Below are 215,082 nucleotides of genomic sequence, written 5' to 3'. Positions count from 1 at the left end.
CATCACGGTCATGCCTGGGCAGAAGACCAAACATTCCACCTCTTTGGTCTGGCAATATTTCTATCCAAATCCGGACAACAACTGTCTTGCCATATGTACCATATGTAAAGGTGAAATAAGTAGGGGTAGGGACGTCAACCACCTAGGAACATCCTCCCTTATACGGCACCTGCAGCGCGTTCATAAAAAGTTACTGTCAAGTTCAGAAACTTTGGCTAAGACCGTAAGCAGTCCAGGGACACCTAAATCCCGTTGTCCTGTTGTATCCAAGCACCTGCAAACCACACCGTCAACTCCCTCCTCGTCAATTTCCTCCTTAGTCAGGATCGGAAGTAGTCCTGCAGGCCATGTCACTGGCATGACTGACTCTCCTATCCGGGATTCCTCTGGAGGATCCTGCATTGCTACGCCTACTGCTGCCGCTGCTGCTGTTGCTGCTGCTGGGAGTCGTTCATCATCCCAGAGAGGAAGTAGGAACACCACTACTTTTACTAAACAATTGACCCTCCAACAGTCCTTAGCGAGGAGGATGAAGTACGACAGCAGTCATCCTGAAGCAAAACGTATAACTGAGGCCTTGACTGCTATGTTGGTGTTAGACGTGCGTCCGGTATCCGCCATTAGTGCAGTGGGATTTAGACAATTGATGGAGGTAGTGTGTCCCCGGTTCCAAATCCCGTCTAGATTCCACTTCACTAGGCAGGCGATACCGAGACTGTACAGAAACGTCAGAAAAAGTGTCCTCAGTGTCCTGAAAAATGCCGTTGTACACAATGTCCACTTAACCACGGACATGTGGACAAGTGGAACAGGGCAGACTAAGGACTATATGACTGTGACAGCCCACTGGGTAGATGTATCACCTTACGCAGCAGCAGCGTCACCAGTAGCAGCATCTCAGAAACGCCAGCTCGTTACAAGGCAGGCTATGCTGTGTATCACCGGTTTCAGTAAGAGGCACACCACCGACAACCTCTTAGAGAAACTGAGGGAAATCATCGCCCAGTGGCTTACCCCACTTAGACTCTCCTGGGGATTTGTGATATCTGACAACGCCACCAATATTGTGCGGGCATTACATCTGGGCAAATTCCAGCACGTCCCATGTTTTGCTCACACAATAAACTTGGTGGTGCAGAATTTTCTGAAAAGCGACAGGGGCGTGCAGGAGACGCTTTGGGTGGCCCGAAAAATTTCTGGCCACTTTCGCCATTCAGCGACTGCGTGCCGAAGACTGGAGCGCCAGCAAACACTCTTGAACCTGCCCCGCCATCACCTGAAGCAAGAGGTTGTGACGCGGTGGAACTCAACCCTCTATATGCTTCAGAGGATGGAGGAGCAGCAAAAGGCCATACAAGCCTATACATCCACCTATGACATAGGCAAAGGAGGGGGTATACACCTGACTCAAGCGCAGTGGAGAATGATTTCCGTGTTGTGCAAGGTTCTCCAGCCCTTCGAACTTGCCACACGTGAAGTCAGTTCAGACACTGCCAGCTTGAGTCAGGTCATTCCCCTCATCAGGCTTTTGCAGAAGCAGCTGGAGAAAGTGAAGGAGGAGCTAAGACGGAGCGATTCCGCTCGGCATGTGGGACTTGTGGATGAAGCCCTTCATTCGCTTTGCCAGGATTCCAGGGTGGTCAATCTGTTGAAATCAGACCACTACGTTTTGGCCACCGTGCTCGATCCTAGGTTTAAAGCCTATTTGGTGTCTCTCTTTCCGGCCAACACAAGCCTGCAGAGGTGCAAAGACCTGCTGGTGAACACACTGTCAGCTAAAGCGGAACGTGACACGTCAACGGCTCCTTCTTCATTTTCTCCCGCAACTGGGGCTGCCAGGAAAAAACTTAGGTATCCTAAGCAACCCGCTGGCGGTGATGCAGGGCAGGTAGGACCAAGTTTGGACATCTGGTCTGGACTGAAGGACCTGGCAACAATTTCTGACATGTCTACTGTCACTGCATATGATACTGTCACCATTGACAGAATGGTGGAGGATTACATCGGTGACAGCATCCAAGTAGGCATGTCAGACAGTCCATACCTGTACTGGCAGGAAAAAGAGGCAATTTGGAGGCCCCTGTATAAACTGGCTCTATTTTACCTGAGTTGCCCCCCCTCCAGTGTGTACTCCGAAAGAGTGTTTAGTGCAGCCGGGAACCTTATCAGCGAAAGGCGTAGGAGGTTGCTTCCACAGAATGTGGAGAAGATGATGTTCATCAAAATGAATTATCAGCTCTTCCAGGGAGACCAGCCTCCAGAAGGTACAGAGGGACCTGTGGTGGTGGATTCAAGTGGGGACGAGTTAATACTTTGTGAGGATGAGGATGTACACACTGAAGAGGGTGAGGAATCGGTGGATGAGGAGGATGAGGATGACATCTTGCCTCCGTAGAGCCAGTTTGTGCAGGGACACATTAATTGCCAGCTTGTTTTGTGGGGGCCCAAACGAACCAATCATTTCAGCCACAGTTGTGTGGCAAACCCTGGCGCTGAAATGATTGGTTTGTTAAAGTGTGCATGTCCTGTTTATACAACATAAGGGTGGGTGGGAGGGCCCAAGGACAATTCCATCTTGCACTTCTTTTTTTTCTTTGCATTATGTACAGTTTGGGGCCTAGTTTTTCAAACTGCCATCCTGTCTGCCACTGCAGTTTCACGCCTAGATGGGTCACGTGTTTGTGCCGCCCACTCGTGTCGCTTAGCATAGTCATCCAGCTACCTCGGTGCAACCTTTTGGACATAAAAACACTATTGTGACGTGTGAGGTGTTCAGAATAGACTGGAAATGAGTGGAAATTAAGGTTATTGAGGTTAATAATAGCATAGGAGCAGAAAAACCCACAAATTCTGTGATTTTAGCTGTTTTTATGCTTTTTTTCAAAAAAATACAGATCCAAAACACAAAACCCAGAACCCAAAACACGGAAGGGTGGTTTTGGCAAAACCAATCCAGATCCAAAACACGAAGAAAGATCCAGATCCAAAACCAAAACACAAAACACGAAAAGTGGCCGGTGCACACCCCTAATTATAAGTAATAGTTACCTAAAATCTTCCAGCTCTGGTCCCACGTTATGAAATGAGAAATGGAAACAAACAAAATCCAAATAGAACCAACAGCACCGGATGTAAACTGATGTAAGGTCGAGCTGTCTGGCTTTTAGCAGTCAGAAACAGTTTGTTATCTTATTAGGGCGACCTCACTAGCAATGCGTCCAATTCCATCGGTTTTCTCCCATAGTATTATGTCAGAGCAAAATGAGGAAGATGTTAGGTTAGTATATAATATTATGCTAGAGACATTACATAATGAGTCAGATAGGGGATATTATTAGTGTGGAATATGTGTGCGCTATATAAATAACTGGTAATAAATAAATAATGATGGGATCATTATTTATTTAATATCTGATGGGGTCAATTTTGCTCTTAATTTATTAAAATGAATAGAGGCGCAACACTGCAATAATCAGATTGGGGCATTAAAGTACAGTGCCAGATTAGCAACAGGGCAAGCGAAATGGTCACCCAGGGGCCCCCACATATACCTATATAACTAGCTTGGAGGACAATGGCATTTGTGAACAGGAGTTTCTGTGTGGTATAATGTGAACTGGGGGTATTACAATGTAATAAAATATATGTAATTGCCCCCACAAGGTAGTTGCCCTGGGGCCTCCACAAACCTTAATCAAGCCCTGTTAAATAATAATTAATAACAGGGAAACGATGTCACTGCTCAGGCATCACATCAGTAACCATATTGGGGTCATGATTTCTTGATCAGTATCTGGACCATTATTTATTTAATCTCTTAGGGGAACAATCTAATAGGAGTTAAATATAGAAAAAATAAAAACAATTTTTTGTATTCACTGCACTGTTGGAGGTATGGTAAATTATAGCTTTCATTAGTTTATTCACATTGTGTGCTGTAACATTCAGTGCATAAATAAAACCAGCAAAATACAATACAGAAAGTTAAAAAGAATGAATAAGGGTGTTTTATAACCTTTGAGTGCATAAATATTGCCTTTTTATTATGTCCAAAATAAGATCTATATGCAGGACTGGTGTAAGGTTACTCAGTACCCTAGGCAGGGCTACAGCCGGCCTCCCTCTGCCCCCCATATATCCACATCCAGACTCTCACACACTTTTCTTTTAAAACATAAATGGTGTCTGTTGCAGAATGCCGTCCAGGGGCATATGCAGAACTTCTCAATAAAGACGGTTATAGACACTTTTTTGTAATGATTTGTTTGAGTCCTTGGGCTGTATTTACTAAGCTGATGATTTTCATGCTGATTTGTGGCCATTTTGCCAACAAGATATAAAATAATAATAATATTGAAAGTAATGGTGAAAACCCGCCAGTAATCTCTCTATCGGCTGAAGTGTGTCGTGTACATGTCAAAGTTAAACATAGCAATAAATAGTATACATGTAGATGAGTACAGGGGCTGTTACAGCACAGAAAATGTGCTATATGTCAGAGGGGGGGGGTTTGAGGAAGGGTATATGCTGGATGCGTCTGTGTGTGAGTATAAACTCTGTGTGTTGTATGCAAGTCGTGTGAGGGTGCTAAAAAGAAATCGTGGCACTGTTATAGTGGGGAACTGTTTATTAATATATTATACAGCAATGAAGTCACAATGCTCATTTATCAGGTGAATCCTGTGCGGATTACCCTTTATTTGTATACTGGTAGAGGACTGGTATACTCGAGGGTCCATACATTTTGGCAGAAAAAGATAGCTATTCTTATTTTTTAAATTGAGTAACTTTTTATTATTGACTTTTCAAAAAGAAAAAAAAAGAAACAAACTAAACAAACATTACAAGTTATACAATACAGTGTCAAAAAGTTATAATAGTACAAATATGTTCCATACATTAGAAGAAAAAAAGAAAAAGTAAAAGGAAAAAAGAAAAAGTAAAAGAAAAAGTCCTATCTATGAGAGAATATCCAACATACTGTACTTAATGAGTATAATATATACATTAGCTCAATATTTGATTATTCAAAAATACCAGGTGCATATCAATTAGGACATCTTATAACACATTTGTACTAGAAAATTCTTAAACAAACAGTCAAGTACTATATTGGTAAAATAGATAAAGAAAGGGGGGAAAAGTACTTCCTCCAAACTGCACCGATCGCAATCAAAAACACTAAACATATCATTTATATTAAGCTTCAGCTGATCCCTCAAGATCTCCACAACATCCACTTCCAACATCAGGGAAAGCATATCTTGAATTCTGCCACCTTTTCCAGATGCGATCAGATTTGGATTCTGTCTTTCAAGTGATATATAAGTTTTTTTTATGCTGAACTGTGGTGCGTCCATGCACAAAAGTCTGGACCGGGCCCCTTAGCCAAAGTGCACAAGTTAATTATATATTGTCTGCTGTATTTACCAAGGACAGTGTCCTCCAGGACCCCCAAACAAATTTATAACCTTACCCCAAAAAGCTTGAACTGTGGGACACTCTCAGATTAAGTGCCAAAATGTAGGATTCCGCTGCGTGACACTTTGGACAAATGCTAGATGTACGGCCGCCAAACTTGACTAGTCGAACAGGGGTTAAATATGTTCTATGTAATATAAATAGTTGAATTTGTTGAAACCTTATGGTTGCAGTGGAGATGCAAGGACCGTCAATGGCTCTATCCCAATCACTATCACTTAACGGACCCAAATCTGCCTGCCATTTCCCTTTAAAATACAGTAATTTGGGGGGCGTGGCTTAGCTGCCGACCAGGCTGAAAGCTCTTCTCAGGAGCTCCAGCTCACTTACCTTTTCTGACCCCATTACCAGCTTACACCTACAGCGTTTTATCTCCTGGATGCATTTGCTGCACCTGAGTCACCTGCCGCCCCTACTCCCGGATCCTGCTGTTGGTTTCCGGTATCGGGGCCTACGCACTGTTCTGAAGCTGCAACCTGGATTCCTCCCTATACCCTGAGCGGCAGAGTGATGCTGGAACTGCCCACCTGCAAACTCCTCCTCTGGGTCCTGCTCCCTGCAGTGTCTTCAGTTAGCAGTGATAGTCAGCGGCTCCTGGCGCTCCCGGCAGAGACCCGCTGGCTCCCGTTGTTGGTGGCTGTCGTGGGATCTGCTCCTGTTCCTGCTACCTGGGGCTGTCTCACCTCTGACCTAGCTCATGCAGCATTGAATCCTTTTGGACACCACTATTCCTCTTTTGTTTCCTGGGACTGCTGCTGCTGCATTGGTCAGATATCCAGCTTGCCACACAGGCTTTTCCATCTTGCCTCCCCCCAGATACGTGGTTTATGCTGACAGCCTGTCACCACTGGAGAGATTCTACTGAAGTGATTACCACCTGTCATATATATTGGCAGGGCCGGATTAAGGGAGGGGCGACAGGGGCGGTCGTCCCTGGGCCCCCACACCCGGAGGGGCCCTCCCCCCCACCGCTAGTGACCCCTCCGCTAGTGTAGTGTAGACCGCGCAGTGAGCGCAGTCTACACTACACAGTGACATACACATAGCCGCCGGCGGCAGCTGTGTGTATGTTACAGCAGCCGATGAGAGTCAGACTCTCATTGGCTGCTGCACAACGGAGGGAGCCAGCCGGAGCTCACTCATGAGCTCCGACTTCCGGCTCCCCCCGCATCTGCTGATAATAGGAGAGACGTCATGACGCTGACGTCTCTCCCATAGTGCAGTGGAAGAGCCGGGACTCGGAGCGGGCAGCGCCGGCTGCGTCAGGAGCGGGAATTCAGGTAAGTGGTGATTTTTTTGTTTGTGTGTGCATAGGGGAGGGGGCAGCTACAGGGGACACTGCATAGGGGAGGGGGCCCCTACAGAGGTCACCGCATGGGGGGCAGCTATAGGGGAGACTGCATAGGGGAGGGGGCCGCTAAAGAGGTCACTGCATAGGGGAGGGGCCGCTACAGTGGTCACTGCATGGGGGGACAGCTACAGAGGACACTGCATAGGGGAGGGGGCCGCTACAGAGGTCACTGCATAGGGGAAGGGGCCGCTATAGGGGTCACTGCATGGTGGGGGGGCAGCTACAGGGGACTGCATAGGGGAGGGGGCCACTACAGAGGGCACTGCATAGGGGGGCCGCTCTAGGAGGCACTGTATAGGGGGCCGCTTCATGGGGGCACTGGGGGGCGTTTTCTAGGGTCAATGCATAGTGGGGACAACTACTGGCCCCACTGTATAGGGGGGGCTACTACTGGGGGCAATAGGGGGGGACTACTACTGTGTCTGGGGGCACTTTATAAGGGGCACTGTATAGGGGGACCACTACTGGGGGCATTATATAAGGGGCACTGCATAGGGGGACCACTTCTGGGGGAACTGCATAAGGGCATTACTACAGTGGGCACTGCATATGGGGGACCATTACTGGGGGCACTGCATAGGGGGTGACCACTACTGGGTCTGGGGGCACTACTGGGGGCATTATATTAGGGGCATTACTACAGTGCGCACTGCATAGGGGGGACCATTACTGGGGACACTGCATAAGGGGCCCCCACAACTTTGTTGCCCAGGGGCCCCCACAGACCTTAATCCGGCCCTGTATATTGGTGACACTACTGGTCAGGTCACTAATTTTTGACTAGACTCCTGTATGATTGCTGTTCTCATATTGAGCCACATGGATTCAAATTTTTCCCTTTTACTTTATTTATGCCTCATTTCTCTGGATTTTGTTTCACCTTTGTAAGATTATGATTTTTGTATAATGTGAAGTACAAGCCATCTAGTGGTGAAAGTTTATACTGCAAGACCACACTACTTTGGAGATTTCTCAATAGTGCTTCTAGCCTTTTGTCACTTTAGCCTGAAGGATGGATAAATTTGTGGCTCCAGTGGCCACTCCTAAAAATCAGCGAGGTAGAAGTGGAGTCAAACGTGCTGATGTTAACTCGCAATCCGCTGAAGACACCTCTGCGGCTACTGATCCCCATCCCACTCTCTCGGCATCAGACTCTCAGGTGCCTCCTGCTCCTCTTTCATACGCAGAAGTGATTAGAGCTATTCAGGAAACTATTGGCCCAGTACTGCAAAACCAAGCTGATAAATTTATGGGCGCAATAGCCAACATTAAATCACAACTGTCTTCTATGTCTCATCAAGTATCTGAAAATGATAATCGTATTGGGGCAAATTTTCATTATATTGCAGAACTTAAACAGCAAGTGTCCTCGCTTATTACCACATAGCAACAACTGCTCTTCAAGGTCGATGACCTTGAAAATAAGTCAAGGCGTAATAATCTACGGCTGGTAGGCCTTAGCGAATCTGTCAAGGGCCCTGATATTACTACATTTCTGCTATCTGACCTTCCTGAAATTCTTGGCATTTCAAAAGAATTACAGTTCATGGAGATTGAACGGGCACACCGCTTAGGCCCTTTTCAAGATTCTCATAATACGAGACCACGTGCACTCATCTTTAAGTGTCTAAACTTCCGCCATAAGGAACTCATTTGGTCTACTGCCAAGAAGAAAGGCCCTCTCTCTTGGGATTTTTCAGGACTACTCCGCGGAGGTCTCCAGAGCCCGCAGAGAGAGGTCTCCGGTCTGCTCTCAACTTATACAAACCGGTAAACGTTTTGCCCTCCTTTACCCTGCTCGGCTGAGGATATTTACATTGCAAGGTCCTAGAGACTTTACCACTGTAGCTGATGCACAAGCTTATCTTCAGGAGGAGGATGATGCCAGACCGCCCTCTGATATGGATCAGAACACTTAAGAATATTATTTTGCAATATCTCTACCTTTCTCTTAGTGTCCACTATTTCCAATGGTCTCTGTTTCTCCAGTTCGACGTTTAATATGAAAATATTTGTATACTGTAGTTTACAGCTAAAGAATTTTAGTTATTTTATAAAGAGTGCCTCCATAACGTTATGTCTATATGTGGCCATATGCCTATATATATGCTTTTGCTTATGTGTATATATATATATATATATATATATATGTGTGTGTGTGTGTATAACTGTACATTTTTTTTTTACTGTTGGCACAATATCCTTAATAGTGCATGAGTTCAACAATGATTTTCAATCGTATTGCTGACTGTATCTCATATATTCCTCTGGAGTTTACTCTCCTCTTTCTCATTTTATTGTTTCCATTCATTAATGGTCTATTCTAAATGTATCTGTAATGTTCTAGAACTATGTCCACTGGATGTTGAGGTTATTGTTCTTTTCTAATTCCATGTTTTTTGTTTCTTTTATTACTTGTATTATTTAGCTTTTTTTGTATATTGCCCCCCTTTTTTTTCTTTATTCTTTTTGCGTTTTACACGTTATGTTCTTTTTGGGTTGTGTTGTAGACTCTAGTGCAGTGGGCAGAATGTATTTGTTTGTTATTGGATGTGTAATTTACATTGTCTCTCATGTATTTACTTTTGCTAATTTGATATATGTCAGAGCTGAAAATATGCTCCATGAACGTGGGGGGGATTAATTCCCTATGAAAAGGAAGAAAATATTATTATATCTTGAAAAGATGCAAATAGATATAGCATTACTGCAAGAGACGCATCTGACAGATGCTGAAGTTGTTAAGTTGCCTTCACTTGGTTTTTCATTGGCGGCGCATGCCTCTTACACCTCCAAGGCCAGATACTGATCAGGAAGGTTTTAAATCCACAGGTTCAATCTAATATAGTTGGTCCTGAAGGGTGGTATGTCATCAGTTCTCTATCTGTTTTGACTTGAGACTTTTATGCTTTGTAATGTCTATACTCCCACAATTTATTCTAAAGGTTTTTTCCAGGGATTATTGGCAAAACTGTACCTATTTACTGACCCTCAGTTGCTAGTGGGTTGGGATTTTAATTTAACGGCACTACCTGCTATGGACAGATCTCATACTCCTAAAGCAGGGGTTCCCAACCACGGTCCTCAAGGCACACTAACAGTCCAGGTTTTAAGGATAGCCATACTTGAGCACAGGTGACTTAATTAGTACCTCACTTATTTTGATTTAACCATCAGTGCTTAAGCATGAATATCACTAAAACCAGGACTGTTGGTGTGCCTTGAGGACCGAGGTTGGGAACCCCCACTCCATCAAAATTGGGTTTACAATTCTTTACTTTTCAATTAGGCCTAATAGATAGTTGGAGAGTGCATCATCCTACTGATAGGCATTTTACATGCCTATCAGCAGCTCATGGTACCCTGTGCCGTATCCAGGGCCGCCATCAGTGGGGACTGCCGAGAATGGAGTCCAGGGTCCGGAGAGAGAGGGGGCCCAGGTGGCAGCCACTCAGAGTGTGGATTTGCTCTGGGTACTCTGAAAAGACATGGGCATGAAAAACCTGAACAGGCAGCATTTCCAATATGGCACAAGCCAATAGGCGCTCGATGAACGGCAGCCAATCAGGAGGGGCCTCACAACCTCTCTTACCACCCGGCTCCAAGTCAGTCACACGCATCCCGCTCCGCTGTCGGCACTGCAGGCATGACCACTCGCTCTGAGAGGGAGGCACAGAAGAAACTGAAGGAGCAGCACAAGGCTATCCTGGCTGTCCCACATGCTGCGGAGGATGACAAGTACTGCGCTGACTGCAAGACTATGGGTAAGAGCTATAGGGGCCACAGGGGACCTAACTTCCACGCTGCTTGTCACTACTACTGTAACCCACCATCTTCCTGCTGTGATGTAATGTATGCTGCGGTGTATAGTGACCGGGCTCTCTGGTGCAGTTGCTATGGCAGTTCTGTGTATGCACCCATCTGGCAGCATCCTGTCATTTTCACACATTGTTGGTTATTCAGCTTCTCCTGATGTCCCTGGCCTGTTATCCCCATATAATGCTGGGCCTCCTCTCTCTCTGTATATCCCTTGCAGTGTCATTCTGCAGTGCTGGAGGTTGGCAGTAGGTGATCTCTTGGTATCAGCACCACCCTCTCAAGAAGGGTTTTCTATTATCTGGTAAACATTCTTAATGCTGCCCCTTGTGCCCCCATCCCCATTAATGTCCAGCCTTCTCAGCCATGTGCCCCTATTAATGTCCATCCTTCTCAACCCTGTACCCCCCAGGTCCAGCTTTCCATGCCGGGTGCCCCCCATTAATGTCCAGCCTTCTCAGCCCTGTGCCCCCCCCATTAAGATCCAGCCTTCCCAGCCCTGTACCTCCCCAGGTCCAGCCATCCCAGCCCTGTACCTCCCCAGGTCCAGCCTTCCCAGCCCTGTACCTCCCCAGGTCCAGCCTTCCCAAATGCGTGCCTCCCCAGATGTGTGCCTCCCCAGGTCCAGCCTTCCATGCCCTGTGCCCTCCCTTATTAAGGTCTAGGTCTAAGGTCTATTAAGGCCTTCCCAGCCCTGTACCTCCCCAGGTCTAGCCTTCCCAGCCCTGTACCTCCCCAGGTCCAGCCTTCCCAGCCCTGTACCTCCCCAGGTCCAGTCTTCCCAAATGCGTGCCTCCCCAGATGTGTGCCTCCCCAGGTCCAGCCTTCCATGCCCTGTGCCCTCCCTTATTAAGGTCTAGGTCTAAGGTCTATTAAGGCCTTCCCAGCCCTGTACCTCCCCAGGTCTAGCCTTCCCAGACATGTGCCTCCCCAGGTCTAGCCTTCCCAGCCCTGTGCCCCCCATTGAGGTCCAGCCTACCCTGCCCTGGGCCCCCCCCCACCACCATGTTTAGTCATCCCTGTGCCCCCATTAGGTCCAGTCATCCCCACTCTGCCCTGTGCCGCCAAGGTCCAGTGCTCCCTGCATCCCCTCTTGGTCATCCCTGCACCCCTCAGGTACAGTCTTCCCTGTCCTGTGACCCTCCAGTTGCAGCCATACTATCCAGACATCACTGGTCTCCCATATATTGCCCCACCTCCAACCTTTCCCCTTGCCCTGTCCCTGATCCCGCCACCCCCTTTCATCTTCCACTTCTCCCATATTTATCTTTTAACATCCTCCTCCTCCTATGCTGAAGGCGATGGAGAACTGCTGTCCGATGTTCAGAAATGACGTGGAGAAATCTGAGCACTAGTTTCCGCACCAAATGATGCCCCACCTCTGCTGTCGCTCCACTCACATTATCCACAGCTCCACACCACCCCCATCCTCCCAAGGGGGGGGCCTGTGTATTTTGTCAGTACCGGGCCCCATAATTTCTGATGGCAGCCCTGCCCGCATTGACTAGATTCTCCCGACCACGTTTTTATTTTCTAAACTTTTGAACACAGGGATTGCTACCATATGTTTATCTGATCATGCCTTGTGTGGTGTACGATAGCCACGTCAGTGGATGTGGGGTCTTGCCACCAGTGGCGCTTCCCATCCTACCTTTCTTCCTCCAATAAATTTCGGAATATGATAGAGGCGAAAAGGCAGGAACATGTTTCTGACCTTTTATTGTTTTGGCAGATGGCAAAGTCTGTTTTGCGAGGAGAAATTATTTCTTTTGTTTCCAAGTTTAAAAGAGAGATTTCAGTTTTATATCTGCCATTCCAGGAAAGATTAACTGCAGCCTATGCTAATTTAAGTCTTCCCCGTTGCCTAGGAATAGGGCTGATTATGTACAGGCAAGGACTCAGTTTGAAGAGGTGTTGGCACATCAGTATACTCGTCATACCTTCTCTACTCTACTAATTTCCAATTTTACAAACATGGGAATAAATCGGGCCGATTTCTATCTAATCTAGTGAGGAACTTGCACTCTTTCCCGGTTGTCACTGCCGTGAAAAAAACAGATGGTGCCCGAGTTTATAAGGGGAAGGATATAATTAATATTTTTAGATTTTTATGCTTCTCTTTATTTACAGGACCCTATAGACGAGCCCCACAAAGCTGCTTTTTGGACAAGTATTTCCATGCCTTGTATTTCTAAAGAACAGGCTAAGGGCCTGATTCAGACTCGGTCGCAAGCGCTGAGCGCTCGCAATCGGGTTGATGGTGGCCCAGAGCGCATGCGCACGACGGAGCAGTCTCAGTCGTGCGCATGCGCGAGACCCGGATAGCGACGGGCAATCCTTCGCTCCGGGTCTCGCACCAAAGGGGGGCGGGCCGGGGGGTTGCTGCCCAAATGGAGGCGTGATAAGTGATGTCAGTGAAGAGATTCCGGCTCATTTAGAGCCGAAATCTCTCTGGGGCTTGCAGCAACGAGACCCCACCACAAGGGTCTCGTCGCAAGCCCGATGGTCGCGATGGTCTTGAACATCGCGACCATCATCATGGCCGCTCGCTATAGCTGTAGGTGGTCACCCACAGCTATGCGAGCGGCCCCGAGGCCGTTCTAAAATAAAAAAGACCGGCCCTGATTCAGAGCGATCTCTCTGTCAGAGCGTCCGGCTCTGAATCAGGGCCTAAATCCCTGCTTGTCCCTATTACTAAGGAAGAATACTTAAGGCTATCGCGTGACTGAAACCTCCTAAAGCCCCTGGGCCGGATGGTCTTTCAGGGGAATTCTATAAAATACTAGCTAATAGAATAAGTGACACACTGTGTGCAGTCTTTAATGTTATTTTCAAAGATCATAGATTACCTTTATATTTTAACTCTGCGATTATTAGAGTTTTACCCAAGCCTAATTGTGACTTGAAAGACCCGGAATAATATCACCCGTTATCACTGTTGGATGTTGACTACAAAATTTTAACTAAAATCTAGTCTGAACGATTGAAACTTATTTTGCCCTCTATTGTTTCTAGTGACCAGACTAGATTTATTATGGGTTGACACTCAGTAGTTAATATTCGCAAAGTACTGGCAGCTGTGCAAGCTCTTGGTCTCCCGGGTGGTCCTCAGTCTCATGCCATAATTTCCATGGATGCTGAAAAGGCTTTTGACTTGGTCACTTGGGACCACCTGTTTGAAAGGTATACAATCGGGAAGCCGGCTGCCTTACTGACAGCCAGCTTCCCGACTGTCATATCCCGGCGAGGGTGAAATGCCGGGTGTCTAGATGTAGACGCCTGACATTTCCCCGACGCCGGGAGACCGGCGCCCGGCATCCCGATCGTAGAGATACCAGGCGGCGCGAGCGGACAGTCGCGGGGGGGAGGGCCAGGTTTAGGGCACCCGGGGGGGACTTAGGGTTAGGCACCCCCCCTGGGAGGGCTAGGCACCCCCCCGGGGGACTTAGGGTTAGGCAGCGGGGAAGGGGGGGTTAGGGTTAGGCACCCCTAAGGAAGGTTAGGGGGTTAGGTTAGTTTATACTTACCTTAGCAACGATCGGGATTTCCAGCGCTGTCGGGCTTCCGCTGCCGGGAACTCTGCTTTTGTTGGCCATGCGGCCGGTGGTATTTCATACCGATTCCGTTTGAGACACTGAAGAGGTTTGGATTTCCTGAGGGTTTTGTATCAGTACTACAAACTCTGTATCGCGACCTACTTACCCAGGTCTCCACTAATGGTTACTTTTCTAACCCTTTTGAGGTTCAAAAAGGCACACGGCAGGGATGTCCTCTCTCGCCGGTACTGTTTGCATTAGCCCTGGAGCCTCTTGCGATAGCTCTTCACCAACATGGGGGATTTAGAGGTATTTCTATTGGGAAGGTAATACTAAAGCTGTGTCTGTTTGCGGACGATATGCTTTTGTTCGTGTCAGACCTCCCAGACTCCATCCCTGTTATTTTGGCATGGTTGTCACAATTCGGCTCCTTTGCAGGGTATAGGATTAACCTGCACAAGTCAGAAGTTCTTTATGTGCATAACTCAAGGTTATCGTCCCCACCTCTCTCTGTTACATGTTTTGATAATTTTAGATTGGCTGAGCAGTCATTTAAATAGCGGAATCCATATTCCAGCTGATATCTCTAAGTTATACACCGTTAATTTCACTCCTGTGATAGCTGACGTAACTAGTCTACTGGAAGGCTTGCAACATCTTCCATTATCTCTTATGGGTAGAGTTGCATTGCTGAAATCAGTTATATTTCCTAAACTGGCCTATCCTATTCAAATGTTACCAATACGATAATCACGTTTCGATATTACTCAATTTACTCTCCTATTCTTTACATTTTTATGGAGGGGAGGGAATCCACGCATTTCTAGAGTGAAGATGTATTTGGGGAAATCTGATGGTGGACTGGCAGTTCCACATGTCTCTGCAATCACCAACGCAGTTTTTTTTCAATATGTATTTGATTGGATGATGTTTGTAAAGTATATACCCATAAATCTCCCGTCCCTAGTGCAAAATAATATTTTATACTTTGATAGCTATTTAGTTTGGTTACAAATAAACAGAAAACTTCACAGGCGTCATACTGTATCTCAATATTATACGTTATGGGGTAATCCTATGTTTATTACTGGTTTGGAATGTGCCAAGTACCTGGTCTGAAGGTGGGAGGTATCGCTGACATTCGGGATGTGTTTGATCCTGGGTGTCAATTATTTTCTTTTCAGGATACAAGATCCAAATTTCTTGTAAATACTAGAGATTTTTTTAATGTTCTTACAACTTCGTCACTTTATATAATCTTTACCACCTCCTATGCTGTGGGAGGAAGATAATGATGTTTTAAACCCTTATTAATGTATCCAATTCTGGGTATTACAAGACATGATTTATGTATCCCTACTTGCTTCCTGTGACAGTGGAGGTTTTATGGAAAAGCTGCACCCAAAATTGTTCCTCAGAGATAACACAGGTGGATTTCCCTGCTGTTTTGTTAAAGCATTCGGAGAAGACTCTAAGAATTCTTCATTCAGCTATTTGGCAAGAAGTACATAATTCATAATGCGTATATGTCTGAGATTCAAAGGCAACACATTGTTAAGGGAGAGTTGGGATGTTGCGAGCCACTTTTTTCACAATATGTGGGAATGTGGGAAAATTAAAAAATGTTGGGATAAGAGTATGGCATTTATAAATAAGATATGTGCCTTATGCCTTGTGAAGGATCATTTAGCTATGTTATGTGCTAATTTTACGAATTGGGATTTACAGGGTCGTAAGACGCAATTGTTACCCTTTCTCATGGTGGTTGTCACTGTAGCGAAGAAAACTATCCTCCGTAATTGGACACTTTACACGGCACCATCTCTACAAGTAGTCAAAAACATACTACTACAAATGCTTTATTTTGACAGACGGGCACTATACCTGATGTTGAGATTTGCTTTTATGCTAAATGGGGTATATATATTGACACCCTTGATCCTGATAGTAAAACACACACATATTGAAGCTATTTGAGACTACAACTTGGTATCTACATCGTAATTTGGAGTGATATATTTGATTTTCCAATGTTATATACTTTTGATTTAATGTTTTGATAATTATATGCTATTGGATATGCTTCCTTCCTCTTTGAGAGGGATACTAGTATTCCCCTTCATTGTAAAAGGTATTTGGGAAATGGGAGGGTTCAGCTGCATGAGGATTCGGTCCTCACCTCCCCCCCTATTTTTTTTTGTTGCTATAGTTTTTAATTGAATTATATATTTTATTAATTCTATGCTGTACATTGTTTGTTTTTGCTTTGGTCTCTTTTTTTTTTTTTTTTTTTTTTTTTTTTAACAGGAGCCTAATAGTTGGTTACTTCTGACTAGTCATTTTACAATGTTGCCCCTGACCTGTGCTCCTTTACTTATGTTTGAACAGTATATTGTTCTGTATATGTAATTTTTTCTGTGTGTTTAAATAAAAAAATTAGAAAAAAAAAAAAAAAGGATAGTCATTTGGATTCATGATAATGTGACGTAAGATAGGAGTAAATGGGAGACATAGATCTGCGGCGGCCTAATGAAAAAAGTGTCACCTTCATAGGGAAAGACTGTATATTAGGAGGTCCATGGATGAACTTAGTTAAGGCTGAGTTATAAAAATCTATAAAAATATGAGCCTGGCAGAGAAAATTCCTCCCTCAACTGAAAAAAGGATTTAAGAACAGAGGTCTCATATAGTTGCCCCAAGGAGTGAATACCCCTGTCTAGCTTGAAGTGAACTTAATTCAGGCAGCACCCTAGAATTATTTAATAAAATAAGACCTGTATGGTGGCAGTGACAGGACAGCCAGCATCAGTACAGCACAAACTAACATCATTGCAGGTGGAAACTACCCAGGGTGCCTTACACAAACTCTAGCATTTCCAACACAACTTTATCACATGACTACCCACCCAGTAGGGTAATGACGCTGCTCCTTTAGGTTGGTACAGCCAACTACCCAGTCAGTGAAGGAGAGTGTAACCAATATTACATTACTGCACCTGGACTTATTACTGTATCTGTGGTTCTGTCCCCCATAAAATAGTCAACAAAAACCTCTAATAAGAACCCATTTACAATAAAAGTAGAGGTATCATGAGAAAAATAGCAATCCAGCAAGAGGCTTGGGCCAGAGCTTCTGTCCAATAGGCAATGCCATCTATAGAAATCACCTATTGGGGGTCAACCATTATGATATGGCCATAGTAGGGGCCTGCCACAATTCCAGGCCATCCAGAGATTTAGAAGTCCCAGCAAGTAGGGTTACGGATAGGGACCAAGAAAAACAAATTGAGTAGCATCAAGTCCAGGACTGTAGGCATATAAAACAGGTGTTTACATCCCACTCTTTCCAGCACAAGGATGCAATAAGGTAGAATGGTTCCAACACCCCCATCAGTGGTGAAGCTAAACTTTCTGTCAGGTGGGGCAAAGACTCAAACTGGTGCCACCCTCCCCATTTATATAGTAGTTACCCTAGGCTTGCTAAAGTACAGACGTCGACAAGATTGAATTGTTTGTAGGGTGAGGACAAAACCCATGATTAGTCCCATTACATTAAGGTGCTAGCCAGTGTTGGATTGGGACATGAAGGGCCCACTAGGGGAATGCAGTGGTAGGGGCCCATGTTTAAAGAGTGTGGTCATCCACCAGAGGGGGTGTGGCCAACCACCACAGAAACTTAGCTAACCAATGGGCAAATCTTTGTGTAGTTTCTATAGAAGGGAACCAAGCCCATGCTGACACAATACAGAGAGTATTTTTGATCACCTTTATCATGATGATGTGTGTGTGCTTTTGGCAGTGGTATGCAGAGTTAAATAGCATCACCAGCAGAATTCCAGAAACCCTAAACAGGCCAGGTCGTTAACCAGGTGTCAGGTTTATTGAAAAGTAGTTACTGGTACAGTTGTACTCACAGTTACACACGTGTTAATCTTGATGGAGCGGAACTTGAGCACCAGTCGGTGACGTATCTAGGTAGTGGTGCAGATATTCGCAGACCATATACAGGATAATGTGGCAGGGTTTCTGGAGCTAAGTGGAACATGTCCGTGGCGCTAATGTACAATAACAAGATGTTGCGCGCATGCGCAGAACACCAAATGGTGGCCATCTCGGTCAAGTAGAATGCTCCAAGTAAGGTGCATTCATGGAGGTAGAACAGTAGCGCACTCCATATTTTAGCACATCCCCTCGCTGCAACATTTCTCATACATTATTGCAGCAACCCATAAACAATTTAAATGTTAAACAAGAACATACAGTATAAACATTTCAGGTAAGTTTTAGTCCACATTTTCCACCAGCTCACGACTATTATCACACTCAAAGTTGATGGTTTTCCTTGAAGAACTTCCTTGGCTATTTTGGATTTCCTTCCTGGCGTCTGTCTCTCTTCCACCGCCCTCTCCTTCTCTCTCCCATTGTCCCCTCCCTCTCTCTCCATTTGCCCCTCTCCATGTTTCTCCATGTAGGATAGGGGGGGATGGATGGTGTAGTGTGCTCCTTAGCTTGAAATAGATATAAATGTAGTGTACTTATGTGGGGTGTTAGGAAGGAACCTTAGTGCAGCCTATAGCCCTGGTGGACTTTCCTATGCCACCAAAAGTGAAGAATGCAAAATACAGAAATGTGTGCTGTACTGGCGCGATCTAAAAGTCACAGCTGATGTTTAAAGTAGAGATGAGCGGGTTCGGATTAGTTCGGATTTCCACGCCAAGTTCGGATTTTTCCCGGCAAAAAACGAGACTCAGAAAGAGGCAAAACATCATTTTTCATGGACAACCATCATCATTCCTGGACTTTTCCAGGAATGATGATGTTTGTCCATGAAAAATGAACTGCAGTTCAACTCTAAAAACATATATAAACATTGTACATTGAATGAAAAAAAGAAATAACATGTTACATTAATAATCTAAACACATACTATTTTCAACATATCAGAGGAAAATAGATAGATGTTTTAAACTCTATGTAGAGCCTTGATGGTAATCAGCATATGTTGCTATTGGCAACCAGAATGATATCAATCTGTAAAGTAGGTATAGTCTCTCTGTTGGAACCTGATATAGGGTATAGTGACTCCCTAAATTACGGAGCCGTGGAGCTAACAAAATCTTGATATGGTGAATAGGTCATTACTGGACTGCGGGTTTTTGGTCTGGAGACCCCCCTGCTACTATAAAGGCGGATTAATGCCAAAACAAATAACTATAGACTATTTCTTGAGGGTCATTACAGAAAAAAAAGAAAAACACACAAATTTGGTTGATTAGTTCCTAATAGACTTTTGAAACATCAAGAGTCCTGGGTTCATATTGGTGTTTTATTTTATTATACAATCAATATTGATTTTATTATAGTTGTAACTTATGCTTTTATGTTTTGTGTAGCAATTAATACAGTTTTTCCACCATATTTAGCCGTATTTACATTTATTTTTTATATATGATATTGATTATTTTCTGATACTATATTGAATTTGCACTGTATTTACACTGACACTATTTACTCCTCTTCTTCTGTTCTTATTGGTATATATGTGAAACTGACCCCCTCCCTTGAACAGCCTCTTAGTTTGATCATTATTTTTATCTTAATACATTAATAATATTTGAACCTTCAATTCTCAGTTATATGGCCCCAATGATGGTTTCTCACCTATCTTGTAGTGTCAGTGAACAAAGCTATTTATGTAAGTGGCTGTGTATCAGAGAGAATGTCCACTAACATAAAGGGGTCTATTTACTAAGCAGTGTTAGGAGAAATTCTAAGGTGCCATCCAATCAGCTACCAACTGTCATTTTTCAAACACAATCTGTGAGATGACAGTTGGGAGCTGATTCGCCGGCACCTTATCACTTTTAACTCTGTCTCCTAACACTGCTTAGTAAATAGACCCCATAGTGTTTATTTTCTTCCTACTGCCACTGAGACTTGTCCCTATAAAGCACCTATCAGAATGATATTTATTTATTCTTCATCTCAGGAGATGCTATAATGCTTAGGCCGGGCAATTAGGCAATATATTGGACGATATATCATTCCGACGCAGATTGAAACAATGAATAGTCCATATTGCCCAGTGTGTACCCTCAATTGCGCGATCACATGCGTCGTCAGCAGTGTCTTCCCATCTGATGTGCTGCATGTCAGATTAGCCGACCAGGCTGAAGACCGAATGAAGGTGAATGTGGGATGGAAGGGTATATCGCGTGGATGTACACCACATCGCGTAGCGTGAATGGCTGCCTGATATATCGTCAGGTTGGCTGGGATACATGTTGCTTTGATGTGTACTCAGGCTTAGTATTTCTCTACCCTAAGGATGTACAGTGTGGTGACATGTAGGCGATACTATTACTATAGATGTGTGCTGTGTAAATGGCGAAAGTTCTGCCTATCATGCACTCTCTTGCCCTGGAAGTACTCGTGTGTTAGTTTGTGCAAACACTCAGTAAAGACACATTTCTACATCAATCCTGTGCCCTATCATGCCTTGCTACAAGAAACAAATCTACAAATATAATAAAAACACTAAACATTTTATAAACTTTTATACCTATAATTGTATTAACATATTATTCCCACTGGACATTTAACAGTTCACTTTTACTAATACTTTGCAAAAAGACCAAATAAGAAAAAATTAGAGTATTAACTTGAAACACTGCTTTTATTTTTCTGAGCATCATAAAATTACACATATTTCTTCAGGTATAGCATGCTTTCAATGTTTAACGTAAGAAATGAAAGATTCTAAATGTACATACTTTTATTCCTTTAAAACATATACAAAAACATGAAAAAGTGCAATGTAAAGAAAGAAAAAAAAAGGAAGAAAAAAAAAATCTTATCCATAGGACAAGATGCTATTTAAGGTCAAATTCAGACATAAAGCCCAAACAATCAATATTATATACAAATCTTGACCAATGTTTCTATACAGCATAGTGCAGGCAATAATTTTATGTTAGAGACCAACCATTCCAAACCAATAAATGTGTCTTTTCAAGAACGCTAAGTTAGTCTACAAATTTAATAGTGAGAAATCTTACAAATATCTTACAAGCGCAGAGTCTGAAATTCTGTATATTAGTCGTCACGGTGAACAATACATTCTAAAAAGCAATTTACCTATACAATTACATATCTCTTATTCTGTGAAGCAGTTACCAATTAATGGAGTTGTCCAATTAATTCTCACCTATATATTTATTTGTTTAGCCGCTCTATCCACTGCAAAAAATAAGTTATGTGTATTTTCCACAATATGACCTAGGCTTTAAGAAATAAAGTACTTTAACATATGGGTAACTAGCTAGTGACAGCAGAACAATTAAAAAAAAATGTATATTTTTTTCTTGAATCCAACACAGTTATCCACTTGGATTTATTGTGAGACATTTTTTAGTAATATGGGGTTAATTTATCAAATTCTAATTATGTTTTATTTATTTAATTTGATCTTATTTACTAATAGCTGGGATAGTTTGTTGAGCTGTATTGTCATTTACATTTCAAATTATGAAAAAGGAGACAATTAGCTTTGAATGCAAAAAAAATATATATTCTTAGTAATTGTAAGGCAGAGTAAACATCTATACATGGTCGAATATACGCTTAAGAATCATGCAATGTTAAACTGAAACAAAGGGTTTTTTTGTTTTGTTTTTCCCCCACACCTTTTTAACAAGTTTTTGCTGGTGAAAGGATGGTAAATCTAGTGTCAGAACACTTAAGAATTCTATTGTAATTGAAAAAAAGAAAAAATACTAAACACCACACAATAACTTACTAAGGCTCACTAACAACCAATATACACATATAAATGGCAACATCTTCTTCAACTCCCACTATACAGGCTGAAAAACCATTGGAAATATCACATTTATCACAGTTCTCTGTTCGTCAAAAAAGTAGAGAATAGTGAACTCAAATGGACACAGATTACAATACGTTAATTACAGTACATATTATATAGCCAGTGTTCAGATATTTATATGTTGATATTGTTTAAAAAGAAAAATTTTAACTACACCAAACAGTACTAACCTTTGTAATCCACCATTGTTTGGGCAAAAATGTATGGAATGTGTATGTCTTATACCACAGTGCACAAACATGCAGAACCAAGTAACATGGCCGCACTATCCAGAAGTCTACGTAATATTATGGCGAGACAGTAATATATTGCTACCATGCAAACCTATTGCCCAAATGTTTTGCAGTATAAAAATTCACGCAATGTATCCCTGCACATTCTACACAGCTATATTGCTAAATGGTTTTGAACGATTCTAAACTTACATTGGAAGTATGACTATTAATATAGTATAGAAATATGATTTTACAGCACAATATATATGGTGCAGAACAGAGATCTATTTTCTATTCAACCTATTAACTATGGTAAAGCTTTGATTAGGTCTTTAGATAGGAGTTGTGTCTGGATTTTAGACAAGCTTTATAAGCCAATTATATGATGTGTTTCTATTGTTCCTTGGTTATAAAGGAAAGCATTCCCATATTAGCTATAAAATGATATTAGAAGTCACGTTAGAATCCTACACTTTGTATACCACCACCAGGACTTATACCACAATATAGCACTGTAACAGTGGAATTAACATATTTACAAAATGATGGGAAACACATGAGTAAAAACTTTTTAGTGTAAGCAAATCAATGCATATTATTCTACTACCTAATTTAAGGCATTTTGGAAAATTAATTGTATTGTTCTTCAAAGTGAATGGAAATGTGCTATTGTTAGGGGACAAATATGTGGTCCTTGGCTCTTCAAAAAGCCTACATACTTTATTTGTCAGAAAGAAGACCTGTGTAATTTCTGTAATGTCATATCTATATCCTGGATATAAGGGGAACAACACTGCTCTAGTTCTTCAAAATATACCGACTTGTATTTGCAGATTAGCAATTCCCTTATGAATGCATTAGTTATCTTACTGGAACTGACCAAGGTAGAATTTCCTAACATGATAAAAATAGTATATGGGGTTTATCTTTTCAAAGCTGTTGCTCCTACTGAATTTGGCCATTGTACAAATGGTTTTCTAATAAAACCGATCATAGTCTTATTTTAGTCAATGTACCTGGCACTTGAAACCAGTAGTAACCAAATATGTGCAGCCTTACATACGTATATTTGACAAATTCTTCCTCCAACAGAATTCCCATAAGAATGTAATTTAATTTGACTTGTTAGAATTTGGTATGATGAATTTTTGAAATTCAATGAGATCTATGCAAAAGTGTGACCAATTTGTTCACAGGTCTCATTGGCTTGCATTTATCCAGTTAGATTGTTTTGCAATGATAAAATCTAATTAAATGGTAATGTGTGGCATATATTTATTAAATCTTTATGGTATACATGGATCAACATAATCATTTGATAATAGGATATTTGTTACCATTCTCATGTTTTTTTATTCTTTGCTTATCAGGAATCAGTTATTCAATGTAATGTATTTGGGATAAATCTCAAAGGCAGTAACCAGTTTTTGTTTACGTTGTGCTTTAAAATGTTTTATCAATATGGTACATTTGCATGTGAATGTAAATTGCGGATGTCACATTGCTTATTTTGACTAAGTTGTGAAATTTCTGTCAGAAGTGAAAATGACATTGAATTTCTAAAGGAACCAGATTAAACATATAATGTATCATCATACTATATGTAAACAATGAAAAGCAACAAACACATAGATTTGACAGTACTACGATAATATAGTGCATTAGGTTATTAAGCTATAATACACAATTCATGGAATATCTATCTTACCACTAAGGTCTAAAGTCATCTTTTAACCAGTGAATTATGATTAAATCAGTACAATAGAAACATTTGAATAATGCACTACTTGTTCTACATTATACGGATATCAGAAGTCACTTCAGTGACCTGTATAAAAGCAAATCGTCCTGCTGTCTTCTGCTGTTATAAGTTCACACAAGTCTTTGGTGACTTCTCATATCCATATAATTTGCAGTAGGGAGCGTATCATCCCATATAGAAGAATAGCTACAGTACTGTACATTTAACTCTTAAGAAATGCGTTCAAGCAAAACTACTTGAGCTAAGACATTGAAATTTTTCTCTTAGAGACTGAACAATATTCTGCTGGTTGGAAGGTGGTGCCCTCCACAGATAGTCCTTTAGTTTATCCACATCTCCATAACCTGCTATGTGGGCATCAGGGGTTTCTTTGTCATTTAAAGACTTTATCGGGGTAGTCGGCATGCTAAGGGAATATGGGGTGCTGGTGCTACATGGAGTCTGGGCAAGTTCAGAATGATCATGCATATTTAATTTCATTGGCTGGCTGGAAGCTGCCTCCAGCCCATCCTCCTCATCTTCTGACTTGATCTCCACATAGTCATCATCATCCCCATCACCTTCAGTGTCTTTAAAGTTTGCAAAATAGTTTAGAGTAGCAATTTGAGCATTTAAAGAAGACAGTTTGTTCAGCACCAAAATCTTCTGGGAGTCCTGCAGTGTTATATCAGAAGTCTCCTCTGAAAGTTGTGGTCCTTTTTCATCAGTGGAGCTGCCACCAAAGTCATAAATATTAGACAATCTCTCTGGCTTTGAGTTTTGGGGTGGCTGTGGTGCAGTAGGCATCTTTGTGTGTTTAATAGGGTCTTTTGTTCTGTCCATGAACATTGAGGAGGACGACGACTGTGATCGTATATATGGCTGGGTTTTTTCACAGACTACTCTTCTACCTAGTGAATTATAGACATGGGCCAGACTTGTATTTTCATCATGCTGTTGGCTAATTGTACTCCATCTTTGGGTATGCAAGCTTGATGGATTTGACTTCACCAAAGATGGAACAGAACATGCAGCGGTTATGTTTCTTTGGCGGCCTTTTGCCCCATTTGCTGATATATCAGATTTTGTCTTCAAGTCTTTAAAGTCTGGCCAGGTGAAGAAATCTCCAACCTCCCCATTGAGGTGTGGAGCATGCATGCTGGTGCTAATGTGCTGCAAGGATTGTCTGTTTTGCTGAGGAATAGGAGGAGCTGCTTGTTGCTGAGATATTGACTTTATTGCAGGTGAATCCTTTGGAGTGTTTTTAGCTTCTTTTTGTGTTCTTACAGGTGACTCACGGAAAATAACCGGGTCATACACATGAGAATATTCTGCAATTCTTGCACCTGTCAACAATACAAATGTTGGCCTTAATATGCATGGATACCAAAAATGAACTGTCAAATATTCAATTTCAGAATGTTATCTAAAAGTTCTATGTGTATAAATTGTAGTCCAGTTTGCAGTTTTATTTGTATTTCTAAATTATTATGAACATCTATAACTAAATAACCAAGATCTATGCTACGCCATATGAAAACACAGTTGAATAGTGTTGTCTAACGACAGCCCTTGTCCACTAATCACAACACAGTAACTAAACACTGCTCCAACAGGCACCATAGTTATAATTTATCGCAGCAAGAAAAAATTGAGGAACTCTATATATATATATATATATATATATATATATATATATAAATGCCATACACACACACACACACGTACATTGCTGCGATGTGTAAAAGTAAACTGATCAGCAATGCGATTATTTTACATCTCAGTTCTAGGGGCGTTACTTACAGGGTAAATGTGACATTTAGCAGTCCTTATAGAAACCTATGAGGGCTGCTTTTGCGGTGGAAAATGGAGAGCTGCAAATATTTGCAGGTAAAATAGGTGTTTTCGGGGGATGTCTAGCATATATATTTCTATAAATATGACCCCCGTATGTCTTAGTTATTATTAAAATTGTAAATTCCTAATTGATTTTGTCAAGCAATGACATTTTTTTTAACAATGCACCCCTTAGACATTGTAGATGACTACCAAAGATCACTCAAATTCACATTGAGAGACATTATAGGAACTTGGATACAAAAATAAAAAAATAGTTTTGAGAAGGAACAACAAAAGAGATCATTCGCATTTATATTCACCAGCAAATTCCCCATAAACGCTCCTTGTATTAGCTGAAGAATACACTATAATCCATCACTCCACTAAAACTGTATAAATTTGGACCACTTTAGCTGAAGCACTTGCACCTGTTTATGGGTCATGCAGAAAGCCAATACACAAAGCCCCATTCCCATATTATCTCCTCTACCCACCCCTTATCACAGTTGTCCCAGGAATAAGAAACTCCTGTCCCACACAGAACCTATTTTAATTATGCTCAAGAAAATAAATAATGTTTTTTTTTGTTCTAAATATCCCATATAATACTTTTTTATGTATATATCGTCTCTTTAAAATTAATCTTACCTATCGCTGTCCCTCCCTGTTTCTTCTCTTCCATTATAGCTGCAAGGTCTTTTGATTTCAGCTTGTTTGACTTGCAAGATGGTTGTTCCTGTTCTGGGCTTTTCATTTTTAAAAGCTGGTTGGCCTTTTTTATTTTCTGACTGTACTGCCGAGCCATCATGACAACCTTATTCGAGGATTTTTCAACGCTGTCCAATCCCTGAGCAACACTCATTGAGTCTGTGTAGGACAGAGTACTCTGAGATGAAAAGTAAGGAGATTCCAAAATGGTCACCTCACTAGTAATAGAAGTCCTTTTCAAGCTTAGCATAGAGCTACTAGTGGAGGTTGGAGGACTCCGGTCAACTTTATGGCTGCATGGACTGTTACAGCTCACTTTTGCCAGAGGCAGAGGTGAATTATCTGGTAAACACAGTGAGGACAGTGAATACTGCACATCTTTGTTATAACGCGACTTGCTTGCTTTGTGTCTCTTTTGATGGACATCATCTTTACTCACAGGAAAAGAGGCCAATGAATGCTCATTTTTCTTTTCTTCGTTCTTTTTTATATAGTTTTCCAAATCATTCCAGATCTCATCTACTTCTTCGGACAACTTGTCAGCAGCCGACTTGTGGGAGACTGAATCAGAATTGGAGGAAATTTCAAGCAAGTTAATATAATCATCTCCCGACGGCACACAATGGTCCAAGGATTCATCCTCACTGTACTGTAGGCTTTCATCAGAAACAAAACGCTGCAAGGGGTCATAACACTGAAAATCTCCATCCATGCTGACAAAATTGTTCCTCTTAGAACGTGAATTGCTCCTTACATGCTCCAGTGATTGTTCTGGAAGGCGTATGGAGTCATATATATTTTCCTCTATTATTCTAAGTTCTTGGGAGCTTGAATTAGACAGCCCTTTCTTAAGAACAGCTTTCTCTCGTTTTGGTATGGAAACGATCTTGACCTTTTCATGTCCTCTTACTATTGGACCATCAAGATTGTCTCTGCTAAAATGCAAAGCGTTTGCATTAATCTGAAGATAATCTGTATTTTCCCTTCTTGCGAGCCCCATCTGTTTAAGATCATCATAGCTGATATTATCATATACATGTTCAATATCATCGATTGTCAATCCCTCAGAGGAACCAAGAGTTGAAAACTTTGGACTTTGATCTATAACTTCACGATGAGGAAACTGATGGTTGCTGTTATTTTGCCTGCACCTCGAATTACAATTGTGTGATTTACTTTCTCCGACACTACTTGCCCGTCTGACCACTCTGCAGTACGAATTATTGACATTGTCATCTTGCTTTAGGCCTAAGTGCCAACTACATGGTCGACTGGATGCACCTCTTTGTTCTTGTGAGACTGGCGACTCCAACTTTGAACTTTCAGTCATCATAAACATCTGATAATCATCATCCTCATCTTCCTCTTCATTGTCTTGGGGTGATCTTCTAGAAGGAAACAGGGCTTGTCTAATCTGGTGATCTGTCCAGATGTTCCGCAAAGCAGCTGTGCCTCCAAGGATGTTCATTATAAGTGAATTTGTCTGAGCACTACCCTGTTGTCTGTTTGAGGGGAGTGCAGCAGAATGGGGGAAGAGTTGATCTGTATTCAGTTGTGACAATTCTTCATCTGATTGTTCTTTGGAATTCTAAGGAACAATAGAAAAATAAATAGAGGTTCATTATAAGCCTGTTGGAAAACTTCTCAAACAGTTCCTGTAAGGCTGATTGATAACCTGATTGGGTGTGGTTGTTCTGATGAAGGCATAAGATATGTTTTCTTATATGGTCTGTTTACACATGTTCATCATAAACGTTTCCACACCAGGAATGAATGCAGCTATAGGGATCATTGATCTAGTGTTGTTGGACAATTAATAGCACTTTAGGACATAAAGTTGACAACAGGGCCATATAGCTATCCACCTAACCTTCATGTCAGTCTCCACATAAATTAAATAAGCAAACATCAGTGCTGGGGCCTGGACTAATAAAGTAGAAATGGATACAGCAATGTATTATCATTATTGCTGCTAAGGTTTTTCTACAATCAATTTATGTTCATCACTGTTCATAGGGCCTGATTCATCATGGATTGCAATTGCAACAGCATACGCAAATTGGGCGATGATGCGTACTGTGCATACACCACAGTGCGCAGGTTAGCATTGCGATCACGTATGCATATACAAAGCCATCGCAAAGTGAGTCACGGGACGTCAGCCTTTTTAGGGGCGGTGACTGGGGAGTGGTTGGAGAAACGCAGGCGTGCCTGTCCGTTTGAACGCCGTTTCCTGGGTGTGCATCAATTAGCTACTGCAATGGCTTACGCAACTTGTGTACTCACTGTGTGAGACGAGACTTATAATTTCTGAGACTGGTCAGAGCTGCTGTAATTCTGCGTGAGGGTCTGATGTTACCGATGCATACGCAGGACTGTGAGGTCATGGATGTGAGAAAGCGGTAGTGGGCGTCTCTATGCTGGCTGTGCGGTTGCAAACGTTAGCATATTTTTGCAGCACAACTGCGTGCGATTACTCAGACTCGAACCGCAATAGCAATCCTTGATGAACCAGGCCCTTAGTACTGGTTTTAACAACAATACTTCTATATATCCCTTTCTCCTTTACTGTATGTGTAGTATCACCTGAGCACAGACCACTACAACATATATGTGCAAACCCATATACCAGAAATGGTAATAATGTCCTTGTATTGTGTGTACCTTACCACACAATCTCAAAGAGCATAGCACTTGGTCGTGAATGCATAACTATAAACAGTTCTAATTTACGAGTTATTTCTTATTATTTACAATTTGTATATTTCAAATGAACTGTACCTGACCCTGCTATTATATACCCATCAGAAGCTATATGAGCATAGGAATTTAAACAAGCATATGTTGTTACAACTTCATGATATAATTTGGTAAGGGAGCTCGACTAGATATCTTTATAAGTGAGCACAACAAATCCCTATTTGTTTTATTGGAAATATATTAAAAGCTAATTTTTAATGAAACTAATAATTCATTTATGTACAAAAAAAAAAAAAAAAAAAAAAGAGTGCCCCATGATGGAATCACTATACTGATGATTGGTTATTCCAATTATTGTTACTTTTTGAGTTCTGTGAATGCCAGTACACAGCATGTACTGCAAACAAGCTCCCATATAGCAGCAGTGCTACTAAGGCAGGGCTCGACAAATCCCGGGGGCCAGGTCGCCATGGCGACCAAGATTTTAGTCCTGGCAACTAAGTTTTACAGGAGCCCGGTATGAGGTTTCTAATAAAGCTAATTGTTGAAGAAAAAAACACTCCCTCTGTCATAGGAGGAGTGTGTTCATTCCCGCCACATTCAATCAGTGTGGCTCTGCCTCCTCTTCTATTCTGCCCGTGACGAAGTGTGAAGAGGAAATGGGTACCGGACACAGATCGGCACCAGGAGCAGCGAGGATCTGGGTGTGAGGCTCCGACTGTCATTGTGTGTACACTTCCATAAACCACTGCCTCCAGCTATGCTGTTGCCGGCATGCACCCAGGGCTCTGCAGTCTCTTGCCGCACCGGGGATGCCATGCCCCACAACCACACTGGAGGCGATGAGGGAGGCTCTGAGCTCTGGATGAGGAGCAGCTCCAGGGGGAGAGGCAGAGACCGCTACAATGGCATGAAGGATGTGGTGCTGCTGAACGCCAACAGAGGGGAAGACATGCTGCAGCTTTGGGACAAGGAAGCAGCCATGTGCGGTGTGGGGACTGGAGGATGCGTGCAAGTGAGCTTAGAGGTAAGTAAGGGGCTCACAAGAGTTTGTTGTGAAAGCAGCTGCCTTATAACAGCAGCCAGTGCTGTCAAAGAAATGTCAAGTACAGGAGGCTGCATAACTATCTATACACATGCTCTAGAGTCCGCTGGGGCTAAGTTTTTGTCTACCATGAGATCCTGTGAGTAAATATAATCACTTTCTAAGCTGTCATGAAAGCTTATATACCCCTCACTGATGTGCTATATAGTTATGTAATTTTATGATCTAGGATGAACCTGACCATATCACCTGGGTGTTATATATAAGCAGCATTGGAAAATCTTCTTTTATTTAATTTATTCTTTATTAACATGGCTCCCCCATATACAACATTTGCGCTGTAATAGTGTTTTTGTGTTTTTAAATTTGTACACTGTATAGGGCAAACTCTTAGAAGGTTTTCCCTTGAAGGCTGCTTAGTTACCTGTGATCATCACACTGTGGACCAGGGATCCTGTATGCAAATACAGTATTTGCCAGTTACAATAGCCTCTACAAGTGTGCCTCTGCCCCAACTATCCCCAAGTGCGACTCTTTCCTTTCTCCCCCCCCCCAAAAAAAAGTTACATGTCGCATCCTATGTACTTATTACTCATTATCTGACTTGTGGCATAACATGAATTTAGTCCCTACTGTGTGGTATAAATGAATTTGGGCTAATACTCTGTGGTCCCTACAAGTTTTCATGTATTTTGGTCTTGGGCGATGGTTTGGCTCCTAAACTTTTAAGCTGGCTCCTAGATTTTACAAAAATTTGTCAAGCCCTGTACTAAGGTGTTATCAACTGCAGTAGGATTTGTGCCAATTGAATTCAATGGTATTGAACTTATGGATGAAAATTTGCTTATTGCCTTTGTCAGAATGAATAGTTTATCCCTTGGTGATCAGTAACAAAGTTTCCCTCAGTAACAAAGCTTCCCTTACCTGACTTTCACATAAGCTCAGGTTGATACTTCGACGTTTCTCAACATTCTCTGCAGCCTGACTGTTTAACCTCTTTCTTCCTCCTTTAACCTTCGCCTGAGAAGCGTGCTGTAAATTCTGGAATACAATAGAAAGCTTATTGAGAAATTCAGCAATTAACATACAGATATACATTTTTTTCTCTAAAGAAAATGAGGGCACTCACAGTCTTATTACGCATAGAAAAAAGAGAGTTTGTTCCTTGCATGTAGATAATTCACAGCAATTTACATGGTCATAATGGTCAGGGTTTTGGTATAAGCTGGACCATGATCATTAAAACCCAAAACATACCTTGGATTGCTGCATTACTGGGAGGTTGTGATCAAGCTAAATTAATTATGTCCATGTAAATTTCCATTGATCATCTATGTATGTTGAATGTACACGCATACATACATACATGCGCACATACACATTATACGCACCTGTACAGATTCCTCTTCATCATCAGCATCAATTTGCTCTGTTGGCCGCACACGCAGATTCTCACTGTTATAGGCTTGCTGGAAGAACTCCTGTGAGCCACTTATATTGGTACTGTGAGCCAGAGCTCCCTTTCTCATTCCGGGGCTCAGGAGCCTCTCCCTTGAACCTAGTTTAGCAGCTTGGGGAAGTAAATTTCCCTGCATGCTAATACGCTGTAAAATAAATACAAGTGGATTACAGAAAGGAAACATTACCATTCTAGCGGTTTTACCTGAAGTGGGTAATGCGTTCACAAATTAACTCCGTGCAACATAAAATGGAGTCATTGCTTTATTATACTCTTGTAATTATTAAATTAAATAAAACTAACAGTATGAAAACAGCATTATTTCAGTTTAACATGTTCCATATAGATATACATATATATGTGTGTACGGAATAAAAAATGTCCTTGCAGTATTGTTTAAAGGGAACCTGTTGCATACACAGCATGTGTGCAGCCATTTTGTAGACCAAATCACCATTATTAACAATTCAGCTGATCAGTTCACTAATAACTTCATGTCAAATACTCTTAAAGCACTGTTCCCCAGGGAATGGACAGGTTGCTTTCGTACGTATACTGGTTTAGCAGAAATAATGGCTTGCTCTGCTGTGTGTAAGAGACTGGCACTCTTTAAGAGCCTAACTCCTTGACTTGGGTGTAATAACATAAACAAGGTTCGGTACGGGATCCTCCGGCGCCGGTATTTTGAGTGCCGGCGTCCAGACCACCGAGATTGTAACTACATCCCCATAGAAAACCAGGTACACATAAAAGCTTTATAATACTGAATTGGTATCAATGGACCATCATGTAGCAGGAAAACAATTCATAGCTTACCTTCTGAACTTCAGGACTTGAATCTAGAAGAGGAAACAAAAACAGGGATCAAAACACTGACAATTCAAATATACTATGACAACTTAAGGGTCTGATTCAGAAATGTTCACAAACCCGATGGCTTGCATACATCTCTGATTTTTCCTGGTCTGTGCAGATGCAGGACCCATTCTGTGTAAGTGCAGGATGTGTGCTGCGTGCTCGCTCGCAGACCCCCCCCTTAGCCGCAGCACGTTTGAGGGGCGGTGACCGGAACGGTTCTGGAGGCGTGCCAAGGCCAGGATCTATGTCGGTGGACACAGACTTCCTGTACAGATCTGTCGGCCAGGCTGAGTAAGTTTCAGCTTACGCAGCCTGGCCTTCCACCAAAGCAGCAACCATCGCGTTCGATGTTTGTGATAGTGATCCACTCGGATCGCAGATGCAGCCAGGAGGAGTCTATTTCCTACAGACACCTCCTGCTGCATTTGTATTTAGTTGGACGGTATTGCACAGCCGTTTCCTTGCGGCTGCGCAGTACCATCCATCTTTGAATCAGTCCCTAAGTCTTTTGAGCAGTTTCTCCACTTACCATTTTGCTTTATGACTTTATGTAGGTTGGATGATGGTTCTGAAAAAGAAAAAGGTTTTATTTATTGACAGCATTGCGATTAGCGTGCAACTAGAAAGTCAGTACTTATGCACAGCAGGCCGATACCATTTGCACATGTTCGTGAGAAATTATTGCCTTTTGAAATATAATTTACCAGGTATTTTACTGGTTTGTGCAATAGAACTTTTATTTTTTATGTTTTAAGAATGATGCTTAAATGTCCGAATGGTGAAACAATAGGGTAAACTAACATATCTAACAATGAATAAGATAAACTATATATGTTTGGACTTGGAGGAATTGTACAGGTTGAGTCTCCCATATCCGAATATTCCTAAATACAGATTTTTTTTTTAGACTGACCAGTGGCGTAACTATAAATTTTGCTCCCCCATGCCAAAAAAGTTTCAGGCTCCCCCCCCAAAGATCACACACACCCAAAGACTAAGTTTAATGGTGCATACACACGGTCAGATTTTTCCTTCAGATATGAACGATAACGATTTAAAAATCGTTCAGTCGTTCATATCTGAAGGAAAATCGTTCATATCTGACATGCCTGAACGATGGACGATCAACGATGCGCGTTCCCGTTTGTCAGATAACGATATCTGACATCTGATGTGTTTGCAGTCAGACTTGGACGATTCCATTCATTTTAATGCAGTCAAAAATCGTTCAATCGTTCAATCGTTCATCTGACAAATCTGACAAGTCTGACAAATCTGACCGTGTGTATGCTCCATAAGGTGTGTGGTTACATGATACAGCAACGTGCCTTACACATTATGACACACTAAGTAATGCCACTTATAACACAGTGTGCCACACCAGAATGCCCCTTACAACACATTGTGCCACACCGGAGTGCCCCTTACACATCCCACACAATAATGCCACACATAACACATAATGGCATACAGTAAAGCGCTTATAACAAATTTATGCCATGCTGTAATGCCCCTATTTCACATTATGCCACACTGTAATGCCACATACAACACATTATGCCACACAGTAATGCCAAATACACATTATGCCAAACAGTAATGCCCATTACATCCCACCCTGACAGATCTACTTCACCAACCCTCCTTTCTGCTCCTGCCAGTCCATCACCTCAGCTCAAGACAGGTTGCACAGTTTTTATGTCCGTGTAGAACCAGATTATTGGGAACATAGTTTATAACCTGTAAACTGTGTATCAAATTAGTGCCCCTTATACAGTGACCCCTGTAGTTGTGCCCCAAAATGCAATGCCCCCTGTAGTAGTGCCCCTTATGCAATGCCCCCTGTAGTAGTGCCCCTTATGCAATTCCCCCTGTTGTAGTGCCCCTTTTGCAATGTCCCCTGTAGTAGTGCCCATTATGCAGGGCCCCCTGTAGTAGTGCCCATTAAAGTAGTGCCCATTATGCAGGGCCCCCTGTAGTGCCCCTTCTAGTAGTTAGCCCCCTGTAGTGCCCCCTTCTAGTAGTTAGCCCCCTGTAGTTAGCCCCACTCAGCGGGTGCCCGGCAGATGCGACCGCACCCCCTGCACCCTCCGTAGTTACTACTACTGCCCCCGTCGCCCCCAAGCTACCCAGCGCCTCCAAGCCACCGCGGGGGCAGTAGTTACGCCACTGAGACTGACCTAGATAGTTAAACCTTTGCTTTTTGATAGTTCAATGTACATAAACTTTGTTTAAGGCACAAAATTATTAAAAATATTGTATAAAATTACCATCAGGCCTTTTATATAAGGTGTATATGAAAGATAAATGAATTTCAAGTATGTACACAAAGTTTGTGTGAGCCACAAAAAAACTATTCTATGTTGAACTGGCCATGCATGCTAATAGGGCATTTTCCTACAAGCATGTAAGCGAAAGAGAAACCATGGCAAAGTAATTATTTTATTGTTAATTATTTGTATTACAACTCGAGTCTCCCATATCCTAAATGCTTGGGACGAGAAGTATTTTGGATATCGGAATTATCCATATTTCGGAATATTTGCATAACATACTGAGATACCTTAGGGATGGGACCAAAGTAAAACACAGAATGTATATAGGTTTTTATATACACCTTATGCACAGGTCATTTTATACATTATTTTCAATAATTTTGTTGTTTGAACAAAGTTTGTGCACATTGAACCATCAGAAAGCAAAGGTTTCATGCTCAAAATATTCTGTATTTTCAGAATATTTTGTATTTCGGAATTTTGGATATGGGAGACTCCCATATCCAAAATGCTTGGGACCAGGGGTATTTTGGATAACGGAATATTCCGTATTTTGGAATATGTGCATACCATAATGAAATATCTTGGGAATGGGACCCAAATATACACACAGAATGCATTTATGTTTTATATACACCTTAAACACACAGCCTGCAGGTCATTTTATACAATATATTCAATAATTTTGTGGCTCACACAAACTTTGTGTACATACATGAAATTCATTTATCTTTCATATACACCTTATATAAAAGGTCTGATGGTAATTTTATACTTTATTTTTAATAATTTTGTGCCTTAAACAAAGTTTATGTACATTGAACTATCAAAAAGCAAAGGTTTAACTATCTAGGTCAGTCTAAAAAAAAAATCTGTATTTAGGAATATTTGGATATGGGAGACTCAACCTGTACAATTCCTCCAAGTCCAAACATATATAGTTTATCTTATTCATTGTTAGATATGTTAGTTTACCCTTATTTATAACTAGACTTGCTGGTTTACTGTGCTCCATCCAGTATAATACTCTGAATATTGCAGCTCCTAAATTCAGGGCCAATTACCAATAGGCCCTGAATTTAGTTAACTGATGCCCAAAGCCTGGATGTGCTGTGGCAACAACAATGGCTGCACAGCTAGACAGTATGATCTGCCTGCGTGCCCTCTTCACATAACAAATTTGGATTTAACACAAGAACCACGGGCTGGAAATGATCCAATATGCCCACAAATGAAATCTATGTCATCCATATATTATGATTAGGACAGATAGTGAAAATAAATCGTAAGGATCTGGAAATTGTGCTGTGTATGCTAAATACAACAGAAAATATGAATGGCCGGAGTACCAAGCTCCTAGCACCAGCCCTGTAGGACAGGCAATGTATTACAGATGTGTGTATTGTATCGCACTTACCTGACTTTCTCCTGACTCTGCTTGAAGCAAGGTCTTCTTTCAGATTGGAAGTAGATTTTCTGTCACCTTCTGCAGTGTAAGGGAAACCTGGGTGATCTACAAATGTACAGCAGATGTCTATTAATGGCATGCTATACATACAGGCGAGATGGAAAATCATATACATTTAAGGTGACACTATGAAACAAATGAGGCCTACAACTTTATTTTATGACTTTCAGAAGCAGCATTTTTTAGTTGTCTCTTTCATAATCCCTTCATTACATGGATGGTTTCTTTTTTATGCCTATTTTTGTTCAACAATTGTAATTTGGGGATGTAATTATGAGACAAGGGAATCCAGACACTGGACTTAAGATAGGCGTCGAAATACAGACGCCGGGACGCCGAGGGATGCCAGCCCAAACGAGGTAAGTCCGGGGCGCCCTCATCGTTAGCCACCCGTGCGGGGTTAGGGTTAGGCTTATGGAGCGCAGCTGGGGTAGGGTTAGGTTTTGGGATGGGGGGGATTAGGGTTAGGCACCCCTAGGGGGGAGGGATAGGGTTAGGCACCACTGGAGGGGGGTTAGATTTAGGCACGAATGGGGGAGACTTAGGTTTAGGCACTAATGGGGAGGGTTAGGGTACAAAGAGGGAGGGTTAGGGGGGAAGGGAGTAGGGTAAGTATACTTACCCGACCCCTGTCGGGATACCAACCATCGGGATGCCGCTGACTGTATTCTGGCAGGAAGCCGACAGCCGGCATTACATACCCATTCCTGTACTTTGTACTTTTATATGGCGAGTGAAAAGGAGGGCTATTGCACCAAGCTGTGTTACTTTTATTTTAAATAGCCATGTTATCCATGTACCATCCTCTATTTGCATGATACTCTTTAATAGCACCACAAACATTCGCTTGTAGTGTCAATAACGCCATTACTTCTCATCCAAAAGCAGAATAATGCAAACAATAGCTGTATAGCCTAAATAACCAAAAGTTGGCACAAAAAAATAATAATAAAAAGAAATAATCACACGTCAGCCCAAACTACAACTATAAAAGGAAAAGGAAGACTTACGTATAGAATCCATTTCCAAAATTGCTTGTTTTGCCTATAATTTAAAATGAACAACATTACTTTTTGCAAACAGTCTTATAATCACTGAACACCCATCGGTGCTAATATATACTGTTAAGACATACATAAACAATATGAATCATACGAATGCACTAGTCGAATAGCTTTGTATTTTAACATATTGTGCAACAGAGTGCTTACATATTTATTTTCTATTGCAGATTTCACTTCACATTTTATTTCAATATTCATGTCATTCTGTTTCATTGCACAGTGCTTAGGACACACTGTGGTGTACTATAAGAAAAAAAGTTAATAATAATAATAATAATAATACTATAGCCACAAACAAAGACATTTGGAGAGTTCGTGTGTTTTTTTAAATGGAACATGGAAAACCTGCAGAAAATAAGAAACTGCAGAAGTCTACCACTAGGTGTCAGTAATGGACTATGTGGGTCACTTTTGGTAAGCAGAACTGGCGCTGCGGGGTGAACCTGAGGATGTCAACTTATTTTAATGTCTATAAAGAGAATAAAAAAATGCACAGACTACGGTATACAGGTTGAGTCTCCCATATCCAAATATTCCGAAATACGGAATATTCCGAAATACGGAATAATTTTTTCATGACTGAGATAATAAAACCTTTGATTTTTGATGGTTCAATGTACACAAACTTTGTCTAAGGCACAAATTATTACAAAATATGGTATAAAAATACCTTCAGGCTGTGTGTATAGGGTGTAAATTAAACAAATTTATTTCATGTATGTACACAAACTTTGCTTGAGACACAAAAGTATTGAAAATATTGTATAAAATGAGCTGCAGGCTGTGTGTATAAGCTGTATATAACACATAAATGTATTCTGTGTGTATATTGGGGTCCTATTCCCAAAATATTTCATTATGATATGCAATTATTCCAAAATATGGAATATTCCGTTATCCAAAATACCTCTGGTCCCAAGCATTTTGGATATGGGAGACTCAACCTGTATTTCACAATGCCGTTAATAAGAAAATAAGACCTTAATTTTATACTATATTGCTAAACTAAAAGATATATTAAAAAAGTGAAGCGGGTTTCATGATCAGTAAGGTTGTGCCGTCATGCTCTAGTTTCAGCAGTTGTTTCTTAAAAAAATTAAGTAAAAGAAAATTTGACTACGGTAGGGCACACACAGATTGCTGGCCCCATGTGTAACCTTCCTGTTTTCACTGGTCTTCAACACACATTAGACTACCAATTCACTTTAAGTATTATTTTGCATTCAGTGTACCAGTCTCTTATTTTCTTAAAATAGTGTTTGCTGTTGGGTTTTTAATGATCTAACAAGCCCATACTTTGATTCACCTATACAAGCAGCATAGGTCACCCCTTCCCTTATCACATCTCCAATAAAATCATGCATAAAATAAAAAGGTGTTTTATCAGGAATCATATGTTGTTTGAGGTTTCTTTTATAATGGCAAGCATATGGAAGAAAGTAAACGTGTTAAATCTGCACTACCACCTGCGTGGTCAAGCTCACTAAGCTTCTCCCTACTATAGCTGAAGCTCTGTGCGCTGCTCCATGCTGTAGTTTTTTCTGATGCTCGCTGATTTTGTAATACTGTAATGGCAAATTTATTCCACTCACAACTTTTATATGGCGGCAGAGAGGGATGGGAGCATAATAGACAATCATAATCTGTAAACTTCTGATTGCAGGTTCTTAATGGTCCTCCTACTTGCCATTCAGTCTCCTTTTATTGTCTGATGGTGCAAAAACAATCAGGGAAGCCCCAGATAAAAACAGCTGAACGGATCAACCCTTGGACTCTGGCCGGGATAAGGAAAAGCTTAGTATAATTTACTTAGTAGATGCTAGTGCAGCTTTAAGATAATGATCCAAGTGTGAGCTGATTACACCTGAAACTCTGCCTTCTTCTTTGTGTCTATTGGCCTTACAAGAAATAAAACATGATCTGGGCTTTTAATTGGTTTTAGAACAGCTTTTATTATATTAAATAAAATAAAGAACAAGTTCAAGAAGCAAAATTGTTTTAGGCTTTCCACAAGTCCAGTATGCCAGGTATACCATACACATATGGAAATGACGTAAATGAAGGCTTCAGCATGCAACTGCACACTTACATTGTTTATGTGACTGCATGGCATAGCCCATGCATTCTATGGGTAGAAGTTACACCTCAAATGATGTAAATAAATATACAGTTAAGTGTAATCTAGAAACCACTGATCCACCTTTTGAAAAGCAATAGGCTGCAGATTTAAGCTATAAGGGGCTGAATATACCGACAAATGTTATGCACATGCGTAATATGATAAATTTAGTGTTCGATGCATAATTATATGGCGCAATGCACGTTTTAACTACAGATGAGCCGGTTTCGGTTTGACTCGGTCATTTTCGACAACTTAGCGCAAGTTTGGATTAATTTGAATTTATCTTATTGGCTATCCAAAACACATGAGAGCCGGATAGCCAATATGATGCCGTTTTTAAGATCCAAACATAACCGAGTAAAACCGAACCGCTCGTCTCTAGTTTTTACATTGTAAAGAGAAATTACATCACTTGGAGAGGAAAATAATGGCTTTTTATGCTATAACTTAAGGATTGTCTATTCAAGCCCAGGGGGGAGACGTGATCAAGTGAAAGCTGGCCAACTGTTGGAAATTCAGCCTATATAGTATATTTACTAAGAATGGATACGTCTACAATAAATCTTGAGGCAGCATCAAAGTAAAAAAAATTGCCAAATTTAAGGTTGTGGTGAATCTAATGCTATTTAAAAAAAATATTTAATTTTTAAGCTGTTCATGTAGTTTGTATAAGAAATAAGAAATGTGCAATATTAATTGCCTCATGTTAGCGTCATATCTGTGTAGTGAACATGTAATACTCATACTTGCCAACTCTCTCTGATTGTCAGGGAGACTCCCTGACATAGTTGCAATCTCCCTGTATCCCTGAAGAGTCCAGCAATCTCCTTACCCCCACTATGAAGCTGTTATAGTAATAAAAAAACTGAGATATATACATTCAAATGGGATCATTAGTATCATTTCCCTGCGTTGGGTATTAGGCACAATGATCCCTATGGCTACATGTATTTTCAATAATATATCAGTGTGTTTTCATCAACAAATAGATCTTACTAACTGCTTTGGGCTCGTTTACATTTGGATGTAAATTAATTTTATGACACGCCTCTCAGATGTAGCAGTACACGCCCACTTTACCGCCGTGCTTATAGGTGTTTTCACATTCTGCCTGAAATGCTTTTTCAAAAGTAGGCAAGTATGGTAATACCGTCCTATCTCCCAGCTCCCATGCCCCTCCAAGCTACTTGAGAGACTTGTCTACACCCGCCTCACACACTTTCTTAACTCACACAACTTATTGGACCCACTTCAATCCGGCTTTCGTTCCCAACACTCCACAGAGACAGCACTAACTAAGGTAGTTAATGATCTTGTCACTGCCAAGGCTAAAGGCCATTACTCACTCCTAATTCTTCTAGATCTCTCTGCTGCTTTTGACACTGTTGACCACTCTCTTCTCATACAAACACTATAATCCATAGGTCTTAAGGGCACAGCTCTTTCTTGGTTTTCTTCCTACCTATCTGATCGCTCTTTTACTGTTCATTTTTCTGATTCTGCCTCCTCTTCGCTACCTCTATCAGTTGGAGTACCGCAAGGCTCTGTCTTAGGTCCTCTGCTATTCTCAATCTATACCACCTCTCTTGGCAAACTAATCAGCTCTTTTGGATTTCAGTACCATCTGTATGCAGATGATACTCAAATCTACCTATCCTTTCCAGATTTATCTCCATCTGTATTGGTCCGTGTCACTGAATGTCTTTCTGCCATTTCATCTTGGATGTCATCTCGCCACCTAAAACTTAATATTTCTAAAACAGAATTAATTATATTTCCACCGGCCAATAACAGTTACCAACCTGATCTCTCTATCACTGTTGATACCTCGACCATCCACCCCGCCCCACAAGCTCGCTGCCTTGGTGTCATCCTTGACTCTGAACTGTCCTTTGTTCCCCACATTCAATCTGTCTCAAAATCATGTTACATACATCTAAAAAACATATCCAAAATTCGACCATATCTCACACAAGACACTGCAAAAACTCTAATCCATGCACTTATTATTTCCCGCATTGACTATTGCAATAGCCTCCTTACTGGTCTTCCCAAAAACAGGCTATCACCATTACAATCCATTATGAATGCAGCTGCAAGGCTTATCTTCCTTGCAAAACGTTCTTCTTCTACTGCCCCGCTCTGTCAGTCCCTCCATTGGTTGCCCGTTTTCTACCGTATTCAATACAAAATACTTTCACTTACACATAAGGCTATTAACCAAACCACACCAACATACATCTCTTCACTCATCTCAAAATATCTCCCAACCCGACCTCTCCGCTCAGCACAAGATCTGCGTCTCTCATCCCCATGCATTACTTGCTCCCATTCACGGTTACAGGACTTTCTTCGCGCTGCACCCACTCTATGGAATGAACTACCTCGCACAATAAGACTTTCATCTAGTCTCCAATCCTTCAAGCGATCCCTGAAAACTCACCTCTTCAGGCAAGCTTATCAAATTCCAGAACCTCCCACATAACCTTCATAGCTTCCATATCTAATTACGTCCCCTTTTTACAGTCCACACACAATCTCACACATTGTATTTCTCTCACATCCTCATGACATTTGGTCGACATTCCTGTGTGACTGGATCATGCAGCCAACCAAGAAACTGTGCATTCTGGCTGGACCAAATGCAATATATAGCTCCTTTCCTTGTGTATCAATGCCTATTTCCCTATAGATTGTAAGCTTGCGAGCAGGGCCTTCCTACCTATATATCTGTCTGTTATTACCCAGTTTTGATCTATTAATGTTTACAATTGTAAAGCGCAACGGAATATGCTGGGCTATATAAGAAACTGTTAATAAATAATAAATAAATATGCGCTTATTATTCTCACTTTGCCTTAGTGACTGATAGACAACATGTAAAATTTTCAGCAGTCTATTTTAGTATAAATCTATGCATGTACCTTTGCTGGTATTTTAGCAGGGTGGTTTTCTAGTATCAATCTCTTCAAGTGTAGGATCCACAGACGTTTATCTGGTTGTGACTTGGCCTGTAAAAATAACATTTATAAAGTTGTGTACATAAAACACTGAGCATAAACTATAGCAAAACGCATATGAAAATTACTGTCAAGTGCCTCAGATGCATGTTCGTGTGGTTGACATGAGTTTTACTGTTACAAGTGTGTTCATTCTGTGTTTCTTAACATGTGTCTGCAACAAACAGGAAGTTTTCATCTTCCTCAGACCAAATGCATGTGAAAACCCAATCGGGCATGTTCCCACTGCGTTTCCACACCATGATGAATAGATTTGAAATTAAAGCTCTTAAATGGAGCAAGAAAATTACTAAAAAAAAAAAAAAAAAAAAAAGTACAATATCTGAATTTAACTGTAAATAAAAGAAAGGTGTTTTTTTTTTCCCACATATTGACAATAGGGTGTGCAATAAGCGGCCCTCCAACTGGTGTGGGACTACACATCCCAGCATGCCCTGACACAGTTTTGCTATCAGGGCTTGCTGGGATATGTTTTTGTCTATTCCTCCATTTAATTTTCTAAATGAAGAAATAAGTTCATACTTCTATACTTCAATAGATTCAGAAAGAAAAATGTATATACATAGATGAAGACTGGTGTCCTATTTCTTTTGTGATACTATATAAACACACACGCATATTAATGGCAGTGGTGTGATGCAGCCATTAGCAATAAGAAAGGCTGTATACATTATTATAACTCTGATATTATAAAGTTAAGCTCTTGCTTATTTCAGCCTATGTTTTCTATCATCCCCCCCATGCTTTGCATATTGTAATCCTGCATATGAGAATTATTTGGGTAGGCAATCATTAGTGGTTTAACGATGGTTTGTCTGTGGTACCTTAAGAATAGTCACGAAACTCGTCAAAATAGTTATCAATGTTAATGGTAACGATCGATCACGGTTTTGAACCCTGTCTGAGCTACTGTCTCCTTTGTGAAATGCAGCACAGCACTGGCCAACATAATATATGTTTGTAATTGCCTTCCCTTCTTTCTAATATTGTTAAGGTGAGCTGCTCCTCTTAGACCCATCATTCCTTGTACAGTTTGGCACAGACAGGCTATCTCCACAGAAGAGAATGGTCACAATGGGGCTGATTCTGATTGGACGCAACTGCACATGAACCAAATCAGACCTAAGTACACTGACAGTTTGCTAGTGTGCACGGATTGATCCATCTGTTTGCGGACCATACTATCTGTAAAATGGGTGTTTGCAGGCGGTAACTGGGTTGCGACCATGCGATTGCATGGAACTGATCTGTCTCATGGGCAGAGTCGGCGCTACCACCAGGCAAGCTTAGGCAGCTACCTATGGGCGCCGGCCACTAGAGGGCGCACCTGAGTCCGCCTAACTACGGAGGGTGCGGTTGCTATGGGGCCCGGCGGCTTAAGGATGCCACTGGCCCAGCGATCGCACCCACCATTTGCCGGGCGCCCGCTGAGATTGTATTACCAGCGGGCTCCCGGCTCCTGCTCTCTTACTACTGGGGGCATAATATGGGGGCACTATTGGGAGCACTACAACTGGGGGCATCATATGGGAGCACTACAACTGGGGGCACTACAGGGGCCCTTACTACTGGGGGCACTTCAAAGGGCATTACTACTGGGGCACTGCAGGGAGCATTACTATTGGGGGCACTACAAGGTCATTACTACTGGGGGCACTGCAGGGAGCATTACTATTGGGGGCACTACAAGGGCATTACTACTTGGGGGCACTACAAGGTCATACTCCTGAGGCACTGCAGGGAGCATTACTACTGGGGCACTGCATGGAGCATTACTATTGGAGGCACTACAAGGGCATAGCTACTGGGGGCACTGCAGGAAGCATTGCTACTGGGGGCACTACAAGCACATTACTACTGAGGGCAATGCAGGGAGCATTACTACTGGGGGCACTACAAGGGCATTACAAATGGGGCACTACAGGGGCCCTTACTACTGGGGGCACTGCAGGGGGAATCATCCCTTTAATTCGGGTCATGTGATTATTATTAGGGTGCTGTGTATGTGTCTGTGAGCTGGGCGAAGGGTTTGGGGGAAAACAGGGGCGGCATTGAGAACCTTTCCCTAGGGCGCCCTGAAACCTTGCACCGGCTCTGCTCATGGGAGTGTAATAGGGGTGCCGGCCGACTTCAGTGCCCATTCGTCAGTGTGCAGACTGAGCTGGGACGTCTGTTTCAGATGGACCTTTTGCACCCAGCATGGTGCTGGTGGAAGTCTTAATACTAGTGATGATGGAAGCGAACATAAGAACAGTGGGTGGGCCAGGCTTCCACAGGCAGTCGCACTCATTATATAGTATACAAAGCCGAGGTCTCGCATTAGCACAATATAGTGAGCATAAAGTCGCAGTCAGACAGAGAAGTGCCCGCAAATGCGTCAGACTCAGAATCAGCTGCAGTGTGTGTAAGTGAAAGCTGGAGGCCGATTTAACGGAATCTGTAAATTTTTGTCAAACACATTTTTGATGCACATAATACAAAAACCAAGAAGCAAAGGCAGCTAAAAGTCTTATTTACACACAGCATGATTACTAGAGGTAAGGGTTTACAGTGTACAGGGCCGAAACTAGGATTTTTGTCACCAGGGCAAGACAGTAATATGGTGCCCCCCTGATAATTCCCCCATAATAATGCCCCCTGCAGCAGTGCCCCTGTAGTAGTGCCCATATGGTAATGCCCCTGTAGTGCCCATATAGTAATGCCCCCATAGTAATGTCCCTGTAGTGCCCATATGGTAATGCCCCTGTAGTAGTGCCCCTGTAGTGACGCTTACACTCCCAATAGTGCCCACGGGGAGAGCCGGAAGCTGGAGTTCAGGAGAGAACTCCAGCCTCCGGCTACAGCGGCACTGCAGGGAAGGAGTCGGACGCCCACTGGTAATAAAATCTCAACAGGCGTCCGGCTTGGAGCCTCCCTGTGGTGCCGGGCTGGAGGACACTGGCGGCAGGTGCAGCAGTGCACATGCACCTCCAGCCCCCACCCCCAAGTTGCGGCCTTGCATTGTATGGCGTTAATGAATGCAACATTTTTAGAAATGTGTAATGCTACGAAATCAGCCAAAGCCACAGATGCGTAATATGGCGATGATAGGAAAAACACTTCATGGGTCTGTCATTCAATTGGTGCTGCCTGAGAAATACATCTCTTTAGTAGAGATGAGCGGGTCGGAATTTTGGGTAACCGGGGCGATCCGAGCGCAGCCTGCCCTAGATCCCTGACCTGAGGCAAAACCTTGCAACCCCTCTGTCGAGTCGCGAGGTTTTGTTTTCAGCGGGCTTAACGCTGATTGGCTAAGAGAGCCGTCTGTCACGGCTCTCAGCCAATCAGCGTTAAGCCCATTGAAAACACTACAAAGGAGGAAAAAAGGATGGCGCCCGCCATCCCACGCCGCCTGACACTGCCGGCACCCCCCGCTGCCGGCACCCCCACTGGCAGCATCCCCCACTGCCGACACTCCTGAGGACACCGTCAGCGACCCCGACACTGCCCATACTCCCACAGTGAGGACACCGCCAGCACCCCTGCACTGCCGACGCAGTCAGCAAACCTGCACTGAGGACACTGCTGGCACCCTGCATTGAGAATAATTGGCCGCAGGAAGGAGACACACATGGTATACCTCTTTCATATAGGAATCTGTATGAAATACCGCCGGCAGCGCCTGGCCGACCAATGCAGAGTTCCCGGCAGCGGAAGCCCGACAGCGCTGGAAATCCCGATCGTCGATAGGTAAGTACTGACTAACCTAACCTAACCCCCTAACCCTCCTTAGGGGTGCCTAACCCTAACCTCCCCCCCAAGTGCCTAACCCTAATCCCCCCCTTCCCCGCTGCCTAATCCTAAATCCCCCCCGGGGGTGCCTAATCCTAAATCCCCCCGGGGGTGCCTAACCCTAACCCTCCCTCCCCCTAACCCTCCTGGGGGGTGCCTAACCCTAAATCCCCCCTGGGTGCCCTAAACCTAACCCTCCCCCCCGCGGCTGTCCGCTCATGGCGCCCAGCATCCCTTCGATCGGGATGCCGGGCGCCAGGGAAATGTCAGCCGTCTACATCTAGATATGACAGTCGGGAAGCCGGTTGCCGGTATTAAGGCAGCCGGCTTCCCGATTGTATACCTTCATACATTGCGTCATGAAAGCAATAGAACACAAATGTAAGAAATAATTCCATGCTATGGAAGGCATTAAACTAATGTGTGCATAATCCCTTTGATTGGAATGGTAATCATTTAATCGAATCCCATTGAAGGCAATAAACATGACCAGATTTAGGAGTACTAGAGTACAATACAAATGCTCCAGAAGTGGCTTTTTTAAGGAAGGGTAAATTATCCTATTGTCTATGGAGATCTTGGTTTTTTTAAACATGCTTTCTGTAGGACTGTGCCGGTGTAATAGCCTACTTCTCCTGATCGCCAGCTGACACATGTCAAGATCAGCATCTTTCCTATAAGAGATTAGTGCCATGACCTCTCCAGTCCTTGACCTTGTCTATCACACAGCAAAGTCTGAACGTAAATGCATTACCTGTACTGTGTGCTGGAGCTTGGGGTTCTTGTAGTGAAACACACTGAAGCTGAGAGGCTCCTTTGGAATAACTTCTACCAGCATAAGATTGCAACACTACAGGAGACAGGACAGACAAGTGTGGGTATAGCAGCTACTCATTAATGCTATTTTTTTTTTCAACCATATAGACAGTCCTAAAGTATTGACATTATTCATGAAAAACCTAAGATAAATCATTTTTTCCGAGATATTATTAAATATAACAAAGCCAAGAAAAGTTTAAAATGTACGGAATGAGATTTTTTTAAAAAGAAAGAATTTTAAGTTCCAAATAAGATAGAAAGAAAACAATATGGATAAATATTTTTGCAGACTTCACAGTTATTAATTTCATAACTGATAACTATGTTGATCACACAAGTGAACTGCCAGAGTATTCTACTAAGCTAAAAATACTGACAAATAAAAAGAAATATATACTACATAAATACATCAAATGTTAATGGTGTTTGGGTTTTCTGCAAAAACCTGTCTGGACGTGAAACACATATATACTAAGATTGTACAGCAGATTGTACACACATGTCCGTCACGATATTATCATCTGTTTGACGGATGGAACTTTCTCACCCAATATATTTATTTCCCTAGCGACCTGTCAGTAGTGTAAAGCAGATCCTTTGTCTGCCACATCAATGGTTGTTTGCAGTAGGGTTTTTATTTTTACGTACATGTCGTGTCCATTTATTGCCATCATATCATTAGAAAACTATGTTTTATCATAAGCTTTTATTCCCTGCAGCATCTTAGTACATATTAATGACCTTATTTTCTACAATAAGTCTGGGTTACTATGTGTAGAGGAGAGGTTCCACGTATCATTTACCAAAATTCTTATTACATAACATCTAGCTTACGACATTATGGTCAGACATTCATAGAACAGCATTACGTAATCCATTGAACATTTGTTGTAACAATTGCAAATATCTATTGTATATTGTATATAGTCATAGATGTGCTATAATTACATCCATTCTATTTATAATGAGCATGATATAGAGTCCTGCTGGCTATAAAAGACATTGTTTTGTAAACACGTCTAAAAAGGGGGGTCATTTATCAATATTAGCATATTTGAGACTCTTGGTCGTGATTGTTTGACACATTCTTTAGTCATGCTCTTTTTTTTGTTTTTATAAAAAATCATTACCAAGTGCCACACTAACAGCTTCATGTGACTGCTGAATCACTTGTGGCCTGTTAGACTAATTTGTAGCAGCCACAAAGACAACCTTGTTACAATGAATGAGATGCAGAGCCGCCAACTCTCCAGAGCTGTGACCTACCAGGATATGGGCTTTGTATGTGTAAGAGTCATCTCTTTTCTTTGTGATGAGCAGCAGACGGTCAAACAGAAACAAAGTGCGCTCATTCTTGGCTCGTTGAAAACGAAATGTGCCCTCTAGAACTAACTCCCCGTAACTTGTCAGGTCTGGTCCTTTCCAATTGGTAAGCAAGCTCTGAATCTCCTGGAGAGGATATCAAGCACACTATAAATGTTAGTAGCGTAAATGTAGTCCATATTATGTAACAGTGTAATATAGAGTGTAAAGAGGACAGGTCAGTACGCAGATGTGAATTTTCACAATGGAATCTTTAAGTTCTGCCATTCTATGGTATGACATTGCGCACAGTATCTGTACATTCACATCTTGCAAAATCCATAGTCTATACATAGAACAAGGGTGGTGAATTCTGCCATGCAGAGAGGCTGGCACAGCATTGGGAGCATTGCAAGACCAGAAACACCATCGAAAGGTGCAACATTTTGCAGCCAAGTGTGTGACTATGTGAATAATTCCATTGTCACTACATAGTTTTGTCAGCACACTTTCTGTAAGCTTTCAAGTAAAATAAAATTAAATCCATCTCTTCATTGAGCGTTTGTATTACTACCATTTTCTAATATTTGCTGTAGCAAATGGTGTCTGGTAATTGATATAAATGAGAAGAAACTATGTATTTGATTTTCTGTTATTATTCACCAATAAATCTTAGACATTCAGCTAATTGCAGGACCTAAATATAAAAGCCTTTCAAGGAAATTAAAAACAACCATGTTAAATACAATATGCTAATATACTCAGATATAATAAAAATCTCAATCTTGCACATGCACACCGAAACTAAATGGCACACTGTGGCTGACCTCCATTATTATGAATGGAAGCTAGAAAATGCTAATCTCCTAGGTCAACCCAGGCCAAGCCTTGCTAAGTATTAGAAAATCTGCATCAAAACACTTTTATGGATGTAGTGACCTTTCTAAAGATCCCTGTATCACAGTAACACTATTTGCTGTAATCAGTAAAATTGGATAGTGCTTCCTCTATTGTAGATATCAGAAATAAAATAGGAGTTACATGGCCATATGATGCACAAAGCTGTATGCAGCAGTATACAGTACTTAGTATAGTATACATGCAGACTTTCTAGCTGCAGCTTCGGGGAGGGGCCAGCTAGGTCGCCACAGCAGGGGTGACACATCGGCGTAGGTGGGCGGTGCAGGGCGACTGCATCATTGTGGCGCTTGGGAATCGGTATGATATCCCGGCTGCCGCATGGCCGGGAGTTCGAATCCCAGCAGCGGTAGCCCGACAAACCAGCAGAGCCCGGCAATGGAAGCCCGACAGCGCTGGAAATCCTGATCGTCCTAAGGTAAGTATCTACTAACCTAACCCCCCTAATCCTAACCCTCCTTAGGGGTGCCTAACCATAACCTCCCCCCCTGTGCCTAACCCTAACCCCTCCCTTCACCGCTGACTAAACCTAAGTCCCCCGGGGGTTGCCTAACCCTAAGTCCACCCCCCGGGTGCCCTAAACCAAACCCTCCCCCCCACTCGGGTGCCTAACCCTCCCCCCCGCGGCTGTCCGCTTCAATCGGGATGCAGGGCGCCTGTCTCCAGTGTCAGGGAAATGACAGGCGTCTAGATATAGACGCCCAGCATTTCACCCTCGCCGGGATATGACAGTAGGGAAGCAGGCTGCCGGTATTAAGGCAGCAGGCTTCCCGATTGTATACCGGCCCTACACCCCCCTGTACAGTGTCGGGATCACAGGCACTATAAAGTGGGAGTGGGGCTATGACAACGGGATTCAGCACAAATTACGTCATTGCCTCCAAGACCGCCCACTTTTGCTCAGTAGGTCAGTTGCTAAAAGTGGGCGCCTCAGTCCTTGCACATTCTGGTGCACCTATTGATTCCAAGGAAGTAGTTTCTATGCCATTTGCATAAACTTGCAGACGGATGACTGCCAATACACGCTTTTCAGTGCAACCCACAATCGTGCCCTACGTGTGCATTTCTATATGATATTTATCTGAGGAATAGTTCCGATATGATAAGATTTTGGGATGGGTGTTTAGATGAATTAGTGTAGTAGCAGGACATATGTGCTCAATGAATTTATAATGACATATAGACAAATGCTTCCAATTCTCTTACAGGCTGAACAGATGGCTGTGCCAGGAAGAATATGATAACTCTGCAGAGTTTAACATGAAAAGCTGACAAGCCAGAAAATGTACATTTGTGCAGTAAGAGAGAGCTGGAACAGTTATCTAGAATCTACTATATCTGCACAGAAACTCAACACTTAAAGAAGCATGTTATATATTGTTATATATTATTATTGTTATATATTATGCCAAGGTTCATTAACAAGCCACAAAATCTGCGCACCCACAATGCGTTTATATGTCTGCATGTCAGTAAAGGACATTTCAAGGTCTGCGTCCACTTACGGTCTTGATAAAAAAAAAAAAAAACCTGTGTAAAAACAACTTGAAGGCACAAAGTGTGTTTCATTATTAGTATAGGGAAGAGACCTGATCTTCGGGGCCTCAGAGGCGGCAAAGAACTGAAGGCTTTTAGAGGGAAACCAGCCTGTGTGTGTCCCCATGTAAAGCACCTTCTCCACCCCTTTCTCTCATATAAATAAGCCATCCTACAAAATGAGATCTTTACATTTTTACACTTCTGTGTCAAAGTAGGTGCATTTGTATGACTAAGCTGCACTTGGTAATGAACACCTGTGATCTGCCCGACTCTCCTATCAGATGGTGGAAACCTTAGCATCCACTCAGGCACTGCCTGCAAATTCATGAATGCACTTCACTTATGCAAATCTGGGCGTTGCACAGTGGCGTCACAAGGCGGGTGCGGGGGGTGCGGCCCGCACCCGGGTGTCACCCGCCGAGGGGTGACACCAAGGTGCAGAATCCCCCTCAGTGACAGGAGCCGGGTGCTGCACTATAGTATTAAGTGCAGCACTCGGCTCCTGTCAGTGAGGGAGCCGGCACTGCCCATGCCCGCACCTCCTGCACCCGCCGCCGGCACCACCGTGACCCCATTGATACCTAATGTATCATTTTGTTAACCACGGGCCGGGTTCGCGCCGCGAGGCCACGCCCCTCCCGAAGGCCCGACATGCGAGGCCACGCCTCCGACACACATCCTCCCGAAGACCACGCCCCCATTTTGGCAGGTGCCGCGCGCATGGTGTCCCTCCCCGCACCGGGTGTCACCGTGGGGAGGGACGCCACTGGCGTTGCAAACAGCATTTGTGCTGCAATTTTACACTTGTGCTTCATAATCAGCCCGTACTGGGTATTTTACATGCATACACAGTACAACTACAAGTGATTCCTTTTCAAGGCTTTGCGCACAAAAAGATCTTAAATCTACCACATTGTCTATACTGTGCTATATACTTCTCCTAGCAGAAATTGCTACACAGTGATGTAACAGTGCATCAGTGGGCAATAACCAAAATTTTTTGGCCCACTCTGCATTCCTCTTGCGCGGCTAAGTTGCGCGCCCTCAAAAAAGGGGGCATGATCTATAAGAAGGGGTGTGACCTCACAGGAAATCTTTCCGGGGGCGTTCCCAGCCCAGCACCCTCGGTGATGCTGGGCTGCCCCCGGAGACTAAACATCCAACTTCCTGCACTATCGGCTCCTTCCCTGTGACAGGAGCACACTGCAGCACCCGGCTCCTGTCACTGAGGAGGAGGCGGCACTTTGGGGGTCACACTCACGGTGAGGCCCCATAATGCCATTGGATGCAGGGGAGGTGATGGGGTGAGAATAACTTTGTCAGCCCCATTACCTTCAGGCTCCATGGACTGAACTTGATGGTTCAAAATAATGAAACAATTTATAATTTCATGGCATTAGGAATTTTTATTTTTTTAAGCCCCCTGAACATTGCCTAAACTAAGATACATATGCATCTCTGTAAAGCTTTACAGGGCATGGTAGCACTACATATACATTTACTTTTAGACATAACAATATTCACAGTACCACAAAAGCCTCAATGACGACAGTTAAACATTGGACACAGGAAGAGTTGACTAAATTATAATATGAAAACTAAATGCACCTGTAGTCTGATGTCATGCTCGTGTTTTCTTTTCATGTCATTAATATGCCAAGCAACCCGCTGCATTGTGTCAATGGCATCAAGTACGACATCATATCCATCTGTATCTTTATCCAGGTGGTTAGATATCTCCTGATTTGTGATAGAAAATTCAAACAATTTTTTATGTATTCACAAGTGTTTGTGTCATTTTGCAAAATTGACATAAAATGCAAAGTTAACATGCTCTCACAAATACTCCAGTGTGCCACTAGAGAAACATTAGTGTTGTACCACGGAGTATTCACAATCATTTCTCAAGTGCATTGACAGCCAAATGCCAATAATCCTGAATTAGAAGATCCTATTACACGACAAAGATTAGAACAATTGCAGATTGTCCTTTGGTAACCTTGTAGCTCAGATTAAGAAAAAAAAAAAGTTCACACTGCTAGATTCAGCTGAACATCTAAAGGGGCCCATACACTAGCGACGGATCGCTCTGTTTCTGCGATCCAGAGATTCCGGTTCACAGAATCGATGAAATCCAACATGCTGGATTTTACTGATTTGCCTATCACGATCAAAATATGATCGGGATTAGCAAATTGCTTAAATTTAACATGTATAATTTTAGCGATCCTACAAGGGATTGCAGAACATCGATGGCCTACGGCCAGTATTTCCGATCGGCGGAACAGTTTCCAATCCCATCGCAGGATCCGGCAGCACTCGGTAGGTATATGGGGTCTTTTAGTCAGCCATGTTGTTTTATTAGTCCTTGAAAAGAGAACATGTCTGAGTAGACACAAGGTCAGAAAGTCTACTAATTGCCATTTTTTAATACATACAACTTAAAAGACTGCAAAAGAGTGTAAATCCAAATAGACAGACATACATTTTAAGCAGGGTACATAGTAGGGTGGAATCTAATTAGCTGCGGCTGGCAATTCAACTAGCCGGGATAACCCCGTACGTCATCTCCTCTAGGTGGACTTTTCCTTGCAACTTCAGGAGTCCGCAAAAAAAAGGCACCATCACTTGCGGGGAAGCACATTGATTCTGCAGTTCACTTGGAATCAGTGGGTTTCCACACATTAACCCCTGATTTACCCAGTGGGGAAATTGATATTACATTGAATAGCATTTCTCCGTGCGGCAAGAGTAATTAGCCACAGGGGCAATTTCATTCCCTGTCAGTAGACGGATCTACCATCCTAGTGTCTGATTGGTAAGCTATGCACACTTACCAATCGGCCGGTCAATGTGTCTGGGATGATTTCACAATTTGGCAGAGAAATTTAAATGCGAGTTGAGATGCCAGTGTCGGGGGCCCCTACAGCCAGTGTATGGGCTGTTGGCAGGTCGCCTGTACACACAGCCCGATGCACTGATATATCGGCATCAGCTGTGCTGCAGGGTCAACATGATATGTCTGAGCGATGTTGTTCACAGACACACTGGCTGATGCACTCGATAGTACGACCGATATATCACCATGTGTGTACTCAGCATTAACAAAGATAGAATCATTTTTTCTGACAATTAAAAATAATTTTGCAACAATTTAGGTCACTAGTCTTGACTATTGAAAAGTATGCAACTATGTTCCATTTTCACCTATCACACAGTGGAGCAGCCATTTTATGAGCAAAGGTAATATTAATGAGAATGCAGACAATTTTACTAGCTCCAGACAGCTCACTGGGTACCTTATAAAAAAAACTATTCATGGGTTAGGATTAATATTAATGATGCATTGGGTTATAGTTATTTGGCTGCATTTACTTTAGTATTAATTTTACCACATAAATAGCTTCCTCCACTCTATTGCAACTGGTGCTCTATAAACCTTTCTAAGACCTGAAGTTACAGTGCATATCCTGCCTTGGTTTTTAGACCTCAATTTATGCCTTTAAGAGGAAGTGCCACATGTCTGATTGTTCAATCATGAATACCAACTGTATGCACAACTAGTGAAGGCAGCCATTTTGTAAGTTTAACCCATAATCGCTAGAATGCAGCCTCTTTACTAGGAACTAATGGCATCACCGAAGAACTAGTGACATTACTGTTTCCCTTGTGTCTCAGTGATGGTACAGCACTTGCTCCTAGTTACTTTAAGAGAAACCGAAAGATTGCATAAGAAAAGAGGTGTTTTAAACCTCTAGGATGGGGGCAGGCATGTATGCAAATTACTTGTGGGAGTTAGCCTATGGCAAGCAGGGGCGGGTTTGTAACAGGAACATTATATAGTGGGCTAAAAGTGTGGGCCAAAGCCTCTTTGTTCCAGATTCCTCCAGGACAGGGAAGTGTATTTTGTCAGTTGTCATTTTCCTTAATAAAACTCTCTTAGTGCTTCTCCTTCTTCTCTTCTTCTCTCCTCCTTTTCCTTATTGTATTTAGTCATTCTTTTCATTTACTTCATATCATTGCTTTTACTTTTCCTTTCTGTCCTCAATCACTGTCTTTTCTGATTTCTTGTTCTGCTGGGGGAGGGGTGGCTATGTCCTGCCTAGTAATGAGCCTCCACAGACCCTGGTCCCTGGCTCCACAGTGCCCCCATGTTATTAGGGGCTGCAGGTGTGGTTCCCCTATTGATAGTTCTATCCCCCCTCAGGCTGCTGCAGCTTTGTGGAAGGTGTGCCAGTGCGGGGGAGGGATACTTCCCTTCAGTCCTTAATGTCCCTGGTCAATATCATGTTTGTGGCTGCAGTGGCCAGCACCATAGGCAAATGCAGGAGGGGTTTATGAGTGCCTTGCCTGAACCCTCCCCCCCCCTCAGCCCACACCATGAGGACTACAATAGAAATAGCATATAATACTAAAGTTGCGTGTTTTTTAGGATCCCCTCAGTGTCACAAATGAAATAACTAGCACTACAGTCCCTGTTGATCTTTTAAATGTGTCAGCCAGTAGAAAAAGTTAAAAAGCCAGTAATGAATATTGTTGTGCACCAACTAGGAGATTTGGAAAACATGCACTGTTCGGGGTGCACTGATATGGACCACCTATTGGATCAATTATTAATACTGGATAATACACCATCCAGTACATAAGGGGACCAATCTGTGCATCTATGTCCAGGACAGTGCATGGTTTCTTTTTCTGCCCTCCCCCAGATTCCCTTGCTCATATGATCTGTAAAGGAGCCTGCACATGAAATAAAAAGATTCAGCTCAGACAGGATGGCCCTACTTCTACATATAATTGCTTACTGTGTTTGCTGGTCCAGTATATGCCAGAATTATTTCATTCAGTACATTCGTATGATGTATTTTATAGCTGGTCTAAGTGCTGATTATGCCCTCTTAATGGTAGAAAAGAGTTGCAGCAAACAGTGTCAGTATTATGCTGGGCATTGAGGTATCATTGGGGGAATAGAATGCTTTAGTGATGCGTTATATGACAGTAAGGGGTAATGGCTTTGACACTGCTTTATTTATCTATAGCACCTAAGATCTAGCTTTTATCTCCTTTGAATCATTATTATCAGTCAATAGAGGAGATTGTATTATATACTGTATTCTGAGCGTTTAACTTACAAAATAGACAGAATACATGTGCTACAGTGAATTTCCACAGGGTGCACAGCTTATTATTGCAATCACTGCCCCAAGCAGCTATCACCGGGAAGCTCCATTCTCAGCTATGCTCCTACTTCGACAAATATACATTGCTGGAGGTCACGCAGCCTTCGCGTCCTGCCTATGAGGGGTACAACGCGAGCAAAGCAGCTAGTTCAGTTCGTCAGGGCTAACAGCAGGCGTCTGGGGGAAAATGCTTCGCCTTTAATAATTCCACCTGTACGCAGGGACGAAAATGTCGTTTTCGTCACCTCTGCTTGCGATGTGGTGGAAACCACCCAGTTGCCAAGTGTTTCAAGGTGGGTGCCCAGCAGCAGCCTGCACAGCCAGCAAAAGGCACAAGTGCTAAGTAAAGCTCCATCCCCTGTCCGTGTCACAGCGATAGCAAAATGGTTGAGTTGGTACCCGGTTCTGCAGGACGCAGAATTTTCGTTAAAAGGCTTCAGTTTTGGTTTTCGTTTACCTATTTGCAGGGATGTCGACACATATTCGCCTAGAAATTTGAAGTCTGCCTTTGAATTGCCTCACATTCTTAGGGAAAAAGTGGCTGGCGAGGTTAGCGTCAGGCGCATTGCAGGGTCTTTTGCAGAACCCCCATTAGGGATCTTGTGAATTCCCCGGTGGGAGTGGTTCCCAAGAAAATTCCAGGAAAATACAGGCTCATGCAACATCTGTCTTATCCGCCAGGCTCGTCAGTAAATTATGCCATACCAGTTGAGGTTTCCTCGGTGGTGTACCAGTCTTTTGACGATGCTTTGGACGTCATTAGGTGTTATGGTCCGGGCGCACTGATGGCTAAGATAGATGTTGAGTCAGCTTTTCGTCTACTTCCTTTGCACCCAGAGTCACTCCAGTTTATGGGTTTTTAGCTTGGACAACGGATATTGCATAGACAAAAGCTTGCCTATGGGGTGTTCTGTGTCCTGTGCGTTTTTCGAGCATTTTAGCACCTTACTACACTGGTGCGCGGAATTTATTTATTTAATTTTTGCGGTAGTCATGGGATAGCCCACTATCTCGATGATTTTCTGTGTGTCGGCCCTTCCGGTTCAGGCAGATGCAGTTATCTTTTGTTTTCTTTACGAGCGCTGTTTTTTCATTTGGAGTTCCCGTTGCTGCGGACAAAACGGAGGGCCCTTCCCCTTGCTTGTCATTCCTGGGTATCGAGATCTGTACCTCGGCGGGTTCTTGTCGCATTCCTCTCGATAAGCCTGTCAAGTTGCGTAATGCCATAGCGGAATGCACGGCTTCCAGTAGAATTACCCTGCGGCAGGCGCAATCCCTCCTGGGCCTGCAAAGTAATTCCAATGGGCAGAGTTTTTTCACGTAAATTGGAAAGGGCCACGGCTGGTGTCACTAACCGAGACATTTGCTACGTTTATCCTCAGAGATTAAGCAGGACCTCTCTGTCTGGGTCTCATTTCTTCGGGATTTTAATGGCGTTCGGTTGTGGATGTCTCCAGCCGCTGACAATTTGCAGCTGCAGCTGTTCACCGACGCAGCAGGCACCACGGGGTTCGGATGTTACCTTGATGGCTCCTTGTGCGTTTGCCGTTGGCTGGAAGAATGGGTGGGAAAGGGTTTGACTAAGGACTTACTCCTTCTCAAACTCTTTCCCATAATGGTTTTATCATTATGAGGTGTGACAACCTGGGCGTAGTCCATGCGATACAATCAGCAACATGCGGCTTCCCTGCTGGTTTTGCGCTTGCTAGCGCAGCTGTGCTCACATGTTTGCACTGTAACATCATGTTTAAGGCAAGACACGTTCCTGGGGTGGAGAATGAGATAGACGATGCGTTATCACGTTTCCAGTGGGCTAGGTCCCGATCTGTGGCCCCTGGTGCTGACGTTGTGCTTTGTCCCTCTTATGTTTGGCAGGTGATCGAGCCGGCATGGAGGGCTTAGCAGAACAGTCTCTAGCCCCCTCCACGTTGCGAGCATATCGGCAGGCATGGAATGAATGGGAAGATTATTCCCGTAGCAGCAAACAGGCAGGTAAGAGTCAGCATCGTTCGATGCTTTCTTTTATTTGGAGTCTCCATTTGGCTGGCAGATCCAGGGCTTCTGTTGCGCGCTCTTTGGGGGGCATTGCATTTTATTGTAAATTGAAGGGCCAACCTGACTTTACTAAAAGTTTTCTGATTGTGAAGGCTTTAAAGGGTTGGGCACGGGTCTCCCGGCCAGTAGCTGACCGTAGGAGACCTGTGGACGCTCATCTGCTTCCGGCAGTATTAGGGGCGGTTCTCGGAGTGGCTCTTACTGCGTATGAGGCGGTCCTGATTCAAGTGGTGTTTTCGGAGGCTTTTCACGGCACCTTGAGGGTATCGGAGCTGGTGGCATCATCCAAATGGGTTGATGCCGCCATGCTCCTCTCGGATATCCTGGTCAGTGAGAGGTCTGTTCTCTGTAGGATTCGGCGGTCGAAGACCGACCAGACTGGTAGGGGTAGGTGGATCTCGTTGGGTCCATCTAGGGACGAACAGATCTGCCCCGTGGCACTAGCTACGCGGTATGAGTTATTGCGGCCGGATATTCCTGGTTCATGACTCATGCATATGGACAGGACTCCGCTTACCAAATACCAGTTTGGTTGGTTTTTGAAGAGGTGTGTATCAGTTTTAGGCCTCCCGCCTCAAGATTTTGGTACACACTCGTTTCTGATCAGAGCCGCAACTTCGGCGGCAGCTGCGGGTTTCTCGGCATCAGAAATTAAGGCCCTGGGACGTTGGAAATCGGATAGTTATAAAGGTTACATTCGACCTAGGCGTGAAGGCCCTTTGTTTAAAGTCATTTCACAGTCTGTTCCGGTTACGTTTATATTTTATGCTTGCCTGGTTTTTGTCTTGTCTCATGTACTGTACTGTCTTGTCTGTTACCCCTGTCCGTCCTACTCGGGATTAGCTACTCGCCATTGCTGGCAATGGGAGTCTTGAGGGATTTTACAATTTTTACCTGAACTGACTGATTCAATTCGGCTATTCTCAATCATTTAATTAGGCCATAGTCCATCCCTCAGCAGGTTTTTATTTTACCTCTTGCCGAGTTCACCTGTTTTTTCCCAATTCCCCCCCACCCATTCTTCCCCTTTGTGTCTTCTGTTTGTCTCAGCCACTTTAAATAGTAAAGTCGGCGACCAATAGAAAATTTTTCTTTTTGGCAGATACTCACCTATGTTCTATCAGATCCCACTAATACACCAGAAAATTTTATTGTTTTATGACAATTACTAATTTTTTATTTACTGCTTTCCTCCACCTTTAGGATTGCTCTTTGACACGCAGGACATTTGGGTTATAGGCCACTCATATATTTTCTGGGCTGCTAGGTTTGAGTTCAGATCAAGCTCCAATTTTTGAATATTCAGCTAGGGTCCGTTGGATAGGTTCCAGAGGTATGAGATGGCATTCCTTTTGTCCTAAACTGTTAGAGTATGCAAGGCTTTTTGGTAGGCCACGTATTTTGGTGGCTTATTTAGGAGGCAACGACTTAGGGCAGAGGTCCACTGTAGAATTACGAGTTGATATTGTCAACGATTTGGCGAGGGTGCTATCGGCCTGGCCCTTGTGTAAATTAATTTGGTCTTGTATTGTACCTCGACAGGTTTGGCGTGGGGTTAGGAGTTTTCCTGCTAATGACGAAGCTAGGAAGAAACTTAATTTCGCAGTTGCCAAATTTGTGATGGCCAATTATGGCCGTGTCATTTACCATAAGAACATTCAATTTCGATTTAGTTATATGTATAGACCTGATGGAGTTCATTTAACAGAGGAGGGTTTGTCATTGTTTATTGGGGATCTTTTTGAGGAGTTGGCGTTATTGGGGTAGTACTTGGTATGGTGGCGGTGCGGCGGTTCTATAAGCAGAACCTTGCTGTGGCGGGAAAGAACGGCAGGAAGCCAGTCCGTTGCAATTATGATTTAAGGGCGCTCCTTTCGTTGACTGGTAGTTGGCTGTACCAACCTAACGGGGGGCAGTATCACCACCTAAACGGGTGGGAAGTCAAGATGGGGGTGAGCGTTACCTTTTGTTGATGATATGAGTTACATGGTTATGTGTATTCACTCTGGGCGATCTACGCCTGCTATGCCTTTTGTTGTTTGTGTGTGGGCATAGCAGATCTGGCTGATTTCTGGCCGTCCTTTCTTTGCCACCATACATCCTTAAATAAATAATAATTATTATTGCTCCAATAAATCGCCATCAAGTTATCTGCCAAATCCACGTCTCAGTGTCTTTATTTTATGTTAGTATTATAAGTGGTTTGCACACATGACAACACCTCATCCGATAGAAGGTTTAAGGCTGCATCATGATAAATATGGGCCCACAAAATGTCTGCATTCAACAGGTGTAGGTAAAAAGCACATTTAATATGATCTGCAACTTCCCTGTAGCTGATATTAATAATAGACTTGTTAAAATAAAATGTTAAAACTCTTTAATGTTATTTCTGGCTACATTATTTGGATTAATGTGCTTTCCTTTGTACTGTACATAAATGACAAGTCTTAAAGCCAAAATATATTGCAAGTTGTTTTAAGAGATTATTGGTTGTAGAATCTTATAAAGTTTTTAGTGGTAATAATAAGCAAACAATGACTTGCCTTAGGTCATCAAACCCATAAGCCGGTTTACTCAAGACCATGACTTTCACTGCCAGCCACACCTAGTAAATTGATCTTAAGCCAACCTGTCTATTCTTATGATTCTCTATTTTCATTTAAGCAAATACATTCATCTCTTCAATTCAGATAATATCTGTCCACCTGAGAACACTTACGTGCAACAACAAGTGGTACTTAAGGATCCTCTGAACGGGCTTTAAAAGGTAAGACCCCAAAGGAAGACAATGTTGTAGGACTTCCTGTCGTTCCCGAAAGAATTTGGCAAGGATTTTGTTTCTCATGCATTCTGTTAATACAGCCACAGATCTGTAAATATATAGCAGTTGGTTAATGTACAACTATTTACTATTCCACCAATAAATATGAGGAACCATCTTTGTGTTGTATTGAGTTATGGCATAAGAAAGCAAATAGTTCAAATAAAGCTCCCACCGTTCAACTACTATTTAAATACAAGATAGTTTTTTTGTTTGTTTGTTTCATATAGTGGTGTTCAGGTACCACCATGTCCCCTCATTCTGTGCTAGCTGCTTATCCCCATTCCTAATATCATGACAATTCCCTCTGTCACAAGCAGACCTGCTGTCACAGTCTCATGGCATTGCCTAGCATAAAGTCAACACATTCGCCTCCTGAAGTGCTGCCTGCTATGAGCATTCATCTCGGATTGCCTGCAGCTTGTTCTATCCATGACCACCCGAAAACTGGTATACATAGACATAGGGCTGTAACTAGGGGTGTGTGAGTGGTGCCATCGCACAGGATGCAAGGCCGTGAGGACAGCACTAACTACCCCACAACACCTGCATGTGGCGTGCAGGGTGCCTGGAATGGCACCCTGCTGCCAGTAGCTCTACTTTAGAGTAGGGATGTGAGCTGGACCATTTTTGCCGGATTTGGTTCTAATTCATTGTCTGTCTTAGGATTTGGATTTGCCAAACTGCGGTGACTGGCTTTGGATTTAGATTTTTTTTTACAAAAATTGGCAAAAAAGCTAAAATCACATAAGTTGGTCCTTTTTTTCTTCTTAGAGTATCATTAACCTCAATAACATTAATTTCCAGTCATTTATAGTCAATTTAGACCACCTCACAGCTTATAATATTGTTTTCAACATTATTGGCCAAAGGTTGCAGTGAGCCGACTGGTTACTAAAGCGACAAAGCAGCGGCGCAACGGCACAGACACCACAATTTAAAGCACATCTATGACACATTGCCACACAGCAGTGGCAGAAATTAAAAGTAGTGCACCCACCCAGTGGGGTACGGCCAGCAGAATCACAGTACTTGTTTACAAAGTGGGCTACGGCCCTAGGAGTCACAGTGCACAATCTTATTCACATTACACCGCACATAGTGCCCCTGATTCACATTACACCATAAAGTAGTGCCTCTTATTTATGTTACGACACACAGTAGTGCCCCTTTTACGCAATGCCCACAGTAGTGACCCTTTTACACAATGCCCACAGTAGTGACCCTTTTCCACAAAGCCCACAGTAGTAATGCCCCTTATACAATGCCCCCAGCAGTGGTGTCCCTTACACAATGCCCCCAGTAGTGGTGCCCCATATGCAGTCCCCTTAGTAGTAGGGCCCCCTTTGCAGTGCCCCCAGTAGTAGTATGCCCCCCATTAGCATGCCCCCAGTAGTATGCCCCCCAGTAGCAGGCCCCCTGTAGTAGTGCCCCCATTAGCAGGCCCCCAGTAGTAATGTGTCCATTAGCATGCCCCAAGAAGTATGCCCCCCAGTAGCAGTGCCCCCATTAACATGCCCCCAGTAGTGGTATGCCCCCCATTATCAGGCCCCCAGTAGTAGTATACCCCCCTTAGCAGACCCCCAGTAGTAGTATGCCCCCCCTTAGTAGGCCCCCAGTAGTAGTATACCCCCCCTTAGCAGGCCCGCAGTAGTAGTATGCCCCCCCTTAGCAGGCCCCCAGTAGTAGTATGCCCCTCCTTAGCAGGCCCACAGTAGTAGTATGCCCCCCCTTAGCAGGCCCCCAGTAGTAGTATGCCCCCCCTTAGCAGGCCCCCAGTAGTAGTATACCCCCCCTTAGCAGGCCCCCAGTAATAGTATGCCCCCCCTTAGCAGGCCCCCAGTAATAGTATGCCCCCCCTTAGCAGGCCCCCAGTAGTTGTAGTGCCCCCATTAGCAGGCCCCCAGTAGCAGTATGCCCCCCACTAGTAGTATGCCCCCACTAATGCCCCCTTACACACATACATATTACAAAAAAAAAAACGTACCTGAATCCCTGCTCCTGCCGTTGTCCGCTCTGCTCTATAACGCGCGGAGGGAGCCGGAAGACGGAACTCATGAGTGAGCTCCAACCGCTCCCTCCGTGCAGCAGCCAATGAGAGTCTGTGTGACTCTCATTGGCTGCTATTACAAACACACAGCTGCCGCTGGCGGCTGTGAGTTTGATCTGTGTAGGGCAGACCACTATCACAGCGGTCTGCCCTACACTAGAGGAGCCCTGACGTCGGATTCATGCGAGAGAATCCGACATCAGGAGGCTGCGGCTCTGCCTCGAACGGGGATCCGAGTCAGGCTGTTCGGGTGGACTCGGATCCCCAATGTTCGGAGCGGTTCGGATTCCACAGAATCCGAACCGCATATCTCTACTTCAGAGCTGTCCGGCGTGTCCAAGGGATGCTCCAGACAGGCACCCTGCAGCCGGTGGAGCTGCCTGGAGCATCCTTAAGATGCGCCGGCAGTGCTCTATTTACCAGATTCTGTGGCCACGCCCCCAGGCATGAAGTCACAGGTTTAGGAGGCAGGGTTGGCACAGGGCAGGGTGCAATGCCGCCCTGTTATGGCGCTGCATAGCCAAGTAGGAGATGAATAGATATAGCAAAAAGGTACTCTGATCCTAGTCAAACACAAAGCATTCATAATATATGGACACATAGAACGTGGTAAATGGACATAAGGGGACATTACAGGGATGACATATTGTGCAGACAGAATAGTACTGATGAGTGATGCCTTTCAGACATAATAATACATTTATATTGCGCTTTTCTTCAATAGGACTCAAGGCAGCTTCAGTCCTGAGGTAATGTGACAATTTTCTGAGAGACGGGGGCATGCCGTGAGGACAGGCCTATGTGACTTGCGGCATGCCCAGGTGAGACTTAAATATGCCCCGTTCGTGAGCGTGCATGCATATGGCGCACCCAGAGTTGGGCTGTCAGGGCTAATCTAGAGCCCCAGTCCGTCCCTGCTCCTAAGCAAACCACCCAATATGTACATAGAACAGATCAGGACAAAATAGACCCCACCTAATCCACAAGAACCTGCCTAGAAATGACTACTTTTGGTCAAACTTCTGCACCTTTCGTGGATCACAAAAAGGGACTGTCCCATAAAAATCGGGACCATGGGGAATTATGCATAACTAATAGGATTTCTTCACATATTCAATTTCATTTGAAAAGTGATACATTGCCTAAATATGAGCCCTCGGGGTTAAATGGGTAAAGTTTGTAATCTGTAATCATTTACTTTATCTACTTGTAAAGTATTGAGATATATTTTCCACATAGTATGTCATGCATCAGCGATGATTATACCATATATTGGTTTAAACCAAATTTTCAATATTATGAAATTTTGATTGAACAAAATAATCAGGGATTGATGCATAAAATACATTTCTGTAGAATGATGGAAATGTAGGTATCACGCAATAATCTGTACAGTCACTAGAACTACAGGTCGTCAAAAATCTGTGTGTATCGTAAAACTTCAGGGAAAATCAATTAGGCCCAAGGTTCCCTCAGAACTTCATGTGCTAATTTATGGTGTAATATTCAGCGAGGGAATTCTCGTTTTATTTCAGCTAGCACCCCAGTAGATACATGCAACAAACAAGTGAGATAATGGTTGAAAATCTAGACATTACCAGATAGAGCGAGATTCCGATGGTACCTCAGGCTTAACTGAATCTACATTTTATTGCTTGAGATAACTGCTCCTCCTTTATACCGCCAACTATGCTGAATACCAATTAATCTCCTTGATAAATATGCATTAAAATATTAATTCAGTTATAAATATGACCTTATGACACATCACTAACTTTAATACCATTTTTAGTGTGTTCCACTAAAATAAAATAAAGCACGTTAATGATAGTAATAATAATAATTATGTTTAATTATTGTTAATATTATTAATTAAAGTAATAGCAAATACAAAAACAGTAACAACATTATACCTTGGGTAGTTTGTGCAGTATTGTGTGTAAATGTGAAATTCTTCACTCTGAAAAAGAAAGTCTAATTAGTGACGAAAAATATAAATACAACAATTTGCAGCGTCAAATGCTATTTTTGAGGGGGACAAGTCAAAAGGGCAGTTGTCTGATGATATATACAGTAGCTAAGGTAATCACCAAAGGGACCTGTCACCTGGTCCAATCAATCAATTCATTCAGTTCTCATCAACTGTAGAATCATTATTTTAAATAAACAATATGGACCACGGAAATTGCAAGAGGCTGCCGATTTTTCGGGTAGATCCCGGAAGAGAGAGTGTCCCGATCTCACATCCCACCCACTTCCTAGTGAAGTGAGCAGGAGGGGAAGAGAATAGACAGAAATCGCGGCTCCGTATGGAAGGGGCCGAGGACCGCCCCCCTCGCTGTCCCGTGATTCGTGGCAGTTTGCAGTGAGGAGGACAGGGCCCGGCCCCCCCTGAAGTGGCAGAAGTCGATAAGTATGATATGGACTAACAAGGACCTTTACAAACGCTGACAAAACAACATGCTTGCTTGTAAACTAATATGGTAAATGCCATTCTTTTTAGTATCTAAATCCAGAATGTAAGAAAGAGATTAGACTCTATGCCAGATGCATGATGGGCATAGAACGTTATCTCCAGCCATCTGTGACACTTGCCATTTGGCCTAGAACACATACAAGCACAAAGGAGACACAAATATAGAACAGCTGAGAAATGCAGATAAGCATCAGCCACTGCTAGAAGAACCTCAAGCTGGCCACACATCTAAAGATTGTCTGTCCAACAAGCCAACTAGTTGATTGGTTGGAATGAAAATCTGGTAAGGAATGAAAGTAAATGACAATCAGCAATTTGCTCCCAAATGCCGGAAAATGGACAAAAACTGTTGTTTGAACAAATTGTTTAGATCAAACATTTAACAAACTTGTCTGAACGACCATTTTCATCTGTTTTCTGGCATTTAAGAGCAAATTGATGACCATCAGTTACTCCCATACGTTACCAGATTTTCATTCCAACCAATCAACTAGTTGCCTGGTTGGATGTAAGTTGGTCTAGTGCAGTGATCTTCGCAAGCGGTTCCCAAGTGTGCCGCCGGGAGATGCCCCCCACAGCTCTATCTATTTATTTCCCTAACTTTGTGCCGGGGCAGCACTGAGCTCTTCCACGTGGCTCAGCCGCTGCCCGGGCCATACCAATGGAGACGAGGCGGCGTGACATCATAGGTCACGCATGCCGCGTCTCTGTCCCACCTGCACAGTACTTCACACTGCTGATGAGCAGTGAATGTGACTGCTGCAAGCTTGCACCGACCAGCGCTGAGCGACTAAAGGATCTGCCCAGTAACGCTACCGAGGGACAGGGAGCTCCAGGTATGGGGTCTATATGTATTATTTTGCTGTCTGTGGGGGCCAGGGTAAATGTGTTTTTTTATTTGGGGGCAATGTGTATTATTTTGCTATCTTTGGGGACCAGTGTAAATGTGTTTTTTTTATTTGGGGGCAATGTGTATTATTTTGCTTTCTGGATAGTGTGATTTTTTTTTTTTTCCATTTGTGGGCCAGTTTGTTTCATTTTGCTTTCTGGAGGTACCAGTGTAATTGTGTTTTTATGTGGGGACCATGTGTATTATTTTCCCTTCTGGGGGGGCAGTGTGATTGTTTTTTTTAAATGGCGGCCAATGTGCTTTATTTTTGTTTTATGTGGAATCCAACATGCTTTGTTGGTTTCCGTGGAGGCCAATAAATGTGCTTTATTTTCCCACGTGGGGACCAATGTGCGTGTTTTTCTTCATGGGGGACAGATGGTGTGCCATGGTAAATTTGTTCAGTGTGCCGTGAGTTCAAAAAGTTTGAAAATCTCTGGTCTAGTGTGTGGCCAGCTTAAGAACAATGCACCACTCAGCTGTGTGCTACATCTCATATGGAGCTCACTCCTTCGATAAAGCTTTAAAATTATTAAATTGAAGGAACAACCACTGAATAATGAAAGCAATTTGATCACATCAAACATGGATTATTGAATGTGTATTGTTATATATATATATATATATATATATATATATACATACATACACACACACACACATATATACATAGTCAGGTGCATAAATATTGGGACATTGACATAATTTTCATATTTTGGCCTCTATTCACCACCACAATGGCTTTGAAATGAAACAAACAAGATGTGCTTTAACTGCAGACTTTCAGATTTAATTTGAGGGTAATTACATCCAAATCAGGTGAACGGTGTAGGAATTACAACAATTTCTATATGTGCCTCCCACTTTTTAAGGGGCCAAAAGTTCTTGTTACACCCTGAGGAAAAAGCCGTTGAGGCTTTGAAACGTTGGTACAATAAACCATTTTTTCACGTTTGATAAGTCCGTTGGAGTGCCACCTGGTCCATTGGTTATGGACATACGTTGGATATACACACACACACACACACACACACACACATACACACACACATACACTCACTTCACATTTGGGAGGTGACAATGAAGCATTGGTATGAAAGTAATATGCAATGTCCCATAATAGACCAATTATTATTGTTATTATTGTGCGGGATGACCGATCTTCAATCTAGGCTATAGGACACAGTAGGCTCTACATTATCATCCCATACCATGTGGAAACAACCTGGTTTCATCTTTTACAGTACCTGTCTCTGCCATACTCATAATCCAAGGAAGAAATGGGACCAAGTTGCAAAAACAGGTTTGTATGTTATTGATTGGGAAATAGTGATACCAAAGTGATACTGATGGTTTATCCCTCTGTACTATTAATGCACATTAGGTTTAATTTATGGTAATAAATGCCAATATGCAGATATATTGGGTATGCTTTGTGTTTGGGCCCAGAACATACTTGCCTACCCTCCCGATTCGTCCAGGAGCCTCCCAAAAATAGGGTGCACCCGTTAATATCGGCATTGTGGAGAGGGGGTGGGGCCACGATAACGCTGCTGCGCCCCCGTACCATGCCCCTTTTGCAGGGATACACACCCCGCAATGGAGGCCCGGCAGCTCTCTCCCTGAAGGAGGGAGCTAAAAGTCGGTAAGTATGGCACAGAATCGTGATCAGGCAGAGACAAAACTATGGCCAACTGATACCGGTAACCTGCAGTGTAGGTGTGCAGATATTGCAATTCGCTTATCTTTAGTTAATGATTTCTGTGATAAGCCTGGCAAGTCTTTTAAAGTTTCATACTACATTACATGGTCAAGACAATTACTGTGCAACAAATGAAATAAAGAGACACAGATAATGTCTCCTAACAACCCACTCCACACACCTTGAAAAGTTTAGCTATGGAGTTTCCTGTGGTTATACTGTTGCATGTTTGCAGCACATTCTTATACCAGTCACACTTAAGGTGCCTACACACTAGGCGATCTGGTCACGATGCGATATTGTGTCCGATTTCTCCCCCAGCAGCTCCCCGGCAGTCATGGGCACGATTTGGTGTTAAAAACTATCCAAACTGATTCACGATCTATCATGCATCCTAACTATTCCAGTGCATCGTGACACAGATTTTCAGATCTTGCCTGCAGCAGGCAAGATCTGAAGATGCGATGTACGACCAGCGGGTACGCGCATCGGCATTGTGATCGTGGACATTCACGATTAGGACATATTTTACACGATCTGTCGTTCCCATGCGTCGGCATCAGGCAGATTGTGTATAAAATATCCTAGTGTGTAGGCACCTTTAGGCCAAACAGCAGTCTTCCTGCTGAGTGGTCTGCTTGGGCAACAAGGTCACAATCCAATGTGCTTACTTACAAGGGGGATAGAACAGTTCAGAATAAACCTAGTTCAGGAACAGAAGGGGTATTTGAATTAGGTCAGCGCACACAGGCCAATTTCAATCTTCTGGATTAATAGGTTATCAACCTCATTTTGGGAAAACACCTTGTGATATCAGGCCTTTGGGTGCAATTAACATTAGCTTGGTGCTTTCCTAATTTATTATTCGATTATTGTGGCAATTGGTCTGAATTTCTCAGCCTCCTGCCTAATAATGTATATATGGTAATGCCTATTAATTACAAATAGAACCTTCATGTGTGCACTAATAATCTGCCGGTTCCATTGACTGCTATTATACATAAAGCAACTAAAGCAGAGACTGAGAGGTATTTATCAATGACGTGTGGTGATGTCAATGGCTGGGGAGGCACACATGCAGATGGGTCTGAGTGCTGGGAGCCTGTTTCACCCCCTACTCACTGTAACTCTCCCCTCAGTACACTAAGCTTCAGTCTCCATTGTTTCTCCTACCTGCATCACTGTGTCTTCTCTTGCTTCTGCTAACTGAGCTCTCATCTCTAAACACTGCAGTGCACTTCCTGTTCACATGACACATCCAAAGTGTCCATCAGTGCTCATGGCAAGCCCCCCATACTCAGAGGCATGCCTCTACTAGCTTTCTTTATGTGCAGCTTACTGCCTGTAGTGTGGCCACACCCCCAGCTCTGCAACCAGTGTCTGACTATACAGAAGCAAGGCTGAGCTGTTGCTGCCTCATCTCTCTGCAGTCCCAGGGAGCTCCACAAAGCTGGTGAGTGTTAACTATAAAAATGATTACAATAAACAAAGGATGTTTATAAGTTATAAATATATTTTTACTATTATAATAATTTTTATATCAAATCTCAGGAGTATGCCTACCCTGACTGAACGTCCCTGGTATTTATAGTAGATTCTGTCCTCAGTACCTCCAGATAACTAGTCCCTATGTGGAAGATGTGAGGGATGTAAAAAGCAGAAAAGACCCTGCTTTCCCACTCTCCCCTCCACCTGGCAACAACATTAGTCAACAAAGTTCTGCTCAGGCTCCTGTATTTGTAAACCTGTTAAAATAAGCATCATCATATGCTTTGTGTAATTTGTTATTGGGGATGTCAGCATCAATGCGCCCTTACATCTACTGAACAATGCTCATCTCTAGCAGCAGTTTCTGCTTTAAAATTTTGAGGAATGATCTTCTATTCCAACAATCTGTCAGAAAAGTATTACATGCTCATTAACATGTCAGTAATGTTTTACGAAGGATTCATCTAAATACATACAGGTATTTATATAGCTGCAAAATCAGGTTAAGGAGTGTAGTTTCCTCTGGTAAACTGGCTGCACTCTGTATTCAGCAATCAATCAGCATCACACCATACCAGGGCCTTGGTACATGTACCCACAGCTAGTTTTATTAGTGTAGCAAAATAAACAAAATGATAAAAATAAATCCTAACCTGTCCAGCGCTTATTAATCGAAAGTCTCCTCACTAAGAGTGGGAGGACCTAATGTCAAACTCACACAAAATAGCATTTAAATACAACACTTACATAAAGCCATAGCAGTCTCTGTCAATAGGTCTGTCAGCCTGCTCCCCAGGTAGTGAGAGACCGACTAAGGAGACTGCCACACCCTTTATCAGCGTCTCACAGATGATCTGGCAATCAAGGCTGCTAATCAGCTTCTGTCTATCTCCCTTTGACAATTCTCCCAGTGTTTTTAGAAACAGCAGTACCAATAAACTTATATAATAATACAATAATGTTATATGCGATTCCAGTTTTGCTTAATTTAAAAGGGAATGGAGTAGTGTGAATATTTAACACATTTGGTACTTAGCTATGCTGATAGCAATGTGTATTATATTGCAGAGGGGCACAGGTATGGGCGTAACTACCATAGGTGCAAGAGGTGCAGCTGCTATGAGGCCCAGAGCTTCGGGGGACCATCTTCCTTGACAAAGTTACATGTGTTATATATATTTATCACCATTGGGGGGTACATAGGGGCCCTTACAAACTTGTGCTATGGGTCCAAAAAATACCTAGTTACTCCTCTGGGCACAAGGGCTGCCATAAAACGAAGAAACAGCTGGATCATCTGAAGAAACTATTGATTGACTGATGAAATTGTCAATTCTGTCATAACATTTTAAAACAGTCTTTAGCCCTATATTTGCAAACAGTGGGTCATCCACTGACTAACCACGTATGTTCACATTGAATAAGAGAGAAACCTCAAATCAACAGAATTATATAAATATACAGAAATATTTGTAATAAATGGAACAATAGCATGTACCGCAATATATCATTTACGTGAGCAATCTGTTAGCTAATCTCATGCTTGCTTGCTACCTGAGTGTTTGTACTGTTCAAATACACTTAATATACATTTTATCTAAGACATACCACTGTATAAAATATGAAAAATAGGTGAACTAAATGATACAAGAGCAAATAAGATTAAGTTGTGGAAAATATATTTTACTTAGAATATTACCTGCTTAGCAGTGCAAGTTTAAAAAGGACAAGAAACTCAAATAAAGACTTTAGGTGTGGTTAGCTAAAGAAACAAAAGAAAAACTCTTATTGCATAGGTTCCATACAAAAGTTAAAAAATTATTTGGTCGACAAGGAAGAAGGCCGACATGACAAAAAAAAGTCAACATGAAGGTCGACAGGTACAAAAGGTAGTCATGGAAATAGTCTACATAGAAATGGTCGACGTGTTTTTTTTTGGGGGGGGGGGGGGGTTCGTAGGTTTAGTGTTAGGGACTATGAAGGACAGTTAGGAATAACCACCAAGGAAAGGGTTAGGGTGAAGATTAGGGTTAGAAAAAACAAACATGTGTCGACCATTTCCATATTGACCATCTGTACAGTTAACCTTTTTCCATGGCGACCTTTTTGTGTTGACCTTTTGTATCACACCCTATTGTCCTCAGCTGACCAGTGAAGGAAACACTATAAGACATAGGAGTTCGCTAAAAAGAACAAACCAATATATACTAATTACTAAGCATAAATGTATGAAGAGACACACGCAGGGACAAGGGCTCTGAAAGGAGTCCATCCCTAGGATATGTTAGAAGTTAAGTGATCACTAATGGGACTACAGTGTGCTACTGCGCATTTGCAGCCTGCTGCCGATGAATATGCGGACGGCCATTGCTGGGGAGGGATCTTACTGATCCATCACCCGGTAATTGGTGTGAAAAGTAGCCAATAGGCAACAATGGCTAAAGTCATCTGAAGATGGTGTTTGCATTCTGGGGTTTGGCCCTAGTAAAGCATTTCGCAGCTTGGTAAATTCAGCAGTAAAGCATGGGGGCTACTTTTGCAATAGAAGACAGGAGACTGCAGCAGATACCTCTGATATCTACTGCGGTCCCCTGTACATACATTTGGGGGATACTTAATATTTGCAGGTAACCCTCGAAAAACAGGTGTTTTTGGTGATCGCTCACGAATATTAATTGATAAATAGGCTTCTATGGCTTGTAGAGTGTTCTTTGGATTTGTGTTCAACATCAGATGTAAAGCTGGACTATTGCATATCACTAAATGACTATTTAGAATTATGGATCATCATCACAATGTACAAGTTTGTCTTACTTCACGATCGGTCATCTCTATGTTTATTTCAGATAGGGCTGAACAGAGAAAGGTCCTCATTTACCAAATATCCAAAATATTATTTTTCTGTAGGTGCTAGAACAGCTGCGCTTCACAAAAACATATAACTTAATAATGAAATAAGGGTTTTGTTTGTTTGGGGCTTACTTTTACTTGGAAAGATTACTTAAACAAAAAGTAGAAAATTACATTATGTTCATATATTATAATTACAGGACGTGTATAAAGATGATTTAAAGCTTTACCTAATAATTTTACAAAAGAAAACACACCGAAAGATGAAGCCTATCAGGAGTCTGAGCCAATCACTGGGTGTATCCATTATACAGCAAAGGAGCTGCCAAGTGTCTAATCTTTTATTTAAACTAATTATATTTCTATCTAGACGAAACTGAGAAGGATATTTCCTAACAAAAAATCTTTAGTGTTTGGCCAGCTGATGAAATGCAAATATTCACACACTAGTGTGCGTTTCGTTTAATCACAGAGAGTGACAATCTTTTGTCTTGGCCATATCGGATTAGCACATAACTGCATGGCTGACCGCAAAGTAAAGGCGGAGTACAAAAATATCATCTCAGCACAATACAATTCTGCAACTGAAGTTTAAACATGATTTTACATAGTCAATTGGTGGATAGTGATCTTAGATTATATAGCTAATATTTGTACATTTTCATCAAATACACCATCTAAACAAAATCCTGGCCAGACTTCAGTTTCACATAAGAAAATGAGAAATTGTAATGTTTTCATTAAAACTCCAAGTGGAAGGTTGTGTGAGTGGTACTATATAGCAAAACTGCTTCTTTTGAATGAATGTCATGTTTTCCCTCGCACTTTTATTGAGTGCGAGGGAAAACTTGCGATCATGGCGGGTACGATGTGCCGCATTGCATTGAATTCAAGTCCCTCCTACATGTTCAATTCATCACTCACCAAATCCTGATTAAATTTAAAAAAATAAAATAAAAAAAAAGACGTATGATGTAATTGTGGCCTAAAGAAATATATAAACCTTACCTTTGAAACAAAACATTCAGCAATTGCAACAGGGTCATTGTCACAGTTCTCCAAATCTTGAAGAAGATCACTGATAAAAGAATAGCAAAACAAATTTATATAGTAATAATCCTATGCAGCATTTTATACTTTGCAGAGTGAAAATCTCAAACACGTGGGAGTAAATTTACTAAGCGGCACTTTTAAGTTGTCATGACGTCTGTGATATTGGCTGCTGAATTTAAAGGGGCAATAATATTAAATACAAAGCACATGCTGAAGTCATGGCGGCTTTGAAAAGCCCTGCTTAGTAAATTCGCTCTAGAAGTAAATAAGTGTTTTATGACCAGTACCTCTTTAAAAAAAAAAAAAGGCAATACAGAAATTCCCATTCTAAAAGAACCTTACGCCTAAATACCATATATTATTACAAGCACAGTGGTTATAAAAAGTATTCAACCACTTTCACTTTTTTCACATTACCTGTACTACAATACATGATGGAGTAAAAATAGTTTCAATCTGGAAGACTTATCTCTGATCAACACAAATACATCTATAACAGTCAAATAACAAAACTTTTCTTAAACAATTACAAATAATAATAAAAAAAAAAAAAAAGAGAGAACAGATTGACAGCGGTCAACAACCATGATAGTAACAACACTATTAGCTACCAGGAAAGGTGTGAATCCATGACAAAACTTAGGAATACATTTTACCAATAGTGACCATCCATTCAGTGAATAAGACAGAGCCACAAAAAGAATGAGATAATGCAGTAAGTGACCATGGAGAAGCATACATACATACATACATATTACATACACAGTATTTAGATATCTGTATAAAAATCTGGTAAGGTCTATCCAGTCTCCCTCATGCATGTGCCCGGCTCCCGAGGGATAAGTATATACAACAGGGAGGAGGTGGGACAAAGCCGAGGGGGAAAACAGAACAATGTACAGTTCTGTACTGCACACCCATGATATAAATTCAAACAGTGTTTTAGAAAAGAGTAAAAATAGTACAGTTCACTCACCTCTAATGTACACTAAAAAGCATTTTTATTAACATTATTTCATATAGTTTTAATCAGCCATCAACCTACCTATTAAAATTGTAGATATCGCGTATATTACCAAACAGGGCCGACCGCTCCTCTGTCCCTAGGGAAAGCCTAGTTTGGTCAGAAATACAATTGAGATAATCCTGCAAAATAACAAAGAAGAGAAAACATTTATAGAAATCTAAAGACAAAAAAAAAATCTCTTGCAAGTCTGTTAATGGCCGACAGTTAATGGCCGACAGCGATATAAAATCTGTATATCAGTTTCAGACTGTTATGTTTGTCTATTCACTGGTCCCATTGTGGATAAACAGAAAATCTATTATGAAAGTTACAATACTTATCTGTTCGCAGAAATGAAGGAGAAAATGTTATACAGAGAAATAGGTTAAGATCATGTTTTGGATACACAGAGGTGTATTCATACTCAAGCATCCCACTAGCAGACAAAGTATGGCAAAGTTATTCTTATTATCAAGGTTTATTTTATTATTTTTATAAAAGGACAAAAATGTAAATTACACTGCTTACGTTACACATATTGATTTGGTTATATCCCACAAAGTTATGTTACCTGTATACATAAAAAAGCTAAAAACAGATTTTTATCAATTACTATTCTTCACGCAGTTATAAGCTACTGTAACTACTGTGACTTTGCAATTGTGTGGTTGGCTGATGACAGCACGCACCATGTTAATTGGCCAATGCAATGTACACAAATGTTATGCTCTTCTCCATTATTAATTAGCAAATGTTCCACTATCATTTTTCTACATTCAGTTAATTGCTGCTGAACCACGTCCTCTTTTATATAACAAGAGCAACAAACTTTATTTCATTCTGAATATATTCTTCAGACAGTACTGTACTGTAAGGGGAATATAATTGAATACAATACAGCACATATTATGCTGTTTTTTGGGAGCTTTTAATACTGCGACTGTTTATTGAGCAACTGTGTTCCTATACCGCAAAAGAAAAAAAAACAACCCAAAACAAATAAATCTAAGACACCATATTAAGGTCACAAATTTTGCTGAGACATCACCTATGCATCATTTCAAGAGCCCTTCTCTGAATCTATTTTATCCTATTAATGTGTTTTGGAGATATGGCCTTCGGAACTGTACACGGTGATCTATAGTTGACAATAGTATCACTTCTTATACATTCAAGACGCTGTTCCGCTAAAATCTATTAGCATAGTTATGGTCTAATTTGTTGGCATTTCAAAGGCATATTTTTTAGTAAATATTATCAGACAATGTCCAAAAAGTAACAGGTAGTGAGGAGTAGCAATTCATTAATTATTTATATAGCACATACATATACTGCTGGGTTTTACAGAAAAAAACAAAAACTTGTCCATGAATATCAGTCCCTGCCCCAGTGGAGCTTACAATCTATGGGCCTGATTCAGACCCGGTTGCAAGCGCTGAACGCTCGCAACCGGGTCGATGGTAGGCCAGTGCGAATGCCACGACGGAGCCGGCTCCGTTGTGCGCATGCGCGAGACTCAGTCGCTCCGGGTCTCGTACCAAAGGGGGCCTGCTGTCGATGTTGAGTGACAGCACGCCCCCTTTGGTGTGTGGGTCGGGGCTGCCCAGAAGGAGGCGTTCCCATGGGAACGCCTACCGTCTGGGGCCGGCCACACTGACATCACGAGTGATGTCAGTGGGAGAGCTTTCGGCTCTGTTAGAGCCAAAAGCTCTCTTGGTCTTGCGGCAACGAGACCCTACCACAAGGGTCTCGTCGCAAGCACGATGGCTGCGATGGTCTTGACCATCTTCCTGGCCGCTCGCTATAGGTGTGGGTGGTCACCCACAGCTATGCAAGCGGCCAGGAGGCCGCTCTAAAAACAAGAAGGCCGGCCCTGATTCAGAGCGAGCGCTCTGTCAGAGCGTCCGGCTCTGAAACAGGCCCTATATTCCGTACCACACGCTCACATACACACTAGGCCTACCTCCAACATGACCCCTTTCATCAGGTACAAAATGCTCTGTTCCTGGACTTCCCACCTAATTTATGATTGCAGTCACCTGTGTTGAACTAGGTAATTAATGATAAAGGTGTTTCACCACAGGTGGCTGCAATCATAAATTAAGAAGGAAGTCCAGGAGCAGAGCATTTTGCACCTAATGGAACAGGTCATGTTGGAGGGTCTGACTAGGGTTCATTTTTGTCAGGAGCTTATTTCCCGACTAGTGTGAGAAAACCCACAGAGTTAGGTCCCTGGTGGGTATCAAACCCAAGTGCTGTAAGGCAGTAATGCTAACCATTACACCATCCGTGCATGAGTAACTTAAGGTACTCACGTATAAGCTGATCTTGGCCAAAGTGTACAGGATGGATCACTGTCCAATTTGGCCACACAGGTCAAATGTAGGTCCAAACATTCTGAGTCCCATGCTACCAAACCATTCAAGGCCACATATGTTACATTCATAAATGAGCAAATTCTAATATAAGCTTTTGCTGCAAGAGCAACCAGGTATTTGCAGAAAAGCATATTACAAGAAGGACTGAGCAGAGACCCGAAATATTGAGTATTGGTATATTGTAAACTTTATTACTACTAGGAAAACAGCCTGTAGGGAGGACTTACCCAATAAGATATATAGATTACCTTTTTCTCCCTCTTCCTATGGGTAGTGTTCTTGCTTTTGCTGCATATTAATATATTTCTCTATGTTCAACTAGAATGGGAATGAAGTCCCAGCCGGTTCATATCCTGATGATGGCAGCAGGGAGAAGATTCCGACAAAGCAGGTAAGTTCCCTCTCCCCCCCTAACCCTCCTTTAGTGGTGCCTAACCCTAACCTCCCCCTCCCTAGTGCATAGCCATAACCTCCCCCCAGTGGCTCCTAACCCTGACACCCTAAACCCCTCCCCCTAGCCTAACCCTAAGTTCCCCCGGGAGTCCCTAAACCTAACCCCCCCACCACAGCTAGGTGCTAAGATGCCCGGACTTACCTCGATCAGTCCGGCGTCCTTCTGTATTCCTGCGTCGGGTTTAAGATAGGCGTCGGTATTTCAATGCCTATCTTAAGTCCCCGTCGGGCTTTCGTTGTCGGAATATAGACTGGTGGCATGTAGTCCACCGGTCTATTAACTACATCCCGTTCAACCAATAGGCTCAAAATCCATATAAAGACAGCAGGCTGTATGCCATGTAAGTGTATGCAAAAGACTGGATCATTTTTGTATGTAATAAAAGAAACCTTAGTAAGGATAAGTAAATTTTCCTTTAAAAATAAATAAAAAATAGGTGACATTTGCATATGTTACTGCATCTGTTTTGTCTGCACATAATTTGTTTTATTACCATGAAAGCACAATGAGAGGTTTCACTGGTGTGTGGGAAACACTACAAGCAGCATTTTCCATCAACAAGTTGCAGTGTGCTCACCTTGCTCAGAGTCATTTGGAAACAGTATTTATTTGCACCTGTGAGACTCTGCCTCAAGCAATCACTTCTTTTAACATCCCAAGTTCGGGTCTGTATTATATATGCAAAGCAAGGCAGAAGAAAGTCCCCCAGGGCAAGAGCCCTGAAGATGACCTTGCTTTTATCTGGCCCTTCTTTCGTTTTCTTTTTTCTCTTCCAAAAGCAGATTCCGGTTTATGGCAGAAGATTAATAGGTGAAAGGAAAGACACATGACATATTCCAATAAACAGTCCAAAATAACAAAAACATAGCACACTGAAATAGATATTTAGGATACAGTTTCAGTCACACAAATAAACAGTCTGTAGATCTCGTAAATTCTACTATTTAGTATTGTCACACTGTAGACTACACATCTCTTTTATTTAATACATTATTTATATAAGCCATAGACATCTGCAAAATGTTTGATGTTGTTTATGTTAGATAACACATTTTAATTCAGTTGTCATGTATACATTTACAATTGTACATCAATCTCTTTCCGTTACAATTGCATACTAACAAAGTGTTTAAGCCTTTGCCATTAAATGTTCTGGTGATGTACAATACAGTGTATAGTCTGAAGCTGGGTACACACTAAATGGATGTGTGTACCCAGCGATGCAAGTGACGACATCACCCAACCCGCCAACAGATTAGACAATGCGATGCCCGACCTTCCAATATGTCGGCTCTGGCCGCATCCTGCTGCATGGGGTTGTCAGCCGCATTTCTGGTTGGGTTGCATGTAGGGCCGACCTGACAATGCGGCTGACGACCCCACGGGAACGCACACCACCCAACATAGTGGGTACTCACTTGAATGATTTGTCATTCCGATCCATCGAAATCGGGCAAATCGTTAAAAAGAAAAAAAAAAAAAAAAAAGCTGATAATGGTGGGTACACACTGGCCAACATACCGGCCGTTGAATTGAATGGCGGATATATCATGTGCTCGTCGGCCAGTGTGTACAGACGATATGTCTGTGATTGACGTATTATGTTGGCTGTGCAGCACAGCCGATGGCAAATATATCTGCTCATCGTGCTGTGTGTACGGACGGTCAGCCGATTGCCCATACACTTACTGCAGAGGCCGCCTGCAATGCAGCGCCCGGCCAGCGGGACCACAAATGATGGTTGTTCAGTGTGTAACCATCATCTGCAGATATATCTGTCAGGTGTGTACCCACCTTTAGTGTGTATCTAGTTTTACTGTACATTGGCGTAGCAGTAATGATTGCCTATTGTCCACTATAGCACAATAACCATGTATTATGTCATTGTGTGAACTAAGCAACCTGGCTATGAATTTGTACGATAGGTGTTAAATTATTAAATTCTGAAGTTTTAGAACATACATGAGGATTTAAAATATGTATTCAGTTGTATCCTTGATAATGTTACTGTGCATGTGAAGTATAATGTGATTTATTTTTAATTGCCCTTCCCTTACATTGATAAACTGATGGAAGGTTCAAATCTGTGACCACACAGGTAGTAATTTAATGGGCAGTTTGGTCAATAGACAGCAAAATTGCCCCAAATCACCACATATGCTAACCTCCCAAAACAGACATCAGTTTTACATATCCTGGAGAGAGATAAAGTAGAGAAGTTGTCCATACCAACCAATCAGCTTCTAACTGTCATTTTATAGGCTGTGCTAGAAAAACCACAAACAGAAGCAAATAGGTTGTTATGAACAACGCCACTATATCTATCTCCAAGATTCGATAAATCTCCCTCTATGGGTCATATTCAATTAGTTTCGCTCCCGCGATAAAGTTTTGGATGCCGGACTTTTCGCCTACATCGCGTATTGTAGAAGCGGAAACTTATCGTGTGCGTACCCCCTATTCACGCTATTCAATTCCAAAAAACGTCAAAACAGCGACACGCGAAGTCAGAACAGGCGGAAAGTGGTGTCAGAATCGGGGAAATCAGCCTGAATCCCCAAAAAGATGCAGATACATTGGGGAGCAATGTGGTAGTGCCCGATTAGCCCAAATACAACTGTTTGTGGTACTTAAGTTGGTATTAGCGTCTTAGCACAAGTGGTGAAGAATGGCATAAAGCAGTATTTTTTGGAGAAAATAAGTAGTCCTGGCAAATTTGGGGTACCTGAAAATGGGTGCAAGCATATTTTATAGTCTCTAAAGTGAAGTATTAATAAAAGTGAAATTCCTCCCTCATAAAAGCACCTGCAATCCCAAAGACACTTGACCCCTTCTTAGAGCACCCCCAGAACCTTATTTTGCTAGTTTGCAAATTTGTCCCCCCACTTTGTGCTTTTTCATTCCAAATTCAAAGTACTTTTCTGGGGTGGGGTTTGTTTTTTTCCTGGAATTTGTTGCCGAAGTTGTCCTTTGGGGGCTGTCCTAAGGGTTCTGAGTGGTTTCCCCACCTTTGCATCCCAAAATAAAAATGTTGTACTTCTTTTCTCCTGCTATTCAGAGGCGAATCTTTTTTGCCTATTACATTGCATTGACTTTCCGAGTACGCGAAAAGCGAGTGGAATTGAATAAGGAGATAAGTTTCCGACAGGCAAAAAGTCGCAATCAGCGATACTTTTTCGCGGATCTCGGCTTTTCGCTTCTAATTGAATGCGGCCTTATGTGTCTCTGGTCATTGGCCAAACATTCTAATGCAGCCTAATGGATGAGGTATTTCAGAGACATTGCCAAATGACTAGACCTGTCCAATTATACACATATAAAAACATTAGACACAGAGCAAAAAAATCAGTAATTTGACTGAACGACTAGATCTTAACATATGTAGTCAGCTTCCCACCAGATCAAGGGGGCAGATTTATCAGAATCTTGGAGAAGGATAAATAGAAGTTGCCTATAGCAACTATCAGCTTGTAACTGTAATTTTTTTTATAGCACAGCCTGTATAATGGCAGAAGTTGATTGGTTATTACTTGGTCTCCAAGGGGTACTTTTACTAAAGTGAGAGTTTTTAGAAGTGGAGATGTTCCCCATTGCAACCAATCAGATTCTAGCTATTATCTTCTAGAAGCAGCTAGTTAAATATCAGGTAGAATCAAAATGGTTGCTATGGGCTACATCTCCACTTCTAAAAACTCTCACTTTACAAAAAATTCCCCCCAAGATTTGATTAATCTCCCCCCAAATCACCCATTTTGAATTTCGCAATGTATCTGATGGTACGAACTGGAATAAATGCTAGTTTTAGGCCCTATACAGAGTAACGTTTGGCTATTTTGAACAAAAAACGTCAAAGTGGTTGACCATAGCATAGGCAACTTTAGCCTTCATTAATTCAATTTACCATTATTACACAATGGATCTTTTGTCTAAATATTGTGTTAGCTGTTAAGATTCGAGATAATGGCAATTGTGACTACTGTACAGCAAATGTGGCAAATACTTGTGATATTCAAATCTAGAGCATCTGTGGCTAATTAACTATACAGATTACTATAAACATGCATTGCTATTTAATCCCTCTTCTAACCTCTTCACCTGCTGCTCTCCCAGCACCACCTGTTTTCTACTTAACCTTATTTGTTGCACCCTAAGGCAAAAGGTGACATGAGCTTTCTTGAAACACTGAAGACCATAAATAACATTTGAGTGCATGGTCTTATATGACCATAGAAAACAATAAAGGAAATGTGAAAAACTAACAAAAAGGTTATCTGTATGAGCAACGAAGATTCAAGGTTTACATCTTAGAAAAAAAGCAATGACCTGATAATATATCATGTGTATTAGGATACTCTGCAGGAAGTATAGCATGCTGCTGTGACATAGGATATTATACATTTTTATATATATATATATATATATATATATATATATATATATATATATATATATATATATGATGAAAACTGACAAGGCTCAGTGGAAGCAGCTGCTGGGCACCTACCAGCACGCCGGTCTAAGAGCCGTATTTAATTTGATTCGCACCCGCAATACTTTTTCGACTCCCGCGTATCCCCGTAGTCAATTTGAAAGTAGGCGAAAATGGGACCCGGCGAAACTGAAACAAGCGGAAAGTCCTGTCAGATTTGGGGAAATCAGACTGACACCCCCCCCCAAAAGATGCTCTGACATGGTGGTTAGCTATGGTTACCCCCGATTTGGCTTGCTGAAGGTATTTGGTGTTTTTAAACGGGCTCAATAGCTGCTAAATAGCGTTTTTGTATAAGTGGTGCAGAATAGTATTCAGGAGGTTTTTTTTCAGAAAATAACTTATCCCAGGAAATTTGGGATACTTCAAAATGGGGGTCAGCATATTTTCAAGTTGCTACAGTTAAGTTTAAAAAAATCGTGAAAAATCCACCTGCCGCAAGCACCTGCAATGAAAAAAACACATGGGGCATACTTGGGTCCCCCTAGAGTCTAGTTCTCTATTTTTTAACTTTGTCCCCCCAAATTTTTTTTGGCCACCAAATTGAAAGTGACTTTTTTTTGGGGTGTTCTTAAGTGTTTTTTTTATTTTTTTGATGCAGTTTACCTTTGGGGGACTGTCTGAAGGCTGCACGGGGGTTCCCGCAACATTGCACCCCAACAATTCTGCACTTTTTTCCGCCTCCCATTCATAGGCAAAACTTTTTTGCCTATTACATTGCATTGACTTTCCGCCTAGGCGGAAAGTCTTTCAAATTGAATATGGCGATACTTTTTACGCCTGGCAAACTGACGTCATCGGCAAATCTTTTTCGCCGCTTCCGGCTTTTCGCTCCAAATTGAATACGGGCCTATATGTTTGCCATGCTTTTGGAAAAAAACTCTTTGGAATTGAATGTGGGTGCTGGTCTCTCACTTTACTCACTAAGAGGTGAGTATGTACAGTATGTATGTATGTATGTATGTATGTATGTACGTATGTATGTATGTATGTATATAATCTAATAAATAGAAGAAACATGGGGGCGCCTCATAGTGCATTAAAAGACATTTTTAATAAGCAGACTGTATAGGTAAACAGCTTGCGTACCACAGGAGGTGGTCAAATACCGCAAGTTCATCAGCATAAATGTCATATATACCAGTATTTAGGTATGTAGTTTTTGTTCATTTGTTACTTGCACCCTGACCAAAATGCCGCAATAGAGCATTGAAACGTTGGAAACACATTATTTGTCGTGTCTTATTCTATGAGTGCCGCCGACATGGTATCTATATGCAGCTACACTGACTGTCTATAGCCTGGAAGGCACCGGACCGTAACTATTTATTTATTCTTTGCTATTTTTGCACATTAGAGGAGTGACGTTTTGAAGGTTGTGTGTGTATGTGTGTATATATATATATATATATATATATATATATATATATATACACACACACACACACACACACACACACACACACACATACAATCAGACACACATAGATTTTATGCTGTGTAGCCATAGTAGTCCTCAACATAAGCAGTCAAATTAAAATGGGTAAAAAAAATGAACATATCTCATCTGCATGGTATAGGCACTATAATCCTTACTTGCCTACCCTCCTGCACCCTCTCGAAGATGCCCGTGGCCTCCCACGTACTGAGCAAAAGTGGGCAGCCCGGGGGAAGCGATGACACGATTCGCGTCTTTGTAGCCTCGTCCCCAGTTTTACAGTGCATTTAATATTGGCACTGTATAGCGGAGGGTGGGGCCATGATGATGCAATTGAGCCACCACGCCCCCGGCAACACCCACCTATGGCCATGCCATGCCCCCCTGTTCTGACAAGGTAGCAGACCTGACAGCCAGAAAGTCTGCAAGTAGGACTAGAATACAAAACCAAGACCATGGTATATAAATTATTACAAAATGTCCCCACATATACATAGAACTACTTATTTTTTTAAATCACAGTAAAATCAATGTAAAATATAGATTTGATTTTATATATGCAGACAGGATCAGAGTCATCGGAGGAAGTATGGAGACTGGGAACAGATACACACTGGTGACAGGGATAGTGCTATCAGTTACTAAATACCATCTGGAGTAGACTTTAAAAGGAATTTTACTTAATAGCTACACTGATTGAACTCTGTGCTACATGTTCACAGATCTGCAGCTCACTAAATGCAATTGGGCAAAACGCCCCATTACCATTACATGGTGGTAACATGTGGTGCTCGCTGCTTTCAATGTACTCTACATCTCTCTCGCCACACCATCCTAGAGAATTAAATAATGACCCCATACGTACAGGTGACAGTAGTGAAGTATTGGCAGAACCATGTTGATGTCAGCAGTGTATGATGGGGTCAGTCCACATAATGAATAGCTTAACCAGGGACTGGTTTATTAATCAAGTAGAATAGCAGGATGTGAGACAACTCAGGGTTAATGCATCAAAACACAAGTTGGAAATCAATGTTTAGAGCATGCACCTGCAGATACCTGCAGCGGTGACACAGTGGCCCTAGATGTACATAGCGGTGTCTATGGGAGACACTCAGGGGTACATCCTTACTATCAGGAGGATGGTAGAGGTAAACGTGTGGTAATTGCGTGCATGCGCTGTAGCACATTTGGGTCAGAGGTCGCACAAGCCCAGTAGCATAACCCTGTTACTATGGGGATCGCACCAGCTATGAGGAGACAGTGCAGCGCTTTCCTCAACAAATGCAACGGTGGATGCAGATAAATCGGTAATATAGGTATATAATCCTTTTTAAACCAGGTGATAAATTCAAGTGAAATTTCTCCCTCTAGATCATTTTCTACATCTACAAAGCACTTAATTTGTGGTTTGGTATGCCAGGCTAGAGATTCTCTCAGACAAGAAGTGTTGTAAATCTGCAGAAAAGGTGCAACCCCATACATTCGGGCCCAAATCTCAAGCGTTTCTTTCTTGTCATTCCATATTAATTTATTGCAGCTTACAGTACCTGAACATTATTCATAGTATAATCCAATTTGGTACCCTAACTTGTAGAGTCTGGAACAATTAGAGGACTTCTGGGAGGACAATCAGCTTTATTGCATTAGTTTTTCACTTACAGGAAATATAAACTTTTCCTGAGGGATCATAGTATTTAGTGATGTTAATATCTAGGTTCTGTACGGATTCCATTTCCCACTGCATTCTGGAAGGTGGAAAAGGATAGCCTCTGAATTGTGATAATTCATCTTGTAACCAGATATGGAGCAGATATTGGGATATAAACACATAGAGGTAAAGGGTTTGCAGATGGCCGAGAGGATATTGTTTGAGAAGAGGGCAATTTAAACAGTCACATTTTTCAGTGCACTATTGTGGAAGTAGGAGCATGCAGACTCCCTAGAGTGCTATGCGGATTTAGGCAGAAGTAATCAGTGTTTATCTGACATTTAAATTGGCAGCAATAACTGGAAGTTGCCGACAGGCCATGGGGAGTCATACTGCATACAGAAAGATGACTTTTAGTGTAAGGAGGAGTTTCAAATACAGTTGGTTAAATGACAGGTGACTGTTGAAGAGTAAACTACATGGATACCTTTCTGCACATGTAAGATGCCATTTAGCCAACAACCAATTTTAGTAAAAAGCTGTAAAATACAGAGGAGAATGGAGACAGTGAAAAAAAAGTTTGTGCAAAAGAAATGGTGTGATCAGTAACGTTACTTTATATAATAAACTCCAGCTTGTGCACTGCCTGAAATATGTGGTATTATCCAGCTTATCGTGTTACTTCATAATGTATATCTTCTTCACAATGGGAAGAGCAATACATCTGGAACTCATCAAGAAACTTGCGTCTATGTTCAACCTAGTCTTTGGCACAGTGATTAGTATAACATTGGGCTCCACATGTTTAACAGATTTCCCGTATCACAGAGATGGCTTTCTACAACAAGTTAAACAATGGAATTACACTGTTATAGAAACAATTTAGTAATATAATACAATCCTAGCTCCTCACACTACTACAGTCTTATCAACACTCCATAGCTAGTTTATCATTTGCAGTCTTGATGAATAAATCTAGCCATGCACAGCCTAAAGATCCTGGTGCTCGAGAGGGCTCTAAACCACAATTGTTTAGGGTGGCCACATTATTTATACCAAAAGGCTAACAGGAATGGAAAAGAACTCTAGATCACGGCAAAACAGACGCTTTGCAAACTTCATGATCTTTGCTTGAACAGCTGCAAAAGGAACAACTAAAATAAACATAATAAAGGTTACAAAAGACAATTACTAGCTCACACTAGTGTTTCCTTTTTTTTTTTTTTATTTATTTTTTACATTTTTCTGTCTGGAATTTTCACTCATTACATGGTACCCAGATCTTTTTATTTTAAACAAATAAAATGCCAGGTGGAATAAACTCTACATTTCCCTATGATTGACCACTGTAATAATAAGACATGTTGCAATAAAGTAAATGCTTAGCAACCTTCCCAGGATGAAAATGGGCTAGCTAGCTAGCTAGCTAACACACACACACACACACACACACACACACACACACACACACACACACACACCTTCTGTGATGTAATCACCCGGTTTTAATCAGCCATCGAACCTGTGTCTAGAATTACAGGGATGATACGGCAAGCCTACTTATACACCTGCTCAGTATATCATGTTTATTTTCACATGTACCAGAATAATTAAAAGGGATGTGAAAATGCTTTAAAAAAAATATTAAATTACATTTCTTTGTGTAAATGATCTGAAATCCCAAGCACAGAGCCCCAAACTCTACATTATCCATTCCTCCAAGTATAATCAGGAGAAAATAAGGCCTGCTTATGATCCATGCAAACCAAGCCCCAATTCTAACAAACCCTACCTCTCAACTTTTCCGATCTCTTAAATTGGGACTGCCTTGTGACTTAGAACCATTGTCCCCATTCCTTGACAGTTGGGAGATATGTCACTTCAGTGATCTGTGTGCCAGCTTCAGATGTTTGCAGCACTAAATAGCTTTTTAGGGGTGGGGTAGGAGAATGGAGGTGGACCAGAGCTTCGGAATCACTGAGCACCTATCTGGGAGAAAAGTGGCACATCCCAAAGTAACACTGTCACGCCCATTTGTTGCTTGGCACCACCCCCTTCTTGTGTCTGTAGAAGTAAGATTTGTTTGGTGGTATGTATTATCTAAGCACCACTACATTGAAATATTTTAGAGAGTCATTAACTAGATTATAATTTGTTTCTATTGATTGGATCCATGCTCTCTTAACATAGATAAGTTGTCTAATGAAATGGTCTTCTCCTCAGTTCTCAACATCATTGTGGGCCTAATGTGGAGTCGGACGGAGATCGGGCACATGTACTACCGCATTGTGTGCAATGAGAAAAAATGTGTATATTTTCTAATATGTAGGGTTATGGACATCTGGCAGTCACACCCTAGCCGTAAACTTAGTTTAAAACTTCTTATCAGTGCGCACATTATTATTATCCTTTTATTTATATGGCACCACAAAGGTTCCGCAGCGCCTTACATAGTACATAAATGACCACACAAGAAAAACAGTTAATAGTAGTACAGAACAATGTAGGCAAGGACATGGTTTACATAGCTTAGCTGCATAATACAAGCAGCAGGGCCTCAGCAACCAAATGTTGGGGGCCAATTGGGGAGTTAGGAGTAAATTATACTATAAGTAGTGATAGGAGAAGCACGTGAGGGACAAGGGCCCTGCTCGTGAGAGCTTACAATCTAAAGGGGAGGGGCAGACAGACAGGGGCGACACAGATGGGGTAGATAGTGAGGAAGGAGCATGGAGCAGTGGGTTAGGATATGTGCTGAGGAATGTGTGTGTTTAAGTTGACCTGATGTTATGACAAAATTAAGTACTTCATTCATATATCTCTATGACAGAAAATAGATTTTGTTTATGTGTTATTTACTTGAGAAATGTAGAAAATAAAGTTGTAGCACTTTAATTTTTGAGTGTTGCATTTTAGCATCTAAATACATCCTTCTAAAAATGCAGCTCCTGCCATCCTAATACAGTAGTGAATACTGTAGTCCCAGCTGCTGGGTGCTATGCCATGCTCCCGTGCATGCAACATGCATACATGCAACAGCCCTATTCTAGGTGCAAAAGCGAAGTCTAAAAACAGTAATATTTACGCTTATGTAAAACTCTGCATAGTCTACAGCAGTGGTTCCCAAACTGTGCCAGGGTGCCACGGGACGCTTGCAGGGGTGCCTCGGGTTGGTGGTCCAGCACCAAATCAAATTCTTTATGGTCAAGGTAATGTAAATATGTGGACAAACAGAAGCACAAACCTGTCCACCACCACATAACTGACCCTAAGTATGACAGGTGAGCACAATTTACTTAACTTTAATACTTCACTACATTTTTTTCAGAATTTCTCAAAAACAAACTTTTGACTTAGGGGTGTCGTGAAAATAATGCTGATACTCTAGGGTGCCGCGATTCAAAAAAGTTTGGGAACCTCTGGCATAGGTACATTAACGGGGCCAACATGAGCATGCCTCCTTACACCTCTTCAGTCGTAAGTGTAAAGTTATCGAAATGTATACAATGTTGTATTGCTGTATCAGGCCCTGTAAGTTCTGTGGGTACAAAACACATTTTAGAAGCACAAGTCTGCATAACTTGCTCTGCATTTATAACTATGGGGACAGGCAGATGCTGGGAATTTCATTAACAAGAGAAGACAGGTTCAACAAGCATTCTAGTAGAAAAAGAAGGCACCCCAACTGTAGCATTTGAAATAGAATATGTATTATGTGGGTAAGATTAGTTCACTTAAATCTCCAGTTCATATAAACTCCAGACGAAAAGCTGCATTTAAAAAAATAAAACAACATGTTATGTACTTTGTAACTGTAGCTCCTGACGAGGCCCCACACAGCGTTAGTGTAACATGACGCTAGTAGGAGGTTATTTTCAGTACATGCGATGGAAATCCTATAAAAACATAACTGATCGACTGGGTTTGTGATTGTTATTATTCCCTTGGATTCGGAAGTTCATGTGCTGGGTATCCAAGAGTTTAGCATTCTTCCACATTTACTTCCTTTGGTCAAGATTCAGTAAAGGGACAATGAAAGACTATTCTCAAATAACAAGGTGAGGATGTATTTTCTTTACTCATTCCAGTCCTAATCAAATCTTATGGTTAAAAAGAAAATGCATGTTGATGTAAAACAAACCAAAGTCTATAAAAAATACTGGACTAGCTGCTTAGCAAATGTTTCCCGTTATGTAACTGGAACAGTATGGCTAAGCCACTGAACTAACTGGCATATGAACTGTGTGTGTTTTACTGCCAGGAGGCATGCATATAATGAGGCAGCCATTTCAAATAGCAGTACTGCCAAGACTACAGATAACTTGATGCTATTTGCACTGGCTTGTAAGTGAGTAATCCGAATAGTTTTATGGTTAAACTTTGTTCAGGCTATGAGCAAACCTATCATTAAGATATTATTATACGAGACACATCAAATAAGTGAGCCGTAATGAGGGTATTTTTTTTAGAATTTTTTTTTTCTCAATTAAAGGAAGAGGATATCTATTCACTACTCCGGCCACCATCACCTAATCTCCAATAATTCCCTTCTCCACGTCCTCCCCTTCTCCCAAGGCTGCACTTATTGTGTGAAACCTTCATGCCCTTGACCCTGCCAGTTTCTCCTGCTTTTTGGACTCTATTCTCCCCCCATTACCACCCTTCTCCTGCCATGACCAGGCTATCTACCTCTATGAACATGCACTTCGCATCTTGGCACTCCACTCTAAAAACGTCTCTCTCTAAAAATGCCAAAGCTCTGCTGAGCATCTCTGGAAGAAATCACACTCTCCTCCACTTCAAATTAATTACCTCCTGCTAGAGCTATGTGCAGCGGCGCAGAGAGGGGGGGGGGGGCGGGTACTGATTACCCGGGCCCGGGCATGACAGGGGGCCTGGGACGCAGCACACCAGTAGCCTTTTTTCCATATTTATTAATTACACCAATGTTTACTACACCTCCGCGGGCGGCTGCTGGCTGGAGGCAGTCGAAAGGGGGGGTCTCGGTCAAAGCAATGAGGTGACCACACAGTTAGTGTCCAGCGTTTTGCACTGCAGACACTGGACTAGGGATGGGAATCATTTGATGTTTCATCGGAAACATCGGTCAGATGTTTTCGATGTTCGATGTTCAACCCTGCAATGTTTACCATCCCAAGTTTCATTACCATCGCTAGATTTCTCCCCTGATATTTTTGTGACAATGTGTGGTGCAGGCTGCTTTGGCTCCCAGCTGACTCTCTCCTGTTTTTTTAGTCAATTGCAAAGTAAGATAAGAGTGTTCAAAACACACTGACTGGGTTACTACTGGTGGGGGTGGTGGCTGACAGAGTGAAAGACACTCTGATTAACCAATTAGCAGCAGCACATAGGACAGTCCCACCCCTGGCTCACTGTCACTGGTGCTGCTCTCAGTGAATACTGATTGTGTGCTGGGGTGTCTGGCTGCTGCAGCTATTGGCAATATGGTAAGCAGCAGTGAGATGATTAAAGTTTCATTAGTTAATGCATCACATTTTATTTCTTTAAAAATATTGATTCACCACAAAACATGTTTTACTTCTACAAATGCATATATCCTACTTTTTGCACCATTTGTGTGTGTATGTGTGCACCATTTATGTTCTCTGTTTGCCTCCATGAAGATATACATAGTAAACCAATTATTTTTAATGTTTATTATCCTATTTTATGTTTAAGTACAGACTTTGCATAAAAAAAACAGAAACATCGGTAAACATCGGTTCCAGAGAACCAATGTTTATATCAAAATAATGTTTTGGATTCAATGTAAAAAAACATCAGTACTTCCAATGTTTTGTTTCGATGTCCCATCCCTACACTGGACTGCAGCCGCCGAGTACCACACCGCAGCGGAGCCAATAGTCTTGCGAGATGATGACATCATCATCTCGCGAGACTCTCTCCCTCTCTCTTCAGCAGGCCACGTGTGGCGGGTGGGAACTGGGAGGGACATCAGAAAGTCAGCCTGGGTGACCATTGGCGGGTACAGTGAGGCAGTAAGAACTCTGTATGACTGATAGAAGAGCCAAGCGCACGGCACCACTGACCTCTGTGTTCCTCTGTGTTCCTGTAACTGTGAGTCTGTGTGAAACACTAGGATGTCTCTGACACTGTGGTGCTGCTGACGGCTGTACATTTGCAATTTCTGTATAATTAAAGTAAAAATATAATGCACTTACAATCATTAGTAAATATATTATGTTTTGTTTTTATTTTTTTCATATATATATGTGTGTATATATATATATATATATATATGCATATATATATATACCTATGTATATTTATATCATGTATATATATAGCTCATATATATATATATATATATATATATATATATAATATATATAATATATAGATAGGTATACCTATCTAAATATGTGTGTGTGTGTGTATAAATATTTATGTGTCTATATATGTATATATGTGTGTTAATATATATTATATTTCGGCAACATGGCATCGTCGTACATGATATCATCTGATTGATTGTGCAGTACGGCCAAGCAAAAGATTTTGCATGCAACCACAGGAGTGCCTAAATCTGGAATACACACTGCACAATATGCCCAGTTTGTGCAGATGTGTACCCACAGTAAAGCCGGGTACAAATTAAGCAGATCGGAACGGCATATCAGGCACATCGGCCACTGTGTACCCACTATGTTGCTGACGATGCGCGCTCCAAATGCAGCATGGCCCCCATCGTCGCTGCTGGCATCGGCAAATATGTATTCACTTGTTAGTCCCGTCGCTAACAAGGTCGGTACACACTAGACATAGTCTAGTGTGTACCAGCCTTAATAGTGAAAACTTTCGGCCCAGCTACTGAGAGCTATGTCATGCTATATCATGCTCCTATGAGTGGGTGCTTCTCACATGCTAGACACGCCCCCAGAGGTGCAACCATGCCCCCAACATGCTGTGGCCACGCCCCCTCCAGAGGGGCCCCAGGAGGTTACTGTACCGGGGCCCAGCAATTCTCTTGGCAGCCCTGGCTATGTGCTTTAACTGTCCAAACAGTCCTACTTCAAGTCTATCTTATTCTCCCCAACCTCTAGTCCTTGCCATCTCTTCAACAACTTCAACTCCCTCGACTCTGCCACCAACTGTGACGACAAAATAGAGTCCATCTGCCTTAATCCCCTCACTTCAGACTCCACTGATGACCCATTCCCCGACCGATTCCTTGCTTTAATTTTGTCGTTTTGGAGATTTAGTCAAGAGATTTGGGGTGAGGTTTTTTTCAGTCCAAAATTATGTAACTTTATATACATGTAAAATTGTGAACTTGTCAGTAAAAGTTTTTACATTGTAATCTGGGCTAAGTTCTTGTCCCTATGTAAGATGATGTGGAACCTTTGTGGCACCATTTAAATAAAATATAATAAAGTATTAAATGCGTCATTCTGATACATGGTTAGCTCTAGATGCAAAGTAGGTACAATCCTTCAGCAGGAATGATATAACTTCACATCATAATACAAGTACAATGGGCAGGGATGGAACACCACGCCAGGCCCATACCAAAATTTGAATGGGAAGCCCCATGTTGCAGTCTGTCCTCTCCTGCTCTGCCGAGAATACTCCGAAATGTTAATAGTTCACAGAAAGTGTTGGAACTGCTACCATAACAGGGTATATGGCCTCACCTACAGACCCTCAAAATTGCTGCACTCCTTGCAACAGTGGCAGTTCTACCACTGACAAAAGGCAAATCGTAGCTCATCTACACTTTTTTAAAAGCAGGAGAAACCTAGATGTTATTTATAAGACAGGTAAAATTGGAGTATAAAATAGCCTATAAAATCTATATAAGTCTTGTATTAGGACAAATGTTCACTAACAGTCCTCAAGGCACCCCAATAGATCAGGTTTTAGAGGTGTCCCTGAATAGTCTAGTAATCTTCCTGATTGCACCTTCACCCCCATTATGAAGCTGTTATATAAAAATAAACTCAGATATATACATTGAATGGGATCATTAGTGTAATTTCCCTGCATTGGTTATAAGGCACAATGATCCCTATGGCTACATGCATTTCCTGAAATATAGCAGTGTGTTTTCACCAACAAATAGATCTAACTAACTGCTTTGAGGCTCATTTACAATTGGATGCAAGTCAGGTTTATGACACGCCTCTCAGATGTAGAAGTACACGCCCACTTTACAGCAGCGCTCTTAGGTGTTGCTTTCACAATCTCTCTGAAATCCTTTTTGAAAAGTAGGCAAGTATGTGCTGCTGATGAGTGCACCACAGAGGCCTCAGGTGTGCAGTGGTAAGCTGGCAATATGGCAATTTCCACTCTTCATCATTCAGGGTCAACCTAGCAGTTTTACTGACCATTTATTAGAAAGCTGGAAGCTGTCCATAGCAGCCTCCTGGCATGGCTGCATTGTGATGCCACCAAAGATCTAGTGTATGTCCGCAATATAAAGTCACTACAGATGTAGGCTTCTGCCTTGTTTAGTTGTCCAAGAACAGGTCTGAAATTGTGTTTGTTAGTATGCCGTGTATGTGTGCACCAGTGACCAGACACTAGAATGCTGTATAAATTGTTAAGAGGTCACTAGAAGAGTGTCTGCAGTAAACCATGGTCAAATGTAACAGTGTTGTATCCGATTTTACCTCAGCTCTATTATGCCCCTTTCACATCTCATACACGAGTCCGACCAGGGATATTGAACCCGGGTCCAACCAGGATCAAACCCTTTTCACACTGCACTTTTGATCCGGGTTATTCCCAGGTTGGTCTATTTCTTCTATACTCCTGCAAGATTCAGCCAGTGAGAAGTTATGTAAGAATCCTTTACAGTTCCTGTCAGCTGTCTGGCAATCTCTGCCTCACCTCTCAGAAGCTCCTTCACCTCATCAGGAATCCAATTTGCCATGGTGCTGAAAATCTGAGAGCTCACTCTTTCTCTGTGTAGTGTCAGGGCCGGATTAAGGGGGGGCGATGGGTGGTCGTCCCGGGGACCCCACACACAGAGGGCTCCCACCACTAGCTCATGCTGACGGAGCAACTTCCCCTGCTGCAGCAGTGTTGCTATCGTGGGCTGTGGCCGAAGTGGGGGCGGAGCCAATACGATAATCCCCACCCCCATATGACCCACGAATCGCGGGATTGCAGTGCGAGGGGACGGAGCCTAACTAAGGGAACAGCAACTGCATAAAATGTAAGTGTATGTGTGCTGTTTTATTGGTTATATATGTGTATGTATGTGTTTATGTGTATATATGTTGTGTATATGTGTTTTTGTGTATATACTGTATGTATGTGTTTATGTGTATATACAGTATGTGTATGTCGACCCTGTTCCCGGCTGGGGGCTGAGCTGCCGCTGATATGTGTTCTGAATGCAACAGCACAATCAACACTGCTGAAAAAAGTGCAGAGTGGCTCCCGAGGCCTCTTATCAGCATCACGTGACACATCATGTCCGTGACGCTGATCACTGATATCGGGCTTCACGAGCCGCTCAGCGCTCTATACTTACCTTCTGGCTCTGTATTCACAACACAGAGCCAGAAGGTAAGTAATCAGGAGGGTTAGGGGTAGGCTTCGTGTGGAGAGGGAGGGTTAGGGATAGGCTTCGTGTGGAGGGGGAGGGTTAGGGGTAGGCTTCGTGTGGAGGGGGAGGGTTAGGGGTAGGCTTTGTGTGGAGGGGGAGGGTTAGGGGTAGGCTTCGTGTGGAGGGGGAGAGTTAGGGGTAGGCTCCGTGTGGCTTGGTGGGGGCCCCCACAACTTAATGTCCCAGGGCCCCCACAAGCCTTAATCCAGCCCTGTGTAGTGTGCTGGCAAGGCTCAGGCTGCTGACATCATCAAGGCATACAAAAAGCAGCCAATCAGCACTTTTCCCTGAGTCCCAGGTTGAATAACCTGGGTCAGACACTTTTAAGTGCACATAGACCCGAGTCAGACCCGTGTTTAACACTACTCATCAGTGGCGTAACTAGGGTATTTGGAGCCCAGGGCAAATGTAAAAATGGAGTGCCCCCCCATGTGCCAGTCCTTCTTATGCAGGCCCATAGCAGTACCCCTTATACAGTACCCCCAGTAGTGGTCCCCCTTATGCAGCTACAAATTAGTTCCCCTTATACAGTACCCCCAGTATCCAATGCCCCCAGTAGTGGTCCCCCTTATGCAGCCCCTCATTAGTTCCCCTTATTCAGTGCCCCCCTGTAGTGGTCCTCCCTATTTAATGCCCCCAGTAGTGGTCCCCCCAGTGCAGTGCCCCCAGCAGTAGTCCCCCCTCCCATTCAGTGCCCCCAGTAGTGGTCCCCCTTATGCAGGCCCTCAGTAGTGATCCCCCCTATCAGTGCCCTTATACAGTGCCCCCTGTAGTGATCCCCTAGTAGTAAGCCCCTTATATAGGGCCCCCAGTAGTAGTTCCCCCCCCCAGTAGGAGGTTCCCCCTCCCAATGCAGTGCCCCCAGTAGTAGCCCTCCCCCGGTTGTAGTCCCCAGTAGTGCCCCACCCCCAGTAGAGGTCCCCTAGTAATGGTGCCCCCCCCCCCCCCCGATGTGGAGACACACAAGTAAAAAAAAAATACACTTACCTGCTGCCGCACGTCAGTCCTCCCGGGCAGGCGTGCTCTGCATTATGGGAGAGACGTCTCTCCCATTACCCACTGTAGGAGCCGACTCTTGCAGTGGGCGTTGCAGCAGTCACTGAGAGTCTGTCTGACTCTCATTGGCTGCTGGTTAACACACACATCGCTGCCGCGGCATGTGTGTGTGTAAACTGCACAGCCTGAGCCCGTCTCCCTCCGTCTTCCTGGTGCTATTGGGTAAGCGCTCAGGGGGAGGGAAGGGGCTCGGCTGTGCAGCACAGGACCGGCACTGGGCGCAGGGAAGCCTAGCACCGGTCCTGTGTAAATGTGTAGCGCTGACCGCACACACTGCGGTGGGCGCTACACTGCCTAACTAGGGCAGGCTAGTACCATGGCCGGTGGCGCCCCCCCCACGCCGCCGATCCTACAGCACCCAGGGCACACACCCTGCTCGACCCCCCTTAGTTAAGCCACTGCTGCTTTTAGCCCGGTTTGAAATGCCGGGTTGCTCAACCCGGGTTATTCGAAAGTGGTGCTTTTAGACTGCACCTTGACCCGGGTTGAGCCGCCTCAACACGGCAATAACCCAGTTTATTTTGGTGATGTGAAAGGGGCATTAATTAGCTTCTGCTTTAGACAGACCAGACACACACATTTTTATCAACATCCAGTTTTCCAATGCACACACTGCTAGCACGGCCTGAACTATTTGTGTTTTCCTCCACAAGCAAAACATTGCCAGGCCCTCCTATATGTGTGGCTTTTGTTTGCTTAAGTACAACATAGGTTACTCTATAAGAGCTGGGTTAAAGTAACAAGGGCTGAATAATTAGCCGAGAAAAGTGCCGTTTGGAGAAAATTTTTATGTGGATTTGGACTTTGCCTGTTTTCAAGAAGCACCAAAAGCAGAGAGTGACACAGGGAAGAGGAACTGCACTGGTTGTGACAGGTGCAGGCAGGGGCGGTTCCAGTGGAGTGCAAGCTCCAGGCGCCGAAGGTGTCTGGAGGCGCTGCACCTGCTGGCTGGCCAGAGAGTCTAACCGGCAGCTGTCTATGCTGACAGCCTGCTGGGTGCCAGCATCAAATGCACTTCCGTCTTTGTGCCTTGTGCGCAGGGGGCCCCAGGGAATCAGCTGGGCACAAAAAAGGGCATCGACACCCCCGCCGGTTACCCCATTGGCTCCTCCCTGACTAAGTCACTATGTTTATGTGCGCAGCATCATTACGTGAGACCGTGAGAGGCATAGCAATCCCTCCCCGAGCCGTGAGAGGCATAGCAATCCCTCCCCGGCGCCAGCTCTTCTGTCCCGCCTTCCTATCTGCTACCCTGCTGCTGCGGCAAGAGTAGAGAAGGAGGAGGCTAGATGACAGACAACTTTCGGCCTGACCCGACTGCAAGAAGCAAGCTGCAAGTTCAGGAGCAGCACAACCACTGTCTGGTACTCACTTGCTTGCGACACCCACACCATCCCTGAGGCAACCGCAGCAGCACTGGCAATCAAAATGAAGAGAAGTGTGTGTGGTAGGTGTGTTTATTTAATTTTCATTCTAATTACATTAATATATATATGAACACACACACACACACACACACACACATAATGGGCAAATAACCCGAGGGAGTTGGCAACACTGATATATAATGGGAGCCGATATATAAGGGGGCTGGAGTGACAGGGGGCTGTAGGCTGGAGTGACTGGGAAAGAGGCTGGAAGGATGGAGCAGGAGGCTGGAGAGACAGGGGGCAGAAGGGTGTAGGGGACATGGGACAGAAATCATGGGTCTGGTTCAACCTTTGTTGTATGATTATGACATTGGTTTTATTCCTACACAAACAGGCATCTTCCAGACCATGTGATATCCTACATGCATGAATAGTGGATACTGACTGAAAATTCAATCAATCAATCAAGATCAATTTCTTTAAAGGTTTCCAATTGCAGAGACACTGCCATATAGATAAGGTGTACACACAAAACTGGATTTTATCAGTGAAATTATTTAAGTGGGTTGGAATATGTTTAGCTCTCCATGCCCCAGTTTGATGCTGCCCCTAATGTTTATTTTCACCTCTTTACTTTAACCCCATATGGACCCACCTCCTCCCTGGAACACTTGGGGGAGGCGCCATAGCACGCACGTGCTCTGGGCGCCCTGGCTATATGCTACACCTCTGGGTGCAGGGTAATAGAATGAACACTAAACTAAGTGTCTTTGTTGTGACTATGATTTTCCAACCTAGTATACAGTGTATGTATTTGTACTACATTAAGCATCAACAGACATAGCTAGGGTGAGAGCAACAATGCAGCATTTTTGGAATACAATTAAAGTACTCCGGGGAGAACTTCGTTACTCCTGAATGGCTGCCGTTCCGCGAGCTGTGATTGGCTCGCAGCCGATACTATATTTGAAATAACTGACGGCGCTGTTTCTCCTCGGCTGCCGGTGCAGATCTGTACCGCTGCCACCGGGGCCCCCCGCTTTCTCCTGGCCCTGGACTTTGGGCCAAGCAGTCCCCCGATGATGGCGGCCCAGCCCAATACTGCAATATCAATTACATAAATACTGAACCCAAGTAGGATATACCATTTGGACTAAATAAAAAAAAAAAGAGAGAGGTTATGCCGTATAAAAGATGAAGACCTATATAAAAACATGCAGGTGTCATTTCAAATCGCTAACATCTTCTTTTAAAACATACCTTGTTATGCTTCCGTATGGAAACTCTGAGGTTTGCGACTTCTCAATCTATCATTAGGTTTACAACATTAGAAAAGTACAAACAACGATCACTGAGATTTTGCCAGATCCCTTAAAAATGTAAAAGAAAAAGCAATATAAAAAAAAAATATGCATGTAAAAATAATATACTGTTTGGAAATATTTCCTATTATATATCTTAAAATATAGAAGACTTACACATGGACCCAAATGAATGTGCCATTCTTCTGTGACAGCTCTTATTAAGTTACTAGAACAGAGATAAATTTTGAGCAATATGTCCCGAGTCTTCAAGTCCTTGACTAAAGATACCGATGTTCTGCCTCTCTCACACAGCTTAAGGGCGCAGACGTGTAAAATTTCCATGACCTCCCACCTTTGTAAACTATTTCATCACACACATACCTCCCACATCATTGGAAACGTCTAGTTCAAATTCACAGTGCAATGAAGCACAATTCATCTTGTCCATATCTGACCTACAGTCTGACCCCTCACCTAAGCATCTGTTTCTGTTTAATGGCTCGCTTTCTCCTTTTTACTATAAATGGTCAACTTCCAAGTTTCCAGGGAACTGTACACTTTTTGTTTATTTACATTTTATACACAGATTATTATTAGACAATCGGCACCTGATTACAGTTGGATGTAAGCCAATTTGTGCCAAGAAAATGAAAAAGAAAAAATTTGCATTCATAATTTGAGTTGCACATTGTGGTCCCTTGAGCATGAAGAGAGGGGTCAACGGTGATTACTTTTAAGTTTAGTACAGTAAGGGCAAGGACTCACCACATCCCATAAAGAGGAGTCCACTGCTGGCTTATGCATATATACAGGATGTATCTTTGCACATCCCATGGGCATTTTGCATACATGCATCAACACATACAGCAGCAAAAACAGAAGTGTACAGACACATTTGGGTCTACGCAAAAGTTGGAATGTTATGTTCACCTTTAATATAGGCCTGTAGCCTCAAGCCAAATGACCAAATTCACGAACAGGAATCATTATTTCTCTTGTACTCAGGTCATAATTGCTGACTTTGGCAAAGTTCGGTCTAGGAAGATCGAGGAGAGGAGTCAGTTTCACAAAGCGCTCCGAATCACGTCATCACAGCCCCGCCCCCTGTGAAGTATCACTAGGATTGAAGCTCTGCAAATCACAATCTCGGCCCCGCCCCCTGGGAGGTGTTGCAGGGATTGCAGACTTTGCAGTGCTGGAGGCAGGTGGTGATGATGCAATTAATAGCAAATTACATCATTAAGACCCTCATCCCTCATCCCAGCTACTTCATGATCAGCTGGTAGGAGACAGTGGATTTGCCCCCATTACTGGGAACCTTTCACCCATATTTGGGAGTTTTCTGGAACTTCCAGGAGAGAGTGCAAGTATGTCTCAGGTCATTTGGTACACCCAACACATAATGTCAAATACAATTATTATTTTTGTTTGTTTACACTATTTTATGCAGCACTGTAAAAAGAACATTTTGTTATTCACATATTTGTTAGTCCCACTCAAGCCTAGTGTAAATTGCCTAACATAAAGGTGGTGCAAACCTGAAGGCCCCCATACATCAGCAATTGATTGCAGCAATCGTGCAATTTGCAATCGATTGTGTATACAAATCTTTCCCTTTTCAGTCGATTGCAGAATTGCCACAATCGATTGAAAAAGGGAATTTATTTATACACAATCGATTGCAAATTGCACGATTGCTGCAATCAATTGCTGATGTATGGGGGCCTTGAGAAAACCAGAGCACCTGGAAAAATCTCACTCAAACACAAGGGGGTGTCGAAGAGGCATACAAACTCCACATAGTTGGATGTATGACAAATTAACTAAAGGCCCCATACTGTACATCAGCAATTGATTGTGTATAAAAATCTTTCCCTTTTTCAATCGATTGTGGCAATTCTGCAATCGATTGAAAAAGGGAAAGATTTGTATACACAATCGATTGCAAATTGCACGATTGCTGATGCCTTTAGTGAGTGAGAGAGGCCTAATCAGCCATACAACCTGATGTTCACGGTCATGTGAAACCTGCTTGCTTAATAGAGTTCATGTGCAAATCATAATATGTGACTACTAATCCCAAATAGTAGACAAACTGCTAGCAACATTTACAAATACACATGCAAAAAGTTGAGAAAAAATGTCAGTATGCACCTGTAAATAAAGATATTACCTAATGATTTTAGCTGTGTGTTTAATACTTAGGGCTGTATTCAATTAGAGACGAAAAGCCAAAATCGGCGAAAAAGTTTTGCCTATTGCCGCTTTTCGCCTTGTGGGAACTTATCTCCAAATTCAATTCCAGCCAGAATTCGCCTAAGCGGGAACTCAATGCAATGTAATAGGTGAAAAAGTTTCTCTTAAGAATAGCAGATGAAAAGAAGTGCAAAATCTTTATTTTGGGGTGCAAACGTGGGGAAACGATCCATAACCCTTGGCACAGTCCCCCAAAGGCCAAATATTGCATACAAAAAACAAAAACAAACCTACCACCACCCCAAAAAAGTACTTTAATTTTTGGGGCAAAAAAGTAAAAAGTGGGGGGACAAGCATAAAAACTAGCAAAATAGACTTCTTGGGGGTCTGCAATGATGGGTCAGGTGTTTTTAGGACTGCAGGTGCATTTTTGACTTTTTTTTTTTAAGTTCACTTTAGAGACTTAAAAATATGCTAGCACCCATTTTCAAGTACCCCAAATTTGACTAGACTACTTATTTTCACCTAAACATACGCTTTATGCCATTCTTTTCCACTTATGCAAAGACACTAATAAGAAGCAATTTAAACTACTTAAGTACCCCAGACACTTTTATTAGGGCTTTTAGTACACATCTACAGTGATTCCCTATGTTAGTGCATCTTTTTTGGGGTACAGACTGATTTCCCCACTTCTGACAGTACTTTCCGCCTGTTCCGCATTCGCCGCTTTCCGTTATCACATGTTTAGGAACTGAATGGGGTGAAAAGCGGGGCCGCGCACGAAAAGTTTTTGCATCTGAAACAGGCGAACGAGGTGGAAAGTCGGACAGGCGAAACCTTTCCAACTTTTTGCCTCTAATTGAATACGGGCCTTAATATATATAATATTCAAAACACATTGCAGAAATTTGCAATGGTCCCTACATTATCTATAACCCCCTCCTCATACTCTCCCAACTTTTCTGATCGTTTCTCCTTCTTGTATTAATGTATAATTTGTTCCTCAATCGTCTATCAGCTCACCATCCCTTGCCAGCCTAATCCTTGTATGCACACAGTTTTGGCCCTAGAATTATCATAGTTTAAGATTCTGCTGCTCCCCGCCAGCCGTCTTCTTTTTCCTGGCATACATCCTCCATTTACTTGATTCTTTTTGTAGTGAATATGTATACTTCATATTTGTAAGATCTAATTCAACTAATCTTTGTATAAATTTGTTAATATCAGTTTTAGACATTTTATATCAACTTGCTACTATTGTTATTATAACTTTGCTTCTGGGCGTCTGGGATGAAGTAACGGCACTGCCTATACCGTAGTACTTTTGTATTTACTGTACTTTTCTGTATAGAAATGTATTTTTACTTGCCATGTTTAATGCAGATAAAACTCGGCAAATGTACTTGCTAAGTGGTAGTCACCTGGATCATTTATTGATTGATAGCTGTAGGAGATTGAATCTGTTCCCAAATAAAAATACAAATCTAACAACTATATATCTTCTTGTTACTTAAACAGGACATCATATTAAGACATATTATATTGCAATACATTCATTTAACAGAACATGCACAACTACAAATGTTGTAACTAAATTAGCCATTGAATAGGACTATAACTTCCAGGTTTTATATAAAAAAAAAATAAACTTAAAAAACAAAAAATAAAAAAGTTATGGTATACCGTTCTCACCAAATAGCTTTTTATGAGGTCAGTCCACACTTGTAGCATAATTACCTTATGGGATTGATGTGAAAAGTACCCTAGGAAAAGCTAATATACATGAAAGCATATTCTGTGTGTGAAGTTTGGACTAGCAGGCAGTCAGAATTGTAAATGAATCAGTGAATGTGTATTCCATTTCAGATACACTGGCTTTTCTCATTTATCTACACGTCAGGTCAGTTGAGGATTAACAGATCTCAATTTCCTTTAGCTTTGCATGTAGGCCACGTTGGTTGCCACACTCCAGCTGCTGTGGTCAATCTTCTAAGGTAACAAAGGGTGTGGGGGACCTTCAATCTTTACTTCCAAAATCAATATGAAAACACTCTCTCCCTTGGCTGGTCTCCATAATTAATTGGCAGTTCAAAGTGGGAAGAGTCCTCAGAAACACTAAGCAAAGGAACCCGCACAGGCTCACATCCACACCCTATGCCACTGAACATAAGTGTCATTAAACGTTTTACTTGTTCTCTGGAAAGCATCTTTCTTCCCTTCCCTATCTAACACACTCCATTTACCTACTGAACTTTTTACAGCTTTAGCGGCGTAGCAATGGGATTGGTGCAGATTCCTATATTGCTGCAGGAGGACTCTACTTTCCACAATGCAGCGTTTTCATTATTGTGAGCTCTTTGCAGTAAGTTGGTGCGCTTACCAAATCCCCCTGGAGATGTGACTGTTAATTATCTCCCTAATGTTAGTACCATTCTATGGAAAAAAAGATAACTTTACATGAAAAAAAATATAATGGCTATGTGGAGAGTTTTGTGTTCTGTTAGATTTCCTCACTTTCACGTAAACATAACCCTAGGATTACAGCTTTAAGACACAAATGTACTTTTTAAAAGGGGATAATAGATCAGCTTTAATATTAAAGTAAAAAAAAAAGCCAATGTGAAAAAAACAAAAACAATCAGATTGATTACTGGGGATTTTGGAATGAATTTGCAGAGCGTTGTGGGCTAGGAACGGAACACTGATATAGAATCAAATAATCAGCTAAGATTCTTTTTTTTTTTTTTTTTTTTAATAGCCAATAAAAGTCACATAACGTTAAAACAAATAGTTAGAATTATATAGGAGTAGTTGTACTTCACATAAAGGTAATAAATGGCAAATCCTAATACAAGTATACTAAAACACCAGCTGGAAAACCACAGGTTATCTTCATTTGTTGTAGGACAGAATAGTGCTACAGGGCCATCACTAGGAAGAAAAAAAACATTCTTCATCTGGTCATTTTGCTTAATCCATTCAGCTTCAGACCACCCTCCTATTCCATGCAGGATGAGACTGTGCAGTGACATAAAATGTTAAACAACCACCAGTTTCAACTTCATCTAAAGATCCGCTATGCTGGTTATTTGGCAAAGTACCAGAAACTTATTTGACACTGGAAAAAGGCAGACTGGAAGATAACACCAATGTGTATTGCCTGCACATACAGTATATAGCTATTTGGAAGAACATAAAAAGCGGGAGGTCTTAAATAACTTCCTAAGGGGCCTATTCATGATGAAAAAAAAGTGTGTGGTGATTATTATGGATTGAATGCACTGTGAGTTCAATCCTTAATTATTTCAGTTTAGCCATAGAATAATACATGTATGTATGTAAGCAACTTAAATAATGGGGCCCATACATCTAGCTGCTATGGCGTGCAATTCACCGTTCTGCCAATGCCTGGCTCGGAGTACTGGAGAAATCCAACATGTTGGACAATCTTCATTCCCCGATTCTGACCTGAAAATGGTCAGGATCAGCGAGTTTGGGGATTTTTAACTTGTTGAATTTCCCAGATTCCCCGACGGATCCCCGATAATCGATGTCTGCCTATCAGCGTTTTGAATTGCCGTTCGGTGAGTCGGTTCGGCATCGGCAGAACAGGGAATCCGGCCATAGATGTATAGCCTGCATAACAGAGAGCTATCAAAACGCTGAAGACTGCAAGACATCCAGCTGTAACTTACTAAACAGATGTTGCATAGTAGCCTATAATTATACTAATGAACCACAGAACATTCTTATACTTCTAATTACCCATAAAATGGTGTCTGACCCACATTGTTGTGCTAGATCCTGCTGTTGCTACAAGTTTCTAGGTTTACATATACATACTAATGTGCATGTTCATTCACCATTTTAAAATGGTGTGATACTCCCATTACTCCCACTCTATGACTGAAAAATATCATGCATAGACATGGTTAGTAGCTACAGCAGCACAAATATTGGGGGCACCTAGAGAGCTGGCTTCTATGAGAGTGTACTCACATATGTGCACACAGAACAGAGGTGAATAGGAGAGATGCCAGTGAGGAAAGCTTTTGATTAGGGATGTGCGCCGGACCATTTTTGCCGGATTTGGATTTGGTTCTAATTCGTCGTCCGGCTTTGGATTTGGATTTGGATTTGCCAAACTGCGGTGACTGGCTTTGGATTTGGATTTGGATTTTTTTACAAAAATTGACAAAAAAAGCTAAAATCACATAAATTGGTCTTTTTTTTCTTCCTAGAGTATTATTAACCTCAATAACATTAATTTCCAGTGAATTTAGACCATATCACAGCTTATAATATTGTTTTCAACATTATTGGCCAAAGGTTGCAGTGAGCTGACTGGTTACTAATCGACAAAGCAGCGGCACAACGACACAGACACCACAGTATAAAGCACATCTATGACACATTGCCACACAGCAGTGGCAGAAATGAAAAGTAGTGCACCCACCCAGTGGGGTACGGCCAGCAGAGTCACAGTACTTGTTTACAAAGTGGGCTACGGCCCTAGGAGTCACAGTGCACAATCTTATTAGCATTACACCGCACATAGGGCCTGATTCACATTACACCATAAAGTAGTGTCTCTTATTTATGTTACGACACACAGTAGTGCCCCTTTTACACAATGCCCACAGTAGTGAACCTTTTACACAATGCCCACAGTAGCGGTGTCCCTTACACAATGTCCCTCAGCAGTGGTGCCCCCTATGCAGTCCCCTTAGTAGTAGGGTCCACTATGCAGTGCCCCCAGTAGAATGCCCCCCAGTAGTATGCCCCCCATTAGCAGGCCCCCCCCAGTAGTATGCCCCCCATTAGCAGGCCCCCCCCAGTAGTATGCCCCCCATTAGCATGCCACCCAGTAGTATGCCCCCCCAGTAGTATGGCTCCCCCAGTAGTAGGCTGCCCCAGTAGCAGGCCCCCCCAGTAGTAGGCTGCCCCAGTAGTAGCCCCCCCTGTAGTATGGGCCCCCCCTGTAGTATGGCCCCCCCTGCAGTAGGCTGCCCCAGTAGCAGCCCCCCCCAGTAGTAGTAAGCCCCCCCAGTAGTATGGCCCCCCCAGTAGCAGGCCCCTCAGTAGTATGGCCCCCCCAGTAGCAGACCCCCCCCAGTAGTATAGCCCCCCCCAGTAGCAGGCCCCTCTGTAGTATGGCCCCCCCAGTAGTATAGCCCCGCCCAGTAGCAGACCCCCCCAGTAGTGCAGACCCCCCCAGTAGTATAGCCCCCCCCCCCAGTAGCAGGCCCCTCTGTAGTATGGCCCCCAATAGTGCAGATCCCCCCCAGTAGTATGGCCCCCCCAGTAGCAGACCCCCCCCCAGTAGTATAGCCCCCCCCAGTAGCAGGCCCCTCTGTAGTATGGCCCCCCCAGTAGTATTGCCCCCCCCAGTAGCAGACCCCCCCCCAGTAGTGCAGACCCACCCCCAGTAGTATAGCCCCCCCCAGTAGCAGGCCCCTCTGTAGTATGGCCCCCCCAGTAGTATTGCCCCCCCCAGTAGCAGACCCCCCCCCAGTAGTGCAGACCCACCCCCAGTAGTATAGCCCCCCCCAGTAGCAGGCCCCTCTGTAGTATGGCCCCCCCAGTAGTATAGCCCCCCCCAGTAGCAGACCCCCCCAGTAGTGCAGACCCCCTCCCCCCAGTAGCGCCCCCAGACCTTTGACAAGTAAAAAAATAAAAAAAATAAAACTTACCTGATTCCCCGCTCCCGCGCCGTCCGCTCTGTCACACGCTGAGGAGGGATCCGGAAGACGGAGCTCATGCGTGAGCTCCAGCCGGCTCCCTCCGTGCAGCAGCCAATGAGAGTCTGTGTGACTCTCATTGGCTGCTGTAATAAACACACAGCTGCCGCTGGCGGCTGTGTGTCTGTGTCTGTGTAGGGCAGAGCGCTATCACTGCGCTCTGCCCTACACGCGAGGAGACCTGATGTCGGATTCTCTAGTGAGAATCCGACATCAGGCGACCGCCGTTCGGCCCCGAACGGGGATCCGAGTCAGGCGGTGAACACCCGAACAGGGTTCGGGTGGACTCGGATCCCCAATGTTCGGAGCGGTTCGGATTCCACAGAATCTGAACCGCTCATCTCTACTTTTGATTAGCTGTCTCCATTCACAGGGGTGTATGGAGACAGCTCAGGAGAAACTAGCAGCTATGGGATTAACATTGGGACAGTTGAGGGCAGAGAGCGTAATTCAGCTAACAAGAAAAAGAAAATAAACGGAAGGAAGGTTGGAAGGAAGGAAGGAAAGAGATGGAAACCTGCAGTAGCAAGTCTAAAAGTGAAGAAAAGTGTAAAGCAAATGTCTTGATCCTATGTCCCAACATTCACTTAAGCCACACATGTTTCAGGGTGCATAAAATGGGACCATTACAAAGTAGTCCCAGCTGACTATGTATTTCTTTGCTTTTGTAGCTACATTAGACTATTAAAAAATTTTCTGCATCATATACTACACGGGAGTGGTAAAAAGAGCCGATGTATGCACCTGTGCATGTTATGGTCACACATGGAGGTACACGAGTACAGGAAGACTATCACCAAGCACCTCAGCTGCTACAGCTTCATTCTTGTCAACAAGTTTTTGAATAATAGAAAAATGGCATAAAAAACAATTCTAAGGAATTTTAAGTAAAAGGAAGAAAAATTACACTGAAGTAAATTCTAACACGAGTTTTCCCTTTTCAGTCAAAGAAAATAAGATGGCTTACTTTATGTTCAATGGAAAGGTCTAAAATACATAAACAATACCCACCTTGTAAAGGGAAACTTGTTTGTTCATACCCTGCAACTGACCCATAGCCAGCCTGATAAAGGTGGCCATAGTCAGCACAAACAGTCTGCATGTAGCAGGCCAAATCAGGATACCCTCTTGTAGGGAATCAACAGAGTGAGTGGACTGGGAATCAGGATTTTACCAGGAAAATAAGCAGAGAAAATATTAGAGACATGCAAATGTCGTTATAAACTTAATAATGCTTATTGGGCAAATATCCCCAAATCAAAGATCTTGGATTTTTCTATACTCTCCTACTGCTCCTCTCAGATAATGGAAGAAGTGCAATAGTAAAGATGCGCATCCACTAGGCGATTAAAATGAGTGATTGAACAATAACGACATCTTTATCATTCAATCGCTCATTAATCATTCACAAATCGTTCATTAAAATGTTGAAAACGACCAGCGACGCACGCTCCCGCTGGTCGTTTGCAACATCAATCTTCGCCTGAACATGCGGGTCAATCTGCCGATAACAACAGATTGTGCATGTTCAGGGAAGAGGGAGGGTGCCTGCACTGAGCAACATATCGTTCAGTGTAGGCACTATACAGGATGAGGAACGACTGTACGATTGCAATGTTGTAATCGTACTGTCGTTCCTCTATCGGCAAGTGGATAAACACCTTAAGAGTCATAATAACTCTATCCCAGACATCCCTGTATTCTTTTCCACACAGATAGACACATCCTTAAACTCGATTATAAATGGCATCTATATAAACACACATTAGCTGACACACTGTTACAGATGCTGAACAAGGCCAACAAGGGAAGTATTGAATGCTATAAGCAGGGCTACAAAAATACAGTGCAAACTTCTACATGTCATTATAAATGGCTGGAGAGTTGAATCCTACAAAGCAGGAGACCTCTTACTCATATCAATCACCCTCAGGTACAAAAAAGCCCAGTTCTGGCTTAACATCAGACTTGTGAATGTTAAAAGTTGTTTGTTCAGGTTTAAACTTACCAATATTACATTTTCTCCACATGACATCATTCTGCCTAAAGAGTTGCAGTCCCATTATAGACAGAACTCCTTCCCTAGCACTAGAAAAGAGAGCTATAGAGTAAGACCGTTTGTTTCCCAGATTGCTCTAAGAGATTAGTTCAAAAGTAAAAATGCTGAACCACTTAATACAGTGCAAATATTTACATATGGAGGATCTCTCACCAAGGGGCATTTGGTCAGAGCAGGTGCCCACATGCAATCTGGAAGGAGTTATGCTGGTGCATGCACTGAAGATTCTGATACTATGCCAGGAACTACTGTGCATGCGCAAAATCTCTGAGAAAAACCGGCACCATTTCTGCAGAAATAGGACACCATCGCCATATTTTTGAGGAAAGAACACTCATAGTATTCAAGCTCTACAATGTCCCTTACACATATTCAAAGGTGATTATCACAGTACCGGGATGTTTTATGGACTCTGACCCTGCATTCTCTGTCTGGCACTGCTGATCTAGGGGCGCAGAGTCTAAATAGACCTCTAGTGTTCAACAAGAACTGCAGCATAGCAGGATGTGGCCCCCTAGGATAGCAGAGAGAGAGGTGTAAAGGTAAACCTGAGATGACTTATTGAAGATGGTGTACTAGTGGAAGTCTTTCACAGATGGGTTGGCACTATAGGAACAGTGATCCGATGAACTGTGCAGGAGAGAACAAGGGAGACAGACACCATGCGGACCCAGAGGCGGATTTAGACCTCATGGGGCCTTAAGCAAGATATCAGTTTGGGGCCCTACTCCCTCAACAGCATGCAATTTTACACACACACACACACACACACACACACACACACACACACACTGCCCTCATAGCCGCACACACACACACACACACACACTGCCCCCATAGTCGCGCACACATGGCCCCCATAGCCTCACACAGGGTCTCACTCGGCTCTGAGCGCTCGCAACCGGGACGATGTTAAGGCCCTGTGCACGCGCAGCGGCACAGGGCCTTAACATCGACCCGGTTGCGAGCGGAAAATTCTCTCGCAAGCGGAAATTCTCTCGCTTCGGAGCTCACTACAAAAGGGGCGGCTGTCGATGTTGATCGACAGCTCGCCCCGTTTTGTAGGCGGGGCGGGTGGCTGACAGAACGCCTGCCGTTTTGTGGGCGGCCGCACTGACATCAGTAGTGATGTCAGTGGGAAGCTTCCTGCTCGATCAGAGCAGGAAGCTCCCTGGAGCTTGCGGTTGCCGGGACCCAACCTTAGGATCTCGTCGCAAGCCCCGATGGTCAAGACCATCATGACCATCACCCTGGTCGGTCGCTAAAGAATGGGTGGTAACCCACAGCTTATCTAGCAACCAGAAGGCCGCACTAAAAAAATCAAGCGGCCGCCCTCATTCAGAAGGAGCGCTCGCTTCTTGCGAGTGCCTCTGAATGAGGGTCACACTGCTCTTATATCCGCACACACACACACTGCCCCCATAGCCGCACACATACACTGCCCTCATAGCCACACACACACACACACACTGCCCTCATAGCCCCACATACACACACTGCCCTCATAGCCCCACACAAATGCACACTGACCTCATAGCCCCACACACACACACACTGCCCTCATAGCCCCACACACACACACTGCTCTCATAGCCCCCACACACACACACTGCTCTCATAGCCCCCACACACACACACACTGCCCCCATAGCCGCACACACACACAGCCCCCATAGCCGCACACACACACACTTCCCCCATACATACACACACTGCCCCCATAGCCGCATATATACACATACATGTACTGACACACACACTTACTGACACCACCAAGTGGCTGACACACACTCCTGCCATAATCACCCTGCAGAGATTATGGCAGGAGCAGGAGGGTGATAGAAACATCAAACACCTCCTCTCACCTGCGGACTATAGCAGGTGCAGGTGGACAATTCCCTCCCCCCCCCCTCCCAATCCACAGCACCATAGTATGTGGCCCAACAGGCAGTGGCACTCACCTTCTATTATACTCTCTCCACATGTCAGCATGGAGGGCACCTCAGACTCTTCTAGGATACGCTCCTCTCTCTGCGTGTGACATTACTGGTCACATGCAGCACAGCAGAGCAGGGGAGAATAGAGGAGTGCAGAGACACAGAGCAGCACCCGGCAGCTGTCCAATCAATGTGCTGACAGTCTGCCGGGTAAAACAATAACATAACAAGCCTCCGTTCTACAGAGCTGTCTGCGGGCCCCCAGGGACCCGCCGGGCTCTAAGCGGCCGCTTGTGTTGCCTAGCGGTAAATCCGCTACTGTGCGGACCCGATAAGAAAGGACTACGGTCCGGCGTTTGTGACAGTGATGCAAGCAGTAATCATCAGTCACCTGTGCTTGTAGATTTCTCTTCTCTTAGACCTAGAGTTTAGAATATAAAGAAATCTACTCTCACCGACTTTAGGACTCTTACATTTCTTGAGTTCATCCTAGAAATCGCTTCTTTAATCACTGAGAATTCACCCAGGTGCCTATACTTCTAATGAAACCAGTATATACACTGGAGAAACGTGGCAGAATTCTTACTATTATCCACACATGGCGAACCTGAATGAACTATCGTTAATAGTGTCGAACTCAAGCTGCATATTGTTTGGACAATACTTTAATAAACAAATTACTACTACTACTACTAACACTTGCTGTCCTACCTATGCTACCTATGATCAGTGCTGATTTGATCAAGCCACTATTTTTGCATGCGGTTATGGAGCATACACACGGTCAGATTTGTCAGATCTGTCAGATGAACGATTTTACCAAAGATTTGAACGACTGAACGATTTTTGACTGCATTAAAATGAATGGAATCGTCCAAGTCTGACTGCAAACACATCAGATGTCAGATATCGTTATCTGACCATCGGGAACGCGCATCGTTCAAATCGTTCATCTGACAGATCTGACAGATATGTCAGCTATGTCAGATTTTCCTTCAGATATGAACGATTTTTTAAATAGTTATCGTTCAGATCTGAAGAAAAATCTGACTGTGTGTATGCACCATAACTGTCTCTTATGAATAACATTCCTGTGAATGCATACTGCTTTGGAACACTGAGCCCCTCCACTTACAGCATCTGTGCGAATAAACATCTATATCTTTTGATCTGTTAGACTGACGCTGATCACTAGAACATCCAGTATTGGAACATGAGGATTTTAAACCACCTATACAGATAAAGTTATTCCTTTGTGCTTTATCTACAGGTATTCATCTGAGGAATACTTATCAAGGAAATCATACCTGCATATGTGATTATTTCTATTTTTTCCTATAACAATAACAGCATCATCTTATGGTTGGAAAAGTGACATTGTTTAAAGCTAGAGCAGACTGCTTAATACTATGTTCATGGGAATATCTGTACTAACAAGCCGAATTATTTAATTGGACTCTATATTATCATTTCTTTACTATATCATGAATGCTGCCTTCTGTAGTTTCTGGTCTAGCAGATATCTTATGGTTTTGTTGATGTTATTTATATTCTGTATGGTGGTTTGAATTTTACATACACATTAGGCCTAGTGTATGAGTGCTCTTTACTTCTATTTGTTAGTTTACATCCCACTCTTTCAGAGGGGCTTCATAAACTAAAGTTAATGTTTCAAAGAGGGTTTTATTGGCAATAATTACATTTCCAAAGGGGATCTATTTTTCTTAATGTATGCAGTGCTTTGATCCTCAATGCAAACATTTGTAAAACACTGTTGGTGACCATCAAAATTACATAGAGCACTGGGCCTGATTCAGAGCCGCTCGTAAGCGGCCGCTCATTCGCTCCGAGCGATGTTCGCACAACTGCGCATGCGCATGGGTCGTAATGCGCATGCGCCAACCAGTCATTGCGGTCGGAAATCGAGCGCTCGCAAAATAGCGAGTGCCTGCTAATTTGAGTGACAGGATGAGGCGTTTGTGGGTGGTAACAGGGGAAGGTGCTTGAAAACGGGGAGTGGAGATCCGAACGCAGGCATGCCAAACGGTCAAAACGGACGCTTTAAGGGTGTGCATAATTACCAAGCAGCGTCATCGACCACGTCACTTGGTTGTTTCTTAGCCTGAACTGTTCGCATGATTGCGGTAGGAAAATCCAACCACAAGCACTGCGAGCAGTTCAGAAGCCTTTCGATGTACTCGATTAATCAAATAAATAGCGGAGATGACGTAGGATGCGAGCGGCCAGGGGTCGTCTTTACAAAATAGCGAGCGCATGTTTCGTTCGCTCGCTCAGACATAGAGGCGTCAACAGACTGCAAAGAGCGAGCGCTCAATTTAAATATCCGGCCCCTTTTTCTGACCGAGCGAGCGCAAATAGCGTCCGGCTCTGAATCCGGCCCACAATTCCCTATAGCAACCACCAAATGAGGGCTATCCTACCCATTAACTGTTGGTACATGGCAAGCCTTGTCGAACAACAAAACATTTTTTTTTTAGATAAAATATAAAACGTATTTAATTATTTTTCAACTATATTGCATTGAACTTTATGAAAATCTGTCACTAAACTGATTTACTTACACCACAAAATGATGAAACCTGGCTGCTAATAAAAAAAGCATTAAGTATGGATGGTTCCATTGACAGTCAAGAAATATGCAAGCATCAATGACTTGCAAACTTAGGTCCTCATTTATCAACGAGTTTTATCATTCACAACAAGTGATAAAACTCATTGCGTATCATAATGGTGCTCCAGCCAATCCGCTCCCAACTGTCATCTGTATAAAAACTGACAGTTGGGTGCTGATTGGCTGGAACACCATTTACCATACGCAACAAGTTTTATCACTCGTTGTGAATAATAACACTCGTTGATAAATGAGGCGCTGAATTTGTTTTAGAGAACTACAACAGCACCAGCTCTCCCTCCCTCTTTTGAAATAGCTTGTTTCATCATGGTACTTACTTATACATATTTTGTAATGGATCTGGATAAACCCCAGAAGGCCAATCTTGAAGCACTTTCAGACACTGTTAGTTTTCTTGTTTTCATTTTATCCAGTTACTGGGCAGATGCTACAAACATCAAATTTGGAATGATTAAAATTGCCAAGGACAGCTCACCCAATAAGTGCTGTCCTTTGCGACAGAGAGACTTCCAGGTTTATGATGCAGAAGAACCTCCATCCTGCCATCCTTCTGTCCATGCGCAGTAGGACGCGCGCGCCATGGGTGACACTGGGAGGGATCTGATTGGATCCCCCTCATTGAACTTTGCGAAGAGAAGCCCATAAGGCTTCTATTGGGCAACGCCATCTGAATATGGCGTTGCCCACCGGCTCCACGCTGCAGAAAGCTTTGCTTTCCGAAGCTTGGTGCACATGAGAAATGCAGTCAAACCCCTGAAAACTGCATATAATACGATTGCATGACAAGTACAAATTGCACGATAAGCTGTTTTTCGCGGGCAACATACAAAATAAATAAGCTGAGGAAAACCCCTAGTAATATTTGAACACATATTGTATTTCTTTGGAAAAGTCATAATTTCACTGTCTATAGCAATAGAATGGAGTTTATTTCCATACCACATTCAGTGTTTGCACAGCTGATGGTTAAGGCATGAGTCACAATATTAACGTCCCTCTGATTCTGATTCACCAGAAATGTCAAGAGTTAAAGACTTTAAAAATGACCTGGCAAATATACACAAATGGGTCCTGTAGAAAAATGAATGGTCAAAACAAAATACCATGTTCATCATTCTCTGAATAATGCACCGTCAAGTTCAAACACATTGAAGTGAAAGAATGGTGTATAAACTGCACTACAATCACTTATTAACTTTCATGGCTTAAAATAACATTAAAATATCTTTATAGCAAACCCATCATCTACACCCAGAGAAGGCAGTCATTTTATGGGCAGATTCATTAGTAACCAGTCTCTAAAAATTTATGTCACGTTGATGAACTCAGTTCATGGTGAATAGCTCAAGATCTATTCATCACACAAAATGGCTACCTCCACTCTGTGTAGGCCATAGGTACACACTTCTTTTATAAATTGTATGGTCCCTCACAAAAAGTGTAATGGCTTCATGGAGATTTCACTATAATCATTTTGCCATCTCATAGAATCGCATTTTATATGCAGATTTTATAAAAGATAAGCTTTAGGTCAGCAGACTTCAAATCCCTATAATATATTGAGAATCTACAGATCACACATTATTGCTGTAGTCTTACCTCAACAATGCTTTTTAAATCTTGTACATATGTCCTTTCAGTCTGGAGGATTTCTTGGACCACTCGATCAACATACATAAGCTTTGGACTTGCTGACTCCACCACTTCAGAATTTGAACAATTCACAACCGATCTTTTGGATTCTTTCCATGGTATAGTCCTTCTCTCATCAGGTTTTTCCCTGGGGTGTCCATGGGCCTGTCCTCTGGTGCAGTTAGTCTGCAGGTCATCATTTGACAGCTGTCGAGAAGGAACCAGTTCTAGTTTTATGGCCCCTGCTTCCTTATCCTGGTGAAACAAACCCAAGTGACTATTTGATGCCAATGTCACCCGACTCCCAAATGAACAGTGACTATCCCGGGAAGAGGCAGACGAGGAAGTTGACCCAAAGCTGACAGGTCTGTCGCTGTCTGACATCTCCATGTTTTTTATTCCACAGTAATGGAAATGTCTGTTTGTCTGGTGAAGATCTACCTCTGCTGCTCTTGGGCTTGGAGGTTCTGTTACAGATGGTAGAGGATCCAAAGGCAAATGGTAATCATCTATAAAACAAAAACATAAAATAATGTAATTATTTAGAATGTTTCAGAGAGGTCATAAATCGAATCTGTTATCCTTAATGTACATTTTCATAATTCAATACCGATACACACTTCTTCAGTTATTTACACATTCAGCGGTCATATTCCTCTCCCTTGTCACTGCCATGGCATCAAACAAGAGGGAGGGGGGGCATTCAATAAGTGCTGTAGCAAATTTGCACCTAAAATACATGTTGAGTTTTATTAAAAAAACGACTAAACCATTCCCAAATTTTATATATACACACATATACACACATACATACACACACAAATATATATACACACATATATATACATACATACACACACACACACACACAGATAGGACAGCAGATCCGGCTGCCTGGGTTTTTTCATGCGGGTCCATGTGGGCAAGGCATAGTTACCCAGTGTGAACAGTCTACACAGTATGATCACACTCTTAGGCTACATTCATAAGGCCTGGACATTTTGTTCCGATCAACATCAGATTTATTCCAAGACTGTTGACTGTGACTGCCAGTCACTGTGAGCTCACACACATTGACATGTGGCTTGTTAGAGTTATGCTACCAAATTGGCCATACAAAGTCTTGTGTGTTCAGGCAGCTGAACAGTTTCAAGAGCTTGGTTGAGCTAAATATACTGTGACTCTCAGGGACTTGATTCCTTTGTCTACAGGGGGGTACAGGAGAAAAAAATAAGTTGTGTGATGCATAGTTACACCCAAGCTGGCCGCCATTGCACTTGCAATGGGTGCAGGCAAAGAAATGCAGATATTCACCAGTATGCATGCGTTCATGCCGCACTGTCCCTACACATCCTCATGTGAAAGCAGCCGTCACCATGGACTTACACCAGCCCTATACCTGGTACAATAGATGAGTTTGAACTCACACAGATATCTGCATATGCACAACTCCATCTAAGACATACATATTGTCATTCAACTACGTGTGAACACCCCGTTGCAGTCTGGGGGCTTTATGCCGTCATGCCGACCACGGCCCATCCACAAAGATGTGACATAATGTGTCGTGTCAAGAAGCCACCAGCACCAGGTAGTTGAGCAATGCCCAGAGCACAGTTCTACAGTAAAGGACACTCAGGGCAGCCCTGCAGCAGCACTACTGGCTGCAGGGTGCTTCAGGCAACCTGCAAGCCAAATTAAGGTGCCATGGGTCTGCAATGATGGGCTCTGTGCCCTGGGCGTAGGCACCTCTCGCACACCACTACTAGCTTGCCACCCACTTCCACCTGTTCAGATGCAAGTGGAGATGCAACCAAGTTGTGTAGAACCCAGAATTGCCCACAGTTGCATGCGCTCAGCTATTAAGCATGTGCAGTGGTAAAAAAATGACTTGCAAGCAGCTCTGCCTCAGCCCCTTAGTGAGCAGGTATTAGGGGCTTTCAGGCCATAACTAAAAATGATTAAACAACAATATATTTAATAGCCTATATCCATTATCTTTTATAACGTGTCCTAAGCACTGTACAGAGCTGCGTAAGGACTATTGTAATAATCGACATCTTTAGGTCTATGCAGCGGGATGCACCACTGCGATCTTTTGCTGTCAAACCTCTGAAAATGGTGTATTCGTAGTTTTGGCTGCTTACCACATATACACCAAGCTCCGGTTCGCGACACATTTCGGGGCTTGGATGCAATGGGCAACGCCTTTGGCTTCTATGTGCAAAGTGCTGTGAGAGGGTATCAAATCAGGTCCCTCCCAGCACCCCCGTAGCGGGCGAATGACTTCTGCATCATAAACCCGGAAGTCTTTCTATCGCAAAGGACAGTTCTTCCCCGAAGAGCGGTCCTTTGTAATTATATGTGTGCATACCAGCGTTATTTACGCCAGCATGCATGCGATGATTGGCGAGATGCATCTCGTGTAATATGTGATGAGTCATACATCCCGTCCATAGTGAGATAAAAATAAAAAGACTGGTGACCCAATAATATTTCTCAAAATAGGATCAGTAATATTTGTCACCTTCTGACTATGCTTTTCAATGTAGTGTTTTTTTCCTGACGCAAAATACAATGTAATCTATATTTAAACAGAAAATTAACTTTGCTTGTTCAGTAAATTATTACCAAATCCAAATATGTTTTAGCTGACTCTTGATAAGAAACTGCTTACGTACACCCCATGCTATCAGCAGAAAAAAAATGCAAAATTGTTTTAACTAAAAAGTCAGATAAAGATGCATATAATAGTGCCTCACTATACGATAACATATTATAGGATTAGATGATACTTGACTGAAGACAGATATATATAGGAGTCAAGATAATGGGTGAAATAAGCGGGCTGTAAAATATTTTCAACAGCAAACAGTATTCTTATATTTGAAGACTCCCACTCCAGCGCTGAATTTCAAGAACACAAAGATGATTATTATATTCTTCCCTATAGACTTTTACAAACACAGAAGAAGATTGTGCAGTGGAAACTCCACTGAAATGATCTGTTACTTGAATTTAGCTGGCTTAACTGAGGTCACATACCAGCAACACTACAGCTGACAGTATTTGTTCATTACACGCTAACCCTTAGCAATTGTTGTGATGAGGTCACGTCAGGGCCGTTTGTTAAAGGAAAACCACTCATAAGATACCATACCAAGATTATCCTGACAAGTAACAAACAAAAGCAGATATTCTGACAAACAAAAATTCTCATGCAAAATTCACTCCCTGTCCTGCAGACCAGTGTACAGCTTTTAAAAACACGAGGAATTGTGCGGAAGACTCCTTCACTTTGGAGGCTTAATTAAGTAATTTGCTGTGAAGCGTAACACCATGGCCCCACATTTTTGTGTGGTCATGATGCATACCTCCCAACAAATTAACTTCTGAATTTGGGTCCATGTACATGCCAATAGGTCCTCGGGGTAAGGAGCATGGATTCATAGCACATCTTCATCACTCTGGGGGCGTGCCCAATGTGCCCCGAGTGGCTGGTCTGCCCCCAGGCTCTGGTCCCTGCACTGTTTAGGTGCCATGTGCGGTGTATGAGCACAGCATCTATTCATTATTCAATTCCTCCCCAACCGAGCCACCCCACCCCACCCCACCCACAGGACACTGCACTTGTGGGAGGGCGAGTGTCCGAAAAGTAGGACTGTCCTGCTGAAATCGGCACCACCAGATCCACTGTATTTGAAAGACGCTGGTGGGCCATCAAGGACAATAGGCCAACATTTTGGCATGACGACTGTTGACATGGTCAATGTAGACATTATGACCTTGTTAACATTCTGATGGCGACATGATGAATGTTGATATGCCTAACCCATGGAGGATATATCCATTAACTCCCTGGAGTCAGCTGAACGACGGTCAGGTGGATTGGACATGTTTGAGAAATGAGCCAAAGTGATCAAATAATTTTTTTTTGCCATCTTGAGGCTGTGAACAATAACCATTCTCGCTCCATACACTGCACAATAACCATTCTCGCTCCATACACTGCACAATAACCATTCTCGCTCCATACACTGAACAATGATCATCTCGCTCCATACACTGAACAATAATCATTCTCGCTCCATACACTGAACAATAATCATTCTCGCTCCATACACTGAACAATAACCATTCTCGCTCCATACACTGAACAATAACCATTCTCGCTCCATACACTGAACAATGATTATTCTTGCTCCATACACTGAACAATAACCATTCTCGCTCCATACACTGAACAATGATTGTTCTCGCTCCATACACTGAACAATGATCATCTCGCTCCATACACTGAACAATGATCATCTCGCTCCATACACTGAACAATGATCATCTCGCTCCATACACTGAACAATGATCATCTCGCTCCATACACTGAACAATGATCATCTCGCTCCATACACTGAACAATGATCATCTCGCTCCATACACTGAACAATAATCGTTCAGAAGATTTGTTTCATCATCTTATCATTGAGTTTATGGCCAGTTTTACATAGTAATGACATAACTCTGCACAAGTATAATTTATGATATATACAAAGTTGTACCACAATTTCTAATTTACACTAGTTGTTACATAACCACATACAGTATATATTTTATTACTAACTACACGTGTATATATATATATATATATATATATATATATATATATGAGATGAGAGGTTCGGTTTTTGAGATTCAAGATCTAAAAAAAGTTGGACCTTGCGTACTTTGGATTACATTTAAGTCCCTACATCGTGATGCAAATATTTGAAAGATACACTTTGTAAATATAGGAAGGGGGTTTATTCATTTCAGGCACACAATGGAAAAATGGGTTGCTTAGATGCATTCCCAAGGAAATGTCATGTGCTCGTCAAGTAAGTCCCATTATTGTTTTATTCTTCCATGAATTTATTTAGACTTCCCACCCTTAGCAGGCTACACCCTGTGCAAGAATATATAGCTTAGCAGAAAGCCTTCTGTCTGATGCTACAATTACACATATGTATTCTATAGCAGGGCACTCATGCAGGACCGATTTATTCAACACCTAGAGGCAGCATTTACAAAACAGGTGACCCTTTTTCATTACTTGTAAGTCAAGCAGGACGGGAAAGGAGGCAGCTAGACACACAGCCAAGTCAAACGGCATCGTGCATTATGCAGCTCTGTTTGACATACGATAATGGGATTCCCCTTCTTTTATTTCTGGACAGTGGAAAATGGGATTAGAACTTCAGATGAAGCGTAACACATTCTTTAGACTTCTCCGCTGAGGAAAATTCAAATGAATCTTTTAATGTAATGAAACTATTGTTTGGGGGGTTTTATACAAAGAAGAATAAACTATTTATTTATTAACAGTTACTTATATAGCACCAGCATATTACATTGCGCTTTACAATTGGGAACAAAGTAGTAATATAACAAGACTGGGTAATAAAGTACAGACAAAGAGGTAATAGAGCCCTGCTCACAAGCTTACATTCTATAGTACTAATATAATGTACATACTGTATATCTGACTGTTTAGTAATCATTCTTTGAATATGACAGGTTAGCAATTGGTGAAACCAACATAAATCTTTATAACAGCCTGCAAGTAACCCTGTCTTTATGTTTTTCTCCCCCATTAATAAAAGGGTAAAACTATTATTTTTTATTTTAATCAAGAACTTAAACTGGTGATTCCTGAGCAGTTGTTATAAACGGTATACATTCCGCCGGCTTCCCAACTACTTAATCCCGGCGAGGGTTAAATGACAGGCGTCTAAATCTAGACACCTGTAATTTTACCGACGCTGGGAGACCGGCGACTGGCATCCCGAGCGAAGGGATGCTGGGCGCCGAGCGAGGACAGCCACGAGCTGGAGGGTTAGGGCTCCCGGTGGGACTTAGGGTTAGGTACCCCCCCAGGAGGTTAGGGTCAGGCTAGGGGAAGGGGGTGTTAGGGTTAGGCACCTCTGGGGGGAAGTTAGGGTTAGGCACCCCCCCTAAAGACTTAGGTTTAGGTGGCGGGGAAGGGGGGGGATTAGGTTTAGGCACAGGAGGGGAAGTTAGGGTTAGGCACCCTAAAGGAGGGTTAGGGGGTAGAATTAGGTTAGTTTATACTTACCTGTAGGACGATCGGGATTTCCTCCTCTGTCGGGCTGTCGCTGCCGGAGGTAAATCATACCGAATGCGTTACAAATAAACAGAAATTTTCTGCTCAATCACTATTAAAGCGGAGTACAAACTGAAGCGATGTCGGGACAATTTGCCATTTTTGTAACGACAAATTGCCACATCGCTCAGCACAGGTTGCTAGGTTTGATGTGCTGCACATCAAACCTAGCAATATTGCAAGTAACCTGTAGTAAGTTACTAAAGGGAGGAACAGTGATCGTTCAGTCGTTCATTAACCCGTTCCAGTGTGTACAGGCAATCCCCGTTCAAGGGCATTCGTTCAGATGTCGGAACAAATGCCTGTCGCTTAAGTGTGTACCCAGCTTTAAAAGGAGATTCTCCCTATCTATTAAATCCCTTTGGACGGTGATGGTTTACTTTTCACCTGTAAAACCTTTTGCACTGTCTCTCAAGCGACTGCTTCCCTATGCTATCTGACAAGGACACTGGCGGGTCACATACAGATGCTGCCTACCTACGGGCCGTTCAGTCAACTGCACATGTCTGAACCAGCAAAGCAAGTCCACATATGTACTGATGCATGCAGAACTGTCTGGTGAAGTGGTAAGATTCTTCACACCGGAGACAGCCAGTATAATTGGGCAGCTCAGCATCAAAGTTTTTAAGTAAAATGGGCCAAATAGGAATTTTATTGCTGTGATAAGAGGAAACAGAACATTTTTTCTTACAGCCACTGCAGAAAAAAAGTCCATTAGCATCACATGGCAAAGAGTGCATGCTCTACTTACATGATTACTCTCCACCAAAGACAAGCAACCTCTCCTCAGTTTATCCCACAGGTTCTCAAACTCTGTCCTCAGGACCCCAAACAGTGCATGTTTTCCAGATCTCCTCACAAAATTACAAGTGAAATAATTAGCTCCACCTGTGGATCTTTTAAAACGTCTCAGTGAGTAATGAATACACCCAGAGCTGGCCCTAACCAATTTGGTGCCCTAGGCAAGATTTTGGATGGTGCCCCCTAGAAGATAATCCCACCATACTACACTCTGCAGACACTCTCCCCCACCTCTTCATGCATACTCTTCCTTCCTTTAGGAGTCTGGCAGAGGACATAAAATTGTGATTAATTTGCCCCCATTTTATGTATCCATTATATATATATATATATATATATATCTCCATATATAGCTACATGTACATACATACAGCACACGCACTGATGCAGTTGCTGCCCATCTCACAGCACCCCTGGCCTCATCTAGTACCACTTTCCCAGCACAGCACCCCTGGCCTCATCCAGAATAGCTCCCCTGGCCTCATTATGCACCCCTTATCCAGCTGTCGGCACCCCTCATTCATTATGCACTCCTTTCACATCACAGCACCCCTCATCCATATAATGCAGAGTGCGTCACAGTTAGGATCATATAATGCAGAGTGCATCACAGTGAGTACGTATAATGCAGAGTGCGTCGCAGTGAAGGACATATAATGCAGAGTGCGTCACAGTGAGGACATATAATGCAAACTGCGTCACAGTGAGGACATATAATGCAGAGTGCGTCTCAGTGAGGACATATAATGCAGAGTGTGTCACAGTTAGGGCCATATAATGCAGTGTGTGTCACAGTGAGGACATATAATGCAGAGTGTGTCACAGTGAGGGTCATATAATGCAGAGAGTGCGTCACAGTGAGAGCTATATAATGCAGAGTGTGTCACAGTGAGAGCCATATAATGCAGAGTGCGTCACAGTGAGTACGTATAATGCAGAGTGCGTCGCAGTGAAGGACATATAATGCAGAGTGCGTCACAGTGAGGGCCATCTAATGCAGAGTGCGTCACAGTGAGAGCTATATAATGCAGAGTGCGTCGTAGTGAAGGACATATAATGCAGAGTGCGTCGCAGTGAGGACATATAATGCAGAATGCGTCACAGTGAGGACATATAATGCAGAGTGCGTCGCAGTGAGGACATATAATGCAGAATGCGTCACAGTGAGGACATATAATGCAGAGTGTGTCACAGTGAGGACATATAATGCAGAGTGTGTCACAGTGAGGACATATAATGCAGAGTGTGTCACAGTGAGGACATATAATGCAGAGTGTGTCACAGTGAGGGTCATATAATGCAGAGAGTGTGTCACAGTGAGGACATCACAGTGAGGACATATAATGCAGAGTGCATCACAGTGAGAACATATAATGCAGAGTGCGTCACAGTAAGGACATATAATGCAGAGTGCGTCACAGTGAGGACATATGATGCAGAGTGCGTCACAGTGAGAACATATAATGCTGAGTGCGTCACAGTAAGGACATATAAATGCAGAGTGCATCACAGTGAGGACATATAATGCAGAGTGCATCACAGTGAGGACATATAATGCAGAGTGCGTCACAGTGAGGGTCATATAATGCAGAGAGTGTGTCACAGTGAGGACATATAATTACCAGTTATTTATATAGCGCACACATATTCCGCAGCGCTTTACAGAGAATATTTGGCCATTCACATCAGTCCCTCCCCCAGTGGAGCTTACAATCTATGTTCCTATCACATGCACACACACATACACACTAGGGTTAATTTATATTTGGAGCCAATTAACCTATCATCAGTATATTTTTGGAGTGTGGGAGGAAACCATATAATGCAGAGTGTATCACAGTGAGGACATATAATGCAGAGTGAATCACAGTGAGGACATATAATGCAGAGTGTGTCACAGTGAGGACATATTATGCAGAGTGTGTCACAGTGAGGACATATAATGCAGAGAGTGTGTCACAGTGAGGACATATAATGCAGAGAGTGTGTCACAGTGAGGGCCATATAATGCAGAGTGTGTCACAGTGAGGACATATAATGCAGAGTGTGTCACAGTGAGGACATATAATGCAGAGTGTGTCACACTGAGGGCCATATAATGCAGAGTGTGTCACAGTGAGGGCCATATAATGCAGAGTGTGTCACAGTAAGGGCCATATAACGCAGAGTGTGTCACAGTGAGGGCCATATAATGCAGTGTGTGTCACAGTGAGGACATATAATGCAGAGTGTGTCACAGTGAGGACATATAATGCAGAGTGTGTCACAGTGAGGGTCATATAATGCAGAGAGTGTGTCACAGTGAGGAGATATAATGCAGAGAGTGTGTCACAGTGAGGGTCATATAATGCAGAGAGTGTGTCACAGTGAGGAGATATAATGCAGAGAGTGTGTCACAGTGAGGGTCATATAATGCAGAGTGCATCGCAGTGAGGACCACATAGTGCAGAGTGTGCAGCATTGAGCACCATATAACAAAGAACAGTGATCAGTGACCCACATATAACATAACACAGATATTATAAACACACCCCTTACACACATACACATAAAATTAATACACTCCCACACACACACACTCCATCCCACCACAGAAAGTAAAACACACTCCAACTCGCCCCTTCCGAGAAAATAAACAAATACACCCTCCCCATTGCATACCTGATACCACCCCCCTAGATGACACTGGCACTTACCTGTCCTGGAAGAGGATGTGTGGTCCCTGCTGGGGCTGGGCTCCATGTCACAGGATAGGAGAGGAAGAGCCTGCGAGATGATGATAGAGAAGAGACTGGAGAGGAAGGGGCGGGGACCCGGGGTTAGTGGTTAGGGTCTCAGGCAGGGAAAGAAGTGTGCATGTAGAATAGACAGGGAACGGAGACCCGAGGTTAGGGGGCGTGGTCTCGGGCATGGAAACGAGTGGACATGTAGTATAGACAGGAGGGGACCGGGACTCGGGGGGGAGGAGATGATCTCAGGCATAGTGACAGCCTGGTCAGAGCCCCCTTCTCCTCCTCCAGACACAGTCAGACTTCCCGAGGCCAGCTGCAGCGCAGAGTACTGTAATAATGAGTCAGTGTGTGACTCAGTAGTAGTACTGCCGGCTGCAGACCTGTTCATTGACGCGGGATCCAGTGCATTGCACCTGCCGCACCGCTAACAGTTCTGAGCCACGGGATGCCCCTTAGGCATTCCAGATGCCCTAGGCATTTGCCTGGAATGCCTATGCCTAGGGCCGGCTCTGACTACACCTGTGCACCTGCTGGGTGACCTGATTTGTATAGGGTCCTGAGGACAGAGTTTGAGAACCACTGGTTTATCCTATTTAAAAGTGCTATAGGCTATTTCTGCCCACTCATGCTGTGCCAAGAGACCAGGAAACAGGGCTTATGGATTTATTTTTAAGAATGCCACACAAGTGAATGAAGATTTATTTTAAGCTTGGACTAGCAGTGTGTTCTGTGATGTCAGGGTGCTTCATATATGCTCCCAACAAAATCACCGTACGACTATTATGCAACAGGCTAGGGCAATAATTAGACCACAACACACACAAGCTAAGTACATGGATAGTTCGAGTATAAAATGTTTTAAATAAAACAAAATGGGATGCATATTAAGTTGACCAGTTTAAAAAAATGCCATTTTGAATCATTCCACTGCTCAAATTTATTTTACAAGGATTCCATAACAGTCCACATAACCCTATTATGGGTTAATTCAATTAAGTGGAATGGAGGAATGTGTGTAGTGCGCACATCAACCATACATACCGTATCCCCAACATTGTGCCTTTGATACCCATAACTATGGCGTTGCAAACTATAATGCGCAATTTAAGGGTGAAATCTGGGAGATCTTGGGGCGATGATAAGTGCTGTTGCCAAACATCGCTCCTAACTACTGTCACCTACAGTGCACTTTAGGTGGATATATGTTATATTTGCCTATTTTGTATAGAAGTTTACTGGAAACTTTTAGATAATTACAAGCAGGGATGTTTTAAGAGAAGACAGGGCCTGTGTGCAGACTCAGTGTGGGCCCCCTTCTCTCTGGCAGAGCTGTAGATAATAGCTTGGTGCCAGAATCAACTGCGCAAGCGTGGTTCTTTGGGAAAATGGCGACCACGCCTTATTCCCAGGGACATGTCTATTGCACATGTGCAAGTAACAGGGAAATTGGCCACAGAGCAGCACTCCAGGGACTGTGGAGAGGTAATTATAACTATATATGGGTGCAGGGTGGGCCTCTCTGGACCCAGGGTCCCGTGTGCACCCCACACCAGTTATAGATATGCCATTGGTTACAAGTACATTTCAATTTCATGCACTCTTGTTCAGGGACAGCATGTCTCAGTAAGCAAACTTACCATAGTGTGTCACCAGAGACCTCTACCAACCTACACTATTACTGGCAATAGTGTACCAGTTGCTCATTCGCAAGTGCATTATGGAGGTCAATTGAATTCCACAGTAGGAATAGCCATGAGAGTCCTATCAGACATGGATAATGCAGGTTGCTCGACATCACCAAGCAGCATGCTCACAAAAACATTATGGGAGTGAAGCAATAGGTTATACTCTCTGAGCGGTATACTTTGTATCACAATTGGCTAGGACAGTAGTTCCCAAACGGTGTACCGCGGCACCCTGGGGTGCCTTGGGACACTTGCAGGGTTGCCTCAAATTGGTGGTCCAGCACCAAACCAAATTCTCTATGGTCAATGTAATGTAAATAATCGGACAAACAGAAGTGCAAACCTGTGCTCTACTACATAACTGACCCTATGGATGACAAGTAAGCACAATTTACTTCACATTACTACTTTACTACATATTTTTCAGGATTTCTCAACAACAAACATTTGGGTTAGGGATGGCGATGAAAACAATGCTGCACTAGGGCGCCGTGATTCAAAAAGTTTGGGAACCACGGACTATGTGCCACCAAGAAGCACAAGTATTATGCTGGCACCGCGCTGTATGTGGTGATATGGAAATAATAAAGTGCTAGAACATGTAAACTTAATTCAGCAATACAAACATGGAAAGTAGTATTGAACAATTTGTCAATATTAGAAAACCAAGGTCAGATCTTAAGAGACTGGGAAGGTCCTTGAAATCACAGTTATGCAAAAACCACTAAGGGGAGAATTAAATTAGCCATGGTAAATTACCACGATTGATCCCCCGGGGCTATCCAATTAGCCCCAAAGCATAGCTGCATCAGGGATTTTTTTCAGACCTTACCAGGCTCCAAAAAACCCCCAGATAATTAGTCTGTTTTCAGGATGCCGCTTGCAAAAAGAATCCATGAAAAGTTCACGGACCTATGTGTTTACACACGAAAACAGATTATTATAAAACTGGCTCCAATTTAATTGCCCGAAGCGTAAAAACAGGGGAAAGTCCTGCTTATCGTACCTGAAAAATTATTGGGGCTAATTAAATACAGGCCTTAACCTCCACTAGGAATTTATCGCTACAATCAGGGTTCTGATTATAGACGCCCACATAGATCATTTTTAATTAATCTTTTTTTTTTTTGCTTAAAGATCCATACTTGCATATTGTCCCGGAATGTCCTGCAACAACTACGCAAACTTCAGCAGTCTCCATCAGTGGCGGATCTTACCTAGGGGCTGCGAGGCTGCTCCCGGCACCCCGCAAGAGTAGGTAAGTCCCTTGCACGTGAAAGTGGGCACTGTCGATGCAAATTGCGTTGATACGCGTCCTGCCCCCTGCTTTACAATGCTGTAATATCAGCATTATAAAGTGGGGTGGGGGGGCAGGGGCGCCAACATGTCCCTGCTCCGCCCACTTAAGCTGTCTCCACCGTCCCTGCTGCACCAACCTAGCAGACTCCTCCCGGATTGCCCATCCCCCTTGCGCAACAAAGGGGATGGGCAATAATTGCATCGACACACAGCCTGCACTTGCCCTATGAACAGGAGGTAAAAATATTGCCAAGTAGGACTTAAGCTGGCCATACACGCTACAATTATCGGGGTGATTCACCCGATATCCACGAATCGCACCGATAATTGTAGCGTGTGTGCGGACGACCACAATGCCCGTCCGATGCGATATTTAACAGGTAAACTGTCGGCCGCATCGGGCTGTGTATGGCCAGCTGCGGCTGACAGACAGACATTTCCTGTGTTCTTTCCCATGGAAGGAACAGGAAAATGTCTCCTCCCCCGGGGGCGGAGCGCAGATGTCAGGGCTAATACACTGCGAGATATCTCACAGTGTATGCCGCAGACATCTGCGGGCTGGCAGGCTGCCACATAAAATGTCTGTCTGTCTGTCTGACAGGCATTTTATCTGCACGTATATGCCCAGCTTAAGTAATATAAAACAATCCCTGATCATTTATGTAGCAAAATAGCTAACCAGAAAAAATAAAGCCATTAATTGGTACAGTTAAAAATTTGATTATTTACATATCGAACACTGAGATAAAAAAAAATTAGAAAAGACTAACAAATAGCCACCGGTCCAAAGAAAGTATTAAGGTCATCTAGAGAAAGGCTTTCTGTTTAATATCAAAGATTTATAGACTGTACTCAGAAGGGGGAGAATGTGTGTGTGTGACTGTATCTCACCACATAAAAATGTCCTTGCACAGTGAATGAACAAAACCCAGCCCACATATGAAAGCGTCCATTAATACAGCAGCCTGCTGGGACCCAGCTACATACAGCACCATAGACAAATCAATATTGGCAATCTTCTGTGCCAGAATGGCCTCACTAGGCTCTCAGGTAAATGAGCTCAGTTAGAGAGTCCTGCTCTGCAACAGGGATAGAACATGAGTCAGCTTTTAAAAAGGGTAAAAAATAGTAGCACAAAAGATTTTGATGAAACCTAGCTCACAAACCTGCTTTCTCCCTGCCCGAATACTACTTTAAATACCCCTCCCTTTAATGTGTGGGACTTCAGACTTCAGCAAGAATAAGAGTCTTAAATGAAACATGACATCATTCAATTGAGGCCAGAACAATAGACATCACTGTGGGTAGCCTTAAATAATACACTTCACTGAACAACACTCATCCAAATCCTTCCCGTAGGTGCCTGCTCTCCAAAAAGTGAAGCAATTTAAGTTCCACAGTTTCATTTTACAGTAAGAGATAAAAGATTTTTCAGACATTGGGAATGTCTACACCTAGGGCATTTACAGTGGTCATGCACAATGCCACATTGTATTTTCAAAATGCCAGTCAAAATACACATAGCACATTTGCACCTGCAAGCCGACATTAATCCGCTACAAAATGCATGAGGTTGGTATACAGACAGAGACAGTGAATGTATCCCTTAGGTTAATTTATCTGAATGTTATTTTATGGCTTTCACAAGGTACTGACATTTAACATAAGTAAACTGTAGGTACAACACAATGCTGTATTTACTACATTCGAAGATATATGTAAGTTTCTAATGTCCATGTGGCAAATATTATACCCTGTAATTGCCCATTCATGGTAGAAGTGCCATATCGTGTGGTCACTTAGATTAAACAGCAAGTAAATCTATACTGCTTATTGGTCCAATCACCTTACCTACTGATCATTAGCTTGTAAACGTTATTTCACTTAGAATTTGAAGGCTGATATATTTTTTTTCCTCCCATCTGCAAGGGGTAATTTTTGTCTAGCCTAAAAAATAACCAACAATAGAATTATTGTAAGCAACATCCCTCTTGGCAACAAAATTTGTGGGCTATCTTTGTACATGCTCAAGAAGAAATTTGTTTAAAGGCCACATAGCAATGACATGACTTACAGCATAGCAGGGGTAGCCGCTACAAATGGCTGGTGAGTGGCCATTAGCTGCCGGCAAGGGTGTATCTATAATGGGTGCAGGGTGTGCGGGGAGCACGGGCCCCTAAGTACAGGGGGGCCCCGCACTGCACAACCTCTCACCCATATAATTACTTACCTCTCTGGAGTCCCGCACAGGGGTCCGGCGCTGTAAAAATGACTGGAAAATGGCAATTTTCCCGTCGTTTGCGCAGTACAGGGAAAGTGGCCGCCATCTATAGACTCTGGGCACACTCTAGTGCCCAGAGTCTCTAACTCCAGCACTGGCCGCGTACAGCTCAGTGAAATCCGGCTGCAGGACAGAGAGGAGGGGGCCCGTGGGATGAGCTGTGTGGATGTGGCCAGAGCCATGTGGGTGTGTACATACCCTACTCTATGACCCCCAAAATGGATTATTTTGTGAGAAATCTAGAAATTAAATTTTAATACTTAAGATTTATGGCAAATTGTTGCCAACTGGGCAGCTGGTCCTCATAATGCTGCCATGACAATGGGCCTTTTTTTTTGTGGAGGCCTGGAGCTGTAGTTCCATCCGCCCCATTGTTATTCTGGCCCTGACAGTAGGCCAGGGTGTCAGAATGGGTTGGGTATGAAATATCCCGACGAGAGAAGACCGAAAGATGAAAATCCCGACGCCGGCTCGTAAATATCTTTAACCCTCCCCTCCACCCCCCTAAAACCTAATCCTCACTTGGGGGTGACTTACCCTAACACTCATGGGGTGGTGCCTATCCCTAATTCCTCCCCGTGGTGCCTAAACCCCCTCCCTGCACCCTAAACCTAGCACTTCCACGGGGGGGGGGTTCCTAACCGTAACCTCGCCCGTTGGTGCCTAACCCTAACCCCCCCCTTCTCCTAGCCTAAACCTAACCCTTCCAGGGGGGGGTGCCTAACCCTAAATCCCCCCCAGAAGTGCCTAACCCTATCCCCCCCCCCCGCGCGCCTAACACGTCGCGACACCCGGCTAACCTACGTTCGTTATGCCGGGCATCAGGATTTCGATGTGGGGCTAATGATAGGCGCTAATGATAATTTAGATGCCCATCTTTAGTCCCATGTCGGAATTCTGGTGGTCCGCATTTCGACCGCCGGCATCCTGACTACATCCCATCAGAATTGCAAGGGCAGCACACTATCCTTTTTAACATTTGACAGCAAAAGATTCAAAAGGTAAGTCTTTTATACAGAAGATAGGTGAGGGAGACAGGAAAGATTACAGTAAATCATGGTTAAACAACAAAATATGCATATCCATTTTTACGACAGTATATTCTCTTACCACAAACTTAAATATTAAATAAGACTATTTTTGGAAATATAGCTATTAACCAACTTTACTAATTTTGTTATTCAGACGTACAGCTTTACGTTGCATAAACTACATAGACACAGACATATTCAATCTCTACAGCAGTCTTTGCAGATGTCACTGCAATGCAGTACTTGATTGCTGCAGTAGTACTCAGAAATGTATAGTCAGTGAAAGCTGCAATTTCAGAATAAAACACACACTCAAAACTAGTGTTGTTACAGAGCTTTAATGCGCCTGGTGCCGCCTCCTTTGCGCATGATGCGGGTGGGTGGGACCAGCAAGCATGCAGAATAGATGCAGTGCATGGATTGTCCAGAAGACACTCCGTGCAGCTGTACACACGGCAGGGTGCCTGCCTGTAGCATCCAAAGGAAAAGGGAAGAGCAAGAAAAACCACTTTAAGTTAACACATCCCTTTCACACCTTCCACAACCATTTGTTTCTATGTGCCCTCTGGAAAACTCATTAAGGAGACGATTTGCTAAGCTTTGGATGGAGATAAAGTGAACGGAGAATAAGTACCAGCTAATCAGCTCCTAACTGCCAAGTCACAGGCTGTGTTTGAAAAATGACAGGAGCTGATTGGTTGGGACTTCATTTCCGTTCACTTTAGCTCCATCCAAGGCTTAGTAAATAGACCCCTATATTCTGTATCAAACTTACTTCTAGCAATGGGTATGAGGAAAGACATGGAGAATTAGAGGGTGGGGGGGGGGGGGGGGGGGAGTGGGGTAGAAATAGTATACTTACCACCCCTGTTGAGATCTTCAGAATTTGGTCTTCCAGCATCAGGATTTGAGCCCATACCCATTCCGTTGGTAGGTGGGCCTTGCTGTGCCAGTGGAATAACTTAATTTCACCTACTGTTGTCTTTGGACTGTGGGTCTAGATCAATAGTCGTGTTCTTAAATATATTACTATTAAAATAGCACATAACAATATGCTGCTATTAAAAATAAAAGTATTTAGATACTTTAGATAACCACTAGCTTACACAAAGGTCCAAGGAACAGAATGATGCATCTTTTCCAGTAGAATTACAAGTCTTTTAATTTTTAAAGGACATATCATGGTAGTTTAAAATGTGATATTCGATGCATTACCCCTTTATATGATTTTAGTCTGATAAATAAGGCCACAAGTTCAATAATAAAACTATAGATAATAGGGCTTATACTAAAGGGCCTCAAAAAGGACGTATTTAACACTGTAAGTGGAAAAGGTCAAGAGTCACCAAATGAACAGATGGCTACAAAAGCAGAACATACAGAGCAATAAATTAAAAATGACAATCACTGCTCCAACATGAAGATGACAAATGTCTGTTTGACAATGGGTGATGGCTTTTTTTAGGTTTTTAGTTTTTTCTAAGCAATTGTACTGTAACTTCCATGTACAGCTGGGTAAATTTTTTAGGTGATATACTATAGGCTAATACACTCTAATGTGCCATGTTTTACATTATGCATTACTCTAAAGACAAGTCACTAAGAGGCCATCAGTCTTGTCCTACCATACTTATAATTAGAATGCAACAATATGAGCTACATAAATCTGTCAAAATCACATACCCCAAATATTTTAGACTCAATTGAACAGATATGTTAATTTGCTTGGAAATCTTTTGGAAAGTGTTTGTATATACCAGTAGATTGGAAAAAAAAACAAAAACAAAAAAAACAAACAATAAAAGATTTGCAATCAATTATCTGTAAATTATTACTGAAGAAAAAAATTAAAAATGGGACATTTAAAAGTAGTGCAGCAAGCAAGGCTAGAGCTGCTGTTAGGCAAAGCTCGGTACCACACTCCCAAGAAGGTACTGCTTGAGGGCTCTGCTTGAAGATGGTAGGACACATAATGCACCTTAAATGCACACATTGATCCCAGCTACAAGTTAATAAGTGATAAAATGTATAAAGGCAAAGCATTGCTAATCACATGCACTCTCTTTCCCATTCAGTAAAGAGTCACAAAAATAATAGCCTACTCTCCTGCAATGTTCAGGTGGCTATCAAAGTAAGTTGAGACCCCCTGGACTCCTGAGAGAGCAAGACATTCTACTAGAGAACACAAGGCAGGAGAGGACATGATGTGATATGAATCATCAAGCCCAGCCCAACTGAACACCTATTAGTTCATAACTATGTATATTGTATCATCACATCCCTGCCACACAATTGATTGGAATGAGTGTAGCCAATTTATTCCACTTGCACCATCAAGTCCTGCCCCGCTCCTCTTTTCCTAGCTCACCTTCCCATCTCCTAAAAACATGACAGGACAAGCAAGCAGGTATGGTCCATTATTCCAAAGTCCCGAGTTGACAATTCCTGCAACAATTGGTTATTCCTAAGATTGCTTCCAAAAGCCTGTTGTTGTTATCTAACCATATCTCAAGTTATCTGATGCTTCAGAAAATCTCCAAGGACTCAAATGCTTTCACTGGAATGGTGATCTATAACAAAAATGTTAAATTTTTGTTTGCAAAAGACTCGCCGGATATATTCTAAAACCTAACATGTTATGTAAATTGTTTAATCACCAAGGGGCCTATTTATCATTTATTATTTGCAGGATATCCCCCAAAAGCCAGCAAATATTATGTATTCTGTTTAGACCACAAATGCAGCCCCCATGGAAACCTATGGATGCTGTTTTCTTGTCAAATGCAAAGTATAGCTGGCTTTAGATATTGTAGCCTATAGGCTACAGATCGCAAAAAGCATCGGGAGAGGGATCTGCAGGATCCTTCCCCAGCACTCATCACTCGTGTATGTGTGGTCAGCAGACCGCACATGCCCAGTAGTGCAGCAGTCCCATGGAAGTGAAAGTACAGTGATCACTAGTGCAATCACTTTACTTTTACAGCCTGCTATCTCTGACCCTGTCCCTGCATGTGAACAATAGAGCATCCTGGTAGTACCCAATCTGTTATTGCCGCGAAGAGCAGCAATACATTTTTTTAATTATCTGGTCAAAAACCCGTTAATAAATGGGCCTCTACATGGCAAAACTCCCTGCACTGGTGATCATTTAACAGGCAGACTGGGGACACCTTACTTGTACAGTCTTTTGAACAGTTACTTCGTAAACGTTTTCTTTATACTATTAAACTTCACAGAGGTTGTGGACACTTTCATATTACGGAAACATTTACATAGACCAAGGTCATAAAATTATAACTTTTATAAAAAGTGACAAGTCTATTATCTAGTTTTGCTTCCCCAAGTTTCCTTCAGTTGCATTTGCACAGACAAAGGTAATGTTAGCAATACATTTAACTCAGTTTTTGCTCAATTTTGCAGCAACTGGAAAATCAGTGGGAAAAACCAAAATGTACTGTACATGTTAGTATTTATGTACTTTCTGCAAGTCTAAAAATATGCACCAACTGATGATCAAATTTCACTTTCAATGCATCTAATTATAAGAATGTTGCTGGTTCTATGTAAGTACTGCAGTAAGTGGTGAATTGGAGTCCAGCCACATACCATCCTACAATACCCATCTCATGAGGGATAGAACATGGGCCTGCTTAAGAACACTTTGCACTCAAGTGGCTGACTGCATCCTTCAAAAGATTACAGCTTTCAGTTATTTCAAGAGCCCATATACAATGCAACTGGAGATTGACATGGACAATTATTTATTAATAGTTATTTATATAGTGCCAGTATATTGCACTGCACTTTATAATTGGGAACAAAGCAGTAATAAATCAAGAGTGGGTAATAACACAGAGAGAGGTAAGAGGGCCCTACTCACAAGCTTACAATTTATAGCGTCAGTTAGTTTTAATTATTAACCAGCTGTGCAGTGGCACTTCTATCTCCTGGTGTTTTGGTAAAGTACTATCAACTCTTAAGGTGCATACACACACAACGATGTTAGTAACCAACGATTTTAGTGAACGATTTTCGTTCAAATTTTCCCTTGAAAAAGTGAATGAAAATCGTTCACTAAAAATCGTTGGTTACTAAAATAAGTAACGATTTTCAAAAATGATGAATGATCGATTTTTTAATCATTCATACAGTAAATGGAAATTGTTCATCGTTTGTCGTTCATTCTGCACAACATGAACGATTTTCTGAACGAAAATCGTTTGTTGGTCAGTCAGAATGGACGATGAACTACAAACGAGAACACGCATGAACGATTATCGTTCATCATTCAGCTTAAAAAGATGAACGATTTTACAAACGATTTAGCGATAACGACGTCGTTATAGTTAAATCGTTCAAAAAATCGTTGTGTGTACGCACCTTTAGGCTGGATACACACGTAAAGATTTTCTGTCCAACCTTCCAACTAATTGATTGGTTGGAATGAAAATCTGGTAACCTATGGGAGTAAATGATGATCAGCAATTTGCTCCTAAATACCAGAAAACAGATGAAAATGGTCGTCAGACAAGTTTGTTAAATGTTTGCTCTAAACAATATTTGTTCAAACAACATTTTTTGTCCATTTTCCGGCGTTTGGGAGCAAATTTCTGATTGTCATGTGCTTTCATACCTTACCAGATTTTCATTCCAACCAATCAACTAGTTGGATGGTTGGACAGAAATCTTTTAGGTGTGTACCCAGCTTTACTCCATCACATATGTAAAAAGTGCCACATAACTAACTAGATAGATAAATATAATTAGGTGTCTTTAAGTTGACATTCAAAGCATCATAACACCATGATATTTTGCACAGGTTATATTTTGGAACTTGAAATAATAAAGATTACAGCCCATACTTGCCTACCTTTTGCTTCTCCTCCCCGGGAGAAGCCTGGGGAGGAGAAGCAGGTGGGTTGTGATGGGGGCGGGGGCCGCGATTGGCTTAAATTTAAATAGGGGCAGGGCTAAATGACAATTCAAGGTGAATCGCACCATTAAGCCACGCCCCCTACACGGGGACCCGCAATCACCGCAGACATTCTCCCAATTCTGCAGAATGCGGGAGAAGTGCCTACCCTTCCGCGGGTGCGGGGGGTTACGCAAAAAAACCAGGAGGGTAGGCATGTATGTTACAGCCTTAGATCTGAATAACACCAATGAGAATGTAGTGGCCCTGTTCTATATTATAGTCCCACTTCCAAATGTATGGTTACTCTCACTTTGATTTTCATATATAGGGGCCTATTCATCAAAACTAAAATGGCCCCTAGTGGTGGGTACACACTACACGATATGCTCCCTGAGCGATATCGTGTAGTGTGTCCCCGGTAGGCTGTGCTCAATGTTGTTCATGACATTGAGCACAGCCGCTGAACGATATCATTAACGATATCGTTCAGCGCCGGGCTCTCTCCCCCATTCCCTGACATGCAGCAACCTGACAAGATCGTCAGGTTGGCCTGCATGTCAGCCCGATGAACGATGATGACGAACGACCCGCGGGAACGCGTTTCGTCGTCATCGTTCATCTTTTTGGTGTTAAAAATGGACGATAAAGTGGACGACTGAACGATAACGATAAAGTTAAGTCGTCCACTTTATCGCCCAGTGTGTACGCACCATTACACATGCAAAAACGCTAGTTTAAACATATTTAAGGTAACGGGTCATTCATCATCAGGGGTCCAATAGAACCACCTGATATTTAGCAAACTGTTTGCCTGCGAGAGCAAATAACATCTTCAGATGGACTTATTCGCTCAGAGCCCCACACTCTCCTCACTGCGTCCCCGGGGGCTTTGCACATGCGTGACCTTATGTCACACATTTATTTATTAACAGTTTCTTATATAGCGCAGCAAATTCCGTTGCGCTTTACAATTTGAATCAACATTAACATTATACTGGGTTGTAAAAGACATACATACATGACATACATAAGGGTAAGAGGGCCCTGCTCGCAAGCTTACAATCTATACACATGCGCAGAAGCCGGCGACGGGAAGAGGTAAGTAACGCTGCTACTTCTATAGCTGTGCTACTAATCGGGGGGACAGCTGTTTTTTTCGGAGCAGCTGTCCCCGCACCGGAACAATGATGAATTAAGTATATGCAGACCTGATTAGGAGTAGACCCCATAATGCATAACACTGCTTACATTGTTTGCTGCTAAGAGTGGCCAACTGTTTAATATTGTTTTAACCTATAAATGTATAAAATATATAATAAATGTATAATAAATGTTCAACATTTTTAAAGAAACATATGGAAATTGCATAAACAAATTTATCAGGAATCAAAAGGTGGGAGCACCTAGAACAGTGGTCTCCAACCCGTAGCTCGCAGTCTTAATTTTGGTAGCTCACCTAGCTGCAGTACTGCCGAGTCAGCTAGGAGCCCACTAGGTGGAAGTGACCTCTGATGCATGCACCCCTGTGGCGTCGACGACGTGTGTGGAGCCACAGGGAAGAGAGTCAAGTGATTGCCATAGTCGCCACGATCACCTGACAGGGTCTACGCCACGGTGCAGTAGCACAATACATGCCAAACACAGCGAGTGACTTCTGCTCAGCCCTACTGAAAATCACACAGCAGCCCTGCCTAAATCTTTTGCTCCTCTACTGCACTTACCTCCTTGGAGCCAGTAATTAACAGTGGAATGTGCCTGTTATTTACAAATTACAATGATATCACTATATTAAATTAAATTCATTGTTTTCTATTAAACATTTTTTTCATTTTCATTAAATGACCTTTAATTGTTCGGTCAATAGCCAGATTGTTTTTTTTCAATAATTTTAGTAGCTCACACTCCAATTAAGGTTGGCGACCACTGTCCTAGAAGATAAAGGAGACCAGGAATATACTGCATAATAAAGTGTTGTTATTTGGTGGCTATGAAACAGTGCAGCATTTGGAAGTACAATTTTACCGGCAATTGGTACATTAATTTACAGATTCATTGGCAATCTTTACTGTGCCTTCTTTTACGTAAAGTCACAGTTTTGAAAGGACAGTTAAAGATTTGGCATTAGGAATTTTTATCCCGACCAGTGTCACCATTTTTCATTTTCATCAACTCCACAGCACAGTACCTTCTATATACACACACACACACACACACACACACACACACACACACACACACACACACACACACACACACACAGCTGAAACCATATCCAAGGGTGTAGGTAACCAAATCCGGGAGGATATATGTATATAGTAAGTTGTATACAGTACCATCAATATTTTGAACATATCCAGAGGAATAATATGTTAATAAACAACAAACATTCTATACAAAATATAAAGTAAAGTATTTGGACACTGCTTAAATAAATGTAGAAAAACTCTGAATCTAGCAAGTTATGAACAAGTAAAACATCCTTTCCGAGATCTATCCTACCTCGTGTTCCTGCACAGTACATTTAATTTATTATAAACTGAAATGTTTCATCAAATTTCACTCATTTTATAAGCAACCAAATTCATCAATCTGTCACTGCCCTATTTTATTAGCACAGACTGAAAGTCTTCATTGTAAAGCCGTACAGCTGTTTCCTTGGCCTTCACAGAAAAAAAAAAAAAAACAACCTTGAAAGTGAAATAAAAAAATAAATTAAAAAAGTAACGGTGAGCTTCAAATTTTACTTTAATTATTTGACCAATTGAGAGGTTTTACATTTTAAAGACACCTGTTTGAAGAATTTCATTTTATGGTCAAAATGCAGCCATAAAACTAGTTTGAATAACAGATGTCCACAGAGAGAAACCTTTCCTTTGAACTAAACTCCAAAAATGTATATTGTTTGTTGATATCCCAATAAATGCATTATTGATGGGCTGTTTCCTAGGCATATCATGTCATGCCTGGTAATAAAGAACAGATTAAGGGAATAGCAACAGCACTCTAGTCAAGTGTAGGACAATGGAAGAAAAGATCCAACAATTTTACAGCTGTACATAGTATTAAGACTTCTTTGCTTCTAAAAGTGACTAATATGACTAACAGCAAATACTCAATACAGTTTTACTGCAACTTTTTATGTGCACGGCTATTATACTGAACTGACACGTGAGTGTTCATTGCTCATTACTAGCTCAGTGCTGTTTACTGAATACACAGGACTTTCGTATTGATAACAGACTTTGCTCAGTTCCCTGAATTGTGCATATAAAAGAGAGTTTGAGAATTTCTGCGGCTTGGCTACCTCATTTGGCAAAGCCCAAAAAGAAAGAGCTGTTGTGTATTTATATTGATTGAACAAAAAACATACAATTAATAAAAGCAGTTACCCAATATTGAGTGCCAGCCCTGGGCATAAGCTACCTAGTCACTTGTCTAGAGGACCGTAACTCCAAAGGGGGCATATGTGACTGGGGTGACGAAGGAGGCTGGGGGGTGGGGCTCAGAGTGCAGGGAGGAGGTAGGAGAGTCTGGGGTGGATACAGGAAGGCCAGGAAGAGGAGGGAGGCAAGTAGGGAAGAAAAGGTTTGTAGGCTGGAGGGTAGGGAGGCAGAAGCCGAAAGTGGGGGGGAGGAGAAGTGAGTCAGGGGCAGAGCAGTGAATTTGTAATCATCATTAACATGTTGATATGTGGGATTGGCAGCAATTTAAGGTGATCCAGCTGAAACCTTTCAGTAAAATGTTGGTACGATGCTGCCTTGATGGGGCACCAGCTAAAATCTTGCCTAGGGCACCAAATTGGTCAGGGCCAGTCCTGCCAATAGTGTTAAAACTACTTGAGTTTTGTACATCAGTAAAAAACAAGTAGATTATTAAAGGGGTAGAATTTATTGCTTCCAAGGACCCAATACACATAAACATGCCCCTGCAGTCAATAGGGGCAGCAGCATTGTAAAGTCTTTTAATTATAAATGATGCAGATATGCATGCAAAATGGTTCTCTAGTTCTGTTCAACTGTTTCTGTAAATAAAATATAATAATAATAATAATAATAATAAATACTCAAACTAGTACCACCATTATATGACTGTTCTAGTAACACCGAGGATAGCATAAACAGTACAAAAAAAAGCTCTCTTATTAGAATACAGCTTTTTTTATACCATATTACATATTAATAAGAATGTTTATTAATATATATATATATATATATATATATATATATATATATATATATATAGCTCTCTCTTTCAATTAACACAATTGAAAGTCCAAATGTGAGCTTTTAATTCCACTATGCATTAGTGATCCAGTTCACACATGCATAGCGCAACTATGATTGGTCCTAAGTTACAATGACTATCATGGGCCAGTATCCTTAGGGCAGATGAGTAATGCTAACTGCCTCAGATATATTTTTTTCTGAAACATCAGCAATAAAATATTCTTATACTATCAAAATTAAAGAGGCAGTGCACCTGATACGTTAAAACACCAAGAAGCTTATTCATTATCACTAATGGGCCTGTTACACATGCGGAAATGCTAGTTTCTGCATGTTTAAGTTAAGGGCTCATTCATTATTAGGGGCCCAATGGGGCCGCCTAGTATTTAGCAAACTCTGAAAGCTGAAAGTTTTTGGAATTTGTCTGCAGGAACCAACACCATCTCCAGGTGGTGTTGATTCCCATAGCCCCACTCCTTCCTATGGGAAGGAGGTCCGGGGCTGCAAATGAGGATCTGAGCAAACCCTTCCGCTGCCACTGCAGTAAACGCGCTGCGTCTGTGTGCATTCTTGACCTAAGGTCAAGGCTGGCATATCTCTGATAAGTATCACTGCTACTTCAGTAGCAGTGTTACTGACTGTTGGGGAATCTGCTTTTCACAACAGCTGTCCCTGAACCATTACTCCAGTAATTAAGTATCCACCGACGCAACTCACTGCAACTTGGATACTTAATCATGGGGGACCATGCCCCCAATGATGATTAGGTCCTCAAGTGATCTAGAAATATAGTGTATAGTGACCTGGGTGCTGAACACAATATAAAATAAACTGAAAGATAAAAGCAATAATACATTTATTAAATAAACAAAGAAATATAAACTCCAAATATCACAAAAAGTGAATAGAAGTATACAAGCATACCAGTCATTGATGGGGAGTGTCACCTTGGGTAAAATAACAGCAGGGATTTCCAGAATACACCCTTGCTGGACACTCACAAGCTTGACAATAGGCTCCTGGTATAGTAGATGGCTGCACACAGCTGGCCAACACGTTTCAAGCAGATTTGCTCTTCCTCAAGGATGTCTTGAGGAAGAGCAAATCTGCTCGAAACACAAGGTGGGAGCCTAGGTGGGAGTAGGGTAACCTCTAATAAACAGATGGGTAGTCAGAGAGAATTTGAAGGAAGTGGGAGGGTTGGGGAAATCCGTAAGTGGTCAACGGCACAAAAGAAGCCTTGTAAGTGGGATCGGGACGTGGTTAACATAGATGAAGCAAAGTGCAGACCAGAGGTAGATATAAAAGGGAGAGAGGGAGGGATTGATAGGAGAAGTATGAAGGGACGGTGTTGAGGGATTTGTGGGTAAGGGTGAGTAATTTGAATTAGATTATTGGAGGACATGGGAAGGCAGCATTTAGATTATACTGAAGAGCGCATAGATGAGTAAGTGGAAACGCCCAATAGCAGGAGGCTGCAGTAGTAACGGAAAGGATTAAGCATGAATAAGATTTTAGTAGCATCTTGGGTAATAAAATGGATATATTCTGTCAATAATACACTATGCATTTATTTACAAATTGTACCAGTGCCAGATTTTACCTAGGGGCTGAGGGATGCTCCCCCGCCCCCCAGTAAAATCCGCCGCTCCCCTGTGATCTCCCAGTCTCTCAGTATGTGAATTAGCTGTGGCTTCCCATTGGAAGCACTTTCTGCTAATCAGACATCAGAGAGGCAGTCCCTGGGGGAGGTGGTTTTCTTCCCCTGGAGCGACCAGTCAGGACTGCCATTAACAGAAAGCACTTCCAATGAGAAGCAACTTCTGCTTTTATAATGACAGCCTTATTGGGCAGCAGCAGATGTAGCCCCTGGCTGAGGCTGTTTTTTGTCTGTGCATGCGCTGTCCTTTTTTTGCTCAAGTGCAATGGAAAGGGACCACGCACCAAGGCACTAGACTCCCGGGCAGCCCCTCCTTACTAAACAGGTAGCAGTTGCCACTGAACTATACTGATTCTCATAATAAAAAGTGCCTCTTTTATTTAACTTATTCACACTTGCCTACCTTCGAAAAAGCATTTCAGGGAGATTGTGAGAGCAACACCTATGAGCGCGGCGGTAAAGTGGGCATGTACTGCTACATCTGAGAGGCGTGTCATAATACTGACTTACATCCACATGTAAATGAGCCCCAAAGCAGTTAGTAAGAACTACTTATTGATGAAAATACACTGATACTTTTCAGAAAATACATGTAGCTATAGGGATCATTGTGCCTTATAACCAATGCAGGAAAATTATACTAATGATCCCATTTGAATGTATATATCTCTTGTTTTTATTTATTTTTTTATAAGAGCTTCATAATGGGGTAAGGTGCAATCAGAGAGATTACTAGTCTCTTCAGGGAGATTGCTACTATTTCAGGAGTCTCCCTGACAATCAGGGAGAGTTGGCAAGTATGAACTTACTCATAGTTGCCTATCTTTGGCTTCTCCCCTTCTGGAAGGAGAGGCAGGTGGGCTGTGTCGGGGACGGGGTTCATGTCATTAAGCCCCACCCCCTTAGTGGGAAATTGAAGCAATTGGCTTAAATTTAAATAGAGGGGTGGGGCTAAATGACGCAGTTCATTGAGAATCACGTCATTAAGTCCAGCCCCCTACACTGGACCCGCGATCGCCGTGGAAATTCTCCCCACTTCACTAGGAAGTGGGTAAGAATGAGGGAGAAGTGCCTACCATTGCAGGGCTACGGGGGAGGGGGGGGGGTTTCCCCAAAAAATCGGGAGCCGCTCGCGAAAACCAGGAGGGTAGGCATGTATGAACTTACTGCAGAAACAAATAACTGGTTTGGCCCTTGTTTTATCTTTTTCTTGTTTACTGATCATTTGTTATGTTGTGGTGTATTGTTTCTAAAATGTGCTTACTTCTGCTCTATCAGGTTATTAAAATGACACAAAACTCTGATCCGTGCAATTTTCAGTCTATAAATACATATCACAATGGACAACCTTGTATTGTCAGTCCAACTAAACCAACACAGTAGTTTAGCTGGACAGACAATACAAGCAACAGGGAGCGAAGTACCAGCGGCAGACAGTTCTGGATCCTAAATAAGAACGGATTGCGTTATACTGCCCTTACGGATAAGAAGTTACATGGCTGGATGATTTTCGTTACCAATAGCGGCTAACACTTATTGTCAGTTAAAGAGGCATTGCCAAGAAGGCAAATACAGACTGCAGCAAGCGTTGTTGTGTTTGGTTTAAGGGAGGGAGGAATAGATTTGCTTCCAGCTTGCTGCAGAAACAGCTAATAGTAATATAGAAAGCTTTTTTGCTTTTTAATAATTGGCTAGCATGTAGGTCAGCATGATTTTATTACCGGATGTCAAATTAGGCATTTACCATAGATCTCAAAGTATTAAGGGAAGATGGGAAATGCTGCATTGAAATAATAACCAGCACAAACAATATAGATGTGAAGCACATATGAGATCATGAATAAGCTATGGATAAAATATAGACTGCAGTTTATATTTTAAAAACAGCATTGGTGCAATGTCTTCTCAATCTCAACTCATCCTATGGAAGCCTATAGGAGTAACTTCAGCCCTTTACCAACCCATACTACTGTGCTGCAGGGACAGGAGAGCATGTGCAGATTCAAAATTAAGAGGGAGTGCACCTTAGTTCACTATTTAATTGCAGAGTAAAAATAAAGCTGCCCCCTATTTGTGTACTACGTGCAAAAGCAGACAGTATTTTCCCCGCATGCGAAGGAGACAAATGTATTTGCACCCACCAGCTTGGAATTGCTTATGGCCCTAAAATCACAAGACCACCGTGCAGGCCCACCTTTTCGCAGTGCAGGCTTTTAAAATCGAAATGAGTACATCGGTTACCACAGCAAAATATGGGTGTTCTATAAATAGTGTGGTATACAAGGCACAAAAAAGGATTAATGCCTCAGAGGTGAAAAACAAGCAATAAAGGGATGGAAAAGAGACATAAACCTGGCAGCTATAAAACGGATATAAAAACAGTGTCAGAACAAGTGTCAACATAGTGCTGGACAGAAACATGTGGAAAGCAGTCACAAAACAGTTAACTGCTCAGTCTCTAAGTATGAAATAAATAAGAAAAGTTGTGTAACACTTAATAAGACTTAAGTTAAGTGCATACACACGGTCAGATATGTCAGATGAACGATTTGCAAACGATTGAACGATTTTTGACTGTATTAAAATGAATGGAAATCGTCCAAAACTGACTGCAAACACATCAGATGTCAGATATCGTTATCTGACAAACGTTGCACAGGTCAGATTTTCCTTCAGATATGAACGATTTTTTAAATCGTTATCGTTCAAATCTGAAGAAAAATCTGACCGTGTGTATGCACCATTAGGGGTCTATTCGTGATGTTAATTATCCGATAATGAACATACTAACTCAACACGAGCGCCGGAGCAATTCATCATTGCTCCGGCGCAGAGACAGCTGATCCGGAAATCAGCTGTCTCCCCAAAGTACTTCACTGCTCCTTTCGCAGTGAGACAAGAGCCCCAACATCCAGCGGAAGGAGCCGGACAGGGGCGGAGGGATCAGAAAGGATCCCTCTTTGAAAGCAAAAGGATCCCTCTTCGCAACACAAAATATTGTATTTTCGGAGCTTCGAGAAATTCTGTCCCAATACTGGTATATGGGGACAGGAGGCCATTCTGCGGGAGGAAGGTAAGTTGGAGATATCTGATCTCCTGCTTTACCTTCTTGATAACTTAATTTCTACAATTGCTTTCACCTGCTTTTGTAGAAATTAAGTGATGAGGCCTATTTATCAAAGTTTTTTTCATAAAATTATGTAGAAACTGCAGTTTCAGCATAATTGTATTAACTGTCATTATGTACTAATAGCCTAATGCACGGGCCTATGTATTAAGGTGCAGACACACGTAACGATTTTGTTACCAACGATTATCTGTCAGATTATCTCCCGGGGGGAGATTAGGGTCAGGCACCCTCCCCCCGGGGAAGGTTAAATTTAGGGAGTGGTAAGGGTAGGTTAGGCACTAAGGGGGAGGTTATGCACCACTAAGGGAGGGTTAAGGGGGGGCAGGGGAGGTTAGGGTATTCACCTGCCCCTGTTGGGATCTTGATCCTGTCGGGCATCCGCTGTCGACATTTGAACCAGCGGCATTTCAATCCCATTCTGGCAGAAATTGTAGTCCCCATTGATCATAATGGGGGCTGCGATCTTCAGTACTAATTAGCACTCTGCCGAAAATTTGTGAAATCTGCAAATTAGTACATAGGAACAATTCATAAAATTATGCATCTACTGCAGTTTCTACATAATTTTATGAGAAAAAAAAAAACCCCTTGATACATTGGCTCCAATGATCACTGGGACAGTACATCCTAGTCTGAGTAATATTTATTTGTCCACTATACAAAACTAAGGGGTCTATGTACTAATAATCGCGGTACTGTGCCAGCATTTTAGAGAAGTCTTTCATATTTGTAAAAGACTCCTCTGGGTGAATCGGACATGTGCACAGTGTCTAACACAGTATCAGTGCACAGTACCTAACTCGCTGGGGATATTTAATTTTTATGTACTACGGGTAACTCGTAGGGACAGCGGTTGCAGTAACCACTGTCCCTGCGAGGTATATCCCCAGAATTTAGGAGAAGTCTTTCGCAGAAGTGGAAGACTTCGGGGGAAGCTGGCACTGCACATGCGCACGGTGTCAGTTCCCAGAGCCAGCTGTGATCGAAAGATCTCTCTCCTGCCTCCATAGGGTTACAGTAGTTGGTGTAAACTACTGGGGCTAAACTCCGAAAACCTACATAGTCATTGATAATAATGGGGACTGCGATCTGCAGCACTAATTAGCACTTTGCCAGAGATTTCTGTGAAATCTCCTGAATTGTGCTATTTGCACATAGGAACAATACATAAATTTATGGAACAACTGCAGTTTCTGCATAATTTTATGTAAACAAAAAACAGCTTGATACATAGGTCTCTAGGAAATAAAAATAAACGGCCACAGTACTCACTGGGGTAATAGATATGCAAATGAGAGGAACATTTCTGTAAGAGTTTCTAATTACAACACTGCAGGAGGTTTTGGTGTCTTCCTGGTGTTGCACAAGCCCCCAAAGCATGTTCAGATAATTACTTCTACAAAAGCAGTGAAAGTAATATTTACATGATGACAATTATGCACAGTAGGCTTAATAGATCAGTGTCAATGGAAACTTGCTAAGGCATATTTCAATTCAACAAAAATATAATTACAGCCAGATGAAATAATTAATGCAACCTAATATGTACCAGGTGAAAACACTATTTTACAATTTTTGCCTATATGCCTGTGATAGAAGCACCTACACATTATACAATATAATAAGTAACTAGGTCAATCTACAACAATAAATTAAGCACTACTCACCTGTAGGCATTTTGCTTTCTGATACAATAATACAATAGTCCTCTCAATGGAAAATATATAGATTCATAAAGCAAAAAAATGTAAGTATCATCTGGCTCCAAAGTAAAAGTATCATAGTAAAATAAAACTGAACTTCAACATTCCACAGGGAACTGAAAGCACAGAAAAGCTCCACTGTCTTCTTCTCAACTTTCTTCAGCGCCACAGAGGCAAATCCCAGGACTGAACAGATTCCCCTGGAGGAACACTTCACAAGACAAGCAACAACTATATGAGTGGTAAAAAGATACCCAACCTGTTTGGTATTGTATAGCTGAATAGCCTTGTCACCCTTCCCCCATCTCCCTCCCACCAGCTAAGTCCCAGCTAAGGAAAGCTGCCAGTCTAAAATCAGTTTCTCCCACTCTGACCAGACCTATTTACAGCTCCCCAGGAACCTTTCTCTGAGAGATGAACAATGCTGCACATTGAGCAGTGAGATGTAAGGCGCAGGGAAAGCCTGGAAGACCCAGCCTGTGCTATTGTGTCTGTGAGTGCAAGCCTATGAGGACAGCTATTAGCAGACATGCTCACTTTTCACTCCATAATCTCTGTGGAAACCGCTCTCTGTCATTATTCCAGCATAAAGCGACATATGTTGGAGAGGGAAGGGTCAGTTTATTGTTCTGGCTCCTTCTTTTACCACTCAGTATGTTAAAAAGAAATCACTTTTAATGGTTAAAAAATGTGCTTTGTCCTGCTAGCATAGACATGGGCAATTACCATAATGTAGATTTGCTAATCAATGATTTCATTGTGAATTAATTTCTTGGGTTTATGGCCCAGTTAATATATAGTGAGTATCAGTAAAAGCAATTAGCTCCTGCTTTTAAATGCTGTTAGTGGAAGCAATCAAGGTTAATGCTGGGGAGATAATTGCAGTGTTGCAATGTATGGGTCCTCCCTGAAGCTGTTTATAGAGTGTACAGGGGAAGTCTTTATCTATCAGCACAACTGTGACTTATTAATGTCCAAACTGTTTCTTGCTACATCTCTAGCAGAAAAACAAAACAAACCATAAAGTAAAAACATTGAAATAAAAAAAAAACAATTCTCACATGCAATATCCTGTCCACATGTCTTATGTTCAGTATTGTTTTATAACAAAAACATATTAATAAAATAGTTGATTACAAATACACATTTTGTCTGTCTATTTATGCTAAACAAGAAATGTGCTCACATGTATAACGGGCAATCTGTTGTAAAATACACTTTCAATTACTTTATTGATCATATGGCCACATGGTGGTGCAGTTCTATCTATCTATCTATCTATCTATCTATCTATCTATCTATCTATCTATCTATCTATCTATCTATCTATCTCTATCATAGCAAGTGGTGGGTGATACTGTGAACTTTCCATTTATTACCATACAATAATATATAGCATATACATCATAATAATTCTATAGAAAATATTTTTGCTTGGTTCAGCTGCACATAGTTTCATCTCGCCTTTATCAATTGCAAGGTAAGTAAATGGTTGTACAACGGAAAGTAAATGTATCAGTGGTTAGGTTCCCTGCTCTCCTGGCAACACTACTGCAATTAAACAACAACAATTTGTAGGATAACATGTAAATCAAATTGGCTTAAATTGCTTTTACATTTGTATGGTTGTGATGAAACAACTTATGTAGTTTGAAGGATTTTTTGTGACATATTTTATACCGAAAAGCCGGGTCTGACCCGGAGGTTGGAATGGGGAATTTCCCCAGCACCGATCCAGGATGTTCCCGAGACGGCACCGTATACACCGGAACCCGACTTTTCCGACGTTGAAGTGGACGCTTGGAGATGACGTCATCTCCAAGCGCCACTGAAGCCGGTCAATCGGCAGGCATGCGGCAAGATCCAGGTCACCCTGACTGTAGGGTTTCACAGGTTATTCCCATGTTAAACCCTGCAAGTCACCTGGGTTGGATTGCGTGGTCACTCGACGCGACAATCCAACCCTTTTCCCTTTTACACCAAGGAGCTACCCGGGTTAACCCTGGTTTTAGCTCTGGTTTTTAGCTCTGGTGTAAAAGAGGAGTATAAAGATGCCCACCTTTCTTTCATAGCACACGTCATCTCCAGGAAGTGTGTGATTAATCGGTGACATCGAGAGCCATCGGAGCTGCACGCAGCGTTTGAGGTAGACTCTACCCCGCCGCAAGCACTGCGATCACTGCAGACTGAAAAACAACCTAGTGACGTGTATAATGCCGCTTCTTTGCTAATTATGCAATTATGCACGCGTTCACAGCACCACTCCCCCGTTCACAAGCACCTTCCCCTGTTACCACCCACAAACGGCACTATCTGTCACTCAAAGTAGTGCTCAGTCTGTGTACTACGAGTGCACAATTCCTGGCCACAGTGACTGGTTCACGCACGTACACTGCAATACACGTGCAGACGGGCGATAATCGCCCATAGCGTGCGCTCGCAGCTTAGCGACCGAGTCTGAAACAGGCCGTTAGGCCTGTATCCAATTAGCGGTGAAACATTTTTCTGCGGTTTTTTACCCTGTCTGTGTACTGGACAATCAAAGAATACAGAATGTGCACACTACAAAGTGACCCCATTCTTATGACAAGTTGAACCTAAAATAATAACTGTATTAAAAGTAAAAATCTGCATTAATGGAAATATCTTTGTTTAGCGTACATATAGCTGTAATGCAAGTGAGATACAACACAATGAACTTTTGGTTCACTAAGCTTGTGCTTCCTACCATATGGTGCATCCCATTACACTGCAAGAATGTTTTTCTTAGTGTCATTTAGCTGAATAAGCCTTATCTAAACATACTGTAGTACAAGAAGGTGATCAGGGGAGCCAAGCCTGCATTTGGTGACAGCTTTCAGAGCACATGCTTTATGTCATATACTCAGGAACCCTGACCACCCACTTTTTTAACATCTTAACGTAGTAGCACACTTTAAACTTGCAAAGTTAGGTCACAAGATTTCTACAACAGGATAGAAAACTATTCTATATGTGTATGTGTGTTCCTAGCAGTTCATCCGTAGTGTAATTATTCACGGTTGAACAATAACCTCATCTGACCATGAATGTGCAGGCATCATCCAATAACACTAATGTTATTCTGTTGTATCCAGTTGTTTAGTCCAAAGATCCGATTGCTGGGTCCTTCATGTCTGCTCACACACGTATCTACAACTACGGCTAAATATCAGCCAAATGTAGCCACCCTGTACATGTGCCTTCCACCTACATCTTTACTGTAGACAGAATTGACAGCTATAAATCTTATTGCATAACTAAGATCATTCATATGGCTGTTATATGTTTGCTAACAGGGTCCAATTACTAACTACTATGCAGGATGGTCCTACTCAGTGACTGACACATAAGGGGAGCAGACCAGCACCAGCACCAGCAGACCACTGGCTGGAAGTCAGGATGTCTGAAATAGAGCAGCAGCGCTGTAACAGGGCACGTTTGCGCACGGTGCCGGCCCCGTCCACTGAACGCTCAAAGTCATGATGTCGCACGCATGGCGTTACGCAGAAGGCAGCGTGACCGTCTGCTCCAGTAAGTGCAGCCCATATATTGTGCAGGGTACCTGTCTGGAGTGTCCACAGGACCTCCGCGTGTGTTGCAGCAGCAATCCTGGCTGCAGGGTGCTGTTCCAGGCACCCGCTAGCCAAGAGCAAGGGGCTTTGGGGTCTATTTCTAAGCTGTGTTAGGAGATAAAGTGAATGGAGGTAAGATACCAGCCAATCAGCTCCTAACTGCCATGTCACAGGCCAGGGGCGGATTGGGCCGCCGGGACAGTTCCCACTGGGACGGTCCCATGAACCCCTCTGCCGGGCCGGCTGTCATCGGCTGGCGGGCCATGCCAAGTTCTATGTGCTGGGCTGCCGGCCGCGGCGCTTCCTATATTAGCGTTCCGCTATGGAACGCCAACAGGAAGCTGTCATCTGCTCCGGGTAGCAGGCACTTCATAGTGCCGTTAGCCAGAAGCAGTGCAGCATGCGGAAGTGTAGCAGAGTCAGCGTCCGGAGCGCTTGTGCTCCAGGCAGGACACTGCGGGGGGCCGGGGCAGAGTATGGCAGAGTTAGAAGGGGTGGTCCATTTTTGCACAAGACCACCCTTCAGCTGTGCGGGCAGTGGGCAACACCGGTCAGGACTCAGGAGCTGGTCATGATGCCAGATTTAGCAGAGGACGGGGCGGTTCCTAATCCTCCTCCTCAGCTCCCCTGCCCAGCGGTACTCCAGTGCAGTCTGACAGTCATCATACAGCGATCTTGGACCCTGCAGCCGCCACACTACTGTCACAGCAGGACCTGGAGCTCTAGGTAAGAGGCCCAGGTGTCCTACTGTATGTGCAACTAGATTCACTGACTGTCTGTCCAGCTGTGATGAGACTACAAGTCCCAGCACACTTTGTCAACTGAATGTGCTGGGATTTGTAGTGCCATACCAGCTAGAGAGCCTCTGAAAAGGCAATTGTTATATATGCTATTTTTTGCTTATGAATTTCATGAAAACTAATTCTTAATGAATTTGTATGTAGTCTGCTGTGGAAATGTTATATACTGTGTGTGTGTGTCTGTATGTATGTGTATATATAATATATATATATATATATATAAAACACACACACATATCTAGCCAGTACTCCACTCCACAATAATGGTACCTGCCCACATGCCCACCTAGATGCTCTATCTCTATCTAAATAATGGAGCCCCCTCGGTGTCCCTGCTCTCACCCTCCCTGTAACTCCCCTCGGTGTCCCTACACTCACCCTCCCTGTAACCACCTCGGTGTCCCTGCTCTCACCCTCCCTGTAACTCCCCCCTTGGTGTCCCTGCTCTCACCCTCCCTGTAACTCCCCCTCTGTGTCCCTACCCTCAACCTCCCTGTAACTCCCCCTCTGTGTCCCTACCCTCAACCTCCCTGTAACTCCCCCTCGGTGTCCCTACCCTAACCCTTCCTGTAACTCCCCCCTCGGTGTCCCTGCTCTCACCCTCCCTGTAACTCACACTGTGTGCCTGTCACTCAATCTCAATATTCCTGCCACTCATACTCACTGTCATATTCACCTTTGTATCACTCACACTGACCCTCAATGTCCCTACACTCATCAATTACAGTAGTCCTGCCAGTCACACAATCACTCAAGCTACGTACCACATAAACACCCACAATGTTACCATCACACACTCACCCTGGCACTCAAACTTAATAACACACAAACACCATCAATGTTCTCCATTACAAAAAATGAGCAGGAAAGAATGTCAGAAAGGAAACAGACACAGACATAGAGGGCAGGAGAGCGAGAGGAGGAAAAGTGGAAGATGGGAGGGAAGAGAGAGAAAAAGTAGTGGGATGAGAAAAATGGGAAGGAGAATATCAGAGCGAAAGAGAGAAAGTGTGGAGGGAGAAAAGAGATATGAGGAAAAGACGGAGCCGGAAGTGAGAAATGGAATAAAAAGGGGGAAAAGGGGAGGAGAAGCAGGGGGCAGAAGAGAGAGAAAGAGAGAGTAGCAAAAATAAATTCATTCAGGCAGCATCGTGGACAGCAATAGCTTAAAAAGTAAAAAGAAAGCCAGGCAACGCTGACCATTACCTTTAGCTTGTGTGTATTGTGACACAGTTAGGTTAGGGGGTCCCTCTCCTGGGTAGAGGACTCCTTCCTTACACACACACACAGCAGCAGGGAAGCAGCACACCAGTCTGGATGCAAGTACAAGCTGGTCGGCGCCAGTCTTTATTGTACAATGTCAGAAATAACATAAAGAAAACAAACATAAATCCTAGCCCTGTCGGGGCACTAACTTCACAGGTAGTTCCCTCACTACCAGAACCTGGCAGGGCCTAATGCCCTCGCCAGCAACAAAGGCACAGCACAACACTCACAGATAGGTTTTCCAAGTGTCTCTGAGCAAACTCCCTGTCTGCTCTCCCAGGTGAGACCCTCAACCTTATCCAAACTAGGCTTATATTGGCCACTCTCAGGTGGAAACCCTAACAAGCCTGTTACCAGGCTGCGAGAACCAAAACCTGGAGTGGCCGTGGGTGGAGCCCTCCCTCTCCTCTCACCCACAACCCCCAGGTCCCAAACCGGCTTTTCAAAAAGCCGAGACTCAAGCCTGCTACACTGCAGACTTTCTCCTGGAGGTTTAAAACACATAAGACAGGAATCTGGGACAAATGTACCTGCCACAGACCACTTCACCAGTGATCCTATCACATATCCCCCCCTTTGTTTCGACCTATGGGGCGGAACAACTGTAGCCCCCAAACAATGAACGCGTGACAACGCGTCTGCATTAAACAACAGGCCCCCTGGCCTGTGTTCCACTGAAAATTTAAAAATTTGTAACGCCAAGAACCATCTCGTAATTCTCGCACTACTGTCCTTATTTTCGGACATCTTCAAAGGGCATGGTCAGTGATCAATTGGAACTTTCTTCCAACCAAGTAGTACCTGAGAGCATCTAACGCCCACTTTATGGCCAACGCCTCCTTCTCCACTGTGGCACCGGGTAGGCATCGAATTTTGAAACACTGTTTAACTTTCGGAAATCATTGCAGAAATGCACACTCCCGTCGGGCTTTGGAATCAACACAATGGGACTTGACCATTCACTATGTGATACTTCAATAACCCCTAACTCTAGCATATTTTTAATTTCTTTCGACACCGATGCTCTTTGTGCTACTGGCAACCTATAGGGCTTTAGATTTACTGGAGGGGCTCGGTCGGCCGCCAGTACCGTTCTATCTGTCCAGGGCTTTAACAGATTTATATGGTATATCTGTTCCGGCTTTCTCTTCCCCGGCTGGTAAACTTTGTAATTGACCTGTCCCACTCTTTCTAAGATTTCAAAGGGGCCTTGCCATTTAGTCAAAAGTTTATTTTCCACAGTGGGAACCAACACTAACACTCTGTCCCCGGGAGCAAAGCTGCGTAACCGAGCATTGCGGTTGTATACCCTCTGCTGTGCCTGTTGAGCCTGTTCCAGGTGCTCTCTCACTATCGGCACCTCTATAATAGGCAATGGAACTAGTGGACCCTTAGAACGTGGCCTGGGAGCATGATACTGACACTCAGGGCAGGATGCGCAAAAGTCAGATACCTCTTTATGGAGCCCGGGCCAGAAAAACCTCTGCATTATTCGCTCAGTGGTTTTCTCTACCCCTAGATGGCCTGCCGTTATATGACCATGGGCCAGATCCAACACTGTTCTTCTGTAGGCTTTGGGAACTATTAGTTGTTCCACAACATCTTCCCCCTTCTTAGTCACCTGATATAACAAATCCTGACACATTGCCATGTGGGGATAGGACAAAGGACTATCAGGGTCTACGGGTTTACCATCAACTACTTTTACATTCTCCCTGGCTTTTACCAAAGTAGGGTCATTCAACTGCTCCACGGCAAAGACCTCTCTTCTGACCTCTAAATCAGGCAGACGATCAACTGGCCCAACAACACTTCCCACCTCAATGGGAGGCACATCAGTTGGCGGACCACCGTCACGCTCCGCATTCTCTAGTTCGCCAATCATAGTAGAAAAAGGGAATAACTCTGACTCAGAAGAAACTCCCTCCTCCACTACATCGACAACCTTCTCAAATGGATCGGGGTTGTTCACTTCTGGAACAAAACGACTTTCCCACAACTTCCAGAAGTGAGCAAAGTCTCTCCCCAATATTGCATCGCACATCAGACCAGGCACCAAACCCACAGAAACTATAGCAGAACCACATGGTGTCTCGATGTTCACCTCGGCAGTAACATAATATCGAGTATCCCCATGTATGCAGGTCACACCAACAGTTTTCCCCTTACGCCTCAAGGGGTTCACCAGCTCAGCTTTCATAAGTGTCACCAAGCTACCAGAGTCTAACAGTGCCTCTACTCGGTTGCCATCTACAGTGAGTACACACATGTGCTTATCAGTTACAGCCTGCCGGTCAGCCGTACAGGCTGTCTGTGCAAAGAAAGACCCCCTGCGGTAGACATGAGCAGTATCACATTGCATAGGTTCAGTTGTAAGTGAACAATTAGCGGAAATATGGGCGAAGTCACCACACCGGAAACACTGAATCATATTAATGTCTAGTCGTTTATGGGGCAAGAACCTTCCTGGCCTGGCAGGCCTGTCTCCAGGTTCTACACCCTCAGTCTTAGGTACATCCCACCGCCCAGCACCCTTCTCCCCTGGAACAGTCTTACCAGTGTCTGTGGGAGTTCGCCGGTGCGCCATCGGGGCTCGGTGGGGCATACTCCTCAGCTCCTCAGCCGCCACGTACCTCTCCACCAGCTCGACCAACTGGTCCGCGGACTTAGGGTCTGCATGGCTCACCCACTTGCGCAGAGACGCAGGTAATGATCGCAGGTACCGGTCCATCACAACCCTTTCCACGATCTGTGGTCCCGTCAGTGTCTCGGGCTGTAGCCATTTTGAGGACAGATGGACGAGGTCATGCATCTGTGAACGTGGAGGCTTGTCCATATGGAACTCCCAGCGGTGGACCCGTTGGGCACGAACAAAGGAGGTGACTCCCAAGCGAGTTAGGATCTCCTGTTTTAGTTTTTTATAGTCCTTGGCATCAGCCAGGCATAAGTCGAAATAGGCCTTTTGTGGCTCCCCAGACAAAAAAGGTGCCACCAGACTTGCCCACTGCTCCTTGGGCCAACTCTCCCTTTCGGCCGTTCTTTCAAATGCGGCGAGATAGGCCTCCACATCATCGCCCGAAGTCATCTTTTGGAGGAAGTGACTGGCTCGTACGGAGTGAGTGGTGGTGGGAGGACCAGTAGTAACATCTCTGGGCAGGGCGACCAGGTGCTGTACCACCTCTCTTATGGCCTGGCTATTTTCCGCTAAGGCCTGGCGGGTTTCCTCGATGGCGACCTGTTGTTGCCTCTGGGCTGTCTCCAAGGCCAACAGTTGCACCCTGGTGGATTCCTGCTGAGCCCTGGTAGATTCCTGCTGAGCTGCTGTAGCTTCCTGCTGAGCCCTGGTAGATTCCTGCTGAAGTTGGTTCGTCTCCTGCTGAAGTTTGTTCGTCTCCTGCTGAGCTCCTGTAGCTTGGAGCAAGGCCTTAATAATTTCCTCCATTTTGTCCTGGGGTGTAGGTTGGAAGCTGAACCTTGCCTCTCTGAGCATTGGCTGACGCCTCCTCTATGGGACTCCAAGGACACAGTGTTATTTCCACACTCACAAATTGGGTGTCTGTCCCTTTAATTTTTAAATGGAAAGTTTTCCTCTTGCTGCAACTTCAGTGTGTGTGGGTGCCCGCATTCTCCACCATATTGTGACACAGTTAGGTTAGGGGGTCCCTCTCCTGGGTAGAGGACTCCTTCCTTACACACACACACAGCAGCAGGGAAGCAGCACACCAGTCTGGATGCAAGTACAAGCTGGTCGGCGCCAGCCTTTATTGTATAATGTCAGAAATAACATAAAGAAAACAAACATAAATCCTAGCCCTGTCGGGGCACTAACTTCACAGGTAGTTCCCTCACTACCAGAACCTGGCAGGGCCTAATGCCCTCGCCAGCAACAAAGGCACAGCACAACACTCACAGATAGGTTTTCCAAGTGTCTCTGAGCAAACTCCCTGTCTGCTCTCCCAGGTGAGACCCTCAACCTTATCCAAACTAGGCTTATATTGGCCACTCTCAGGTGGAAACCCTAACAAGCCTGTTACCAGGCTGCGAGAACCAAAACCTGGAGTGGCCGTGGGTGGAGCCCTCCCTCTCCTCTCATCCACAACCCCCAGGTCCCAAACCGGATTTTCAAAAAGCCGAGACTCAAGCCTGCTACACTGCAGACTTTCTCCTGGAGGTTTAAAACACATAAGACAGGAATCTGGGACAAATATACCTGCCACAGACCACTTCACCAGTGATCCTATCACAGTATATATATGATTATGTTTTTAAATGTCAATTTTTGTGTGGATGTTTCTTTGTTATAATGTGTATTTTGGGAAGAGAGTAATAGCCGAATCCACACTAAATTTTAATGCACACACGCAAGATCCACACTGGGTTCTATGTTAAAAGTAAAGTGAAAAGCGTCTTAAAAACATTTTTTTTGTCCAACTCAGAATCAGGTCCAATGAGGAGGGATCCCGCCACCCTCGATAGACCCCAACCCCTCAACAGGCCACGCCCCCATTAGGGCTGCTTCCGTAAGTTTCCCGGGCTGGTTTTTCAACCCAATCCGCCCCTGTCACAGGCTGTGTTTGAAAAATGACAGGAGCTGATTGGCTGGTACCTTATCACTGTTCACTTTATCTCCTAACACAGCTTAGTAAATAGACCTTTGTGAGAAGACACCTATCACCCATAGCTAGTTACGCCCTGTAGAGCAGAGTTGTGGGCTGAATAGGGCAAGCATATGGTTTAATTGAAGGTGGGGAATGTGTAATGTGGTCATCTAATATCATATCAACTCACTGCTGTTTCCAGACATTGAAGTGTTTCATGATAAGATCACAAGGAAATACACCATTCACTTATTTTCTTTACGTGTGGCCCTTGTGCTTTTAATAAAATAGCTGTCGCCAAATATATTGGAAAGTCAGCGCTTTTTTTCTAATGGTTCTCAACAGTACACAGTACCGGCATCTCTTACCTATTTTTGGGGGTATAAATTTGAATTCTTACAACTAGTTCCAGAAACAGAAAGATCTGTGAAATCATTTCAGAAATTAACAAAATATACATATGAAGGGCATGAATGAGCAGTGCACACAGGGCCGATGTTCCCACAGCGTAACGTTTTCTTGCTACTGCGCACATGTGAACGATGCTGTTTGTAATTGCTTACGTGATCGCTCACACTTGAGAAGGGCTTTGCGATCCCTGGGTGTATCACGGTGGAGACTGGGAGGTGACCTAAAGTGATTGCAAAAAGGGTCCGTTTCATGCGCGTGTTATGGGAGTGTCTGGTAACGCTGCTATGTTCCCAATCGCAAATACAATGCTTCAGAGGCCATGTTTAGTTGTATTAGAGGAGAATATATAGCGTAAACCGTAGGCTACCGCAAATGTCGATGGTGCGACCGATGTTGCATTGATGTTGGAGTGTTACATCTACATCACAAATGCACAGATTACAGAGCCTGAAAGTGGGCGTCTCATCGCTCGCAACGTCGAGCACAAAAGGAAAGCAGGGATTAGCATTTGTATAATCCCACAGACACTATTGCGGGGGTGCTGTGAATGTGGCTGTGTTAGGAACCATCTCTGAATCAGGCCCTAAGACAAGCAGCTATATATCCTCTATCGGTCTTTAGGAGAGTAAAGCCGGCCATACACGGTGCGATTTGCACCTTGCAACGCGACAGGGGATCCAACGGCCAACATCGGGCAATCCCCACACACGGTGTGACAGGTGGCCGACCGCCCGATATGCCGGCACCCCCCCTCCCCCACCCGCATAGTGCTGCATGGGATCACACATCACACCCCCAGATCAACTGAACCTGCAGTAAGATCTGGAGGTGCGATGTACGACCCCACGGGTCGTACATCATCCCCATACACGGTACGATATAGCAGCGATATCGTACCAATCCGTCGAATCGACTGCTTTATCGCACCGTGTATGGGCACCTTTACAGTACTTACCTTTTTGTAAATTGAGTACTGGTACCTTTGTCATAGGAAAAAAAACACTGAAGAAAAACGTCTGTGTTGCCTGAACTAGAGAAGTACATATTTATACAATGACGGCTAATATAAAACATCAGTTGTTATATAGTTGTATTATATCTTTGTTTTTGTTGTTTATTAAAAATAAAAAATGAAATAAAGACTGCCAAATACATGTACTCTGCAAGGTTTCCTGTATAAACCTGCACTGATTGCAACCCTAAGCTCCACACCTAATTCTTCCTTTATGTTGTGTCAGCTCTTTATGACCTTGAACAAGTCAAATTACCTATCTAGGTATCTATGCAGGGAATAATGAGAGTAAAACTGTATTAATCTAAAAATAATATGTTTTAATTAGTAGAAAAGTTACAGCATAAGTACAAAGTAATCTACAATACAGACTAATGTTATTAGGGTGATATCAGAGAGCAATAGAGTCATTGGCCCTGATTCAGAGCCGGACACTCTCTGACAGAGCGCTCGCTCTGAATCAGGGCCGTCCCTCCTTCATTTTGGAGCGGCCTCCTGGCCGCTCGCATAGCTGTGGGTGACCACCCACAGCTATAGCGAGCGGCCAAAATGATGGTCGCGATGGTCAAGACCATCGCGCTTGCGACGAGAACCTGCGGTAGGGTCTCGCTGCCGCAAGCCCTGGAGTGCTTTTGGTTCTATCAGAGCCAAAAGCACTCCCACTGACATCACTAGTGATGTCAGTGGGGCCGGCCCCAAACGATAGGCGTTCCCATGGGAACGACTCCGTCTGGGCAGCCACGCCCCTGGCACGCCCACCAAAGGGGGCGTGCTGTCAATCAACATCGACAGTGTGCCCCCTTTGGTGCGCGACCCATAACAACGGCTTGGCCGTCGTTATTCAGGTCTCGCGCATGCGCACAACGGAGCCGCCTCCGTCGTGCGCATGCGCACTTGGGCAACATCGACCCGCTTGCGAACGCTCAGCGCTCGCGAGCGGGTCTGAATCAGGCCCACTATTCATTGTTGTCCTTTCATTAAACTTGCTAATACAACTATAAATACAATGAAAACACCCGCTAGTCCTGTTAGCTGCCAGGAAGGACTGATTTTCCCATCATTCCCTTTTAATTCCAGCGTCAATCATTTGTGTGTCGACCTAATGACCCTGTTGACCTTATGTCACTGTCGACCTTCTTACCAGTTGACATTTTGTATGTCGACCTTCAGACCCTGTTGACCTATTGCCTGTCTAACTTCCATTGTCTACCTTTTTATTGTAGACCTAATGATCCACACCCATTTTGTCCCTCCTGGAACAGGTCATGTTGGGAGGTATGCAGTATCCCCTCCGGGTCAGGTCTCACTGCGCCAGCACTTGTTGCCTGATCTCCTCCCCAGCAGCGTTAAGGAGCCCCAGACTATATTACTTAAAACATCCATATTGCTGTGATATGAAATGTTAATTTGCATGGGGAAATTACATTTATTTATTATGAGAGCCCAGTGGCGGCTCAAGGCACAGGCTAGCAGGGTTGTCACCCAGAGCGCCATAACCTGAAGTGTGCAGCTCTGCCTGAACATCTCACCACCGCCCGGCTCTGGAAAAACCCGCCCTTCATTGCCCCCTTTGCTGGCTTATTGGTATACGCTCAGGGGGAGGGAAGGGACAACAGTGCAGCACAGGGTGGTGCTGGGCACAGAGAAGCCTAGCGCCAGCCCAAATATTGATCCACAAATGACCCAATTCTTCTAGACAAAGGTGTAAGTTTTTTGCTACTGCAGCATATTATTACAATGATCCAATATAAACCATTAAATCAAGTAAATAAGACTTGTTTTTCTTGTTTAAAGCAGCTGCACCTTTTCTTTATTTTTGCTATGGTTTGTTTTAGCCCTCTTCACACCAACATAACTGGCTGCTCAGTTTAACATTACTGCCTCAGTGGTTAGCACTGCTGCCACAAAGTGCTAGGGCCATGGGTTCAAATTTGATTATGGGGACATTGTCTGTGTGGAGACCCTATGTCCCCACCATCCCCTCTCACAGTCCATAAACCTACTTATAGGTTATCTGGCTTTTAAAAAAATGAAACCTAGTGAGTGTGTTTGTGTGGTAGGGAATTAAGACTGCACTGGGGCAGGAACTGATGTGGATGATTAAATATTATCTTTAAAACACTGGCACTTTATAAATATAAGATTAATAAATACTATCCGGGTTTTGAATGTATTTGGCATTTCAGGGGCGTTACAATAGCCCCGCAGACCCTGCGGTGGCTTGGGGGTGCTGTGGCTTAGGGGGCATGATGGCTTGGGGGCAGTGTTTATGCAGATTCCATGCAGTCTAGCAGTCTGCATGGAATCTGCTGAAAATGTCCCTCCAAAAATGGCCACTGCGTAGGAGACAGATGCTAGAGGTCCCACTTGACCTCTAGCATCTGTCAGGGAAGCACAGCATGCATAGCATTACCCAGAAGTGCTGGGAACACTGGCGCCGCCGTAAGAAGATGCAGAAAGCTACATGTTCTGCCGTAAAACCCCTGACAACGAGCATGGAACACAGGGTCTCATTCAGACCCGCTCGCGAGTGCAGGACGCTCGCAAGCTGGTCGATGGTACCCAAATGCGCATGCGCACGACGGAGGGAGCTCCATCGTGCGCATGCGCGAGACCCGGATAGCGACAGCCAAGCTGTCGCTCCGGGTCTCGCACCAAAGGGGGCGTGCTGTCGATGGTGAGTGACAGCACGCCCCCTTTGGTGGGCGTGCCGGGGGCATGGCTGCCAGACGGAGGCGTTCCCATGGGAACGCCTACCGTCTGGGGCCGGCCCCACTGACATCACTAGTGATGTCAGTGGGAGTGATTTTGGCTCTGATAGAGCCAAAATCACTCCAGGGCTTACGGCAGCGAGACCCTACCGCAGGGTCTCATCGCAAGCCCGATGGTCGCGATGGTCTTGACCATCGCGACCATCATCATAAAGGCATTACAGTGTGTGGCATAATATGTAATTGGCACTACGGTGTGTGGGATATTGTGTAAGGGGCATTGCTATAAGGAGGTATAATGGCAAATAATGTAAACTGTCTATGGGGGGTGGGGGCTCATTTTTAGCTGTTTGCACTAAGAGCCAAATTGCCTAGAAACGGGCCTGTATTAGTTTTACCAAAATGCCATAGAGCGGGGCAGGAACTTTTTTGGCAGAGGTGAGCAAATTTTATAGTTACGCCACTGAGGCATTTGTAAAACAAATGTCTTCTGCTTGGTTAGCCTGGTTTAGGAGGCATAACAATGTTGTTTGGAAATGCAGCTCACACTAAGCTTGAGGTCCACTGGATTACACCCAACTTCCAACCAATATAATTAATCCATTTAAGCAGCTTGGCTACATTACATCGCTGCATGCTTGTTAGTTTCAGTGGTTGGACAATGCTAGTTCTAATCAGAGGAAAGGAATTAATAACAAGTTAACAAAGTCTAAAATTGACCCTTTCTGTATTATCTGGGGAAATTTTGTTTTCTTGTCACCTAACATTGCCTTATTTATCATTACATGACTGTTTACTAATAACCCCAATGGTGTATAATGGTGCTGTTTCTTGTGCAAGGATTAACAAGTGATGATCCTCACATCACAGTGTGTTATTGCCTTCAGCATACTCGCCGACTTTCTGGTTACCCCCTGGAAGGGGGCAGCCAGGTTGACAGACTTGGCGTCAGTAGAGGTGGGAGGTGCGGGTTGGAGGGGGAGCTGTGGTACTTCCGCTATATTACAGGCATTGTAAATTGTTGGGTGAGGCTACAATGATGCAATTCAGTGCGAATTGCACCATCCGTCCTGGACCACCTTCCCCGGGTGGCTGCAGGAAAAGGTGGACAACTACAGGGGAGGGGGTTGGTACAGGCAGGTGGCAGTCAGCTCTGGGAGACTTGCCTACTTTTACAGGCGCCCAGGAGCACATCTTCCTATTGGCCCGGATGGCCCTTGCCAGGGGCGCCGGCATAATTAACAAATGATCACTGGTCTCCTGTTTGCTCGACGCAGTGTGCCGCAGACAGCTGTCATTAGTATATGATCCCTGGTCTCCTTCTGTCTCCTCTGCTCTTATCTTCTTATATGTCCCTTTATATCAGAAACATTTAAAATTAGAGAGACTAATTTTTATTTTTTTTCTAATATATCTCTTCTCCCACAATACCTACTACATACCAATCACCACTCACTAATTCCCATATGTCAACCTTGCAGGAAAAGAGTGTAAGCACCACATCAACCACAATGCTCTATTCGCAAGATAATTTGCATATATGCAAATTATCTTGCCCACAATGCACCTTGTTTGTTATTGATGCCCTCTTTTCCTGTGTTGTTGACATATAGAAATTAATAAACAGTGCTTGCATGTAGTAAGTGTTATAACTGAAAAAATATAAAAATATATATATATTTAAAAAAAGCATATATATATATATATATATATATATATATATATTGTCTCCCTATTTCTACAGGCGTGTAAGTTGAACTACCCCCAGTGTAAGTACTAATACATTTATCTTTTCCTCAGTATGGGGAATTGACCATGATCTTTATAGATTGTAGATACTCAGGTGTCAGGATTACAATATAATCCTTATGGGCTGTTTTTATTATTGTGTGTGAGATAGCAATGGACCCATGTGGGCGGTTTTACCATTAAATTATATGGCAGAGTTAAAAAAGCATAATGCAGTTTACAGTCCAATTTGAATATATGGAAATTATTTTACCCATAATGCATGTTTGTTTTTGATGCTAAGTTTTCAAGCTTTTCCTGTGTATTTTGGCATTAGTAAATAGCAGTTTGCAATAGAGTAAGTTCTGTAAAAGATATATATATATATATATATTAAAAAGAGAAAAAAAAAAATATTCTCCCTATTTCTACAAGTGTCTGAATTAAACTACCCCCAGTGTGTGTTATTTTATTTTTTCAAGTAGAAGCAGTCATTGGAGGGGGGCGCCAGTACCTTAGTTTGCCAGGGGCGCTCGGACCCCAAGATACACGCATCACATGATTTTTGGAAGCATTGTGGCCTCCTGGGAGAGTAGGCAAGTATGGCCTTCAGTGACCAATTACCCATTCCACTAGGGAGTACTTTCAATTGTATTTGGTTAATCATGTTGGAATATGTGTGTACTATTAGTGGTGGTATGGCTGAGTAGTTGTACACACCAGCGTATGCCCTGAGTCAGTAATGAGATTAGTACAGCCATACTCACATTATGCACGTACAGACTCTAAGAATGATGCAGAGTTTGAGCAGAGTATAAAGGTGATCAGCTAGTGACTGTATGAGGGTAGCAGTACAGCATGCAAGTGCCATACCTCCCAACTATTCAAATTTCAGAGGGACAGTCCCACTTTTTGGACACTGTCCCATTGTCACACCTGCAGGCTGCAGTGTCCCACAGGTGGGGGGAAGGTTGTGGAAGCATTCATTCACAGCTGCTCTGCACAGCAGATCAGTGAGTGATTACTGATAGATGCCATGCACATGCTCATGGCATCTAACAGTGCAGGGAATAGATCCTGGGGGCAGCCCAACTGCTCAGAGAGCTCTGGGTACACTCCCCCAGAGTGACAAAAATGATGGACGTGTCGCGAGGCCATGTCCCCTCCCCCGAGACCATGCACCATTTTCGGGCTCACGCGCGCACGGAGTCCTGATTTAAAAACTTCAATTGTTGGGAGGTATGCAAGTGGTATCAAAGGTTGCAGCAGGATGGAACATGCGGTAGTAGCAGGGTCTCTCTGTAGCTAGGTGGGGCACGTCCGTGTCCCACTGTGGCACTCTAACACAGTGACAAGATGACACCACAAATGTACAGAAGTACAGACAGTGACCATCTTTGTTAGAGATTGAAGCCTCCCTAAGGGGCCTATTCATCAACACATTTTCCTTAATTATCGTTATTTTAGTATTCATGAAGACACTTAACACAGGAGATATCACTGATATCTCCTGGCTAAGTCCTCCTGCATTAATTTCCACACTCCCCATACATTAGTATGGGGATATGAAAATTATGTTATTCATCAAATTCCGAAAATTATGTATTTTCAGAATTTGACGGTGTTACTATACGCCACTCTGAGGTGGAGAATAGCAGGTGACACTTACCTGCTTTCAGCTGGGCAGGTCCTCCTTGGCTCCCTCCAGCGCTCCCTGGTCCCTCCTCCGGTTGCTGCTGCTACAGACTGTGTTCTCCCGTCAGAACACAGTAAAGTTTAGAAAAGAAAAAAAAAGTTGTTTTTTTTCTAAACTTTACTGTGTTTTGCCGGGAGAACACAGTGTCAGAGTAGCAGCCAGAGCCAGAGGTGGCTGCAGTGGCCAGGTAAGTGTGAGACAGGGAGGTGAGCGGAGGGGTGGAGGGGGTAGTGGGGGGGCACACAATTACTGCAGCTGTAGGCAGTGCTGCGCATGCGCTGCTTTTGCGAATGTAACGGCGCATGTGCAACACTGATTACAGCTGCGGTAAATTAGTGTAGATAGGGAAAAGTATCTATTTCCCAGAAAGCTGTCATCGCAAAAATGACAGCTTTTCGGAATAGATACTTATGGGGAGGAGGAATGATGAATTCCTCCGATAATTAGGTAGAACTCCATGTGAGTTCTAAACCTAATCACCTCCATCATATTTTTAGTAATGATAAATAGGCCCTAAAGGAGCTAATATGAAGTATGCACTGTAGCGCTTTCCGGCTTCAACAAATCAAGAGGATGATTCTTGAGTATGTAACAATGATAGGTGCATTGAGCGACCACTAAACATGATAAAACAAATGCAAGTCGTTCTAGATAAAAGTATAAAGAAAAGTATCAAGAAATGAGACAGTCAAAATCCTGAAAACCATGCAAGATAACGTTTTCCATGATACCACCTTATGTAAACGTACAAGTTGCAGTAATATATGACAAAATATCTGTATTTGCTTTATTACTGTGATTCCAGGGACAACTTTTGCAAGAATTTTGGATCTTTTGAAAATCTGGCCTCGCTGGGGGAGGGGCAGCTTGCCAAATTGTAGCCATGAAATAACTGTGGCAAAAAGGGCCACCTCTTACCATCCATGAAATTCTTATAGGCATTACAACAGCACTGTACAATGCGTGTTTATCCCATGTGGCAAATCTTGTCTGCAGTGCCGTTGCTGAGCATTAGTAAAGGCCTAAGCCATACTTGCCTACCCTCCTGAAAATCGGGTGACGCTCCCGGCCCCCCCCGGAATGGCAGGGAAGCCTCCCGGGCCCCAGCGACCCGTCCGCTCCCCCCTGCATTTACAGTATAAATCCCGTCAGCAAAGGGGCCAGTGACGCGATTTGCGCAGAATAGCGTCATCGTGCCCCGCCCCCTGCCTCACAATGCCATTAATATCGGCATTGTGAAGAGGGGGTGGAGCCATTATGCGAACGCGATGTCATGCCCCATGCTCCGCCCCAAATACGTGTCATCGCCAGGCCATGCCTCTTTTTTATCACGACCCGCCCCCTGCCGAGAAAGCCTGACAGCTCCCTCCCGGACGGAGGGAGTAAAATGTCGGCAAGTATGGCCTAAGCATGCAGCATACTTGCCTACTTTTGATAAACAATTTCAGGGAGATTGTGAAAGCAGCACCTATGAGCGCGGCGGTAAAGTGCGTCAACTGAGAGGCGTATCATAAACCTTATTTACATACAAATGTAAATGAGACCCAAAGCAGTTAGTAAGATCTTGTTGTTAAAAATACACTGATACTTCTCAGAAAATACATGTAACCATAGGGATCATTGTGCCTTATAACCAATGCAGGGAAATTATACTAGTGATCCCATATGAATGTATATATCTCTATTTTTCCTTTAAATAACAGCTTCATAATGGGGGTAAGGTGCAATCAGTGGGATTGATAAAACTCTTTAGGAAGTCAGGGAGATTACTGCTATTTCAGGGAGTCACCCTGACAATCAGGGAGAGTTGGCAAATATGGCATGCAGCAAAGCCATGTTTGAGCCTCCAGTAAATGCCCAGATGTGATTTCACTGTTCATGTGCACTCCATCACTAATGCACCCTGCCACCTTGTTCTATATTGCAGGGCTCCTCTTCAGGTGCCCTGTTGCAAGGGAAACCGCAGGGAGCCGTCTTAGTTAGGACACCCCCTTCCTGCTCCTGCGCTGCTCCCCCACCACTGGACATGACATCATGAAGTCACATGTGCTGGAGGCATGGGGGACAGAACAGAGCCACACATTTATACATGTAACACCAAGATAATTTTCACTATCCTAACAAACTCCAAATAATTATGAAACTATGGATATGTTCCTGGTATTAAATAATGAAGTGATAATTCACCACTTACAAAAGATACACTTATAAGGGTCTATTCATTATCAGGGACCATATGCTTAAGTATCCACCTCGCCTTAGGGGATACCTATGACGGGAGCAATTCAGCATTGCTCCGGTGTGGGACTGCTGCTCCGAAATGCTGCTACTTCTGTAGCAACACTATTTACCTCTCCTGTCACCGGCTTTTGCGCATGTGTGACCTGAGGTACCGCAGTGCGCAAAGCCGCTGGGGAGACATTGAGGAAGTCCCTCTTCGCATCCCCGGAACTCTTTCCCATAGGAAGGAGCATGACTCCGAGAACAAGCGCCATCTGATGATAGCGTTTGTTCTCACAGGCAAACTCCGAAAATAATGATTTGGGAGTTTGCTGAATATCAGGTGGTCCTGTCAGACCACTGATGATGAAGGGCCCGTTACCTTAAATATGCGGGAACTAGCGTTTTCGCATGTGCTACAGACCATTAAGGGATAACTAATGGACTCCATATTATTTGTTGATACATAACTGCTCTGGAATTATAAGACAACATTACAAGTCCCTTTTGCTCCACATTAACCACGAGGGACTGCAGTAAGGACTGCCTTTCATTTACGAGGAACATCACAGCCTTTTGGCAATAAGGTCAGCCCTGTATAATTAACAGTGTGGTCTGTATAAACAAAGCTGCCAGACGGCAAACAATTGTATAGAAAGATGGATCCAGCAGCTGATATATCATATGCTCTATGTAAATACATCTATAGCAAAAATAAACCAAATATTTTATAGTAAAGAATAGAGATCATTGTATAATTACTGTAAGTTGTAGATACAATCTGCTGATAGGGTTAAAAATGCGCTTGGGGACAGTCATCCATGAATGAAGTAAGGTGAACACACATACGGTATAAATGCCAGCAGCATTGTGCCTCTGTATCTATCCTATTGGCTAATATAATTAAATGCTCTACTTAGTAAATTACATTTCCTGTAATGGCACTCTGCTTGAGTAACATCTGAAGTAATCGTCTCTTGAGCTCCAGCAACTTCATCTATTCAGTGAGACAGCATAGGCAATCAATGTGCACAGTGGGAGGTGTACAGTGTAACTGCAGGCGCCTGTCCCTGCCACTTTATGCATTATAAAAGGAAAACAAAAATAGGTTTGTTACAACTTAGATAGTGCTCAGACAAAACACATCTCTAACTTTGGTCATTGCCAGTATAGAAACATCGAAATCCATGAAAACTAAACAAATTACACACCAATAAGTTGTGATTAAAAGCATCTCCATCGAAAGCATGGTTGTTAGTGTATTGGTTAGCACTGCCTCACAGCACTGAGGTTGTGGGTTTGTTATGCACAATGGCCCTAGCTGTGTGGTGTTTGTATATTCTTCTCTTGCTTGTGTGAGTTTAATCCCACAACCCAACAATGTGCTGGTAGTTTAACTGGCTCCTGATAAGAAAATTTATTTTACTATTTATTTATTACCAGTTATTTATATAGCGCACACATTTTCCGCAGCGCTTTACAGAGAATATTTGGTCATTCACATCAGTCCCTGCCCCAGTGGAGCTTACAATCTATATTCCCTATCACACACACTAGGGGTAATTTTGTTAGGAGCCAATTAACCTACTAGTATATTTTTGGAGTGTGGGAGGAAACCGGAGTACCCGGAGGAAACCCATGCAAGCACAGGGAGAATATACAAACTCCACACAGTTAGGGCCGTAGTGTATCGAACCAACAACCTCAGTGCTGTGAGGCAGTAACGCTAACCATTACACCATCTGTGCTGCCCACAATGAAACCTAGTGTGTACATTTGGTAGGGAATATAGATTATACCTAAGGAACTGCACTTTGATAAAACAAAATACCACATCTGATATGACAAATGGATAAAAAAGATATCACAACATAATAAAACCATAATGTACAATGAAAGTCATATACAAATAATGACCACACTAATCAAATGTACATGCAGTATGTATCAGACAAATTCATGTAAACTTCAGGTAGAAAATATATCTAAATCATATGTAAGCTTGCGAGCAGGACCCTCTTCCTCTTTGTCTGTTATTACCCAATCTTGTTTTATATAAGTAACTGTTAAATAGGAATGTACTAGGCGTTGCCCAGGTTTACATCTTCAAGTTATTAAGTTTTATTATGTGATGTCATCTAAATCCATCCAGTGGAAGGCCCAGAACAGGCTCCCTGGGTCAAAGTTCTTCCCAACGCACTCCGCCGTGAGGTCCGACCGGGACTCCAAAAACTCCATTAGGTATCCCAGAACAATTGCCACCCCTCTGTGAATTTTTCATCCAAATATATCCAGTGGAAGGCCCAGAACAGGCTCCCCGGGTCAAAGTTCTGCCCAGCATACACCAACGTAAGGTCTGACCGGGACCCTTACTCACCAGGACCCTAACCCACCTAAACCCAGGACCTTAATCCCCTAGTACGTCTTCTAAGGTCCAATGTTACCACTCTGTGAAGTTTTCGTCCAAATCCATCTGATGGAAGGCTCAGAACAGGCTCTCAGGGTCAAAGTTCTTTTCGGCGCACTCCACCGTGAGGTCCATCCAGGACCCCAACCACTCAATTAGGCATCCCAGAGCAATTACCAGCCCTCTGTGAAGTTTTCATCCAAATCCATCCAGTGGAAGGCCCAGAACAGGCTCCCCGGGTCAAAGTTATGTCCAGCGTACACCAACGTAAGGTCTGAACGGGACCCTAACTCACCAGGACCCTAACCCACCTAAACCAAGGACCTTAATCCCCTAGTACGTCTTCTAAGGTCCAATGTTACCACTCTGTGAAGTTTTCGTCCAAATCCATCCAGTGGAAGGCTCAGAACAGGCTCTCAGGGTCAAAGTTTTTTCTGGCGCACTCCACCGTGAGGTCCAACAAGGACCCCAACCCAGAGCCGTAACTAGACTTTTTGGTGCCTTGTGCCAGAAAGAGCATTGGCGCCCCCCTCATGTTTCAAAGGAACATAATGCACCCAAAAAAGGGCCATGGCTTCATGGGGAAGGGCCAGGGAAGTAATAGGAGAGGCCAGGAGATGCTGGGGACGAAATAAGAGGAAGTTACAAGCAAGAATGATAATAAACAGAAATTGGACAGGCGCAAACAGCGCCCCCTGATCTGTGGTGCCCTGTGCGATGGCACCGGCCGCACTACCCTAGCTACGGCCCTGCCCCAACCACTCAATTAGGCATCCTAGAGCAATTCAATTGCCAGCCCTCTGTGAAGTTTTCATCCAAATCCATCCAGTGGAAGGCCCAGAACAGGCTCCCTCTGTCAAAGTTCTGAGCAGCGTACACCAACATAAGGTCTGACTGGGACCCTAACTCACCAGGACCCTAACCCACCTAAAACCTGGCCAGGATACAACTGTGGTTTCATCCCAATTGATGCAGGGGTGTCCGAATGCATAACCGGACAGACAAACAAACAAACCATGAATTTTATATACATAAGACTTGTCGCTCTGTCACACTGTCGTTATGTGGTCTAATAACTTACTTTTTTGATACTGAATAACTGTGTAAGATTTGGCAGCTTTACCGTGTGAGCTGTGGAAGATATTCGCCAACTAACAAACAAACACAGAAATAAACTTCTTCTTTTATACATATATATATATATAAATATATACACCTGCTGCAGATACAAAATGATCTTATGATTAGAGTTGTAACTGAAACAAATTCATATAAACTATAATGAAACAGTGGAGCTTCAAAACTTAAATAAAAATATAAAAATGTTCTTTGTACAAGGTGCCTCTTACACAAGCACCTCTCACAGTACATAGAAGGAACTTATCAGTCCCAATAGCAACTGTAGCCAATAGGAATGAGTGATAATAAAAACAGTCTGATCCCGGACACAATTAGAGTGGATGTTTAGTTTCCAGCATGTCCTCCATCTAAATGACACACTCCCCTGTCCGGCACATACATAGTGGTGGCCACCTGACACGCGGCTGCTCATTGGATGTAAAAGCCGCTAAGACTGCAGAGGGGCCCTTTAGTGACGCCACTGGACCTGTGCCCCCGCCGAGCCCCTCCAACATACCCGGGCCAGGGTATTAGTAACCTACCACTTGGCACACCTGCCACCAAGCTCTCAATTGTAATCAAATGAACATAAATTATTAATGCTCTGCACCCGTTCAGCTTTGTGCCCTGCATGGCGCCCAGTCCTGCACAGCCCTACCCTGCATTATCTCTTTTCAATGTAGAAAAGGAATTAAAAGGAAAATAAAATCAGACTTCACAAATACTCTTATCTTTCAAACTTCGATCATAAAGGAAAAACTTCTTAAGGATTTATTATTACTATAAAACTATTGGCATAATAAATCAATTAACTTGTTTGTGAATCATTACAAGGTTGGTGCTTTTATCTTTACCATAGCAACTGTTTCAGAGTCATATCCAGTTAATATTTGGACATTTTCAATTTACCATCCAATAATGTAACACTTTGTCTACAACACCCTATCTGGTTCCATACCATATTACTTGTTTTGCAACACATATGTGGAATGCTGTATATGTAATGTGATATATGTTGCAAAGATTTTTAAAATGATGAAAATTGTCTGAAGTACATGAAAACACACAGAAATTGGCATGTTCTGTACACAAGTATTCTAACATGAGTCACTGTTAAGCCCCGTACACACTGGACGATTTATATGAACGATATGAACGATAACAATATCGTTGAACGATATATCGTTCAAATTGTCCAGTGTGTATGAACGACGAACGTTGTGAGCTACCGCGGGTCGTTACTGATATAGTGTGTATGCACTTACCGCTGCCAGCACCCCTACCTGGCCCGCCGCTGCTGATATCGCTCATATAGCATATCGTCCAGTGTGTATGAGCTTTCAGTCTGATAACACTGCCTACTGTTGCTCAGACCAAACCACACGCTATAGATAGTGTGTACAGAATGCTGGCCAGCTCAGCTCTATGTACAGGGCACAAGTCTGGGCAGACCTGTCTCATCGGAAATGCCTCTCTGATGGAAGGAGCTGAGGGGAGAAAAAGTGATGGGCTATTTATTCACCTATCACCGATGTCAGTACCTAGTCTTCCAACATAGAGGCATTGCCATATCCCCTGCTCCTCACGTACTATTAGAATATTCAGCTATTTTGTAATAGCAATTAAATTGTTAGCTCGGTCATGTGAGACACAGATATTCCAGTTAAAATCAGGAAACTGCATCAGGAAACTCCCCCCACTGTCATCATTTCCTTGAACTACGAAAACCCGGGACACCCATTCCCTACATTCATGGGAAGACTTTAAAGTTAAGACATAGGATAAATTAAGTACAGTTATTTTTATTATTTAGTTATATTAATTTTTGTATTTAACTTTATTTAAAAATACGTCACAGCTTTTTAAGAATTGAATTCTAGGGGATAAATTTACTTTCAGGTTTTGTTATTTATTTTCGTTTTTTCTTTTGGGGGGGATATATTTGCATCATTTGTATAGACAGCATCCAAGTGAAATGTGCATTCAGTTATCACTGTCAGGAGTGCACGTTTTCTGCATTTTCTTGCTTTTCTTTTACACAGATACTGTACATTATAAATTGTTTATAGTTAATTACCTTTATAGTATTTATGCAATATACAGGAAAGCGGTGGAAACCTTTTCACAAAGGAAAATTTCATGATTATTCCTTTAGCTACAAGGATAACAAATAGGGGGAGGAAAGTTATTCTACCAATATATCAATAATTTTATGACTCATTGGGCAGAATATACGAAGCAGCGGCTTCTGTAAGGTAAATATTTAAAACGATATGAGGAATCAATATAAAGCCCGGTGTGATTTACACTGACTCCCAGTGCCATTTAAAATATTAACCTGCAAGCCGCTGCTTCGTAAATTCTGCCCATTGTCTAAGGCAGTGGTTCTCAAACTTTCTTACAGCACAGCGCCCTAGAGTATCAGCATTTTTATCATGGCACCCATCGGCAAAAGCTTCTTATTGGGAAATTCAACAAAAAATATTAAATTCAGTAAATTGTGTTCACTTGTCACCCTTAGATTCAGCTATATGGGGGTAGACAGGGCTGTGCTTCTGTTTATCTACAGATTTTATGATTGGCAGCATTAGTTTTGTAAATCACACTGACCATAAATATTTTGATTTGGGCCTGGGCCTGTGGCAACCCTGCAAGTGCACCAAGGCACCCAGTTTGGGAACACTGATCTAAGGGATCTTCAGGATGGAAATCATCTTGATTTCAGATATAGTTATGTGAATGATAATGAGCTGGTAATAATAAGCCATTTACATACAATAAAACTGTTTAAACGTCTCCTTATTTTTCTTAAAGGAATATCCTCTTGTATTGGTGTGGTGTGATATGTCGAAAGTCACAATGTCGACATTCATTACGTCGGCATTCATCATGTAGACAGTGATGAAATGTCGACATGTTAGAGAGAATGTCAGCATATCATCCCTTGGGGTCTAGCAGTGACCTGTCCTTGTTGGCTGCAGTGGGTTGGGTATGAAATACTGGCAGTCGGGATGCAGGCTGTCATAATACCAACAACGGCATCCCAATGCTCAGTATTCCGACAGGGGTAAATAAGTATTCTAATCCTCCCCCCTCCATTCTTGCACCTTAACTCTAACCCTCCCCACCCCACACCCTATCTCTTCCCGTTAGTGCTTAAACTTGACCCTCCCCCCTTGGTGCCTGAACCTAACCCCCCCTTAGTGCCTAATCCTAACCTCCCCCCCAGTGATGCCTAAATTTATCCCCCCTGTCCATAGCCTAACCCTAACCTCCCCCCCAGTAGTCTAACCCTAACCCCCCATGGTGCCTAAACCAATCCCTCCCCCCTCCCCCCCACGGCTAACACCTAACTCGGCCAAACTAAAATTACGTTTGGGATGCCAGCTGTCGGGAATCCGGCGTCGGTATCTAAACTGGCATCTGGATTTGGGCGCCTATGTTTAGTCACGGTCGGGATTCTGACACTGGGATTTCAACAGCCGGCATCCCGTCCGTTGGCATCATAACTACATCCCGGCTGCAGCAAGTCTAGCGTGGCTTCTGTGACCCAACAGTCATGTGACTGTGACTTCCAGATCAGAGCTGTGATCCTCTGGGGTTCAGGTGAGTATTTCTCACCTTTCCCTAACCCTAATCCCTACCACTGACCCTACCTCTCCCCCCTGCAGCCTAACCCTAACCTCCCCGCAGTATAACCATATCTTTCTGCCCGCAGCCTAACCCTAATGCCGACATTCTGACAGGGTCTGATTCACTACCGATCGCAACTGCGATTATGCACTCTATTGGCCGATTATTGCATTCTGCACAAGCGTATGCATCGCAGTGCGCGTGCACGAAGACTCCACTGTGATCAAGAGTGTGGACCTGATTCAGCAAGAAACGCACGGATGCAGACGCACACAACTGGCCAATGTTCTCAGTCTGCGCATGCGTCTGGGTCGCAGTGCGCATGCGCAAACCACTCACTTCTCGATGCGCTATCTTGCGTACTCATCATGCTTTGAGTAAAAAAAATGGGCGGCTTAATATAGGGCTGGGCGCCTGCATCTTGTGCTGCTGTCTCCGTGCGTGTGTATTGATTAGCATATCCTCGCAGCGGACAGGTGCGTGCGTGTGCTAGCGTGCGTTCCTTGCTGAATCAGGCCCTGTGAACGTAGTGACTACGCAGACCCATTGCAGAGTGATTGACTGGGGGTGATTGGTGAAATGCAGGCGTGTCAGTGCGTTTGAACGCCGTTGCAGGGCGTGTATAAATTAGCCACTGCGATGGCATACGCTGCATGAGCTCTCACTGCGTGCAGGAAAGTTAGCAATTTAGTGGTAGGGTCAGACCTGCCTTAAATGTGCGAGGGGCTTCGATGTTACCGATGTTTTGGCTGGATTGTTAGGTATTACGAATATGCAAGAGGGGAAGAGGGCGTCTACATGTTGTCAGTGAGAGTGCTTTGCGATTGCAATTATCATCTGTATTCATGTGAAGATGGGCGGTAGAACTGCGCTCTCGTTCACCAGGGGGTGGTGTGTTGTGGTTTCGGGGTGCTGCACCTTTGTGTGGGAGTACCTTTCCCGCACTGAAAACGTATGGGGGTAGGGGGGGTAAGGTGCGCTCTTCCTGCTAGTACTGGTGATGACTTGTGTGTGTTTGTGAGTGGTGTTAATTAGAATGTTTCTTCTGGTGGTGGTGATGTTTTGGGAGTGAGGAGGGTGTGATTGGGTATGGAGTGTAGTTTGGAGTAATGTGAAAAGGGGAATGGAATAGGATCAAAATGAGGCCAGCGAGACACAGTAATTTTGGGCAAAATCTTTTATTGAGTAGTCACAATGCTGCTCTGTTAAGATCCCGGGCAGGTGGGTGGGGTTCAGTGATGAGTGGTGATGAGACTGGGGAGGTAGGTGGACCCTTTTAGGGAGCTCCTTCCTGTGCGGTTCAGTGACCTTGCACGTCACCCCTGCTGGACCTATGGTCGACAGTCTAGGAAGTCTCGGGGGGTGGGGGGATTTGCAGAGTGGGTTGGAACACCTGTGCGGCGTCCCGCGTGTTGGTGTGAGTCTTGGCAGCACTTACCTACCGGTAGGTTTTTTGTTGTGGTGATGTAGGTCGACGTTGCGGCCGTTGCAGATTGGTTGGAAGCTGCAGGTTTGTTGGTGAGCTGGATCAGCGTGTTGCTGGTGTGCTGCAAGTGCACGGCTGTTCTGATTGGTCTGCGGAGGTCAGCGACCGTAGTATGCAGCTGAAATTGGCTCTTGGTCGTGCCGCTGGTGGTGCAGAGCCAGAGGTGTGGATGGGTGAGCTGCTGGGGGGCTGGGTTGCAGCGTGTGTGCTGGGACCGCCCCTGGGGGGTGGTCTGCCCGGGATACTGATTCAAAAAAAGCCAGGGAGGAGGGGGGATGTGGAAAGTGTGACCGGGATGGAGCTGGTCACTGGCGATGTTGGCTGGGCGGACTTGCGGCCGGATGTGCGGGATGCTCTTATCACTGATGGTCCCTCGTGGAAATGGGGATCGACGGTGGAGACACCCCTGGCCAGGAGTGAGTTGCTGAGCATGCCTGGGAGCAGGGGGGGAGAGGGGCTGGTCCCGGGGTGGAGCCGGTCACTGGAGGTGTGAGTGGTGCGGACCAGCAGGCGGGTGGGCTGAGAGCTTTCTGCACTGGTGGTCCCTGGTGGGGATGGGGATCTTTAGTGGAGGTCAGCCTGGATCGGTGTCGGGTTTGATGTGAGGGTCTCCAACGCGTTTCGGCACAGGTGCCTTCTTCAAGGAGGTGTGAATAAGGCACCTGTGCCGAAACGCGTTGGTGACCCTCACATCAAACCCGACACCGATCCAGGCTGACCTCCACTAAAGATTCCCATCCCCACCAGGGACCACCAGTGCAGAAAGCTCTCAGCACACCCGCCTGCTGGTCCGCACCGCTCACACCTCCAGTGACCGGCTCCACCCCGGGACCAGCCCCTCTCCCCCCCTGCTCCCAGGCGTGCTCAGCAACTCACTCCTGGCCAGGGGTGTCTCCACCGTCGATCCCCATTTCCACGAGGGACCGTCAGTGATAAGAGCATCCCGCACATCCGGCTGCAAGTCCGCCCAGCCAACATCGCCAGTGACCAGCTCCATCCCGGTCACACTTTCCACATCCCCCCTCCTCCCTGGCTTTTTTTTAATCAGTATCCCGGGCAGACCACCCCCCAGGGGTGGTCCCAGCACACATGCTGCAACCCAGCCTCCCAGCAGCTCACCCATCCACACCTCTGGCTCTGCACCACCAGCGGCACGACCAAGAGCCAATTTCAGCTGCATACTACGGTCACTGACCTCCGCAGACCAATCAGAACAGCCGTGCACTTGCAGCACACCAGCAACACGCTGATCCAGCTCACCAACAAACCTGCAGCTTCCAACCAATCTGCAACGGCCGCAACGTCGACCTACATCACCACAACAAAAAACCTACCGGTAGGTAAGTACTGCCAAGACTCACACCAACACGCGGGACGCCGCACAGGTGTTCCAACCCACTCTGCAAATCCCCCCACCCCCCGAGACTTCCTAGACTGTCGACCATAGGTCCAGCAGGGGTGACATGCAAGGTCACTGAACCGCACGGGAAGGAGCCCCCTAAAAGGGTCCACCTACCTCCCCAGTCTCATCACCACTCATCACTGAACCCCACCCAGCTGCCCGGGATCTTAACAGAGCAACATTGTGACTACTCAATAAAAGATTTTGCCCAAAATTACTGTGTCTCGCTGGCCTCATTTTGATCCTATTCCATTCCCCTTTTCACATTACTCCAAACTACACTCCATACCCAATCACACCCTCCTCACTCCCAAAACATCACCACCACCAGAAGAAACATTCTAATTAACACCACTCACAAGCACACACAAGACATCACCAGTACTAGCAGGAAGAGCGCACCTTACCCCCCCTACCCCATCTGTATTCATGTGTTTAATTTTTTCAAACAGGTTGCTGAATTTACTAAGCTGACGATTTGCTGTCATTCGTGTTCGTTGGTATATTCATTCGATATCTTTGTATTATTCATTTGTATTTAGCATTTGATTTTGACTAACTCGAACAAACAGATGCACAGACAGATCAGAGATATCTGTGATGCATGCATCTGTGTGTCACAAAATAAACACAGATGCATGGATGATTCAGTGAGATCCGTCTGTGCTTCTGTGTTTCAAAAACTGAAAACCTGTGTAACAAATAAAAAAAACGACGTGGCCCCCTCCCCAAAAGAACAACCAGCACCTGGCTTTAGAGACCCAGTACTGGTTGTGCTAAATACAGGAGACAAACGATGTAGGGGTCCCCTGTATTAAGCACAACCAGCCCTGATTGCCAAAATACAGGGGACAAATGACGTAGGGGGTCCCCTGTATTTAGCGCAACCAGCACTGGGACCTGTGCTGGTCCTGGAAATACAGGGGACAAAAAGCGTAGGGCTCCCCTGTAATTTCCATAACCAGCACCAAACTTTTTCAAGTGGAGGGCGGTAAAGGGGGAGGGGTAATGCCACATCCACACCCTTTCACCAGGTCCCCCAGCCAGGTGGGGATCCATGGGGAGCTGGATTGGTGCTGAATAGCCTGGTGCTGGTTGTGCTTAATACAGGGGACCCCTATGTAATTTGTCCCCTGTATCTAGCAAAACTAGTACTGGGTCTCCAAAGCCCGATGCTGGTTGTTCCTTTGGTGTTGGGGGTGGCAGCCGTTTTTTCGTTTATTTTTACACAGGTTTTCATTTTTTTAAACACAGAAGCACAGACGGATCTCACTGATCCGTCTGTGCATCTGTGTTTATTTTTTTACACACAAATGCATGTAACACGGATCTCCCTGATCCGTGCGTGCAGAGTTGTCAGTGATGGTTAAGTATGTTCATATGTCAAACTCAAATTGAAAAAGGTGCTATATTTGAGATTAAGATTTCTATTTGGCGTCTTTTGCGGACGATTTGCAGTATATTTCAGCCATTATTTATAACAAATATGAATCCTTAGTAAATTTCCAGGTCCTATTGATGACTATGGCAAAAGGCTGCAGAGTTGGACCGGTGGTGTATGTGTCCAAAAACATGTTACCAACCGAGTTTCAGGTGTTCTCGACTAACGAGAAAAAAACCTAATGCTAACCCCACCATGATGCCTAAACCGAACACTCGGACCCCTCCCCCACCCGGCTAACAGCTAAGACGCCCCCGACTTACCTAGTTCGGGCTGACTTCTGTCTGTATTCCATCTCTGGGATTAAGATAGGCATCCATACTGCGATGCTTATCTTAAGTCCCGTGTCGGGCTTCCACCGTCAGGATTCAGACCGGTGTCATGCCATCCGCCGGTCTGCTAACTACATCCCATAGTGTGTACCCGACTTTAGTTCACTTTTCTACACTATATATTTATTTCCCCTAACAAATATTGTTGTTATATTTCAAATCAGCATTTCTTCCAGTATAACCAAAGAAACAATGACAGTGGTGGTTAATGGATTATTAATATTCTTAATATTTTTGATATTTGATCTAACAGAGACCCTAAATTGAAGCAGAAACCATTCATATTAATTAGGGGGAGTAACACTGTACTGAAAGGACAACCTTTTGTGTAGATGCAGTTTAAATGGATTAATAGAGGTACCACTCAACAAATCTCTTAATACTGTTCCATTTTATCTTTAGCATGTACCAATTTTTATATAGTTTAGCTTTTGTGTAATTTGTATTCAGTAACTGGTAAAAAAATGCTAAGAGTGATACTGGGACATCAGACAAGTAATAAGGTGCAGAAGGAATATCAAAAGTAAATATGAAATTAAGGAGCATATTCATAAAATAGTGTAACCCTTAACATCCACAACTGGCGTTCATTGGTCTAACGCAGTGGTTCCCAAACGGTGCGCCGTGGCACCCTGGGGTGCCTCAGGACACTTGCAGGGGAGCCTGAGGTTGGTGGTCCAGCACCAAATCAAATTATTTCTGGTCAATGTAATGTAAATATGTGGACAAACAGAAGCTTAAACCTGTCCACAACCACATTACTGAACCTAGGGATGACCGGTAAGCACAATTTACTTCATTTACTACTTTACTACATTTTTTCAGAATTTCTCAATAACAAACGTTTGGCTTAGGGGTGCCGTGAAAACAATGCTGTTACTCTAAGGCGCCATGATTCAAAAAAGTTTGGGAACCTCTGGTCTAACGTGTACTAGGCTGTATGCAGTTGCTAAGAGTTGGATTACAGTCATGGCTGGGGATGGGTTGGAACTAGCAGGGCCCCGAGCATAATAATAATATCAGAAGATAAACAGGCAAAGAGAGAGAGACAGAGAGCAATAAACATTAGGTTATCATACTAGCAATCATCATTTGCTCTGATGTAAACCATTTAATGTTCTTTTAAAATATATATTTTTTTTCTGCTGTCATTTTTAATATTGTGTGTCAAATGTACTAAAATTTTCAGCCAACGACAACAGAAATAAATGTATATAGCAAAAAATATAATTTATTTAGCTATTATAGGGGGACACCAAGCTTTATGCTCCCCTTGTCAGCACCTGTAATGGATCATTCTCCAGACGTGATAAAGTATGGAGAACTGTAATAGCATTCGGCTGCATTTCAGCTGTATTTTAGTTCTGCTACTGTCTGAAAGCCAGACATGTTGCATTAGAACTCCTTTCTCACTACTGTTCCTTCGCTGTATCTAAACATACTTAGAAACATAGAATTTGACGGCAGATAGAACCATTTGGCTCATCTAGACTGCCCTTTAACGCTGTGGTTATTAGAGTTAGGGGTAGGGTTGGATTAGGGGTTTGGTTAGGATATTAATGTTAGAATATGAGGGTAAGGGTTTGGGTTAAAGGTTGGGGTTGTAAGATTAATTGTGCGTGTTTTGGGTATTAGTGTTAGGGTTTAAGATTAAGGGTGATCTGCATTGTAACTTCCAGCAATGTCTTATGCCATATGAGATGTCTTCTCAAACTGACAAATATAAAAGTGCTAATAAATGAATAACCCACCGTGGCAACCGACCTCAGAAAAGGCAAAATCATGCAATAAATGTCAATATATTCCCCATGTCCTTCTAGGCATCGGCTCTTGCAAAAAATCAAGTAATAAATATACCTCTGAACAAATTTGTTGTATTCCAATTAAAGGCCATTAATAATGACAAGAAAAGGATTGTTTTCTGATTCTCAGGCCTACTGTATAAGGGAAAATTAATTACTATGCCACCAACCCATAGTACACTATTACAAGGGAAATGTATCAAACCTTCTAAAAAATAGAGAATTGGACAAGTGGAGAAATTTTCCATAGCAACCAATCAGCTTCTACCAATCATTTTATAGTACTTAATAAATGCTACCTAGAAGCTGATTGTTGTATGGGCATCTTCTCTACTTGTCCGCTTCTCTACTCTTTGATATATTTCCCCTTGAATTTTTAAAAGTTCTTTGGATATTCACAACTCTCCCATTCTCCAATTCTCTAAACTTGTTATGGCTGGTGGCTTTAGCCTATATGTGAACCTCCTTATTTGTTGTTGGATAAATCAGCTGCTTAGTGCCCTGTTATTTCTCTTCATACATCAAACTCAATAAAAATTGCTGATCCACCACTTTGGCCTGCTTAGTAAGTGAAGATGAGTTTATCCTTCTGCAAATGAGCAGACTTTCTACTCTCAACCACACGACATGTACAGCTTGATTACACTTTATTTTTTTAATTAATGACTCAACTGTGGGTCTGAAAGTTAAACCTCCAGCTAAGGTTAGGTACATACTTTGATGACTGATTGTCAGCATACCGCTAGAGCGCAATTAGAAGCCTACGGGCTTCTATTCACAAAATGCTGTCACAAACGTGGAATTTAGGAGCTGTGTTCCCAGACTGGGCCTTGGATCTGTATTACTTGGCGCAGACGCTCGCTGGAGGAGACTTGGCTTAATGAAGTTTCTCCGCATGAGAGGGTGCAGCGAACTGACAGGAGTTTGAGGAATGCGGCAGTAACGAGGTAGCTAGGAAGCTACGTGGAGCGGCTGGATAGCCGTGGGTAGACGTTGGCAGCTGAGTGGCTACGTGGAGCAGCTGGATAGCCGTGGGTAGACGTTGGCAGCTGAGTGGCTACATGGAGCGGCTGGATAGCCGAGGGTAGACGTTGGTAGCTGAGTGGCTACGTGGAGCGGCTGGATAGCCGAGGGTAGACGTTGGTAGCTGAGTGGCTACGTGGAGCGGCTGGATAGCCGTGGGTAGACGTTGGTAGCTGAGTGGCTACGTGGAGCGGCTGGATAGCCGTGGGTAGACGTTGGTAGCTGAGTGGCTACGTGGAGCGGCTGGATAGCCGTGGGTAGACGTTGGTAGCTGAGTGGCTACGTGGAGCGGCTGGTTAGCCGTGGGTAGACGTTGGTAGCTGAGCGGCTACGTGGAGCGGCTGGTTAGCCGTGGGTAGACGTTGGTAGCTGAGTGGCTACGTGGAGCGGCTGGTTAGCCGTGGGTAGACGTTGGTAGCTGAGTGGCTACGTGGAGCGGCTGGTTAGCCGTGGGTAGACGTTGGTAGCTGAGCGGCTACGTGGAGCGGCTGGTTAGCCGTGGGTAGACGTTGGTAGCTGAGCGGCTACGTGGAGCGGCTGGAGCGCAGTGGGAAGGCTTGCTTAGCTAAACTAAGAAACTAGTTGCACTGGCAACTTGTGTGAGCATTGGGGATCCTTTTATAGTGGACACTGGGAGCTGACAGGCTGAGAGAGGAGAAGGCTCCTCATTGGTGGTAGTGGGGTCACATGGGCAATCCAAGATGGCCGCGCCCATGGACCGGAGGACAGCGCTTCCTGGAGGTAGTCAGCGGGGACCAGCGGTCAGCAGGAGCCGGCGTGGGAGCAGCACAGCAGCAGGACCCTCCAGAGGACAACAGCGGAGACTGCCTTGGGAGAAGAGGAAGGAGCGTACAGCGCGGGAGCCGGAAGACAGCGCGGGTCAGCACCCGCACAGGTAAGCGACGGGGTCTGATTCTGGGGTCTCCAGGCCGGCGTGTGACAGTACCCCCTTCTTCAAGAGTGGCCACCGGACATTTCCTTGGTTTATGAGGAAATTTCACATGGAACGCTTTGACCAGACGGGGTGCATGGACATCGGAGGCATTTATCCAGATTCGTTCCTCCGGACCATAATTCTTCCAGTCGATGAGGTATTGAAGACGGTTGTATCGACAACGGGAATCTAAGATTCTGTCAACTTCGAACTCCTCTCCCTGCTGTGTTTGAACACTAGAAGCTTTAGGCAGGACCTTCTGAAATCGGTTTAAGACTAGTGGTTTTAAAAGAGAAATATGGAAAGAACTTGGAATGCGAAGAAATGGAGGAAGCTTTAACTTGTAAGCCACAGGATTCAAGACTTTGATGTTTGGGAATGGACCAATGAATCGCGGAGCAAATTTCATCGAGGGTACTCGGAGTCTTAGGTTTCGGGTAGAGAGCCAGACCATATCCCCAGGTCGGAAATTTGGAACCGCTCGTCTTTGGCGGTCAGCAAATCTCTTGTACCGGGCTGACGTTTTAGTCAGAGAGGAACTAACCTTTTCCCAGATGTTGGAGAACCGTTGAAGGGACATTTTGGCCGCAGGCACACCTAATGTGGGAAGAAGAGGGAAATCTGGCACTCGAGGATGTTGACCAAAAACTGTAAAAAAAGGAGTTGAGCTGGTGGACGTGTGATAATGATTATTGTGGGCAAATTCGGCCCAAGGAAGAAGTTCAATCCAGTCATCTTGGGAGGAGGAGACAAAAGTCCGCAGGAACTGTTCCAGGTCTTGATTGACCCTTTCGGTCTGACCGTTGGTCTGGGGATGATAAGCGGTGGAAAATTTGAGTTTTACCTGAAGAGCTGAGCAGAGTGACCTCCAGAACTTCGCTGTCGGAGATGATCTCTTGAGGAAGGCCGTGGAGCTTGAAGATCTCTTTTATAAAGCTCTGGGCGAGTAGAGGTGCAGACGGAAGCCCAGTAAGTGGTACGAAATGAGCCATTTTAGAAAAACGATCCACGATAACCCAAATTGTGGCCCCGAGATGGAGGAAGATCAGAGATGAAATCCATAGATAGGTGAGTCCATGGCTTAGATGGAATTGCAAGAGGTTGGAGTTGACCGTGTGGAACCCGCCGAGGTATCTTGTGTTGGGCACATTTGATGCATGAAGACACATAAGACCTGACGTCCTTTTTCATCGAAGACCACCAATAGGACCGCTGGATAAATTCTAGGGTTTTATCCATACCCAGGTGACAAGAGAACCGGGAAGCATGAGCCCAATGCAGTAACCTCTTGCGGAGTTCCGGAGCGACGAAAGTCTTCCCAACCGGGGGTATAGAAGATACTTGGGTAGAGGCGAAGAAAGCTGAATTCAAGATTGGTTGGGGCTGTTCCATGGGTAGATCAGGGTTGCTCGTCATGGAACGGGAGAGTGCGTCGGCTTTGAGGTTTTGTGAGCCGGGGCGATAGGAGAGTTTGAAGTTAAATCTGGAGAAAAACATTGCCCACCGGGCTTGACGAGGGTTCAAGCAATTTGCAGATTTAAGATAAAGGAGGTTCTTATGGTCAGTAAAAATGGTAATGGGGTAATGAGCTCCTTCTAGAAGATATCGCCATTCTTCGAGGGCTAGTTTCATGGCGAGTAACTCTTGATCTCCAATTGTGTAGTTCTTCTCTGCAGGCAAAAACTTCCGGGAAAAGAAACCACAGGGATGAAATTTTTCATCTTTAAATCGCTGGGAGAGCACTGCACCGACACCTTCAGAGGATGCGTCCACCTCCAGGATAAAGGGCCGGGTGGAGTCTGGTTGCTTTAAGATGGGAGCGGAGATGAAGGCTTGCTTAAGAAGTTGAAATGCAGAGGTAGCTTCGACGGACCATATAGTTGGATCTGCTCCCTTACGGGTGAGGGCTGTAATCGGAGCTACCAGAGTCGAGAAACCTTTTACAAACTTGCGATAGTAGTTGGCAAATCCTAGGAATCTTTGTATGGATTTTAAGGAAGAAGGAAGAGACCAATCAAGAATGGCTTGTAGTTTTGACGAATCCATTTGAAGGCCTGTTCCGGAGATAATGTATCCCAGGAATGGTACACTTGAGACCTCAAACAGACACTTCTCTAATTTGCAAAACAGTTGATTGGACCGCAACCTCAGAAGGACTTGTTTGACCTGGTCTCGATGAGTTTGGAGGTCTTGAGAAAATATCAAAATGTCGTCTAAGTAAATGACCACACACTTGTACAAGAGGTCCCGGAAGATTTAATTGACAAAAAACTGGAAGACAGCCGGAGCATTACAGGACCGAAGGGCATAACGAGATACTCGTAGTGCCCATCCCTGGTGTTGAAGGCCGTTTTCCATTCATCGCCTGGACGGATACGAATTAAATTATAGGCTCCTCTTAGGTCGAGTTTGGAAAAAACTGTGGCTCCCTTGACTCTATCAAATAACTCTGTAATGAGAGGAAGAGGGTAGCGATTCTTAATAGTTATTTCATTAAGACCCCGGTAGTCAAAACACTGGCGCAAGCCACCATCTTTCTTTTTTACGAAGAAAAATCCAGCCCCTGCTGGAGACGTGGAAGGTCGAATGAAGCCTTTATTTAAGTTTTCCGTAATGTACTCCGACATGGCCTGAGTCTCAGGGAGAGATAGAGGGTACATTCGGCCTCTAGGAGGATTCTTTCCAGGAATCAGATCTATGGGACAATCCCAATCACGATGGGGAGGTAACAGGTCTGCGCTCTGTTTGCTAAAGACGACCTGAAACCCATCGTAGGCTTTGGGCAGGTCTGTAGAATCCCGTACAACGGAAGATCTGATAGGTATTACCCGCTGAAGGCAGCCTTTGAAGCAATTGGAACCCCAGGAGATTATTTGCATGGTGGTCCAATCGATTTGAGGTGAATGTCTCTGTAGCCAGGGTAATCCGAGGACTAAAGAATGAGAGGCTTTGGGAATCACTAGGAAGGATAGTTGTTCGGAATGGAGCACCCCAATGGTAAGTTTAAGTGGTGTTGTACGATGGGTGATGGTTCCACTAGAAATGCGACTACCATCGATGGCGGTTAAAGTGATGTCTCGAGGCAACGCTTCCATGGGGATTTGATGCTTCTGGACAAATTCAGTAGTGACAAAGTTCTCTGCCGCTCCGGAATCCAGGAGAGCTAATACAGCTTTGGAACCTTGAGGACACTTTAAATGAGCCTGGATGGTGGAATCAGACTTCCTTTGTGATTCAATGGCAACTCCTAACTTAACCTCTCTTTCATAAGTTAGGAGGAGGCGTTTCCCGGACGAATGGGACAAGTTTTAACTAAATGTTGAGGAGATCCGCAGTACATACAGAGGTTCTGCCTCTGCCTTTTCTGCCGCTCCTCCGCCGATAAATGAGAGCGGTTGACCTGCATGGGTTCTTCGCCCAGAGGAGGAGAGGGTAAGCGGGAAACTGGACGTGGCCTTCCACGATCAAATCTGCCTCTTTCCAAGGCACGCTCCCTGTGACGGAGATCCACCTTGTTGCAGAGAGAGATTAACCCATCCAAACTGGTTGGAAGGTCACGGGAAGCTAGGTCATCTTTGAGCCTTTCAGAAAGGCCACTCCAGAAGGCAGCGATGAGGGCATCCTCGTTCCAATTGAGTTCTGAAGCCAGAGTCTGGAACTGGACTACGTATTGGCCGACGGTCCTGCTGCCCTGACGGAGGCGTAGAATATCAGCTGATGCGGAAGTGGTTCTTCCGGGTTCATCAAAGATTTTGCAAAATGTAGCAACAAATTCGGGGTAGTTGGAGAGCAGGGGATCCGACTTCTCCCAAAGGGGCGAGACCCAATCGAGTGCTTGGCCAGAGAGTAGAGAGATGATATATGCCACCCTGGTTCTAGCCGTCGGAAAGTTGGCGGATTGTAGCTCGAATTGGATTTCGCATTGGTTTAAAAAACCCCTGCATAATTTGGAGTTGCCATCGAACTTGCTCGGAGGGGAGAGCTGAAGACGAGCAGGAGGTAGAACCGGAGGAGCAGGTGACACCACAGGAGGAGAGGCGGCTTGGGAGCCAGCGGGAGCGGGATGAGCCAGTAAGGACTGAATGTTGTCCAGGCGTGACGACATATCTTGGATAAATTGGATCAGCTGAGCCTGAGAGGTCTCCTGTCTTTCCAGACGGGATAGCACATCCTGCAAGGCTTCTATCCCAGATCCTTGACCACTTGCCGAGTCCATCTGGCCAGTGCAAACTGTCACAAACGTGGAATTTAGGAGCTGTGTTCCCAGACTGGGCCTTGGATCTGTATTACTTGGCGCAGATGCTCGCTGGAGGAGACTTGGCTTAATGAAGTTTCTCCGCATGAGAGGGTGCAGCGAACTGACAGGAGTTTGAGGAATGCGGCAGTAACGAGGTAGCTAGGAAGCTACGTGGAGCGGCTGGATAGCCGTGGGTAGACGTTGGCAGCTGAGTGGCTACGTGGAGTGGCTGGATAGCTGAGGGTAGACGTTGGTAGCTGAGTGGCTACGTGGAGCGGCTGGATAGCCGTGGGTAGACGTTGGTAGCTGAGTGGCTACGTGGAGCGGCTGGATAGCCGTGGGTAGACGTTGGTAGCTGAGTGGCTACGTGGAGCGGCTGGATAGCCGTGGGTAGACGTTGGTAGCTGAGTGGCTACGTGGAGCGGCTGGATAGCCGTGGATAGACGTTGGTAGCTGAGTGGCTACGTGGAGCGGCTGGATAGCCGTGGGTAGACGTTGGTAGCTGTGGCTACGTGGAGCGGCTGGATAGCCGTGGGTAGACGTTGGTAGCTGAGTGGCTACGTGGAGCGGCTGGTTAGCCGTGGGTAGACGTTGGTAGCTGAGCGGCTACGTGGAGCGGCTGGTTAGCCGTGGGTAGACGTTTGTAGCTGAGTGGCTACGTGAAGCGGCTGGTTAGCCGTGGGTAGACGTTGGTAGCTGAGTGGCTACGTGGAGCGGCTGGTTAGCCGTGGGTAGACGTTGGTAGCTGAGCGGCTACGTGGAGCGGCTGGTTAGCCGTGGGTAGACGTTGGTAGCTGAGCGGCTACGTGGAGCTGCTGGAGCACAGTGGGAAGGCTTGCTTAGCTAAACTAAGAAACTAGTTGCACTGGCAACTTGTGTGAGCATTGGGGATCCTTTTATAGTGGACACTGGGAGCTGACAGGCTGAGAGAGAAGGAGAAGGCTCCTCATTGGTGGTAGTGGGGTCACATGGGCAATCCAAGATGGCCGCGCCCATGGACCGGAGGACAGCGCTTCCTGGAGGTAGTCAGTGGGGACCAGCAGTCAGCAGGAGCCGGCGTGGGAGCAGCACAGCAGCGGGACCCTCCAGAGGACAACAGCGGAGACTGCCTTGGGAGAAGAGGAAGGAGCGTACAGCGCGGGAGCCGGAAGACAGCGCGGGTCAGCGCCCGCACAGGTAAGCGACGGGGTCTGATTCTGGGGTCTCCAGGCCGGCGTGTGACAAATGCTGTGAGAGGGATCCACCGGGTCCCTCCCATCACCCGCAGAAGGACTTCTGAGTCCTTTTATTGCAAAGGACAGCTCTTACTGGGAGAGCTTTCCTTTGCAATTCTATCCATGCATTCCAGCGTTATTTACGCCGGCGTGCATGCAATGAATGGTGGGATGCATCTCTCTGTAATACCCCCTTCTATCAGAGGAAAGATATCTGCCTTATACACACTTTACCAACTGACCTGAGCATTAAACCACCTCATATGCTGAAATGGGAAAATCAGAGTGCATTAAAAATTTATAAAATATCAGAGGATCATTCTTTACAGTAAAGTAAAAAAATAAAGTGAATCTTAAGTGAATGGCGCAAACAAAAAGCAGCCTATAGTAATTCAAACATACGAAATCTCACCAAGATTTCGATACAAATGAATAAATAAAAAAATTATGTGACTCAAACAGAAGGCGCTTATACAAAAATTATAAAAATGTGTTATTAAAGGATTTCTTTCCTTGAGAACAAAATAGTGTCCGTGATAGAAGCCTGGAGAAGTTCTTCTCTTCTTTATACTCCAATGTATGCGTGATATCATAGAAACAGAAAAGAACATATATGTGTAACACAGTTTTAAATCCCAAAAATGGTGAAAAAATAGTATGTAGAAATAGACATGATTCATTCAAGTGGGTGCAGGCGTATCCTAACTCATACATCAAAAGGTTTCTTTTTCCTTCTCCCTTTCACCTCCATGTTAAGGGGATATATAACCCATACCAAAAGTTTTGAAACAGCCAAGGGAAAAGAAGGCGTACCCCACTCACTATAGGAATATGGAATTTAAACACATCAGGGTTTCTTTAAATAGTCCTCAGATGAAAAAGCGTATCCCACTCACGGTAAATATAGAAGACTTCAAGCATGTAAAGGTTTATTTTTTTTGGGTCCCCCTGATTGTTTTTCTTCATGCAAAAAATATTCCCCTCACGATACGTTTTACCCAGAAAAAAAACAAATGAATATATATAACATCCAATTTTTATTGTAACCGATCACCCATAGAAAGATACAGCAGCAAGTGATCTTGTATTAAAAATGAAAATGACCTACAAGTGGTCAATCAAACAAAAAAGACAATAGAAAACATTGACAGATCCATTAGAAAATTAAAAAATATAACATGCAAAAATAAAAAAAAATAAAAAAAAATTTGTGTAAAAAGGATGCAAACCTGATAATTCAGGAAAAGTCTGTTCCCACTCGTGGTGCTGTCAACGCATTTCGGCCTGTAGTAGGCCTTTATCAAGACATGAAAAGAGTGTGAATCAGCCCAGTATTTAAACCATGAACAGCCAATCAAGAAATCCATGAAGGGACATCGATCATTAGGGTATAATTGATACCAAATTACACATTCATTTTCATATATATATGAATGCAGATATAGTAAACCTCCCCCAATTGTGGTACAGTCGTTACCAATCTTATATCAATCAATAAATCAAAATCATATGCTGTGTTCCATTCGTTACCATGGCAACCCCTTGCTCACAGCGGACATTGGTTCCCTCTACACCATCATTGAACACAGTGACGGTGTGGAGGCAACACGCCATTTTCTGGGGCTTTCAGATCTACCTCAGAATTTACAGGATTTCCTAATTGAAGGAATTGAATTTATTCTCATTAATAATTTTTTTCTATTTAAAAGTGACTTTTTCCTTAAAAAAAAAGGGACTGCGATGGGCACCAGGTTCGCTCCAAGCTACGCAAACCTATTTATGGGTTTGTGGGAGCTTGATCACATCTGGAATAACAACCCATTTGGAGCGAGCCTGGTGTCCTACGCACGTTATATTGATGACATTTTGTTTTAGAGGATGGAGAGATAGTCTAAATAATTTTTGCTAATTCCTTAATGCTAACGATAAAAACATCATACTTACCTTTGACGCACAGGAGGATACAATTAATTTCCTTGATATTACCGTCTATGTTGATGATGGTAAAATAAACACCAAAACTTTCACAAAATCATCTGACTCATACTTTTCAGCAACAAGCTGTCTGGACATATCTTGATAAAGGCCTACTACAGGCCGAAATGCGTTGACAGCCTTTTCCTGAATTATCAGGTTTGCATCCTTTTTACTCAAAATTTTGGTATTTTTTTTGTATTTTTGCATTTTATATTTTTAAATTTTCTAATGGATCTGTCAATGTTTTCTATTGTCTTTTTTGTATGATTGACCACTTGTAGGTCATTATACATTTGTAATACAAGATCACTTGCTGTTGTATCTTTCTATGGGTGATCGGTTACAATAAATGTTGGATGTTATATTTATTCATTTGTTTTTTTCTGGGTAAAACGTATCATGGAGGGAAATTGTTTTTGCATGAAGAAAAACAATCAGGGGGACCCAAAAAATAAACCTTTACATGCTTGAAGTCTTCTATATTTACCGTGAGTTTGGACTATTTAAAGAAACCCTGATGTGTTTAAATTCCACATTCCTATAGCGAGTGGTGAATGACTTCTTTTCCCTTGGTGTTTGAAAACTTTTGGTATGGGTTATATATCCCCTTAACAAGGAGGTGAAAGGGAGAAAAAGAAACCTTTTGATGCATGAAATTAACCACTGAGCGTGAGTTAGGGTACGCCTGCACCCACTTGGATGAATCACGTCTATTTCTATATATTATTTTTTACAATTTTCTTTGGATTTAAAACTGTGTTACACATATCTGTTCTTTTCTGTTTCTGTGATATCACATATACATTGGAGGATAAAGAAGAGAAGAACTTCTCCAGGCTTCTATCACGGATACTATTTTGTTCTCAAGGAAAGAAATCCTTTAATAACACATTTTTATAATTTTTGTATAAGCGCCTTCTGTTTGAGTCACATAATTTTTTTACAGTAAAGTGCCCACCTCTATGTGTGTGAGACAACAAGAAGTCATCTAAGAACTTCATGTATGTGTATTTAACTCCTTACAATGTTTAACATATACTAAAGTCTTCCCTGCAAATTCTACTGAGGTTTATTGATATACAGTAGGCAATATAATGCAAATGTGATGGAAAGACTTCTGCTTGATATAATCATTACTTGAATCACCTACCATCTGATCCCTGCAGCAACTTGCTCCCTAACAAGCCTAAAAGAATGCCTCAGACTACTCTCATATTAATTTCCCGCATCTGCCTAGCTGCCCTGAGCTGTATTGGTAAGCAATAGAAAAAGGAGCACCTTCCATTACAGAGACTAATGGTAGGTGAAAAAGGAGCACCTTCCATTACAGAGACTAAATATAAAAATTGGTGGATTATCTGTATAGAGGAACTGAGAACATCAATAGCATACAGATCCAATACGCTTCACAGGGTATAGAGTCCATAGCTGTATCATTAAACAGTCCCACTGTCTCCTAATTATTAGCCCCATTGTCTATTTGATAACATCTTATGTCTTCCATTTAATGTAAAATATTTCTCCATAGTGAAAGATGCTGGTGTTCCTGCCATCTGTGTGACTGCTTCTGCTTCATACCCAATACACAATGCTATAGACTGGGCATTTATCTGTTACTGGATGGGTATGGGATGCCGGTGCTTGGGATCTTGGCAGTCAGAATCCCAATGCCGGCATCCCGACAGGGTTAGGATACCGACATCTGTTGGTCACTATCTTAAACCTCTCCCTACACCTAATCCTTCCTTCCTGGTCCCTAAGAGGGGTGGAGATGGGGGGTGGGAACAGATTAGCAGTGCCCATGCCTCAGTAGGGCCACAGGAGTTAAGGGGAGGGGCAATTATTCCCCACTGTGATGCCACAATCAAGACGCCTGATGCACAATTGAAATGTACACAAGGGGGCATAACTGCGCCCCCTTCAGTGGACATTCCCATTTAGCATACTGGACCATCCAAAGTCTCAGTGGCCCTGGAGCAAGCTCTGTGAGTGCTTCAGTACCCCCAATATATTTGCTGTCACTATGTCTATACAGTACACGGCATATTTTAGTCATATAGTATATGGGGCTGGGGTACTTGAGCACCCCCAGTCATTTTAAAAAGTTGGCTCTTCTGCTATTAGTAATTCCATTATTTGTGTTTGTCTTTATATGAAGCCTACTCTATAACACCTGTTTTATAAGCTGTTAATGTATATATAGAGGGAATGATGAAATGTGTACTGCTATTGATGTGTACTTCAAACCACAATGAAGTCTCCCAGGTTTGCCAAGAGTAAGAGTTTATCCAAGTATGCGCTACAGCTGTGGAATACATGATTCATGATGCTGATAGTAAACAACATAATAAATGTAATCACTGTTTTGCTGATTTGCGGACAGGAACTTAATCTACTGTATGACCCTCTAGGCATGTATGAATTTTGTCTTTGGAATTGTGGCATATGGGCATTATACAGGACACTGATTTTTAAACGGAGACACAACCAACAATTGTAGTGTACTGTATCTTTTGTAGTTTTCCAGCCAACTCCAAAGCAGCCTTTCTTTAAGACATCAAAGAATACATGTGACAATTGATCTCTGAACTGTTGAATTCACAGAAGTCCCCTATCTTTTAAGTGCCATAGGAAATATGACTTTATGATTTTATTATGTAATTACTGGCCTCATAATTACACAACACAAAATGCCCCTGTGAAATATACACATTGTAAATGACTGACCTCCACTGCCGTTTCCCATGGCTGCAATAACTAATTACACTCATTTTGATTATATCTATTAAAGTTGGGTCTAGTCATTTATATAGATGTGAGACAAGAGCACTTAAAAGATTGCTTATCTTAAGACTAATAGAAGCCTGAAAGCTGTTTTTCTTGTATTAGAGAGGTTTGATTGCTATATACAGATGTGTCTTTTCTTACTGTTGCTTCAATCGCGCCAAATATCCCCTCTCTGTGCCACAGTGTCTTATTTGCGTCATTAAAACAATTGATCTCACACTGATCAATTTGGTGTGCAACATTTGTACATCTGTGGGCAACTAAGGGCCTGATTCAGCAAGGAACGCAGGTGCTAATATGTACGCAACCTGCCGATTGTTGTATATTGCGCATGCGTAAGCATCGCAGTGGGGTGCGCAAACTAGCCATTGCGACCGCAATGGCTACACAGACCCGTCGCAGAGTGAGTGACAGGAAGTGCCATTTGTAGGTGGTAACAAGGGGGTGGTCGGCCGAACGCAGGCGTGCCAGTGCGTTTGAACGCCGTTGCATGGGTGTGCATAACTTACCCACTGCAATGCGCTGTGGCCTGATACCGTGCGCGGAAGTTAGCAATTTCTGAGTAAGGTCAGAGCTTGTGCAAGTGTGCGTGATGCTACAATGGTACTCGATTGTACCGATGGTTTTGCAGTCCTGCTAAGCATTACGGATGTGTGTAAGTTGAAGTGGACGTCCTTATGTTGTGCTGAGATTGCACTGCAATCACAATGAATTTGCACATTATCGCAGTTGAACTGTGTGCGTAATCGCTATTGCATTCGCAGTTGCGTTCCATAGTGAATCAGGCTCTAAGTCGGAGTCTGTGTATGAAGGTTTCTCATGCGAGCGGCTGCGGATTTTCATCATGCCAACTTCTCAGTCTCAGCCTGGTATGCTGCTAGCATATACAGCCTATGGGGTCTATTTACTAAGCCTGGGCTGGAGATAAAGCGACTGCAGATAAAGTACCAGCCAATCAGCTCCTAACTGCCATGTCACAGGCTGTGTTTGCAAAATGACAATTAGAAGCTGATAGGCTGGTACTTTATCTACGTCCACCGTATCCCCTTCTAAGGCTTAGTAAATAGACCCCTATATGCTTGCCTTTATTATTCTAGCCTTCTGCTGTATGCACAAAAACTTACCTTTAAAAGAATTGCATATATCTGAAGTGCATATACTGGACCTTGCAATGAGAAGACAGATGGCTTTCTTTCTGTTGTAGTATAAAACCTCCCAATATTCTGTACCTGCATGCAATCCACCACTGACCCGAAAAACAATGTGTTCCTTTTGCTGTATTTTCAAAGCACTTTGGGGTAGCTGTATTTTTGCAATTGACATCCTAAAAGATGAATACAGCAAGGAGTGTCTCTCTTTCACAGCAATGTGTAAGTTGCTCAGCACACTAGTCTGGTTAGAAATGACCTATTGTAGAAAGGGAACAGTACAATGGCAATATTTACAGTACATGAGGTCATCCTTACCAGGTTTATATGGAAACTATTACAGCCTCTGACAAAGAATAGAACCAACGCTCCTTTCTTGAAAACCCAGACATTCAGCAGCAGCATTGGACATTCAGTAAGTTCAAGTGAAATAAAAAAAAAAATGAAAGCTGCCTTTCCAGGACATTGTAGGCCCGGGTACTGCTGCATGCAGCCATTTTTTTAGTGTAATAGTGATAGCAGTTTACTGCCAACCCCTTTGCCAAGACATACTCTTATAGAAGCTGCTGTGTTTTTATATACATTAGCACAGGTATGGGACTCCACTCTGACCTAGGATAAATTCACCACTTTGGCTACCAAAGGTATATTTTAATCATTAGCAAAATGAAAAGAGCACAAAATCCAAATTTACATAAAAGAACTATAAATAACATTCAAATATAAGCCAACACACATTGTTCTTGTCTTCATTGAAGATAAATGATCTAAAGCTAAAATTGTGGGATGAGATTTATTGCCTTTACATAGCAGATTTTCTTATTACATAAAATTGCTTAGACTCATATGCATAACATATGTAAGCACAGCAAGTTCTAGTAATGTATGGAAAATTATATATATATATATATATATATATATATATATATATATATATATATGTGAGAATGTCATTCTTATTATTTGGTGGTGCCTTTATAAAAATACTTTCTACCAAGTGTAAATGATGCATACAATGTAAATATTCAGTAAGTGACAGCTTAACGTATTTTGTTTAGTCTTATTATAGTTAATTTCTATTGCTCTTCCAATGCAATATGTTATACCTAAAAGTAACCTATATTCAGTGGAGAATCAGTGTCCCCAGGGTAAAATAGGATTATGCTTGCTTGGCTCTACCAATAAAAACTTTATAATATAGATGTTATGTAGGATAGGAGGACTCTTGGCAATGTTTCTTTGTGATGAAATCAATGTTATGAGTCAATGCCAGAATCTGCAGTTTATTTCCAAAAGGAAACATCATAAAAAAAAAGTCATTTGGTTTGTAAAATTTTATTTGGGACCTTTAAGAATCTCTGTTCTCAATCAGTGGACAAGTGATTTCATCGCTAAATCACAGGAGGCATCTTAATGGTGCTGAATGTTCCAGGCTCCTGGTTATGTGAACTGTAACAATGATTATTTGTGGATAATTTGATTGATACTGTATCTTCTGTACAGGCATGACAATAGCCACAAAAATATAAGTGGAAAAAAGGTGAAAGTGACGAAGCATTATCACGGTATAAAACTGCTTGCATGCAAATGGTGAGCTGTAGCTGTGGACTTCCATGAAGTTCTACAAACTCTATATTGCAAAGGCAGTGTGTGCACCTTAAGCCCCATCTATTAATACTAGGGATGAGCGGGTTTGGATCTCAGAGATCCGAACCCACCCGAACTTAGGGGATCCAAGGCAGATCTGAGTCGGCTCGGGTTTTCCTGCCTGACTCAGATCTGAAAACAAGGCAAAACGCCAGTGGCTGCACTAATTATCAATTCTTCAGCCAGGGGCTGCATCAATTATCAATTCTTCAGCCAGTGGCTGCACCAATTTATCAATATCAACTCTTCTGATTTCAGCCAGTGGCTGCACCAATTAACAATTCTTCAGCCAGGGGCTGCGCCAATTTATCAAGTATCAACTCTTCTTTCTTCAGCCAGTGTCTGCGTGTCACGGCTGCCGACACTTGAGACTCCTGGGAGGAGGCAGGCCTACTAGGCACAATAAACTGGGGTGGCTTTAGGAATTACCTTTTCATGAAATCTCGATAGCGCAGAATAAAAGTAAATAGAATTTATTAACAGGAGAAATATAATAGCTACGTCTCTCGTCAAGTCTCAACAACACAGAGGTTCACATAAGCAATAATGAGTATAGGAGAAAACCCCACATATATAGTCTTTAACACAGAAGAGCTAATATGGTAGGGAACCCCGAGTCCAGTATGAAGCTAACACCTCAGGATGGTATAGAGGAGCTTCACCTGGGTGGAACCCTGTAGTAATGGAGATCCGGAGCAGAGTGAGCCCTGTGATGCGGTGAAAGACGGAGCAGGGTTGAGCCCTGTGATGCTGTGAGGTTGAAACAGGGTTGAGCCCTGTGATGCGGTGAGGTCGAAGCAGGGTTGAGCCCTGTGATGTGGTGAGGTTGAAGCAGGGTTGAGCCCTGTGATGCGGTGAGGTCGGAGCAGGGTTGAGCCCTGTGATGCGGTGAGGTCGGAGCAGGGTTGAGCCCTGTAATGCCATGAGGGTCCAGGACAGGATTGAGCCCTGCGGTGTAACTAGAATCCGGAGTGGGGTTGAGCCCCGCGATGCAATGAAGGTTGAAGCAGGGTTGAGCCCTGTGAAGAGGTGTGGTTCTGGAACAGGGTTGAGCCCTGCGGTGTGACTAGAATCCGGAACGGGGTTGAGCCCCGCGATGCGGTGATGATAACTGTAACGGTGCAGTTGACAACTGTAACGAAGATGGGTTCAATGTCCACAGGAGTAAGAGACAACAGGCAAAGTAAATAGTGCAGCAAAAGGTGAAACCACAGCAGTGGAGCAGAAAGCAATACTTAGGCAATGGCTATGCTGAGCTCTGTAGTGCGGCTGGTAACTGGCATCAGAAGTTTAGCTGGAACATGAGCGGAGATATAGCAAAGTCCACTGAGACACAGTTAGTAACAGGCTTTATACTAGAGGTCCGTGATCCATAGGAAGTTCAGAATATGTGACCCAAATGGAATCAGGTTTGAAATAATGAGCAATCTAGGAATCCCACAACCTGACAACGCCTTGGGAACAGATGATCACTTTAACTCTCTATCCCCTGTATGTGAAGAATGCCAGCAAGCAGGATAGCTCCTCCAACGACCACAAAGGAACTTTGGAAAAAGTAATCTATCTTTATGTACTGAATAGTCGCAGTCCTGACACTGCGCCAACTATCAAATCTTCAGCCAGTGGCAGCACCAATTATCAAGTATCAACTCTTCTTTCTTCAGCCAGTGTCTGTGCCAACTATCAATTTTTCAGCCAGGGGCTCCGCCAATTATCAATTCTTCAGCCAGGGCTGCACCAATTATCAAGTATCAACTCTTTTTACTTCAGCCAGGGGCTGCGCCAACTATCAACTGTCAATACTTCAGCCAGTGGCTACACCAATTATCAACTCTTCTTACTTCATCCAGTGGCTGCGCCAACTATCAACTATCAATTCTTCAATCCTCAAGGGGTACCCCAACCATCATCTTTGCACAGTCATCAACTGTATTTATCACTCAGTTTTGAGCCAGCTAGCTGGATACAACCTTTTGGCCCTTAACTAGATGAAAAAATCAATATTGTGAGCTGTGTGGTGGTCAAAATTGACTGGAAACTAGTGAAAATAAATGTTATTGAGGTTAATAATACTGTAGGAACAAAAAAAAGGCCAATTTCATGTGATTTTAACTGTTTTTATGATTTTTTAAGAAAAAATCCAGATCCAAAACCAAAACACGGTGGTGAGGTTTTGGCAAAACCAATCCAGATCCAAAACCAGGGGAGATCCAGATCCAAAACCAAAACACGGGGGTCAGCTCACATCTCTAATTAATACCAGCACAGAACGTCATCCACTACCATTGTAAATTGCTAAAGTTGTCATGTTATACAGTACCCTGGACTTGCCTAAACTTTGCACATCCAGCCAAAACAGTACCCTTATTTAAAAATACCAAACTTGGACTGCCATACATGTATCTAATATTGAACGCCTGAACAAATTTAGAATGTGCAGACTGCAGACAGAGGGGATCCACCCTAGCTCAATTTTAAATTGCAGCATAAAATTAAAGTTGCTTCCTATTTGCGTACTGCACATACTGTATCTTCACCACATTCTAACAAATATATGTCTTTACACCCCATGCCATGGTTATTGTAGCCTCAAATATGCACCCTCTCATTGGAATGGCACCTAACTCTAAATGAGGACACAAACGTGCACACATATTGGGCGGGATGTACTAAGGGCAGAAATGCGGTAAACCCCCGAAAATGCAGTTTTTGGAGTTTTACCACATTTCTCAGATGTACTAAGCACCGCTTCGTTCTGGTTGGTAACGCCACCTTTAGATGGCATTACCCTATAGAAGCCTATGGGCTTCTTTTCGGGACGCCCCCTGAGAGGGATTCCTCGTAGCTCCCCCCGATCTTGCTATCTATCTATCTATCTATCTATCTATCTAGGATAAAGAGGCTACACCCTGTCATTGTCGCCCAAGTCTTTGGTTTCTGGTCACATTTTAGACCAGTATTAGAAAGGCGCCGCAGAGCAATTAAACTAGTTAGTGGAAATCAATATTTACACAGGAGGACTTTGTGATACAGGAACTTTGCTAAAGTCTGCTTTTCATTTTACCTGCATTTTGGTCCATAAGAATACGTCCCTCCATGATTGCATCTTAAACGCTGTACAGGTGTATACATTGAGAGCGATCTATGCTCTGGGAGGATTCAATTACAATCTGCTATACTATTTTCTAAAGACGGGTATACTATATGACCACTACCAGCACAAATATATTACAACTGGAGTGGAGGACCCGCATGGTAAAAAGTTGTGTTAAGTCTTTGTAAGTTCTTTGAGGGCTTTTTATGACCTTCTTTCCTTTGAGCATATATATATATTGTCACCATTTGGATTCGGCGATTCGGAGGGACTATAATTGTGAGGTAGTGGGATATACTCCCTAACTGGTCCCATAAGAGTGGCTTTATACTATTTATATGTCCTTTTGATGACCACCATGGTTCTTTGCTTTTTAGCAAACTGTGCATTCTCTTTTGAATTATTTTATTTTATGCATATTTTAGGTGTTTATCTGTATTCTAGAGATTTCTTTGATCTCATAGAAATGGCAGTTGTTATTCATGATATCTATTTCGATTGCGAACTAATTTTAATATTTTTTCACCCAAGGCATTGTGTATTTTTTTTTATTTTTAGTTCTAATTGAATTGACATTGTTGGTGAAGGTGTAATTTCAAAGTACATCCATAATCAAATATAAGTTATATATAACACTTGTGCCACTAATGTATTTTTGGGTGAGTTAATAATTACTGCATAAAAAGAATAATACATTATACCTGTACTTTAAAGACAAGTACACATTCAATACAGTAGCCTGGCTATTTTACGACTTGTGCTAAGTAAAGTTATATTATTGTATTTATCTAAAAACAACAAAAGAACAAAATAATTAGCATTGTACGAATATTAGACTTAAAAAGGAAAAAAATGGTAAAGAATATAAAACACAGACATCCTAAGCCTCATTTAATGACCAGTGCTTATCTAGGTTTCAGAGAAACTGCTACCTTAATTATAACATTCCTGACAGATGTAAAATGCTCAGATTTGTGCAAAGAATGGTATGCCAGTAAATTTATTACATTTACTCAAGTTTCTCATCTCTTGTAGCAAGTACTTAGTGCAGCTCCTGTTTCTAAATATGTTCGAAGAGGTGTAGCTGACTGGAATATTTAACACTTGATGGCTGTAAGCCAGTGAAAAGCCATAGAGACCATTGTACTGTGCTGGGTTTGCATTTACCATGCAGTACACTAAAGACATATCTTTATTTAAAAAGTGAAGTTTCACATAATAACTGCAGTTTTATTTAGTAATATACAGCATGTTAGACAACAAAGGAAGAATACAATTTGCTATATAACTTTATTTAGGATAATAGGGATATTATACTAAATCACATTGTATTTACATAGGTTTGTGAATTTGTTACTAACTTACTATCCATTATTGGCAGAAGTATTGGGAATGTACTACTAATATTAATAATCTTATATTGTATGTGTTTTTGAAATAAATGTTTTTTATATATAGTCAGAAGAAGCCTGTATTTAATTGGTCTATCAAGCATCATCACTTAATATATATTTTTCTCACCATTGCAGCGCAGGTTTTTTTCTTCCTCTCTTTATAGTAATTACTATGTACTGCCAGGTGGCTACTGGCATTAAATTAGCAGCAGCATATGGTGATGTTTACATAATCTATTGATTGATCATTGCATGCAGCTATATCGCACTAAATATAAGTATATAGCCAGTGGTTGACTAGCGCCAGGCAGCTTAGGTTTTACCGACAGCTGATATCCATTTTCTTTTGTGTTATACTAAATCACTGCCTACAGTATGTAGAGCTTATTTTGGGGTAGTTCCATGCAGTGCTTTGTTGTTCCTGATGGCACTCAATTGCAGGCAGTTGAAATCCCGGCGGTCGTGATGCCGGCTCTCAAAATGCCGATGCCGGAATCCCGTCACTAGTCAGAATCCTGGCGCCGGCATTCCAACAGTAAGTAGTGGAGTTGGAGGGAGTATTGGGTTAGGGGTAGGCACTAGGGGAGGATTAAAGTTAGGCACTAGGAGACAGAGCCGGCCCTAGGCATAAACATTACAAGCCATTGCCTAGGGGCGACTGGGCATCCGACGGCTCTGATGCCTCCCCCACCCGGCGCAGAGCCCCCCCGTCTGCCGCTGCCCAGTATCGTAACTACGGAATGTGCAGGGGGGTGGTTGCTATGGGGCCCGCCGGCCCAGCATTCACACCCCCTGCATCCTCCATTTGCCGGGCACCCGCTGAGACTGTGTTACCAGCGGGTGCCCGACACCTCTCTTCTCTCCCCCCCGGCGCCAGCGGCAGCCAGAGGATGGAGCTCACTCCTGAGCTCTGGCTTCCGGGTCCCACAAGGCACTATGGGAGGGCCGTCATGACATCACTCCCATAGTTCCGAGGAGCGGGCGCCGGGAGTGGTAAGTATTGTTTTTTTCTTTTGGTGTGTATGTGTGTGCGTGGGGGCTTAATACTGGGGGCATTATATGGGGGCACTACAGGGGGCATAAAGGGGGCATTACAGGGGCCTTATTACTGGAGGCATCATATGGGGGCACTAGAGGGGCCTTACTATTGGGGGCACTACAGGGGCCTTAATACTGGGGACACTATTGGGAGCACTACAACTGGGGGCACTTCAAGGGGCATTACTACTAGGGCACTGCAGGGAACATTAAGACTGGGGGCACTACAAGGGCATTACAACTGGGGACACTACAGGGGCCTTACTATTGGGAGCACTACAACTAGGGGCACTACAGGGGCCCTTACTACTGGGGGCACTTCAAGGGGCATTACTACTGGGGCACTGCAGGGAGCATTACTACTGGGGGCACTACAAGGGCATTACAACTGGGGGCACAACAGGGGCCCTTACTACTGGGGGCATCATATGGGGGCACTAAAGGGAGCATTACAGGGGCCTTACTACTGGGGGCATCATATGGGGGGACTACAGTGGCCTTACTACTGGGGGCATCATATGGGGGCACTACAGGGGCCTTAATACTGGGGGCACTATTGGGTGCACTACAACTGGGGGCACTTCAAAGGGCATTACAACTGGGGGCACTACAGGGGCCCTTACTACTGGGGGCATCATATGGGGGCACTACAGGGGCCTTACTATTGGAGGCACTACAGGGGCCTTATATACTATACATATATGTGTATGTAGGAGTAGGGGGCACCAGTCAGAATTTTGCCTAGGGCACCAAATTGGCTAGGGCCGGCTCTGCTAGAAGGAGTGGGGTTAGGGTTAGGCATTGGGGGGGGTTAGGTTTAGGCACTACAGGGGGAGGTTAAGTTTAGAGAATGGGAGGGAGGGTTAGGGGTAGGGTTAGGATACTTACCCGACAGGTGTCGGTATCCTAACCCTGCCGGGACGCCGGCATCAGGATTCTAACTGCCGGGATAACGAGGCCGGCATCCCGTACCCCACCCCACTCAACAGTAATCAGAACATTCAGGCAACCACTGAGAACATTACATTGCTCAAATGTATCATAATCCACTCAATGTACGGCGCAGAGTATTATGTTATCACCAGAGCTGCCATCAGAAAGTGTGGGGCCCGGTACTGACAAAAAAGGTGGGGTCCCTCCCTGGTGAGAGGGGGGGGCAGATGTAGGAGGAGCTGTTGACAATGTGGATGAAGCTAGGGTGGGCATGGGAAGGGCTGCTCCTGGTGATACGGGTGGGGGGTTAGGGGGCATATGTGGAAGGAGCTGTGGATAACATAGTTGGAGCTATGGTGGGAGTGGGGCATCAATTGGTGTTTAAGCCGGTTTAAAAATTTGCAAAGTTTGGGCTGTGGGGGTGGGTGTTTATATAACAGGTCAATCTATAATACAATATATGAAACTATATGAATACCAAAATATAGGAGAGAAAACTGATGTAAATTCACACACACAGAAAACCAGAATCTATACTAAATATATAAGGAAAGCCACATTAAGTCTACATATAGGATCAGGATTCTAAGCGCCGAGATAACGAGGCCGGCATCCCGTACCCCACCCCACTCAACAGTAATCAGAACATTCAGGCAACCACTGAGAACATTACATTGCTCAAATGTATCATAATCCACTCAATGTACGGCGCAGAGTATTATGTTATCACCAGGGCTGCCATCAGAAATTGTGGGGCCCGGTACTGACAAAAAAGGTGGGGTCCCTCCCTGGTGAGAGGGGGGGGCAGATGTAGGAGGAGCTGTTGACAATGTGGATGAAGTTAGGGTGGGCATGGGAAGGGCTGCTCCTGATGATACGGGTTGGGGGTTAGGAGGCATATGTGGAAGTAGCTGTGGATAACATAGTTGGAGCTATGGTGGGAGTGGGGCATCAATTGGTGTTTAAGCCGGTTTAAAAATTTGCAAAGTTTGGCCTGTGGGGGTGGGTGTTATTATAACAGGTCAATCTATAATACAATATATGAAACTATATGAATACCAAAATATAGGAGAGAAAACTGATGTAAATTCACACACACAGAAAACCAGAATCTATACTAAATATGTAAGGAAAGCCACATTAAGTCTACATATATATACTGTATAAGAAAAGCCGGATCCACATAAAATACATTGAAAAAGCAGGATCCACATGTGGACAATATATTGGAAACCTGTGATGTCTGGATATGGGAGGGCAGGGAGGGCTGCAACTGGAGGGTCACAGGACAGGGAAGACTGGACCTGGGTGATGCAGGGCAGGGAGGGCTAGACCAAGGGGAGATGAAAAGCAGAGAGGGATGGACCTGGGGTGCACAGGACAGGAAGGGTTAGGCTAAGATTACTTTAATATTTCCATCAGAAAGGTTACATGCAAGCAGTGCCCCTAACTTCTCCAGTCACCAAGAGGCTCACTCTATGCTTCCTATTGACGGTCCTGCCCGCCCGCCCTAGATAGCCAGTGTAGCGCCGACCGCAATGAGTGCGGTCAGCGCTACACATTTGCACAGGACCGGCGCTAGGCTTCCAGTGCCGGCCCTGTGCTGCTCAGGCTGTGCATAACACACTGGCGGCTGGCGGCGATGCGTGTGTTAAACAGCAGCCAATGAGAGTCAGATAGACTCTCATTGACTGCTGCAGCACCCACTGCAAGAGCCGGACTTCCGTCCGGCTCCTGCAGTGGGTAATGGGACTGACGTCATGACGTCAGTCCCATAATGCTGAGCGCGCCAGCCCGGGCAGACTGGAGGGCGGGAGCGGCATCGGCATTGCGGACAGGAGCAGCGTGGAATCAGGTAAGTATATTTTTATATATATTTATTTATTTTTAAACCTTACCTATCTGCACAACGGGGGAGGGGTTGGCTACTACTGGGGGGGACATATACTGGGGGTGCTATTGGGAGGACCTCTACTGGGGGGGGGCTACTCTACTGGGGACTACTACTTGGGGGGGGGACTACCACTGGGGGCATTCTAAAAGGGGCCTAGTATTACTAGAGGCACTGCACTCGGGGGACAACTAATGGGGGCGATAATAGGAAGAGCCACTACAGGGACCACTGGATAGGGGGGGGGGTCACTACTGGGAGCCTGCATCAGGGGGACCACTACTGGGGGCACTGCATGGGAGGGGGGGACACTACTGCTGGGGGCACTATATAAGGGGCTTACTGCTAGGGGCACTGCGGGGACCACTACAGGGGGCACTAGATAGGGGGGATCACTACAGGGTGCCTGCATAAGGGGACCACTACTGGGAAAACTGCATGGGGGGGACTACTGCTGGGGGCACTATATAAAAGGGCACTGCATAAGGGGATACCGCTACTGGGCGCACTGCATTGTGGGGACTGCTACTGGGGGCACTGCATAAGGGGGAACACTATGTGGGGCACTGCATTTGGGGGGGCCACTACTGGGGGTACTGAGTAAGGGGAACTAATTGGGGGCTGTATAAGAGGGACCACTACTGGGGATACTGTATAAGGGGCACTACTATGGGCCTGCATGAGAGGGACCACAACTGCATACTGGGGGTACTACTGGGTTAAGGTGCATATGGATAGGAATGTTCAGTTTGAAAATAAAGGGGTGTGTCATGTTGACACGCCCCATTTTTAAGTGACCACGCCCATTTTTAGGCCGCGCGCGCCTTTGGCGCGCGCACATGGGGGGGGGGGGTTCCCTTTTCAAATTTGCCCTGGGCTCCAAATACCCTAGTTACGCCACTGCTGCAGCATCACCAGTACATGACATCAGAGGCTGTGTATTACAGGTAGGAGGGGGGTGTTTCCCTCCTCTCCCTCCCTGGATCTTCCACTGACTTGGTTGCTGCTGGCGCACTGGCAGCCAGCTGGGTAAAGAGAGACAGCGGTGTCCGCTGCTGATTGGCTGCCGTTCTGCGAGCTTTGATTGACTCGCGGCCGGAACTGTATTCTTAATGCTGCCACTGTCTCTCCATCGCCTGCCGGTGAACCAGCTGTCACCAGTTGATGGCCCGGCACAAATTTTCACCTCTGCCACCCGGACCCCACTCTCTGTCCAGGCTCGGGACTCAGGTCCCGGCAGTCCCCCTAATGGCGGCCCTTGTTATCACTTTATAAATAAAAGCTATTAAATTGTTGTAGTGTGGGACCCATACTGGAATACTACTATGTCGATTGAGAATGTAGTTTGAGGATTCATATCATATTTTGCTAGAAACAAAATAGAGAAATAAGCAGTTTTTCAGACTCTTTAAATTATATTTTCTACCCCATTCATTACTTTTTTAGTTTTTTAACATGTTTTCCCAGTTGTGACGTAATCCACAATTCTATACTCACAGTTTTTGTGGGACAATACCAATTTTGTCATGACATTACAGGTGCAACCTTTTAATGAAAAGTGCATGCCCTGATGGGAAACGGCTGTGACAAGTAGATTGGTGCATGGTTTGGGTAGAGCAAAGTTTTTACCTAATTTGTCTAAATCTTCCAAAGAGGAATATTGTGGCCTACATGCTACAATGTACCCTGGTTGCGGTAAAATAAAGTATTTTCTAGACCTGCCTTTTCAACAATAGTACTTTTTCATGTATCTATTTAAGTTTTGATATTGTTATCTATTTTGTTATGTGTAGACGTTTCAATGGTTATCAAGACATAACTTTCTGTTTATATCATAAAAATAATAATCGCTTGTCTACAATTTGTTTATGTACTATGTAAGGCGCTGCGGAACATTTGTGGCGCCATATAAATAAATGATAATAATAATAATAATTGCTGTTAAGTTGAAAGTTTATTTTTTTTAAGTTTTACAGTTTAAGTTCAAAATATGTTGTATGTAGAGTATAACCTTTTACGTTAAGGTAGGGTTTCCCAAATGTGTAATGAAGTTTAAGAGCTTTATTCATGCCTCACATTTTAGGTACCTTGTTTCCAACCAGAATGCAAACAAGCATAATAAATACAGGTCTTGTACTCCCCAGGATGCGGTGCAGTTACTGCAGACAGCTGTCGCTCTAGGTGGCAAAAAGGTCTTTAAAAAACAGATTTATACTGCTCTGCAAACAGCATGTGGGGAAGGTGGCAATTTTCAGATCTTTACACAGTTTCGCACTGCATTCAGCCTGGATTTAAGTAAAGGAATCAATAGTATTACTGTAGTAGATAAATTAGTTTAAGGCTCTGAGGACCTCATTCAGAGTTGGTCGTTGCGGCCGCACAGTCGTAAGGGAAAAGGGGCCGGATATGCAAATGATGCACTCACAAGTTGCGTCGTTAAGATGGGATCGTTTTCTGGACGACCAAGAGGAGGATGCGGCCTTAAGACTAAAAATATGCCCCTTCTCGTTCGCATTACACGTCATCTCCGGGCATATAAGGATTAATCGAGACCATTGGGAACCATCTGAGCTGGTCGTAGAGCTTAAGGTTGACCATACCCTCTCTTAAGCTCTACAATCAAGTCAGTGTAAAATCCTCCCATGTCACGTGTGCTGACACTACTTTGTTAATTATGCACTCCCATAAAACGCCGTTTGCATAGTCAGGCATGCCTGCGTTCGGATCTCCACTCCCCCATTCACAAGCACCTTCCCCTGTTACCACCCACAAATGCCTCATCCTGTCACTCAAACTAACGACCTGGCCAAGTTCAAGGAGAGAGATATTTCCGATCGTAACAGCTAGTTTGCGCACGCGCATTGCGAATTTTACGCATGCGCAGTTTAGCGAACATCGGCTGCGTACGACCGAGCAGCCGCAACGACCGACTCTGAATGAGGTCCTGGATGTGGCCAAACCGATAAGCTACTGAACAACTCACTGCAAAAGTATTTACACAAATGTAAATGTTACTAAAAATTTAGAAACTTAAGTGAGGGTGCATACACACCTGTACGATATCGGCCAGATTTGGCCGATTTAGCCAAATACGAACGACAAATCGGGCATATCGTGCAGTGTGTATGACCAATTTGTGCTTACCCACGGTCGCATGCAATATCGTGCGATTGGCTGTGCTGCACAGTCAATCATACGATATCGCATGTGTGCCTGTACAAGTTAATGAAGTAGGGAACAGTGGGCCTGATTCAGACCCGCTCGCGAGCGCTCGCAAGCAGGTCGATGGTGCCCTAGTGTACATGCGCATGACGGAGGGAGCTCCGTCGTGCGAGTGTGCGAGACCCGCATAGCGACGGCCAAGCCGTCGCTATGGGTCTCGCACCAAAGGGGGCGTGATGTCGATGGTGAGTGACAGCACGCCCCCTTTGGTGGGCGTGCCGGGGGCATTACTGCCCAGACGGAGGCGTTCCCATGGGAACGCCTACTGTCTGGGGCCGGCCCCACTGACATCACTAGTGATGTCAGTGGGAGTGCTTTTGGCTCTGATAGAGCCAAAAGCACTCCTGGGCTTGCGGTAGCGAGACCCTACTGCAGGGTCTCGTCGCAAGCCCGATGGTCGCGATGGTCTTGACCATTGCGACCACCTTTTTGGTCGCTCGCATAAGCTGTGGGTGGTCACCCACAGCTATGCGAGCGGCCAGGAGGACGCTCTAATTTTAGGTAGGAGGGCCCTGATTCAGAGCGAGCGCTCTTGTCAGAGCGTCCGGCTCTGAATCAGGCCCTGTGATTGTTCAGTCTTTCATTACATCTTTCAAGTGTGTACCGGCAATCATGCGATGTCCAGGGTGAAGACAAATCACCACAGACTCACAAATAGACCCATAAATCTGCAATGATGCATCATGGGAGATGTAGTCCAGAAAAAGGTGGTGTGTGAAAAGTGGACCCAAGGACAACTACAGTATGGTACAGTGATAGACATCAATCACACAAAGAATTACATATATTAGTATGGATAATGGAATCACTTATCGCACAACAAGCTGTGATCTGCATAAGTACACCTATCCTACTGAAAAAGTATGGAACATATTACATTAAATGTTTTTAATGCAACATATTTTGGATCTTGCAGTTGTACTTCTGTGGAGAAATACTTTGCCAAAGGATGCACAAAGCTCCAAACACACAAAGGATGCATTTAATAAAAGCAGCTGCCTCAAATCCCTCCTCTCTGCCATAATTAATTTAGGCCATACCATAATTTAAACCAAGGAGTAAAACTGTAAATGTTGTTGTAATAAAAGGTCAGGGTTTAGTGTAGTACAGTGGTTCTCAAACTCTGTCCTCAGGACCCCACACAGGTCACATTTTGAAGGTCACCCAGCAGGTGCACAGGTGTAGTCATTACTCACTGACACATTTTAAAAGATCCACAGATGGAGCTAATTATTTAAATTGTGATTCTGTGAGGAGACCTGGAAAACATGCACTTTTTGGGGTCCTGAGGACAGTGGTCCTGATTCAGAGCCGGACGCTCTGAAAGAGCGCTCGCTCTGAATCAGGGCATTTCTTTTTTTGTGCGGCCTCCTGGCCACTCGCATAGCTGTTGGTGACCACCCACAGCTATAGCGAGCGGCCAGGTTGATGGTCGCGATGGTCAAGACCATTGCGACCATCGGGCTTGTGACGAGACCCTTGTGGTAGAGTCTCGTGGCCGCAAGCTCCAGAGAGATTTCAGCTCTAACAGAGCCGAAATCTCTCCACTGACATCACTCGTGATGTCAGTGGGGCCGCCCCCAAATGGCAGGCGTTCACATGGGAACGCCTCCGTTTGGGCAGCCACTCCCCCGGCCCGCCCACCAAAGGGGGCGAGCTGTCACTCAACATCGAAAGCTTGCCCCCTTTGTTGCGAGACCCGGAGCGACGGAGTGCCCGTCGCTATCCGGGTCTTGTGCATGCACACGACGGAGCCGGCTCCGTCGTGCACATGCGCACTGGCACACCATCGACCCGGTTGCGAGAGCACAGCGCTTGCGACCGGGTCTGAATCAGGCCCAGAGTTTGCGAACATGTGGTGTAGTAGAAAGCTGTATTTGGTATTATTTGTGCTCTGTAGCACAGTGTGACTCTTCTTTTCTCTAGACTTGTGCACTGGTTCTAATCGGCAGAACTGTCTGCACTGCACATCAACTGCTCCTCATAAATTAAGTTAATTATATGAATTTTTTAATAAATTCCACTTACTTACTAATGCCAACATATTGATTATTGAATTAAAAAACAATAGCTTTTTAGCAGAAGTTATAAACTTTAATCAGCTTACTGAAAAAATGAGCTACAAATAATGAAACAACATCCTGTGATAATGAAGTATATTCATATTTTAGGATAATATAGATAACACTCATTCCTTTGAGCTGTAGTATAGTGATGTGCTGTTTTCGAGATGAAAATTCCCACACTGGCCTGATACTTTTTATAAACTTCTAACAAAATCAGAGTACCAATGAGGACTCATTAATATGCAACCCAGCACCATTAATATCTATATATCTATCTGCTATTACCCAGTTTTGTTCTATTAATGCTTCCAATTGTAAAGCGCAACAGAATATGCTGCACTATATAAGAAGCTGTTAATAAATAAATTAATGATTGATAATGAATGATTGCTAAATGCTTATCTAAGTGTTATTCCATTGTTATTCCATTGTTATTCCATTGTTATTCCATTGTTATTCCATTGCACAACTTTTCAGAAACAAGAAGGTACTTGTAACCTTGCCAAGAATATGGGAGCCACTGGTGGTTTTATAGCAGGACAGACTCACCTGGACACTACAGCACAAACTTTTATGGTGTCTGTGTGAATTGCTTATTACTCTGTTTATGTGTCAATTACCATTACAATGGATACTTGTGTATTTCACTGGGAATAATACACATTTTTTTTAGACCTTTGTCCTACACAAAAAGAGCACTACACATTTCGATAGCAAAATCCTCTGCTCCTGCAATGGTAAATACTGTATAGAGAACACACAAGGTTTTCATATGATCTTAAGTAACAGCAGTGCAGACTGGGGCAAGTGGGGCCCATCGGGAGAATGCAGTGGTAGGGGCCCAAGCTTAAGAGGTGTGGTCCCCAGCCACCAGAAGGGGTATGGCCAACCACCACAAAGGTTTGTCTAACTATAGCAGAGTGCATGGTCTGGGCACCTTTATAAATGCATATGATAAATACTGATAGCGTGAGCATGACATTGTACTAGATTGATAGCAGCAATGCACTGTAGTGAATATACTATAGTCATGGGAATGTAATATAATGTAACATATGTATAATAATTAAGCACATGATTGTGATCCTGTTTATATTTACCACATTAATGCACTGTACTTATGATAGGGAACACCAGTACGGACAGGCCAGTGTCTAAAACTCAATGAGAATTGCATTAGGACTAGTGAAGGCAAAATACATGCCATTGTAATATAAAATAAAAATAAACTATCTTACCATTGTGTGACCTAATTGTAGGTTAGTGAATGAATTGAGAGCTACAATGCCATTCCAATCACTAGCAGGAACTGTGTTCATTATGTTAAAGCCCATAGCCAACAAATGGAGAGGACAGGGTTGTGTAGTAAGCACCCACTTTCATTGGCAGGAGAGAAAATCTTAGTGTAGTTTCTGTAGAAACAAACAAAACACCCCATGTTCATCAGTGGCTCTGATCCACCAAGTAACTGACCCTATAATAGTAGAGTGCACAGTCTGGAACTTGACCCCTAGAGTAGGGAGTGGGCCCTTAGGCAGAGGGGCCCACCTGGGATTTCCCCCCAGTAGCCCTGTGGGCCAGTCAAACCCTAGATAACAGTCAGTAACCCCTGCATGTGGTGTTGAGTGGCTCTGTTACCTACCTGTTTCCAAATCTTAGTTTTTAAAATGAGAACATTTTGTTTATGCAAGAAGGCCACTGAAGTAGGAAAGAGGAGTTATCTGCTTGTTCATATGTATACCTATCAGCATTAAAAGTCCATAATTATTTTAACTTACAGATTAATTATTTTATTTTTTTTCATACCAATGGAATATGGTGGGGTTTGGGCCAGGGAGCTCAGCAGTGATTACTGGAAGGAACATAACGTCAACACAAATGCTCTATGACAGCCTGGTGATCTGGTGCTAACCTGCCCAAATGACATGCATGTTTGCTGCGCGAATGTGCATTGTTCATTGGTAGGAAGTGGGCGTGAGGCACACTTATGAGATGAGGAGTGTGTGAGGAGTTTTCAGTGCAAATTTGCCAGCCAACTCTATTGAGTGGTGAGTGGCTTGATCTGTATTGAATTATTATTCATTTATTGATGATATCATTTTCCTGGGCATATTGTAAAAATAGATTTTGTTACCAGCTATCAAACTATAAAACTGTAGATAGAGAGTAAATAGGAGCAGGGGCTGACATTTGTGGCCATTGTGGGAGACTAGTCACCAATATGATAGAATGCTTCTGACTTCCTCTTTAGTATTTATTTACAGCTACTTTTAGAGCTCCTGGACTCCCCAAAGTATTAATTCCACCCTGCTTAATGTATAGGTTGTTATTACTAGTGACAGACAAAGCAATGTCATTAGAGTCTGATTAGACCCCTCTTTCACCCCATTAAATAAGAACACACAATAACTGGTAAGTGTAAATGACCACTCACGGGCCATATTGCAAATGCCAGGAGAGCCAAAGGCTGATGGGCCCGTCCAGCTGTCTGCAGGCTGACTCCCTGCACCCTGCTCGGATGGCGTGCTAAGATCAGAGATGCCGACATTCTGGATGCCCCTTATGGGAGGGGGCAGCCAGATCGCAAAATCGGGGGCGTGGCCGGTGTTTGTGGGCAAAGTGAGGGGGCGTGGCCACGCGATTGCATCATTTTGCCCCGCTACACATTGTGAAGCAGGGGGCTGGGCCAAAATGACGCGATTCGGCTGGTGGTTGAATACACTTACTGGACGCGATGGTTGAATACACTTACTGGACATGACGTGCACAAGTGGGCATCTTAAGACAGGCTGGATACACTATGTGATCGCTCTCTAAGAAATACTGGGCGTGCTAATGTATTGCTGTGCGATTGCATTACCTACGCAATTTTCATACACATCGTGCGAGCAACCGCATCTAGCGAGCGGCTCTGAATCAGCTCCACAATGCTAACTCGCGCACTGCGATGCATACGCATGCACAGTACGCGACAATCGGCCATCTGCGTACGCTATCGCAATAGCGATCAATGCTGAATCAGGCCCACAGTTAGAAGTTTACCAGATGTTCTCTATACAGACCAATCAAATATGTGTCCAAGATCTATTCTAAAAGTACAAACTGTCTTTTATTTTCTAATACTCTGGCAACCAGCAAAAACTGTATTTAATCCAACAGTCAATTTGTATCTAAGAAGGCGAAAAATGTGTCAACAGATAGGTGTCACACAAGGTACACACAGAATATTAATGGAAGTTTCTCAAGGAAATAAATCTGCGGCCACTTCCTTGTTGATTTAGCTTCATGACTCCTGAAAAAAGTAGGAAAAAATGTCTTAGCAGAACTGCTGCAAACAGAAAGTAGATTTTGTTTTAATGTCTTTCTGTCGTTGTTTGTACATGCCCTATAGAACCCATTAATAATCTTTCTAACCACCTGTCATAAAACTTTCAAATTACACAGTCTCCTGCAGCACAATGATGTCAGACTGTCTTGGAATTGTTTGTTGATTTCTATGAAGCATTATTAGCTCACCAGGAAGATAAGTCTTTGTTATCAGTCAGGCTTTGGCTGCAGTAGAGTCTGCACCTGCACATACTGTAAAACATACTTGCCAACTCTCCCTCATTGTCAGGGAGACTCCCAGAAATAATAGCCATCACCCTGAAGAGACTAGCACTCTCCCTGATTGCACCTTACCCCCATTATGAAGCTGTTATATTAAAAAACACAGAGATATATACATTCAAATGGGATCATTAGTATCATGATATCAATGATCCCTATGGCTATACTGAAGTGTCAGTGTGTTTTCATCAACAAATAGATCTTACTAACTTCTTTGGGTCTCGTTCACATTTGTATGTAAAGGGGCCTATCCATTACCCGACTTTGTGATCAATCCGACCAAAACCAAGGGGTTTTGGTCGCATTGTTCACAAAGTCGGGTAATGGATAGCCGGCAAGGACCAGAGATTCGGGTGCACGCTGGGTCCTTGCCGTCTCCGACTGTCTACTGAACATACCCATCAACCTGACGACGCTCGTCAAGTTCGGCATGTTCAGGGATAGGAGGTCGGGCTCCTTCACTGAATGATGTTCAGTGAACGCCGTTCAGTGCGGTGCCCGCACCTCGGCGACCTGAACGCTAGACGTTCAGACTTTCAGGTCGCCTAATGGATAGGCACCTTAAGTCAGTTTTATGACACACCTCTTAGATGTACTGTAGCAGTAAACGCCCACTTTACCGCCGCGCCCATAGGTGTTGCTTTCAAAATCTCCCTGAAATGCTTTTTCAAAAGTAGGCATGCATGACATAAAAAATGAAGCATGCTGTATCCAACAACTGCACTAACCCTAATACACTGAAATATAAATGAAACGCTATATAAATGAACAATATATTTGCTAAAGTATAACGTTTCATATTTTTTTCATTATGCTTCCGTAACGATGTCTATGTGTAGTATTATATGTTTATATTTTTTTGTGTCTCTTCTAATCTGATTGCTAAAAGTACTGTATAATTGCATGATGTAAGTGTGATATTTATTTCATTGTGCTGGATTACACTTTTATTGTTTTATATTATAAAAATGTTATATAAAGAATAATTAATTTAAAAAAATAAACAATATATTGTTTATAGCATACATCCTAAACTATCCTTGTTTTGGCCGGAGATTTTTGATTTGTGCACCATGAAATAGGCAGAGTGATGGCCCAAATTGAGTATTTTGCTGTGGACAGGGCCAGAGTATATGTGGATCATGGACAGAACTTATTTTGTGAAAATTCTGCATGGTTGAATGTTGGGAGGTTTTATATAGTTTACTAAATCTGCTGATCTTCTGTCACTCATTTATAAGAGATTGCCATGTTAAAGGGTGGTACTTTCTTTTTCAGAAATGACAAGGTGTGAATGTCTGGCTTACAGACTTGCTCTGCAGAAATGCACTAGGTGAGTTCTATACACAAAAGTGTGGTCAGTGTATGACCTCAAAACTGTCTCATATAAAGTAGGGCAGTCACTATTCGCACCCACAAGCATGTGCGTCCCACAGCAAGAAAATTGGGAGGCATTTTCTGTTGTATAGAAGAGCAGCGGTGAACACGGTACATTTGGAAATAAATGGGTGTTATGAGGGGAATTGGATAAGGGGCACCCAATCAATTAATGCTAGACATGACCCTGAAATGTGACCACATCCCCATTGTGCCAAGGCCATGCTTCCTGTCCCCATGAATTGCTCTATAATGCTGAGAAATATGTAGTGATGTCACCGCAGCTTAGCTGACTAAATATGTTAGGAGATAAAGTGAACAGTGATAAGGTACCAGCCAATCAGCTCCTAACTGCCTTCTCACAGGCTATGGGCCGTATTCAATTTGAGGTGAAAAGCCGGAATCCGCAGAAAAGTTTCGCTGTTGACGTCATTTCGCCAGGCGGAAAAGTATCACCGTATTCAATTTGAAAGACTTTCCGCCTAGGCGGAAAGTCAATGCAATGTAATAGGCGGAAAAGTTTCGCCTATGAATAGCAGGCGGAAAAAAGTGCAGAATTGGGGTTTTGAGGTGCAACGTTGCGGGAACACCCGTGCAGCCTTCAGGAAATCCCCCAAAGGTAAACTGCGTCAAAATAAAAAAAAAAAAACACTTTAGAACACCCCATAAAAAATCTTTTTAAATTTGGGGGCAAAAAAAAAAATGTTGGGGGACAAAGTTCAAAACTAGAGAACTAGACTCCAGGGGGGTCCCCAAGTATGCCCCAGATGGGTTTTTTTTATATTGCAGGTGCTTGCGGCAGGTGGATTTTTCACGATTTTTTAAACTTAACTTTAGGAACTTTAAAATATGCTGGCCCCCGTTTTCAAGTACCCCAAATTTGCTGGGATAAGTTATTTTCTGCAAAAAAACCCCTCCTGAATACTATTCTGCACCACTTATACAAAAACGCTAGTTAGCAGCTATTGAGTCCATTTAAAAACACCAAATACCTTCAGCAAGCCAAATCGGGGGGTACCATAGCTAACCCCAATGTCAGAGCATCTTTTGGGGGGTGTCAGGCTGATTTCCCCAAATCTGACAGTACTTTCCGCTTGTTTAAATCTTGCCGGGTTCCGTTATCGTGTACTTTTAAATTGAATACGGCGATACGCGGGCACGTGCGCGATACTTTTCCATCTGCAAAACACGCGATGTAGGCGAAAAGTCCGGGAGGTGAAAAAGTATCGCGGGTCCGCTCAAATTGAATACGGCTCTATGTTTGAAAAATGGCAGTTAGGAGCTGATTGGCTGGCACCTTATCACCGTTCACTTTATCTCCTAACACAGCTTAGTAAATAGACCCCTAAATATTGTAACCTGTATCACATGCCATTAGGACACTATTCTAAAGGTGAGGGATGTGACTTTAACAGTCTATAATATATTTTGTTTTGTAAACATTTTCCTTTTCTAAAAAGGAACTGTAAAATATAAGGTTAACAATAAACAAAACAGTAAATAATTTCACCTTTATGCTTAAATTTACATTTTAGGGGCTAATTAACTAGCTCTATGCAATGGAAGACACACATCAAATCACTTTTATGGGGCATATTTATCAATCATCAGTTATGGACCCGATAAATGTAAGTTTAAGAAAATAAATACAGGCCAAATGTATCAATACTGTATACTGTAATACTGCACAGGAGCTCAGAAAGGAGCCCATCCCGGTGACGTGTTCAGAGTGAAGTGATCCCATCAGTG

The 215,082-nt window shown here is 43.4% G+C and overlaps 1 protein-coding gene across 1 annotated transcript; it reads right to left on the bottom strand.

Moving 5' to 3' along the window:
• Positions 1–20,833: 20,833 nt before the first annotated feature.
• PLEKHG1 (pleckstrin homology and RhoGEF domain containing G1) lies at positions 20,834–146,464 on the bottom strand. The gene is made up of 18 exons (XM_088474401.1): positions 146,050–146,464; positions 114,433–114,974; positions 74,546–74,646; positions 73,456–73,525; positions 64,956–65,002; positions 60,891–61,041; positions 52,542–52,673; positions 48,441–48,623; positions 47,110–47,205; positions 42,489–42,575; positions 37,389–37,422; positions 36,328–36,423; positions 33,164–33,202; positions 32,593–32,615; positions 31,709–31,921; positions 31,242–31,358; positions 26,513–28,160; positions 20,834–25,371 (listed from the first exon to the last, which is right to left on the bottom strand). The coding sequence occupies exons 1-18, from the start codon at positions 146,057–146,059 to the stop codon at positions 24,269–24,271; spliced, it is 4,692 nt and encodes a 1,563-aa protein (XP_088330527.1). The 5' UTR covers positions 146,060–146,464; the 3' UTR covers positions 20,834–24,268.
• Positions 146,465–215,082: the final 68,618 nt, after the last annotated feature.

This window comes from Taudactylus pleione, unplaced genomic scaffold (genome assembly GCF_031769625.1).
Source record: "Taudactylus pleione unplaced genomic scaffold, aTauple2 ptg000154l, whole genome shotgun sequence".
NCBI lineage: Eukaryota > Metazoa > Chordata > Amphibia > Anura > Myobatrachidae > Taudactylus > Taudactylus pleione.
This window is presented reverse-complemented; position numbering and strand designations above follow the sequence as displayed.

Bases quoted from the DNA above. Each gene is read 5' to 3' on its own strand.
- PLEKHG1 (XM_088474401.1), bottom strand. The intron at 73,526-74,545 runs GTAGGTTGATGG...TTCTTTTATCAG, and splicing joins GATATCTACAATTTTAATAG to TGATCTTCTTCAAGATTTGG. The intron at 47,206-48,440 runs GTAGGTCACAGC...TGTCTCCTGTAG, and splicing joins CATACAAAGCCCATATCCTG to TGTTGCAATCTTATGCTGGT.